This window comes from Lissotriton helveticus, chromosome 7 (assembly GCF_964261635.1).
Source record: "Lissotriton helveticus chromosome 7, aLisHel1.1, whole genome shotgun sequence".
Classification (NCBI taxonomy): Eukaryota; Metazoa; Chordata; class Amphibia; order Caudata; family Salamandridae; genus Lissotriton; species Lissotriton helveticus.
Window position 1 is genome coordinate 37,428,694 of NC_136068.1, and position 288,358 is coordinate 37,717,051.

The window sequence follows — 288,358 nt, forward strand, 5'->3', positions numbered from 1 at the left end:
TTCATCCAGTCGGCGACTGCCTTCATTCCTTCATGCAGGTTGGCTTTGGCGGTAATGGGGTCCTTGGTGAGGGAGAGGATCAGCTGAGTGTCGTCGGCGTAGGAGATTATGTTGAGTTTGTGCTGTCGGACTACGTGTGCGAGTGGGGCCATGTAAATGTTGAACAGCGACGGGCTGAGGGAGGATCCCTGGGGTACGCTGCACTGCACTTACAATGTCTAAGAATGGACTTAGACACCGTAGGGGTACAGGGCTCATGCACCTGTACCCTCACCACTGGTATAGTGCACCCAGCTAGATGGGTGATTGACCTATGCCAGGGCAGTAGGTTAAAGGCATGGCACACAGAAATGTGTGCCATGTAGATTCTTCACTTTGTTCTGCACCAAAACACGGAGTCTTCAAAAGCAGTGTGTGTGTGTAAAGGTACAGGTCCTCTAAGGGTGGCATAATAAGTGCTGCAGCCCTTACAGGTCTTCCCTGTTCACAGTGCCCTGGGTACCTGTGGTACCATTTACCAGGGGCTGACCTGTGGCCAGAGATGCCAATTGGGTTTAGGCTTCAATGCAGTTTTAGGGAAAGAACATAGGCCCTGGGTACCTGGTTAGCAGGAGCCCAGGGCGCACTCAGTCAAAGCACATCAGCAATTCAGCCAAAAGTGGGGGCAACCATGCAGAAATAGGGCACTTTCTCACATGTAGTATAGGGACAAGGCCATGCTTCACATACATATCAAAATTTGGAGTGCTTTCTGGAGGCGCTGGCTGTGCTTCTTCTAATCGAGCATCTGTAGAACAACAGCGACAACACGAGAAAATCTTACTGATGTCAGGCATTTTCAAAAAGAAAACAAGTTCACTATTTATGCCTGACAAAGCAATTGCAAATGCTTTTCACCCAAAAACGGTCTTCCAGACCGTACCAAATTCAAACCACAATTGTACCATATCCACAAAGAACCAAAGCAAACTCACCTGATATGAGTAGATCAAACAAACCAATTCTCCACTGCCGACTCTCCAGACCAAACGGTCAGATCCAAGGGTTTCGACATTCAGGACTCCAGTAGGGATGACCACTGGGCGAGGCACTGCCTGGCGGGACAAAAGGGGCAGCTGCGAGTATCTGGAAGTCTTCGTGCAGGGATCCCTGGTCCGTCAGTCCAACACAACGATAGCCTTGACCTCCCCTCCCCTGTCCGTGGGAAGGGGATGGGTCACTCACCCGAAGGAGTACCTGTTCAGGCGCCAACTGAAGGAAGTGACACGATTAAGGTCACCCAGGTCACTCACGACCACCTCTCATCCTTCAATACAAAATGAAGAGTTGTTCAAACAGTAGAGAATACAAACCAACATTTGTTTATTTAAATACACTCGGAGTGGAGCGCAGTCTGCTCAGTTGCTAGGAGTGCTGCAGAGGGACTGACATCAGCAGGCGTAAAGGTACATTATGTACATTTTAGAACCAATGAAAACACGCCCACAATGGAATTTTCCAGGCAGATGCAGCTAAACAATGAAGTACAGAGTATAAGTTTTGATTCTGAGGCCGGGCACAGACTATCTACTTCTCAAGGTCACTCTGCCTGTGAACGCCACTAGACAAGTGGGAGAAGACCTCTATCTAAAGGGAAAGGTATGCGCTAATAAGAACACGGAATTCATTAGTGAAGCAAAACCCAACCTCGGGGAAAACAAACTTAACAGAGGCTTTTTCTCAAAAATAAGAAAGAATTAGTTTTGATTACGACTCTAAATGGCGCACACAGAGAAAATGGTGCTGCAAACCCTAACTTACATAAAACAATACACAAGCATGAATTTTTTTATTTTAACAGGCCAGTTGGCCATCAACCGTGTGGTAATTGTGTAGCATGCCAATTTACCAACATCACGAAAGATGTTGACATCAAGACAGGAAGACCGTGGATTTTGAAGGATTTGACCAGCTGTACCAGTGAGAACGTTATATACCTCATCACCCGACCTTGCACTCTTCTCTACATGGGAATGGTCACTAGGAAAGTCAAAACAGGAATCAACGAACATAGAAGCATGATCAGGTACAAGAAGACGAATACTAAACTTACGTGCCACTACCTGGAAAAAGGCCATCGAGACGTGGGCATGGAATGGGTAGTTTTGGAGAAAATTACAACGAAATGTCAAAATGTCCAGAAAATACCTATTTCTCACAAACAACGATGGGTGTACCGTCTAAGAACGTGGGAAGCTGGACTGAACGACGATATCGCATTGTTACAGATTGGACAATGAGCAATACATCTGGAGCCCCTGATAGAGCGCGCAGGTCACCCCACCAACCATTTTACCATATACGTATCGGGCCCATAAATTTCAATTTACCATATTCATTAGTCAGGTGACCTTACGCTCTAACTACCAGTATCCCAGTTCCTTCCTATATTTTTCTTGTACCCGACTTATCAATCCACAGCAGTGGTACCTAATGACCACGATGAATCAGGGAGCTAGCTGTGAAGAAAAGGGCAAACATCACAAATACCAACTTTATATACCTCTATATGTCATAAAAAACCACAAACTCTGGAGAAGTTTTAAAGATTTTATCTAGATTTCAGATTCAGTTAACATGAGATTTATTACTAGTAAGCAATCAATAACCATGATAATAAAGAGTTCATATCCATAAAGGAAATAGATCAAGCTGATCATTTATGAGTCTACGGTTGAGTGAAAATGAGGAAACAGCTAGACAAATAATTTCAGACTAAAGAACGGGGAAGAATAAAGATCATACTAGAAACTTTACAGTGAAATGTTTCCCCATAAAGAGGAACTACAGGTAAGGTACAAATAGACTGTATTAATAAACTGGTGCAATTACTTGAATCAACTAAAAGATGGCTAAGGATAAGAACATCTGTATATCATGACCTGCAAAGGAAATGTACTCAAGGGATGGGTAGAAAATGTAACATGCTAGAATAACGACAATAACGTATGAGCTTTCATTCAGTGGTTATGCGGAAAAAGCATGGAAATCAATATATGCAAAGATATGTCTTTATTGAAGCAAAAGACAGGAAAATAGAAAGGTGCAGTATAGAGTTTCAGCACTATATTTACCTAGAATGGTGTGAAGACCAACCCTGGCCACAGGTCAGTTAAGAACAGGAGGGACCCCAAAGGAAACCCGTCATCAGTAGGACAGCAGGTGCAGAATGGACACCCCAGGACAGGACAGGAAACCCAGATTAGGATCAGGACAGGACCACCAAGGCACGACCAGCACCCACAGTTTGGAAGCAACGCCTGCGCTCCACCCTCTTTGCAGCTATCAGCCAGAACCCCGATTGGGTTATCGACTTCCCCAGCAAAGTGCTTCGCCAGCACTTAGGGTTTCTCTACAAACCCTCGAGTCTATGGAAAATTTCGGACAGAGTGCTCCGCAGCCCTCTGTATCAAAGTCACCTATTGAGTGCGTTTGGTCAGTGACAGGTCAGCTATTCGGACAAGTCGAACAATTTCTCTAGCTGAACCTAGGCTAGTTATACTGTTTTTGGGTCAGTGTACCACCCCCCAAATGTTGCAAGTGTAAGAATCCCCAATTTCGATTGGTCCCCAAGTAGGATAGGTTAACACACCAATCACATTTCAATTCTACAAGCCTATATTAACATATTCTGGGACCGCCTATTGGTTTTGGGGTTCCCATGACATGTTCTACGGAATACAATGAAATAGAATACAAATGTAGCATTTGCAATACAGTTTAACTTCTTCTGCTATGTGAGGGTGCATCTTCCCAGGCACATCTTGGCTGTGACTTCGGGTTGGCACTGCTTCAATGTCACCGGCAGAAGACTGTCATGCGCAGTAAGCGGGCTCAATATGGATCCACGAGTGTCTCGCAGACCCTCAAGAACGCGGTACATGAAAAGTAAGCGAAAACAAATTAGAAATACAAAAAAAAATGAATACACTGTATACCATGAATTGCTACTCTATACCCCTTACTTCATATAAACTACTGGCATTAAGGTTAATGCAAATAAACCACAACACGAAACCATCAGCGCAAGCTTCACCTTGTGAGGATACCAAGCAGCCATATTAGTTGCTATTGCGCAAGCGCAAAGGTTCCCACCAGAACTGCAAGTACGTCACCTCACGTGAGTATGACTAACGCATGCGCAGAAGAAAACCCGCCAAGCAGCGGCCATTTTAGGTACAAGAGTTATTGAGTTAGTAAACACATAGGCAAGCGTCTCTAGGGCGTACCCAATGTAAAATAAAAGGGAAATTAGTAAGACAAACAGGTTGGATTACTTTGTTACATATTATTCGAGGTTCATGAATTCGAGCAAGTCGCGTAATATGCGAATCCTTGCTCCATCAATCCCCTCTTTGATGATATTTACTATCATTACAAAACCAATGGAATCAGATGCCAACTTTTCTCACACTTTATGCATTTCAATTTCTTCTAACATTTGATTTAATTTCTCCTTTGTCTCTTTGTCAGGGTGTGAATTCTTCACCCTTTTATAAATCTTATTATTCAGTTCCTCTAATTCAAGTTCATCCACACTCTGTTTCATACCTCTCTTGTTCACAGTATACTTCTTTTGGTGTTTGCGACATTTGCAACAGACAAATATAAAGAATATGATAAAACCTACTACTGCAATTGGCATCAGTACTTTTAACAAAAAACTTTTACCTAGATTAGAAATCCAATGACTCACAGAGGAGAGACCATCAACAAGTCTCTTCCAGGCACTATCAACCTCCAGTGGTTTGAGTTCCTTTTCCAAATTCGTAATGTTCCTTACATACCCTTTGAGTTGCACACTTTTATCGGGTATGTAAGTGCAACAATGTTACGCTTTCAACATTCGGCAGACTCTGCCCTCTTTTGATAATAAGGTATTGCTAGAGATCGCGGGTCACCCGACCAATAATTTCGCCACTTCTGGCTTCGGGCCCATATACTTTACTTTATCATATACATTGATCAGGTGCCCACACCATCTACTACCAATAATTGTGAGTTCCTTTTCGATTTATTTTCAGTGTACCCAACTTACCATCCACCGTTATAGGTACCTATGACCACGATGGGTCAGGGAGCTAGCTGTAAAAGGAAAGGCAGCAAAATACACCATTCAAAATATGACTTTACTTTTTATAAAATGACCACGGACAACTGGAAGTTTTGAAAAGTTTATCTTAAATTCAAATAAAGGGCAGTCATACAGCTTTATCAATAGAATACTAGTGTGACAGGGAACCCGCTAAGTGAGAGGAAAACTAAGATAAGGGGCAAGATGAACACGCTATAAATCTGAGTTACTTAGTCAGTTTTCGAGAGAAAAAACCAAGACCATATCAGGAAGTTGCAAACTGCAATACAGAAAATGATTTCTAAAAGGTAGGGTAACATAGGAACACGCTATGAAATCAAATGCAAATGACTTTATGAAATGCAATGGTTGCAGGAGAAAGCATGGAAAATTATCACGTGCAAAGGTATGTCTTTATTGAAGCAAAGACAGAAAAAATAGAAAGGTGCAGTTTAAGAACTCAGAGCGATATTTACCTAGACTGGTGTGAAAACCAACCCTGGTCACGGGTCAGTTAAGGACAGGAAAACCCTCAAGGAAGGATAACCCTCAGTAGGACAGCAGGTGCAGAATGGACACCCCAGGACAGGACAGGAAACCCAGATTCGGATCAGGACAGGACCACCAGGATACGACCAGCACCCGCAGTTTGGAAGCAACGCCTGCGCTCCACCCTCTCTGCAGCTATCGATCAGGACCCCGATTGGGTCAGCGAATTCCCAGAAAAAGTGCTCCGCCAGCACTTAAGGTTCAGTAAAACCTTCAGAGTCTATGGTCAGATTTCGGACAGAGAGCTCTGCAGCACCTCTGTATCAAGTCACCTATTGAGTGCGTTGGGTCAGTGACAGGTCAGCTATTCAGACAAGTCGGACGATTTCTCTAGTTAAACCTAGGCTAGTTATACTGTTTTAGGACAGGGTACCACCCCCCAAATGTTGCAAAGTGTCAGAATCCCCAATTTGGATTGGTCCTAAGGTAGGCTTTGGTTAACACACCAATCAGAACAGACTATTCTAAGGCCTAATTTGCATCCTAAGGTGCCGCCTAGCAAGATTTGGGGTTCCCACGAGAAGTCGCACGGAATACAATGCAAAAGAATACAATGTGTTACAATATAATACAATCTAGATGCTTCTGGCTGGGTGAAGGTGCATGTTCTCATGCAGGCTCTGCCAACAACCTTCTTTGGCTTGGTTTCAATGCCATCTTCACCATCGATTGATTCTGCGCAGAAGTACCCTCCAAGATGGACTCCCAAGCCCCCATCACCCCTCAGTGCCGAGGATACATGAAAAGTAAGCGAAAACAAATTAGTACATAAAAATAAATGAATGTATTACAGGTCATGATTTCACATTTTAGGTTCATCATTATAAAAATATACTATGCATTATTGGTAAGTGCAACAAACAATTTCACAAGAGCAGCAACACAAAGCTTCACCACGTTATAGCCATCTTATTGCTTATTACGCATGCGCACCCTTTCCCTCCAAAACTATCTCTACGCGAAGTCACGTGAGTGTGACTGACGCATGCGCAGAAGAGGAAAGTCAAGCAGCGGCCATTTTAGAAACACGGATTAATCATATTAGTAAAACACATAAGCAAGCTTCTCTATCATACATATATATCGAAAATAAAGATATTCGTAAATCGTACAATTCGTTACGAGGTTACAACGGTTTCGAGGTTCATGAATCGAGCAAGTCGCGATGCGAAATCTTGCTCTATCAATCCCCTCTTTGATTATATTTACTATCATCACAAAAAATGGAACCAGATGCCAACTTTCTTTCACACCTTGTACATTTCTATCTCTTCCAACAAGCGATTCAGCTTCTCTTTCTCAGTTTTGGTAGGGTGAGAATTTTTCACCTTTTTATAAATCTGATTATTAATTTCTTCCAATTCAAGCTCATCCGCACTTCGTTTCACTCCTCTCGCATTCACTTGGTATTTCTTTCGGTGTTTGCGACATTTGCAACAGACGAATATGAGAAATAGGATAAGACCTATCACTTCAATTGGCATCAGTACCTTTAACAATAAGCTTTTACCTAAACTAGCAAACCAATGACCTACATTGGAGAGACCATCAACCAGTCTCTTCCAGGCACTATCAACCTCGAGTGGTTTGAGTTCCTTTTCCAAATTAGAAATGTTTTTCACATATCTTTTGGGCTGTACGCTCTTGTCCGGAATGTAAGTGCAACAATGTTGCGCTTTCAACATCCGGCAGACTCCGCCCTCTTTTGCTAATAAGGTGTCAAGAGCAAGTCTGTTCTGCAAAACCATTGATCTGATCGCAACCATTTCAGTATTGACCAGCAGAAATCCATGAGCTGTGTCAGTAGACAACACATCCACTATTGTGGACAATTTGCAAATTCTGTGAGTGTTCAGAACCACTCCCACTCCAGGTATCAGTGCACTAAAAATACTACCCATTATTTCACCTACGCTTTCTCTTTTACTACGCACTAAGCCATTAGTATTTTCACTGCTTCCAGCAATTTCATTCACATGGTATATTCTCGGGAAAACAATGCCAAAATAGCAGCTTCCATACCAGTGATCCGGCAATTTGAAATAAGCCTTGTCTCCACATATATAATAAATTCCAGGAAACACAGGCTCTGACCCATTTTTGAATCCCCAACCTCCAATTACCTTGTAATTGTGCTCCCATTGACTGGAACCAATGAAAATGTTATTATAATAACTAGTCTTCTCGCGGTGAAGACAGAGTTTCCCTTTCTTCTCGAAATCCAGCAACAAAGCAGGCCCTGCCCCGCCATTTGAGGTGCTTTCCATGTTTTCAGCCCATTTAGGAGTTTTCTGCCTTTTGTCATTTGCCTTCCTTTGGAAACTCTCCCTTCTCTTCTCTGCCATGTTCAAAAATATCTTTTCTTGTTCATGTAATGTACAGGTCAAGTTATCTCTGTGTGCTTCAGCTATGTCTATATTGCCTATAGTCAGAAAATAGTCTCCCATATATCGTATTACGTCACTTTTGGTATGTACAGGATTCAGATTTCCACGAATGGGAAGTTCAGAAAAGATCACGTCATTATTAGAATAATAGTACTGCAACGGTCCTCTTTTGTAAAATAAGCTTGCTAAAATACTACAGGAAATTCCATAGGTCAGAAGTAGGTGATGATATGTCACGCCTTCAGCCACAGAAGTAGGTAGCTTCATGCAGACATAGCAATCTTCTATTTCCATAGTTTCTACATAATGCACTAACAAATTTGCGAAAACATTTAAGTGTGTCTTGTTTCTAACTCCGTGGTAATGTAGTCCTTCCTCATCTGATGCTTCTAAGTCTCGTTTTGTCTGTCTGAGTGCTTTCTCACGTCTTTCTACACTTCGTGTTGTCAGTTCTTCAGTGTCGGTAATCTGAGTAGGGTCAATATTAGTATTTTTGCTAACCATAAAGGGAATGAAAACTGTTAATCCTATCCAAATTAATATTACTATAACTATACTACATATACACACTTTGCAGCATGTTTTGCAACAACTACGGCTAGGTCTACCACTCACGTTTGTATCAGACATTTTGGCTCAGAAGGAAATTTTAACCCCTCTTTGCAGCTCTTCCCAGGTAATTTTATTGCTGAGCAATTTCACGGAGGTTCTTCCTCTTCCTCTGCAGAGTAATCAGTAATCCGTTCTCCGTCGCTTTCGTCAGTAATATCAAGATCCTCAAAGTTTTCCAAGATTAAGTAGGTCCACTCCGGATCCTTGTATTTTTTGTTTTGTTGTTTTATTCTTTCACTCCTTCTCTTGGAGTTATCTTCAGGTATTTCTGCAATTCGGGGACTTTTTCTTATGTCTGCAAGTTTCTCTTGGACTGTTTTTATTCTTAATCTTAGTCTCTTAATATACCTTGGCTCAATGTGCTTCTTTTTCTTGAGTCTTTTAGCTGGCACTGTTATTTGGCTTTCTTCTAATGTCCTTTTATTTTCACTTGTTTGTGGCACTTCAATTTCTGTCTTCTCCCTTTCTGTCTGACTAGTCCCAGGTCTTGTATCTATTTCTTCAGCCTGGTTACTAAGCTGGCCTTGTTCAGGTGTATTTTGTGTTTCGCTTTCAACTGTCTCTGTTTCTATGTCCTGAACATGTTCTCCTAGTTCTGTCTGATCCTGCTCGAGCGCTTCGATCCCTTGATTTTCTTCTGCTTGAACTATTACACTATGTCTAGTCTGTCCCTTTTCGACATCAGGAGTCTGTGGAGGAGTATCGATCACTTGTTCTGTCCCTGTCTGACCTTCTTCTTCGTCCTCAGTTTTGATGTGAATCTCAATGATCTGAGGGTCTTCGCCTGTGCCTTGCTCGACCTCTCTATTCCACTCTCTATCTTCTCTTATTCGTTCTCTTGTTCTCAGTGGATCTCCAGTAAGATCGATTATGGGTATCCAATCCTCTGGCCAAATCCTCTGCAGCTCGTCATCAGCTACTTTCGGACCAACGTCTGTGGGCTCCTCGGCAGTACTGGTGCTTGGCCATACGTCATCGGCTGCCTCTGGACCAACGCCTAAAGGACCCTCAACGGGACTGGTGCTCGGCCGTCTGATATCAGCTACTTCAGGACCAACGTCTGTAGACCCCTCAGCGGGACGACCTTCAGCTCCAGGCTCCTCGTCTGGTATTACCTTCTGGGTATGGCTGGCATGGATCCACTTGGGAACGCCTGCACACTTCACTGCTGTCGTCGTTACCAGGATTACTTGGCGCTTTTTCCCCCACCTTGGCGCAAGGCAACTTGAACGAGTATGCTTCTTTATCTTAACCCAGTCACCAGGAACCAATTTGTGAACTGGAGTTGTCGGGTTGGCGACGGCGTCTGCCCCAATCTGGCGAGAGATAGAACGCACTTGGTCACCCAGTTGCTTGCAGTATTCAAGTACCAAATCATCAGAAATGCTTAACAGTTTGTATCCTGGTACCCATGCTTGTCTCATCACTCTTCCCATCAATATTTCATGGGGGCTCAGGCCTGTTCTTCGATCTGGAATGCTTCTGAGTCCCATCAGAACAAGAGGCAAGGCTTTTATCCAGTTCAAGCCAGTAGAATCACATATTTTTGCCAATCTATTTTTTATAGTGCCATTTATTTGTTCTACCACTCCAGAAGCCTCTGGATGATATGCACAGTGCAGCTTTTGTGTGATGCCAAATGCTGTACAAAGCTGGGCCAAAATTTCATTCTGAAAATGAGTACCTCTATCTGAGTCAATAAAGACTGGAACCCCGAATCTAGGTATCAACTCTTTTAGTAGGAGCTTAGCTACTGTTATGGCGTCATTCTGTGTGGCAGGGTAAGCTTCCACCCATTTTGAAAATAAGCAGACAATGACAAGGACATATCTTTTTCCCTCACATCGTGGCATGGTAATGAAATCAATTTGTATTCTCACAAAGGGACCCCCTGATCTCCCAATTTTCATCAGTTCAACTTCTGTTTTCTTGCCAGCGTTGAACTGCTGACATGTCAAGCACCTCTGGCAAAGGGACTCTGCTACCTTCCTGAACTTCTTGTTGTACCAAGTCTGTTGAAATACCAGAACCATGGCGTCCCTCCCAATGTGTGATCCCTCATGTATCAATCGAGCCATTGGGGCAAGCAGGTGTCTTAGTAACACAGGCATACCATTTGGGCCCACCATGACACCATCCTCACGTCTCGGTTTACAACCTTGTTCTTTCCATTTCTCTTTCTCTTCCCAGGGCGTCACATGCTGCCATTCTCTCACTTCATCCCAAGTAGGCACTTCTTCAAACATTCTAAGTTGACAGCTGTTTCCAACCCCACCCCGATTGGGATTTATTCTCAGTCGATCCATAGCACATTGTTTTGCCACCCGATCAGTGAAATCATTTCCCAATGATACAGGGTCAAGGCCCTTCTTATGAGCAACACATTTGACCACTGCCAATTCTTTTGGTAATTGGATTGCCTCTAAAAGGTCTTGGACAACTTTTCCATTCCGAATGGGGGTACCTGAGGAAGTCAGGAATTCTCTTTGTAGCCATAATTGGCCAAAGTCATGCACAACCCCGTAACAGTACTGACTATCAGTATACACTGTTACTTTTTTGTCTTTTCCCAATTTGCAAGCTCTTATCAGGGCGATCAATTCGGCTACTTGTGCAGACTTTACTCCAAATAGATAAGATGCTTCTTCAATTTTGCTTAACGTGACCACAGCGTAGGCAGCACTTAGGCCTCCTAGTTCATGTCTTAGGCAGGAACCATCCACGAACCATTCCACATCATGCACAGGCAAAGGAGTTTCTTTAATGTCTGGGCGAGGTTTGGTACTGAACTCTGTCAGGTTAATGCAGTCATGCTCATTATCTCCCTTCTCTTCCATTACCATTGAGTCAGGGAGTAGAGTGGCAGGGTTTAAAATGTTACATCGGGTAATAACTATATTTGCAGCCCCCATGAGAATCCTCTCATATTTAGTCAGCCGACTAGGGGTGAGATACTGAGTTTTTGTACGAGTCAATAGTATCACAACTGCATGTGGAACATATACAGTTACAGGATGTCCCATAATGATAGACTCACTTTGTTCTAAACTGGTGCAAGTTGCAGCTACAGCTTTTAGACATCCAGGTAATCCAGCAGCCACTGGATCCAAAGTGGCAGAAAAATATGCCACAGGCCTTCTGGTCAACCCATGCTCCTGAGTCAGGACTGACAATGCACAATTGTCACGAGTGTCACAGAATAAGCCAAACTCCTTGGAGTAGTCAGGCATTCCTAAAGCAGGGGCTGTACACAGGCAATTTCGCAACTGTGTGAAAGCTGTTAAGCTCTCGTCATTCCATTCTACTGGGTCCTTTGCTCCTTTCTTTGTCATTTGTATCAAAGGCTTTGCAAGGACTGCGAATCCCACAATCCATTGCCTGCAGTAACCTACAACTCCTAGGAACATTCTGATTTCTTTCTGATTACGGGGTAACTGCATATTTTGAATTATTCTGACTCTCTCTGATGTGACTTTTCTGATACCTTTTTCTATCTGGTGTCCCAGATATTTCACTGATTTTGAACAGAACTGTAATTTCTCAGGGGCCACTTTATGTCCCTTTTCACTCAGGTGATTCAGTAAGGCAATGGTGTCAACCACGCAATCCTTATGGCTTTTAGACGCCACCAATAGGTCGTCAATGTACTGTACCAAAACAGATTTTCCAGGTAAGACTAAAATTTCAAGGCATTTTTTCAAGATCTGATTAAAGATAGAGGGGCTTTCTGTGTACCCCTGGGGGACCCTGTTCCAGACATACACGATACTGTTGAAAGCAAATGAGAAAAGAAATTTGCTATCTGGATGCAATGGGATCGAAAAGAAAGCATGACATAGGTCTATCACAGTGAACCATTCAGCATCCCAGGGAATCTGATACAGGATGACTGCTGGGTTTGGGACAATGGGACAGCAAGGAACCACAATTTTGTTTACCTTTCTCAGGTCCTGCACTACTCGGTACTTGCCACTAGGCTTCTTAATGCCCATAATGGGTGAATTACACGGGCTACTCATTACTTCCTGTATGATGTTTGCTTCTAGCAATTTCTGTACTTCAATGGCAACACCTGCTCTCACTTCGGCACTCATTTTGTAAGGCTTAGTGTTAGGGTAAACTGCATTTTCTTTCATTGTTATTTGTATGGGATCCACGTTTTTCATCAACCCTACATCCTTTCCAGTAAAGTCCCACACTTCTGACTTCACTGTCTGCTGGAGTTCTTCAGGTAAGTCCTGTATAGTCATTCATTTTATTTCTGAGTCAGGTCTAATTAACATTAGCTTGTAGATACCGTCTTCATCTGGTGTTTGAATTTCGACGCCCTTTGGTGTGCAAAAGATGGTACAATTCATTTTGCACAGCAAATCACGTCCCAGTAAATTTACCGGACTGGTATCACAGACAACAAATCTGTGCATTTGTTTAAAGTTTCCAATTGAGATCTCCATGGGTTCGGTAACAGGTGTACTAATCAATTGATTAGATACTCCTACTACTTGGATTGCTTCTCCCGAGAGGGGTAGGTTTGGAACGTCCACTGTTCTCACAGTAGAACGGGTAGCACCAGTGTCCAATAGAAAGGTGACATCATTTCCATCAACCTTTCCTTCAATGTATGGCCCTGACTGGTCTACCGGCAAAGAGGCGCCAAGTACGCACTCCTCGTCCTCCCCTCTCAGGCCCCGTCAGTATTGGTCATCACAGAAAAAGGTGTCGTTCAACAAATACTGCGAAGTTGCTGTATTTCTATCCTCATTGCCTCCCCAGACTTCTACATCATCACCCTGTGGTGACTTCCCTTTAAATATAGGCTTTGGCGCTCGAGGCACTTGAATCGTTTTTACCTGTTGCTGGGTCTTTCTTTGCTTTTCATTCTGCGTCTGTGGAATTAAATCAGGTGTTTGGGCATTATCAACTTGTAAATACGGACACTCGTCTCGCCAATGTCCAATTTCTCCGCACTGATGGCAAGGAAATTTCTTTTTGGCTTCCTCTCTACTCATTTTAGGTCGGGGCTTTCCTCCATTCCCTCCCCCAGGACCTTGGTTCTGAGCAACTTTATTTAATTTACTCAGCTGCATTTCCTGTTGTTCTGCGAGCTTTACTTGAACCCACATCACTTTCTCCTTCAGGGCCTTTTTCTTTTCTGCCATTTCGTCCTCACAGTATTTTGCGTACCGTAGGACCTCATCTATCTTTTTGGTATGCCAACAGATTTTATTATCCTTTATCCACTGACGAATTTCGGTTCTTAAACCGTTTACAAACCTGTAAATGAAGTGGGTCATGTCCTTCATCTCGATGTTATCTATACCACTGTATGTTTTGAACACCTGCAACAGCCTTTCATAAAAAGAGTGCACTGTCTCGTCCCTTTCCTGCGTGGTTCTATCTATTTTGGTCCAATCAGTTTCCTTTGCAGGTACTTTTATTTTCAAATGTTGAATTACCTGTTCATACTTCCTCATCACTTCCTTTGATGGTTCCCCTGTTTTGTCATCTCTCTGGTATTCCTCACTAGGCCAGGCAATGGCTATTTTACACTCAGTCCACAGATCTACAGGGACCACTATGTCGAAGAACCCATCCAGGTCTTTCCATAGGCATTTCTGCACATTCACGAATCTCTCTACCTGCCGGTACCAGTCGACTGGTTTTTCTCGTAATTTTGGGAAGTCATTTGTGAAGGACACAATATCCTGACGGGACCATGGGACATGTACATATTTTCCCCCTGGTACTTCACGCATAGGGCATAACTGTTCTGGCTTCTCAGCTTCTCTTAGAGCGAATTCGGGAGTTACCTGCCTAGACCTGGCCTCATCCTTCTTCCTAGCCCATCTGGCTTTCCATTTTTCCACGTCTCCCCATTTCTGCAATACTGTCAATAGTTCCTTGACCTGTGCCTTTTTCCCTGACACATTCAGGTTTTCCAAATCTTTGTCTGAAAATTCTGCTCGGTAGGGTTTCTGCAAGGGTTTCGATTTTGAAATGTCTATTCCCATACTAGCAGCAGTATCGGTCAATTTTTCATGAAGTACTCGGACATTGCGGGTAAGACTTTTGCACATAAACAACAGTTCTTCTTCAGAGTAGGTAATTAATCTGTCTAATCCTACGTTTCCTGCCATTAATTCTTCTATTTCTACTCTCAGTTTGTAGAGGTCTAAAGGTTTCGTTTGCGAAGTTTGTTTCTCTAATTCTTGACTCCATCTTTCAATTTCTTCAGGTGTGACCAAAGTGACACTTCTAGTACCCGAAGTCGATTCCATTTGAATCTCCCTCGCATTGAAAGGATTATGTCTTTTCTGCATTCTTTTCCCTGTATTTCTAATGGGCAGATCCATCAGTGAGACTTCAGATTCACATTCGCTCGTCTGTTCATCTACAATTAAGGGTTCTGGTCTGGACTGTGCTATTACGGGAGTAATGACTGGAGGTTTTGGACTTTCATGCCGATCCCCGTACAATGAAACTACGGGTCCAATTGTTACTGGGATTGTCAATGCTTCAGGACTGGTATTTGACTGGGTCATTTTCTGAATGATCTCAGCTCTCTGTTTTGCTAGAACCTCCCGCTCCTTTTCTTCCAGTAATCTCTCTATGGATTGGTCATGTAACACCTGCGGGGTTAGTGTGGGAGCATAACTCGGGGCAGTGGGATGAGTCTCACTAGGTCCTTCACCATAATTTGGTCTTGGGAATAAACTTCCTGTACCTAGGGATCTTCGTTCTTCCTCATACTGTGACTGTAATAACGGCATTCCTGAACTTGACGGTCTCACCTCGCCTCCGTAGGGAGGTCGAGAACAAAAATCTCCTTCCCGGGAATATCCTGTCTCCCCACTAGCTGACATTCTGGGATAAATGTTTCTTGTATCCACTGGTCCTAGACTCTCGGTATAGGGAGGAATGTGGTAACCCCCTCCTACACTTATGGACCTAACTTCTTCCTGAGGAGGAAGTCTTCGGGAAATATCTCCTGTACTGGAAGGTCGATGTCCCTCATTATAAGGAGGCGGACTTCTTGTACATAGGTCATCTAATAACTCATCATCCGACTCTCCGATGGGTACCCAATGTTTAGATTTTTCCAACCGTTTCTGTTCCCCAGAAGGGTCATCGGCTGGCATCATGGGAAACAATCCCTCCACTATCATGTTCTGCCTCCACTGTTTCATCTTTTTAGCTCGTGCTTCCTGTTTCAATTTTGGATAAAATTTAGTTAACCCTTTATCCATCCTTGGCTTATCCCTTTCGAAAGCCTCGATTTCCCATTCCTCTAGCGCTTCATACTGCGTTAATCTAGGTCTGGGATGTAAATCATTCATCCGGGTTCTCAAATTAAATAGAATTCTGCTGTTAAATGTTCCATCTAACGGAAAAGCCAACACTCCGTCATCTTTCGTGTATTTCACCCAATTCTCCAACCATACACATGTGTTGTACCCTTTATCGAACATCATGAAAGATGCGGGAGTGTTAGGTTGCGGTATGACAACACCTTCTCTAGTTTTAATCGGTTTGTCCTTTTTGAAATAATTCTTCACCTTATTTACAAGAGACACTTTTCTCTTAGTTCCGTACATAATGTCGTTTTTAACTCCTTTCCACTGATCGTTCTCAAATCCCATATGCCGTGGATCAGGTCTGGTATGCGGTCTATACGAATGCCACATACGATTTTACGAGTGATTTTGTTTACAAAATAACTTCCAATCCAAGTGCGTCTATTATTTTCGTGCGACCAATGAAATGCACGAGTTCAAATAATCTCGACCAATGGGTGCGCGGCCCTTTCGTGAGACAGTTCCCACGCTCCGGTGCTCGCCCCTCCTTTACAATTCCAGCTCCGCTACCAGCCCGCTGCGTCTACCAATCCCAGCGCGGCACGGAGTGACTTCAGAGCAGCTTCGCGACTGACTCCCTCCTTCACAAGGTAACGGAAACTTTCTTTCTTTCTAAAGTGCTTAGTGCTTGGTTATTTTACAACGAATACACATTCGCCACCGTGCTCAAGTGTCTAGACAGGAAAGAATTTGTTTCGCTGCAAGTAAACTACTTCCATTTACTTTTCACTCACTACGGGTAGATCTCTTCTGCCTACCCTTCACACTAGCATTGGGGCACCTGCTACTTCCCTAGACTCATCCAATTCTCCGGGATATATCTGAGACTAAGGTTTCCCCAGCGAACCCCTTTGCTTTCACGCAAGCTCCGATGAACCCGTTACTCTTCCGATGTGACCCTGACTAGGTTACGCCACAATGGGAATTTTGCCAATGAACCTCGTTACTAACATTTATTCAATCATATATTCAGAAAAAAACCCTAGTTAGTGCTTCCAGTTCTGCCTAACCTGCACCAACCTTCCTTAGAGCAGGCGACCTCAATGCGAATGGATTCTATTCACCACTCGCTATTCAATTCCCCGGGGATTCCTAACAACATAAAAGACGTTTTACGTACGAATGGATTAATACATATAACAGTATGATAAGAAGAATAACAATTTTAAAACATTTCATAATTTTTCAAAGTAAACAATTTTCAAGCGAGTGATCAATTCTCTTGAAGCGCCTACTCTTATAGCAGCATCCGACTTAGCTAGACTAACTAGTCCTACCTAACCTTTAACTATTCCCTAACCATCCTCTTCGCTACCAGAAAATTACTGCTAGAGATCGCGGGTCACCCGACCAATAATTTCGCCACTTCTGGCTTCGGGCCCATATACTTTACTTTATCATATACATTGATCAGGTGCCCACACCATCTACTACCAATAATTGTGAGTTCCTTTTCGATTTATTTTCAGTGTACCCAACTTACCATCCACCGTTATGGGTACCTATGACCACGATGGGTCAGGGAGCTAGCTGTAAAAGGAAAGGCAGCAAAATACACCATTCAAAATATGACTTTACTTTTTATAAAATGACCACGGACAACTGGAAGTTTTGAAAAGTTTATCTTAAATTCAAATAAAGGGCAGTCATACAGCTTTATCAATAGAATACTAGTGCGACAGGGAACCCGCTAAGTGAGAGGAAAACTAAGATAAGGGGCAAGATGAACACGCTATAAATCTGAGTTACTTAGTCAGTTTTCGAGAGAAAAAACCAAGACCATATCAGGAAGTTGCAAACTGCAATACAGAAAATGATTTCTAAAAGGTAGGGTAACATAGGAACACGCTATGAAATCAAATGCAAATGACTTTATGAAATGCAATGGTTGCAGGAGAAAGCATGGAAAATTATCACGTGCAAAGGTATGTCTTTATTGAAGCAAAGACAAAAAAAATAGAAAGGTGCAGTTTAAGAACTCAGAGCGATATTTACCTAGACTGGTGTGAAAACCAACCCTGGCCACGGGTCAGTTAAGGCCAGGAAAACCCTCAAGGAAGGATAACCCTCAGTAGGACAGCAGGTGCAGAATGGACACCCCAGGACAGGACAGGAAACCCAGATTCGGATCAGGACAGGACCACCAGGATACGACCAGCACCCGCAGTTTGGAAGCAACGCCTGCGCTCCACCCTCTCTGCAGCTATCGATCAGGACCCCGATTGGGTCAGCGAATTCCCAGAAAAAGTGCTCCGCCAGCACTTAAGGTTCAGTAAAACCTTCAGAGTCTATGGTCAGATTTTGGACAGAGAGCTCCGCAGCACCTCTGTATCAAGTCACCTATTGAGTGCGTTGGGTCAGTGACAGGTCAGCTATTCAGACAAGTCGGACGATTTCTCTAGTTAAACCTAGGCTAGTTATACTGTTTTAGGACAGGGTACCACCCCCCAAATGTTGCAAAGTGTCAGAATCCCCAATTTGGATTGGTCCTAAGGTAGGCTTTGGTTAACACTCCAATCAGAACAGACTATTCTAAGGCCTAATTTGCATCCTAAGGTGCCGCCTAGCAAGATTTGGGGTTCCCACGAGAAGTCGCACGGAATACAATGCAAAAGAATACAATGTGTTACAATATAATACAATCTAGATGCTTCTGGCTGGGTGAAGGTGCATGTTCTCATGCAGGCTCTGCCAACAACCTTCTTTGGCTTGGTTTCAATGCCATCTTCACCATCGATTGATTCTGCGCAGAAGTACCCTCCAAGATGGACTCCCAAGCCCCCATCACCCCTCAGTGCCGAGGATACATGAAAAGTAAGCGAAAACAAATTAGTACATAAAAATAAATGAATGTATTACAGGTCATGATTTCACATTTTAGGTTCATCATTATAAAAATATACTATGCATTATTGGTAAGTGCAACAAACAATTTCACAAGAGCAGCAGCACAAAGCTTCACCACGTTATAGCCATCTTATTGCTTATTACGCATGCGTACCCTTATCCTCCAAAACTATCTCTACGCGAAGTCACGTGAGTGTGACTGACGCATGCGCAGAAGAGGAAAGTCAAGCAGCAGCCATTTTAGAAACACGGATTAATCATATTAGTAAAACACATAAGCAAGCTTCTCTATCATACATATATATCGAAAATAAAGATATTAGTAAATCGTACAATTCGTTACGAGGTTACAACGGTTTCGAGGTTCATGAATCGAGCAAGTCGCGATGCGAAATCTTGCTCTATCAGTATCAAGAGCAAGTCTGTTCTGCAAAACCGTAGATCTGATCGCAACCATTTCGGTATTGACCATCAGAAATCCACTAGCAGTGTCAGTAGCTAACCGATCCACTACTGTAGACAATTTGCAAATTCTGTGTGTGTTCAGAACCACTCCCACTGCAGGTATCAATGCACGAAATATACTACCCATTATTTCACCTACACTTTCTCGTCTACTACGCACTAAGCCATTAGTGTTTTCATTGCTTCCAGCAATTTCATTCACATGGTATATTTTCGGGAAGACAATGCCAAAATAGCAGCTTCCATACCAGTGATCCGGCAATTTGAAATAAGGCTTGTTTCCACATATATAATAAATTCTGGGAAACACAGGTTCTGACCCATTTTTGAATCCCCAACCTCCAATTACCTTGTAATTGTGTTCACATTGACTGGAACCAATGAAAATGTTATTATAATAACTAGTCTTTTCGCGGTGAAGACAAAGTTTCCCTTTTCTCTCGAAATCCAGCAACAAAGCAGGATTAGCCCCACCATTTGAGGTGCTTCCCATGTTTTCAGCCCACTTAGGAGTTTTCTGCTTTTTATCATTTGCTTTTCTTTGGAAACTTTCTCTTCTTTTCTCGGTCATGTTTAGAAACATTTTCTCTTGTTCATGTAATGAACAGGTCAAGCTATCTCTATGTGCCTCACCTAAATCTATGGTACCTATAGTCAAAAAGTATTCTCCCATATAACGTGTCACTTCACTTTTGGTATGTACAGGATTCAGATTTCCACGTATAGGAAGTTCAGAAAATATCACGTCTGAGTTAGAGTAGTAATACTGTAACGGTCCTCGTTTGTAGAATAGGCTAGCTAAAATACTACAGGAAATTCCGTATGTTAATGGCAAGTGATGGTAAGTCACTCCCTCAGCTACAGAAGTGGGTAGCTTCATGCAAACATAACAGTCCTCTATTTCCATGGTTTCTACATAGTGTACTAAAAGGTTTGCGAATACATTTAAATGCGTCCTGTTCTTGATTCCGTGGTAATGTAGTCCTTCCTCATCTGATGCTTCTAAGTCCATTTGAGTCTGTCTAACTTTAAGTGCTCTTTCATATCTTTCTACACTTCGTGTTGTCAACTCTTCAGTGTCTTTTGTCACAGTCGTTGTAGAGTCAATATTAGTCTCTTTGCTCATCATATAAGGAATAGTAATTGTTAGTCCTATCCATAATATTAATACTAAAGCTACACTACATAAACATACTTTACAGCATGTTTTACAACAATTTCGTCTAGGTCTTCCGTTCACATTTGAATCAAACATTTCTGCTTAGAAGAATGCTTTTCTCAACCCCTCTTTGTAACTTTGCACAGGTAGCTTACACTGAGCAACTTCAGGTTGGTTCTTCTTCTTCAGCAGACTGGTCAGCTGTCTGTTCTTCATCACTTTCGTCAGTTATATCAAGATCCTCAAACTCCTCCAGTACCAGGAAAGTCCATTCAGGATCTTGGTACTTTTCGTTCTGTCTTTTTACTCGGGCACTTCTTCGTTTAGTGTTTTTTCCAGTTGGCTCTGTTTTACTTAAAGCTTGTTTCCTTTGCTCAAGTTTTTCTTCTACTGTTTTCAGTCTCAGTCTCAGTCTCTTAATGTACCTTGGTTCTGTATTTTTCTTCTTGAGTCTTTTAATTGGCACTGTGTTTGGGCTTTCGTCCAATGCTCTTTTATTTTCGTTCAGTTGTGGCACTTCTGCTTCTGCTTCTGCCCTTGCTGTCTGACTAGTCCCAGGTCTTATATCTGTTTCTTCTGCCTGGTCACTAAGCTGGCCTTGTTCAGGTATAGACTGAGGTTGACTTTTGAGCATTTCAATTTCTGTATCCTGAACACATTCGTCTATTTCTATCTGATCCTGTTGAAGCACTTCGAACCTTTGATTTTCTTCCGCTTGAACTTTCGCCCTAATATCTGTCTGTCCTTTTTCAATATCAGGAGTTCTTGGGGGTGTGTCGATAACTTATTCTGTCCCTATCTGATTCTCTTCGTCTTCAGATTTTACATGGATTTCGATAATCGGATCGTCTTCTCCTATTCCTGTCTCTTCCTCACTATTCCACTCTCTGTCTGCATATGTCTGGCTTCTGGTTCTGATTGGATCATCCGTCAGGTCAATTATGGGTATCCACTCATCTTGACTGGTGCTCGGTTGTTCTTCATCAGCTACTTCGGAACCCACGTCTGGAGACTCCTCAGCTGGGCAACCTTCAGCGTCAGTCTTCTTTTCGTCCTCTGTTACTCTCTTGGTGTGGCTGGCATGGATCCACTTTGGTACTCCTGCACACTTCACCGCTGTCATGGTTACCAGGATCACCTGTCTCGGCTTTCCCCACTTCGGTGCAAGGCAATTCGAACGGGTGTGCTTCTTGAGTACCACCCAATCACCTGGAATCAATTTATGGACTGGAGTGGCTGGACTGGCGACGGCGTCTTCCCCAATCTGGCGAGAGATAGAACACACTTGGTCACCGAGTTGCTTACAGTACTCAAGTACCAAATCATCAGAAATGTTTATCAGTTTGTGTCCTGGTACCCATGCTTGTCTCATCACTCTTCCCATTAGGATTTCATGGGGACTCAGGCCTGTATTTCGGTCTGGAATACTTCGGAGTCCCATCAGGACAAGAGGTAAAGCCTCTATCCAGTTCATGCCAGTAGAGTCACACATTTTCCCTAATCTCGACTTGATAGTGCCATTTACTTGTTCCACTACTCCAGAAGCCTCTGGACGATATGCACAGTGCAGTTTTTGCGTAATCTTGAAGGCTTTACAGAGCTGGTCAATTACTTCATTCTGGAAATGCCCACCTCTATCTGATTCAATTGTGACCGGAACCCCGTACCTAGGTATTAGTTCCCGTAGTAACAATTTGGCTACAGTGATGGCATCGTTCTTTTTGGCTGGGTAAGCTTCTACCCATTTTGAAAATAGGCAGATGTTGGACAGGCCCCACGAAGGGCTCGCTCCCTCCCCGCATGACAGGGCCCAGACACCGGCTCTCCGGGGGCTACCCGCAGAAGCAACCCGCAACCCGTCCCCTCCGGGACGCCTGCTCCTGGATATCTCTGTGTCAGGGGCCCGGGCCCCCGTCAGCCCCATTGCCCGGCCCAGCCGCCATCTTGGACACTGCACCACGCGGCCGCGTGGCCTCAGCTCGACCCCAACCCTCGGCCCGGCCAGGCCCCGCCATCCCGGCACCACCATCCATCCAGGAGGTGAACGGACCACTTGGCAGGCTAATGGGAGAAAGAAGTGTCGATGGCTCTCCCCCGCCAGGTGCCGATCGCCCCCAGCCTCCCCGGGTGCTGGCTCCACCCCCCTGCTGGGTGTCTGGACTCCCTCATCCCGGACCTCCCGACCTCCCAGTGCGAGGGTCCGGACATCAAAGGGCGCCAGACCTATAACCGAGGCAGCCCCAGAGCAGGAAGGCAGTTGTATCCTGGAGTCGAGAGACACCGAGAAGAACTCATCCTTGACGGACTGCTGGCGCTGCCGCAGCCCTGCCTTGTGAACTATCGTCCTGCCTGCTGGCGCTGCCGCGGCCTTCTGCAACCTTCATCCTCGTGGGACCTGCTGGCGCTGCCGCGGCCCGTTGTAACTTCCATCCTCGTGGGACCTGCTGGCTCTGCCGCGGCCCGTTGCCACCTACGATCTCTTCGGGACCTGCTGGCGCTGCCGCGGTCCGACCCGTCGGACCGCCGAGCTCGAGGATTGTGAGCTACCGCCGTTTCACCTCAGTACCCGTAGGTACCAAGACTGTCCCGCTACCCCCTTTCCCTACTAGAGACTAGAATTGAGAGGATCATCGTGTCCTGATCTCCTTGTATCGTACTACCTTACTTCAAGAACTGCCTATAAAAGGTGTTAATCTGATCTTGGTGTGGTGTCCATCTGTGGGGGGGGTAGTTACTTGTCTGTACGATCGCTGGAGACGGCCCTCACCGGAGGCCTCTCCCCTTGGGCGCGGCCGACCCTCCAGGTCCCCGTCTAACATTGGTGGCAGCGGTGGGATCCGAACCAACGCGTAACCGTACAGAGAGTAACTCACCCTACGACTAATCCACAATGACGACCAGAGAGAGCGGATCTGCAGAGAAATTCCAGATGGAAAAACTGGAAGAGTACAACCACCGAGAGCTAAAACAATTTTGCATAGAACTAGGCATTGCCACCACCGGTCTGAGCACGAAAGAGGACTTCAAACACGCCCTAGAATCCTGGGCAGAGACAAATATCGCCAGACCCCGGGACCGCGAAGCCCCGGAGACAAACACCACTCTGACGGAAGAAAGGAGAACGGATCTCTCCCGGGAAGAGATCCGAGAACGAGAGAAAAATAGACTACACGAGTTAGAGTTGGCACGGCTCAAATTAGACGGAGAATTGAAACTGGCAGAACAAAAGATGAACTTAGAACACTTACGGCTCCAAGAAGAGCGAGAGGAAAAGCAGAGACAGAGAGAACTCGAAGAAAAAAGACTGGCATACGAACACGAGTGCAAGCTAGCGGAGATAGAAATGCGCAAACAGAACAAAGACCTAGGGGTGCCCGAGCAACCGCGCCCCCCAGGTACTACCGAACAGAAGGTCCACATCCCCAAGGATGTGGTCCGTGAATACTATCGGAACGACGACATACAGCAGTGGTTCAAGGCCTACGAGATCGCCATGACTGCCCACCGGATCGCTCGAAGTGACTGGGGAGCCGGTCTATGGGGGAGATTCGTCAATGAAGGCCGGGATGCCCTGCTGCAGCTTCCGGACCATCAAATGACGTCCTATGACCACATGAAGGCCGCCCTCCTCAGTCGATATGGGCTGACGCCCGAGATGTACCGCCAGAGGTTCCGCAACTGCACCCGGATCCCGGGTACAACCTGGATAGAATATGTGAACTATTTCAGCCGAGCCTTCGAGGGATGGATCAAGGGTAGCAACGTAACAACCTACGAACAGCTCTTCAACCTCATTGTGTGGGAGCACCTCTCCAACAACTGCTTCATCGAGCTCAGGCAGCACCTCCTCGACAGTAAATTGACTGACCCACGGCAGCTCGCCGCCGAGGCTGACCGATGGGAGAGCACCCGAGTGACCCGGAGTGGGCCAAACGAGCAGAACAGAACCAACCAAGGTCATCATCGTCCCCGAGGAGGAGGAGGAGGACAGGGCCGGGGCAGAGACGCCGTCCCGGCCGCTCCTGCCAACAACACCCCGCCCCCGGCCGGCCGGGGCAACCCCCCGATGCGCCCGGGGTTCCGAGCCAACGTTACGTGTCATCGATGCCAGCGAGTCGGCCACTATGCCAGTGACCCGACCTGCCCAAAGAACCAGACCCCCGGACCCCGCCAGGTGGCTGCCGCCGCCCTAGGAGAAGAGCAAGTCTCCGAAGAGCCTGAAGAGTATGAGCAGGAGCAGCCCGAGTGGGAACCTGCCGCCATGACCCTGGCCTGCCTAGGGGGAAGAGACCTGATCCCGCGGGCTCCCCTACCAGCCAACACCCGGAAATACAGCCAGTGGGTGAACATAAATGGGCGTAAGGCCGAAGCCCTGCGTGACACCGGGGCCAAAGTGACGGCCGTCCGTTGTCACCTGGTGACCCCAGAACAAATTCTGCCAAACGTTCTTTGCCCCGTCCGATCGGCCGACAATTCGGAAAGCCTGTGTCGGATGGCCTGCGTCCCCTTCGAATGGGGAGGAGTCTCCGGGATGTTAAAAGTGACTGTCCGCGACGATGCCCCCGTGGACTGCCTCCTGGGGAACGATCTCGAGAGCTCCCCGTGGGCAGCCGTTGAAAGAAGAGAGCACCTGGGGATGTTAGGCCTCCCGGGCTGGGCGTGCGTAACCACCCGGTCCATGGCCGCCGACACCATCCCTAGATCTGAAGAACCCGAATGGCCAGCACCTCCTCCCCCGATCGCTCCAGAGGGAGACTCCATCCCTACCGACACCCCGGAACAAACCCACGAAGAGCCCGCTCAGCCCCAAGACCTTCCGGACCTGGCTCAGTGGCGTCAGGAAGGGGGGCCCACCCAAGAACAATTCCGGCAAGAGCAAAAGACATGTCCCTCCCTCGAGGGACTGCGACAGCAAGCGCTCGCCCAGGGCGCAGGAGACACCGCAGGGGCCCACTGGATCTATTGGGACAATGACCTACTGTACAGCGAACAAAGAATAGCGGAGCTGGGGGCCAGTCGAGTGCTGGTGGTGCCCCTCCGTTTCAGAGACTTCCTTCTGAACTTGGCCCATGATGTCCCCCTGGCTGGACACTTGGGGCAAGACAAAACATACAACCGCCTGGTGACTCACTTTTACTGGCCGAAAATGAGAAATGACGTCTCCGCCCACTGCCGGTCCTGCCCGACCTGCCAGGCCAGCGGGAAGAGCGGCCGCAAACTCAAGGCACCTCTGCAACCATTCCCCGTTGTGACCACCCCGTTCGAAAGGGTGGGAATAGACATTGTGGGGCCCCTGGACCCCCGAACAGCACAAGGGCATCGATTCATCCTGGTCCTGGTGGACCACGCCACCCGCTATCCTGAGGCGGTTCCCCTTCGAACTGTAACAACACCAGTGGTAGGTCGAGCCTTAATGGGGATCTTCTCTCGAGTGGGCTTCCCCAGGGAAGTCGTCAGCGACAGGGGCACGAACTTTATTTCAAAATATATGAAATCCCTATGGCAACAGTGCGGAGTCACCTACCAATTCACAACCCCCTATCACCCGCAAGGAAACGGACTGGTCGAGCGATTCAACCGCACTCTCAAGGGGATGATCGTGGGGCTGGAAGAACCCCTACGCCGCCAGTGGGACGTGCTACTACCGTGCCTCCTCTTCGCCTACCGAGAAGTCCCCCAGAAGTCCCTCGGCTTCAGCCCTTTCGAACTCCTGTACGGACACCCTGTTCGCGGGCCTCTCAGCCTAGTTAAAGAAGAGTGGGAAATGGCCCCCCTGAAGACCCCTCCAGACGTCTACAAGTACCTCCTGACCCTCCGTAATCAGACCCGGCGATTCAGAGAGCTCGCCAAAGCCAATCTTGAAGCCAGTCAGGAGGACATGAAGAAGTGGTACGATCAACATGCCTCCTCCATCGAATTCGAGCCTGGCCAGCAGGTATGGGTGATGTCCCCCATCGAACCTTGTGCCTTACAGGACAAATGGACGGGGCCCTTCAAGGTGATCGAGCGTAAGAGCCCCGTCACCTACCTCATCGACATGGAATCCCCCCGGAACCCCCTCCGGGTCCTCCACGCCAACAGACTCAAACCCCACTTCGTGCGCTCGGAGCTCAGCCTGCTGATGGCTACAGACAGTGGGGCGGAAGAGGACTCCGAGCCCCTCCCTGACCTACTGGGGGCCGGGGAAAAAGATGGTTCGGTGGACGGGGTCCAACTCTCCGAGGCTCTGACCCCGGAGCAGCGCCAAGACTGTCGGGCCCTCCTGCTGCAATTTGCAAACCTATTCTCCCTCACACCCGGGGTCACCCCCTGGTGTCTGCACGACGTGGACACTGGCGACAGTCCTCCTATCCGACACCGGCCGTACCGAGTACCAGATCGGGTACGCACCTGCATCCAAGAAGAAGTCTCCAAGATGCTCGCACTCGGAGTCATCGAACCCTCGGACAGCCCCTGGGCCAGCCCGGTTGTACTGGTCCCCAAAGCTGCGGCCCCGGGCACCACCCCCGAGCTCCGGTTCTGCGTCGACTATCGGGGTCTGAACGCTGTCACCCGAACCGACGCTCACCCCATCCCCCGAGCCGACGAACTAGTTGACCGCATGGGGGCGGCCCGCTACCTAAGCATCTTCGACCTGACGGCGGGCTACTGGCAGATCGGCCTCACCCCCAGGGCACAAGAACGATCCGCTTTCTCCACCCCGGATGGACACTACCATTTCAGAGTGATGCCATTCGGCATGAAAAACGCTCCAGCCACGTTTCAACGACTTGTGAACCAGGTATTGGCGGGCCTCGAAGAGTTCAGCGCCGCATATCTGGACGACATCGCGGTGTATAGCCGCCACTGGTCAGACCACCTCCGCCACCTCCGAGGGGTCCTGCAGGCCCTCCAACGGGCCGGCCTCACAATCAAGGCCAGCAAGTGCCAAATCGGCCAGGGGTCCGTGACCTACCTCGGACACCAAGTGGGGAGCGGTCTGGTGGCCCCCCTCCAGCTCAAGATCGCTGCCATCCAGTCCTGGCGCCCCCCCGTAACCCAAACCGAGGTCCGAGCCTTCTTGGGGCTCACCGGATACTATCGGCGGTTCGTAAAGGACTATGGCAGCATTGTGGGGCCCCTCATGGAACTCACATCCAAGACCAACCCAAAAACAGTCAACTGGACTCCCGACTGTCAAGCGGCCTTCGAGAGGCTGAAGGCCGCCATGTGCACTGCTCCTGTGCTCCAGGCCCCCGACTACAGCCGGGAGTTCATCGTCCAGACTGATGCCTCAGACCATGGCATCGGGCCGTCCTCTCCCAACTGAACCCCGAGGGAGTCGACCAACCAGTGGCCTTCATCAGCAGACGCCTCCTGCCCCGAGAACAGCGCTGGAGCACCATTGAGCGAGAGGCCTTCGCAGTAGTATGGGCCCTCAAGAAGCTCCGGCCTTACCTCTTCGGAACCCACTTCCGGGTACAAACAGATCATCGGCCCCTGCAATGGCTAATGCAAATGCGGGGGGAGAACCCCAAACTATTGCGATGGTCCATCTCCCTGCAGGGGATGGACTTCACTGTGGAGCATCGCCCTGGCCAAGACCACGCCAACGCGGATGGCCTGTCCCGCTTTTTCCGCCTCGACGAGGAGAGTCCCCAAGAGGATGGGTGACTCTCCCCGCCTTCAGCTGGGGGGGACGCATGTTGGACAGGCCCCACGAAGGGCTCGCTCCCTCCCCGCATGACAGGGCCCAGACACCGGCTCTCCGGGGGCTACCCGCAGAAGCAACCCGCAACCCGTCCCCTCCGGGACGCCTGCTCCCGGATATCTCTGTGTCAGGGGCCCGGGCCCCCGTCAGCCCCATTGCCCGGCCCAGCCGCCATCTTGGACACTGCACCACGCGGCCGCGTGGCCTCAGCTCGACCCCAACCCTGGGCCCGGCCAGGCCCCGCCATCCCGGCACCACCATCCATCCAGGAGGTGAACGGACCACTTGGCAGGCTAATGGGAGAAAGAAGTGTCGATGGCTCTCCCCCACCAGGTGCCGATCGCCCCCAGCCTCCCCGGGTGCTGGCTCCACCCCCCTGCTGGGTGTCTGGACTCCCTCATCCCGGACCTCCCGACCTCCCAGTGCGAGGGTCCGGACATCAAAGGCCGCCAGACCTATAACCGAGGCAGCCCCAGAGCAGGAAGGCAGTTGTATCCTGGAGTCGAGAGACACCGAGAAGAACTCATCCTTGACGGACTGCTGGCGCTGCCGCAGCCCTGCCTTGTGAACTATCGTCCTGCCTGCTGGCGCTGCCGCGGCCTTCTGCAACCTTCATCCTCGTGGGACCTGCTGGCGCTGCCGCGGCCCGTTGTAACTTCCATCCTCGTGGGACCTGCTGGCGCTGCCGCGGCCCGTTGCCACCTACGATCTCTTCGGGACCTGCTGGCGCTGCCGCGGTCCGACCCGTCCGACCGCCGAGCTCGAGGATTGTGAGCTACCGCCGTTTCACCTCAGTACCCGTAGGTACCAAGACTGTCCCGCTACCCCCTTTCCCTACTAGAGACTAGAATTGAGAGGATCATCGTGTCCTGATCTCCTTGTATCGTACTACCTTACTTCAAGAACTGCCTATAGAAGGTGTTAATCTGATCTTGGTGTGGTGTCCATCTGTGGGGGGGGGGAGTTACTTGTCTGTACGATCGCTGGAGACGGCCCTCACCGGAGGCCTCTCCCCTTGGGCTCGGCCGACCCTCCAGGTCCCCGTCTAACAGCAGACAATAACGAGAACGTATCTCAGTCCTTTGCACATGGGTAACTGGATGAAGTCAATTTGTAATCTTACAAAAGGACCTCCTGACTTTCCAATTTTCCCTATTTCAACTTCTGTTCTCTTCCCAGCATTGAACTGTTGACATGTTAAGCACCTCTGACAGAGCGACTCTGCTACTTTCCTGAACTTCGAGCTGTACCATGTCTGTTGGAAAACACGAACCATGGCATCCCTACCAATGTGTGCCACAGAAGCAAGCAGGCGGTCAGGCAATACAGGCATACCATCAGGGCCAACAAAGACACCATCCTCGCCTCTCTGGCGACAACCAAATTTTCTCCATCGCTCCCTTTCCTTTGGTGTCACTGCATTCTGTAAATCTTTCAATTCTTCCCATGTAGGCACCTCCTCAAACACCATAAGTTGGCAGCTGTTTCCATATCCCCCCAATCTGATATTGACAGACATTCGATGTCTGGCACAGTGTTGGGCTACTTGGTTAGCATAATTATTGCCTACTGTCACATGGTCATTGCCAGATTTGTGAGCAGCACACTTGACCACTGCCAATTCTTTTGGTAGCTGGATTGCGTCCAGCAATTCTTGTACAACTTTCCCATTTCTGATAGGAGTACCTGAAGAAGTCAGAAACTCCCTTTGCAGCCACAACTGGCCGAAGTCATGCACAACTCCATAACCGTACTGACTGTCAGTATATACGGTTACTCTTTTATTTTTCCCAATTTTACAGGCTCTTGCCAATGCAACCAATTCGGCTACTTGTGCAGACTTTACTCCAAATAGACAAGATGCTTCTATAGTGCGTGATACCGTAACTACAGCATAAGCAGCACTTAGGCCTGCAAATTCATGTCTCAGACATGAGCCATCAACAAACAGCTCGTAATCTTCTACAGGTAGGGGCATTTCCTTGATATCTGGACGTGGTTTGGTACTAAATTCAGTTAGGTCAATGCAGTCATGCTCGACCTCTCCCTTTGCTTCTGCAATCAGTGAGTCTGGTAATAGGGTGGCTGGATTCAATATATTGCACCTAGTAATGACCACATTCGCAGCACCTACAAGAATTCTCTCATATTTAGTCAGCCGACTAGGGGTGAGATACTGGGTCTTTGTTCTGGTCAGCAGGATTACAATTGCATGTGGAACATACACAGTTACATGATGTCCCATAACGATGGATTCACTCTGCTCAAGACTCATGCAAGTCGCAGCTACTGCTTTCAGACATCCAGGTAATCCAGCAGCCACTGGATCCAACGTAGCAGAAAAATATGCTACTGGACGTCTAGTCAAACCATGTTCTTGAGTTAACACTGACAATGCACAATTGTCTCGAGTGTCACAAAACAGTGCAAACTCCTTTGAATAGTCAGGCATTCCTAACGCGGGGGCTGTACACAGACATTCTCGTAATTTTGTAAAGGCAGTTAAGCTTTCCTCATCCCATTCTACTGGGTCCTTTGCTCCTTTCTTTGTCATTTTTATCAATGGTTTTGCTAAGACTGCAAATCCCACAATCCATTGTCTGCAGTATCCTACGACTCCAAGGAACATTCTAACTTCCTTCTGAGTATTGGGTAATTGCATGTTTCGAATTATTCTGATTCTTTCTGAGGTAACTTTCCTGACTCCCTTTTCTATCTGGTGCCCCAGATATTTTACTGAGTTGGTACAGAACTGTAGTTTGTCAGGGGATACCTTATGTCCACCTTCACCTAAATGGTTCAGTAAGGCAATGGTGTCAACAACACAGTCTCTCTGACTCTTAGACGCCACCAAGAGGTCGTCTATATATTGCACCAAAACTGAGTTTCCAGGTAAGACTAAAGATTCAAGGCACTTTTTTAGAATCTGATTAAATATCGAGGGGCTTTCTGTGTACCCCTGGGGGACGCGATTCCAAACCAACACGTGACTGTCGAATGCAAATGAGAAAAGAAATTTGCTATCTGGATGTAATGGGATCGAAAAGAATGCGTGACATAGGTCAATCACGGTGAACCACTCAGCATCCCAGGGAATCTGGTACAGGATTACTGCAGGGTTCGGGACAATAGGACAACAAGAAACAACAATTTTGTTTACCTTTCTCAGGTCCTGTACTACCCTGTATTTGCCACTAGGTTTCTTGATTCCAATTATGGGTGAGTTACATGGGCTACTCATTACTTCTTGTATGATGTTGGCTTCTAGCAATCTTTTTATTTCAATGGCCACTCCTGCTCTCATTTTGTATGGCTTAGTATTGGGGTAAACTGCATCTTCTTTTATGGCTATTTTAATTGGGTCTACATTTGCCATTAATCCTACATCCTTTCCAGTAAAATCCCATACTTCTGGTTTCACGGTCTGTTGAAGTTCTTCAGGTAAGTCTTGTATTGTCAGTCGTTTAATTTCTGAGTCAGGTTTGATTAACATTAATTTATATATTCCATCTTCGTCTGGGGTTTGGATTTCGCCGCCTTTTGGTGTGCAAAAGATAGTGCAGTTCATTTTACACAACAAATCACGTCCTAATAAGTTTACAGGACTGGTATCACAGACTACAAATCTGTGCATTTCTTTGAAGTTCCCTATTGTGATCTCCATGGGCTCAGTAACTGGGGTACTAATTAGTTGATTAGATACACCCACTACTTGGATTGCTTCTCCCGAGAGGGGTAGGTTTGGAACGTCTGCTGTTCTTACAGTAGATCGGGTAGCTCCAGTGTCCGACAGAAAGGTGACATCATTACCTTCAACCTTTCCTTCAATGTATGGCCCTGACTGGTCTACCGGCAAGGAGGCGCCAAGTACGCACTCCTTGTCCTCCCCCCTCAGGCCCCGTCAGTAAGGCTCATCACAGAGGAAAGTGTCATTCAACAGAAATTGCGAAGTTGCTGCCTATCTATCCTCCTTTCCTCCCCAAATTTCTATGTCTTCACCCTGCGGTGTCTTTCCTTTATAATTCGGTCTAGGCGCACGAGGCAACTGACTCGCTTTTACCTGTTGCTGGTTCTTTCTTGGTTTTTCATTCTGCGTCTGTGGATTTAAATCAGGGGTTTGGGGGTTATTATCGTGTGCGTATGGACACTCGTCTCTCCAGTGCCCTATCTGTCCGCACCCGTGACATGGAAACTTCTTTTTCACTTCTTCTCGACTCATCTTCACTTTGGGCTTCCCCCCACCCCCAGAACCTTGGTTTTGGGTATTAGTATTCATTTTATTTAATTGTTTTTCTTGTTGTTCAGCTAGTTAGACTTGTGCCCACATAACCTTTTCTTTCAAAGCCTTTTTCTTATCAGCTATCTCGTCTTCGCAATACTTTGCATATCGCAAGACTTCATCTATCATTTTAGAATGCCAACAGCTTTTATTGTCTTTGATCCACTGGCAAATTTCAGGTCTTAAACCATTTACAAACCTGTAAATGAAGTGGGTCATATCCTTCATCTCGATGTTATCTATACCGCTGTATGTTTTAAATACCTGTAACAGCCTTTCATAAAAGGAATGCACAGTCTCATCTCTTTCCTGTGTAGTTCTATCTATTCTGGTCCAATCAGTTTCCTTTGCAGGCACCTTTCCTTTCAGGTGCAACATTACTTGCTGGTATTTGTTCATTACCTCATCAGAAGGAGCTCCTGTAACAGGATCCCTCGTGTATTCCTCACTAGGCCAACCAATGGCTATTTTACATTCTGTCCACAAGTCTACGGGAACTACTATATCGAAGAACCCATCCAGATCTTTCCACAGGCATTTTTGTACTTTCACAAACCTTTCTACCTGTCTGTACCATTCCACGGGTCTCTCCCGTAATTTTGGAAAGTCATTAGTAAAGGATACAATATCCTGTCTGGACCATGGAACGTGCACATACTTCCCACCTGGCACTTCTCGCATGGGGTATAACTGTTCTGGCCTGTCTGCTTCCTTTAAAACAAACTCAGAAGTCGTCTGTTTGGATCTAACTTCTTCCTTTTTCTTTGCCGATCTGGCTTTCCACTTTTCTAAATCTCCCCATTTTTGCAACACGGTCAACAATTCTTTGATCTGCACCTTTTTTCCTGACACATTCATATTTTCCAGATCTTTGTCTGTGAAGTCAGTTCTATAGGGTTTTTGTAATGGCTTTGATTTTGAAATATCTATTCCCATACTAGCTGCAGTGTCTGTTAATGTCTCATGGAGCACTCTGGTATTACGGGTAAGACTCTTACAGATAAACAGCAGCTCTTCCTCGGAATAGGTATTTAATCTGTCTAGCCCCACATTTCCAGCCGTCAGTTCTTCCATTTCTTTTTTTTTTTTTTTTTTTTTTTTTGGTTAAAATTTTTTTTATTGAGCAATCATATAAAATACAAGGATGGGCCCACAACCACACGGGCTGGCCGCTAAGTCACATGGCATGACACATGAAATAAACAATCATTTCCGAGGCCAGGCCAAATCATAGAATGAAATTGCTCCAGACATAGGACAGGATACAACAATTTTCTATAAAAAACATGAAAATAACAAACACAAAAAACAAGGCGAGTGCAGTAATCGAGTCAGCCCAAATAGCAGCGGGGAGGGTCACTAAACAGGAGAACAGACTTAAATCAATGAGATTCGGTAAGGCCGTGAGGGGGGGGGGAGCAGGGAGGACAGGAAAATCCTAAAACAGAATGAAAAATTTCGGGAACGTCGGCCTAAGGAGACAGGGTAGCATCGGAGGTGGCAACCAAGGGAGGGGTACAAATTTCTCCACGGTATGTATTCCATTGACCCCAGATTTTCGTCCACGCCCCTGGTCTGCCCCTAGCCACGTAGACTGTCTTTTCTCGGAACATGGACCAGTCCATGTTGTCCTCCCACACCGAAACGTCAGGAGGTCGGGATGCGCCCCAGAGTTGCGCAATGTCGCGCTTCGCAACCATGTAACCCAGGGTCGCCCATCTAGTCTGGGCCACAGAGTAATCGGAGGGTTCCCACACATTCAGCAGGCATCGCCGGGCCTCAGGCCGCAAGGCAACACCCGTCACTACAGTCATTATCGCAAGCACATCCACCCAATAGGCCGCCACCACCGGACACTCCCAAAGTATGTGCAGAAAGGTAGCGCTCAGCCCACAGCCACGCTTACACAAACCATCTGGGGAAAAACCCATCACGACCAGACGCGGACCAGTCACATACACCCGGTGGAGGATCTTAAGTTGCACCAAACGAAGACGGGCGGGAATGGCGACCTCCTTTGGGGAGGAGAGTGCCGACTGCCAGTCCTCGTCATCCAGTTCCAATCCATCACCGACCCACAACTCCCGGAGTCGGACCAACAAATCCGCACGATTATGAATCAATTTCTTGTAGATGAGCGAGATAGTGCTGTCGGGCAAGTGCCCATCCAGTATACGATCTTCAAGAGGGGAAGACTCGGGTAGGGTCACATCAGGAGTCAGAACCGAGGCCAAGGCATGTCGGACTTGCAGATACCGGAAAAACTCTCTATCACTCAAGTCGTATTCCGCCTTAAGGGCCTGGAATGACTTCACGCGACCATTCACACAAACGTCACCCACCTTACTAATCCCAATCATATCCCAGCGTTCAAAACCCTTAGTAGACCAGAGACATCCCAAACGTTCAGAAGCATAAAGCGGAGTCGCCAGCGTCAGTCGATTCTCCCACCCCAAACTCACATTCGCAGCACGCCACACTTTGACCGCAGCCCTGGACGGGCCCGCAAGATGGCTCCCGGCCGATCTAGAATATAGCACTCTATTAAAGTCCCCTCCCGGCAACTGGAGCCTATCCATCTCAAAAGCCGGATCGCGACCCGGCGAGTACATCGCGTGGTTAATGGCCGATAGCTGGGCCACCCAGTAGTATCTCTTGATGTCGGGGAGCGCCATGCCCCCGTCGTACCAAGGGATAGTAAGTTTCGCAAGAGCTATACGTGGGCGCCCGTCCCAAATCAATTGTCTTTGCAGACTCTCGATTTCTCTGAAATAAGTAGCGGGAATGTCGTCGAAGGAGTTCTGAAGGGCGTAGAGGAACCGCGGCAAGGACATCATTTTAAATAGAGCCGCCCTACCCAGAGGAGACAGGGGTAGCTTACGCCAACGGGCCACATCCAGTCGTAATCTAAGAAGCGGGGGGAGGAGATTGCGCTCAAACCGGAGGGAGGGGTCCAGGGTTATAAAAATCCCTAAATACTTGAAGCCAGACTGGACCACCTGGATAGGGAACCTGGCCGGCAAAGAGGGCAAAACACCCGAGAGAACATATACGCAGGACTTAGCCCAATTAATAACAAGGCCCGAGTTAGCACCGAACGAAGTAAGAACATCAAATAAGACGTTCAAGGATTTACGCGGGGATGTAAGATATAGAAGAATGTCGTCCGCGTAAAGAGAGACACGGTCTTCGAAGTCCGGTGACCAACGGATCCCTTTGAGTGAAGGTTCCCATCGAAGCCACGCAGCTAACGGTTCCAGGGCCAGCGCGAAAAGCAATGGAGATAAGGGGCAACCCTGCCGGGTCCCCCTACCAAGGCTGAAGGGGACAGAAACTCTACCGTTCACCACCACTTGCGCTAAGGGTTCCACATACAACAACTTCACCCATCCAATAAATTCAGGTCCAAAACCAAATTTCTCGAGAGCTGCCCAAAGATAGGGCCACTCGACCGTGTCAAAAGCCATCGAGGCATCCAACGAGGCCAAAATGGCCGGCTCCGTCAGACGCCCCGCCCTCGCAACAGCACCGTGGAGACGACGCAGGTTAAGAGCCGTGTTGCGATGTGGGATAAATCCGGACTGATCCGGATGAACCAAGTCGCTAATGACAGTCAGTAGGCGGGTCGCCAGGAGCTTAGCCAGGACCTTAGGCTCAACATTTAACAGGGAAATGGGCCTATAAGACGAACAAAGGTCCCGCGGTTTCCCGCCCTTGGGAATTACGACTATCGTAGCAAGACGCTGGTCATACGGGAGAATACCCCGTTCCCGGGACTCCAAAAACATGGCACGAAGATGGGGCGCTACCCTGTCAGGGCGTAGCTTGTACAGCTCAATTGGCAACCCGTTCGGGCCCAAGGCCTTGCCCGAACGGAGCGAACGAATGGCAGTCGCTATTTCATCCGTAGTAAAAGGGGACTCCAACGAGACACGGTCTAGATCGGAAACACTGGGCAAAGCTATATCGCGCAACAAAAGGCGAGAGTCAGCCACATCCCGTCCAGACACAGGGGTATAAACCACACGAAAATATTCTGCAAAACATTCCACTATTCCAACCGGGTCTGTCACTTCGACACCATTCGACGACTGAATCACAGGCACCACACGATTCGCTCTCTCTTTCTTATCCAACCACGCCAGCAATTTACCCGCTTTGTCCCCCACATCATACAGACGACCCTGCTGTTCCCGAAACATCAGTCTAGCCGCATCCGTGACCAAGGATTTATAGGCAAATTGTTTCAGACCCAGGGCGTGGAGTTTATCAGAGGTGACCTCAGACTCTAAGTCGGCCTCCCTCTCCGCAATCTCTGTCTCAAGGTCCACCACCTCCCGATTCCTAGCCTTCTTGGATGTAGCAATAAGGGAAAGGGCCTGCCCACGTATCACTGTTTTAAAAGCCTCCCACAGGGATACAGCCGAGGAAACCGACCCCTCGTTGTCCAAAAAATAGGCATCTAAAGACTTAATCAAAAGGTTTCGGGTCTCAGGGGAGGCAATATACCAGGGGTTAATAGGAGCCACTCGGCCCGCCGCCTCCAACCCAAACTCAAAACAAAGCCAGAGCGGAGAATGATCGGAGATGCCCCGTGGGAGGTGTTTGATCTCACGCACCGCCGGCGTCTGCGCCGCGGGCATCAGGAAATAATCCAGTCTAGAGAGACTCCCATGGGCCCCCGAATGGAAGGTGTATTGGAGCTGGGTAGGATGCATGAGCCTCCAGCAATCCACCAAACCAAACGTGTCCAAAAACCCACCTAGCCATTGTTGGGCTGAAGGAGTATCCCTAGGGGGGTAGCGATCTTGTAGACCGGAGATCACAGAATTAAAATCGCCTGCAAGAAAAAGAGTACTGTCAGGAAGATTCAGCAACACACGGCCCAAATCGGAAAAGGTGGAAGTCTGTAGGCCGGGGGGCACATAAACAGTAAACAAGGAGAGGGTACGACCCTCATAGCGACCCACGAGGACAGCATAACACCCCCGATCATCAAGGATCACATCATCAATGGCTAGGGGGAGGGAAGCCCGAACAAGGATACCTACCCCCCTGGAACCAGTGGTAAACCCCGAATGTGCAGCAAGGCGATATCCCCACCTATTCATCGCACGACAAGAATTGCTCACCAAATGAGTTTCCTGCAAAAAAACAATATCTGGAGATAAACGGCGTAGACATTTTAACACCACGCTCCGCTTAATGCGATCTCCCAGACCATTAACATTCCACGAAACCAGCCTCAACCCGCTACCCCCCATCCCACACAGCAACGCCGAAACCCCCCCGCAATGAGCATGACATAAAAATTATCAGAAGCAAGATTGATTCGCCTGGAAAACATAACACATAAACATCGAACATCCCAATCACCCACCCCCAAACAATCAAGAAAACACCCCCCACCCTGCACCCCTGCAAAATGCTAAATAGCCACCCCAACATGCAGTGTGCCTGTCGCCCAAGAACCCCTATTCTACAAAAAGAACCCCGGAGGAGGAAAGGCTCTGGCCCACCCGCCACCCCGAGTAGGACAGATAATGAGGAGAACACACAAACAGTAGAGGCACTGAGGCATTAAATCCCTGAAGATATTACTCTATTCAAAGGCCCAGGCGTAGGCGGATTGTTCAGCTCTCCACGCCACCCTCAGCACCACCCGGGTGGGCGGCGGACTCAGTCCCAGGAGGTCGGTCAGGCAGAGAGTCCATCCAGTCATTTACAGCATCAGGCCGATCAAAGAAGAAGGTTCGGTCGTTGTACTCGACGCGCAGCCTGGTCGGAAAAAGCATGGCGTAGCGAAGCCCCATGTCTCGGAGACGTTTCTTGACATCACGGAAGCCCATACGCTGTCTCTGGACCTGTTGAGAAAAGTCCGGATAAAAGTTCACCGTGGCGTTCTCAAAGGCCACCGGGCCCTTCACACGCGATGCTTGCAGGATAGCGTCCCGATCCCTATAATGGAAGAGTTTCGCAACAATAGGCCTCGGCGGGGCACCCGGCTTACCCTTGCCCCCCGGAACACGATGGGCACGTTCCACTGTGAAAAACTTAGTCAAACCAGACGGGGAGAGGTGGTTCTGGATCAAGTCCTCAACAAGGAGATCAACAGAGTGAGGTTCTGGGTTTTCCGGAACTCCGACCACGCGCACATTACAGCGACGGGCCCTGTTTTCAAAGTCCTCCAAGCGCCGGGTCATGAAGTCGTTCACCTTACGAAGGTTGCCGATCTCCGCCTGTATCTCCGAAACGTCGTCCATGAGACTGGATGACTTGAGATCCAATGACTTCACCTTCTCATTGGTTTTCGACAGGTCAGCACGAATCAAGTTCACATCAATGGCCACGGTGTCAATTTTGTGGGCCAGAGCTTCATATTGTTGGCCTATCGTCTCCTTCATGGCAGAAATGGCGCCCATGACGTCCTGCAAGGATAGCTCCGTTGACGCATCCACAGTGTGATCAGCGTTACTCGATCCGGGCAGGGCGGCTCCGGGGGACCCCTTGGAATGGGTGTAGCGGTCCATAACGTTGGACTGGACCGGGCCCCCACGCAGGGGCGTCTTGGTCTTCTGAGTCTCTCGGTCCCCTCTGCCAGCCATGATAGAACTGCGTCACCAGGAGATTAACCAGGCTCGATGGAATGGCCACAGGAAGCAGGGCCTCGGGACCAAAGAACCGCAGCTAGGGTACCACTATTAGGAGGGCCAACAGGCAGGAGAATAAACCAGCCAAAGGCCCGACAGCCGTTCCGTGCCCCGACTTCAGCCCAGGCCAGGCTCCTCTGCCAGATGTCTCAGTCTGAGGCAGAAACGAAACCGAAACTTAAGAGGGGGACCCACAAGTCGAATCTCCCTGCCGTTGTTGTTCAACTGCAAGACGGCCACTGAGCCTCACCCAGTCCCGGGCATACCTCGAGGGCGGAGCCCGAAAGTTCGAATCGATGTAACTCCGGCACCCCGGGTCCAAATCAAATTTCAAAAAGTCCAGGGCAATCAGCCCAGTGTCCTCTACACAAATCCTCGTAAAAAGTCAGGATTAGTTCAGGATATCATGCCGGGAGTGGCGGGGGTCCGGGGAGCGCTGTGCTCACGCGGCCATCTCGGATGCCCGCCAAGCTCCTCCTCTCAGTTCTTCCATTTCAATTCTCAATTTGTAAATGTCTAATGGTTTTGTCTGAGGAGTTTGTCTCTCTAGTTCTCGACTCCATCTCTCAATTTCCTCAGGAGTCACCAAAGTGACACTCTTGGTACCTGAAGTCGATTCCATTTGAATTTCTCTTGTATTGAAAGGATTATGTCTTTTCTGCAAACTCCTTCCTGGGTTCCTAACTGGCAAATCCATTACAGAAACTTCAGATTCACATTCGCTTGTCTGATCATCTAAAATTAAGGGCTCTTTTCTTGGCTGCACTACAGTTGGGGTAATAATCGGAGTCTTTGGACTCCCTTGTCTATCCCCATACAAAGGAACAACTGGTCCAATAGTTACTGGTATTGTCAAGGCTTCGGGGTTTGTATTTAACTGGGAGATTTTCTGAATTATTTCGGTTCTTTGTCTGGCTAGAGCCTCTCGCTCTTTTTCCAGCAGCATTTTTTACAGGCTTGTTTCGGGTATTATTTACGGAGTCAATGTTGGGGCGGTTGGATGCGTCATACTTGGTCCTTCACCATAATTAGGTTTCGGGTACAGGCTTCCTGTGTTTAAAGATCTTGGTTCTTCCTCATAAGGAGGTCTTGGACAAAAATCCCTTTCACCTGAATATCTTGACTCTCCACTGAATGGTGGTCTTAGACAGGTGTCTCTGACACCTATGGGTCCTACGCCCTCATTATAGGAAGGTATTTGACAACTGTCTCTTGCGTTTACAGATCTATTCCCTTCCTGACATGGGGGTCGTTGGGAAGCATCCCCTACACTAGAAGATCTGGGTCCTTCATTATAAGGAGGTGGATTTTTCATAAACATGTCATCCAATAAATCGTCATCTGAATCCCCACTGGACACCCAATGTTTGTTTTTTCTGTCTTTTTCTCTCCCGCAGGACCACCCATTGCCATCATTGGATACAGTCCTTCTACAATCATATTCTGTCTCCATTGTTTCATCTTTTTATCTCTGGTCTCTTGATTTAATTTCGGATACCATTTGGTTAACCCTTTATCCAGTCGGGGCTTATCTCTTTCAAAAGCCTCGATCTCCCATTCCTCTAATGCTTCGTACTGTGTCAATCTAGGTCTGGGGTGTAAATCATCCATTCGCGTTCTCAAATTAAATAAAATCCTACCATTAAATGTTCCTTCTAACGGAAAAGCCAAAATTCCGTCGTCTTTTGTGTATTCCACCCAATTTTCCAACCATACACACGAGTGGTACCCTTTATCAAACATCATGAAAGATGCAGGAGTATTAGGTGGCGGTATGACAACACCTTCTCGGGTTTTGATAGGTTTATCCTTTTTGAAATAATTCTTCACTTTATTTACAAGGGACAATTTTCTCTTATTTCCGTACATAATGCTAGTATTATGACCCTTCCACTGATCGTTTTCAAACCCTAAATGTCTTGGATCAGGTCTAGTCACTGGCCTATACGTATGCCACATATAACTTCCTACAAGCGACTTTGTTTACAAAATCACTCCCAATCCCAATGCGGCTTTTATTTTCGTGCAACCAATCAAATGCACGATTTCAAATAATTTCGACCAATGGGTGCGCGGCCTTTCGTGAGACAGGTTCTCACGCTTCGGCACTCACCCCTCCTTTACAATACTAGCTCCGCTACACACCCGCTGTTTCTACCAATCCCAGCGCGGCACAGAGTGACGTCAGAGCAGCTTCGCAACTGACTCCCTCCTTCACAAGGTAACGGAAACTTTTATTTCTTTCTTAAAGTGCAAGTGCGTTATTTAATTTACAACATAGAAACATTCGCCACTGTACTCGAGTGTCTAGAAAGAAAATATACTTTTACTGCAAGTAAACTACTTCTATTTACTTTTTAATTACTACGAGTAGAACCCTTCCGCCTACCCTTCATTCAGAAAAAACAAGGGTGGCTGGGCCCAATGGGAAGGAGGGTAGGCAGGGCCACACTAATATGAAATAGAAATATTTGCCTATGCCTCCGAGCTAATTAGAGTACACACTGATTCATGTACGAGTAAACCACAATTTATTAGTTTACCCAAACAACAGTTTATGTTTTCAATTTTTACTCAATTTACAAAAAAGATATTCAGAAAAAACAGAACTAAGACCACTATCAACTTCATGTCTTAGCCATATACAATTTCAAAAAACAATTTATACATATATACAGTGAAACAAACATATACTTGACATTTTGACAAAAAGTGACTTTTTACCATAAATACATATCACCATGAATACATTTATCGAACATGGACAAAATGACCATACACATTTGTGAATAATGAAGAACTTTTACCAACAATCACAAATAACGGGAGAAAAGAGGAGAAAAGAGTGTTTTCAAAAACAAATTCAACTCCCACGACCTGAACAAGATACAATCAATTAAATTTCAGGAACATTGCCCATTTTTGCATCAATAGCATTGGCCAACTGGCCAGTGAACAAGAAAAAAGGGGGTGCCGACGCGTTTCGAATCCTGATTAGTGACTTGCAGGATTCTCGTCAGGGCAGTATGAATCTAGTCCATGGGAACTGTTTGAAATAAAGAACAAAACAGAGTGTTTACTAAAAAGTGGGTCCTCTAGCCACTACTCTCAGAACTACGCGAGTGACAGAATAAAGCGTACCTTGTATTAATCCTGCCCACAGTCACTCCTGTTTACATGGGAATGTCGTCTATGTTGTGTGGTTTACGCTGCAACAGAGTAAGGAGTATGTCAAGTCCAGCGGGGGTGGAGACCCTATTTACACATGGATGTTAAACTGTTGTTTGTTACCTGCGTTATTCTTGGAACCTTTGCCAAACTGTGCGATGTCTTTCAACACTTATGGTTGTGCTCATTTAATTTCTGAAACAAGTAGACAAAGCGCGTGTTTTAATAAACTGCTTACTCGGTGACACACTGGTGATCCGCCAATGGTCAAGACCATTACTGGTTGACTTACTTGGACACCGGTCCGCGGTGGCGGCAATGGGGGTTCTGATTCTGAAACCGTGTTTTGCCCAACAGTGAGTCGCTTCGTGAATCTACGGGGGTAAGGAAAGGACCGTATTAGCGCCTTCATGCGCTATTCTGCTTGCTTACAACCTGCAATCATGGCAGTTCTGATTACCGGCGAGTTCCAAGCTTACCGCAAATGTCCGTCAACCTCCGCTCAGTGTACTTGCTCCAGACCGGCAGACAAAGGGATGTGAATGTCCCTGGCATTGCCGGTTTGGAAATTCCGGACCATGTGATTCGTATGGGCCAATCAGAATTGCGAACAGGGGGGGCGGAGCCGGGCCGGCGACCAAGATGGCCGCACGGGGTCCCGGCTCCGCCGACCTTCTTCCCTCCCCGCTCGATTCGCTCACCTGCTCCGTGCGAATACGGAGCCTCCGCACGTCGGAAGGAACGCAGAGACGAGGCGTTTGATTCTGGTGAAAATCCGCGCTCCACGGCCCGGTGCGGCGCTCCTTTGCGGGATGCGGCCCGCCCACTGGCCTACAGCCGGGACCTCGCGCTGTACTGCACCCGGCCGCCCGTTGTCTGACCTGTGGGACGCCGGTCCCCGTCATGGAGACCAATTTACACCTCAAATCGGCTGGTGCCCGCAACTGACCTGACTCGCTCTCCCCTTCTGCGGTTTGCTTCTTCCCCCCCCCTCCATTTCGGTATACTTCATCGGCAGCCGGACACTGGGACTTGTTCTTTGTTTCCCTGGAGGTACGCTGTTTGCCTGGCTAAATCGCATCGCCATTGCGACTCTGGCTCGCTGTGGCCGGTGGAGGCACACTGTTTCTATGGTACTCCGCGGGCTGGGGGGGCCCGTCTGCGCAGCCTAGTGTGTGGGGAGAGCGGCATCCTGTGTTTCTTTCATGATGGGGCACCGATGCATCCTGAACCCTGTCTGGCGGGGGCCGGTGGTCCCGGAGCTCGTCTGCACTATGCGAGGGGGTGCTCCCTAGAAAATGGCGACTCGATGGGTTCTGCCTAGTCGTGGTGGCGGCCGGGTGTGCTGAATACCGGGTGATGGCGACTGTATGCCCCCGGGGGAGTGGAGGACTAAGTTCTGGAACTGGCGTGAAGGGGTTTTGATTGCCTTTGGACCGCCGATTACATGTGAACCGACATCAGCTTCCCCCGTCGCTTATTGTGGATTGACTATTGCGGCTCCCTGCGGAGGGGCCGCGGCCGACCGTGGATGCGACTTCTGACCTTGTGTGCTCCAGTTTGTACTTTCTAGCCCGGCCCGACACATCGTGCCCTGTGTTCTCTGTACTGTTGAAGGGCCCATGGGATTCGAGTGCACTTGGGGCGCCATTGTTGCTACCTGGGGAGATCTATACTCTCCTGTGGGACCTGAACTGCCGCGATTGACTTTATCCTGTTTTCATTGGGTGCTTCCGCTGTTGTGTCTCTACTCTCCGAACAATTGATTGTTACTTGACATTATCCTGTTTCACTGGGGGCTCCTGATATTAGGGGCCCGTGCGTCCAGTCTTTTCCCCTTTTTTGAAATTATCTCGCGGGTGGGTGATCCTGTTAGGGTGGGCCAGGGTTGGAGGTGGTTAGATTGCGCAGAGGCTGTTAATTGATTTCTTATTGTTTGTCGTACTTGAGGTGGCGCCGGGTAGGGGGGGGTCGGGGGTTGGCCTGGGTCCCCCTCTGTCTTCTTTGACACTATTTTCTTCTCTTCCTTGTGGACCTTTTATTTCGGGGTTTTAGTTCCTACGGGCGACAGGCCACGCTGTTAGGGGGGTAGGCCGTAGCCATCTACAGTGGTGCAGGGTGGGGGATGGGTTCTTCTTCTATTTGTCCTTTTATTGTTTCTATGGCCTTTTCTTTTCTTCTTATTCCCTTTTTCTCTTTCGGGATCTGGGTAGTATGTTCTAAAATTTGCTGATCGAATTAGTTTGGGGAAATGCTCCTCCGGGGCTCATAGCCATGAGCTAGGGCTGTTTTTCCGGTGCTGTACGTTGTTGTCTTTATTGATTATCCTGTTTTACATGCACCGGAGCCGACTTCTCAATTACGGTGATCCTGTAAGTGACTATCCTACTTTATTTTACTTCCCTATTTTGTTGTTGGTGAAATATACGTTGCCAGATCCTGTATTTCTTTAACCTTTTAAAAGACAAACCTTCGCTGCTCCTGCCGGGTCTGTGTCTCCTCAGGGTGATTGTTCCTTTGCTTTGTTACGGGGACTGCGGGTGGCGGACAGTTGCTTTATTGTTATGCTTTACTTGCCTGGACCTCACTGTACTAGCGGCCGGCCACGCAGGTTGTAGGCCCATACCTGTACCTGAGCAATGTGACAATAAAGGTTTTCAAAAAAAAAAAAAAAAAAGAATTGCGAACAGGTTCTGATGCTTTTTGGGACCTGTAGTTTCAGAAAAACAGTCGATTGTTTTTAGAAAAGATTCTGATGCACTCTGGGACGTATAGTTTCAATAAAACCGGGCAGTTGTTTATGCCCTGTTTATTTCGCTGAGACTATTCAGACCCTTATTAACACTATCAAACTTGAGGATTAAATACGCCTCCTTGCGCAACAACATTGCGTCCACGTCTTGAAAATGTTTAGGGTCAATCCATGCCAGTGTGGTCCATTTAAAGTCATTCTCAGAATGATCATTACTGATAAAATGTTCCACCATGGGAGCGGTCAAGACTTTTTTCTTTAGACGGGATCGGTGCTGGGTAATCCGAGCATTAATGGGCTGGTTTGTTTTGCCTATATATACTCTGTTGCAAGGGCAAACCACCGCATAGACGACATTGCGAGTCTTGCAATTAGTGAAGCATTCATGCTTCCACCTGATGCCATTATTCGTGAATGTATCACCCTCTAGCGTACTGGAACACGACACGCAGTTGCCACATTTGTGGTGCCCGCATATTGGTTTCAGCTTCCACTGTGCGACAAGGTCACTTTTGGGTAATGGGATATGACTGTCCGCTTTAATCAATTGTTGCCCTATGCTTCTATTCTTGCGCATAGCGAAGATGGGTTTAGAGAGGGGGTGCTCCAAAGTCTCAAGCAAGTGCCAATTTCCGAATTATATTCTTGAATTGGTTTGTGTGTTGGCCAAATGTTGTAACGCAAACCAATTGTTCCAAATCTTTCTTTTCTTTCTTTTTGAATAATGTTTCTCTTGGAGTGAATTTGGCCCTGTTTTTCGAATGTTTTAACAGTTTTTTTGGGCCTTCAGGTGAAGAACATTCCGGTCATTTTCATAGAGGACACCGAGTACAAGAAAGGGTTCAGTCAAATCAATACTAAATGTAGTAGAGATTTAATGGTGCATACTATTGAAACTGCCCAACGCATTTGCAGCCAGGAAGAAAAGGAGATAGAAGATTTGATTAAAATCATTAATGATAACCAGACCACGACTGAAGCTAAGGCACTCCTGGATAAAATTGACAAGGAAATTGCCACATTTAAGGATTATACTCTGAACACAAAATCAGCACAGTTTGATAAAGATTCCAAATCGTTCCAGCTAGATCGGGTTTATCCTTTTTTAAAAGAGGATTTCTATACTTCTGGTGAGTCACGAGGGGCCCTAAACACATTCCAGGGTAGATCTAAAAATAGGTTTCTGACCTTTTCAGACACCACTTCTTCTGATTCTTCCACAGACTCTAGGCAGTCTAACTTCAATAAACGAGGGGCTACTGGAGGGCCGGCTCCTTTTTTGTCCAGGGGCGGCCAAACGCGACCTCGGTTCAAGCAACCATGGCAAATGCGAACTCGCAACAAAAATTACAACAACAATTGAATTTGTCCACTATAGTGAACCTCTCTAATAAGGAATTATCTAGGGATGAAGAAATGCTTCTTAACCTGGGCCTCAAATGTGTCCCCACCAAAAGAACTGACTTTACAAAACTAAAATTGGAAGCACTTGACTTCTGCCGCAAGGTAAGGTTAAAAACTTATTTCGCAGGAGCCGAAATGACGTCAACACAGGAAACCACTGGACTCAGAGTGAAGTCACGGTTTACTCCAACTTCAAATATACCAAAACAGATCATTGCTTTTGAGCAAGCTGTACTGTCTTCCCTTACTAAACTTGAGAAGAAAAATAGTTTTGTCAAAAACAACATCAGCAAAGGTATACAAAAAGCTATTGGTGATCTGAAATCTGACACATCAATAGTCATAAAACAAGCCGATAAGGGCGGGGCAGTGGTTCTTTATTTATTTATTTATTTATTTGCAGGTTTGTACCGCGCTGGCTTCACTCCCGAGGGAGTATCTCCGCGCCTTTGGCTTCTACAAAAGAGTTTGAGAGAGGGAGTCTTTAAAGCTGTTCTAGTCTAGGTTTACTGTTCAAACAAAAAGGTCTTCAACCTTTTCCTAAAGGGGAGATGGTCTACACATAGCCTAAGAGATATAGGGAGGCTATTCCAGAGAGAGGGGCCAGCTATTGATAGAGTTTTGGTTCCATGTCTGGCCTTCTTAGCTCTGGGTACACACAGAAGACCTTGTTCACTTGATCTTAGTGTCCGAGTAGGAATGTAGGGCGTGAATTTTGTGGTCAAGTATGCGGGGCCCATACCATGTAGGCTTTTGTGTATGATGCAGCATACCTTAAATTTTGCCCTCTGTCTGACAGATAGCCAATGCAGTTTAGTCAGCAGGGGTTTGGAAGGCGTGCGGGGAGGAGCATTCAAAACCCAGGCGGGCGGCCGTGTTTTGGGCTACCTGAAGTCTGTTCATGACTCCCTCATTTGCTGACAGGAGCAAGCCGTTGCAGTAGTCCAGGCGACTCAGAACGAGTGCCTGGACCAGTGTCTTCCTAACTGCATCAGGTAGGAAGGGGAAGATTTTCCGTAGCATGCCAATAACATGAAAGCATGCTCCCACCACCTGGTTGCCATGTTGTTTGAGGGTAAGCTCCTGATCTAAACGGACCCCCAGATTCTTGACAGTTTGTTTAGGTTTGGGCACTGGGCCAAGATCTTGTGGCCACCAATCTGGGGTCCAGAGCATTTTTGCCTCACCAAACATCATGACTTCCGTCTTCCCCACGTTGCACTGCAGGTAGTTGGAGGACATCCATCGTGCCACCGCTTTCATGCCCCTGGAGAAAGAGTTTCTGACCTCAGGTGAAAAGATCTTAAAAGGGAAGAGGAGTTGAGTGTCATCTGCGTAAGATATTGGGATAAAACCATATCTTCTCATGATGTTCGCCAGGGGTGCCACATAGATGTTGAATAAGGTGGGGCTCAAACAGGAGCCCTGTGGCACCCCCTTGGTGATCTCAACTTCCTCTGACCTGTATGCACCCATAGCTACTTGCTGGGTGCGGTCCTTCAAGAAACTCTTTAACCATGCCAAGGCTTCCTTTGGCCACGCCGATGTATCTTGCTGAAGGCCAAGTACATGTGAACAATAGGGAGTGGTACAGACCTTCAAAAGAAGATCCCGTCCATGCAATTCAGGATAAAATATCCAGAATTACAAAGGAAGGTTTGGACGAAGGTTTTTTAGGGTCCAAAGAGTACGAATTTTTGAACAAAAAAATGCCAAGAACTCCTATTCTCTACTTCTTGCCGAAGATTCATAAGAACGAAAAGGCACCCCCCGGTAGACCCATTGTCTCGGGATGCGATTCGGTGCTTGAACCAATATCGAAATATATCGATTTCTTTTTAAAACCGTGTATAGCACAAGTCCGATCGCATCTCAGTGACACAACAGCCTTAATCAAACATATCGAGGGGCACACATTCAATGATCAGACTGAGTTGATGGTGACATTGGATGTTGCCTCGCTCTATACCCAAATACCGCAGGATGAAGCTTTAGAGGTCATTGAACTCTACTTAGAACAAAGGGCGAGACCCCACCGGGTGCCGACCAACTTCATTGTAATTACAAAAAGGGGGTGGTGATGGACAGAGTATCTGAGTTAATCAGAACACTCCTACCCAGTCAACAGATGTGGGCTTGATCCATCACCGTTTTTTAGCTCACTGCACCATCCCAGTTCAGAACCTGGCTATATGCAAATTGGTCTGTCCCTGGCCCAGTGCATCATGGGAACAGGGCAGACCAAACTACCAAGCCAATTCTTCACTGGAAAGGAAACAAGCTTCCGGGGACCGGTTTCTGGCATTACAGCCGTCTTCGGCCCGGCTTGCTTGAATCCTGATGGTGCAATCAGCAAGGGACTCATGTCTGAGCATACCCTTCACACTCATGGTGGCCAAAATAATTACAAAAAGGGGGTGGTGATGGACAGAGTATCTGAGTTAATCAGAACACTCCTACCCAGTCAACAGATGTGGGCTTGATCCATCACCGTTTTTTAGCTCACTGCACCATCCCAGTTCAGAACCTGGCTATATGCAAATTGGTCTGTCCCTGGCCCAGTGCATCATGGGAACAGGGCAGACCAAACTACCAAGCCAATTCTTCACTGGAAAGGAAACAAGCTTCCGGGGACCGGTTTCTGGCATTACAGCCGTCTTCGGCCCGGCTTGCTTGAATCCTGATGGTGCAATCAGCAAGGGACTCATGTCTGAGCATACCCTTCCACACTCATGGTGGCCAAAATAATTACAAAAAGGGGGTGGTGATGGACAGAGTATCTGAGTTAATCAGAACACTCCTACCCAGTCAACAGATGTGGGCTTGATCCATCACCGTTTTTTAGCTCACTGCACCATCCCAGTTCAGAACCTGGCTATATGCAAATTGGTCTGTCCCTGGCCCAGTGCATCATGGGAACAGGGCAGACCAAACTACCAAGCCAATTCTTCACTGGAAAGGAAACAAGCTTCCGGGGACCGGTTTCTGGCATTGCAGCCGTCTTCGGCCCGGCTTGCTTGAATCCTGATGGTGCAATCAGCAAGGGACTCATGTCTGAGCAACTTCATTGTGGCATTGGCTGAGATTACTCTTCGTAGCAATTATTTTAAGTTTGAGAATAACTTTTTTGTTCAAATCAAAGGGACAGCCATGGGTTGTCCCTATGCACCGGAGCTGGCAGTGCTGTATATGGCACAATACGAGGAGAGATTTGTCCTGAATGACAACCCTTTCTCAGGCCATATTACTCAGTGGCTGAGATATATCGATGACGTCTGGCTCCTGTGGCAGGGGAGCCAGGCGGTACTCGAGCAGTTCCATTTGTGGTTGAACTCTAGGCACCCAGATATTCAATTCACGCTGAATCACAGTCCAAAAGAAATGACTTTCCTTGACGTCACTGTAGGCACCAGCGAAGCTAAGTTGACTACCTCCTTGCATAAGAAGGAAACTGACCGGAATACAATTCTACACTATACTAGTTAGCATCCTCAATCACTGAAAAACAACTTGCCCTACGGGCAATTATTGAGGATCAGGCGAAATTGTACCAATTTATGTGATTTTGACTGCCACGCAACAAGATTTTGCAGAGAGATGGCAGAAAGAGGGTACCCAAAAAAACTGTTAAAACATTCGAAAAACAGGGCCAAATTCACTCCAAGAGAAACATTATTCAAAAAGAAAGAAAAGAAAGATTTGGAACAATTGGTTTGCGTTACAACATTTGGCCAACACACAAACCAATTCAAGAATATAATTCGGAAGAATTGGCACTTGCTTGAGACTTTGGAGCACCCCCTCTCTAAACCCATCTTCGCTATGCGCAAGAATAGAAGCATAGGGCAACAATTGATTAAAGCGGACAGTCATATCCCATTACCCAAAAGTGACCTTGTCGCACAGTGGAAGCTGAAACCAATATGCGGGCACCACAAATGTGGCAACTGCGTGTCGTGTTCCAGTACGCTAGAGGGTGATACATTCACGAATAATGGCATCAGGTGGAAGCAAAACATTTTCAAGACGTGGACGCAATGTTGTTGCGCAAGGAGGCGTATTTAATCCTCAAGTTTGATAGTGTTAATAAGGGTCTGAATAGTCTCAGCGAAATAAACAGGGCATAAACAACTGCCCGGTTTTATTGAAACTATACGTCCCAGAGTGCATCAGAATCTTTTCTAAAAAACAATCGACTGTTTTTCTGAAACTACAGGTCCCAGAAAGCATCAGAACCTGTTCGCAATTCTGATTGGCCCCATACGAATCACATGGTCCGGAATTTCCAAACCGGCAATGCCAGGGACATTCACATCCCTTTGTCTGCCGGTCTGGAGCAAGTACACTGAGCGGAGGTTGACGGACATTTGCGGTAAGCTTGGAACTCGCCGGTAATCAGAACTGCCATGATTGCAGTTTGTAAGCAAGCAGAATAGCGCATGAAGGCGCTAATACGGTCCTTTCCTTACCCCCGTAGATTCACGAAGCGACTCACTGTTGGGCAAAACACGGTTTCAGAATCAGAACCCCCATTGCCGCCACCGCGGACCGGTGTCCAAGTAAGTCAACCAGTAATGGTCTTGACCATTGGCGGATCACCAGTGTGTCACCGAGTAAGCAGTTTATTAAAACACGCGCTTTGTCTACTTGTTTCAGAAATTAAATGAGCACAACCATAAGTGTTGAAAGACATCGCACAGTTTGGCAAAGGTTCCAAGAATAACGCAGGTAACAAACAACAGTTTAACATCCATGTGTAAATAGGGTCTCCACCCCCGCTGGACTTGACATACTCCTTACTCTGTTGCAGCGTAAACCACACAACATAGACGACATTCCCATGTAAACAGGAGTGACTGTGGGCAGGATTAATACAAGGTACGCTTTATTCTGTCACTCGCGTAGTTCTGAGAGTAGTGGCTAGAGGACCCACTTTTTAGTAAACACTCTGTTTTGTTCTTTATTTCAAACAGTTCCCATGGACTAGATTCATACTGCCCTGACGAGAATCCTGCAAGTCACTAATCAGGATTCGAAACGCGTCGGCAACCCCTTTTTTCTTGTTCACTGGCCAGTTGGCCAATGCTATTGATGCAAAAATGGGCAATGTTCCTGAAATTTAATTGATTGTATCTTGTTCAGGTCGTGGGAGTTGAATTTGTTTTTGAAAACACTCTTTTCTCCTCTTTTCTCCCGTTATTTGTGATTGTTGGTAAAAGTTCTTCATTATTCACAAATGTGTATGGTCATTTTGTCCATGTTCGATAAATGTATTCATGGTGATATGTATTTATGGTAAAAAGTCACTTTTTGTCAAAATGTCAAGTATATGTTTGTTTCACTGTATATATGTATAAATTGTTTTTTGAAATTGTATATGGCTAAGACATGAAGTTGATAGTGGTCTTAGTTCTGTTTTTTCTGAATATCTTTTTTGTAAATTGAGTAAAAATTGAAAACAAACTGTTGTTTGGGTAAACTAATAAATTGTGGTTTACTCGTACATGAATCAGTGTGTACTCTAATTAGCTCGGAGGCATAGGCAAATATTTCTATTTCATACCCTTCATTCAAGCGCTAAGGAACCTGTTACTTCTTTGACTCATCCACTTCTTTTCGGGATATTTACCGAGTCTAAAGTTTCACTAGCGAACCCTTTTGCTTATCACTCAAGCTTAGATGAACCTGCTACTCCTCCCGTGTGACCCTTACTAGGTTTATATCACAATAGAAGTTTTGCCAGCGAACTCTTTGCTATCATTTATTCAAGCATACATTCAAAAGAAACCCTAATTAGTGCTTCCAGTTCTACCTAACCTGCACCAATTTTCCTCTAGTCAGTGACCTCAAAGCCAAGTGGATTCTCCTCACCACTTGCTATTCAATTCCCCGGGGATTCCAGACAACATATAACAATTTTACTTAACGAGTGGGTTAGTACATTTATTAATATAGCAGCAAGAAAACCAATTTAAAACATTTCATAATTTTCAAAGCAAAACATTTCACGTGATTTCAATTTCAACAGTAATAAAGATGTTCACAGTTTAGCAGCAAATCTTTATAGCAGCATCCGACCTACCTACCTATCTTGACTAATCCTTACCCAACTTTAACTAGTCCTTAACAAATTTCTTTAACTAGTCCCTAACCATCCTCTCTGCTACCAGAAAATACTGATAGAGCGCGCAGGTCACCCCACCAACAATTTTACCATATACGTATCGGGCCCATAAATTTCAATTTACCATATTCATTAGTCAGGTGACCTTACGCTCTAACTACCAGTATCCCAGTTCCTTCCTATATTTTTCTTGTACCCGACTTATCAATCCACAGTTTACGGGTACCTAATGACCACGATGAATCAGGGAGCTAGCTGTGAAGAAAAGGGCAAACATCACACATACCAACTTTATATACCTCTATATGTCATAAAAAACCACAAACTCTGGAGAAGTTTTAAAGATTTTATCTAGATTTCAGATTCAGTTAACATGAGATTTATTACTAGTAAGCAATCAATAACCATGATAATAAAGAGTACATATCCATAAAGGAAATAGATCAAGTTGATCATTTATGAGTCTACGGTTGAGTGAAAATGAGGAAACAGCTAGACAAATAATTTCAGACTAAAGAACGGGGAAGAATAAAGATCATACTAGAAACTTTACAGTGAAATGTTTCCCCATAAAGAGGAACTACAGGTAAGGTACAAATAGACTGTATTAATAAACTGGTGCAATTACTTGAATCAACTAAAAGATGGCTAAGGATAAGAACATCTGTATATCATGACCTGCAAAGGAAATGTACTCAAGGGATGGGTAGAAAATGTAACATGCTAGAATAACGACAATAACGTATGAGCTTTCATTCAGTGGTTATGCGGAAAAAGCATGGAAATCAATATATGCAAAGATATGTCTTTATTGAAGCAAAAGAAAGGAAAATAGAAAGGTGCAGTATAGAGTTTCAGCACTATATTTACCTAGAATGGTGTGAAGACCAACCCTGGCCACAGGTCAGTTAAGAACAGGAGGGACCCCAAAGGGAACCCGTCATCAGTAGGACAGCAGGTGCAGAATGGACACCCCAGGACAGGACAGGAAACCCAGATTAGGATCAGGACAGGACCACCAAGGCACGACCAGCACCCGCAGTTTGGAAGCAACGCCTGCGCTCCACCCTCTCTGCAGCTATCAGTCAGAACCCCGATTGGGTTATCGACTTCCCCAGCAAAGTGCTTCGCCAGGACTTAGGGCTTCTCTACAAACCCTCGAGTCTATGGAAAATTTCGGACAGAGTGCTCCGCAGCCCTCTGTATCAAAGTCACCTATTGAGTGCGTTTGGTCAGTGACAGGTCAGCTATTCGGACAAGTCGGACAATTTCTCTAGCTGAACCTAGGCTAGTTATACTGTTTTTGGGTCAGTGTACCACCCCCCAAATGTTGCAAGTGTAAGAATCCCCAATTTCGATTGGTCCCCAAGTAGGATAGGTTAACACACCAATCACATTTCAATTCTACAAGCCTATATTAACATATTCTGGGACCGCCTATTGGTTTTGGAGTTCCCATGACATGTTCTACGGAATACAATGAAACAGAATACAAATGTAGCATTTGCAATACAGTTTAACTTCTTCTGCTAGGTGAGGGTGCATCTTCCCAGGCACATCTTGGCTGTGACTTCGGGTTGGCACTGCTTCAATGTCACCGGCAGAAGACTGTCATGCGCAGTAAGCGGGCTCAATATGGATCCACGAGTGTCTCGCACACCCTCAAGAACGCGGTACATGAAAAGTAAGCGAAAACAAATTAGAAATACAAAAAAAAATGAATACACTGTATACCATGAATTGCTACTCTATACCCCTTACTTCATATAAACTACTGGCATTAAGGTTAATGCAAATAAACCACAACACGAAACCATCAGCGCAAGCTTCACCATGTGAGGATACCAAGCAGCCATATTAGTTGCTATTGCGCAAGCACAAAGGTTCCCACCAGAACTGCAAGTATGTCACGTCACGTGAGTATGACTAACGCATGCGCAGAAGAAAATCCGCCAAGCAGCGGCCATTTTAGGTACAAGAGTTATTGAGTTAGTAAACACATAGGCAAGCGTCTCTAGGCCGTACCCAATGTAAAATAAAAGGGAAATTAGTAAAACAAACAGGTTGGATTACTTTGTTACATATTATTCGAGGTTCATGAATTCGAGCAAGTCGCGTAATATGCGAATGCTTGCTCCATCACCCCCATTCCCCATCCCCTGGATTCGCTAAAACTAACATAAACACAGAGAACCTGACAGAACGGAGTCCTAGCACAAATGAACAAGACGAGATGAGGACAATGCAACCACTATGTGCACAGTGCGATATACTAATTATAATCTTACTAACCTACTGATTGCCACTCATACTTAATGATATTGAGGCTTGCACAAGAATTGTTATGACTCCCCTTCACACCCTGCCTCAACTTGAGCCCCTGTAAATTAAACGGAATGTACAACTCCACATATACAGTATGGTCCAGCATGTAAAAAAAATGATATCCCTGTGAGGGATATTACCATAATGAACATTTATGCAAATGAATTGATACATGTTCAGTTCACTAATATATTATGGGTCAGGACGTTAGTGTACCCTCCTATTCATATTTTTGATGAGACATGACATCCATTTGTTGGGATATGATACTTTGTAAATAACTTTGGGACCAGCAGGCCTATTTTACAGCCCATAAGTGGACAGGGTAAAACCTTTCATTTGTACTCTTGATTTGCTCTGTTAGTTCACAAATGGTGTTTTCACCTAAAAAAAAAAAAATGTACAGAGGCTGCCGTCTGGCCACGCCCCTGGGTATGTCGCGTCATCACGTGGCCTCCAGACACGGCGGCTCAGACACTGGATCAAGCGTGGAAATGACTGCGCTAGCTGCTAGTTACCGCAGGTGATTCTTTCATTTATGGCGCTGTCACATAACAGCTTAACCACCCGCTGTACTACAACATTACGCGATCTCCAGGCAGGAGACAGCACGGACATCGGATCTGGCAATCAAATTGACCGCGCCGCTCTACAATTGCGCACAGGTGCCGCAGATCAGCTAATTTCATAATTGGGGTACACCTATATAAACGCAAAGATTTCCCTCATTCTGACATGGTCGGGGAGGAGGAGCGGAGATTTCTAGGTGTACGCGAGGGACTCACCTTGAGGCAGTAAGATTATGAGTGTGAGTATGCACGAGGAAACAGCGCCTGTGTCATTGAATGCACAGTCTATTATTCATCTACTAAAAACGTGTCTATCATGTCTAGCATTAAAAACGCTCCCTTTACCTTCCTTAGAGTGTGACTACAAGGGCTCCTATACCCTCTTCCCATGCTGCATTAAGGACCCCACATAGGGGTAGAATTTTGGGCTGGTCTCACAACTCATTTAAAAATTAACAAGCATTTTCAATGCATTAGGTCTCGCAATTGCGAGATTTTAGGGTATTGGCATTGTAAATGATAATGACTTTTAAGTATGTGTTTTTCAAAGCAACACATTGTAATGTCTAATGCTAATAGCTCAAACTCTCGCAAAATGCAAGACCACTTTAATGATGGCCGCGCTCCTCTGGGCGCTGCTAGCCGTATTCAAGTTACAGTGAGCAACGTCTAAAGGGGTGCTGCCAACATTAAAGTGAAAGACCGTATGGGGCGCTTTTATACAAAGGGTCTAAATAAATAAGGGACACCGCTAAATTGAAAGCAGTTACGCTGCAGGTTAAATAAATAAATAAGCCTGGCAGCTAAAGTGAAAGTGGCAAGCAGTCTAAATTAAATAATAAATAAGCGCGCTGCTAAAGTGAAAGCAGACCATGCCGAAAATTAATTAAATAAGCGCGGCCTCTATAGTTAAAGCAGACCGCGTTGGAAGTTTAAAATTACATGACTAATAACAATATAAAATGTGGTGGCATGCTGCGATGTCATTGGGTGGAATAGAGAAGATTATTAAAGTAAATACTGCTCAGGGACTAGATAAAGCAGACTGTGTAACAACACAAGCAAAAAGTCCAGTCGTTATGGAAGGTTACAAATGCAGACAAGGCGGTACCAGGGAGGGACTACTAAACCTATTCACGGATGAAAAGCAACGATTTTGAAAGGACTGTAACAGGTGCCAATTGAAAAGATGGGCGGGAGATGGATGGTGATCCTATGCCATACCTCAATACAGCATGCCTGGCAGAGCAGCGCATGCACGGCCCAGGCTCGACCTAAAAACGTCCCCGCCAGTCCAAAACTGGCCCCTACCCTTCCGGACCACCGGGAACGCCTGGTGCCTGCAATGGACAGTCTGGCCCTGCTTCTGACCTGCCTCTGCCTCTTTCAACTACTGGACATGGACTTTGAGGGAGCTGAACATACGCTTCTGAACATCTACCAGGAGGGGAGGGCAGGGGAAGGCACGGGGTTATCCAGCGCAGATGCCAGAGAGTGAGATCCATGCCAGATTTCTAGCAAAACTACTTACTTTGTAAATTAGTTCGATTTAGATTTATTGCTTGTAAATGTATCTTTTGTTGATATTCTGATAAATCTGGCACGCTAGCAGCCTCTCTTGAACTGGCCAACAATGCCCGCTCTTTCATGCTTGCCCTGCCAGTTGCTTACATACAAGGTTGGCATCAAATAGCTTTGCAGAGGTAACATATCACAAGTGTGTACTTGCAGACAGTCACGTGGTACGCAATCCAGAGCAGTGTTGTGTGAGCAGCCATCACATTTGGTCAGTGTAATAATACAACCCAAATTAAGAAAGTAGTGTTTGTTAAACATCATAAAAAGCACTTATGCAAATAGTTACATCCTGAGGAGCCATTGGATAGTCTTGTTTGTATACATGCAGCAACTGTGTAGCAACTGCCTCCTATTTGCCTTTATATCAGGCTAAGATTACTCACTAATCGCCCCTGCATGTACTTTTGTTTTACTTTGCCCTTACAAATGTTGGGAGAGAGTACACACCCCTAGCACCCACAGACCCGACAAAACTAGGCTCTGTCCTAAACTGTGGGAAAGAAGCATCACTCAACCCAGCGTCATCTCTTTCGTTAGCACTAAGGGGGTCATTAAGATGACGGGCGGACTTAGTCCGCTCGCCATCCTATCGGGACTAGGGACCGCCCGCCATAAGGGCGGGGGTCCCGTGGGTGGTAATAGGATGCGGCCGCATCCTGCATTTATCACATTGTGGCGAGCGGTGCTCTCTGCACCGCCCGCCACAATGCCATAAATGCATGTATGCATTTGCATACACAATGCGGCAGGCACCTCGTGGTGCCTACCGCATTGTATATGCAAATGCAGGGGGGTACCACAGGTACCCGTGTGCACCCCCCACCCCTCCTTCACTTTGGGGGCCCGCAGGGGGCCCCCAAAGTGAAGATCGCATGCCTTTCCGTGGCGGCACTGCCGCCACGGAAAGGCATTGAAAAATGCCCATCATAATATGGCTGGCGGTGTCTGATAGACACCGCCACCATATTATTCCTTTTCCGCCCCGGCCACAAGGCTACCGGGCGGAAAAGAAGCGGACGATCTTTCCGTCCACCGAGGTCCCCCCGCCATACTAATATGGCGGGGGGAAACGAGTGTGGATGTCGGGCGGATTGCCCCCGCCAGGCTGGCGGTGGCTACCGCCAGCCTGGCGGGGGCAATCCGCCCGACATCATAATGGGCCCCTAAGTGTCTTGATGTCTTGTAGTATAATTGGAACTTTTTTCATGGAGATGTTTGTGCCCCTCTCACTGGTGCTGCTGTTAGAGAACGGCTCACAGCAAAACAATACACAAAGCGCTGAAGCAAAGGATCATGGCAGCAACTAAGCCTTATTCACAAACCAGCGGGGTGCAGGTACGCACAGAGAGGCTGTTTCCTGTTTGCTAAATCCTGACTTAGGGCCCGATGTAGGTAATTTCGATTTACCTACTCTTTTTTTTTTTTTTTAAAACCTTTATTGTACAAAGGGTGCTCACAAATACGGGCCTACAACCCAACGGGCTGGCCACCACATAGCAAAAGCCTAATTAGCAATACAAACGTGTCCACAGGATATGACAAAAAGAACACAGGAGACATATCAAAAGCCATAGAGCAATCAGCAGGGACAGGATACATGAAGGTTGATTTTCTTTTATGGGAACGGGGAGAACAGGATCATGACGGGCAGTGAGTCAAGCAACAAGGGAGGGGCCGTGGTGAGCCGCGATTCGGCGATCATAGAAATTACAGGATAAATCCAACACGAACCAAACATATCGATAAATACAATCCCAACTGAGGTACCACAAGGAGAGGATATGGCGTTCGCCGGCCAGCGCCCACCCACCACAGCAACAACCCGACTTAACAAACAGGAGTAAAAATGATCCCATCGTAGAAAGCAATACGGTACACACCCCAATAAAAGGAAGGAAATCCCCCACGAAAGAGGGAGGGGAAGGAAGAAAAAGGAAACAGGAAGGGACTCCTCCCCAACCACGCGCCCCCCGGCGACAAAGCAGGAAAACATAAACCGGCACACGGCATCCATTAAAGATCGATGACGGAATACGTAGTGAGCCATAATCACTATACAACCGGAAGGTCAATGCATCAGAAACACCCCAGGGGGACACATGACGAGACGGAGTCCCGAAAAAGAGAATACTCAAGAGCCATAGAACAAAAAAGGGAGAAAAAAAGGGGGGAAAAAGACCCCCCAAAGTGACAGAAACACAGACACGTGGAGTAAAACCCGGAAGATCCAGGAAAGTCATAGAACATCGCACACAATGCAGGCACAATTTCAGGGACAGTTCGAGAAAGGCCGACCCAGCTGGGTTGGCACAGGAGCCATGGTCGGTCAGTCGAGGCGAAAAAAGGCAGGAAGAGTCATCGAGTCCAGTGCAGACGGGATCCGGCTCCCGGACCAGCGGCAGAGGAGACAGCACAGGACGATGAAGGGCAACGGAACTCCGCACCCCAACAGACGCGGCAGTCGCCGGGCCCATGTTTCCTAGGATAGGGCCAGCCGCACCCTGCAACAGTGAAGCCGCACCCAGTTTCGGGGGCCCGAACGGCCCGAAGAGAGGATCCACCTCCAGGGTGACGACGGGTGCGGCCAAAGAAGCTCGCCAGGAGTGTAGGGCATCCAGGATATCCTTAAGTGTAGGAAAACCTTTACAGTATCCGGCACCCGGGTCATGCGGAGGGCCTCCAGCGCTCGTCCAGGCCCGGCTGAGACATTCAGGGTCGGCCGCCATCGTGGAAGCCCGGCGGGGCCGCGGCGGCCGTCAACCTCCGTCCGGGCAGCAGCGAGGCAAATGAAGACCAGCCGACTGGCAGCAGGGCACTCCAGGGCAGGAAGGGGGGCCACCAGAAGATGGGGAATCGCCGGCTCCCCAGTGCCGCCGGTCCCGTTCCCCGGGTCCGGGCGGAGGAAATCAAAATGGCCGGACCGGAGAACAAAGGGGGAGCAAGCCGAATGTACGGTTAGCCCCGGCAACGGGAGGCAGCGCCTCCACCCAAGGCCTCCGGCCCACCGGAGCCGGCCAGCAAGCCACAGCCGGCCTATACGCACAACGGCCTCTACGACCACGTCCACTGCGCCATCAAGGGCCGATCATCATGCTCCGCCCCGTCCGGGCGCCGCCAAGAAGGTCCAGGCCAGCCCGCTCCGGAGGCCCCGAAGCGAGCGGGAGCGCCGTACAGGATCCACGGCACCCGAGGACCACCGGAGCAAAAGGTGAGTGCCTGCAAGGCGTCTTAGCACTACAGCACAACAAAGAGGGCTTCCCGGGGCAGGATAACAGCAGGATAGACGATAAAAACAGGCAGGCGAACGGAGCCGAGCTAAAACGCGGCCATCTCGGACGCGAGCTTGGCTCCTCCCCGATTTACCTACTCTTAAATACCGAATCATACCGATTCGGTATTTAAGAGTAGGTAAATTTGAAGTAGGCAGATGTAGGTAATTTTTCTTTTTAAATTACGGAATCTGTATGATTCGGTATTTACCGATTCGGTAAATACCAAATCAGTATTTGGCATTGATTCCTATGGGCCTTGAAGCCCATAGGAATCAATGGCAAATACTGATTCGGTAATTACCGAATCGGTAAATACCGAATCCTGCCAGGGGGAACGGGGTGTCACTTTGACACCCTGTAGCACCCCAATGTCAGGCTTGTGTGCCATGTGGCACACAGACATGCCCTAAGGGCATGTCTGTGTGTCACATGGCACAGGTGTACATGCACAGATGTGCATGTACACCTGAATTCGTTATTTACCATGCAATAGTATTACATGGTAAATAACGAATTCGGAGGGGCCTGTGGCACTGTCTAAAGCGCCACCTACATCTGCATTTACAGATTCGGTATTTTTACAGAGTCTGTATTTACCAATTCGGTAAAAATACAGAATCTGTAAATACATGCCCCCTACATTGGAAAAGGCATTTACCGGTCGGTAACGGCCGAATTCGGCCGTTACCGACCGGTAAATGCCTACCTACATCGGGCCCTGAGTCTTTGCTCTTCAATTCTTCTTGAGGGGCCTTGCTGCTCTCATGGCCAGAGTAGTTTTCCTAAATTCCTTGTGGGTTAGTATAATAATCTGAATTTGCATAATCATTTTGCAAATGTCTTATGCCGCTAATCTTTTGTCTTTATGCCTATCCACTCACTCATTGCATTGATATTGAGAAGTACTTCTGTCAATTTTCATTTATTGTTTCTCGTATGGTGAGCAGTGATTCGAGCTGAATTGTATTTGATGAGCAATCACATTATTTTAGTTAAAGTATTATAAATATACAAGTGAGTTTGTCTTTATTGGAGAAATTGAATTTTAGTTTATAATAATAATCCACATTTGTAAAGCACACAATCAGCCGTAAGGGTCTCTAGGCGCTGGGGGCCGTCAGGAAGATTAAGCAAGCTATTGCCCAGAGTCACATGGTGCTGGGCTAATCTGCTGCCGGGGATTGAACTGTGATCCCCAGATTCCAGAGTCGGTTGCCCTAGCCACGGCGCCACACCTCTTCCTAATGAATATTACTAGTTGCAAATATTAGTTTGCCAAACCCTAATTACATAAAGATCGTATTGCCTCAAAGTATATCGGAGGATGATATACTAATTAGAAATTGGTAAGTTTGATGCTTCACTCACCCACAGTGAAGGGGCTTATTGGGTATTAGTTCTTAAAGTGTTCTCTTTCAAAGACACTTTAAGAATCAATACTTTCATGCTCAGGCCCCTCTTGGAAGTTCAATCCTCATTGTAAATTTGTATTTTTTTTCCTGTACATTCCTCACTCTTGCGTGCCTTGTTGGATTTTGTGTCTTGTAAACTTCGTTTTTAGTTTCCTGTTTTTCTTTGTAATGTTTTAGTGTGTTCCACTGCACCTTTGGGTAATGTCCGTGCTTTATAAAAATGCACTAAATAAATAACAAAAAATTAAAAAGTAATAAATTGGGCCCAGGTGATGGAACTTTGTTAGTCCCGGATCACTGGATCAGTAGTAATTAGAGATAAAATTGCCCCCATATTTCTCTGGTAACTCTCCACGGCCTCCCTTTACAGAGCTCAGGAGAGCAGCATCTCCCTGGAGCTGCAGCATCTCCCTGGAGCTGCTCTGCCCCGGGCTGAGTCATCACTTCTATTATTACCCTGCCTGCAGCCTCCATTTTGTCAGCCTTTCTCTCGGCTGCAGGACAGGGCGAGCAGGCAGCGCGCGCCCACAGAGGCAGCCACGCGCTTCCGGGAGCGCGCGGTCGGCCGGGGGCGCGAGCTCGCTCTGACGGCGGAAGCGCGCGCCGTGACCCTGGAGCTCCGTCAGACGTTCACGCGCACCCCGACGGCCAGCAGGTGTCCTCGCGCAGGTATGACAGGAGACGCGTCATCATAACACGAAGGCCCGCTAGCCACGTCGATACTTATAAGCAGTTATCGACAATAATATTTCAGCTTTGCTACGGTACCATGCAAAATTAAGCCACTAAAAAATACATTATATATTACAGCTCATCTTCGAGGTATTTTAGTTTTTCGTTTATTTTATATTTATTTCACAGGAGAGCACAGATACTTGATCAAAAAAGCGTACCGACAATTATAAATAACATTTTTCTACAAATTAAAAAGTAAAAGATTTTTTTCTCGCGGCCTGCGTCACCACAGGCGCTCGCTCCCTCTCCCGCAAGGGATTGTGACGTGGCGATGAGGGGGCGGGCCTTCAGGGGCGCGCGCACAGCTTGAGTGGCATTTGCCCCTCGCAGCGACACGGCGGAGTAGAGCGCGCACTGCACGGCACGAAGGAGTTGTTGCCAGGCGCCATTCGTGACTTCAGTGTCGCGCGCTCCGCGAGAGGGCGTGGCTATAGGCCGCGCGCATGCGTGCTGTGGTGATGACGGTTGTTTGTCTCGCACTGCCCTTGTGACGCGCGCGCTCTCGTCACTGTTGATTCGGAGCTGAGAAGGAGAAGAAGAAGATACCAGAAGGCTGCGGTGAGGCGGCTGAGGAGAGACGGGTGAGTGGGGGCACGGGGCGACGACAGGGGGGACCCCGAGACAACCGGGGGGGGGGGGGGGCTGAGGAGGGGAGGGGGTAACAGTGGGGGGGTGGTACCCGGCGCGAGGAAGGCCGACGAGCAAAAACGCATAAATAACGACTGAAAAAATGAGTGCGTGTCCGCGGGTGGGGAACGAGATGAGAAAAGACATCACCCGAAAAGAGAAGACTGGGGGGGCTGAAGGGGTGGGGGGGTGGGAGTGAAGGGGGGATCCGGGGGGCTGAAGGGGTGGGTGGGAGTGAAGGGGGGGGCTGAAGGGGTGGGGGGGGCTGAAGGTGGGGTGGGAGTGAAAGGGGGGGCTGGAAGGCCTGGTAAGACCCCCAGGGAGTTGTGGTCAAACAAGTTGAGGATTAAAGGTAAAGACTGGGGAGGGGAACCCCCCCCCCCCCCCCGGAGACGGTGTAGGGAGGTTGGGGAGCCCTGCCAGCTGGGGCGACTTCAGCTGCGCCACATTGGAGCCCGCCATGGCGGTGTTTGGGTACATAAAGGCCGCGGCGGTGTTGTTTTTTAACCGAGTGTATACAAGGAAGAGAGTCCTGTAAACAGGCCCGAGGCTCTGACAGGTCCCTCCCCCCCCCCCTACTTCCTTGTTTGGGTGCTCGCTCGCCAGTGTGGGGTTCTGATCATGACTGTCAGCCACTGCTACGGACGAGCGTCTGCCGACGGACGGGGTGTCCTCGAGGTACCCGGCCCTAGTAACACCGGCACAGGAGGGGTGTCCCCAAGTTACCCATCCCTGGTAAATCCGGCACAGGAGGGGTGTCCCCAAGGTACCCGGCCCTAGTCACCCTGACATGAGAGGTTGTGTGTCCGAAGGTGGTAATCAAGGTGCCCAGCCACATTGGTACCGGCACAGGTGTCCCCAAAGCAAAATCAACAAAAAGGTGTCACGCATGTTACCCGGCCCTAGTCCGAACAGTATAGGAGGTGGTGTCCCCAAAGTCCCCTCTGACCCCAGTATTGGAGGAGCTGTCTCCAAAGATGGCACGCCTGGTGCTCGGCTGAGGGCACCAGCCTTGGATGTCCACGTATGCCAGGTTCGCCACGTTATCGGTGGACCCTGGACCCAGCGTTAAGGCACTAGTGTTCCACCCTTTCCCCTTACTCGCTTGCACAATGCTCCTTGGAGATGGCCTATGGTATAAGAGGTCGCCCTGCCTCGAGGACAATAATTAAACTGCTTATTTATGTTAGTTTGATCAGTCTCAACCAACCGGTGCTAAACACACACGCACACTATCCCTTGAACCCAGAAAGCAGGGATCATGTGGGGAATAATTATAGACAACATGCATAGGTCTCACTTCATCCTTGGGAAGGGTCCACCCAACAGTATCCAAACCCTCTTTAAAAGAATACGTGAGGAGAAACTTGGTGGTGTATCATATATGCAAGTACATTTAAGGTTTACAGTGCATATTTTTGTATGTAGATCACATGCTGGGGTCTCTGAGGTTTCAGATTGTTTCGTTTTCACTGTTTATATCACTATCAAAGGAGAGAGAGAGAGAGGACTAGGTAGCTAGTCCGTATCCCCAGGGTTTTATATGTGAAATCAATAAGGACTAGCCTATTTGTGAATTTACATAGACTCAAGACTGTAAGACAGGGTACAAACCCTTTTGTTTGTTCATGAAGCCCTCCCCCACCAACCTTGTTGGTGGCATGCTTCATCATCGGGCCCACCCAGTGGCACCAAGCGTGTCCCGGGTGTGCTTCAACGCCTGAATACAGCGGAGCAGGTATATTTCTGAGTGTGCAGTGTAGTGACGTGAAGGTGAAAGTTTAAAAGCTATACGGGGATTCCAGTACCCGAGGGTAAATTATATTTTAATAACTGTTAGCATTAAAAAAGGTGTTTGGATGTTATAGGAATGTTAATTAGGGTCTCCTACATCCAGGTGTGGTCTACATGTTTCAGCCAGGCCTTTATGATTAAAACTGGCTTTCCTCAGGACCAAAGTGTGTAGGTGCAAGTGATTGTGTAATTTTGAAAATGTGTAGCACTTGCTAAGGTACTTTACATGTGTGAGGGGGATTCCCTCTTAGAGCATTAGTTGGCTTGTTGCCAAATTAGCCCCATGGGGTAGTCCGGCAGAGGAGTGGACCGAAACTTTCGGTCAGTGTCTGCGTTGAACCTCTTGTTGTCTCTGCGGCCACTGTTGCCCACAAAGCTGCCTTAATTTTTGAAGTGTATAGAAAAATAAATGTTATGCTTTCTCGAATGGAAACTGAAGCATATGGATTTTACTTTGTGTACGCTGCATATGTATTAAGTTTACTGTATGACATGAGTAACAAGCATTGGCATAGCCAATGGGTCTTGCTTTTGGGACTTAAAAAAAATAAATAAAGTTTTATATAGCGCAAACTTGACCAAGGACGGTATCTGATCGCTTTACATTTAGGATTGCTGCGTTAAGTTACATCGGATACAAGAGCATAGTATTGTACAGTACACATAAACAATGTTTTAAGAATTCGTAGGAGGGAGGGGAGGAAGGAGTAATAGCGGGGAAGACTAGGAGGAACTGTGCCCAATGTCCAGCTGGGTAGGGGACGGTCAAGGGGGAAACCAGGGCCAATCTCCTCATTAGCTGTCTAGCAGCGCCACCGGGCATCAGCCATGTCACTCAGGTCTCAGTGTTCGGGGGAAAAAGTTTTTAGTTTATTTGATTTGAGAAGGTTATATAGCGCTGGGTACACCTGGAGGTATCAGAGCGCGTAACCAGAGGATCGTTGCATTACAAGGTATATCTAAAAGGGTTTATATAGCGCTAGCTAGACCCGGAGGTATCGGAGCGCTATACCAGAGGAACATTGCGTTACAAATTACATCAGTTACAATTGCGTAGTAAGGTACAGTAAACAAACAATGAGGTTGAGAGAATTTGTAGGAAAGGAGGGGAGGAAGAAGCCATATCAGGGAGACTAGGAAGAAATGTGTCCAATGACCGACTGGGTATGTGATGGTTGGGGGGAAACCAGGGCCAATCTCCTCATTAGCTGTCTAACAACTCCACCGGGCATCAGCCATGTTGCTCAGGTCTCAACGTTCAGGAAAAACAGTTTTGACTAGAAACATAGGCTACGAGGATAGAGGTAACAGAAGGAGGCGGGGGAGGGAGTAAAAGTAAACCAGAGAAGGAACTGGGGCTACCATATAGGCCGATGGCGGATGTGATCAAGGTCTGGTCTGAGTCCGGTGGTAGAGAAAACTGTGGCAGCCATCTTGGGGTCAAGCCTGTTGCATGGTTTAACATTTATAAGGTTCTTAAGGCGAGACCTATTGGCTATGCAATGTTTGTTTAATGTGATATGGATTTATATCAATTATTTAAATATTATTGAAACTATATTTAATTATACTGTTTTACATATTTTGCAATGTCTTTAATTAGTTGATAAAAATAAAGTTTAACCCTGAAACAGTACCAGCCCATTTTAAACACTGGCTCTACCCATCTGTAATTGCTCCTCACTACATTCTTACAGTTCACCCTACTCTTCTCATCTAATTGAATGTATTTTTTTAACCATTATTTCATTGAGTGCAATGTAGCGATAGGCTAAAGATAATCTCTGCTTACCCCCTTGTTAGTTTTGGACGAGCAGTTAGTTACCCTGGAGTTAATGTGTAAAGTGTTTGCGCCAAATTTACATAGCACCAACCTAGTAGGCACCCCACCAAAGGAACTCCATACAAGATTATATGAAGAATAGCCTTTGTATTTTTTTAAACGTATTAGAACAGTTTTTTACACAATATACACTATGCCAAGTGACACTGGGTAATATTTACAGGGTGCGAGAGTTAGTTAATTATGTTTTATTAGATTTTTTGCGAGTTATTGAAGTAGTAGGTGAGTGAGTGAGATAGAGGTAGTTTTTTAGAGACTTGTACAACAAAGATAGTGTCAACATCGCTTAAGGAGGGCACAGTTCCTAGATATGATTCATATCGGTGGGAAAATGAGGTGTTTGAAACGTGATGGGTAAGGTCATTAACCTAGAATGGACTCATTAAAATTCAAGGGGAGGGGTGTGCACAAGATTTAGGCAAATGTAAAATAGAAGCATACAAAGAAAGTCCCACAGATGAAGGACTTGCACGTTGACAGGAGATCACTAAAAATTCCCATTGTGTGAAGAAGACCCGAGTATGGTGAAGATGATAGATTGAAAGGAATTCTATAATGCAAATACAAAACATACCTGAATTGGGGGCATCTAAACATACCTGTAGCAGTAAAGGATCGGTGGGCAAAAAGGCTCCACATCCAAAATCTGGAGGAATAAGGAATATAAAGTGAGAACATAGGACAAAAGTCTCAGGGGTATGTAGACCAATTCCAAAATCAGATACAATGAGCTTACCAGGAGCCTTCTAGCAATACAGCTGAAGGGTGGACATACATAACGGTCATCCGACTCAACTTGCGTAGTGGTTCAAATGCAGGGCGGGTCATTTTTAAAATAGGTCCAGTCTCCAAGAAGAAAGCGCTCAATTACACAATGCAGAGATAACTCTGGAGGAAAGAGAGTAGGAACACAGAGCATCTTTGTAGGAGGGAGAAATGGCTTTGTATTAGCTGAGATATTAAACACGTGAAGTCTGAGTGTCTCAAGTAAGCAGACATCCAGGGGTAGAGCTGCGCTGAATTCATATGGGCCACAGAATAAAGCAAAGATCTCTTTTGGTTTATACATCACGCGCCGAGAGACGTACATAATTATATAGCGCTTGAAAGCACAACCTAAATACATGATTAATGCTAAGGAGACCCTGCGTAATTTATGTGTCTCCAAATCTGATGCAGATTGGATAGATTACTGAAAGATACGTGTCGGATTAAAATTAAGGAAAGGTGAAATGTAAACTCGCAACCCCACAGAAAAATAAGATACGACAAGGCATGAGTTAAACGGGCCTTTGAATGCGAGCGTAGGGTAAGCCAGATGGATCTTGTCGACAATAGCACTAGCTCTACAGTGAAGACTCTTTCATGGGGAGACAATGTACAACGGGACTTAACCACGGTGAGATATTCAACACAGCGGCCATAGTACTCCTGCGGCGTTCGGGGACCAAAACTCCCGCTCTAGGTCAGATCAGCTGAGCAATACGGAAGACTCCCAGCGAGAATACAAGAGAGTTGCAAGACATGGTAGCCATTCACCGTAGAGTGGTTCACCCCCTTCCTAAGCGTCAGAAACAGTCTAATAGAGAGGGGACTGTATCAAGACATGGACTGGAGGCTCCTCTGCGCTGGCCATTTTTGGAAGGGAGGAAAGACTTATTTTATACACAGTAGGGGACGAGGACTAAAGATAGATTAATTTACAGAAAAACCAATGAGGTCTCGGAGGGAAGGAAAAAATTTAAATATTCATACAATACAAGTCTGTGTGAGATAATATAACAATGGGCAGTGTGACAAGAGGAGGGGGTGTGAAAATGTTTTTCTCGTGGGTCACAGGGCAAAACCAACAGGGGAAACAAGCCCGGGAGTTGTGAGCTCCCGCGCGCGGAAAAAGGAGATAAAAATGCACCGAGTGGTGTGCGCGCGGCGGCAGCAAAAGTGAGCGTGATCGCGCGCACCATGACGAGAGGGGAAAGCCAGATGGCGCCCCTGTTCATCATTGTGCGCGTACCCGCACACACTATGCCAGCCAAAAAGCTGTGGTAGGACTTTTAAAAGTACACTTACTAAATGACTGGCAGAGCATCGCATGCGCTGGCTCAGGCCAGGCCTACAAATGTTATAAAACCAGAACCGTCTTGCTTTCTGCATTTATTTATTTTAAGTGAAAGTTTTGTAAGTACTTTAACTTGAATGTTTTGATGCTTGGGTGCAAATGGTCTGATGCACGAGATGCTTTTGAATAGCAGCCTTGTGTGTCTCACCTCAGTAGCCCTCACTTCTCTGGTCTATTCAGCGTTTCCTGCCCAGCACCAGAGTCTGGTATCTTGTTCTACCACGAATCCCAAGACTTCGGCTCAGTCCTGGGGTCACTTCCAGTTGCTTTTTTTTGGTGCTAATTTCGGTCTGGTATTTTTTTGTTTTAGTATTGTATTTAGTATTGTTGTTAGGTTTGGTTTATTTTGGAACTTGGGTCCTTTGGCCACTTACTGTTGGCTCCTCTGGTCCCTTCTGCTGGTAACTTCCCTCAGTGTGCTCGTTCCGCCGTTGCTCCTGCCTCCCTGCCAGAATTGCCCCTACCAGGACTACTTATACAGGCTGCTGTGAGGCCTCTGTGAGTAGCCCTGGTCTTTACACCGCTCCCTGCAGCCTCCTCCTAATGCTAGTGTCTGGTGCCCCTTTCTAGCACAGGTCCTGAGACTTGTGGACACTCTGGGTGCTTGCTCCATTTTTCGCTAATTTTGCTCTTGTTATTTTTTCATTTAGTTTTGGTTATTTTGAAACTTAGTTCCTTTGGCGCCACTTATTATTGGCTCCTCTGGTCCCTTCGGACAGTAACTCACCTCAGTGTGCTTGTCCCTGACCTCCTACCGTTGCTCCCTGCCTCTCACAGGTGAACTCACGCAGGTGGCTGCACCAAAGGGGTCCGTGTCCAGCACCAGGAACCCAGACTCCCCAATGTTGCTACACCACTGCCGAGCTTCTGGACCCTGAAGGCTGCATCCACAAACTGCATCTCCACCCCCAGGCACAAGGATCGCCATAAGGTTCACCTAACACTGCTGCCAGTTCACCTGCGACACTGACAACCTCTGTGCACCTACACGGCCAACCTCAAACCCTTTGGAACAGTTAGCGTATGTTGCCCAACATCTGATACCTCAGCCAGCGTGACACAGAAATCTGGGACACCGCCACATAACACCCAGACGAGATGTTCATCACAGAGACTTTCCCACATGTCCTCACCCAGACAACACGATCACAACTCCCCATGGCTCCAAGATGATACACAGAGACCGCGCCAACAAACACTGAAGAAACATCGGCATCATCAACAACGAAACATTCTAATGTCACGTCACCGAAGATGACCTCAATCACGGAACGTATCTGCTTCGAAATCTGGAACAAACGCAAGCACAACTTTCAGAGGAACATTTGCCTACGGGCGCCTGTCTGGCTTTTGTGATGCCATCTCTGAAGTCATCAGCCCACTGGCAATCAACTCTAGGACCTAAATCTTCCTCAGCGACCTCAACTTCCACCTTGACGACCACGATGAGTACAAATCTGTCAACCTCCTAGAAAGCACAAGCAACACAGACTCCAACAACTGGTCACCAGTACCACTCATTGTGCTTGACACCTCTGAACCTCCATCTTTACAGCCAGCACCAGAATGAAATTCAGCAACAGGAAGCCAGAAAGGACACCCTAACCACCAGCATTGAGGTAAGCACCAATCACAGAAAAGAATGTGTCAGAATTTTATGCACATCTGCCACCGAGACTTTGATCCACCCTTCCCAAACCCTCTGCGACTCGCTGGGGGGCTACACCCACAACAAAATAGCAGACATTTAAACCAACTGACCTCAACCACCTCACAACCGACACAGACCACTCCCACAGCCACCTCACTGAATGGACCCCACCCACGCCAATCAGCGCAACGATCATGACCTCCATTCACTCTGGAGCACCGACAGACCACTGCCCCCACCACATCTTCAGCGTTGGTCAGATGGAAATCAGCAGCACACTCGTCACCATCCTCCACTCTTAATCACCACTGCCACTTTCATGATGCCTGGAAACGAGGTGAAACACCTCCTGAAGAATACCCCCAACCAAGCGAGCTCTTCTCTTCCTGGCCAATGTCCTGGAGAAGGTCATCAACCGCCAGTTCACTGATTACCTGGAAGGAAACCATCTGCTCAATGCCTCTGTCAGGTTTCTGCTTCAACCAAAGCACAAGTCAGCAGTCCCAATCCTCCTCGAAGCCCTCTCAACATTGTATCCCATCATACCCTCATCGGCAGACTCCACCACATTGACATCAGAGGAAAGCCCTGAAGTACATCTCCTCTTTCCTCACAGGATGCACACAGAAAATCCACCTACCACCGTTCACCTCCGAACCCAAGGGCATCATCTACTGAGTTCTCCAGGAATATTCTCTCAGCCCCACCCTCTTCAACGCCTTCACACCCCATTGGCTGATCTCATACGCAGACGGCACCCAACTCATCTCCCTCAGAATACACCGGCATCACCAGATGCTACTTCCAGAAAGCCATGACCAGCATTGCCGACTGGATGAGATTCAACTACTTGAAACTGAACACGGACGAGACCAAGTTCACATCTTTGGAAAGAATACCTCCCCACGGGACGACACATGTTGGCCCACAGAACTTGGATTTGCTTACTCTCTCCAATCACGCCCACAACCTCTGCATAGTCCTGTACAGTGATCTCTTCATGAAGGACTATATCAGTGTAGAAACACCAATAGCTCAAACTTTCAGTAATTCAAGACCATTGCATTGTATAAAACTTTTTTTGCGGAGGCTGGGGAACATGACTTACAAAATTTGGAAACATGCTGTTTTTGGATCTAGTAACTGATCTAGTCTCTATGAATTCTGGTGTGCTGTCTGTACTCTAACAAAACAGTGGCTCAAATAGTTACTCTGACTCGCCTGTATGTGCTCTATAGGCATTTTGAGGTATGTTCAGAACGTCCTCATTGGCACACCTGTTGTGGTGTGTGGCACTTTGGCAAGAAGGCTAACTCTTCCCTGGGTCCTTTTATAAACTCTTGTGCCACACCGCTCTCACCTAGCTATGGCGCTTCAGCCAAACAGTTCCACTGGTCGTACCTCAGTTTCTGTGCTTTTTAGGTCTCGCCTAGACGAAAGCAAAAGCGAAGCTTTTGCTGTCTAGGGAGACAACTTATGTCGCCACTTTCCAGGGATTCCGGGGAATGTAGACAGCAGACTGTGACGAGCTTGTCCTCCTGGCGATTGTATCTCGCGCGCACGTCGCGTCGCCGTCCCTGCTATTCCCATGCACAGAAAGGCTCCCGCACGCATGCGCACATACACACACACTGCATACACACACACGCACCCCCCCTTTAACAGACACACGCGCAGACAGACACACGCACGCACAGACACACTACAACAGACACACGCGCACACCCCACCCCCACTCACCCCTCCTCCTCCGCAACACTCTCACCTGTTCTGGCGGTGCTCGGCGTGCCTCTCGGGCGGCGGTTGCGCTTTGCGGGGCACTCTCACCACATGAGAGCCCCGCCTTCTTCATGCGCCCGGCCGCTCTTCACCCGGTCCCCCATCTCGGGACCGGGACTCGATCAGGAGCCCTCGGGGCTCCTCGGACAGTGGCTTCTCTCTCGCGCCGCGATGGGGGCGGGACTTCCGGTTGGGGCTGCGATTGGCCGGCTGCCCAACCGCTTCCGGGTCGTCGCAGGCAGCGCGGCGGCCCGGCGGGAAGCGGGAACTTGTTCAACATTTCCTCTTTTCTTTCGGAATGCCCGTGAGCCCGCCGTCCCGCGGGAGCAGCTGGTAGGTGCCACCAAAGTCTCGCACTTCTTTACTCCGATTAATAAAATACAATAGTTAGGTTGCACGCTTACTTGCGGTGTCCAGCTTAGGACTTTTGCGGTGGTCAGATTTTGAGAACCCATTAAGGAGCTGTTGTCTGAAGAAAGCAGAGTAGGGTTCTTGCGGTTTTCTGAGTCTTTTACCTTTTACCAGTACAGGTGTGGGGAGTGTTTTCTGAGGCAATTGACTTTTCTGGGGATAAGCGGTCTGTCGTTCTACAAAGAGTTAAGAAAGTGCCCCTAATAAGCCACACGTGAAGCCATCTCCCTTTGTTTTCCTCTTTGAACAGAGTGTAATTGAAAGATGCACCCATTGGTTTGGGGAGGGGGGGGCGTAGTGTGGTGTGGCGTGTGAGGCGCAGGGATCAATCACAGCAGATCGTTTGAGACTGACCCTGCCTGGTTCACTCAACAAACCATCATTTGTGTACAGCGCATGCGCACAGCTGCTCTAGCTGTTGTGCGCCCCTCATTTACTCCTGGTCAGGGGAGCACTTTATAAAACTATTAACTATTCGCAAGAAGGGATCACCGGTTCATCACAGCGCTGACCCTATGAACCAGTTCGCCTGTGACAATGGGTCAGGGTTCAACTAGAAAACCAAAAACTGCGACATAAAAAAATTCATAGTTAATATGGATTAAAACGGCTGAAGCCTCGGAATCTAAAAGCACAGCTGTCCGCTCGGATGTGACAGCCGAAGAACAGCAGGCCGGGGGTGAGGGATCACTGCAGCCAAAACGCGGTTCAGCTCGCACTCCCTTCGCAGCTGGCTCCTTCGCATGTACAGTGGACTTAACTACAGCTACACATGAGACAAATAACAGCCACACTTTTAGAAAAGTTTAAACATTCCTCCCCACTAAGCAGCTGGTGAGAGTTGAGGATCATCAGCGTTTGCGCCTGGTCAGTAGGTAGGGTAAGGGCGGTGGCCTGTGCTGGTGGCTTTTAGCTTCTGACTCTCATTGGTGCTACTAGCCTTGTTGCTACAAACTGTGTGTACCCGCATACTACTGGCGCCCTACGTGTGTACCTACTGGTGTCTTAACAGAGCCTCGGTCCTGTCCGGTGCAAAATAACTTCCTGCTACGTTACTTCGCAGGATTTACTATTTCATAGATTGACATGATGACATTATTCCCCCATCATTCAGGTGGGGGATTCTCCGTAGTTCATGTTTGCTGGGTGCAAAACCTAAGAGCCCACTCAGCCCTGGATGATCAGCGGCTCAGATTTTACACCATACGACTAGAGAATGGAAGGGCGTCCTCATAAGAATGCTTTCTTTGACGTTTTTGGATTTTTGTGGCAGATTATTTTTTAAAATGCTTCTCACTGTGATTAATCTTTAACTTCTCACCGCTCACATTTGCAGAGGTTGACTGTTTTTGTTGTTGTTTATGTTTTGCTCCTTTTGTGATTGGATGGCTAATCCCTGGGATGGGAATCACTATCCTCCTCATGACTGACACCATCAAAGAGAAAGTCCTTTTTACATATCTTGTTCCCTTTCAGCCCTTCTACCTTCATCTATTATTATTTTCCTACCCTCCCCCTTGCTACCAAACCCTTTCTACTTCCTGCTTCTCCCATTTCTCTATCTTTCACCACAGACCCTCTTCCCTGCTTGTTTGCCATCTCTCTCTCTCTACACTTCTCTCCACCCCCTCCCTCCATCTTCTCACATTCCATTGTTTCTTCTCCTGGATAATCTCTACGACAATCCTTCTCCCTCAGCCTCTCTATCCGTCCTCCTTTCTTTTTGCCTCTTCTATCATCCCTCATTCTCACAATCTGTTTCTCCCCCTCCGTCTCTCTACTCCCCCCTTTCTCCCCTCTTCTGCACCATCCCATTCCTCCCAACATTCTCTCTGTCCTAGGCTGTTGCCTTCCCACCCTACTACCTTCCTATTTTATGTCCTCCCTCCCTGGTCCCACATTCCATTTCTACTCCATTCACCCCTCCTTTCTCTCTCGTTCCAGTCTGCCCTCCCTCTTGTACTTTCATTTTCCTTTTCGCTCTCCTGACCTCCTATCGCTCGTTCCGCCCTCACTCTGTCTATCTTTCTACCGCCGTCACTCTATTTATCTATCTATCGCCCTCACTCTATTTATCTATCGCTCTCACTCTATCTTTGGCCCTCCCTCTAGCTATCTATCGCCCTCACTGTATCGCACGACCACAGCATCACTCGGGGGCACCACAACATCACTCGGCGCCACCACAGCATCAATCTGTGCAACCATTCAACAGCAACTGATTCAAATATGTTCTCTCAATGTTTCAAGCTTTATTACAAATGCCACAAAAAAATTTAATATTTCACTTCTGTTCTTGGATTTTGTCACAATAAAATACACTGAACATAATCTTCGCAAAAGTTATTTACAAAAGTTTAAGCTATTGCCATTATAAATTACAATAACTTTTATTTAAGTATTAATTATTTGAAAAAATTAAAAGCCATTGTTATTTGTAATATCAATACATCTAAGTCACGTAAATACAACACATATTGCATTACAAATGCTATAGGTGTCACATTTGCAAAAGTTATAACTATTGGCATTGTAAATGGCAAAGCTATTTTGCTATTTTCAAAAACAAAACATAAATAAAAAATGTGTCATTTACAATACCAATAGCTCAAACTTTCCTAATGCGAGACCTATTGCATTGCAAATGCTTGTTTATAAAGTAACCCTCGGACCGAGGGAGCGTTGCAGGTCGATAAACTGGCTCCCCTACAACTATTTTGCTTATTTTAAGGTTTAGGTAGATTTGCGGTATGCCATCAGCAGCAACCACTCCAATCCCTTAACTCCCTTTTCTATATTGTTGTAGGGAGAGGGTCTTCACTTTTGTTACCAATTAAGAAACTTATGACTGATTGCTTACGGGACCCTCTCTGTCCTCAACGATGTGATCTCATCACACACCTCGATCTTGGATATAAAGAAAAGATTCTTACCCTGCTAAGCGAAGGGGCCATAGAATACATGCTCTTGGAGGAAAGGGACACATCATGTTACTATTGGCCCCCAAGAAGGGTGAGGGCCTAGTGCCATTGACATCACTTCATTCTGCAGGACAAGTTGAAACTGCCAGTGAACTAACTTCTGTTGGCCTTGAGTGCAGGCGATCCATCCAGGAGTTGTTCCATGGGTCTTCAGGATGCCTACTTTTTTTCTGTCACTCTGACTGCTCTGCAGGTATTCACCAAGATGCTGCCTGTGGCGGCCCCAAAGTGGTGGCTTACGTGCAGCATTAAGAGGGGTGTGGGTGGGAATACAAGTAAGTATTTGTGTACTTGGACAACTGGTGGAAGGCAGACTCTCTTCCATTGGTGGTGGCTTACGTGCAGCATTAAGGGGTGTGTGGGTGGGAATACAAGTAAGTATTTGTGTACTTGGACAACTGGTGGAAGGCAGAGTCTCTTCCATTGGTGGCGGCTTACGTGCAGCATTAAGAGGGGTGTGGGTGGGGATTCAAGTATTTGTGTACTTGGACAACTGGTTGAAGGCAGACTCTCTTCCATTGGTGGTGGCTTACGTGCAGCATTAAGGGGTGTGTGAGTGGGAATACAAGTAAGTATTTGTGTACTTGGACAACTGGTGGAAGGCAGAGTCTCTTCCATTGGTGGCGGCTTACGTGCAACATTAAGGGGGGTGTGGGTGGGGATTCAAGTATTTGTGTACTTGGACCACTGGTTGAAGGCAGAGTCTCTTCCATTGGCCAAAGACTCCTTGAGTTCACCATAATGCTCCGCCACAACTTGGGCTTTACCATCAGTTTCAAGAAGTCCTGCTTGGGGCATTACATCAAACACAAGGTGTTGTGTGTTTGATGTAGTGCCGATACAGGTCAACGGGATGCCCAGAGTGGGTCATGGCCACAGGAACCAAGCCACACCCAACCGAACAGACCCAGCCAGGGCAGAACGGCCCTTCGGTTGCTTGTGTTCTGGGACAGGGAGGACCTGGCCCGTCAGTTCGGGCAGGACTGTTTTATTGGATCAGGGTCACGACTGATTTGCATATGCCATGTTCCAAACTAAGGTAGCATGGTGTTCAAAATAACGATGGATTGGGCTGTTCCCTGAGCGACTTCCAGTGAGTGGTTCGACTCAATTAGAAGCATTCCTCCCATCCGTTTTGGACATTTGACACTTGCTTTAATACCCGATCCACAAGCCTCACCAGTGACTACAATAAGGTGATGGTTCTTTCCGATAGTACATTTGTGATGGTTATTTGGCTATTGGAGAAACTTCAGGTAAACCTTAAAAGCATTTAGTCCTACAGTGGTGACCCAGGAGCTGAGTTAGGACCAGGGGGGCTCCTCCTCTTTCTCTTGCACAAATCCTGTGTGGGAGAAGAGCTCTTGCGAAGCATGGAGGGTGTAAGAAATTCAGACGTACACCGGTCTGAATCCTAGAGTGAGCTTCGTCCGCTTTGAGAGCCCACGGCCCAACGGGTGTAATTTGGCCATCAATTTGGTGTCTACCTTTGCTTAGCTAGTTCCCCCTACCTGGGTCAATAACGAAGTCAATCTGATTAAATTCAGACAGTTTTTGAAAGCAAGGCTCTTCCACTCAAACATTCAGGGCCTTGGTTTATGTATAGCGTCTCCCTTTTTGAATCGTACCGCCCACGACTACTTTTTAGGTATATGTATGTGTTTAACTTGTTCTCCTTGGATAGTTGGCATAAGTGGTAAATGACTGCACGCTCACAGGATTCTGCGTCATATCCTACCGCTCCAGCACATCTAACCAACACTGAAACGTGCCTGGTCACTTGCACAGATCTGGAATTCAAATGTTGTAGATTGTCACATGGTTCCTCATTAAACGTTGTGCTGTCCAGGTGACTTCTGTTTAGCTGCTCAGTTGTGTGAGTAGAAGGCAGACGTGCGCAGATCCATTGTACACCGGAATTGGATGTTCATAGCTATCCTAGAAACCTGCAGGATTATGCCGCTTGCATGTGCTTTGGGTCAATATTCTGTACATGGCGTTTGATGGGGTCACTTTCCTCGTTGTAATTCTTTAAAAGTGGGCAGAAGGTGGCAGTTGTGTAGTCTGTACAGCAGGGTAGACAGATAGCCTTATTGGATTTGTATTAATGTCCACAAAGAAACGATACTTTGTCGACGTTTGCTTCTGCCCGTGATGTACATTTATAGGCTGCACAAAGAAGAGCTATGCATTTTTCATTTTCAAATGTTTGTCCGGCTATGAGAAATTAATGTCGTCTGTCGCAGAAGTAATGAAGTCAGCCGTGATTAATGAAACTCCTACCACTGGGGGGGGGGGGGGGGGAGAGTATCCTCCTCTGGACCCTTCTGTATTCTCCTCACACTGCCTTCCCATTAAATGCCTGCAGGCTTCTGCATCCTTTGTAGGCTGGGAGCGAGGAATGTTTCTCGTCAGCAGAACTTGCAGGCTTTGCAGGGCGTTTAACGAAAGTGAATTAGAGCCTGGCATTAAAAATAAGTTGGTACACAATTGGGTTCAGGGTAAGTTACGCACAAGTATTTATCAGGACTGATTCAGGCTACAAGTCTTCATGATTTAACGTGCTTATTTTTTTTCTTTTTTTTTCTTCCAGATCCTGCTGCGATAAATCTTCGCATTCTTCTTCTACTTCTGTCCCTCGACTGCCACGATCTGGTTGTGCAAATTTAGGATTTTGTTTCGGGTTTTCCCCAACTCGTTCTATAACCCTCATTACTGCCCCAGTTTCCTTTGACCTAAAGCTAGTATGGCTGGCATCAGGGGGCCTGCTTATGGCCACTTCTGGGAAGAGGACGAGTGCTTGGAGTATTATGGCATGTTCTCCCTTCATCAGATGTTTGACGTGATAGGCGCACACATGACCGAAAGTGACATGGACGTCCTCTCCTTCCTTCTGGAGGAGACCCATCCTTTCACCCACCCCATGAACCCCGAGCTGTGGGCTGTGGAGGACGAAGGAGCCCAGCACGATGCCTTGGTGGCTGCTTGGCAGCGACGGAACCGCTGCCGGAGCGGGCAGTGCCAGGGCGGGGCAGCAAGTGAGCGCCTGGGAGCCAGCATGGGCAGAACGAGGAATGGCATCGAGCTGCTTCTGGAGCTGGAAAGGAGAGGCTATTGCGACGAGGGCAACTTCAGGCACATCCTGCAGCTACTGCGTGTGCTCACCAGGCACGATCTACTTCACTACGTGACCCTCAAGAGGCCCAGAACAGGTAACTAGAAACACGGGCTGACTGGATGACGTCCCTGGCAGGCCTTGTAGATTGTGGGGATGTTTGGGCCCTGGGGGAATGCTGAACCTGCATTAAGGACATCACCATGAACTCTCCTCCCTTGGTGGTCTGCCCCAACATGTCCACGATACGTCTGAATGCTGATCTCAGTTGTGGGATCTTCATTGATATGAATGACTATATTCTATTCACCCCCACCACCAAAAGCCTAGTTTACTTTTTTTAACAAGTACCTAAACTAGCTAACCGTGCTAGAGATTTACGTAATTTGTGCAGCATTTTATTTAATGCCATATCAACCTTCCACGCTATGTTATAATGGTACTTTTTGAGTTGTCAACGTTCATATGAATCCAGCAATTAATTCCCATGATTAATAACTAGGACTGTGAGTGGATAGCTTTTCCTTCTATTCGGTTAATCTAAAAACTTTCTTTTGTCCTATTTTAGTTTCTCCAGAGCGATTCACATATGGTCCTTCAGTCAACTATGAACAGACCGTGGATAGCTGTCTTAATTCGTCAAACGCACAGGGCGATCACGCTGAAGGTATTTTCTAATTGTATGCTGTTAATGAGCTTTCTCTTCAGTTGGTGTCAACTGTTTCAATTTTTTAAAAACGTATTTTCTTTAACCCCTTCCATGCTGATGATGGCCCCCAGCCGTCATGGCACACAGTGCTCGTGTGCTGATGACGGCGGGAGGCCGTCATGACCACGCCCACCATCGGAATGTGCAGCACAGGAGCGGAATTCCGTCCGCGGGCAAGGGGTTAATCAAGGGGTACTACCTGGAACTTATTTGTGCCCTGTATGCCCCCCAACCCCCTGCAAACACTTAAATGGTACATGTTCTTTGTAGCAGGCACATTAAACCTCTGCACTGTGTGGGGGGCAGAAGTGCCCATGTGGGTGCCCATGTGGGTGCCCGGTGAGCCATGCGACAGTTTGAGAGTAGGGTAAGAGGAGTGACTGCAGGGTGCTTGAGGTGACCGACCATATGAATTTAGGTACGGATGTAAGTGCAGAGTGGGACGAATTAATGTATAGTTAGTGATGCTCTTATTTAAGGGAGATTGCAGATTGAGCAAAAAGGGGGACAGGTGAGTGAAGTGTCACATAAGTGCAGGGTGAGTAGTGTGCTCTTGTGACCTCAGGGTGATGTACAGGGTGAACAGTGCAAGTGCAGAGTGATCACAGTGAGTACAGGGTAAGCGGTGAATGGTGTGAATGTATCCGTAACAGTGTGAGGGCATTGTGATCGCTGTGAGTGCAGGATGAGCGTGAAACTGAACGGCGAGAATGGGAGCGAGTTGTCTGAATGCAAGGTGCATTCCCAGACAGTTGAAGTAACTCAGCAGGAGGGTATTGAGGGCAGTGTAGGGTTTCAGATATAAGTTAAACTATTGCTGTTGTGGCATTAACCAGGGATCGGGGTGGAGGAACGAAATGTGCCTCTCAAACTTTTTAGGGCACCCCCTGACCTCAACAAGGGGTTCCCCCTGAGCTGTGCACCTATCTATTCCTCTGCGCCATTTATGAACAGTAGGAGGCTTAGCTTGGGATCAAGCAGCGGAGATATCTCGCTTGGCAACCGCCTCTGCCGTACCCAAGAAACGGTTGTCGGCTCGAGCCGTCAAAGACACAGAGGCGGCGGCGCAGGGGTTCGTGGGGTCCCTGCCAACCCAGTGTTTGTGTAAGTTCAGAGCACTGTAGGATCTTTATTGAAGTCATGAACTATGCATTATTCCGGGCTGCTTGTGCGGACCCCGGAACACCACCTTCAATATAAAGAATCCAGGAAAATATCTGAATAGAGTTCACCACCGGACGTTTTTTTTTTGCAGAGTTTTATATAGCGCGAACTTGACCCGAATCAGGTATCGGAGCGCTTTACATATTTTCCAGTTGCGTTACATGAGGACACACTTTAATTTTTTTAGGCACGGGGAGATTAAGTGATTTGCCCAGAATCACAGGAGGTTTTTGGCGTCGTTACTGAGACTCGAACCCAGATCCCCAGGTCCGAGGTCGAGCACCCTAGCCGTTAGGCCATATTTTCCATTTAGTCAGTGTAGACTGTAAGATATGTTTTCTAGAAGAAAGTTTCATGTCCTGCGAGAGAACCACTTTTGATACTCGCAACACATTGTCGTACAAAAAAAAGTCAGCCCTTGACAGAGAAAGCATGAAAGGAAAAGACAGCCTAATAGGCTAACACTGGGAAGCTTAAAATATGATCTGCACCTTTTAAGGAATCCAGAGACCCCTTCCCAGAATGCACGACAGTGGCAGTTTTGCGGAGTCCGTTCCTTTTTCTGGCTCCTTCGGGCGGGATCTCAGAACACCTCAGGTGTTTTTTTCCACCTACAAAATCTGCGAGAAAAGAATTCAGTGCTTCAAAAGCTTTAAACCCCTGTTGTCAAGTAATACAATTTTTTTGAATTTTCAGTTTTCTTTGTCATAATGTCAGCGCTTTTCATAAAATGTCCATCTGTGACCGGTGGAAAGCTTTGTCTGATGTACACATGGTATGTGTGGTGTGTATCTCCACAACACCTCTCGAAGGGCTGTGACATTTGTAATAAAATTTCAAAAAGAACCCTAATAGACAAAGAATGCGTCCAACTGTGTGGCTGGTTGTAGTTTAGGAAATTAAGGCAGACCAGGAGAGGAAGAAGAGCAGAGAGGTCTTCCTCACACCTCCACAGAAAGGAAGAAAATCGGTTCAGACCCTCACAAAAGGTCTGATTCCAAGAGGTCTCTTTCTCGACACCGTCCTTCCCATTGGCACCATGCATTGACATTTTAAGACCTCAACGTTGCCTTTTGAAAGGTTTGGCTCGGTCCTGCTCACCTTAGAAAGGAGGCTCGATGTCAATGGGACTCCAACATAGTCACCATTCCACTTTAAGATCGACAGCAGGACCTATCAACGTAGAACGCCACAGCACTGCCGTCACAATCAATGTTGAGAACAACATTCGACGTCGAGGTACAGATCTACGACGAAGACACTGAAGTCGAACGGTAAGACCTCGACATCATCACCTGCACAGGAAGTAAATCTTCCTCCGATCTGTCCTATAAAACTATCTTATGACCCTCTACAAGATGATTTACAACCAATGACTCCTGTGCATCAAGGCGTCCTCTTTGTTGCCAATTGCAAGTGGAAGACTTCTTCACCAATCAGAACCCCAAGACCAGCATCTCCGAAGACCATGACTCCATCCACCATCCGAAAAAGACGTCTGGATTCAAATTCCACATCATATACGCCGACCTCTCAGGCTCAATCCTCATCTAGGGTCTTGCTGGTGGATGACATAACAACATTTCAGGATGCCCTAGTAAGGGGAGCCTCTAAAAGTAACATACAAGTTGACACTCCTAAGCCACCCGTATCTGTAATTTCAGAGACTCTCCAGCCTAAAGCTGCCCCAAAGCTGCCTCTTCCACTACTTCCAGATCGTACCGGGAAAAATTCCTGAATATAGCCACTGTTAAGGCCGCAACAGTAGAGGCTGCTTAAATATATACCGCAACAAGACCAAGAGTTTCTCACGTTTGATCCAAAACCAGATTCCATCATTGTGACTGGAGTAAGACGGAACACCTAGACTCTGGAAACCAGAGCTCCGCCGGACTGAGAAAGTAAGGATGGATGCAATTGGAAAGAAAATGTGTTGAACTGCTTCAATTAATCTGCGCAATGCCAATTCAGTGGCTTTGTTAGGAAGGTACCGTCGTGAGATTTGGGAGGGTATGACGTATTTTATAGACTATCTGGAGATGATTAAAGTAGGCTCTTGTGTCTGATCAGCGGTGCAGGGGATTCTGGAGAACTGTAGGGTACTTCTTTCTCACATGGTATCTCACTCCGACGCACATCTTGGCTAAGACTCCTCTTCGAAACCAGATTCACAATTCAAAATTGTTAACTTGCCTTTCTAAGGATCCTTCCTTTTCTGGCAACACACAGAAGAGGAAATGCTTTGTATGAAAAATAAAACTAAGACACTTTATGGCAGTCTGCTTAAAAGAACACAAAATGGTCTTTAAGCAGTTTACGCCCAGGGACAAACTAGGCCACTATCAGAAGGTTCAAACTCCTTGAAGGCCATGTCAATACAAACAGCAAAGACCTCCTCAAATGCCATTCCAGAGCCGATACCCAAGAAAAAGATCCTATGCGCATAAGCCCACGCATACCCCCTCCACTGTTTCCCACTCCTCTGCGGGGAGCGGTAACATTTTTCCCGGGAAAAGTGGAAAAAGATCACCAGCAGATAATGGGCATTATACATCATTTGAATGGCTATGCTCTTAATGGCCATTAAACATCGTTTAAAGTGGCTATGCTCTTGCTTTACCAATACTCCGCTGCCTGTCCCTCCACAGCAATTCACGACAGCCCGTTTGGCTGACCTCAAACAGGAGACATCCTTGTTATTGCAAACAAAAGCAATAGAAAAAGTCCCAAAACAGAGAAACAAGGGATGTACTCAAAGTACTTGATTTTTCAAAAGAAAAATCTATCTAATCAGTTTTGACCAATTCTGGACCTCAGGCTTCTCAACAAATGTAAGAACAAAGAGAAGTTCAGGCTGCTATCATTGTCCCAAATATTCCCTCACATGTAAACATTTTTGGATTAGTGCAGTAGATCTCCAGTATGCATACTTCTACTTTCCAATAATCCCACTTCACAGACGATACTTGTGGTTTGTGGTGGGAACGCACCATTATCAGTACGCAGTACCTTTTGGCCTAAATTCAGCTCCTCAAACCTTTTCCAAATGCAGGACTGTGGTATATGTATGTGGGCTTGTAAGGGCAGATTCTTCACACAAAGCAGAAAAGACTATGCCACGACAACATCTGTCCTGGCAACACGGGGTATGAAGGGCAATACAGGCCAGTCAGTCTTCCACACCAGTACAGTCTCTCCTTCCTGGGAGCTACATTAAAAACTCAACAAGAAAGTGTATCCTTTTGAGGAGGGAGTTATCAGTTCAAATAAAGTGTGCACATTTCGTAAAGCAGACCAAGCCAAAGGTTCGGGTAGCGTCTCTTCTAGGATCAATGACATCCTGCATTGCCATGGTCCCAAACACATTCTGTTCATGAAACCTCTTCAAATGTGCCTGGAAGATCAAAGGTCACGAAAGACAGGACTCTGGGAAGAATGGAAACTCTCTCCTGGTGGGTCAACTCTCACAATCTTCTGGCGGGAGTTCTCTATCAGAAATCTTCTCCAACTATTAGACATCTCATTGACAGATTGGGGTACCCATATGAAACATCTTGCTATTAAAGGTCTTTGGTCTCAAAAAAGACAATTCTATCATATAAATCTGTAAGAGCTGGAAGCTGTTCACCTAGCTCTCAAAGCCTTCCTACCATCTCTTGAATCAAAGACCTTGTGATTCATACAGACTGTAGTGGTACACAGATCTCTTACAGCTATCCATAGCAAGTGTCTATCACTCAGACCAGATCTCCTCTCCAAATTTCAGGGCAAAATTCTCCATCCAACTATACAATCCTTGAATTTGGCAGCATGGCTCCTGAGGTCACTCAATACTGACATTTAACTCTCTCGGCAGGTTGCATAAATATTTTGAAAGAAACCGAATCTCCATCCACAGGAATATGCTATGTTCCGATTGAAAAGGACTCTACTGGATCGTCTGGCTCGACGAAGAGAAATGCAGGGATGGAGCATTCAGCTTACTCCGGATATATTCAGAGAAGAATCAGATCATGAAGAGGTCTAAGCAGCAGTAGAGGACAAATCCTTCTCTATCCCCGAATCTGATTCCGAGCTGGGTATCGACTTGGAGTCCGAAGACGTTCCACCGGGACAGGGTACCATTAGTACTAAAGCACCTGTTCGAGGCATGTGGGCTGCTAAATTCATATCTTAGCATTAGATCGCCGCCTAGTGTTGGGTCCGGATGATCGCACATTGTTGTCCTGGAAGAGTCTTCGAAGTATCCTGAGATAGGTGGCTCCTCCCCTGGACTACAGTGCGCATGGGCATCGGCTCCATTCTCAGATTGTTTTTTACCGCCATTGGGTTCGGATGCGGTCTCGACTTCTCTCTGTCGGAACCGAGTAAAACGTACTTTTTAAGACCAAAAGGTCTTATTTTTTATAGCGTCGGTATTGTTTGCGCACGGTCTCGAGTTCTTCCAACTCTTGGAGTCGGATTCAGCGGAGTTTTTCACTCTTCGGACGTCGAGGCCTTCTCATCGCGACACGACCGCTACTTTCAAGCATGGAGCGGAGTCCGTTTAAGTACTGTCCGCTCTGTGGGTCTAAGTACCCACATATAGACCTGCACCCGGTCTGTAACAAATGCCTTACACCGGACCATGATGACGGCAAGTGCAAGGCTTGCGCTCAGTTCCGGTCAAAGAAAACTCTTAAGCTCCGGCACGCGGTGCGCCTGGAGGCCAGACAAGCGGCCCCGGATCCAGAAAACATCTTCGGCGACCAAGAAGAAGATGAACAGGGTCATCATCTCCAGATATCCCCACCCGAAACGGAGGTCGAGGCGGATCCGGCGGACGACAACGGAGTCGCGGGTCAAGGCCTTGAATACGTCGACGAGGTAGGGGACGTCGAAGAAATTTATGGGGCCGCGGAAGATAGCTCAGGGGACGAGCTATGCCCCGAAGGTTTCGAAGATCACGATCGGGTCACGGGATCGCCAGTCGGCCTTACCCAAGACCCCGTGCCGCAAGCCACGGCCCCGCCATCAGGCCCGGCCACGGACATACTTGCTGAGCAGGCCACATCGAAACCGAAACAGAAACCTACAGTGTCGACTACACCTAAAATGGCCGACCCGAAAACGAAACCAAAACTTATGGACTCGAGCGTCCCTAAAATGGCGGCCGGTACACAGAAAACTACTGCACCCGCCGCCGCATCGGCTCCGTCGACCTCCGGTCCGCAGAAGCCGGTCGATTCCAAAGGGTCAAAATCGGCGCAAGAGGAGGGATCCTCTACAAAAGGTGGTCGGCACGGATCGACCGGGGCGACACCGTCTAAGCACGCCAAGGCCAGCGGCACGGCTCCGGTTATGCCTGGGACTCCGTTGGTCGGTCGCGTAGTGGACGCGGAACCGACTAAGGCGCACGGATCGACAGCTGGCACATCTGCGCATCGATCCAAGGACTCTGGGTCGGCGACAACTGCATCGGCGTCCAAACCTAAAAAAGGCCACCATGACGTCGGATCCGAGGGGAAGGTCAAGACACCCTCGTCAGCGCCAAAAGACACTGTGAGTGAAGCGTCCCCCATCGTCGCTTCGCTACAGAGAATCAGGGACAAGGCCGCTGCTATGTCGGCTCCGTTGCCGTCGCCTCAGACGCCGACGGACGCTCCGGCGAAGCCTAAGAGTAAGCTTCTCTTCCTTCTGCCGCCGAAAGAGGCTCCGAAGGCTTTTTCCACGAAATCGACGCCAAAGAAGTCGGATTCTTCTACGGCGGGTGCACCTTCAGGTCGAGAACTCTAATCAGAGGACGATTCGGAGCACTTCATCGACGCCAACACAGGCAAATTAACACTATGCAAGAGGAGGATCACTTCGGAGCCTCTGGACTCCTATGTCATCCCACTAAAGAAGAAAAGGGTGCCTCTGGACGCTTCTAACCTGATAGAGCCTATCCAGCCTCCTCCTAGAAGAAGCCCTACTCCCTCACCAGACCAATCTGAGGGTGAGGGATATGATGAACAGGACCAATACACCTTCCCCATCAATGAACCAGATGCACATCCAGATGCATATGATGACATTGGTGACCAAGGCACCCAGAGTGTGGGGCAAGATCCACAACCATTCAGTGCACGTACATCCCCAACAGAGGATTCTGCAGGTTTTCATGCACTAATTGAGAGGGCAGCTGCTAATCATGATGTGGACATGCATGCTGACCCGGTTGAAGAAGACTTTCTCTTTGACACGTTTTCAGTCTCTGAGAGGACTGTAAAGACACTGCCTATGCTCAAGGGAGTCCTCAAACATGCTGCGGACATTTTTAAGGAACCCACTAGGGCGAGAGTGGTCAATCCACGTATTGAAAAAAAGTACAGACCAGACCCTGCATACATTCGGGGACAGTTGCCGCTAGACTCCCTGGTGGTCGCCAATGCCCGCAAACGGGCCAACTCCCAAACAACGGGTGAAGCTCCTCCCCCGGATAAGGAGTCCAAAGTGCTAGAGGCAGGGGGCAAAAGAGTAGCTGCACAGGCTGCCAACTTTTGGCGTATTTCTAATACACAAGCACTCTTAGCACGCTACGATAGGGCGCATTATGACACCCTAGAACAGATTGTACAACACCTGCCTCCAAAGTTTCAAGAGGGCACAAAACTGCTCATAGAGGAAGGAAAATTAATCTCCAACGCAGCCATCAAGTGTGCACTTGACGCCGCAGACACAGCAGCTAGGGCGATCAACACTAGCGTCATGCTAAGACGACAGGCTTGGCTCCGCATATCTGGGTTTAAACCTGATATTCAGACAACCATCCTTTATCAGCCAGTCAATCCTGATCGACTGTTTGGTCCAGATGTTGACACCACCCTCGAAAAGATAAAGGACACAGAAACTGCTAAGTCCATGGGGGCCCTACAGTCACAACAGTTTCGTGGCAACAATTTTCGTCGCTCAGGTGCACGTGGAGTCACCAGAGGACAAATGGGTCAACAATCTCAATTCTCAAAAGGTGGAGCACAATCCTCGTTCACAAAACAGAACAAGGGAGGTTACAGAAATAACAGCAACAGAGGTCGCGGCAGAGGAAACAGCTCCCGCTCCTCTACCCCAAGCAAACAGTGACTCTCTGTCACTGCCCCCCGACCACTTAACACCTGTCGGGGGGAGACTGCAGCACTTCCTGCCCGTCTGGAGAAACATCACCACAGACAGGTGGGTGCGTGTAGGAGAGTAGGGTCTGCAATCCTATGATCACCCAGATTTTTGCTTTTTGCTGCACTGGTTTACGACTTTCCCTGGCTGTGGGCCTGCTAATCAGACCCACAGCCTAGCTGTTCTCTCTATCCAAATTGTACTCAGGTACTGAATTGGCACTGGGCCCTCTCCAAGTCCCTGTACTCAGGGCTGAGGTGTACCCAGAAGTCTCCCAGGGGCTGAAGCATGTATTATGCCACCCCTGGGCTGACTAACTAAACTGACACAACTGGCTGCACGACAGCTGGGGCAAGGTGGTGTACTCACCCTTTGCTTTAGATATAGTATACCTATATCTAACCCTAAAAATGGACACACAGATCTCCTATCAGTCACTCCTATGGCAGGCCTTAACAATCCTGAAGGCAGAGTGCTTGGAATCGTGTGAGATGGTGCTCTGGCATGAGCTGAGCCTGTCTGCGGCTTTCGGGATCCATCCCTTAGCCGTTTCCATGATATCGCATACCATATACTCTTAAGTGCATTATAATCCTCGCGGTTATATGCCAACTCTGGTATCGCTTTATCAAAACATGTCGAGTAAGGTGTCATACGAATTGGAATACTAACCCCTCGCCAATTCTGGCGACGGGGTTAGCATTCCACCCTTCTAGAGGGACACGACATGTATGTAACCCCTAACCCCGGTTAAAGTCAAACAGAGCCTCAGCTCCACAAAATGGATGCTGCCACCGAGACACAAGTCTGCCCTCCTGCTGCTGGGAGTCCTCCCAGAGCAGGAGATAAGGACAAAGGGTTTCCTGCCAGGGGCGGTGCCAGCACCGTCCCAGACAGGGTTTTGTGTATTGTAGGTAGGCAGGGCTTTAGAGGAAGGTGACTGCACGTGGCACCCCGGTGCTCACTGTGCATAGGCTGGCTGGAACCAGTTCCAGGGTCACTCCAGACCCTGTGCTGGGGAAAAGCCCGCCAAGGAAGTGGGTGTAACCACCCCCCTCCTAGTCCCACCCCTAGGGCAGGACTTAGTCGCGTGCCAGCCCCTTTTTACAGGATAAAGGTAGGAACTGGCCCCCTTCCAAATCAGATCATCTTTGAATCCTGAAACTACTTTCCACGAAAGGAACTCAAGACTTCTTCCTAAGATTTCTCCCTTGTGACTAAGGAGTAGTCACCCTGCATCCGCAGGCACCATCTTAAGAACACTGCGGTCTGCTGCAAGTCTCTCCTCCGGATCAAGACTGCCCAGCTCGACGAGAACCGGCTTCCCTGGCACCTCTGACCTCTACCTGCATCATCAGTCACGCTGAGATTCGTGGGTGTGACGAGACCTCGAGGGACCGGCCATCTTCAAGACTGCACGACTTCTTTCCAGCAAGCCCGCCGATTAATTTCCTGGTGAGTGCTTTGGGGTCCGAGAAAGCCCCGACCCTGAGCAGCTCCAGCACCGAAGTGCAGCCTCCCAGCATCTCCACGATCTGCGTGGGGCCCTTCTGCTTTTTGCTGCTCACCGCGTTGTTTGGCTACTAGCCCGCTGGCTTGTGGCCTTCTGAACGACGCCCGACGACATTTCTGCTGCTGGTCTGGTTGCTCCAGGCTGGCCCTTGCTCCCTTCCAAAAGAGGAGCACCCCGGACCCTCCTGGTCCACTCAAGACGCCATTTTGAGTCCACCGCGTGGGCTTGAATTAGCCAAGGCTTGTTGCCCAATCCGGGGTAACTTCGACGCCGACAGCTTCATCCATCGTGGGACAGCTCGCCTCTCCATCCTGGTCGCCGACAACGCCTCCTGGTCCGTGAGATCTGCAGAGCCAGCGTCGCCCACTCACCTGACTGCGGTGACTTCGCCCGGTGCCATCCTGGTGCCCACTTAATCACTGGCTAGTGATTCAAGAACTTGGTCCCCTCTGCTTTCAGGTTTCTTCTTCCTTGATCCAGGCTTGGATCCATCGAACTTTTCTTCACTGGTCGCCTGCCAGCAACTTCCTTCTTCCAGGCTCCTGGTCCGGCAACGAGATCCCCGACGTCTTTTCAGACCTATGCAGCTGCAGCCCCTGGGCTAGGTAACTTCGGCACTTCGGTGTCCCAGCATAGCCTCACTATCCTAGGGTCAGGATCCACTGTCGTTTTCTTCCTACCAGGTCGGGTTCGCCCGTGAACACTAACTTTGCCTTTACTAGCCTCCATAGACTTTGTCCCGCATCCCGCGTGAGAGTGCACACTCTGCACCCGAGTCCCCTAGGTCTCCTAGAAGTAATCTAACGATTCCCTAGTCAAGTCCTAGCGATTCCAAAGCCTATTAGTACTGTACTTACCTGCTAGTAATTTCGCATTCCACTTTTAGAATATATGGTTTTTCGTGCCCCTCGGGCATTTGTGTATACCGTGCTAACTTAAGTATTTTCGTAAGAGTTTTGTTGTGTGCCTAGCACCCTGTCCTCATAAAGAGTACAGGGTTGTTGTGATTCTAATAAATACACTGTTTATTTTCATAACACTTGTGTGGTGTCCTTTCACTGGGTGTTCAAGGGGTAATGTGATGGTAAAACAGCTGGCTTAACACGCCCTCTAGAGTCTTAGCCTTAGACTGCTCGTATCCACGCTACTAGGATAGCTGGTCTATAAGGTTGACTTACAACCAATCATCAATAAGGGTTGTTTGGACTGATATATAGTGATCACTAGAATAGTGAACACTGCACATCAGGCCAACTTCTCACATTGGTGAGCAGCGGTTGGGATTTGAGCTTGCTGTTGTTTTACCACACATGCCCTAAGAATATCTTGTGAAAGATCACATAAGTACTAAAGGTACATATAACTTAGCTTAGAATACTCTGAGTTCTACTGAACCAGCTGTTGTAGCTCCTAGGGCCTAGCACACCCTAAACTACAACTCTAGCAAGGGATCAGTAGGCAAACATATAGTGTAGGTAAGTGCACCACTTACACCTCACTAGAAAAGCATGTCTACCCAGGGAGATTCTACTGAGACTCCCCTGGTCAGTGTTGACCCTCCACAGGTCACTTCAAGATATGCAGCTCTCAGTTTCCAGGAGATGAGACAAATCTGTGTCTCCAGAAAACTGAAGCAGGGGTCTAACCCCACCATTCCCTTTCTGATAGGTCTCTTAGAGACATATGATGCCAGAAAGCTTTCTCAGTTACATGAGAACATGCCAGCCTTAGAGGGAACCTCTGCGGATCCAGATCTCCCCAACATTGCTACTGCAGTTGAGGAGGAGGATCAAGAGGAACTCTCTGGGGATGAGGTAGACAAAGGTCTTGAGGTAGTCAGAAGGCTAACCAGGGCCAACTTAGACTTACTTGGGCTAGGATCTGGGGGACCCCCAGTACTAACCCGAAGTGGGCCTAACCTTGGAGTTAGGAGAGATAGATCTCTTTCTAGGGACTCCAATAGATCTCTGCACTCTAATGCCTCTTCTCAGGGGAGAAGGAATCCTCCACAGAGGAGATTTACTTCCCCTCAGAGAAGGGAGCATGAAGCTAGGATGAGACAAGCTGAACTGAGGATTGAAAGGGAAGAAATTGCCCTGGCCAAAGAGAAGCTTGCCCTGGCAAGAGAGCAGCAGATGAGTGGGTTAGCTCCCACTGGTGGCAGCAATCTCCCAAGAGATAGAGAGAAGGGTTTAGATACTAAACACCTGACTAAAATAGTGCCCCCCTTTAAGCAAGGGGATGATATCCAGAAATGGATGGCTGCTCTGGAGAGGGCCTGCACTGTGCAGGGCATTCCCCAGAGTCAGTGGGCAGCTATACTGTGGCTCTCCTTTGATGGTAAAGGTAGAGATAAGCTCCTCACTACAAGAGTGGAGGATGCTAACAATTACCAGGTCCTGAAGAATACACTGGTTGATGGGTTTGGTTTAACCACTGAGCAGTACAGGTTGCTGTTCAGAGACACCCAGAAAACTCAGTCTCAGGACTGGTCTGATTTTGTGGATTGTGCCACTAAGGCTTTGGAGGGCTGGTTGCTGGGTAGCAAGGTTACAGATTACACAGGATTGTATAATCTAATGATGAGAGAACAAATTTTAAACAATTGTCAGAACCAGTTGCTGCACCAGCACCTTGTTGATTCAGATCTGACCTCTCCCCAAGAATTGGGAAAGAAGGCAGACAAATGGGTCAGGACAAGGATCAAGCAGAACCAGAACCAGGGTGGTCAGAAGAAAGCAGACCAGAAGGGTAATGTTAAGAATGAGCAAAATGACCAGAAGTCTTCACCAGGTCCCCAACAAACCAAAGAGGGTGGGGGTCAGGCTTCCCAGAAGAAGAAGACTCAAGAAGGCCAGTCGAAAAGGTGGTGCCAGTACTGTAAAAGTAAATCTCACTGGTTTAGTGAGTGCACCAAAAGAGGAGGACAAACTCCTGCCACTACAGCCCCTAAGGCAACTGCACCCCCTAGTACAGTCAGTAGTGGTAGTGTACCTCCCAAGGCATTAGTTGGGTTAACCTTGGGTACTGAGGGGTCTGACAACTTAGTTGGCACACTCACTCAGGCTGTCCTTGTCTGTACAGGGGATATGGATATGTCCCCTGAGATAAGTCCCAATACTTTGGGCAAATACAGGCAGACACCTTTGATAAATGGCAAAATGGCTCAGGCCTATAGGGACACTTGTGCCAGTGTCACCATGGTGACACCTAACTTTGTGGACCCTGGACAGATCATGCCAGGTACTGATTTCCTGGTGACCAATGCCAGCAATGTCACTACTAGTCATAGTGTGGCAATTGTGGCTTTCTCCTGGGGTGGAGTGAAGGGACAAAAGAAAGTTGTAGTCAGTTCAGACCTCCCAGTTGATTGTTTGTTGGGCAATGATTTGGAGTCATCACAATGGTCAGAAGTGGAGCAGAGGACTCACATGGAGATGTTAGGCTTGCCAGCACATGTGCTTGCTGTGACTAGGTCACAGGCCAGAAAATGCCCCACTGAACAGGTGCTGGATCCTGAAATGATGGACCAGACACCTTCCAAGAAGAAGAGCAGTAAGGGTAAGGCTTTGCCTTCCCCCTTACCCCAGGTTGAGGATCAAGTCTCTGAGGAGGCTGATCTGAGAGAACTGAGGGAAACTGAGCCTAAAGAGCTTGAACTTGATCAAGTTGAGTTTCTGGGCTCAGGGGGACCCTCCAGAGCAGACCTGGGGAAGGAACAGTTGAGCTGCCCTTCCCTTGAACCCCTCAGACAGCAGGCTGCTGCTGAGGCTGCAGGGAATGCCACAGGTGCCCACAGGGTATACTGGGAAGATGGACTCCTGTACTCTGAGTCAAGAGACCCCAAGCCTGGTGCAACCAGGAGGCTGGTCATCCCCTTGTCTCTGAGAGGTTTCCTTCTCACCTTGGCCCATGAAATTCCCCTTGCAGGTCACTTAGGTCAGACAAAGACTTGGGACAGGCTTGTCTCACACTTTCACTGGCCCCATATGAATGAGAATACCAAGGAGTTTTGTCGCTCCTGTGTCACTTGCCAAGCCAGTGGTAAGTCAGGTGGCACAACAAAGGCCCCCCTCATACCACTACCTGTGGTGGGGGTTCCCTTTGAAAGAGTGGGGATTGACATTGTTGGTCCAATGGAACCCCAGACAGCATCAGGGCACAAGTTTATACTGGTGGTGGTGGATCATGCCACCAGGTATCCTGAAGCTATTCCACTTAGGACCACTACAGCACCTGTAGTGGCAAGAGCCCTAGTTGGAGTGTTCTCCAGAGTGGGTTTCCCTAAGGAGGTCGTTTCTGACAGAGGTACAAACTTCATGTCAGGATATCTGACTGCAATGTGGAAGGAGTGTGGTGTGAACTACAAGTTCACCACACCCTACCACCCACAATGCAATGGGCTTGTTGAGAGATTCAACAGGACCCTGAAAGGGATGATTCATGGACTACCTGAAACTCTTAGGAGAAGATGGGATGTCCTGATCCCCTGCCTCTTGTTTGCTTACAGAGAGGTCCCACAGAAGGGGGTTGGCTACAGCCCTTTTGAGCTTCTGTATGGGCATCCTGTAAGAGGACCCCTGTGTTTGGTGAAGGAAGGATGGGAGAGACCTCTCAAAAAGCCTGCAACCAACATAGTGGACTATGTACTTGGTCTCCGCTCCAGGATGGCTGAGTACATGGAAAAGGCATCTAAAAACCTTGAGGCCAGCCAGGAACTTCAAAAAGCTTGGCATGACCAAAAGGCTGTTCTGACTGTGTACCAGCCAGGGCAGAAGGTGTGGGTGCTGGAGCCAGTGGCCCCAGCAGCTCTGAAAGACAAATGGTCTGGGCCCCACACCATCATTGAGCAAAAGGGAGAGGTTACCTACTTGGTGGACCTTGGAACTCCCAGGAGCCCTCTCAGAGTGCTCCATGTTAACAGGCTCAAGGCATATGTTGACAGGAAGGACATGAGCTTGCTCATGGCCACAGATGAGGGACAGGAGGAAGAGAGTGACCCTCTCCCAGACCTGCTCACTCAGAATCCTGATGATGGATCAGTTGATGGTGTTGTCTTTTGTGGCAGCCTCACTGAACATCAGCAACAGGATTGCAGGCAAGTTCTGCAATCCTACAGACATATGTTCTCTCTGACACCCAGCCAAACTGATTGGTGTACCCATGATGTTGACACTGGAGACAGTCTGCCTGTCAAGAGTAAAATCTACAGACATGTGGTAAATAAATAAATACCCTATTTTTGACTAGACATATATCATAACAGATAGCTCAATAAATAAGAGTCAAGATTCGAGGTAGTGGGAGTTTTTGCAGGTTTAATACAGCATAAGGACAGGAACAGGACAACCTGCATAGGAATAGGATGACAGGGCCCAGCAGCTGCTGGGACTGGGTCTGGGATGAGCGCGCTGACTTTTAATAACAATACATGAGCATATATACATAACGCAAACACATAGCATTACATTGCAGTAGGCGTAGCAGTGGGTGGAGCAGAAGGCGTGACGCGTAGCAGTCGCGAAAGATAAGAGTAAAAAGAAGGTGTAACTCAGACATGTGATGCAAACGTAACAGAATATGTCATGAATGGGCGGAAACATAGGAGGGGGCTACCTAAGGAGCCGGGGCCTCTAACCTGGTGGTGCGCGCAAACTGGCAATGACGTGTTACGAGGAGAAGCTGGGGGCTATGAACTCTGTGCTAGGAGCAGAGACTAAAGTCTGGAGGGTCGGAGCGACATGTACCTAAACCCTATCTAGTATCTGATGTTTAGGGAACATGTTGATATAAACTAGAAGTCATGAGGGGAAAAGCTAACTGACTCTAAGACTGGAGCATGCATTTATTCTACATATAGTGCGTGATGAAGAATATTAAATGACCATTAAATACAGTATTTCTCTTAACATGGAGCCGCATAGGCTAGACAATGACGGAAACTATTGATGTAGTTCAGTAGCTTAGGAATGCAGAGAAGGAGGACTAAACTGATAACTGGAATCATAACATAGTCTTGGCAGACTCAGAGGCAGAGCCAAGCTGCACCGGGCACTGCGAGGCAGGAAGTAAGTGGAAGGTCGAGGATACAGGTGGGGGCTGGATCGCTCCTCAGCAAGGCTTCAGGAGACAGGAGCTGAATCTGGTGTCCAGGCCCTTTTGAGGCCTAGAAACGGGGACTTTATAATGAAATAACGTGCACACTGAGAAACGTGGCAACGTAGCTTTACATAGGCCTGATATTCGTAGTATTCACGAGGACTGGAAACTGGCATACTAGAGGAGGACACAACTGTAATTGCGTCTTTAATCGGACATGGGGAATAACATATGCATATTGGTCATGCACACATAACATATGATGGATGACACGTAGGGACACAGAACATGGCAAAATTTACTTTTCCACATTCCCTCCTTGTCACTACGTTTCCATCAGGAAACATCAATATTCATGATACCGTCTATCATTTCATACAGTATCATTTGCTCGTCTCGAATTATCTTGGAACGGGATTTAGAACGGGGCTTGGGACTAGGAATACAAGAGGTAGCACACATGCCGCAAATCGCAGGGCCACATTGTATACAGAGGCAGCAGCTGAATATGATCGCTACTGCGATACCTAGAAAGGACAGGACTTTCCATCCCCAGACGGAAATTATATTCCAGAACCAACCGGACCATGTCCAGGTGCCTGGATCCTGGTGTAATAGATGGGCAATTTTATGAAGTCTGGTTATAGCTGAATAAACAGACGGCGCGTTATTTGGAATGAAAATGCAACAACTGGATCTGATGACTCTACAGGCCCCGCCCCTATCGGCCAGTATGACGTCAAGGACGAGACGATTCTGGAGCACAACAATTCTCATAAAGGATTGCTCTTCGGTTAAGTTACCTAGAGCGGAGGCAGTCTCATCTACTACAGCTTCAAGGGTTCTTGTTAACCTACGGATTAGCTTACTGTTTACAACTGTACCTAAATAAGGGAACACACCTTTATCAATATCAATGAATTGCTCTGCAGCAGTTTCAGTATAATCGACAATCGGGAGGTTTCTCTTGTGTCTAGTATGTACTAGGAAGGAATTCCTATGGTAGTCAGGTGGGGCTAGGAAAACAGGTGGCAGTAGGAAGGCAATGTAACAGGTTCCCTCCCAATCGAGGGGCAGACGAACATATGCAGTTTGACCACAAACAAAATAAGAATGACGTGAAGCTTTAAAAATAGATTTCCCACTGTCACTATACTGGATAATAGTAGTACAATCACTATGTCCTACGTGTACAGAACCATAATTACGGACACATAATTCGCCTTTGACTGGTAATACTGAAATAGCAGGTGAGTCTGGAGTAGTATCAGACTGAACATTCAGGACCATGAAATTCGAAGAATAGTTACCTAAATTATACACTTCATTTTCTGGATCTAAACCTGTTCTGTGGGGGAGACCTTGCTTGTCTAGGAAACATGTGCTGTTAAGAAAAGACATATCTGTTGAGGATGACGTTAACGTGGACCATGCTCCACACGAACCATTATGTGAAAAAGGATAAGGAAAAAGTGGCAGAACTCCCTTTGACGTCTGGAAAGGGGGCAGTCGACCACACACCCAACAATTAGTGGCATTGCTGGTTTGATGTGAATAATGCAACATGCGGATAAATGTATTGTTACGCATAGCGAGGCGGTATGAATATTCGTGAGGAGGCAGATCACTAAACGTGTGCTCTACTGTAACATTAGAAGGCTTATTTACATGAGGAACTGGAAAACACAGGAAAAATGCGTAACTAGTGCAGGAAATCAAAAGGCTGAGAAATAATATGAAACTTAGAAAAACGATACATCGGATTGAGTTTTGACTGACTCTCTCACTATGGGGGTCTATTTTATACATGTCAGAAACAGTCTAACCGTTTCACCTAGGGGAGGACTTAGACAATCAAACTGGCTGACTTATTTTACTAGACCTTAATTTCTGTTTATACTCCTGTTGCGGAGTTTTCTCTAACAGGGGAGGGGTTGTAGCAATGTCATTTGCGGGACAGTCCTTAGAAACAATGTTTTGACAAGTCTTGATATCCTGGGAAATGTTCTTAGAGACCGGCTTTAATCCGTAGAATTTCTTGACGTGCGAAAGGTGCACCCAGCCGCGGCGTCCTTCCAATTTCACAGCTGTACGGGTGGTGAGGAGGACCTGACGGGGCTCCTTCCAACGTGGCTCCAGCGGACTTGATCTGTCGAAGTTACGTACGAGCACCATCGAACCTGGAACGATTTCATGCGGTGCCACCTCGGTATTGTCTGGAAATGTGGCGGCAACCTGTGAACGACATGAGTTGAGGGCAGACATCAAGGAAGCTAGGTAATCTGTCAGCATATTACATGAAACATCAGTAATACTTCGGGGTCTAGGAGTACCCCACATGTTAGGGGGGCGGCCGAATACGACCTCATACGGGGACAGACCTGATCTGGAATGTGCGACCATGCGCATATAAAACAAAGCGACTGGCAGAGCTACTAGCCAGTCCACACCCTTATCTTTACATATTTTGGCAATTCGAATTTTCAGAGTCTGATTATGTCTCTCGACTAGACCGGCTGCTTCAGGATGGCGTACACAATGAAACTTCCACTGGTACCCTAACAACAGGGAAACGTGCTTCATCAACTCAGATGAGAATGGCTGACCGTTATCAGAATATACGACTCTAGGGAGTCCATATCGAGGGAAAAACTCACGAACCAACTGCTTGGCAGTGGTCGCGGCTGTGTAATCTGGGACTGGATATGCTTCTGTCCATCTGGACAAAGCGCATACAACTACAAGGACATACTTGAAACCTCGACATCGCTCCATCTGAATATAATCCATCTGGAGGACCTCAAAAGGGTGGTCAGGAGGCTGGAAACCACCTTGTTCCACCGGGACACTTTTACCTGGATTAAACTGACAACATATCATACAGGTACGGACTTTCTGCTTGGCTGCAGCTCGTAAATGCTTGTTGAACCAAATGTTCTGGATACTGTCTAACATAGCTTTTTCTCCTAAATGTGCTGGACTATGTGCGGTATTAATGATGACTTGAACCATAGAGTCGGGGAGAAACCATGTGGTCCTACCCTTCGTCACCCATCCTTGATCTGTCTGGACCCCTCCTTGTTCAGACCACTTCTTGGTTTCATCGGGAGTAGCATGTAACTGGATATCTATGACATCTTGAGTAGGGTCCTTAACTGTCATACATGTAGTCAGATCTGGAGTGTGTGTCATGTTAACTGGACTGTCTAGAGTCTGTGCTGTAAACTTGGCTGTGCGATCTGCTAGATCATTACCTTGAGAAATAATGTCAGTGACTTTCGTATGTGCTTTGCATTTCATGATAGCGATAGATGACGGTAAATGTATTGCATCTAACAGAGCTTGGATAAGGAGACCATGCTGAATCTTGGTTCCATGAGAGGTCATGAAACCTCTCTCCTGCCAGAGCACTCCAAAGTCGTGTACGACTCCAAATGCGTAACGTGAATCTGTGTAAACATTAACTTTCAGGTTCTTGGCGTGTATACAGGCTTGTGTCAGAGCAACTAGCTCTGCTGCTTGAGCGGACAGGGTATCAATACGGTGTGTTTCAATAACTTCGGTGTCAGTAGTCACTGCATACGCGGCGACTAGTTCTCCTGTACTAGTTCTCATACATGAACCATCCACATAAAGTGTCAGGTCAGGATCTGGTAACGGAATGTCTGTCAGATCTTGTCTTGGCTTTGTCGTAATGTTGACTACTTCCACACAGTCGTGTGCGGCAGGATTTGAACTAACTGATGGTAACAGTGTAGCAGGATTCAGGATGTTGCAGCGTCTAATATCTATGTGTGGCTGGAACAGTGTCAATTCATAACCTGTTAAACGTGCAATTGTCAAGTGCTGTGTTTGTGTTCGGTTTAAAAGAACTTCCACGGAGTGTGGGACTTGTACTGTCAAGGAGTGTCCTAAGACTATGGAATCACTTTGTCTGATAGCTAGTGCTGTGGCTGCAACTGACTTGAGGCACGCAGGCAGAGCCTGGGCGACTGGATCTAGTGTGCTCGAAAAATAAGCACAGGGCTTGTATTGTCCTGCTTGATCTTGTGTAAGAACAGATAATGCTGTACCTTCACGTTCAGTAACAAAGTGTAAAAGGCTTACTGTAGTTCGGTGTAGCTAGAACTGGAGCTTGGCATAGGGCTTTCTTTAACTCGTTGAAACTAAGTGTATGTTCAGATGTCCAAGGGAGAACAGTCGATACGGCTGCCTCCTGTGTCGTTAACTGTATCAGTTGCTTGGCTAGAAATGCATACTGGGGAATCCATTGTCTACAATAAGAAGTAAGGCCGATAAAGGCACGTACCTCCTTCTGGGTCCTGGGCTGAGGAAGACTCACTATTAACTGGATACGGTCTGGTGTCAACTACCTACCCCTCTTGGACAGTAAGTGTCCTAAGTAGACCACTTGCTGGACACAGAATTGAAGCTTCGAAGGGGACACCTTGTGCCCCATCTCGGCTAGGAAATACAGAACCGTCAGTGACGCTCGCTCGCAGTCACGTTCAGAACGGGCTGTGATCAGTAGATCATCGACATACTGGAGCAGGGCAGTGTCAGTTGGCATGTGAATATTATCTAGTTGTCTCTTAAGTGCTTGACTGTAAATACTAGGGCTTTCTGTGAAACCTTGAGGAGCTCGTGTAAACATATAGCTCCTTCCATTTAAACAAAATCCGAAAAGAAACTGGCTGTCTGGATGGATGGGAACACTAAAAAATGCGTTCTTGAGGTCTATGACAGTGAAGAACGTGGCTTCGGAATCAATAGCAGTTAACAGGGAAGAGATATCTGGGACAACTGGGTACTGCGGAATAATACATTTATTAAGTTCCCGTAAATCAATCACTAATCGATATACTGGGGGTGCATTTGGATCAGTACGTTTCATGACTGGAATGATCGGAGAGTTACATACATTGGAGTCAGTTTCTACAACTACTCCTTGAGCCATGAGCTCGTCTATAATTTTGGATAAGGCTGCTACAGCCTCAGGTGGCAATCTATACTGCCTGATTCGTGGTAACACTACACCTGGTTTGAGAGTCACACGATGGGGTGTGATTTGCATGTAACCTACATCAGTTGGACCTTGCGCCCATAAATGCTGCGGAACTTTAGACAGCCTAGAATCAAAATCTCGTAATACATAGTGACCCTTAAAGTCACGTAGGAACAATCGTATTCCCTCTGGGGAACAACATATAACTGCACCTAACTCTTTCAGTGTTTTAATGCCTAATAGATTTTCTGGACATGACTTAGTAAGTAACAGATCAGTAGTGCGGGACAATGGACCTACTTCTAGAGTGACTGGCTTTGAAATCTCATTAACGATAGGCTTTCCTGAAAATCCAAGGGAAACATTTCTTGAGCCTGAGAGCGGAGCCCCTGGAACTTCGGCATGACTAATTGTGGTCCTACTTGCCCCTGTATCAATCAAAAACTTTCTGTCTTTCCCTAATACTTGACTGTGAACATAGGGACCTTCTTGATCTACAGGTATCTCGATGAGAGGCAAGCCTACCTCCCTCTCTAGGCTGTTTCATGAATATGGCTGGTACTCTGGATACTCAGACTGTGCATACTGGTACATCTGCGATGTAACATGCTGTGTTGCAGCAATAGGCTGCGGTACTGTAACTGTCTGTTGTGCATTCTGTGGCTGAGGAATCTGTGAAACTTGTTCCTGTCTAGGCGGACGTGGTCTTTCTTTAGTCTTACCAGTAGCTATGTTGTGTTTCAGAACTGCACACTCATTTATAAAATGACCTGGCTGTTTACAATAATTGCAGTTCCCTTTAACGGGAGCTGCAGGATGACTGACTTGATTCGGACCCCTCTTCTGACTGTCTTGAGGAACAGATTGTGCAACTAGTACTTTCATTTTCGTGTCTTTCATACGTTTTCTCTCGTGTTCTTGCTCTTCCCTGATTCTATTCTGGTGGTACTGGAGCATCTGGAGCATCTGGGACGGAGTATTTGCTTGCCAGGTACTTTCGACTTTCAGAACTCGGTTTTTAATTGGTGGACTTGAATTCTCGACTAATTTGGTAACGAAAAGGTGAGGGTATGACTCACTACTTGTCTTGAGACCACTGTTGATACTAAAGCACTTTTCAAACCTAGAATAAAAATCACTAATATCTTCATCTTGTTTCTGTTTACAGGCTGAGATTGCATCCCAGTCTTCTTTTCTCGTTGTTAATAATCTGGGTAAAACTTGAATTAATAATTCTGGTAATTCTTTACATTTCTCTCCAAGACCAGTACCTGGTACACGTATCTTATCTTCTGCTTCTAGGACTGCCCAATCTATCTTTTTCTCTCCCACCTCCCATTCTTTTTCCTTTAGCTTTTCATACACCCCTGCGGGCAGCAGAACCTTTAACATTTTAATGATATCTGGGTAAGTGTATTCTCCCATACGGAGCATGTCTTTTAATTCTCTATGGAACCCTGCTGGATCTTTGTCATGACAGGGAATTAATTTCTTCATTTCGAGGAGTTCCATCTTTGTGATTGGAGTGTATACAAACACTCGCTGCATTTCGCCACCCGCTCCTCTGACTGGGTGGACTTCTCGTAACGGATTCTGTCTGTCTATGTAGAATGATTTACTTTCTGGGGGTGAGACATGAACAAAATGCGGGTTTAAGAATGTTCTATATTTGTGGCGCTGTTCTAGAATGACACTAATTAAATCGGTACCTAGGCCTCTCCATTTGTACTGGAGTAACTCGTTCAAGATATCATGTAACGGGCCTGGATCAGAATGTTGACCCTCATACAGAGTAATGAGGTGCTGAATCATATACATACCCACCAGTCGCTGCTCGGCTGGGGGCATTTTCAGAAACATTTGTGCCACTATTTCGTCTGGAAAAGTGGTAGAATCAGTAATCCATCTGACTGCTGATCGGACTAGTTCCTGTTCATGCATAGTACTTAACTCACTATAACCGATTCGTGATTTCAGAATGTGATCGGTAGCTTGAAATACTTGTTCTAGGGGACCTTGTTCTGGTGCTGACTGATGGAAAGTAGACTTGTGTTCTAGACGTAAATGGCGATCTGGAAATCTAGATTTTCCTACATACGCTATTCTGGCGGTATTCTCGTCGTCTTCCTCTTCAGGATCAGAGGTACTTTCTTTCTCGCTTACTTGTGCTGCTTTACGCTGTTCGTGTATCTTTATTATCTCTCTACGGATTTTCTTGTACATACTTTCCATGGCACCAATGGTATTGTGCTTTCCTTCGGCTATATTATCACTCCACTTTGTCAGAGTTTTCATTTCTTCCGGGTCTTTAGACGGGTAATCCTGTTCTCTTATTAGACAGTTAATTAAGAACTTTAATATCATGCGCTGAATCTCGGCTTTCCTTTGAGACATGGCATCACTAATACTTTGTGGGTCATCCCCTGTACGGATGAAACGATATATCCTGTCTAGATCTTCTTTCATATTCGGCAGGGTGACTAGATACTCGGTCACTCTCCTTACGCGTACGGAATATAAAACCATATTAAACTCGCCTGGAACTGGGTCATAGACACATTCGCCAAGGGTTTGCCTGATCTCTGCAACAGACTTATTACTTTTAGGAGTACGCTGTGATGCTTGAGCATGTAATTCGAGTGCTGATAAACGCTTGTATGGCGGCGGGGTTTGAGGAAGACCTCCTCCTGCGGCCCCTAAACTAGAATCATCAACTGATGCTTTTCGTCCTGGCAGGGTCGGTAATTGTAACGTGGGCTGGACTTGTATGGCGGGCTGACCCGGGGGGGCTGTTAAGGGCACCCCGGTGTCTGGAGGAGCAGGAATTACCTGATTTACAGGGACTGGCGGAGCGCGAACAGGATTTGCATATTCGGGGACTGTGTCGTCCAGATAGGACGAAATAAAAATATCAGCTGCGGTCGGTTTGTGACGTAGCTTGGTCGGAACTAATGGTGGCGGGAAATTACTGGATGCCTCTGGGGTCGCTTTTGGCAAGCCCTCAGCAAGAAGAGGATACATACCCTTAATGAGGGCATTCCTCTGTCTGTCTGATTGCTCAGTTCTAACTCGTTCACCTATCTTGATTAATTCTCTTTCTTGGGCTCGTTCTTGGGATTCTCTACTTAGTTCTGTCTTTCTGATTTCTTTTTCGGTTCTTTTATGAGCTTCTTTGCGCCATAACTCGATGGCATCTTTCTGTGACTGTCTGGCTTTCTTTTTCCATAATGCTTCTTCTACTCGCATGATGCATTCGGCATCCCATGTACCCGATACGGGCCATCTATACTTTTCTTCTAACTGTTTGGTATACTCTACCCATAAATCTAGATACAATATGGCGCTTATGCCATGCTTCTGATACATAAAGTGACCTGGACTGTCCCTGGGCGGGACGGGAACTGCTGCTTCCAGCAGACCCTTTCTAGTTTTTAACTGACGTAATTTTGAGAAGAGCGGCATGACTGGACTATAATCTGGACATAATACAATACACAATGAAAACACGAAATCACGTCGCACTCATACCACAACATTAAAATACATGAAGAACATTATGAATAACAGTTCGAACAGAATACCACCTGAAAATACTTGAAATTTCTCGAGAACAGAACTGACTAGAACAGAAACTAGATGCACTGCTGAAACAGTACGAAACTTACCGGTCTCTTAAAGAGACACGTCAGGACCCGCATCCACCGAAGTGGACACTTCGTTTGTGGGACTGTGTACCACCAACCCACAGACCAGAGTCAATTAAATTGACCCTGTCTAGATACCACCCCAGTAACGGTACTCACCGGGCAGCAAGAACGGAAGGCCTCGGACTGGACTGGACTGCTACGACGACGAACTTCGGACTTCGGACTTCAGTTACGGGTGGACCTCCGGATACCTCGGACCTTGGACTCTTGGCTTGGGCTCTGGTCGGGACTCGCCGCGTTCCTCCACCGTCTCGTCTGGATGCTGGACCGCCTCCTCCGTCTCCTCCGTGGGCTTGAGGGATACTTGAGCAGAAATATCTGCCACTGCGCAGAAGAGTTCCGTCACGACTGCAGAGGGTCAGGGGGTCGGCGTGGCTTCACCGACGCGTGGGGAAAGGGCAAGTCCCTATTCGGGCGCCATTATGTGGTAAATAAATAAATAATACCCTATTTTTGACTAGACATATATCATAACAGATAGCTCAATAAATAAGAGTCAAGATTCGAGGTAGTGGGAGTTTTTGCAGGTTTAATACAGCATAAGGACAGGAACAGGACAACCTGCATAGGAATAGGATGACAGGGCCCAGCAGCTGCTGGGACTGGGTCTGGGATGAGCGCGCTGACTTTTAATAACAATACATGAGCATATATACATAACGCAAACACATAGCATTACATTGCAGTAGGCGTAGCAGTGGGTGGAGCAGAAGGCGTGACGCGTAGCAGTCGCGAAAGATAAGAGTAAAAAGAAGGTGTAACTCAGACATGTGATGCAAACGTAACAGAATATGTCATGAATGGGCGGAAACATAGGAGGGGGCTACCTAAGGAGCCGGGGCCTCTAACCTGGTGGTGCGCGCAAACTGGCAATGACGTGTTACGAGGAGAAGCTGGGGGCTATGAACTCTGTGCTAGGAGCAGAGACTAAAGTCTGGAGGGTCGGAGCGACATGTACCTAAACCCTATCTAGTATCTGATGTTTAGGGAACATGTTGATATAAACTAGAAGTCATGAGGGGAAAAGCTAACTGACTCTAAGACTGGAGCATGCATTTATTCTACATATAGTGCGTGATGAAGAATATTAAATGACCATTAAATACAGTATTTCTCTTAACATGGAGCCGCATAGGCTAGACAATGACGGAAACTATTGATGTAGTTCAGTAGCTTAGGAATGCAGAGAAGGAGGACTAAACTGATAACTGGAATCATAACATAGTCTTGGCAGACTCAGAGGCAGAGCCAAGCTGCACCGGGCACTGCGAGGCAGGAAGTAAGTGGAAGGTCGAGGATACAGGTGGGGGCTGGATCGCTCCTCAGCAAGGCTTCAGGAGACAGGAGCTGAATCTGGTGTCCAGGCCCTTTTGAGGCCTAGAAACGGGGACTTTATAATGAAATAACGTGCACACTGAGAAACGTGGCAACGTAGCTTTACATAGGCCTGATATTCGTAGTATTCACGAGGACTGGAAACTGGCATACTAGAGGAGGACACAACTGTAATTGCGTCTTTAATCGGACATGGGGAATAACATATGCATATTGGTCATGCACACATAACATATGATGGATGACACGTAGGGACACAGAACATGGCAAAATTTACTTTTCCACAGACAGCCTGATCATGTTAGAGACTGCATCAAAACTGAAGTGCAGAAAATGTTGGAGCTGGGAGTCATTGAGCCCTCAGATAGCCCTTGGGCTAGCCCAGTAGTTCTAGTGCCAAAGCCTCACACCCAGGGTGGTAAGAGAGAGATGAGGTTTTGCGTAGACTACAGAGGCCTCAATGCAGTCACTAAGACTGATGCCCCCCCAATACCAAGAGCAGATGAACTTATAGATAAATTGGCTTCTGCCAACTTCTTAAGTACATTTGATTTGACAGCTGGGTATTGGCAAATCAGGTTAGCTGAGGAGGCCAAACCCAAGACAGCATTTTCTACCCCTGGAGGGCATTATCAATTTGTGGTAATGCCCTTTGGACTGAAAAATGCCCCTGCCACCTTCCAAAGGTTGGTGAATCAAGTCCTCACTGGGCTGGATGACTTCTGTGCAGCTTATCTTGACGATATTGCTGTCTTTAGCTCCACCTGGGAGGATCACCTGGTCCACCTGAGGAAAGTGTTAGAGGCCCTGCAAAAGGCAGGCCTCACTATCAAGGCCACAAAGTGCCAGATAGGGCAGACACAGGTTGTATACCTGGGCCACCTTGTAGGTGGAGGCCAGGTTCAGCCACTGGAGAGTAAGATACAGGCCATCAAGGACTGGACTCCTCCAATCACCCAGACTCAGGTTCGAGCTTTCTTGGGCCTGACTGGGTACTATAGGAAGTTTGTCAGAAATTATGGGTCCATAGTGACCCCTCTTAATGACCTGACAAGCAAAAAGATGCCAAAGAAAGTTCAGTGGACAGCAAGCTGTCAGAAAGCATTCAATGACCTAAAGCAGGCCATGTGCACAGCACCTATCCTAAAGAGTCCAGATTACTCCAAGCCATTCATTGTCCAAACAGATGCTTCTGAGTTGGGTGTGGGGGCTGTTCTGTCTCAACTGAATTTTGATGGTAATGATCAGCCTATTGCTTTCATTAGTAGAAGGTTGACACCCAGAGAGAAAAATTGGTCAGCTATTGAGAGGGAGGCCTTTGCTGTGGTCTGGGCCCTGAAGAAGCTGAGGGCCTACTTGTTTGGCACTCACTTCACCATTCAGACAGACCATAAGCCCCTCTTGTGGCTAAATCAGATGAAGGATGAAAACCCCAAACTGCTTAGGTGGTCCATTTCCCTACAGGGGATGGATTTTACAGTGGAGCATAGACCTGGGACTGATCACAGCAATGCTGATGGGCTCTCCAGGTATTTCCACTTAGAGCAAGAAGACTCACCTGGTCAAGGTTAGTTTATTGTCCCAAAGTTTGGGGGGGGGTCATGTAGGAGAGTAGGGTCTGCAATCCTATGATCACCCAGATTTTTGCTTTTTGCTGCACTGGTTTACGACTTTCCCTGGCTGTGGGCCTGCTAATCAGACCCACAGCCTAGCTGTTCTCTCTATCCAAATTGTACTCAGGTACTGAATTGGCACTGGGCCCTCTCCAAGTCCCTGTACTCAGGGCTGAGGTGTACCCAGAAGTCTCCCAGGGGCTGAAGCATGTATTATGCCACCCCTGGGCTGACTAACTAAACTGACACAACTGGCTGCACGACAGCTGGGGCAAGGTGGTGTACTCACCCTTTGCTTTAGATATAGTATACCTATATCTAACCCTAAAAATGGACACACAGATCTCCTATCAGTCACTCCTATGGCAGGCCTTAACAATCCTGAAGGCAGAGTGCTTGGAATCGTGTGAGATGGTGCTCTGGCATGAGCTGAGCCTGTCTGCGGCTTTCGGGATCCATCCCTTAGCCGTTTCCATGATATCGCATACCATATACTCTTAAGTGCATTATAATCCTCGCGGTTATATGCCAACTCTGGTATCGCTTTATCAAAACATGTCGAGTAAGGTGTCATACGAATTGGAATACTAACCCCTCGCCAATTCTGGCGACGGGGTTAGCATTCCACCCTTCTAGAGGGACACGACATGTATGTAACCCCTAACCCCGGTTAAAGTCAAACAGAGCCTCAGCTCCACAAAATGGATGCTGCCACCGAGACACAAGTCTGCCCTCCTGCTGCTGGGAGTCCTCCCAGAGCAGGAGATAAGGACAAAGGGTTTCCTGCCAGGGGCGGTGCCAGCACCGTCCCAGACAGGGTTTTGTGTATTGTAGGTAGGCAGGGCTTTAGAGGAAGGTGACTGCACGTGGCACCCCGGTGCTCACTGTGCATAGGCTGGCTGGAACCAGTTCCAGGGTCACTCCAGACCCTGTGCTGGGGAAAAGCCCGCCAAGGAAGTGGGTGTAACCACCCCCCTCCTAGTCCCACCCCTAGGGCAGGACTTAGTCGCGTGCCAGCCCCTTTTTACAGGATAAAGGTAGGAACTGGCCCCCTTCCAAATCAGATCATCTTTGAATCCTGAAACTACTTTCCACGAAAGGAACTCAAGACTTCTTCCTAAGATTTCTCCCTTGTGACTAAGGAGTAGTCACCCTGCATCCGCAGGCACCATCTTAAGAACACTGCGGTCTGCTGCAAGTCTCTCCTCCGGATCAAGACTGCCCAGCTCGACGAGAACCGGCTTCCCTGGCACCTCTGACCTCTACCTGCATCATCAGTCACGCTGAGATTCGTGGGTGTGACGAGACCTCGAGGGACCGGCCATCTTCAAGACTGCACGACTTCTTTCCAGCAAGCCCGCCGATTAATTTCCTGGTGAGTGCTTTGGGGTCCGAGAAAGCCCCGACCCTGAGCAGCTCCAGCACCGAAGTGCAGCCTCCCAGCATCTCCACGATCTGCGTGGGGCCCTTCTGCTTTTTGCTGCTCACCGCGTTGTTTGGCTACTAGCCCGCTGGCTTGTGGCCTTCTGAACGACGCCCGACGACATTTCTGCTGCTGGTCTGGTTGCTCCAGGCTGGCCCTTGCTCCCTTCCAAAAGAGGAGCACCCCGGACCCTCCTGGTCCACTCAAGACGCCATTTTGAGTCCACCGCGTGGGCTTGAATTAGCCAAGGCTTGTTGCCCAATCCGGGGTAACTTCGACGCCGACAGCTTCATCCATCGTGGGACAGCTCGCCTCTCCATCCTGGTCGCCGACAACGCCTCCTGGTCCGTGAGATCTGCAGAGCCAGCGTCGCCCACTCACCTGACTGCGGTGACTTCGCCCGGTGCCATCCTGGTGCCCACTTAATCACTGGCTAGTGATTCAAGAACTTGGTCCCCTCTGCTTTCAGGTTTCTTCTTCCTTGATCCAGGCTTGGATCCATCGAACTTTTCTTCACTGGTCGCCTGCCAGCAACTTCCTTCTTCCAGGCTCCTGGTCCGGCAACGAGATCCCCGACGTCTTTTCAGACCTATGCAGCTGCAGCCCCTGGGCTAGGTAACTTCGGCACTTCGGTGTCCCAGCATAGCCTCACTATCCTAGGGTCAGGATCCACTGTCGTTTTCTTCCTACCAGGTCGGGTTCGCCCGTGAACACTAACTTTGCCTTTACTAGCCTCCATAGACTTTGTCCCGCATCCCGCGTGAGAGTGCACACTCTGCACCCGAGTCCCCTAGGTCTCCTAGAAGTAATCTAACGATTCCCTAGTCAAGTCCTAGCGATTCCAAAGCCTATTAGTACTGTACTTACCTGCTAGTAATTTCGCATTCCACTTTTAGAATATATGGTTTTTCGTGCCCCTCGGGCATTTGTGTATACCGTGCTAACTTAAGTATTTTCGTAAGAGTTTTGTTGTGTGCCTAGCACCCTGTCCTCATAAAGAGTACAGGGTTGTTGTGATTCTAATAAATACATTGTTTATTTTCATAACACTTGTGTGGTGTCCTTTCACTGGGTGTTCAAGGGGTAATGTGATGGTAAAACAGCTGGCTTAACACGCCCTCTAGAGTCTTAGCCTTAGACTGCTCGTATCCATGCTACTAGGATAGCTGGTCTATAAGGTTGACTTACAACCAATCATCAATAAGGGTTGTTTGGACTGATATATAGTGATCACTAGAATAGTGAGCACTGCACATCAGGCCAACTTCTCACAGTGCGTCAACTAGTCCAGTATGGTTATTGCCTAGAGTTGAAATCCACTCCACCCAACATCCCGCCAAGGCAAAGGCCTATGTCCGCAGAGCACTTGCACTTATTGCAGCAGGAGGTAGTGGTGATGCTGCAAAAAGGCGCAATCGAGCTCGTGCCAGTGGAGGAGGAAGGCACAGGGGTGTATTCCCTGTACTTCCTTATCCCAAAGAAGGACGGATCTCTCAGACCCATTCTGGATCTACGTCCCCTAAACCTGTATATACTGTCAGAACATTTCCATATGCTCACACTGCAACAGATTCTTCCCTTATTAAACCAGGGGGACTTCTTAGCAACCTTAGACCTCAAGGATGCTTATTTCCACATACCACTACACCCGTCCCACAGAAAATACCTCAGGTTCACTATCCAAGGCAAACATTATCAGTTCAAAGTCCTACCCTTCGGAGTCACCACAGCCCTAAGGGTGTTTACAAAGTGTCTGGCGACAGTAGCGGCGCACCTCAGGAGGCAGGGCATCCATGTCTACCCCTACCTGGACGACTGGCTCGTTCAAGCCAAGTCAGAACAACAGTGTGCCGCGGACATGTCGACTACCATTCACCTCCTTCACGATCTAGGTTTCTCGTTGAACTACCCAAAGTTGCACCTTCAACCGGCGCATGTCCGGCAGTTTCTAGGCGCGACGATCAATACCCTGACAGCCGTGGCTCAACCAAACCAAGTCAGGATAGACAGCATGCAGTCTCTGATCCAGAAGTTCAGATCACAACACTCACTTCCAGCGAGAGTGTTCATGCAGTTGATAGGCATGATGGCCTCCTGCATCTTCATAGTCCCTCACGCACGGCTACATATGCGCCCGCTCCAGGAGTGCTTAGCAAATCAATGGACACAGGCTCAGGGACAATTAACAGACCTAGTGTTGGTTACCAGTCGGGCATACGACTCTCTGCATTGGTGGACTCCACACAACCTTTGCAAGGGCCGACTGTTCCAGGAGCCAGTGCCACAGATTACCCTGACAACGGACGCATCTCTCCAGGGATGGGGAGCTCATCTGCTCAATTACACTGTGCAGGGACTATGGACGACGCAGCAACAGAAGATGCACATCAACTATCTGGAACTGATGGCAATCTTCATGGCACTCAAGTCCTTCATTGTACATCTGTGCAACAAGGTAGTGTTGGTCCGGACGGACAACATGACCGCGATGTACTACATTCAAAAGCAGGGGGGCACCCACTCGCCACAGCTGTCTCATCTGGCTCAGGGCATGTGGAAGTGGGCCATTCAGAGGAACATCTTCCTCATGGCAGAACACCTCCCGGGCAAGGACAATCTAATGGCGGATCTGCTCAGCAGACACAGCCATCAAATACACGATTGGGAGTTACACCCATCTGTACTCCACCCGTACTTCCAGCAGTGGGGTCATCCGGAGATAGACCTGTTTGCAACAAAAGAAAACGCAAAATGCCAACACTTTGCCGCCAGGTTCCCTCACCCACAGTCGCAGGGGAATGCGATATGGATGAACTGGTCAGCAAATTTGCGTACGCTTTTCCGCCAGCCCCTCTGATACCGCTGGTGGCAAGAAAGCTAAGGCAGCACGCGATGACTCTCATCCTAGTTGCTCCAACGTGGGCGCGCCAAGCATGGTACACCACGTTCCTCGAACTCTCAGTGGTGCCGCATCAAAGACTGCGCCTCACGCCCAGACTTTTGACGCAGAACCATGGAGAAATTCAGCATCCAGATCCGCAACAGCTCAACCTGGCGATCTGGCTCCTGAAGTCCTAGAGTTCGGATACCTTAACTTACCTCCAGAATGCATGAACATCATCAAGGAGGCAAGGAAGCCAACTACCAGAGCATGCTATGCTGCAAAATGGAAGCGTTTTGTCATTTACTGTACGGCTAATGACATCACCCCGCTAGATGCATCTATCCCTAACATCATTTGTTATCTGCTACATCTGTACAAGTGCAATCTAGCGTACACTTCCATTCGGATACATCTATCCGCCATCGCAGCATATCTTCAGAATAGGCAGCACCTCTCTGTCTTCAGAGTGCCGGCCATCAAAGCTTTCCTTGAAGGTCTGAAACGAGTCATTCCCCCAAGAACACCGCCAGCTCCGGTGTGGAACCTCAATGTGGTCCTCACCAGACTGATGGGACCACCATTTGAACCACTGCACTCGTGTGAACTCCAGTTCCTAACGTGGAAAGTGGCTTTCCTAATTGCTATTACGTCGCTGAGGCGTGTTAGTGAGCTGCAAGCGCTCACAATCCAAGAGCCATTCATTCAGATTCATCCAAATAGGGTAGTACTACGTACTAACCCCAAATTCCTTCCGAAGGTGGTGTCACAGTTTCATCTCAACCAAACTATTGACTTACCGGCATTCTTCCAAAACCCACAAACGGTGGCGGAAAGAATGCTCCATACGTTAGACGTACGGAGGGCGTTGATGTACTACATTGACAGAACACAACACTTTAGGAAAACAAAACAACTTTTTGTTGCCTTCTCACCACAACACAAAGGCAACCCTATTTCCAAAGCAGGAATAGCCAGGTGGATTGTTAAGTGCATCCAAATGTTATCAAAAGGCCAAGTGCACTTTAACAATACCCCCAAGGGCGCACTCCACACGCAAATTGGGGGCATCCATGGCTTTCCTAGGAAACATTCCTTTAGAGGATATTTGCAGAGCAGCCACGTGGATTACACCACATACCTTTACAAAACACTACTGTGTTGATGTACATTCCAAGCAGCAAGCTGCTGTAGGACAGGCTGTTCTCAAGACACTTTTTCAAGTTTCTGCAGCTGGCACGGGCAACCGCTGCTGATGGAGGGACTGCTATGTATTCTATGCTAAGATATGAATTTAGCAGCCCACATGCCTCGAACTGAATATGCTACTTACCAGTATGCATCTGTTCTTGGCATGTAGGGCTGCTAACATTCATATCGCCCACCCTCCTCCCCGGTGCCTGTCGCAGCTGCAGATAGACTATTGTATTCAATCATTAGCATGGACATCCTTTACACTTTTCACTCCATCTTCTGCCACAATGGCGAAAAACAATCTGAGGATGGAGCCGATGCCCATGCGCACTGTAGTCCAGGGGAGGAGCCACCTATCTCAGGATACTTCGAAGACTCTTCCAGGACAACAATGTGCGATCATCCGGACCCAACACTAGGCGGCGATCTAATGCTAAGATATGAATGTTAGCAGCCCTACATGCCAAGAACAGATGCATACTGGTAAGTAGCATATTCATTACCTCCCAAACTCTCTTTGACCAAGCAAAACGCTTCAGGACCACCTCTCCCTTCGGGACGTAGTGTGCCCGAGGTAAAATCTCGATGCCCGGTCATCGGGACCGTCACCGAAACAACCAGTCAAACCATCTGATCATGTATTTATTAAGCAGCTACCCTTAGACTCGCTAGTAGTATCTAATGCTTGTAAGAGCACACTCAAACGTCTGCAGATACACTGCCTCCAGACAGGTTAAACTGATGATGCATCTGGTAAAAGGGTTGCTGCTCAAGCCGCTAACCACTGGCGCATTGCTAACATGCAGGACTTACTAGCTAGGTATGACCGGGCTCACTGGGACGAGATGGAAGGCCTACTTCAACACCTTCCAGTAAAGCACAAACAATGCACAAGAGTTGGTTCAAGAAGGCAAACTCCTGTCTAATTCCTCCATTAGATATGCTTTAGATGCAGCTGCTGACGATGCTGTGAGGGGAGTTACAACCTTCATTCTCCTATGTCGACATGCTTGGCTTAGAATTTCAGGTTTTAAACCTGAGATCCAGCAGTTTATTTTAAAAACCTCTTTTGACAAGCAACAGCTTTTCGGACAGCAAGTAGAAGAGGCCTTAGGAAAGATTTAGAGACCCAGATGTGGCAAAATCCATAGGGGGGCGCTTCAATCCCTATCAGGTAGAGGCTCCTTTCACGCACATTTTATAGATGAGGGTCGAAAAGTACATCCTCAGAACCCTAACACCTACTCGTGTAAGTCAGACACACAACCTTCTTCCTCTAGAGGCTTCTATAGAGGAAACCACTTCCAAGGTAGAGGTAAAAGCACGCCAACACGTAACTCCCCTGGCATGTGGGCTGCTGAATTTATATCTATGCATAGATCGCCGCCTAGTGTTGGGTCCGGATGATTGCACATTGTTGTCCTGGAAGAGTCTTCGAAGTATCACAAGATAGGTGGCTCCTCCCCTGGACTACAGTGCGCATGGGCATCCTCTCCATGCTCAGATTGTTTTGTTCCGCCATTGGGTTCGGATGTACTTTCTTAACTCCAGTTCGGAATATATATAAATACTCTTTCTCAAGGCCAAAAGGCCTTCGGGGCGTCGGTATTGTCTTTCGTTCGGTGCCTTATATTTGTTTTCAGTTCTTTGAACACGACGTCGAAGACAGATTGCCTTTCGACACCAAAGGCCCCATCGACGATGGAACGGAGTCCGTTCAAGCGCTGCCCCTTTTGCAACTCGAAATACCCTCACATCGATGTGCTCCCGGTGTGCAATAAATGTCTCTCACCGGACCACGACGAGGCCAGCTGCATGGCCTGTTCAAAATTCAGATCGAAGAAAACTTAGTCTTCAGCGCGCTGTACGACAGTCGGCGCGGGAGTCGGCACCCGATCCAGAAAACATCTTCGGGGGTGACGACGAGGAGGGCGTACGAGAGGAGGATCCTGCTCAGCACTCTGATCCCGCATCGGAGCAAGACTCCCACTACAATGAGGACGAGTAAGAACTCTACGTCCATGATGAAGACATCGTCGAGGTAGGAGACGACACACAACCTCTCGGAGCCGTCGACGATGACTCAAGCGAGGAGCTAGGCCCAACCGCAGTAGCGGGGCCCCATACAGACTCTTCCACGGCTCAGGTCGAGGCATCGCCGGAAGGCCTTAGTCAAGACCTTCATCCACGTTCTCTAGTCCCGCTTCAAGGCCCGACTAAGAACATTTCTAATGAGCCATCGGTCGAACGGCAACGATCAGTGGAACAACCAAAATCGAAACACAGACACTAAATCGAAACCGAAAGTGGTGAAAACTACCATCGGCTCGATGACTTCGGAACCTACCAAGTCGAAACGTGTGCTCGATCCCTTGGGGTCGACAGGGGGCGTCGACCCGAAGATCGGAGCGACCAAGCCCGTGTCTACAGTTAAACACGTCAAGCTCACGTCGACGTCCGGCTCCAAAGATGGCGACTCTTCCAAAGGACTCAAGGCACAACAAGCCATCGATCCGAAGATTCAGAAGCCGCAGTTGGTCAAGGCCTTCGAGACGAAATCCAAACTCGGCCCAAAGGAACAGAGCTCGTCTAAGCACGCAAGCGTACCTGCTGCACAGCAACGGATCGAGTCGACTAAGAGCCACAAGCAGACGTACCTGTCGGAGTCGGTCGGATCGAAGACAAAGTCTTCAAAGCAAGTAGGTCCTTCACCGAAGCTTACGGCGCCGATAAAATATGGCCTGCCCCCGACGGCACGGCCTAAAACTGTCCAACTCCCAAAGGCTACCGACTCGACCAAATCCCAATCTGTAGCTGCACCCGCTCAGCCTCGGACGGAAGACGTTCTGTTCCAGCCACCATCCTACGACGAACAGTCGAAATTATACATCAACTCCGAATTAGGTCGACTCACCGTTTTATAAACGAAAAATCATGCCTGAAACTCCGATGGAGTCTTACAAGATACCACTAAAGAAAAAGAGGGACTCTACTACCTCTCCTACCCTTTTTGAACCCATACAGCCATATGGGCAAGACTATCACTACTCTCCCACACCTGTCACTGAGGATGTGGAGGAAGGGGGACAATGAGGACCAGTTTAACTATCCCATTGACACAGATCAGGATGAGTCCCAGCCATGGGCTGACTCTGTTGACCCTGATGAACCACACACCACCCCTGACACTCAGTCATATGTGGTGAAAACTTCTCCTACTGAAGATACTGCTGCGTTTAACGCACTAATTGAAAGGGCAGCCCTTAACCATGATGTCGACATGCACGCTGACCCTGTGGAGGAAGACTTTCTCTTTGATACGTTCTCAACATCAGAAAGATCTGTAAAAACTCTGCCTATGCTCAAGGGCGTGCTCAAACATGCTAGCGACATTTTTAAAGAGCCCACTAAAGCGAGGGTGGTAAACCCCAGAATTGAAAGGAAGTACCGGCCTGCGCCAGTAGACCCTACGTATATCAAGGGCCAACTCCCCTTGGACTCCTTAGTGGTGGCTAATGCTCGTAAAAGAGCAAACTCTCAAACAACTGGTGCTGCTCCTCCTCCGGACAAAAAATCCAAGATCTTAGAAGCTTCTGGGAAGCGTGTAGCGGCTCAAGCAGCTAATATTTGGAGGATCTCCAATACACAAGCCCTGTTAGCAAGATATGACAGGGCCCACTATGACACGTTAGAGCAGCTACTGCAACACCTGCCAGATGCTTATAAGGAGGGAGCAGAAATGCTTATACAAGAAGGGAAGTTGATCTCCAACGCGTCCATTAAGTGTGCGTTAGATGTAGCTGAAACAGCAGCTGGGGCCATAAACACTAGCGTAATGCTCAGACGGCATGCCTGGCTCTGCATCTCTGGTTTCAAGTCGGAAATCCAACCTACTCTACTTAATCAGCCAGTCAACCCTGACTTCCTGTTTGGTCCTGAGGTAGACGCCACTCTAGAAAAGATAAAAAAAAGACACAAACTGCGAAATCCATGGGAGCTCTACAGTCTCAACAGTTCAGGGGCAGTTCCTTTCGTCGCTCCGGTAACAGGGGAGCTTCTAGAGGTCAAGCGTTGCAACAAGCCCAATACACCAAGGGAGGCCACCTATAACAAGAACACGAGGGGTGGATGCCGTGGGAACCGTACCAAAGGCAGAGGACGTGGAAATAATAATGCCAGATCCTCCTGCCAATAACAAACAGTGACGTCTTGTCACTGCCCCCCGACCATACAACACCAGTCGGGGGAAGACTTCAGCAGTTCCTACCAGTCTGGGAAAGCATTACCACGGACAGGTGGGTGAGACAACTTATACATCACGGCTATTGTCTGGAATTAACCGCCACTCCACCCAACATACCCCCAAGGCACCGTCCTATGTCCGCAGAGCACATGCACTTATTGCAGCAAGAAGTCACCTGCATGCTGCAAAAAGGGGCCATAGAACTCGTGCCTTTGGAACAGGGTACAGGGGTGTATTCACTGTACTTCTTAATCCCAAAATAGGACTGGTCTCTCCGGCCATTCTGGACCTCAGACCCCTAAACCAATACATCCTATCAGAACACTTTCACATGCTCGCTTTACAGCAAGTTCTGCCACTGCTCAGTCAGGGAGATTTCCTAGCAACCCTAGATCTGAAGGATGCTTATTTCCACATTCCCATTCACCCCAGTCACAGGAAATATCTCAGGTTCACCATCAACGACCAGCATTACCAGTTCAAGGTCCTGCCTTTCGGGTCACTACTGCCCCCAGGGTGTTTACAAAATGCTTGGCGACAGTGGCCGCGCATCTTCGGAGACAACACATCCATGTCTATCCGTATCTGGACGACTGGCTTGTCCAGGCAAAATCGGCCCAGCAGTGTGCCAGCCATATGTCCCGCACAATTCACCTCCTACACAATCTAGGAATTTCACTGAATTACCCAAAGTCTCATCTTCAACCCGCCCTTGTACAACAGTACCTAGGCGCAGAAATAAACACTCTCACTGCCACAGCGCAACCGAACTCAGCGAGAGTCAACAGCATGCAGGTGCTGATTCGAAAATTCATGCCACAACACTCACTCCCAGCGCAAGTGTTCATGCAACTAATAGGCATGATGGCCTCCTGCATCTTTATAGTCCCTCACGCACGGCTACACATGCGGCCGCTCCGCTGCTTGCCCTGGCCGCTGCTGCCTGCCTGGCATCACACTTGCTCTTGCCGCTCTGCGCTGCGTGTTACTGAGGTCACAATCGATTTCTGCAGGTAAAGTGCAGCTGATCGATCCTGCGAGGCCACCGGCCATTTTGTTGTTGTTGTTGTTGGTCGCCCTGCCCTAGTCTCCACCCCGCTCCCGCCTTTCCAGCTGACCCGCCCTCCCACTAAGCTCTACCTCCGCACTCTGACCCTAACGCGCTGTGACCGTTCTGCTTCCTGCGGACTCGGACGCTCCCTACGCTGCTCCCTGACTCACCTTGCTTCCCTGCTGGGTATCGTTACGCAGCTCCGCTGCTCGCTTTGGCCGCCACTACATTGCTGCCTGATTTATTTGCATCGCGCTAATCCACATACCATTGCCTATTTACAATTACCGATTTTCATTCTTTTCATTAATCTGCGCCGCTCCGCTGCTTGCCCTGGCCGCTGCTGCCTGCCTGGCATCACACTTGCTCTTGCCGCTCTGCGCTGCGTGTTACTGAGGTCACAATCGATTTCTGCAGGTAAAGTGCAGCTGATCGATCCTGCGAGGCCACCGGCCATTTTGTTGTTGTTGTTGTTGGTCGCCCTGCCCTAGTCTCCACCCCGCTCCCGCCTTCCCAGCTGACCCGCCCTCGCCCCTCCCCCCTCACCACCATATATGACAGTAGTTCCCGCGCGCAGCGTTCACGCGCAGCGACCGCGCCCAATCCGCGCCGAAGGTGCGCCAAAGGTAAGCCCGTCTACGCCCGTCCGCGCCTGGACCGCGCCCAGCGCCAGAGCCCCTGCCCCTCGCGCTGCCCAGTCCTCCCGCATTACCTACGATGCCGCCTCCCTCCTAGCCCTTAACCCCGGCCGCGCCCCCACCTGCGTCCAAGCCGCTCCTGGACGCACCCATGGACCTTTCTCCTGCTACTCCTGCAAATTCAGCAGCACCGTCACCAACTCCGCTACGACCACAACACAGATTCCCGACCCCAACCACCTAGAATGCATCCTTCTCAACACCCGCTCGGTCCACAGGCACGCCATTGACCTTTGGAACCTACTAGACACCATCTCTCCTGACGTCGCCTTCCTAACGGAAACATGGATGAACGCTTCCTCCGCCCCTGACATCGCCATCGCCATCCCTGATGACTATAAGATCACACGCAAGGACCGCACCGACCATACAGGAGGTGGAATCGCTATCGTCCATAAGAAAACAATCCGCATCTCAACCAGCTCTGATGCCAACCTCGCCAACTCCGAACACCTTCACTTCCAGATCCACATCGACCCCAAGACCACACTCAGAGGCACCCTCCTCTACAGACCACCAGGACCACGCGCAAAATTCAGTGAAGACATCACGGACTTCATCACCCCACACGCGCTCCCCTCCAAAGACTACATCCTTCTGGGAGACCTCAACTTTCACCTTGAAAAGATCAACGACCGCAACACCGCCACCCTCTTAGACTACCTCGACAACCTCGGACTTAAACAACTGGTCACTTCCCCCACCCACATCGCAGGTCACACTCTCGACCCCATCTTCACCTCCAGCAACCATGTCTCCTTCAGCCACACTACGGATCTCCTCTGGACTGACCACAGCTGCGTTCACTTCACCTACAACAAGCCGAAACCCATCATCCACCTCCAACCAACTCTACAAAGAAACTGGAACAAAATCACCACAGAACAGATCTCCACATCGCTCCTTCAAACCTCCCCAGCCCTCTCTTCTAACGCCAACGAAGCCGCCTCCAACCTCACCCTTTGGTTATCCAACACCGCCGACACCTTAGCACCACTGAAAAAACGTCAACACAAACTTGGCATCAAGAAGGCCGCATGGTTCAACGACGACCTCAAGAAGTCCAAGAAACTATGCCGCTCCCTTGAAAAGGCCTGGAAAAAAGACCCATCCACCAGCAACAAGGACGCCTTCAAAAGCGCCATCCGTACTCACCACCAACTGATCCGAAAAGCCAAGAAAACAGCATTCAAAGATCGACTTGACAACAACGCCCACAATAGCAAGGAACTTTTCAACATCGTCAAGGAATTTTCCAACCCCTCGGCCAACTCCAACGACATCACCCCCTCTCAAACCCTCTGCGATTCCCTAGCCTCTTTTTTCCACAACAAGATTGCTGACATCCACAACAGCTTTGACAACCAACCCGGAAGCCAACCCACCCTACCATCAGCTGACCATCTTCCCCCCGTTAACACCCTTAACGCCTGGAAGCCAATCTCCACTGAAGACACCATCCGCCTGATGAACTCCATCCACTCTGGATCCCCCACAGACCCATGCCCTCACCACATCTTCAACAAAGCAGACTCCGTCATAGCTCCGCACCTCCGAGACGTCATCAACTGCTCCTTCAACTCCGCTACCTTCCCAGAAGACTGGAAACACGCTGAACTCACTGCCCTTCTGAAAAAACCAACAGCAGACCCCACCGAACATTAAAAACTACCGCCCCATCTCGCTTCTTCCATTCCCGGCCAAAGTCATCGAGAAAGCCGTCAACAACCAACTCGCCGCCTTCCTCGAAGCCAACAAATCCCTCGACCCCTCACAATCTGGCTTCCGAGCCAAACACAGCACTGAGACCGCCCTCATCGCAGCAACAGACGACATTCGAACTCTGCTGGACAATGGAGACACAGTCGCCCTCATCCTCCTCGACCTCTCTGCAGCCTTCGACGCAGTCTGCCACAGCACCCTTTTACAACGCCTCAGAAACATCGGAATCCAAGGAAAGGCACTGGAATGGATCACTTCGTTCCTCACCGGAAGAACCCAGAGAGTCCGCCTCCCACCTTTCAAGTCCGAGGCCACCGAAGTCATCTGCGGCGTACCACAAGGATCCTCACTCAGTCCCACCCTCTTCAACGTATACATGAGCCCCCTCGCGGCCATCGCCCGCCAACGCAACCTCAACATCATCTCTTACGCGGATGACACTCAACTGATCCTATCTCTCACCAAGGACCCCAGCACCGCCAAAACTAACCTACACGAAGGAATGAAAGAAGTCGCCGAATGGATGAAACAAAGCCGTCTGAAACTGAACTCAGACAAAACAGAAGTCCTCATCTTAGGTAAATCCCCCTCTGCATGGGACGACTCCTGGTGGCCGGAAGCCCTCGGAAATGCACCCATCCCGACAGACCACGCACGGAACCTTGGCGTCATCCTGGATTCTTCACTCTCAATGAACAAACAAGTCAGCGCCGTATCCTCTTCCTGCTTTAACATTCTTCGCATGCTCAGAAAAACATTTCGCTGGATCCCCTCCGAAACAAGGAAAACAGTCACCCACGCTCTAGTCACGAGCCGACTGGACTACGGAAACACCCTCTACGCAGGTACCACCGCTAAACTCCAGAAGAAACTACAACGAATCCAAAACGCCTCAGCCAGGCTCATATTAGACCTCCCACGCAACGAACACATCTCTGGTCACCTTAAAGACCTCCACTGGCTACCCGTCAATAAGAGGATTACTTTCCGACTGCTTACCCACGCACACAAATCACTCTACGAAATCGGACCAGATTGCCTCAACTCTCGACTGTCCTTTTACACCCCCTCCCGACAACTTCGCTCTTCCAGCCTAGCCTTCGCCACTGTACCTCGCATCAACAAGACCACCATGGGAGGCAGATCCTTCTCATACCTGGCTGCCAAAACATGGAACTCACTCCCCGCTTACCTTCGCCTCACCCAGAATCACCTAGCGTTCAGAAAGCAGCTTAAAACGTGGATATTTGACAAATAATCCTCCTCCCCTTCCTAAGCGCCTTGAAACCCTCTGGGTATGTAGTGCGCTATATAAATGTTATGACTTGACTTGACTTGACTCCGCTTCAGGAAATGCTTAGCACGCCAGTGGAACCAGGCTCGGGGACAACTGAAAGACCTAGTGTGGGTAACCGGTCGTGCATACAACTCTCTGCATTGGTGGAACACACACAACCTTTGCAGGGGACGACCGTTCCAGGAGCCTGTACCACAGGTGCTGCTGACAGCGGACGCATCTCTCAAAGGCTGGGGAGCTCATGTCCTACATTATACTGTGCAGGGACTGTGGACCACACAGCAGCAGTGGTTGCACATCAACCTCCTGGAATCGATGGCAATCTTCATGGCTATGAAAGAATTCAAGTTGCATCTCTGCAACAAAGTCGTGCTTATCCGAACGGACAACATGACTGCAATGTATTTCATTCAAAAGCAGGGAGGGGGACACTCTCCACAATTGTCACACCTAGCACAGTTCATGTGGAAGTGGGCCAATCAGAGGAACATGTTCCTCATTGCGGAACACCTCCCAGGCAAGGACAACCAGATGGCGGACCTGCTCAGCAGACAGACACAGCCATCAGATGCACCAGTGGGAGATACATCCCTCGGGGCTCCATCCATATTTCCAGCAGTGGGGTCATCCAGAGATCGACCTATTCGCCACACAAGAAAACGCAAAATGCCACACCTTCGCCGCCAGGTTCCCACACCCGCAGTCTCAGGGCAATGCTATATGGATGAACTGGTCGTTCAGATTTGCGTACGCTTTCCCTCCGGCACCACTCATACCGCTTGTGGCGCGCAAACTGAGGCAGCACTCCATGACACTCATCCTGGTTGCTCCAACGTGGGCAAGGCAATCCTGGTACACCACGTTCCTAGAGCTTTCAGTGGTGCCCCACCAACGACTAAAACTCATACCCAGTCTCCTCACTCAGAGCCATGGAGACATTCAGCACCCAGTTCCGCAACAGTTGAGCCTTGCAATTTGGCTCCTGAGGTCATAGAGTTTGGCTACCTAAACCTGCCCCCTGACTGTATGGACATCATCAAGGAGGCTAGACGACCTACCACCAGGGCATGCTATGTGGCAAAATGGAAGCGTTTTGTCATCTATTGTTCCAATAATGACATTAATCCACTAGATGCTTCCACGCAAAACATCATATGTTACTTGCTGCACCTATACAGATGCAATCTAGCGTATAGTTCCATCAGGATACATTTAGCTGCAATTGCCGTTTATCTTCAAAATAGACAGCACCTCCCTTTTCAGAGTGCCGGCCATTAAAGCTTTTTTGGAGGGACTCAAAAGGGTCATTCCTCCTAGACACACACCTTCGCCTGTCTGGAACGTCAACATAGTCCTCACCAGGCTCATGGGTCCACCATTTGAACCTCTTCAATCTTGTGAAATCGTGGAAAGTGGCTTTTCTGGTGGCGATCACGTCGCTCAGACGGGTTAGTGAGCTGCAAGCCCTCACTATTCAAGAGCCTTTCATTCAAATTCATGCTAATAGGGTAGTGTTGCGTACCAACCCTAAATCTATGCCAAAGGTAGTGTCACAGTTCCACATTAACCAAACTATTGAACTACCAGTATTCTTCCCAAATCCTGGTTCAGTAGCAGACAGAGCACTACACACACTAGATGTTAAAAAAGCTCTCCTGTATTACATAGACAGGACTAAAGATTTCAGGAAAACTAAACAGCTGTTTGTTGCCTTCTCTCCACAGCACAAGGGCAACCCAATTTCAAAATCGGGTATAGCCAGATGGATTGTTAAGTGCATACAGATCTGTTATCAAAAGGCTAAACGCACGTTAACAGTTCTGTAGTAGGGGATCTCTGTGTATAGTCATAATCTAGTGAATAGTCCCGCCCATGTGCGTGGACCCCGGAGCAATCAAAAATAATCTCTTACAGTCTCAAAAAATGCAGAAATGCATAGACACTTAAGAGAAAATTTTTTAAAGACAGATAATGCAGCCTAAAAGGGCTACACTGTCCAGTACTTCAACTAGAAATTCCAACATAAAATCCACAAAACAGCAAAAGCCTGTACAGATTTCCATTGCTTTAATAGCAAAACTCCCTCAGGAATGATAGAGAGAAGAACCTGGACAGACAAGCCCCATAGGCTGCCATTATGTGGCTCAAAACAGGATACTGTGCCTTTAAGAGAATCTTCCAGAACCTTCTCCCAGTATCCCAGAATGCATAGCAGGTCCAATTTACTTTCAGTTCTTTTTTCCGGCTCCTGCAAGCAGGACCCTGGAGCATTGAGCTCTCCCTTTTCAAGGGTTTTGTTGGTGTTTTTTCACTAAATTCGATTTTGTGTACTTTTAAAGTACTTTGGTGACTTTCTTCTTGGTTTTCTGCACTCTTTATTGTCCATAATGCCTGCATTATTTGACAAATGACCAGAGTACTCCAGGAAGAAGGCCAAGTCGGACCCCCATGAGGTGTGTATCCTCTGCCTTCCCACGTCCCAGAGGAGTGTGTGATCTGTAGAGGCTTCTCTGGCAGGACCCTGAAGGACAGGAGGAAGATCAGACTTCAGGGACTTGAAGAAAGAAGACTGAAGGCTCAAGGTGGGTCTGGAGGGGCTTCTGCTGCCCATGCTGAGGCCTCTGGGGGGCTCCCCAGGGGCAGGAAGTCCAGCAAACGTCCAAGGTCTCCGTCTGGGTCAGTTGCTATGACCACAACGTCGAGAGGAAGGTCCACGGCCAGTTCCCGGTCTCCCCAGGGCTCTGGGTTGAGAAAACGTCGCCCGTCGACATCAAGGGACGTATACAGGCCGCCGTCGAACCCGGTGTCTATTTCCTCGGCGTTGAGTGGACGGCATCGGAGGGCCCGGCGTCTGCGCTCGCCGTCGAGGCGACTTCGCCGTCACAGGCGAGGACATCGTCGTCGTCGAGGGGATTGTCGTCTAGGTCGCCCTCGACGGCGGCCGGGTGGGAGCTCCTGTAAAGAGCTCCCGGCGCTAGGGATCCCAACTCGGGCTTTATCCCTGCTAAGCACCCACCAGCCTCAAGGAACTGCAATACCAAAAGTAACTGGATGATGAATGTAACTGGATTAAAAAAGTAACTGGTTTTTCACGCTTACCTGCATGGCGGAGATCGGGATCCTGTGAAGACCTGGGACCTGCTCCTGGACGCTCGCCTGCAGACTGCCCCCAATCGTCCGCCGAGACTGGGCAGCTGGAGCTCGGGGACCGAGGATTGACTGGCGAGTCGGTGCGGAGGGTCGGAGGCAGTTGGAGCCTGCGGAGCTCCGAGAGATCCACACACGACCGAGCGGTCGCAGCTGAATCTGCCCCGCCACGCCTGGCTGCTGCGCCCCTACACAGGTTTTGCGACGGTGGTCCGGAGCCCACCAGTCTTCGGGGGATGCACACGGACTAAGGAGAAGGGGGTCAGAGGCGTAGATGAGGAGCTGCAGCTGGCGCAGGCACCGTGAACCGCCGTGTGCGCCTTCAGGCACCTCCACCGCGCTGCTGCGGGACTATGAGGCTCAAGACCCGGGAGCAGGCACCGTGAGCCGCCGTGTGTGCGCCCTCAGGCACCCCAAGCCAGCGAGCGGATCACGCCACAACAGAAGAACACCCTGCGGCGTCCGGGGGCTGAGAGAGTGTCCCATCCGCTTCATGGCAGAGGACGCAGGCTGCGTCGCCGGGAGCCTGACCGCTCCGCCGCACCGGAGCACTCGCGAGATAGTGCTGGGCTGAGCGGTAGGGGCAGTCCAGGAGCCGGCCTGCGGTGTTGCCGAGACGAGGCCACGACGTCGACGGCCCCCCCCCCCCGCTAGCTCCACAGCACCGGAGGGCTGAGAGAGGCCCCTCCCGCCCGCTTCAAGGCGCTGGCCGCCGGGTGTTCTGCCTAGCCGGGGTGAGGCGACGACGACCCTCCCCCCCCCCCCCCCCCCCCCCCTCACGCCCGCTCCGCTCCACAGCACAGGAGGGCTGAGAGAGGCTACGTCTACAGGGTAATGCAGGCCTGGAGCTCGGATTTGGGATCACGCGCATAAAATTCAAGTCATTTTATTCAACCTGCAATTCACATATTTCAAGGAATTTGAAGGTATTGAGCCATTCTTGTTTTAAATCGGTGCCGAAAATCGCTGCTGGCAGACTCAACAGGCACACAGAGACTTAAGGTATTTATCTCCCCCACCCGCCTGATCACTTTTTAAAAAATAACTACCTCCTTTGTTCAAAATGGCTGGGGCCATAAAACGGTAGCAATCAATCCCCTCCGATATACCTTTGATGCCCACGAGACTCCTCAGCCTAACTCCCCCACACCGAGATAAGAATTCCTCCCAGCTAACTTTGAGCATTGCTCTGCTATCTAAGCAACAGCAACAAACAGAGGACTACTGGCTCTATTACACCTATTTGGCGGCCATGTTAGATTAGACTAATCTCTCTCAGGGCGGCCATCCTGGACTAGTCATTTTCATCATTACCTGATCTCACACTAAGAACTTATGATCTTTGACTAAGCTCAGCTACCGGGTAATGCGCTCAGTTATGTATCTAGACCCTCTTGTGAAAGAATGTTGGCCTAGTATTGCAGTATTATATTTCTACTTAAATTGTGAACATTTGCAACGCACAGATTGCTACCTCACATATGTAAGAATGTCTGCTTATTATCGCAGTATTATGTTTATACCTGTATTTTGAACTTTCGTACCTATACCTATTATTGCAGTATTATTCTGCTACCTGTATTTTGAATGATATTAGCAGTAATTTGTTTGCACATATATTGGATTCTTTAATTCAGTAGTAGTTTAGCCCGATTTTTATACTGTATATGTGGTAAGATGCACCTATCTCACCTTTATCCCTATCCCTCACTGTTCGCTACCTATCTCACCTTTATCCCTATCCCTCACTGTTCGCTACCTCATTTATTTGGTTCATCGATGTAAGCTACTTCACGTTGTTGCACTGATTACTACCTCATTCACTTCGTTTAGTCTTGTAAGCTGCACCCTGCCACTTTCTACACCTAGACTACACAGCTGCTACCTCTTACATTCAGATTTGTAATTTGTTTCCACCTAACCGGTTCTACCTCTCATATTTTGTACATGGTGTAAGCTAACTGCTACCACGCATATAGGATACATGATGTAAGCTGCACCTACGCACTGTTTGTTCCTGGATTGCACTGACTTCTACCTCTTATTCTTTTGGTCACACACTAGTGTCACCCCTTTGCCCTGTAACTAACGGCTGACAGTCTTTACTGTCGTCCTATCTCCTACACCCAACATCACAGCCTTTCTAAAATGGAGCTCAACGGCAAGCACACTTTTAGAATCAACTACCCTTCCACCCTCACCAAAAAAGCCACTAAACGTTTTAAACATAACTTCTTGAGGTCGCACCCTGAAACACCCTTTGCCGACACCTACTTCTCACCGGGCTATGGTGCCCTGAATACTGATATCATCTTCCACACCTCACGCAGAGCCCAATGGAGAAAAGCATTCCTAACCCTACTCACCGTCTCCACCACCAGGAAAGCAACTCATGGCCTAACTCTCTCTATCACACCTTCCCACCTCCTCCCTGGCAGGGCTACCATTACTATCTACAACAACGGGATGATCCTAATTCAATCCACGGACAAGAACCTGGAACTACTAGACAACCTGTTCCCCAAGTTTAAAGAGCACCTTTCCAAGCTGCGGACCCACACCCAGAACTCCACCAGCACTATCACCCCTGACGTCGCAGCCCCCGCCTACAACACCTCTACCCCCAGCACCCCAGTAAATGGCCCACCGGCTGTTAACGCCCCACACTCCCCAAGCACAGTCACAAATCTCTCCACCTCAAATACTAGCCGCCCCTCTAACATGACCCCCATTACACCCACTCATACCCCCCCCCATCCCTCTCCCCCCTGACATAACAACACCCACCCACAACTCGCCACCACCTGAACACACCACCGCCCGGAGTTTATCCACCCCCCCCTCACATCCCCCCCACGGCAGACCCCTCTCACTCCCCAGCTCCCTCCCCACTCTTCTCACCCACGACACTCTCACACCTGACACAACAACTCTCACCCACAACACGCCACCATCTGAACACACCACCATTCGGAGTTTATCCACCCCCCCTCCCAGCCCCCCCACGTCGGACACCTCTCCCTCCCCACTCCCACCCACGACACTCTCACCCTCCCAACAAAACATACAGAACATACCGCCTCCCCTACCTTAGCATCCCCCTCTCTCCCACCTCCTATTCTCAGCCCTCACTACCCTCCTGTCTCCCCCACTGTATTCAGCCTTCACTCACTCTTCTACTCTCCGGCACCGTCTCCCACTGACGGCACTACCTATGCCTCCCACCCACCGCCTTCACCTACCTCACCCACACCCTTCGCCCACAATAACTCCCACACTTTGAATGCCATCCCATTTACTAGCACCACAGAACCTTCCAACAATGCTAGTCTATCCCCCCCTCGATACCCTGCCCGCTTTCCAGCTCACTACTCAACCATCCACCAATGGCTCTCACCACCAACCCCATCCCCAATACACCTCCTGACCTGACTATATCCACCCTCCAACAATTCAAAGAGGATATTCTACAAATCAAAAAAGATGTCCACGCAATCAAAGACCTTCTCTACTCACAGCCCAGTCTACCTCCCGCCATCCCTCTACCCTACAGACGACGCACCCTCCCTACATACCCTCGCCTCCAACGACACCCGCGCTGGCCGACTATCCCCGTTCGCAATAACTCCCACCGCCCCCGTTGTGTCCTCAACCCACTGTCGGACCGCGACCTATGCTCACTCCTACGCTCTTATGGCCCAGGTCCGGTAAAACACTTATCCAACACACACACCCCCATACCCACAATTCTTACTAACCCTCTGAGGCTCCCAACCCTCAACAACAGAGGTTCCGTCCCTAACCACCTCAGAAAAATTTCCCTCACACTAGAAAGCTCGACCACCCTTCTCTCTCCCAAACTCAAATGCATCCTACTCAATTGCAGATCGGCCCAGAGACACTCCACCGAAATCGCTGATCTAGTCTCAGCTAGGGATCTCGACCTAGCCATTCTAACGGAAACGTGGCTTACTGAAGCCTCTACCCCGATTATGGACATACTAGTCCCCCCCCCCCCCCCCCCCCCCCAATTATCACATCAGGCTGGACAGGTCTCCAGGCAAGACGGGCGGGGGAATTGCATGCATTTTTAGGAGCAACCTCTCCATTACCAAAGTCAACTCCCCCTCCCTTTCCTCCTGTGAACTCCTCTGCCTCGACATCACCAGCGAGGGCAAACAAGTTTGTGCTTTACATCTCATCTACCACCCGCCTGGTGAGAACATCATATTCACCCAACAACTCATGGACATGATCACCTCCAATGCCGGTCGGCAGACCACCCAAGTCTACCTGGGTGACTTCAATCTCCACTGGAACGACCAGAAAGACACAGTGGTGAATAGTCTCAAAACTTTCCTTAATGCTCTTGACCTCACCCAAATATGCGATAGACCAACACACGACAAAGGCTCGATACTCGATCTCATCATTGCCAAAGAGAACTCTACACAACTGGAGGCGATACAACCCTGCGACTGGTCAGATCACCACATTATCACCTTCTTTATCAATGAAAAAGTTAAACCTAACCCGGTTCAACCAATCAAATCCAAAACATGGAAAAGGGACATGAAGAATCTTAACCCCTCTACCCTGCCTCCCCACATCGGCAATCGCCTCCTTCCCCCTTCAGGTACCTCGGATGTTCACTCACTGATAGACCACTACCTTGACTCTATGAATACAATAGTCAATGAAGTCGCCCCACTGCAACTGAAGAGTCTCCACCAAAATTCCTAACCCCTGGTATGATGACAGACTCAATGACGACAGGCGTACTATGCGAATGGCAGAGCGCACATGGAGATCGGACCCTTCAGCATTGCACCTCAAAAGGCTTAAGAACAAGAGAAATGCCTACTTCAGGAAAATAAAGCGCACAAAATCGGACTTCTTTAGCCGCCAGTTGGACCAAGCAAAAAACAGGCCAAGAAAGCTGTTCGAACTAATCAAGACCCAAACGAAGACACAACCCTTACAATCAAACAGTGCAACAAGCGACACCCCACACTGTGAAGCCTTCTCTGCTTTCTTTAAGCTAAAGACTGACAACATAAGAAATGACCTCATCATGGATGTAAGCCGATTCCCCAGTCACACCAGAATGTCTAACACTCAACCTAAAAACAAGGCATCATGGCTGTACTTCGATACCTACTCGGAAGAAGCAATACACAAACTGCTCTGCACCTTGAAGCCCTCTAATCACCTCACAGACCCTCTACCTGCTAATGCTGTAAAAGACTTCATCCCCTTGCTCCTCCCTCTCTGGACCAAAATCATCACCAGCTCCCTACAACAAGGCCTCATCCCAGACTCCCTTAAGGTGGGGCAAGTCACGCCTATACTCAAGAAACCTACAGCTGATCCGTCTGACCTAAACAATTACCGGCCCATCACCAATATCCCCACCCTGGCCAAACTGCTGGAGAAATGTGTCCAACTAACAAAACACATTGATCAATTTGACCTCCTCAACCCTCATCAATCAGGCTTCCGAGCGAAACATAGCACAGAAACAGCTATGACGCACATAATTGATGACGCCCTCCAAATTCTTGATCGCAATGAGTCCTGCCTCCTCATCCTTCTTGACCTCTCTTCAGCATTTGACACGGTCAAACATGAGAACTTGCTGGAGCTGCTAAGCACTAGAATGGGTCTATCGGGAACTGTTCTCAAATGGTTTTCGTCCTTCCTTCACAACCGATCTCAGAAGTTCAAGATCAACAATGTGCTATCTACACCCGTGCCTGCAGATCTAGGTGTTCCACAAGGATCCTCCCTCTCCCCCACACTGTTCAACCTCGTCATGGAACCGCTCGCCACCCTGCTCCAAGCCTCCAATGTCCAATTCCATATGTACGCCGACGACACACAACTTTACCTAAAGCTACAATCCCCGGAAGATATCAAACATCTGAATTCCACGCTTATCAACACTCAATCTTGGCTGGCCGATAATCACCTCAAACTAAATGCTCTGAAAACTGAGTTCCTACTCATCTCACCCCCGGCGAAAATTTCCACCACCCAAACGTGGCTCAATAACCTAACAGCACTCAATGTCCAACCTACCATCGTGGACTCGGCGAAATCACTAGGCATCACACTCGACGCCAAGCTCAACATGCAGCAGCACGTTAGCAAAGCCACAAAAGGAGCTAATTTCCAAATCAACACACTGAGGAAAATCAAACCCTTCCTCCCTGCCGAAGACTTCCGAACTGCTGTGCAAGCTTTAGTCATCCCTCGAATAGACTACGGAATTGTGGCCCTCAGCGGACTCCCGCTATCCACAACAGCACCCTTAAGAGCCTCCCTGAACGCTGCCGGGAGACCCATTACTGGCTCAAGAAAACATTCGCATATATCCCCAGACTTAAAGTCCCTAAAATGGCTGCCTTTTGAAGCCAGAATACAGCTAAAAATTGCAGTTATGACACGCGGCCGTGCACCACAATGCACCCAACTACCTCGCTCAAAAGTTGTCTATATCAGGAGGTTCGAGATCCAATAGAAGTGCTAAAAATCTACTCCTGAAACCCCGTAGATTCCGGAAAGAGAAAACATACAAGCGCTCCTTCTCGGGAATGGCACCCAGGATCTGGAATGCGCTCCCTCCTGAAACCAGGCTTATCTCCTCCACTGCACTCTTCAAGAAAGAGGTGAAAACCATCATTCTGGCCAAGATCTCCTGAACCTTATAGGTGCTGGATCAGAGACTCTGCATTGCTCTGTACCACTGTTCACTTTGTCCTTTGGCACTATATTTCTACTTGGTGGGGATACCACTACGTTACGCTCTCACTACCGACCAATATATGTTACACTTTGGTTTACTGATTCACTCTCCCGATGCCCCCACTCAGTGTTCTCTCTATACTAGGGCATTGGTATAAGCCATCCACGCACCCAAGGTGTACCTGAACACCTAGGTAGTGGGATCAATGACTTGTGCCGTCCTATATTATTTTGTTTACCTGATTGTATTTTGATATGTTTTATGTATGTTATTATTATCCTACCATGTGTGTGACTATTATACTGCTCCCACTATCTCTGTTAACCCCTACTGTCCCTGCCCTCTCTCTGTGTGAAGCGCTCTGATATCTGTAAGGATCTTGTTCGCGCTATATAAAACTTTGAATAAATAAATAAATAAGAGGTCTCCGGCGCTGAAGAAGTTGACGTCGAGGCGTTCGAAGAGGTTGACGTCGAGGCGTTCGAAGAGGTTGACGTCGAGGCGTTCGAAGAGGTTGACGTCGAGGCGTTCGAAGAGGTTGACGTCGAGGCGTTCGAAGAGGTTGTCGTCGAGGTCGCCCGCCGAGGCGTCATCGCCCGTCGTCGAGGTTTAGAGGTTCGTCCATCTGGTCGGGGTCGACGTCGAGGCATAGAAGCCGGTCGACGCCGAGGAATGTGAAACGGTCGACCCCGAAGGGCCGCTCGCCGTCGAAGGAACCACGGTCGACGTCTGAGCACCGGTCTTCGACGTCAGGAGGTCGTAAGGACAGGCCCAGGACTGTGGGGGGCTCCCCTCAGTCAGGACAGGATGGTGGCTCGCCGGGAACGGCGTACTCTGAGGTGTATACCCCGAAGAAGCAGGCTGCACCGCCTTCTCTTCCTCCTTTGCCTAGGGGTCCTCCTCCGAGGGCTTCGACCCCTCCTCCATTGCCTCCTCTACCTGCTCCGCAGGCCCCGGTGCCGGGTGCTCCTCCTCCCCCGGTTCCACCGAGATCGGTGTCGATGCCCAAGCTTCCGACACCTCCGAAGAAGACTCCTAAGTCGAAGGTTCCTCCTAAGCCCAAGACTTCCGACCCGGGGAGGCCGGCGGAGCGTCCCAGACCCAAGAGATCGAGGTCACGCTCAGGGAGAGGGGACAGATCTAGGAGTGGACACGGATCCTCCTCGAGATCCAGACATCGCCATAGGAGGCATAGGTCCAGGTCCCGTTCTGCCTCTGGGACCCGTTCCTACTCACCTACATTGTCGGATTCACCGGAGACAAGGGTGTCCCCGATAGATGACATTGGCACGTTCCAGGAGGTTCTCCTGCGAGGGGCGGCGAAGTTGGGGATCAAGGTTACGGCCCCTACGCCCTCAACTTCTGTGATCTTTGAGACGCTGCATACGAAACACCTGTCTCGCCCCCTACTGCCTTTGGTGCCAGGACTGGTTGAGCCGGCTGAACAGCTCTTCCTTACGCCGGCGGTGGTGAAAGCTGCCCCTTCCAGGCTCGTCAAGAAATACAGGGCACCAGAGTCGGACCCGGCTTTCTTGCGGAAGGACCCGGTACCGGATTCGGTGATTGTGACGGCGGCTCGGAAGCTACATGCCACCTCTCCGGCCTCCACTATGCCTCCGGATAAGGAGAGCCGCTGGACGGAAGGCGTGTGGGACTTCCTCCACGACGATGAAGGCTTCCAGTGACTTGGCGTTGTTGGGACGATACGACCGTGCACTGTGGGACTCCATGGAGCAGTTTGCGGACCTCGTTCCGCGTGACAGGAAGGAGGACTTCATGGAGATTGTCCAGGAAGGGATGCTGGTTTCAAACCAGGCCATCAGCGCCGCGGCGGATATCTCCCTGCTGGCCGCGCATGGATACTGCCACGGTATCAATCAGAGACGCCATGCTTGGCTCCGGCTGACGTCGCTCAAGCCTGAAGCGCAACAACGAGTGGCAAATCTGCCGTTTTCCGGCGACACCCTCTTCGGGAAACACGCAGATGATGAAATGGCCAGGGTGAAGGCCGAGGCTGAAAACCTGACGGCCGTGGGCTTGGAGAAGCCCAAAGAAAAGAAACGAAACCCCACCGTAACTTCCAACGGCGGTTCGGGTCGCAGGGTCGAGGAAGGGGACAGTCTTCTGGGCAACATCAGCAGCAGCAACAACAGCAGCAGTACAGAAGGCCCTTCCAGAAACGTCAGAGGGGTAGAGGTGGACAGCAGTCCTCTACCGCGAACAAGTGCCCGGCCGGGTCTCGACCCTGAGCGGTTACTTCCCCTTTGTCCGTTACCCGCTCCGGTGGGGGGGGGGAAGCGTTCAATTTTTTCTGGCAGAGTGGAGAAAAATTACTCCGGACAAGTGGGTGCTGAATATTGTTTACAATGGATACAGTCTTCGGTTCACCAGCTCTCCTCCATCGATTCCTCTGGTCAGCTCGCAGTATCAACTGCGCGAGCTCCAGGCGGAGGCCGACATCCTTTTAAGGAAAAGGGCGATAGAAGATGTACCTCTGTCTCAAAGAGGAAGAGGTCTGTACTCTCGGTTCTTTCTGGTCCGCAAGAAGGACAAGAACGAGTTCAGGCCCATTCTGGACTTGCGACAGGCAAACAAATGGATTTGCAGAGAAAAGTTTCGCATGCTGTCGTTGCATCAGATTTATCCTCAGCTGCAACGGGGAGACTGGCTTTGCGCCATAGACCTACAGGATGCGTACTTCCATGTGCCCATTGCACACAAACACAGGAAGTTCCTGCGGTTTCAAGTCTGCACCAATCACTACCAGTACACGGTACTTCCGTTCGGGCTGAAGTCTGCGCCCAGGACATTCTCGAAGTGCATGGCAGTGGTAGCGGCGCACCTGAGGAAGAACAAGGTGTTTGTCTACCCATACCTGGACGATTGGTTGATCAAGGCCTCCTCCTTCTCGGAAGCTCAAGCACACTTCGAGAAGACGTGCGTTCTCTTGAACAAGCTGGGGTTGCACATCAACATGTCCAAGTCTGTCCCGACTCCGGTCCAGTGCATCCAGTACTCGGGCAAGCGTGTCTCCTTCGGAAGAGCGACGTTTATCACTCCTTCGGAAGGCTCAGGCTCTCATGTCCACTCCATCCACGACAGTGAGGGCGGTGTCTTCTCTGCTGGGATCGATGGCTTCTTGTATCTTCCTGACACCACATGCGCGGCTGCACATGAGACCGCTGCAGGAGTGCTTGGAAGATCAGTGGGACCAGAGGAGAGGCTCTTGGGACGACAAGATACGACTGTTTCTACATGCTCTTCAGTCTCTGAAGTGGTGGTGTTCAGCGGAGAATCTCCTCAGAGGGGTTTCCTTCCACAAGGACATTCCCACTCAGACTATCGTGACGGATGCTTCTCTCCTGGGATGGGGAGCGCACTCCGGAGACCTGCAGATTCAAGGGACGTGGTCCCCGAACCACATCAATTTCCTAGGACTCAGGGCTGTTCACTTGGCGCTGAAGGCCTTTCAACCGTCCTTCCGGACCAACTCTTTGCTTGTACAGACGGACAATACGACCACGATGTATTACCTCAACAAGCAGGGGGGCTCGAGATCACGCACTCTGTCTCAGGAGGCGCAGGCGATCTGGCATTGGCTTCTTGCTCGAGGACTCTCGATAACGGCCACTCATCTGCCAGGTGTGCAGAATGTTCAGGCAGACGAGCTGAGCAGACTGATTCAGGAAAACCACGAATGGGTCATAAACGACGGAGTACTAGGAGAAGTCTTCGCAAGGTGGGGAACTCCAGACGTAGATCTGTTCGCCACCGCCGAAAATAGCAAATGCCGAGACTTCGCCTCCAGGTACTACCAGCCGGGGACGCTGGGGAACGCGTTATGGATCAACTGGTCGAACAGCTTTCTGTCCGCTTTTCCACCCATTCCCCTGATTCCAGCGGTTCTCATAAAGCTCTCCCAATCCAGGGGCGAAGATGATTCTGATTGCCCCGGAATGGCCCAGACAGTGGTGGTTCACGGACTTGCTTCACCGGTCTCTCCTTCCTCACATGAAGCTGCTGTGCAGGCCGAACCTTCTCACGAAGTTCGGGGGGCGGATGGTGCACCCCAACCTCTCTCGTCTTTGAGTATGGCGGCATGACTCCTGAAATAGTGCAATATGGCCATTTGAATCTCCCAGAGGATTGTATGGACATACTGAAGGAGGCTAAGCGACCTTCCACTAGGACTTCTTATGCTTACAAGTGGAAGAGGTTTTGCATCTGGTGCAAGTCTAAGAACTATGACCCTACGACATGCAAGGAAGATGTCATCCTTCCATATCTGCTGCATCTGGCGCAGTCTGGCCTTAATGTCCATTCCATTAAGGTTCATCTGGCTGCTTTGACTGCCTACAGGAAATGCCCTTCACAGACTTCCTTCTTCCAGATCCCTGTGATCAAGGATTTTCTAGAAGGCTTGAAGAAAGTATTCCCTCCTGTCGGGCTTCCTTCGCCTTCATGGGACTTGAATGTGGTGCTGTCCAGGTTGATGAAGGAGCCTTTTGAACCTATTCATAAGGCTTCGTTGCAGCACCTGTCCTGGAAGGCGGCGTTCCTCGTGGCCATTACATCGGCCCGCAGGGTGAGTGAAATTCAGGCGTTGTGTTGCCAAGAACCTTATACTGTATTTCATGCTGCTAAGGTTGTTATGCGTACTCACCCTAAGTTTCTTCCCAAGGTTGTTTCTGATTTTCATATCAACCAGACTATAACTTTACCTACGTTCTTTCAGAATCCTTCATCTCCAGCGGAAAGGTCTTTGCATTCCCTGGATGTTAGGAGGGTGCTGAAATTTTATCTGGATAAAACCAGTGATATTCGTAGGTCAGACCAATTGTTCATTGTAGGAAGGTAGATCCCTGACTATGGTTGCCCCCAACTTTTTGCCTGGTGTTTTGCTGGTTTTCTGACTTAGTTGACCTGAGGCCCTGCTATTCAGGACCTCAGGCCTACTGCTCTCTCTGTAAAATGGATTCCATGTACCCTAGGTACATATCTAATTGGATACTGAGTCACCTTATCAGTCCCTGTACAGTGTACCTTAGGTATCCAGGGCATAGGTGTACCCAGGGCCTACCAGGGGCTGCAGCATGTATTATGCCACCCCTGGCTGGCCATCCAAATCTGACACAACTGGCTGCACGACAGTTGGGGCAAGGTGGTGTAATCACCCTTTGCTTTAGATATAGTATACCTATATCTAACCCTAAAATGGACACACAGATCTCCTATGGCAGGCCTTGACAATCCTGAAGGCAGAGTGCTTGGAATCGTGTGAGATAGTGCTCTGGCATGAGCTGAGCCTGTCTGCGGCTTTCGGGATCCATCCCTTAGCCGTTTCCATGATATCGCATACCATATACTCTTAAGTGCATTATAATCCTCGCGGTTATATGCCAACTCTGGTATCGCTTTATCAAAACATGTCTAGTAAGGTGTCGTACGAATTGGAATACTAACCCCTCGCCAATTCTGGCGACGGGGTTAGCATTCCACCCTTCTAGAGGGACACGACATGTATGTAACCTGTAACCCCGGTTAAAGTCAAACAGAGCCTCAGCTCCACAAAATGGATGCTGCCACCGAGACACAAGTCTGCCCTCCTGCTGCTGGGAGTCCTCCCAGAGCAGGAGATAAGGACAAAGGGTTTCCTGCCAGGGGCGGTGCCAGCACCGTCCCAGACAGGATTTTGTGTATTGTAGGTAGGCAGGGCTTCAGAGGAAGGTGACTGCACGTGGCACCCCGGTGCTCACTGTGCATAGGCTGGCTTGAACCAGTTCCAGGGACACTCCAGACCCTGTGCTGGGGAAAAGCCCGCCAAGGAAGTGGGTGTAACCACCCCCCTCCTGGTCCCACCCATAGGGCAGGACTTAGTCGCGTGCCAGCCCCCTTTTCCCAGATAAAGGTAGGGACTGGCCCCCTTCCAAATTAGATCATCTTTGAATCCTGAAACTACTTTCTACGAAAGGAACTCAAGACTTCTTCCTAAGATTTCTCCCTTGTGACTAAGGAGTAGTCACCCTGCACCCGCAGGCACCATCTAAAGAACACTGCGGTCTGCTGCACGTCCTTCCTCCGGAATCCGACTGCCCAGCTCGACGAGAACCGGCTTCCCTGGCACCTCTGACCTCTACCCACCTCTACAGCCAAGCTGAGAACCGTGGGTGCGACTAGACCTCGAGGGACCGGCCATCTTCAAGACTGCACGACTTCTGCACAGCAAGCCCGCCGAGTAATTTCCTGGTGAGTGCTTTAGGGTCCGAGAAGCCCCGACCCTGAGCAGCTCCAGCACCGAAGAGCAGCCCCCCAGCATCTCCACGATCGGCGTGGGGCCCTTCTGCTTTCTGCTGCTCACCGCGTTGTTTGGCTACTAGCCCGCTGGCTTGTGGCCTTCTGAACGACGCCCGACGACATCACTGCTGCTGGTCTGGTTGCTCCAGACTGGCCCTTGCTCCCTTCCCGAAGAGGAGCACCCCGGACCCTCCTGGTCCACTCAAGACGCCATTTTGAGTCCACCGCGTGGGCTTGAATTAGCCAAGGCTTGTTGCCCAATCCTGGGTAACTTCGACGCCGACAGCTTCATCCATCGTGGGACAGCTCGCCTCTCCATCCTGGTCGCCGACAACGCCTCCGGGTCCGTGAGATCTGCAGAGCCAGCGTCGCCCACTCACCTAGTCGAGGTGGCTGCCATCAGGTGCCCTCCTGGTGCCCACTGACTACTGGCTAGTAGTCACGAACTTGGTCCCCTCTGCTTTCAGGTGTCATCCATCTTCCAGATCCAGGCTTGGATCAACTCGAACTATCTTCACTGGTCGCCTGCCAGCATCTTTCTTCCAGGCTCCTGGTCCGGCAACGAGGATTCCCGACGTCTTTTGAGACCTATGCAGCTGCAGCCCCTGGGCTAGGTAACTTCGGCATTTCGGTGCCCCAGCATAGCCTCACTATCCAAGGGTCAGGATCCACTGTCGTTTTCTTCCTACCAGGTCGGGCTCGCCCGTAAACACTAACTTTAACTGTACTAGCTTCCATAGACTCTGTCCCGCATCCCGCGTGAGAGTGCACACTCTGCACCCGAGTCCCCTAGGTCTCCTAGAAGTAATCTAACGATTCCCTAGTCAAGTCCTAGCGATTCCAAAGCCTACTAGTACTGTACTTACCTGCTAGTAATTTCGCATTCCACTTTTAAAGTATATGGTTTTTCGTGCCCCTCGGGCATTTGTGTATACCGTGCTAACTTAAGTATTTTCGTAAGAGTTTTGTTGTGTGCCTAGCACCCTGTCCTCATAAAGAGTACAGGGTTGTTGTGATTCTAATAAATACATTGTTTATTTTCATAACACTTGTGTGGTGTCCTTTCACTGGGTGTTCAAGGGGTAATGTGATGGTAAAACAGCTGGCTTAACACGCCCTCTAGAGTCTTAGCCTTAGACTGCTCGTATCCATGCTACTAGGATAGCTGGTCTATAAGGTTGACTTACAACCAATCATCAATAAGGGTTGTTTGGACTGATATATAGTGATCACTAGAATAGTGAACACTGCACATCAGGCCAACTTCTCACATTGGTGAGCAGCGGTTGGGATTTGAGCTTGCTGTTGTTTTACCACACATATCCTAAGAATATCTTGTGAAAGATCACATAAGTACTAAAGGTACATATAACTTAGCTTAGAATACTCTGAGTTCTACTGAACCAGCTGTTGTAGCCCCTAGGGCCTAGCACACCCTAAACTACAACTCTAGCAAGGGATCAGTAGGCAAACATATAGTGTAGGTAAGTGCACCACTTACACCTCACTAGAAAAGCATGTCTACCCAGGGAGAATCTACTGAGACTCCCCTGGTCAGTGTTGACCCTCCACAGGTCACTTCAAGATATGCAGCTCTCAGTTTTCAGGAGATGAGACAAGTCTGTACCTCCAGGAAACTGAAGCAGGGGTCTAACCCCACCATTCCCTTTCTGATAGGTCTCTTAGAGACATATGATGCCAGAAAGATTTCTCAGTTACATGAGAATATGCCAGCCTTAGAGGGAACCTCTGGGGATCCAGACCTCCCCAACACTGCTACTGCAGTTGAGGAGGAGGATCAAGAGGAACTCTCTGGGGATGAGGTAGACAAAGGTCTTGAGGTAGTCAGAAGGCTAACTAGGGCCAACTTAGACCTACTTGGGGAAGGATCTGGGGGACCCCCAGTACTGACCCTAATAAGGCCTAACCTTGGAGTTAGGAGAGATAGATCTCCTTCTAGGGACTCCATTAGATCTCTGCACTCTAATGCCTCTTCTCAGAGGAGAAGGAACTCTCCCCAGAGGAGATTGACTTCCCCTCAGAGAAGAGAGCATGAAGCAAGGATGAGACAAGCTAGACTGAGGATTGAAAGGGAAGAACTTGCCCTGGCCAAAGAAAAGCTTGCATTTGCTAGAGAGCAGCAGATGAGTGGGTTAGCTCCCACTGGTGGCAGCAATCTCCCAAGAGAAAAAGAGAAGGGTTTAGATACTAAACACCTGACTAAGATAGTGCCCCCCTTTAAACAAGGGGATGACATCCAGAAATGGATGGCTGCTTTGGAGAGGGCCTGCACTGTGCAGTGCATTCCCCAGAGTCAGTGGGCAGCTATACTGTGGCTCTCCTTTGATGGTAAAGGTAGAGATAAGCTCCTCACTACAAGAGTGGAGGATGCTAATGATTACAAGGTCCTGAAAATGCACTGGTTGATGGGTTTGGCTTAACCACTGAGCAGTACAGGTTGCTGTTCAGAGACACCCAGAAAACTCAGTCTCAGGACTGGTCTGACTTTGTTGATTGTGCCACTAAGGCTTTGGAAGGCTGGCTACTGGGTAGCAAGGTTACTGACTTCACAGGATTGTATAATCTTATTATGAGAGAGCAAGTCTTAAATAATTGTCAGAACCAGTTATTACACCAGCACCTGGTAGACTCTGATCTGACCTCTCCACAAGAATTGGGTAAGAGGGCAGACAAATGGGTCAGAACCAGGATTAGGCCCAAGAACCAAGGTGGTGACCAGAAAAAGGAATCAACCAAGCCTCAAGAGAAGGGTGGGAATAAATCTACAGATCAAACTACATCAGGGCCCCAAAAATCCTCTGAGGGGGGTGGGTCCCAGAACCCTTCCAATAACCAAAAGAAACCTTATTGTTATCCCTGTAAACAGGTGGGTCATTTAAAAACTGACAGCAGTTGCCCAAAGAATAACAATAAGGAAAACATACCCCCAAGTAACATTCCCAAACCTCCTGTTACTACTAGTAGTAATCCCCCAGGTGGTGGGAGTGCCCCCAAGAATTTGGGTGCATTTACTTTGGGAGTTCCTGGGGACTCTGGCCTAACCAGGTCCCCTGACTTAGATACTCTTGTCTGTGAGACTGGCATGGGGTTTGCCAACTTCACAACTTGTCCCAACACTTTGGGCAAGTACAGACAGGAGCCCCTCATCAATGGTATAAAAGTTGAGGCCTATAGAGATACAGGGGCTAGCATCACTATGGTGACTGAGAGTCTAGTCCCCTCAAGGCAACTTTTACCTGGTGCCACATACCAGGTGACCAATATTGATGGAGTACAGAGAGATCATCCCATGGCAGTGGTCAATCTCAGCTGGGGAGGTGTCACTGGCCACAAGAGAGTGGCAGTGTCACCAAACTTGCCTGTAGATTGCCTTCTGTGGAATGATTTAGAGCTCTCAGCCTGGGCTGAAGTTGAGCAAGAAACCCATTCTAAAATGGTAAACACCCATGGTAAGGTTAGTGGGGCAGTGATAGCCACAGCCCCAGTCCAAGATGTCCTCCCTGAACAGGTCAGGAGGGTTGTGCCAGTCACAACCCAATCTCAGACAACTTCCTTCCCAGAACAGGTTGTCAAGGCTGTCATGGTAACAGCCCACACCCAAACTGAGCCCCCTCCTGAAAAGGTTGGGAGAGTTGTGATGGCCACAGCTCAAACTCAGACAGATGATAGTGTTGTGAAGCCTGAAACTATGGATCACTCCACTCAGACAGAGAGCATTGAGGAGGAAGAGAAATCTCCCTCCCACCAGACTTTAGGAAAAGATCAGCCTCCTCAGGGAACTGATCTGACCCCTTGTGAAGAAACTGCCACAGAGGTAGTCAGGCCTAGCCTGGCAGAACCCCTGATGTCAGTGGATCCTTCCAAGATGGGACCCAGTCTGGAGCAGGTAACCTGCCCCTCTCTCCCCTGCCTCAGTCAGCCCAGGGCTGTAGAGGTCAGGGAGGCCAGTGTTGGACCCCAAAGGGCCCCCTGTCCAAAAGAATCTCCCAATCAACAGATTAAGGGCACTGAAGCTAGTAGTCCTAGCCAAGTGAAAATAAAACACACTCCTGAGGGATCCCCCTTAAAATTAGTTAGGGACCTCCCCCAGATGGACACTGCTGGGCACAGCCAAACTTGGGACCCGAGGGCCCCAGACCTGACCTGTCCCTCCAGTAAGCCAAACAGAGGGACCCAACCTCCAGCTGTAGGTAGCCAGAGGTTGACCCTGAGAGCCCAAAACAACTCAGTCTTGGAAAGAAAGGCCTCTATGGTGGATAATGATTGGAGGAAGCTGAGCCCAAAATTAGTGGAGCCTCACTTCAGTACTCCATCTCAGCACCAGCCTTTTTCTTTGACAAAACACACCACAGGTAGAGATTCCCTATGGTGGAGACCCTCAGACACCCTTAGGGTGAGGGATTGCTTAGTGGACCATGAGATAGGGGGGTAACCATGCCAGTGCTGGTACTTCCTTATATGGCCACTCAGGCAATATAGGCTTACCTGGCAAGGCTAGCCTTATCTCCTTTCGTTTGGGGGGGGGGGGGGTTATGTAGGAAGGTAGATCCCTGACTATGGTTGCCCCCAACTTTTTGCCTGGTGTTTTGCTGGTTTTCTGACTTAGTTGACCTGAGGCCCTGCTATTCAGGACCTCAGGCCTACTGCTCTCTCTGTAAAATGGATTCCATGTACCCTAGGTACATATCTAATTGGATACTGAGTCACCTTATCAGTCCCTGTACAGTGTACCTTAGGTATCCAGGGCATAGGTGTACCCAGGGCCTACCAGGGGCTGCAGCATGTATTATGCCACCCCTGGCTGGCCATCCAAATCTGACACGACAGCTGGGGCAAGGTGGTGTAATCACCCTTTGCTTTAGATATAGTATACCTATATCTAACCCTAAAATGGACACACAGATCTCCTATCAGTCACTCCTATGGCAGGCCTTGACAATCCTGAAGGCAGAGTGCTTGGAATCGTGTGAGATAGTGCTCTGGCATGAGCTGAGCCTGTCTGCGGCTTTCGGGATCCATCCCTTAGCCGTTTCCATGATATCGCATACCATATACTCTTAAGTGCATTATAATCCTCGCGGTTATATGCCAACTCTGGTATCGCTTTATCAAAACATGTCGAGTAAGGTGTCATACGAATTGGAATACTAACCCCTCGCCAATTCTGGCGACGGGGTTAGCATTCCACCCTTCTAGAGGGACACAACATGTATGTAACCTGTAACCCCGGTTAAAGTCAAACAGAGCCTCAGCTCCACAAAATGGATGCTGCCACCGAGACACAAGTCTGCCCTCCTGCTGCTGGGAGTCCTCCCAGAGCAGGAGATAAAGACAAAGGGTTTCCTGCCAGGGGCGGTGCCAGCACCGTCCCAGACAGGATTTTGTGTATTGTAGGTAGGCAGGGCTTCAGAGGAAGGTGACTGCACGTGGCACCCCGGTGCTCACTGTGCATAGGCTGGCTTGAACCAGTTCCAGGGACACTCCAGACCCTGTGCTGGGGAAAAGCCCGCCAAGGAAGTGGGTGTAACCACCCCCCTCCTGGTCCCACCCATAGGGCAGGACTTAGTCGCGTGCCAGCCCCCTTTTCCCAGATAAAGGTAGGGACTGGCCCCCTTCCAAATTAGATCATCTTTGAATCCTGAAACTACTTTCTACGAAAGGAACTCAAGACTTCTTCCTAAGATTTCTCCCTTGTGACTAAGGAGTAGTCACCCTGCACCCGCAGGCACCATCTAAAGAACACTGCGGTCTGCTGCACGTCCTTCCTCCGGAATCCGACTGCCCAGCTCGACGAGAACCGGCTTCCCTGGCCCCTCTGACCTCTACCCACCTCTACAGCCAAGCTGAGAACCGTGGGTGCGACGAGACCTCGGGGGACCGGCCATCTTCAAGACTGCACGACTTCTGCACAGCAAGCCCGCCGAGTAATTTCCTGGTGAGTGCTTTGGGGTCCGAGAAGCCCCGACCCTGAGCAGCTCCAGCACCGAAGAGCAGCCCCCCAGCATCTCCACGATCGGCGTGGGGCCCTTCTGCTTTCTGCTGCTCACCGCGTTGTTTGGCTACTAGCCCGCTGGCTTGTGGCCTTCTGAACGACGCCCGATGACATCACTGCTGCTGGTCTGGTTGCTCCAGACTGGCCCTTGCTCCCTTCCTGAAGAGGAGCACCCCGGACCCTCCTGGTCCACTCAAGACGCCATTTTGAGTCCACCGCGTGGGCTTGAATTAGCCAAGGCTTGTTGCCCAATCCTGGGTAACTTCGACGCCGACAGCTTCATCCATCGTGGGACAGCTCGCCTCTTCATCCTGGTCGCCGACAACGCCTCCGGGTCCGTGAGATCTGCAGAGCCAGCGTCGCCCACTCACCTAGTCGAGGTGACTGCCATCCGGTGCCCTCCTGGTGCCCACTGACTACTGGCTAGTAGTCACGAACTTGGTCCCCTCTGCTTTCAGGTGTCATCCATCTTCCAGATCCAGGCTTGGATCAACTCGAACTATCTTCACTGGTCGCCTGCCAGCATCTTTCTTCCAGGCTCCTGGTCCGGCAACAAGGATTCCCGACGTCTTTTCAGACCTATGCAGCTGCAGCCCCTGGGCTAGGTAACTTCGGCATTTCGGTGCCCCAGCATAGCCTCACTATCTAAGGGTCAGGATCCACTGTCGTTTTCTTCCTACCAGGTCGGGCTCGCCCGTAAACACTAACTTTAACTGTACTAGCTTCCATAGACTTTGTCCCGCATCCCGCGTGAGAGTGCACACTCTGCACCCGAGTCCCCTAGGTCTCCTAGAAGTAATCTAACGATTCCCTAGTCAAGTCCTAGCGATTCCAAAGCCTATTAGTACTGTACTTACCTGCTAGTAATTTCGCATTCCACTTTTAAAGTATATGGTTTTTCGTGCCCCTCGGGCATTTGTGTATACCGTGCTAACTTAAGTATTTTCGTAAGAGTTTTGTTGTGTGCCTAGCACCCTGTCCTCATAAAGAGTACAGGGTTGTTGTGATTCTAATAAATACATTGTTTATTTTCATAACACTTGTGTGGTGTCCTTTCACTGGGTGTTCAAGGGGTAATGTGATGGTAAAACAGCTGGCTTAACACGCCCTCTAGAGTCTTAGCCTTAGACTGCTCGTATCCATGCTACTAGGATAGCTGGTCTATAAGGTTGACTTACAACCAATCATCAATAAGGGTTGTTTGGACTGATATATAGTGATCACTAGAATAGTGAACACTGCACATCAGGCCAACTTCTCACATTCATCAATTATGGATAAGCAGTCTATCTCTAGATGGATTGTGTCCTGCATACAACTGTGTTACCAAAAAGCTAATAAGTCCTTAGGAGGTAAGCCTAAGGCTCATTCCACCAGGGGCAAGGCTGCCACGACGGCATTGCTCCATAATGTTCCGATTGCAGAAATCTGCAAGGCGGCCACTTGGAAGTCGGTTCATACCTTTGCTAAGCATTACTGCCTGGATTCTGATGCTAGGGCAGATGCTCAGGTTGGACAGGCTTCGCTGCGAAATCTGTTCGCACAATAGTGGTGTTGATTCTCTTTTCTCCACCGCCGCTTTTGTGTGGGGATGGGCTTGCCATTCTATTCACTAGATTATGACTATACACAGAGATCCCCTACTACAGAAGGAGTAGTTTCTGTCCTGTAACTCCAGTTCTGTAGTAGGGTTATCTCTGTTATAGTCATAAGCGCCCTCCCTCCTCCCCGGTGGAGAGAGACATATTCCTTTAAGGAATGCTACAGGTCTGGCGCGTTACGCCTTCAAAAAGAACTGAAAGTAAATTGGACCTGCTATGCATTCTGGGATACTGGGAGAAGGTTCTGGAAGATACTCTTAAAGGCACAGTATCCTGTTTTGAGCCACATAATGGCAGCCTATGGGGCTTGTCTGTCCAGGTTCTTCTCTCTATCATTCCTGAGGGAGTTTTGCTATTAAAGCAATGGAAATCTGTACAGGCTTTTGCTGTTTTGTGGATTTTATGGTGGAATTTCTAGTTGAAGTACTGGACAGTGTAGCCTTTTTAGGCTGCATTATCTGTCTTTAAAATTTTCTCTTAAGTGTCTATGCATTTCTGCATTTTTTGACACTGTAAGAGATTATTTTTGATTGCTCCGGGGTCCACGCACATGGGCGGGACTATTCACTAGATTATGACTATAACAGAGATACCCCTACTACAGAACTGGAGTTACAGGACAGAAACTACTCCCCCCCCCCCCCCCCCCCCCAGAGCGCATTCCACACCCAAGTTAGGGGCATCCATGGCTTTCCTAGGTAACATTCCTCTAGAGGATATATGTAGAGCAGCCACATGGACCACCATACACACATTCCCCAAACACTACTGCGTGGATGTACACGCAAAACAGCTACCATACACCTTCACTAAACACTATTGTGTAGATGTGCAATCAAAGCAGCAAGCTGCTGTAGGCCAAGCTGTCCTCAAAACTCTTTCAAACTGCTGCAGCTAGCACGGACAACCGCCGCTAAGGAGGATACTGCTATTTATTCTATGCACAGATATAAATTCAGCAGCCCACATGCCTCGAACGGAATATGCTACTTACCAGTATGCATCTGTTCTTGGCATGTAGGGCTGCTGACATTTATATCTAACAAAAACTAGGTACAAAAACGGGGGTGGGAGGGACACTCTCTGCAACTATCACGGCTCTCTGACCATTTGGCATTGGGCAATCCATCACAGAATTCTTCTTCTGGCAGAGCACCTCCCAGGTGTGAACAATAAAATTTCAGACCTCAGCAGTATTCAGCAACAAATGCACAAGTAACTTCACCCCCAACTTCTCCTTCAATACTTTAAACAATGGGGATTCACACAAATAGACCTGCTCGTCACAGTGGACAACTCAAAATGCCCAACTTTGCCTCCAGATTCCCAAACCCTCAATCCAAAGGCAACGTCGAAGGATGAACTAGTCCGGGATATTTTCCTACACTTTTTCGCCTCCCCCTCCTTCCGTTTCTAGTTCTGAAGCTCGGGCAAACCTCGCTTAAACTGATTTTGGTGGCTTCCACATGGGCCCGTCGACTGTGTTTCACCACACTCCTGGAACTATCAGTGGTTCCACATTTAAAGCTGCATCTCAATTCCAGCCTTCTCACTCAGAACCAGGGAAACATCAAAAAGCCAAACCCCATGTAGCTCAATCTATTGATTTGGCTCCTGAATTCATAGTTTGGATTCTTACATTTGCTGCTGCCAGATTGTAGGACTATTCTTTACTATTCTTTTTTGTATATTGTACCAACAACCATATTAATCCGCTAGATGCCTCTATTAAAATATTTGTTATCTTATGCATCTACAGCGATCTGGTCTAGCCTACACATCCATTTGATTGCACCTTGCAGCAGTAGTTGCATTTTTGCAAAACACTAGATGGCAGAAGTAGGCAAAGCATGTGATTCTACAGCGCTACATGCCAAAAACAGATGCTTACAGGAAAGTAACACAATCCTTGCGCTTAACCAGCGTTTGTTGTGTGACCTAGCCCAGTCTATTTGAAGAACTGTAAAATAACCACTCTCCAAAGAAGGACGTTGCACCATTTTAATGCCGAGCGTAGATCCCAACTATTTATGGTTTTGGATGCCTTAAAATAATGTCCACTTTGAGTAACCGATTTCCTTCTCCAACTAAATGAGAACTAGTTGCTCAAAATTGTTTTTAGATGCAAGAGCCTCAAAAAACTGTACTGCAGTTGACCTGCATTCTCTTCTGTTGCTTTTACTGGACTCCATGCAGCACGGCTAAGTGGCATGTCCTCTGCTTCTTCGCAGGGGTAAAAGTACGTTTGAATGAGGAGAATCTTTTTCCTCCTCAAGCTAGAACCTCGTGGAGTAACCAATACATTTATTCGTTTGTACTTTTTGCTCGGTGAACAAACTTAGTTGACACAATTTTCAGCCGTGCTCTCTTGAGGCACGTTGTGGCTGCAGTAGTAATTGACAGGGGAGCGTAGCTTTTGTATTTACCTTTATTAATCTTTCTTTAACTATCGGAATTTTAACACGTAATTTAGTGAAATGTCAGTTCACCCATTGTACATGAACCGAATATTTTTACAAATTATAGTTTGTAGAGCGTTCATGAGAGAACACAGGCAGGTTGTAAATGAAAGCTATCGCTAATTACGTTTTGTAAGGCCCCACCTTTTTTAATAATGTCCAGCTTACATTAATGAGCAATTAATTTATATACATTTTGTCTTCCTAGGTTCAGTGTCAAATAAGAGGGTGAAGGCCAAACGGGGCAGATGTGGTCAAGCTGCCAGTAGGAAGCGTGGGCGCAAGGCCAGGGTGGCTGCGAAGGAAGAACCAACAAAGCCAAAAGTTACCTGTGGTAGGTATCCAAGATTGCACGCGCTGGTCTCTCCACCCCATGTGGCGCTTTCTCTTCGAACAGTGGTAGGCGATGCCCAGCAGGCATAGGTCGCTCTCACTTACAAGGGCTAGTGACGTGCTAGTGGCCTCACTTGTAAGCTGCGCAGTATAGTTTGCATGGTCTTGAAGGAATTCAAGCTCCTATCAAGGTAAATGTGGCACACAGACGTTACCCAATGAACAAAGGAAAGCTCCTACACAATTACTGAATGCTGAAACAAATTTAAAGTGTTTTTGCCTTTCGAGCGCAGTGTTGATAACCGGTGCATATGGCACCACATTCGGTGTCTATTCTCTTCCTAAATTCCACCATTGTGCTTTCGATCCCTTAAAAGTGTGCCGGCCTGTTAAGTCATGTGCCCCTCTGAAGGGGGTGATCGCATTCGATTTAAACTACTTTTGCATCTCGGAGTTACGATCTTGATCTAAATCTGGCCCCAATACTCATCGATGGTCGTTTCTAAGCACTCCATAGCCTCTTCACAGTAGCACTTCCTTGGCCCCACCAGGCTGAAGTGCCGAATATCTCTGGGACTGCAAGACTTTGAGTCTCTAGGGACTGGTTTTCAAGAAACATTTATTCAAAAGTTTGATGGGTTTGAGCACTTTGTAAGCAAAAGGCCATGTAGTTATTATGTCTGACGGCAGGTATCTGTAATGATTATAACTGTTAAACAAATGGTCCCAGTTCATGGCGGTGAAGACCTGCTGCTTGCAGGCCAATATAAACGAGGAACTGGGCAAGGGTTTCTGTAAAGAACTTTAAGATGGATCGAGCTTCTGAAAGTTCACTCCTGGCCTGTAAAATCCATTGTAAGACACAGATGGAGGAATTCAGTTAATTCGGGTTGGAACACGTCTACATCTATTGCACTACCAAAAACTCACTGACCATTGTTTATGCAGTTAACACCCAGGGGCTTAAAATGGGAAGGTTTAGTGTAGTGATGGATCCGCAGTGTTTGCTCAATACAGTCTGCACCCTTCAAAGACACTAGGCCATTGTGCGAGGCACCGGAGACGCAGCTGGGTTCAACCCTTGTAGAAACACAACTCCCTTCTGAAGTGCCTTCCTCCTTAAGCCAAAGCGATGCCGCATCTGTAGACTCAGCTCTTTTCTTGTGTTCACGGGATGGAAAAGGCGATGTTGTGTTGTGCTTTGAAAGTCTGAGACCTGGATGCTTGCAAAGCACTACAGAAAAGCCGAGAAAGAGCTTCAAATGGAGCAAAGCAGCGCGTCCACTCCTGTTCTTAGTTTGCGGTCCTGCACCCTTGGGCATCCACCTTTTTTCTAGTGCTAGTTGCCACATGATCTGCTCAAAGTCTGCGCTGACCTTTCCAGACACTGGTAGGATGGGAGCTCTGTCCATGCTCTGTGATCCCCTGCACTCTGGCAGCCACCAAAAGATGTGTTATATCTAACCTGCAGCCTTGTAACCTCGCTATGCATCTGTCCATCTTCATCCATTGTTGTTGTTCAGTGTCTCGAAAAGCTGTACTGTCATTTTTCTCCCCGTTCAGAATTACTAAACACTTTCTGTTAAGCATAGAAACTTCGCACTGGCCTCCAAGAGATGGAAATGAAAGTTAGAGGATCTCACGCTGCTCTGAGGCAACAATTCCACCTGGTTATCAGTAGCATCAACGAAATACAAGGTCTGTTGTAACCCGATTTCCTTACATCCTGTGCAAACCGTTTCACACGTTGCTTCAGCGTGGTCAGTCTATTTGCAACAACTATCCTGTTGGCGAGAGTGCGAGAGTGAGTGCGTTCTGTTAAAGCATGGTTCTTCTCAAGGGGCAGTCTTCTCCCTAACAGAGCGGGATTGAACATGTGAGCGATGCCCGCATACTTCAAGGATGTAGTGTGGCACTCGAGGTCCTGGCATTCAGACATTTGGGGGGCTAGTCACCACGGGGCTTTAAACCAGTCGGGGAAGGGGCTCAGAGTGGCCACATTTGATTTGACTCATATAAAGAAAACAAGCTGCCAGGAGTTTGAGAAACGAAGATCCACTCGAGCAAAGGCAGTGGCACCCTGCCAGATTTATTCTTTCTATATCAAAGGTTACCCTCTGTTCTCTACGAACAAATATTAACATTTGAAACAAAGGTTTTGGAAGACTTGTTGCTGTTGAGAGAAACCTGCTTTTCACAAGAATGCAATTGTTTTTTTAACAAAATGAAAATAGCCGCTTTGTGTTTTCATTTTGAAGAAAAGAATTCTAGAGCGCCAACCTTTGCCTCCGAACGGAAGCATGCAGCTGCACTTGGCCTCATTGAAGCTTGCAGTGATGCAACGCCACAGCCGCGCAGCGGTTTGCTTCCGTTTTGAGGGAAAGACCGTAGATCACGTGTGAAATGTATCGAACCTACTAATCTCAACCATGGTAAGAAATGAAGGAATGTGCTGGTGTAGCCAGGTTATGGGTGGTGATTGCTGACCTTTTCTGACATGTTCTTGTGGCTGTGTTACCGTTTGGATGTGAGACTGACTGGTTCTCATCGCATACCGCATACATGCAACCCTTCAGTGTATCTCATTGGAAGTGGGCCCCTCGTACTCGTGAGAGTAGAAATCCTAGTAGCACAGACGACAGTGAAAACAGAACTCTACAACGCCATTGCTGCAAACACTGACCTGAAATGGCTCAAGTGCGTGACCAGTAGTAGTGAGTTAAAGAGCTCACACACGAGTCCGAAAGATGGTCCAGAGTATTGTCCACTCGCGTCACCCTTTTGGGAAAGGGCAGTGTCATTTCGTACCTGAGGAATTTAGAAGGGTTTGTAAAATGTGAGCCAACACTTCTGGTCTTTCATCATATGAAATTAAAACTTCATTGCTGTAGGCCTTGCCCTGGATAAAGTTATTTGGTCCCTACTATCAAATGAATGTGACTTCAACCCCACCAGCCAGTGCTGGAGCAGCTTCCACCCCTTAGAACAGAGAGTCGAGCCTGGGGTATGGTACACGCTGCACATGCTCCACTTATGCACACCACTAACATCTGTTTGCACCTATCCAGGCCAGAAAAGGGCCGAGCCCAGCAGGGTATGGTGAGGTTTATTGCTCAGTCTTACACATCGAAAGGGCTTCAACAAAAAGGCCAACGGTAAAGATCGGACTGTCTACAGTGGAAGAGACATTCTTATGTCGCTTAAGCAGCTTAAAAAGCCAACGCCATACTCCGCTCCTTGACATCTGCCTATCAAACCACGGTTTTAAACTAATTGACATAGCCATCGTCCGATCTCCCTTTAGGGATCGGATACTAAAAGCGTCATTGTGCGCCTGTGCAAGATCCTCCGCCCACCCTCTCCGCCCTTATTTCAACATCCTTTCATAAAATAAATCCTGCATTCAGTTTCAACTTTGCATTTTGTCATCGAATGTAATGTAGCCCCCTTCAACTGATCGTGTACTAGACTAAAATAATTGTACTTTGCAGCACTTGGCTCCCCAAAGTATAAAACTTCCAACCTGTGTTTTGTAGTAAAAAATGACAGCAGAACAAGGACCTTCATTGCCAAATATTCCTTAGTTATGAAAGGGGGGGGCTCTTACCACATGCTCGGAAAATGCGACAGGCCACAAACTCGTTATAAATCACTTGACATTACATTTGGAAATATAAAGATGCTTCCATTTTACAAATTACAGCAGGTAATGGCCATAAAAGTCTTTCCGACAGTACAAGTCGATCACTAATTGCAAATGCTTGCAGCACACAAACGATGACAAACTTTTCATAATTTGATATGTCCTCGGAAACGGCGTTGGTTGAAGGAAATAAAGCCAATCCTTCCTCTTGCAGAAGCTTGAGCACTTCTCCCTCCGGTGACATCACCAGTTGTGGCAGTGAGTGAGCCCAGAGACTTGTGACTGGTCTTTGGCGGGCCAGGCATTTCTTTGTTGTATTCTTCAGTGCCATTCCTTTGTGGACCAAGGAAGCAGCACCTTTTTCAGTAGGGCATAAGTCGCCAATTCCTTGTTCATATAGTGACACATCCGACTATGTGGCAGTCTGTTTCAGTTCCACTACAGAAGAATGCAGATGCAAGGGAATGTTTCATTATGGAAAGGCTATGCACGGGACATGGAAACCCACAATATTTGAATGGACACATGTTGTAATAGTATGCAGTTGGTGTGTGATGGAGGCTTCCTGACTTTTTCTTCTGCGAATAAAGATTGATTGAGAGATGCTAATTTCTCCAGCATTGATAGACTTGAATACAGCCACACACTTGGTTTACTGAAGTTTCATATGCACGAAAGAAACAGTGTTTTGCAGTCTCTTGACGTCTAAGATAAAGAAATCCAAATACCGAACCAGTCTTTCTTCCTCCTGCATTTGTCTAAGCATTGTGGAAGATAATCACCAGGCACACGACAAAAGGGCTCTGATGGGTTTTATGGTCCAGATTCTGTAACTTCAGTTGAATGTATACTGCCTCTTTACCCCTACACAGTATGTTCGAGGCATATGGGCTGCTGAATTCATATCTTTGCATAGATCGCCGCATAGTGTTGGGTCCGGATGATTGCACCTTGTTGTCTTGGAAGAGTCTTCGAAGTATCACGAGATAGGTGACTCCTCCCTTGGACTACAGTGCGCATGGGCATCCACTCCATCCGCCATTGGGTTCGGATGTTATTTCCAATACTCCATATTCGGAATCGAAACTAACTACTTTCTAAGGCCAAACGGCCTTCGAACTCGTCGGTATTGTTTTCGATCGGTACCCCTCGACTCCATCCAACTTTTCATCTTGATCCGGTCGTCGACGCGGGCCATTGGGCCTTATCAACGCCATGTGCGACTGCCGTCGATGGAAGGAGTCCATTCAAAAGGTGCCTACAATGCCACTCTAAGTTCCCGCATACTGACAAGCATACAGTATGCAATAAGTGTTTGTCACCTGAACACAAAGAAGATTGCCCGGCGTGTGCCCAATTCCGACTCAAACAAAAATTTGGATTCGACGGGCTGCCAGGCGAGAGATGCAGAAGTCTGAACCGGAGAATATCTTCGAGGACGAGCAAGATCTCGCCGAAGCTGCCGACTCCGATCTCGAGATAGTCCCTGTCGAGGACCAGTCTGACTCCGATGACCAAAACACACCGGGGCAAACTGTGAGTACACTCCACACAGCCCAACAAACAAGGCTCCGGTCGAATTAACGCCGAAAGGCCTTAGCCAAGATCGAGACATTCCTTCGGAGACCCCACCTCTCGGCTCGGCTCCGAAGCCTAAACACACGCCCTCTGGTAGCCCAGACCCGAAGAAGGTCATCGAGCCAAAACGAGTTTCCCAGCCCAAAGGTCGTCGAACCGAAAAAACTGGTAGACCCGAAGGGCGCAGAACCAAAAAAGGTGGTCCAACAAAAAAACATAGACCCTAAAACAAAGGCTGTCGATCCAAAGGCGGACACCCAAACAAGGCTGTCGGCGCCTAACAACCCTCGACACCGAAACACTCTACGCCAAAGCGCATCGAGCCGCAAAAACCATCGGCACCAAAAAGCTTGGCCCGAAGCACGTCGTCAAGCCCAAAAAAGCCATCGGAACCGAAGACATCGGAACCGAAGGAAAACGATCAGCCCAAAAAGGTCGTCGATCCAACCGAAACAGACGAACCAGAAAAGGCTGCCGAACACATAAAGAAGGCAATCGACCCGAAAAAACACCTGGATTCGGAAAAAAAGTACCGAACCAAGAGTCCCAGTCGATACAAAACCAGTCGCCGACCCAAAGAAGGACTTGAAAGACAAAGGCGTCGAACCTAAAAAGGTTACCGAACCAAAAAAGCTGTCGCGCCCAAGGGAGCTCCAACACCAAAAAGCCTCGAGCCGCAAACTACAAAGAAAGGCCATAGACCAAAGCCCTCGACGCCAAAGCCACGAACTGTTGAGGAAGAACTATTCCACCCAGATCCGGTGACTGAAGAGCAACCTAAATGCTATATTGATCCAGAAACGGGACACGTGGTAGTTAACCACCGAAAGAAGAAGCCTTTACCACAAGACACTCCTTCTCCTGTTCCTCCAAAGAAAAAAGACTTTGGCACATCTCCCTCAAGGCCTTTCACTCCTCCTCCTTTTCTTCCTGATGTGCCTTTCGTTCCTTACACTCCCACCCACTGATCACAATGAGGGAGAGGACATGGGGGAAGATCCTCAATACACCTATGAGGAAACTGGGGATCCTGATCCACAAGATAATACATGGGATGATCCAAATGATCCTGATGAACAACAGCCCATCCCAGATACCTCCCCATACCCTACAAAACCGTCGCCTACAGACGACAAAATCATGTTTAATCAGCTTAGACAGGGCAGCTAAATATCACAAAGTAGATATGCACACTGACCCTATAGAGGAGGACTTTTTGTTTGACACTTTCCCCACTTCTGAGTAAAACGTCAGAACTCTTCCAATGCCTAAAGGGGTCCTCAAGCACACGCGGGATATATTTAAAGATCCTGCTAGGGCGCGCTTGATAAATCCAAGTATAGAAAGAAAAAATATACGGCAGCACCAGAAGACCCTACATATATAAAACAGCAGTTGCCTTTAGATTCTTTAGTTGTTGCAAATGCTCGTAAAAGAGCCAATTTACAGACAACAGGAGCTTCTCCCCCTCATGATAAAGAATCTAAAATCCTAGAATCCTCGGGAAAAAGAATAGCTTCACAGGCCGCTAATTCAAGGAGGATCGCTAATACACAAGCCCTATTAGCGAGATATGATAGAGCACACTACGACCAGCTCGAGACTCTAATGCAACACCTACCAGAACCCTTTAAGGCACAGGCCAACGACTTCTTTCAGGAAGGCAAGTTCATAACCAATGCCTCCATTAAATGTGCGCTAGACGCAGCCGAACATCGGCTAGATCTATCAATACCAGCGTTCTATTGCGCAGACACGCATGGTTACGCATATCTGGATTTAAAACTGAGGTGCAATCCACCATCCTCAATCAGCCAGTAAACCAAGACTTTCTGTTTGGCCCTGCAGTTGACACCATTTTAGATAAAATGAAAAAGGACACAAACTGCCAAGTCAATGGGGGCGCTTCAGTACCAACAACACCGGGGGTCCTTTCGTCGCTCCTCATATAAAGGTACAGGAAGGGGCAACACATCGCAAAGCTCCTCTACCTTCAAGTCAAATACCCAGAGCACTTTTAACTAAGGCTCCAATAGAGGAGATTACAGGGGAAACAATAATAAGGGCAGAGGACGTGGAGGCAATAACACCAGAGCCTCCACTGCCACCAAACAGTGACTTCACCACACTCCCTCCAGACCATATAACCCCAGTCGGAGGCAGAATCAACCAATTCCTACCTGTCTGGAACGCAATTACCACATACAGGTGGGTGAGACAAATTATCCAGTATGGTTATTGCCTGGAACTCACTTCTACTCCAGCCAACATACCACCCAAACACTGTCCTATGTCCAAGGAACATATAACACTGTTACAGCAAGAGGTACAATCCATGCAACAAAAGGGCGCCATAGAAGCCAGTCCCTTTTCAACACCAAGGAACAGGAGTATATTCTCTATACTTCCTAATTCCCAAAAAAGAACGGGTCGCTCAGACCTCTGAACCAATACATACTTTCAGAGTGCTTCCATATGATAACCTTACAACAGGTACTCCCATTGCTTCAGCAAGGCGACTTCCTTGCCACACTAGACCTCAAGGACGCATACTTCCACATTCTTATTCACCCAGCTCACAGGAAATATCTCAGGTTCACCATAGGAGGACAACACTACCAGTTCAAAGTTCTCCCTTTTGGAGAAACTACAGCTCCAAGGGTGTCCACCAAGTGCCTAGCTGTAGTGTCAGCACACCTCAGGAGGCAACACATTCACGTATTTCCCTTTCTCGACGATTGGCTCATAAAAGCCAAGTCACACGCCCAATGTGCAAGTCACACGTCTCAAACACTCCAGCTGCTGCACAATCTGGGTTTTTCCATAAATTACCCAAAATCTCATCTGCAACCCTCCCACATACAGCAATATCTGGGAGCTACAATTAATACATCAGTGGCAAAGGCATATCCAAATTCAGTCCGGATAGCCAATATGCAGACTCTGATTAAAAAGTTTCAGCCACAACACTCCTTACCAGCGCGAGTGTTCATGCAACTCATAGGCATGATGGCCTCCTGCATATTCATTGTCCCCCACGCCAGACTTCAAATGCCTCCATTACAAGAATGCCTAGCAAGGCAGTGGAACCAAGCTCAAGGACAACTAAAAAACCTAGTGTTGGTTGACAGTCGCACTTACAGCTCTCTGCAGTGGTGGAATCCACAAAACCTTTCCAAGGGGCGACTGTTCAAAGAGCAAGTTCCACAAGTAGTATTGACAGCGGAAGCATCACTGACAGGCTGGGGAGCCCACCTACACCAATACACAGTTCAAGGCCTCTGGACAGCCAAGCAAAAGACACTGCATATCAACCACTTAGATTTGCTAGCAATATTTCTGGCACTGAAAGCAGTCCAAAAACATATATACAACAAAGCTGTGTTGATCCGGACGGACAACATGACAGCCATGTATTACCTCCAGAAACAAGGAAGGAACTCACTCTTTACAGTTCTCACCTAGCGCAGAGCATATGGAGATGGGTAATACCAAAGAACATCTTTCTCCTAGCACAACACCTGCCAGGGAAAGAATCAACTTGCGGATCTGTTCAGCAGACACCGCCAACAGATACACGAATGTGAGATTCACCCTCAATCTCTCCAGCCATTCTTCCAAAAATGGGAGCATCCAGACATAGACCTGTTTGCCACAAACAAACTCAAAATGCCAGTACTTTGCCGCCAGGTTCCCACATCCGTTGTCACAGGGCAATGCGATATGGATGAACTGGTCAGGCAGATTTGTGTATGCTTTTCCACCAGCCCCACTCATTCCACTTGTGCTTGTGGCACGCAATCTGCGTCAGCAGTCACTGACAATGAGCCTGTTTGCTCCAACATGGGCGAGACAACCATGGTACACAACATTCCTAGAACTCTCCGTTCCACACCAAAGACTGCGTTTGTCGCCACATCTCCTAACTCAGAACCATGGAGAAATCAGGCACCCAGATCCCAATCAACTGAACCTAGCGATCTGGCTCCTGAAGTCTTAGAATTTGGATATCTCAATTTGCCTCCTGATTGTATGAACATTATCAAAGAGGCGAGACGTCCAACTACTAGAGCATGCTATGCAGCCAAATGGAAAAGATTTGTAATCTATTGCAACAATAACCAAATCAATCCATTAGACGCTTCAATACAAATCATTATCTGTTACATGTTGCATCTTCAAATATGCAATCTAGCATACTCTTCAATAAGACTTCATCTTGCAGCTATAGCAGCATACCTACAAAACAGACAACACCTGTCTCTGTTCAGAGTTCCAGCAATCAAGGCTTTCATGGAAGGGCTTAAAAGGATAATCCCTCCCAAACATCCACCTTCACCAGTCTGGAACTTAAATATAGTCCTTACCAGATTTATGGGACCTCCTTTTGAACCATTCCACTCATGTGAACTGCAATTTCTAACATGGAAGTTGGCATTTTTAAATGCCATTACTTCACTCAGACGAGTAAGTGAGTTACAGGCTTTAACAATTCAGGAACCTTACATGCAAGTAAAGTGGTACTACGTACTAACCCCAACTTCATGCCAAAGGTTATATCCACTTTTCTTTTCAATCAGTCCATTGAACTGCCCGTTTTCTTCCAAAACCCGCAGTCAGTAGCTGAGAGAGCCTTACACACACTAGATGTGAGAAGAGCTCTGTTATACTATGTTGACAGAACCAAAACATTCAGGAAAACAAAATTGTTGTTTGTCGCTTTTTCACCACAACATAAGGGTAACCCCATCTCAAAATCAGGAATAGCCAGATGGATAGTTAAATGCATTCAAATATGCCACCACAAAGCTAAACGCGCTCCAACAGTTCCCCCAAGAGCTCACTCTACACGCAAAATCGGGGCATCCATGGCTTTCCTGGGAAAGATTCCACTAGAAGACCTCTGTAGAGCAGCTACATGGTCTACCATACACCTTCACTAAACACTATTGTGTAGATGTGCAATCAAAGCAGCAAGCTGCTGTAGGCCAAGCTGTCCTCAAAACTCTTTCAAACTGCTGCAGCTGGCACAGGTAACCACCGCTAGAGGAGATACTGCTATACAGTCTATGCAAAGATATGAATTCAGCAGCCCACATGCCTTGAGCGGAAAATGCTACTTACCAGTATGCATCTGTTCTTGGCATGTAGGGCTGCTGACACTCATATCGCCCACCCTCCTCCCCGGTGCCTGTCGCAGCTGCAGGATTTTCTTTGCATGGCCATCTCTTACTTTCCTATCTCAATCTCTGCCACAATGGCGAAAAACAATCTGAGGATGGAGTGGATGCCTATGCGCACTGTAGTCCAAGGGAGGAGTCTCCTATCTCGTGATACTTCGAAGACTCTTCCAAGACAACAAAGTGAAATCATCCGGACCCAACACTAGGCGGCGATCTATGCAAAGATATGAATGTCAGCAGCCCTAGATGTCAAGAACAGATGCATACTGGTAAGTAGCATTTTCCTCCTGACTTCAGAAGGGGACACATTTAGGTAGTTGGGACACTCACCATGGCACACTTTAAATTTCTGCCTTACTTTGGTTCTGATGGTGGGGAAAGTGAGGGACGATAAAGAAAAGCCATCCTCGTGTTCCTTAAGTGACTCAACCTTGGCTATTTTTGTTTTGCGGCCTGAGGTCCAGGTACTTAGTTCGATTTACACTGCTTTCTTTTCTGTGGAGGAAACTGTGGCAAGTAGAGACAACCTCTAGTAAGAGACTATATCATGAGCCTATATGGATTACCCACCGGCACCCTGTTGTGGCAGTGATGGCTGCCAGGGTGACTTGAACAACTGGTTCCTGGCAGGGACTCAAAAAGAAGTTGAGTAGGGTTAAGGGACGATTGCTGGTAATTTCGACCACATCTGTTAACTCCCTTTTGCCAAAATGTGTAGATTTACTGATTGATAATCTGTCAGATGATGTAGTTTTTATGACGCTGTTCAGTCCCTAAAATAGATCCCCTCCATTTTCTGGCTACGGAAGTGGAGTAAAGACCTATTCTGTGCAGTGGAATTTGTGCAGCACCAAAAATTCACAGGTTTTGACTTTGCTACTGAACAAAGCAAGTCTCTCCGTGCAATCAAAGCACGTTTCATTGATTGGTAGAAAACCACCTTGGTATAGTCTGAAGTTAAAGAGAATCTGAACACTGTTTCTTAAAATAATTTTTTAAGACTTCTGGAATCCTTGAATTGAGCCGTGGAGACTGTACTAAGTGCATGGCTTTATTCATGTCACCCGCTGATGGCAATTACAGGCCTGTAGAGTCCTTTCTGTTACACGTTCTCACAAAAAAGAACCACCATTTCACCTTTTATACAAATGTTCTTGCCTGACCTGTAGAATGACCTCGTTTTTCTTTTTCATTAGCATGTTCTATATATTTTTTGTCACCCCATCCTTGCAGGAAAGTTTTTTTTTTTTTTTTTTCTTGGCTGGAATCTCCTTGCAACAACTAGTGCCTAAGGATGCTGTCCTATCACACAAACGTATGTTGTTGGATTTGTGCTCCTCCTTTGCTGCTTATTCACTGAGAGGCATGGAAGCAAGCTGCACTAAGAAGTCTATTGACAGTATAACTAGTAGTGTACCTCGTGAAACCAGGAGTGCCCGTTTAATAGTTTCGGGCATTGATCAGAGCTTATCCTTGTTGGCAAGATTTGCAAGTAGATTCTGACCAAGAAAATATTATGAAATTCTACAATAGAAAGAATTTTGCCTTAAGTTGGCCAATTTTGCTCCGCTAGAGAACATATTTCCTGTTCAGTTATCCTATCGACAGAAGTTTAAAGAAATTGTATGGTAATTCACGTTGTATTCAGATGGCCTTTTAAAACGTCCTATCGCTGTCTTTCAGCTATAAAGCAGAACCTGAGATTCTAGGACTTTCACATTAACCGCCTTTCTTGAATGTAAAAGCAAGTTATTTTACCTGTGGAAAAAAAACGGATGAAGACCTTTCTTAGTGGCTTAAACAAAAAAGTAGTGACTTTGTAAGTGGTTGTCACTGAAATAAGGATCTTTTCTAGTTCATACCTCCGTTAACATTGAAAACGCTATAAAAGTTGATTTACCCCATCTGAGAATTCTAGAGCTGGATGTCCATGTTGTTCGTTATGTTGCTTTTGACGTGCCACCTGTTTCTCAAACCAACGTTTAAATTCCAGGTATTCTGAGCAAAGGTTGATGCTAATGGTAGAGAATGTCTGACTCATGCGCTCCACTCATACAGAACGTTCTCATGCGAGACTAACACTCAAAAGGTAAATGTATAACATTGTGGGGAAGAAACCTCTGACACCCTTTTACATTAAAGCCCAGCATGAGGATTGTTCTGAAATGTCCGTAAAATGACTGCTATCATGTTTCGTGCCCCCAACGATCGTAGAGAATCGCAGTATAGATGTCTGAAGAATGAAGTTGCTGATAAATGTCTTCTGGCTGATTGTGACAGACTGTAGACACCTGCAAGTCTGTGCTGATGCGGAGTGTCATGCATTGCAAACCATATCCGGTCTTGCACCCATTGCAGTCTTATGTTAACATTCTTACATCTCCTAATCCGGAGGACATAACTGCTCTAGGCGGCCTTCACATGGATGTTTGACTGCCGAAATAGAGATTTGTATTGTAAATGTCTCTAGGGCGGGAGTGTGTGTATTCAAATTACTCCCTGTGTGGAGGACCACTGATTTTCAAGTAGTCTAGTGATTATGTAGCGACTGCTTTCTGTAATACATTACGCTTGAGAATGCAGTACTGCAGATATTAGAAATTATAATGCTCCCCCACCAATTTCTTTGATTTGAGCATCCCAGTCAGGAATGTTCTGATTTTATATTGCTGCCTTGGTCTACACCTCTACACCATCCATCCAACCAACCAACCAACCAACCAACCAATGGATAACCAGGACTGGGATCAAGCAGGCCTATTTCACACAAGATTCTGTCCAGAGTATTTGAAATTGAGAACTAACTTAATAGATAAAAAGAAGCAATATGTGGATTGCCACAATTGACTAGGCATGTTGAACTGTTGGCAAATGTGAATAAGCACTGAGCAAGAGCCAGATTTTGAGGAACTCGTTTTTCAAGAACAAAGGCAGAGTGACTTTCCATAGTTGTCCAAAACCCCTCCCACTGCCAAGAATGTTAAACTTGTGAGAAGGAGATGATGAATTAGGCTTTCGGATTGAAGGCCAAAAACTTGAAAAGCGGTATGGATCTTCCAGGTAAACATTTGAAGGTTATACTCTGTCCATTGGACAGAAATGTCCTTACATGGCAGTGCTGGTCTCACTTTCTTTGCTCCTCATACTCCAAAGCCATGTCGGTTGTCTTCTAAAATTTTATGTATTCATATAATTTTAATGATGAAAGTAACGGGTGCCAGAAGAGACTGCAGTATAAAATGGCTGCTTCTCATTCTTCATGTTAACGAAAGAAGTAATCTATACCCGACTCGCCTTTATTCCCTCCACACAAGAAGTGACCTATAAGGAGATAGATTGGTCTTTGTCATTTTTTTTTTATCTGCCTAGCATCTGGTTTTGCCTTACAAAGTATGTCTACATTGTGTTGCCTCAATGCAATCTCCTAACATGCAAGATGTCTTCGGCGAAGGATCCAGGATTCTTCATCTGAAATAAGGACATCAGCTGTCTGATAACTTGACCATACCGGCATTGCTCCCTGATCTGCAGAGGCTGCTTCCGCACTGTATCAACAAACCAATCTCATGGTCCTGGAGAGAAATAGTACTATTGTAAAGACATTGTGTGTTTAAGGTCCAGCTGCAGGTTGTTCACTTTGAGTCTTACTCTATTAGGTCTTAGTTTGAAATTAATAAATAAAAAGAGTACCTAGGAGGACAGCCAGAACAGTCTTTGCCAGATCCTCCTTTGGGATTACCAAGGTGATCTGTATGTGAATCTGTTGGAGAATCCCCTATATAAATTAACGTCTTGGAGAAGTATTAGCAGGTAAGCAATATTGCCTTCCATACTGACCTCTGTAGGGCTTGAACTGCAGTTTTTTTTTCTTGTGTAAACTCCTGGTGATGTGACATGTTATAAAACTTCCGGTTCAGACTAGGACAAGACTCAATTTTTAGTCCGATCGAACGTATAGATGGAGTTCTTAAAGCCCCTTACCTATATTGAAAACCGTATAAATAAATGTAAATCTTGCCACACTCAAGCTCATTATGAGCTGTGACTAAGATATGCAAAATTGGAAAGCAACCCTCACTTCAAATTTTCTCATTAAAAGGATCAGGGTTGCCTTAGCACTAACGCAGGTGGCCAGAAGCTTGGTTTTTACCCTTCACCGACTTTGTTCCTAATTATAAGATCTGAAACAGTCACATTCTCCCATTTCGTTATTCAAAGCTTTTCACTCCAGGCCCCAGGTCCTGTTGTGTTCCCCGCAAGCAAATCTTTCTCTAAATGTCTCCATCTCGCAGTCATTTTCTACCATGAGTGTATTGGGCACTTGGTGACAACAGTCCTTCAATCCTCCTCTGTGTGTGGACCATTAGGCATTGTGTTCCCCCCCCCCCCCCCCCCCCCCTCCCTCTTTGGGACTTTCGGCCTCCTTTCTTGGGGTAGCATGCTCTCTTGGGCTTTTGTTTATTCCATGGCCGAGTGAAAGGGGATTCTCCACCCTGTATTCTTTCGGGCCCCATTGGTTGCTACCACTCCTCTTGGTGCTGTTTAAGGCATGTGCCATCTAGAATTGAGTCTAGATGTTTGCAAGTTTTATTTTATTTTCAAAGTTTTATATAGCGCGAACAAGATCTTAGCAGATATCAGAGCGCTTTACAGAAACTGTAAAACCAAACTTTTGGGTACAAAATAGTAGTAGGTAGTAGGTGAGTTGCAAAGTAGGATAGCAATCAGATAAAACAAAAAGTACAGTTAGACAATCGGATAAACAAAAAATACAAGGTCGGTGCAATGTACTCAATATATCCAAAAAAAGAGTTCAAGTGAATTTAGCCATAAGGATGGCTTTCACTTCTTTCTTAAAAAATGCAGAGGAGATAAGTCTTGTTTCGGGAGGGAGTGCATTCCAGATCCTGGGTGCCATTCCAGAGAAGGATCGTTTATACGTTTTTTCCTTCCGGAATCTTCGGTTTCAGGAGGAGATTTTTTGTGCTTCTGGTGGATCTCGAGCCCCCTGATATAGTCTGCTTTTGTGTGAGGTAGTTGGGTGACTTGTGGTGTACAGCCATATGAGTCATACAGGCGATTTTTAGCTGTATCCTGGCTTCAAAAGGCAGCCAGTTCAGGGATTTTAAATCAGGGGAAATATGCGAATGTTTTTTTTGATCCAGTGAAGTCTCGCTGCAGCATTCAAGGAGGCTCTTAGGGGTGCAGTGGTTGATAGGGGGAGTCCGCTGAGAGCGACGATTCCGTAGTCTATGCGTGGGATGACTAGGGCTTGTACTGCAGTTTGGATGTCCTTAGCTGGGAGGAAGGGTTTAAGTTTCCTCAAAGTGTTGATTTGGAAATTAGCTCCCTTAGTAGCTTGGCTAATATGCTGCTGCAGGTTGAGATTGGGGTCAAGTGTGATGCCTAAGGATTTCGCGGAGTCCACGATAGTGGGTTGGACATTGAGTGCTGTTAGGTGCTTGAGCCAGGTTTGGGTGGTGGAGATTTTCGCAGGAGGTGAGATCAAAAGGAACTCTGTTTTCAGAGCATTTAGTTTGAGGTGATTATCGGCCAACCATGATTGGGTGTTTCTGAGCGTAGAGTTCAGAAGTTTGATATCTTCCGGGGATTGTTTGAGATAGTTGAGTGTCATCGGCATACATGTGAAAGTGAACATTCGATGCTTGTAACAAGGTAGTGAGTGGCTCCATGACTAGATTGAACAAGGTTGGGGATAGGGAAGATCCTTGTGGGACTCCTAATGTTACAGGCACAGATGGGGATAACACGTTGTTGATCTTGAACTTTTGAGACCGGTTATGTAGAAAGGAAGTAAACCATTTGAGAACAGTCCCAGATAGACCCATTCTGGTGTTTAACAGCTCAAGTAGATTCTCATGTTTGACGGTGTCGAATGCTGAGGAGAGATCAAGTCGGATGAGGAGGCAGGTGTCGTTATGATCTAGGTTGTTTTTCTTCGAAGAAGTGTTTTCCAGTCATTAGGTAAGGGGACTCCTCCTTACAGTGATAGTGTGCATGGACATTGACTCCATTGTTGGATTGTTTTCTTTCCACCATGGTGTTTGGACGTGTATTGCAGTGCTCCGATTCGAAACCGTCAATCAGGATCCCTGCTGTGTGCAATTCATTGTACCCTGTTCTGCATTGTGCTGCATCTTCTACGTTTTTCGTGTTGAAATTTATGAAAGTGTGCAGCCTTCCGCCGATGGAGTGGATGCAGTTTCAATTCTGTCCTCTGCCATTCCAAATATTTGCGCACCAACCAGCATATGGTCTGTAACCTCTGGCTCTCCCCGGAACATAAAGAGGAAGACTGCAAAACGTTTCAGTTGTTCCAATCTAAAAAGACTGCAGACCATCCGGCTCGATGGAGAGACATACAGCAGCAGTTTAGCAGACATCCCTGATTACTTCGGAGAAGATATCGAGCAAGACAAGATTGAATCGTCTGCAGTGGAAGAAGAGGCCTTCTCCCTCCAGGAACTCCGATTCAGAGTTGGAGATCGAACAAGAGTCCCACAATGTTCCAGCTGGACAGGGTGCCGCAGGTACCAAAACACCTTTACCCTTCAGACCAGTGTCCCCCAACCCAAAGGCTGTCTGGTCACCCCTGCCATCAGACCATGGTAGGAACAGAGACTGATTCAAACGCTCCGCTTTCCATCCCGGCACTAAAACAGCAAGTCAAGCCTTCTGGTTCTGGTCTCGGGCCAGACCCGAAATGATACCCCTTTGTTTCCGAAACATTGGAGAGGTGTGGCTCACTGGTTAGAGGCGGCAGACCTGTAAGCAGAGAACAGCCCGGGACCAGGGTTCAATTCCTGATGCGGCAGGGTCTTGGACCAGGGTCAACGGACTCTATAATTCTCGCCTCAGTGCCTACTCTAACCAGGGAACACACTCGGTAACTCTGGGCATTAAGCTTGCCTCATCTCTACAACGGCCCCCCACAGACGCCGGGGATGCCTGGTTTCACCCTGGAGATACCCAGAAAGGGACCATCTCACAGGGAAAACCAGGACTGGTTCCCCAGCGGTCTACAGCGCCAGGACACTCGGGTAGAGTAACAGTGCGCTTTACAAGTATTTTACATTTACATTGCGGATCGAAAGAGACCAATCCTGCTCGGCACCGAAATGTTGGCGCGTAACCAATGACACTCACTTTCAGCTGCCGGAGCCGATTTTGAATTTTTTTTTTATAAAAGCTGGATCACATACACAAGAATTTTCATATAAATCCTGGTATTGAAGACAACAGCGATACCAGTTATATCTTCAAAAAGGAAAGGCGACACCGAATACAGAATCCTGCTTAAGATAAAGGACATAGCTACCAGCCCATTAACATTCCTGAAACCCCTTCACCAACGCACATTCTACCAGATACAGATCCTCTACACATTACACCATCCGGTTCTCTTAACACAAATCCTGATATAGGAGAGGATGACTACAATTGTAACCAGCCACCACCTGATCCATGGGATGACTATAATATAGATCTACCTCAAGATACAGACCCTGAACTATATCCAGCAAAACCTTCCCCTCCTGAAAATACCGCATATTCGGATTTAATTGCTGGTGCAGCCAATTACCACGGAGCACCTTTACCAACAGAAGCACTAGAAGATTACTTTTTCGAAATCTTGAGAAACACCCAAAAAACGCAAATGTTGCCTATGCTAAAAGGTATGGTGTTACGGTATGATGAGGCATACTAATGATATTTTTTTTAGACCCAGGTAGAGTACGTATATTAACACCTAGGGTGGACAAAAAATATAAACCCATGACCATCTGACCCAGTTTTTTTAGGGGCCAGTTGCCCTTGGATTTCTTAGCGGTTTCATGCCAGTAAAAGGGCAGATTCACAACCATCAGGAGAGGCGCCACCTCCAGAGAAAGGATCCAAGCTGATATATGCATCAGGGAAGAGAGTAGCTGCTCAATCAACCAACCATTGGCGTGCCGCTAAAATGCAAGGTCTGTTGTCCAGATACTATAGAGTTCACTGGGATGAGATGTAAGAAATATTGCAATATCTCCTAGAAGAACATCAAAAAGTGGGCTGGAAATAGTGCTGGAAGCAAAACTTATTACTAATTCCTCTATCAGGTGTGCATTAGATGCTGCCGATACTGAAGCTAGAGGAATTAACACTAACATTCTGCTTAAAAGACATGTATGGCTCAATTTCTAGTTTCAAATCACAAGTGCAACAACCCACTCTTAATAAACCCTTTGATAAGGAACACCTCTTTAGGCCTCAAATAGACCAATCCTTTGAAAAGATCTAAAGGGATACTGAAGTAGCAAAATCAATGGGAGCACTTAAATCTCCGACCAGAGCTTCCTTTGTCGCTCCTATTAGAGAAGATGCCAAAATTAACACCACAGATGCGGCAGCATCTTCATAGAAGTCACAAACACCATCACCCCCCTCTAGAAGATTCTACAAGGGTGGATATAGAGGGAACAATTTTAAAGGGAGAGGTAACGGTATACCAACAAGTACCTCCCAGCCCACTAACGAGCAGTGACCTGCTAGCACTCCCCCCCCCCCCCCCCCATACCATTCATCACCTGTCTGGGGAAGATTACAACAGTTTCTTCCCTTTTGGCAACCAATAACATCAGACAAATGTTTTTTTGGGGAGATTATACAACATGGTTATTGCATGGCGCTAACCAGCAATCCTCCCAATATTCCACCTCTCATTCACAAACTCGCTACAACACCAACAGCTTCTGAAACAAGTAGAGTACAAAAGAAGTACAAGCTCTTCCAACGAAAGGAGCTATAGAACCAATTCCATTACAGAACCAAGGCGTAGGAGTTAACTCACTTTAATTTCTAATCCCCAAAAAGGATGGGTCTCGAAGACCAATCTTAAATCTTAGACCTTTAAACCATGACCTACTTTCAGAACACTTTCATATGGTTACCCTTCAACAAGTGCTTCCACACCTCCAACAGGACTATTTTATGTCCACACTAGACTTAAGACGCATACTTCCATATTCCTGTACACCCAGCACATCCCAAATATTACAGGTTTGTGATAGCAAGAAATCATTATCAATTCAAAGTATTCCCAATCTGAGGGACTACGGCACCCAATGTATTTGCAAAGTGTCTAGCAGTAGTTGCTGCTCAGTTAAGAAGACAACCAATTCATGTCTTCCTATATTTAGACGATTGGCTCATCAAAGCAACACAAAGCAAAGGTTTTTACAACACTCCAGCTACCATAAACCTACATCAATTGGGATTCAGTCAATGCACAAAAATCCCACCATCGGCCCTTACAATTGCAACCATATCCTGGAGCAACGCTAAACACTCACACAGCTCTAGCTTCTCCCAATGCAGCCAGAGTTCAAAATGTTCAAACTTTATTGCAACAGTTTCAAAACAACCAATACCCAACAGTCAAAACTTTCCTGCATCTGTTAGGGATAATTGCACCATGCATTGCAAGAGTGCCTCACCTGAGATTACAAATGCGTCCTCTACAGGAATGCCTAGCACATCCGTGGAATCAGTCACAGGGTCAATAACAGATATGGTGTTGGTAGACAGCTGCACTCATCTATCTCTGCAGTGGTGGAACACAAAACCTATGAAAAGGGCGGCCCTTCATCGATCTGATATTCCACAATTCGTACTAACTGCAGATGCAACTCACAGGTTCGGGTGCCCATCTCCAACATTTAACAATTCAGGGTTTGTTGGACTCCCAAGCACTAGACTCGCCACATCAGTTACTTGGAACTTCTAGCTGTTTATCTAGCACTAAAAGCTTTTCAGCCTCGCTTTTTAGGGAAAGTTGTCTTAATCTGGACAAACAATATGACGTTTACGTACAAAAACCGGGGGAGACACTCTACAGCTGTCACACCTCTTGGCACTATTTGGTGTTGGGCAATACATCACAAGACTCATCTACTGCCAGAACACCTTCCAGGTATGCTCAGCAGGATGCGGCAACAAATACATGAATGGGAGATTCATCCCAGGGTTCTCCTTCCATACTTCAAAAAAACGAGGGTTCCTGCAAATAGACCTATTTGCCACAGCAGAAAACTCAAAAGGCCCAAACTTCACCTCCAGATTCCTATACCATCTATCCAAAGGCAATGCCCAACGGATAAACTGGTCATGGATATTTTTTGCTTACTTTTCCGCCTCTCCTTATCTATAATTTCTGGTGCGGAAACTCAGGCAGACATCTCTCACACTGATCTAGTGGCTCCCACATGGGCTCGTCAGCCATGGTTCACTACACTACTAGAACAGTCAGTGGTTCCACACCAAAAGCTGCACCTTACTGCCAACCTTCTCACACAGAACCATGGAGAAATCAAACACCCAAACCTCAAGGAGCTCAACCTAGCGATCTAGCTCCTGAAGTCAGAGTTCAGATACCTAAACCTACTGCCTGATTGTATGACCATTCTGATTGTATGACCATTCTTAAAGAAGCAAGAAAGCCTACCACTAGGGAATGTTAAGGAGCAAAGAGGAAATGCTTGTTATATATTGTAATAATACAATTGATCCGCTAGATGCAGCTATACAAAGTATTATTTCTCTCTTGCATTTACAGCAAGTTGGCTTAGCCTACCCATCTATTCGACTACACCTTGCAGCAGTTGCTTTATATCTGCAAAACAAACATTTATCCTTATTCAAAGTTTCAGTAATTAAAGCTTTTATGGAAGCCCTTAAAAGAATACCACACAGGGTACTAGCTGCCCCAGTCTGGAACCTTAACATTGTTCTCATAAGGCTTATGGGTCTACCTACAGCGCGGGGACATACTGTCTTGTGTAGCCAGGCGCTTTATAAATGGTTTTATTATTATTATTATTATTATTATTATTATTATTATTGAGCCATTACACAAATGTGAATTACCATATCTTTCATGGAAGGTGATCTTTCTAATTGCTATCACTTCACTAAAATATGCTGGTGAGCTAAAGGCATTAACCATAGAAGAACCTTTCTTTCAACTTCATAAAGAGTGGTTCTTCATACAAACCCAACATTCCTTCTAAAACGGGGCTCTGCTATCCATATTAACCAATCCGTTAAGTTGCCAGTGTTCTTCCCACAGTCTGATTCAGTAGCCGAAAGGGCTCTACACACTTGATGTTAAAAGAGCACTGTTCTACTATATCATATATATATATTTTTTTTGCAAAACAACTTTTTGTTGCATTTGCTCCACCTCATAAAGGAAATCAATGTCTGAACCTGGTATTTCTAGGTGGAGTGTCAGATGTATTCAAACTTGCCATGTGAAAGCTAAAGTAACTTTATACCTCCTAGAGCACATTCCGCTTGCAAAATAGGAGCATCTTTGGCCTTTTTAGGTAACAGTCCCATAGCTGACATGTAAGGCAGGTACATGGTCTACACCACGGACATTTACCTAACATCATTGTATGGATGTATTAGCACATCAACAAGCTAATTTAGGACCAGCAGTGCTAAAAACACTTTTTCAAACCACTGCAACACCCACTGGTTTGCCACCGCTTTGGGAGAATACTGCTATACAATCTATGCAAAGCATATGTATCTCCAGCACACATGCCTCGAACGGATTGTTACTTATCCTGTAAGCAACTATTCTTGGCATGTAGATTCACATGCACCCTCCCTCCTCCCCAGACACCTCTGGTTGTTGCAGTTCTCATTATTCACATTACCTACGCATGGTCATCGCTGCACTGCACTTACTTACTCCATTCTTACACTCTTGCGGGAAAACAATCCAACAATGGAGTCAATGCCAATGTGCATTATCACCGAAAGGAGGAGTTATTCGAAGAAAAACAACTCTCAAACATCCGGACCCAACATTAGATGGCAGGAGTATGCAAAGCATGTGAATCTGCAGCTCTATATGCCAAGAACATATGCGTACAGGGTAAGTAACCTAATAGTTTTGGCATGAGAAGGCATGGAAGAGATCAGAGATCCTTTTTATTCTCACACTGCAGAATAAATAAATGTATTGCATTTATTGCTTTAGCCAGACCTGTACTGCCTTGTATTTCCACAAGGTCTCTTTTCAAAGTCTTGAATAGCAATTTTGTGCCCACACAAAGCTCGCCGATAAATGGAAATGTTGCTGCTGGCTGCCAAATGTGCGGGGCATGTTGGCATGGGTTTTATTCTGGAACTTTGGTTCTTTCAAGACCAGTAATTTCTGTGATGAGTCTGAAATGTCCTGATTGGTTTCCACGTTGGCCAACAAAAATAGTTTTTTCACCTGAGAGCTCTGCTCATAGTGAAAGTAGAAAGTTCACTAAAAGCCAGCTTTAAAGAAAAGCAGGTCTTGCAGGAAAGGAGATCACCGATCTTTTCTGTTAGACCGATTTTTGTATACTTCTCCCTTCTTTTGCATCTCCCACTAAGCCATTGAGACATGGCTTCCATCAGTGTTCAGCCTTTAGCCCAACCCTGTGTTTGTATGTATAAATATATATATGTATGTACGCAAGCACACTAAAAAATAGTTACATCCTGGGGTCTCAAAATGTTGTTTTAGGGGAAGATACCCAGTTGATGCTTTTTCTTCCTAGCTAGTGAATAAAGGAGTCCTAGAAAGTTTGCAGGGCTGCCTCAGAGCAGTAGCCAAGTGTTTGAAAAACAGCTGTTGAAAACAGAATTCAGACTAATTCGAAATACTGTTCTAAAGAAACATCCTGTTGCTTTGTGCGTGCAGTTGGTTTTCAGTGGAATTGGATGATCTGCCAATCTCTCTTCCAGAGTAAGAGATCTGGGGAAAAAATCTGAACTTTCCTTTTGATTCTAAATTCAAGGCAACAGAGGCACTTGCTTCTCTTTATTAAGATCATTAAATAATATTCTAAAACTGGTCCATGATCATACTGAGAATAGTGCATTTGTTCACCTTCAGCTTGGGTTATGGAAATGTTCTATTTTTAGCACTGCCTGCTGTTCTAACCGATGCATTACAGATAAACCAGAAAGCAGCCGCTATTCTAATTCTTACAATCCCTCGTTGGTAGTCCAGCTCCACCCGTTTGAAACTACATGTTCGAGGCATATGAGGTGTAGATCATATGCTTTAGCATAGATTGCCATCTAGTGTTGGGTCTGGATGTTTACACTTTGTTTTTCTCGAAGAAGTCTTTGTAGTCACGAGGTAGGTGACGTCTCACTTCGGTGATAGTGCGCATGGGCATCAGCTCCATCCTTGGACCCATCGGGTTCTGATGTGTATTGCGACGCTCCGGTTTGGTATTGTTTTTGAACTTCTTCGTGCAATCTGCTACCCTCAACAGTATTTTCTTCGTTCGGCGCTCCCCATTTGGTGCTCATTGTTCCACTTGAGAGAACCTTCAATCTGGAAACTCGAGACTGCCAGTTGGGCCTACCCGTGCCGACTGCGCTAGCAGCTGGAACTCACGCCATTTAATCTATGTCCCGGGTGCCGTGCTAAGTTTCCATGCACCGATTTGCACGAGGTCTGCAACCTCTACAAAGTTTCCGCTGCCCTGCCCTCCAGCCTGGCTAAGACACATAAAGAAAAGCCTTCTGGCTCTGGCTGGTGCCACCCCCATTCCCGTGCTGAACCAACACCCTCTGCACCAAAACATAAGTCTAAGTCTCTCCCGGTCACCACGCCTCCAGGACTGAAGACTATACCTTCAACACCGAAGACTTTGGAACATAAAGCCTCCAAACCTAAAAGTTTGGATCCAAAACCTACAGGCTCGGAGCCGAAATCCTCCACATCGAAAGGCTCTGAGCTAAAATCCTCTGCATTAAGACTTGGGGCCGAAATCCTCTGCATCAAAAGACTCTGAGCCGAAACCCACCAAACGCAAAGACTCGCAGCCTAAAACTCCCAACACCAAAGGCGCTGGAGCCGAAACTCTCGGCACCGAAAACAGTAAACAAAGAAAGCCACTTCACCCAAAGAGCCTCGGTCCGATGAGCCATCTTTGGACCCAAAACAAAAAAGACTTAACCCTAAAACGGGGCATATTCAGGCCACTTCCTAAGAAACGGAAGCTGGACCTCACAGAGGACCCTTCTTTAGCTCTTAAGAAAAAGTACCATGGTACCAACCCTTCTCCACCTTACATTCCACCTCCCTCTCCTCCTATTAATCCAAATTTGATTCTTTCACCATCAAATTCACCACCACTTCCACTTTCACCTAGCGTTTAGGATGAGGATTATGGGGGTGGGGATGAGGATACTGATGAGGAGCAGGACATACCACCAGATCAGGACAGACCTCCAGATACTGGTCCTTGGGGAAAATTACAATAAGGAACCAGATACAGATAATGCCCCTGGCCTGTATCCTTGTAGACCGTCCTGACCTGATATCATTGGTTACGCTCAACTCATTATCAGAGTTGCACAATATCACGGAGTGGAGCTCCATAAAGAGCCTTTGGAAGAGGATTTCCTCTTTGAGACACTCGCACATTCTCAAAGATCTAGTCCCACTTTACCAATACTAAAGGACATGTTCAAGCACACGGATGAGGTCTTTAAAAGCCCAGTTAGAACTCCAATACTCACACCCAGAGTAGACGAATACAAACCCGCTCCAACAGACCCTGCTTATATTAAAGGTCAGTTGCTTTTGGACTCTCTTGTAGTCTCTAATGCTCACAAGAGAGCTATCTCTCAAACCACAGGTCAGGTTCTCCCTCCTGACAAGGAAACCAAACTCATTGATGCCTCAGGCATGAGTGGTTACCCGGGCTGCAAATTATTGGCGTATTGCAAATGCTCAGGCTCTGCTAGCACGCTATGATAGTGCTCATTATGAGAAGTTAGAACAGCTCATGCAACACTTACCCGATCAGTATAAAGCAAAAACTAATGACCTTATCCAGGAAGGCAAACTTATCAGTAACACTTCCATTAAATGTGCACTCGATGCAGCAGACACAGTAGCTCATGCAGTAAATACTATTGTTTTACTGCGCAGACACTCTTGGGTTTAGGATTTCCGGTTTTAAGCAGGGGGTACAATCCTCCATACTAAACCAGCCTTTTGATAAGTAACCTCTTTACGGGCCAGCTGTAGATACCTCCCTTGAAAAAATAAAAAGACACTGAGGTCGCAAAGTGTATGGGTGTTTTACAATTTCCAACTAAGAGGGTCCTTTCGCAGCTCCTTTTACAGGAGTGGCTCGAAGACAGTGTCCACAGATAATCCCTCCGTCTCTTACAAGGGTAATGATCAATGCACCTCTCCCAGAGGCTATTTTCGAGGAGGTTCTAGAGTGATCAATAATGGGGAAGAGGCAAAGGCAACTCCACATGCACCTCCGCTGCAAACAAACATTGCCTTCCCTCCGCGACCCCTGATCATTCCACACCTGTCGGAGGACGTCTCACAATTCCTGCCTGTCTAGAATTCAATCACCTCAGGCAAGTGGGTCCTACAACTTATCCAGTATGGTTACTGCTTGGAGTTACCAACACTCCCCCCAACTATTCTTCCAAAACCCCATACAATGTCACCGGAACATCTCACTCTCCTAAAACAATAGGTCTTCTCTCTATTGGAGAAACACACAATAGAACCAGTTCCATTTCATCATCAAGGAACAGGAGTATACTCCGTGTACTTCCTAATCTCCAAAAAGGGCGGCTCTCTCAGGCCTAGATTAGACCTCAGACAGCTATAACTCTACATTCAATCAGACCACTTCCACATGGTCACACTCCAACTGGTGCTTCCACTGCTTCAGCAGGGAGACTTTCTATCCACTCTGGATTTAAAGGCTGTCTGCTTTCATATTCCCATTTACCCAGCTCACAGAAAATCTCGGGTTCGTGGTGGACTGAACATGCTATCGATTCAAAGTTCTTCATTTCGGTGTAACTACATCACCCAGAGTCTTTACCAAGTGTCTTGGCAGTAGTCGCAGAACACTTAAGAAGGCAACACATTCACTTCTTCCCTTATTTAGACGATTGGCTAATAAAAGCCAAATCGCAATACAGGTGCCTACGCCACGTTCAAAGACCTTTTCAACCACTTCACAACATGGGGTTCACGGTCAACCTCGCCAAATCTCATCTCCAGCCATCCAACACACAAGTGTATCTAGGAGCTACAATAGATACTTGCAGAGCTCTAGCATACACAACCCAGTCAGGATACGCAACATGCAAAATCTAACATCACAGTTTCAACCTCAACACTGTACCAGCCCGAGTGTTCATGCAATTGATAGGAATGATTGCCTCCTGCATGCTAATAGTTCCTTATGCAAGACTCCAAATGCACCCATTACAGGAATGCTTGGGACGTCAGTGGAACCAGACTCAAGGAGAGTTAACCGATCTAGTGTTGGTAGACTGCCGCACCCATCGCTCTCTGCAGTGGTGGAACTTAAAAAACCTTTCCAAGGGACAGCTGTTCTCAACCCGGTTCCACAGATAGTACTAACAGCAGACGCATCTCTCACGGGTTGGGGAGCGCATCTTCAAAAACACACCATTCTGATGGATAAATCTGCCAGTGGATTCCTCACCTTGTGAATATCTCCATGCGTCAGCAACATTCGGAAATTCTTTTTGTAGCTTCGCGCCGACGTCGTCACAGAAGCACGACATCGCTCCGCTGACGTCATCGACACCATAATAGGCTCATGTCGGCGTGATGACATCAGTTCCCTTTTTTCCGCCGGTTTTCGAGGGATCCTCTGTAGCTTGATAGTAACTTTGTTTATGTGGACTGTTCAACAAAAACAACTCCACATAAACCATCTAGAACTGCTAGCAATATGTCTTGCTCTCAAAGCTTTTCAACTGCATCTAGTAGGCAAAGCTGTCTTGGTGTTTACAGACATGTCAGCAATTTACTACATACAAAAACAAGAGGGGACACGCTCCTTACAGCTTTCACAACTACCTCAAAGCATCTGTAGATGGGCCATACCTCAAAAAAAATATCTGCTTGCAGAACACCTCACAGGAGTAAACAACCAGATTGCAGATCTGCTCAGCCGTCAACAACAGATCCACGAATGGGAACTTCATCCTCAAGTTCTCCTCCCATTCTTCCAAATGTGGGGCTACCCAGAAATAGATCTGCTTGCCACACACAACGCAACAATCACATCAATCCACTAGATGCTTCAATACAAAACATTTGTTTCCTATTACTCCTACAGCGTTCTAATTTGATGTATACATCCATACGCTTACATCTTGCTGCAATAGTTTCTTACTTCCAAAACCGACAGCATTTGTCTGTTTCGAGAACCAGCTATCAAAGCTCTTATGGAAGGACTCAAAAGAATCATTCCTCTTAGACTTCCACCTTCTCCTGTGTGGAATCTGAATATAGCTCTCACTAGACTCATGGGTCCACCATTTGAACCTGTACACAAACGTGAACCACAGTTTCTCACATGGAAGACAGCCTTCCTTGTAGCCATCACATCGGCTAGAGTGGGTGAGCTTCAGGCACTAACTATACAAGAACCATGTTTACAAATACACCAAAATAGAGAGGTTCTTGGGACTAATCCCAAAGTCGTTTCTACCTTTCATATCAATCAGTCTGTTGAGTTGCCTGTTTTTCCCCTCTACTAGATTCAGTAGCAGAACATGCTCTTAACTAACACATTAGATGTCAGAAGAGCCATGGTATATTACATAGAACAAAACCTTTTAGGAAAACAAAACCACTTTATGTTGCATTTTCGCCACCTCACAAAGGCAATCCCATATCAAAAGCAGGTATTGCACAGTGAATAGTTAAGTGCATTCAAATATGCTACATTTAAGCTAAACGCTCATTAACAATTTACCCCTAGAGCACACTACCTGCCCACCAGGGGCTTCTATGGCATTCTTAGGGAATATACCCACAGATGACATCTGCAGAGCTGCAACATGGTCTACACCACACACATTTAGAAAACACTATTGTGTAAATGTTAGCAAGACCGCAAGCTAGTGTGGGCCAGGCAGTTTAAAGAACACTGTTTCAAACTACTGCAACAGCTGCAGGTTCGCCACCTCTTGGGAGGTAACTGCTGTATAGTCTATGCTGAAGCATATGATCTACAGCTCATATGCCTCGAACGAAAAATGCTACTTATCCATTATGCTGTTCTTGGCATATAGAGCTGTAGAATCCTTTGCGCCCACCTGCCTCCCCGAGTACCTCTAACTGTTGCAGTATTATCTTACTTGTATACATTACACATGGACATCTATCTTTACTACTTTACTAACTCCATCATCGCCCTTTATGGCAAAATAATCTAAGGATGGAGCCGATGCCCATGCGTACTATCACTGAAGGGAGAAGTCACCTACCTCGTGACTACGAAGACTTCTTCGAGAAAAACAAAGTGCAAACATCCGGACCCAACACTAGATGGTGAGCTGTGCAAGAGCATATAATTCTACAGCTCTATATGCCAAGAACAGATGCATAGTAGGTAAGTAGCATTTTCCTTCCTCCCGGCAAAAAAACCCAAAAACGATTCAGTTTAAGGCTGTTTATTACGCCCAGAGCAGCTCACAAAAAGGGCCCCTGTTATCATATGGGCAGGTTTTCCACCTGCTTGACCACTAGATCTCTGCATTCCGCTAGTCAAGGACTTTTCCCCATCTCCTGGATCTAAAGCACCAGAAGTGGTGTCTGCTTCTTTTAATGTCTGGTAGTCAAACTCTGGAATGGCGCATTGAGCTGAGGACGTCTGCTTCTAAATCTAACTTTTAAAAGGCGCTGAAAACATTCCTTTTATGGTGGGTACTAGGTGCTCAAGGGTACTTATTGTAGTGCCGGCGTGCTTCCGGTGAAGCAGCTGGGTAGTATACCAGATTCAGTCATTTGTCGCCTGGGCAATCGAGCAATAAACATGGGAGTTGTGAGCAAGGGCTTGCTCCGTGGATTGCACCCTATTTTTACGGAGTGCTCAGTCCTGCGCATGTTTCAATAGGGCAGGTAGAGATAGCGGGACTTTATCATCGGAGTTACCCATATGGGAATAAGTTTGGGGGTGCCTGTTTAATTTTAAGCCCTACAGTCTATTCACTCCACCCCCCCACCTTGTACCATCATGTAATGATTAGCGAAACCTTTAGGGTTCATCTTTTGAGTCGTAGTGACATGAAATTTCTGACCTGCAAGCTTGTGCTGTTGCGGCAAGGTGGGCTAATGAAAAAGGGCCCCTGTGCAGAAGGTAGTGTTGGAAAGCCTGTCATCCAGCAATTTCCAGTGCATCCTAAATGCTATCTTAAAGAAGGCAGGACCGCTGTGGCTGCTCTTTTGCAACGTCACACGTCTTTATTTTTGCAGTCTAGGTCTACTGAGATCAGGCTCTACATTTATACCCATGTTTGCTTTGATTCAGTGGGTGTTAACTTCTCTGGGCAGACTCTGCTACAATCTATAGTAAGGGGCCGCCTTGCTCAAGTGACTTATTTGTACAGCTCGGAATCTTCCCCAAATCTAAATCCAGCCTACCGGTTGCTTTTGAAATGTTGTGTATATCCCGCTTGACCAAATAACAGCCCGAGCGAGGACTGATCTCTCTCTTCCCCAGAAATAAGCTCTACTGACTTCATAAGAGTTTTAAATTACTTGTGCCCGTTTTAAGTGTTGCTCTTCAATGAGAACAATGTTTCCAAGGCCCAATCTGGCATCTTGAATATTTCGATGGTTTAAATCTGGAACGGATTGCTCGCTCGAGAACTGTTACAGGTAAGTATTTTTATTCTTTCATCAGTATTGCATATTTTTACTTGAAAGTAAGAAGTGTAGTGAGACTTCCGCCTCATTGGCTTTGAAGCCAGTGAGATGGATCAGCTACAAGCACTATTGGAGTATAGCATTCCCCGACTAAAGTCCAGTCATCAGAAGCAAGGTAATCTCTGCAGACACCAGTGCTGGAGAACTAGAGTTACAGGTAAGCACCTTGTTCCTGTGAAGCTTCTGCTGCGGCGTTGCCCTTAAAGCCTGAGGGTAATTCTTGTCCTCTTGGCGTGATCAGCTTTAAGAAGCCCTGAACACCAGCATTCCTCCTATGTATGTTTGGAGTATCAGTAGAAAGGCTTGCAGTACTGACCTTCCAGCCCAACTTCAGCTGCTTTCACAAAACATGTTTTAATTTTGTTTCATAATCTAAGTTTATTTATCATGATTATGAGTTTGAGAAGTGCTGTGGACAGTTTCGTGTGAAGGTAGGCTTGCTATAAGTTCAAACATCTCAAATGTGCGACTAAGGCGGGGAAACGTCAGTATTTCAAGTAAGTAAGTCCAATTTTGTCTAAAATAAGAAGTAAATAGTTTTGGTTGCTTTCTCTTGCTGAAGAAAAAGTTTCCTTTGAGTCTTTAGTTCCAGATTTGTGTTGTAGCACTACCAAGTGGTTCCTTGCAACTGCGGCCCAAGGCCAGCTGCGAACTGTAGGCGGGCTCAGAAAACCTGCCCCAAATGTGGTGACTCTGATCTCCCTTCATTACAGCACGAATGAACTTGCTATAATACTTTACTGCCATGTCTTACTCTCTAGTAACATGGGACTCGAGCGTCTTCAAGTGATTACTATTCTAGAGTTGTAGATCAGTGGTTCTTCAGTGACGTCCACTCATAAAATAAAAACGTTCAAAGCCAATGCTTGCTTTTCGATCACACTGATTTCTGATATCTGCAGTAGCTCAGAGTTCAAAATGGCTGAATCCAGTGTTGGAGAGAATGACTGCTTTATTTTTTGGTAATATTCCTGTGCAGTATCAAACTAATTTCTTGCTCCGAAATGTATAATCTGCTAAATGCTAAAAGATCAACCTGTTTCTCTCGGTTCACAGTTAAAATCGACATTGGAAAAGCATAAGTAAGCCGCTCAGAAAAGCTGGTGCAGTAACAGACACTGGTAAACTTGGGATTAAAAAACACAAGGTTGTTTTTCATTCTGCTTCTATAATGCTTTTGACAAGTTACTCTTCAAAAAAAAAAGCCAAAGATTCATCATGCTTTATCTGTGGAGCACAACAAACGAGAATGGGAAATGTGGAAAACGTAAACCGTTGGGGTAGGTTGTGGGGAGGATAACATGATATGGCTTTGGTAGGGTTTTTATTTAGAATCGGGGCTTTGTGCCAGTGCTTGAGACTGCGAATTTCAGATGAATTTGCAAAGTTCATACTAAACAACTGAATACGCAACTTGGATTTTCTGCCTTACTTGCCAACTGTATTTCCTTATAATTTGAGTTTTTATATGAAGACGTAGGAATGTAAAACTCACTTTTTTCAGTGTTAATTTAAAATGTTTTTGATGTGAGGAAGCTCGCAATTCATGCTGGAACCTTTGTTGGCTGATTTGTCGAACAGGGGTGCACAACGTAAAGCCTGCTCTCATTTGGGTGCAAACTTGAGCTTCATCTGCCTCTTGGCAAAATCAAACTTGAACTTGCTAACCTCGCTGCTCCCAGGCAGCAGCCTCTGCTCTCCTGCGAGGATTACATTCTGCTGTGCTCCAAAATGTCTCCACATTAGCAGTGTGCCTTTTGGTTAGAACAATCCTGTGCCTCAAAGAAGACTTCATCATTTTCCTATGGTGCCCCACTACTGCCTTAATGTTGACCATAAATATGACCTTGTTGTGCACCCCTGGTCTGACGACAGTGTGATTAAGATTAATATCTGGGGGAGTAGAGGTGGCTTTTGAGAATAGGTACTGAATGGGTAAAAAAATAAATTTTCTCTGCTTTGCCTCAATATTCCACAATCTACCTACAAAGATTGTAACCATTTTTGATAAGCTTTAAAAAACCTACTGAATCTTCTTTCTGTGATAGAATTTAAGTTTTTAAATTCAAAAACCCTTGGGCCTGTATATAAAGTTCGCAGTGAAGGTGGCTCACAATAGTTTTAAACTACTCAAATGATGAGAACAAATTCAATTTTACCCAGTAAAGAGGCACCTCAGTCAACATAATTATTGGGTGGTAAATGAGCGGTGCAGGAATACATATGCTTGGTTCTTCATTTGGACTTGTTGCCTATATAATCGGGGACTCTTTGCTGCCAGTGTGGGAGGCAATATTCAAACTATTAGAGGTTTGACTGCTAACTGTGGTTCCCATCCAAACACTTTACAACCCTTCGGTGTGCATGTCAGGCTCCATGTTCTTGAAATCCTCCAGTCGAACTGTAAAACGTACATGTGTGTATAATCTGTATTGATATTTATTTGTACAATCCTACTGCCTGTGAACCCAGCTGTTAAATGTTTTCTATTGTTAAGATTAGGGAAATGGGAGAATGCCATGTGTATTGTGTGCCCATCATGGCTTACAAGCATGGACGAGAGTCCGCTCTGAAAGCAATATATCCGTTTTTCTTACCAGAGCCACAATTCAAGATATACTGTGTATTGAAGATAGAACATCAGATGTCTGCTTCAATCCCTGTCCATTTAATTCATTCTTTTATACGTCTACAAAAAGTCCCATGTCTGCTTCATGTAGTGTGCATTCAACATCGCTGTAGGCGCCTGAAAAAATTAAGATATTTAACAGTACTACAATACACTGTCCTGCTATGTTTTACTAGGCCAAAGTAGAAACTGCAAAAACATGCAATATTTCCTCTTCTCGGTTTGTTTTCTGAATTGAATGCAATCTCATTTCGTTATCAACACGAAGTTGGATAGTAAGGGTAGTTTAAGATTCAGTGTGGTGATTTTGATTTCACCTTTCTGTCTGCACTGCTGTTTCGTTTTACAGCTTTTAAACATTTTCAAGGGGTATTTTCTCTTTCTCAAAGTTGATGGGGCCTGACCGAAATATGACGTATGCATTTTGAATGTCGTGTACTGCTTCTGGACATGGTTTTTCTTACCAGATTGTCGTGCACGCAGTGTTCAGTCTCATCACCGATTGACAACCCAAGCATAGCCCCCAGACAGGCCTCCAAAGAAAGCATATACTACCATGCCATGCTCTGGCACTGCCCCCATTATCCCGATCCTTTGCTTGGAATATAGTTTTGCACCAATGTTGGCTGCGGAACGTAAAAAGCTTGACTGTCCATGAAATTAACGGGTGAGACTTTGTGCATTTGCCACGCTAATTTGTGGACCAATGCAAGTGAGAAGGGCTCTGCATAGCATTCCTGAAGAACACCTTCACTTAATAGCATTTGACCTCTTGCAGGTGGTACTGTTCTATGGTGATGCTGCCTTCCACTCGTCAATTGCCAGATACAGATTGTCGCCTCAGCTGGGCACACTGTCCAGTTCTGCCACCTAAACTCTACCTAATGAACAACGTTCCTGCAGAGCGATCACTGACCAGCCGTGCCTTCTACCGTATGAAGGACTTTCCATGCTACTGAGGACGGCTGTCAATAAAGCACATTTGGATCAACTTTGGCTCTCAGGATTTCCACATATCGGTTTGACCATCCTTAGCTTATATCGAATCCCTTCTTTCTGCAGTTCATGAACTTTCTATGACTGCGTGATACTCTCATCGATGCCTGGCATGATGCACGTGGTTTCCTACTGCGGATGGGAATGCTATCTGGTGAAGTTCGTGTATGCCAGTAGCTAATATGGGGTGCATTTTCTTTGATTCTCTTCTCCATAAAATCTGAAATGCAGATTCCTAGCCATCGGTAGTCTCTTGAACATCCCTTTTGAGTTAAAATCTTGCATCTGTCAAACCAGAGACTTTAGTTAACTGCCTTCATACCTAGAGAAGTGTGGACCGACCACAGTGATAACAAGTTTAGCAGCTTCAGCAATACAACTAACTAAAATCTGTGAAAAATCAAATTTTCAAAAACGGATCCGTGAATGGACACCTGCTCCAAATGTGAGCCACACGCGAGCAATGCTGCAGTTAGAAGGCTATAGCTAACTGACCGCAAAGGAGCTGTGTAGGGAGTCCCTCATGGTGACTCCGAAATAGGATCCTAACCAGAAACCATCTCCTCTGTACCATGCTGTGGTAGAATCTGCTGGTTTTTTCTTCTATATTGTCTCTCTCCTTTCATATAAAGGTCCAGTCCAGGCTGGCAATATGGAACTGCATTCTGTTTCAGAAAAATACTGATGGGAATAATGCATGTTTAAAAAAATATATATATTGTAGTCTCTTCCTATTAAGCCAAATTATGAGCCATGTTGAGCAGCAGTCTCATGTAATAATGCGGAGGTTCTCGTTTTCTTTTCCTATGAACTAAGCTAGATTTCCTGGCTGTCATGAGGTTTATTCCTTTAAAGTACCGTGTAAAATATAATGAATATCCCTCGTCCTTAAAGAAATTGTTCAGAAACCAGTTAATGTTAATGGGTACAGGAGAGTAACAGAAGCTGCTACTCGTATATTCACAAAAAGGGGTTTCTTGTGCTTCCTAATTTCAGAGTTTGATTTGTAGGTTGCAACCTGCCTACTAAGTTTCTTTTTGTCTTCTCAAATGGTTGCACTCCACCTCTGGCCCCTTGTCAATTTACAAGAATTACATTTCTGACCATTACCTTTCACTCAGAAGTATTGCCAGTTTGTGCATTGTGGCATCGGACATTTTAAGTTTCTCTATACTGTTCTTGGTATGGAATAAAGGAAACGTAACCACACAAGACTAACCCATTGACTGATAGGGCTTCTGAAATGTAACCAAGTGCTGGGGTGGGTGTTAAGGGTTTGGGAGGAGGGATGAGGTATGTTCTGCGGGGTGACCATGATGATATTGCACTTTGAGTTAATACTTCCGCAGGTTGATGACCCACATGAAAATGAAAAGAAAAATTAAGGCGAAAGTTCTTGGCCCCTTGCTCAGCGTATGTAAAAAAATCTCCTGTATTATCAATGTGTTGCTCTGTACATTCTGTAGCTCTCCTGGGGATATTTGTTTTATAATCTTAATTTGTAGAATAAAGTTAATTACAGTGGGAGTTGATGTAAATTATAATAAGACTGTGCTATTTGCACCTCTTAATTGATGATGCATTTAGGGCTGGGGTTTCCGATTCACACCACAAGGGGATAGTTTGGTTCTACAACATGTATGTACACTTGGGTTTCCTATACAACTAATATTAACAGCACACTGAACTAAGCTAGTGAAAATCTGGATGGAGTGAAATCCTATCCCGGACAGTGGATTTAATGTGATCCGGAAGTCTGAATTTCCTACAGCTCTTACACCAGTATTTAAAATGGCACTTAATGTAGCAAGGTTTGAAGCCTGATTGCCTTGGTTGTAAGTTGCATCCTCCAATTGTGGTTATGCCCTTCGGCTTTAAATTGGTCAATCACAGAACTACTTTGGTCCAGCCATTTAACTCCTACATCTTTTTTAGTCTTCAAATGTATCCTAGATTCCTTTGTTTAGTTTTATATTTTGACTTTCAACTGCTGGCTAGAAATGACCTGGTCACACACCCTTTCAAATTAATTGCATGATTAAAATTGCTTTGTTTCCCACTGCATTTGTTCTGTTTTTGTTGCTAATTCTTTGTTTCTTTTCTTTCCCTTTCCCTCCTTTTCTCCATATAATAGGCATTCGTTTGCGGGTCAGAGCAGAGTACTGCAATCACCATTCTATTCTTAGTCAGAATGTGCTCTCCAACAAGCAGAATCGCCTGGAGAAACAATTTGATGTATTCAGCCAGTCCAACACAGTCCTGAAATCCCGGGATTTGGGATCCATTATCTGTGAAATCAAGTTCTCGGAGCTCTCTTACTTGGATGCCTTCTGGAACGACTACTTGAATGGCTCATTGCTCGAGGCCCTAAAAGGTGTATTTATCACAGACTCCCTGAAGCAGGCCGTGGGTCAAGAGGCTATACAGCTCCTGGTCAGCGTTGATGAGGAGGATTATGAGGAAGGGAGGAAAGTGCTCCTGGAAAACATTCCTTTGTGAATATGGCATGGGGCGCTGTGCCTGGACTCAAGAAGTATGTAACGCATGCTTTTGTTATTTTATTTTTGATGTGGTGGATTATGGTTTGGGGAGAGTAAGCACACACCTTCATGCTGGCGTGTCAGAAGGTGCAGTTTCCCCTTATTAAACCTTCCAGTTTTTAAAAATTCTGACATTGATATTGCTTGTTTTTCTGGTCTTGGCCTGATTTATTAGCAAACATTTGCTCTTTATTTCAGCTGTTCTCTGCCCTCTTATGAGTCATCCATATCCTTTGCTTCTGTTAAAGGAGCTTCGTTAATTATTAAAGTACCGATTATATCCACCTGTGTGTGACAATCTGCAACTCTGAGTGTTTCTTAACGTTTTCAAATGAAGATAGCTATTTGAAAATGGGTAAACAAATTAAACGGACAGCCTCGGAAACCCGTACATCTTACAATGGTAGTCTGAAAAGTGAAATGACAGGCATGCATTACATCCTTTCTTTTCTAGCAAATAACTTAGATTAGTTGTCAATGTATTTGTTTTTACTTTTGAGTGCTCAGTCCGTATATAATCCTTTTTCTGCTTTCGTACCAGGAAGTATCCTCTGAATCTATTACCTTGCCCCCCCCCCCCCCCCCCACCCCCTTTCTTGTTCACGCCGTCTGTGCTAAATTCCTGATGGCAAAACCAGTGACAACACTTGGAAACACGACTAATCCGGCCACCCAAAATATAGAGCAGGCAGACCAATAGTTTGCCAGTTCGATTGTTTTGTGGCGTATCCTATTGGTCAAGTTCTAAATCGGGCCCTTTCAGTGAATAGCTGGTCATCTGGTTAGCAATAGCGGTCATCCATTGTTTGAAGTGAGATTAAATATCTAGCGTGTACAACCTTAGTTTAATCGGTGGAGTGTTGCATGCATTTGTACTAGATTAAGCCAAAAGAGTGCAAGAGAATCACAATTGGAATTATGTACAAATAAGATGGTGGGAATCTGATGCGATCCTTGAGGCACCCTGTTTCTCCAGTAATAGGGTCTTTCATAGATTCACATGCTTGAATATTCCCCGTCGTCGAAGTGGGAGTCCCACGGTACATAAAATAGCAATAAAAATAATCTTAATAAAGTATGTATATAAATACATATCACATAAATTGCAACACCAGAAATGCTTATAAGTACCGGGTTAGCAAAACCACATAGGAATACATGGAGAAAAGAAAAAAACCTGTATAACGTATCCATGTCATTATGTTAGTCCAAACTACAGCCAATCTGGCGCAAGCACCCCTCCAGAACCTTCTCCTCAGAGGCTCAGGCCCTCAGATTTTCGACCGCACGTTGTGTGAAGGGAGTCTCCCTGAGCTCTGCTCAGTTTTCTACTTTCTTCTGGTTTTCCAGGGTTTCTACTATGTCTTTAAGAAGTTTTTGTTTAGACCTTGTTGTTCTTGTTGGAAGTTGCGGCTCTACTCTGAGGACCCCCACAAGAAATGTATATACTGCCTCTATCTTGGCCATGAGGTAGGCAAATGTAAAATTTGCAGGACTATTTCCACTAAAACCCTTAAGGATTGGGAGGGTTGTCTCCTTTTTTGGTTACAAAGATTGAAAGACAAGGATTCAGCTCTTTCGGACGCAGAAAGCCTGGCGTCAGGTACTTCTAAAGCCGCTTCTAAGTGTAGCAGTGTGCAGGATCTGCCATCTCCCTTGAAGAAGAAGAAACTTTCACTCATGAAGGCTCCTGCGGTGTCTTTACCTTCTGCTATGCCTACACCCCCGAGATCTGACTCAGGCGTCTTCGGCTTCTTCTAAGCATCTCCCTTCTTGAAAAAGTAGAAACTTTCACTCATGAAGGCTCCTGCGGTGTCTTTACCTTCTGCTATGCCTACGCCCCCGAGATCTGACTCTCAGGCGTCTTCGGCTTCTTCTAAGCATGTTTCTGTCAAAAACCGTGCAAAATCGCCCACGGGAGCGTCGATGATTGTCCCGACGATGAGATCTGCCGTCTCCGGCTCGTCGACGATGACTGTGACAACGACTTCTACTTCTGGCTCATCAACGGTGGCTGCGTCGACGTCGTCTGTGTAAGGTATGCCTCAGTTTTAAAACTCTTGTCGACTATTCCTATCGCCTAGACGTCGAAGAAGAGTTTATCGTTATCATTAGGATCTTCGTCGACGAAGGTTGTGAAGAGTGCCTCGTCGTCGGTGGCTCCGTCGACGGCTGCTTCATAGACTGCCTCGTCGACGGCAGCTCCGTCGACGTCTGTACTGTCGTCTTCGATGGCTCCGTCGACGGTGGTATCATCCTTCGCATCCTTGCCTCTAGTGCCACTTTCTTCATCTGGGTCTGGTTCTTCCATTGTTGACCATCTGCATCAACGTCACCAGGTGCCTTTGGACCAGCTTAATATTCCAAGTGACACACCGCCTCCATCACCCCTGTTTGCCACAAGTTCTGAACAGGACTCTAGTTCTGAGGAGGACAAGGATGAACAATTCCGGGCAGCACGAAGCCCTTCTGAACTAGTCATAAAATGTCAAGAATATGGGGACGATCAGGATGGTTCGTATTTACAAGAGGAGGAACCTTCTACTCGGGTTCCTACAGCGACACTACCACTTTCCCTCCTTTCCAATTTCCAATATATGTTGGAAGATTACAACAGGCGTTTTCCGTCCTATCACCATGGCTCTCCTTTGCCTACAGCGCCCGCGCCTGCAGCAGCTTCTGCAGCTGCTCCGCAGCCACAACCAGCAGCTCCATCTGTTCCGGTTACGAACTCTATTCAGGTCCACACTACAGTGTATGAAGACGATGATGCTCGCCCAGAGCGAGAAGACGGCGAGGTTCAGGATGACGATGATGATGGCAATGGCAATATGGCAGATTGGGACGATTACCAGATCCAAACACCGTTCCCGCCTCCTGCGACTCCAGGAGATTCCCCTCCTGTTGACATCGCAAGTTTTCACCAGCTGATGGATAGAGCGGCTCTCCGCTTTAAACTTCCTATGGTCCAAAAGGACGAAGACCGTTTTCTTTACGACTTTAAAAGTCAACCTTTCAAACTGGTCCAGACAGTCCCTGTGAGAAGTTGGCCTGATGTGCAGTGCTCACTATTCTAGTGATCACTATATATCAGTCCAAACAACCCTTATTGATGATTGGTTGTAAGTCAACCTTATAGACCAGCTATCCTAGTAGCATGGATACGAGCAGTCTAAGGCTAAGACTCTAGAGGGCGTGTTAAGCCAGCTGTTTTACCATCACATTACCCCTTGAACACCCAGTGAAAGGACACCACACAAGTTGTTATGAAAATAAACAGTGTATTTATTTATAACAAGACTACCCTGGCTCTTTATGAGACAGGGAGCTAAGCACACAACAAAACTCTTACGAAAATACTTTTAAGTTAGCACGTTACACAAATGCCCGAGGGGCACGAAAAACCATATACGCTAAAAGTGGAATGCGAATTACTAGCAGGTAAGTAACAGTTCTAATAGGCTTTGGAATCGCTAGGACTGGACTAGGGAATCGTTAGATTACTACTAGGAGGCCTAGGGGACTCGGGTGCAGAGTGTGCACTCTCACGCGGGATGCGGGACAAAGTCTATGGAAGCTAGAATTCACAAAGTTAGTGTTCACGGGCGAACCCGACCTGGTAGGGAGAAAACGACAGTGGATCCTGACCCTTGGCTAGTGAGGCTATGCTGGGACACCGGAGTGCCGAAGTTACCTAGCCCAGGGGCTGCAGCTGCATAGGTCTGAAAAGACGTCGGGGATCTCGTTGCCGGACCAGGAGCCTGGAAGGAAGAAGTTGCTGGCAGGCGACCAGTGAAGGAAAGTTCGATGGATCCAAGCCTGGATCAAGGAAGAAGAAACCTGAAAGCAGAGGGGACCAAGTTCTTGAATCACTAGCCAGTGATTAAGTGGGCACCAGGATGGCACCGGGCGAAGTCACCGCAGTCAGGTGAGTGGGCACTGCTGGGCTCTGCAGTCTCTCGGACCAGGAGGCGTTGTCGGCGACCAGGATGGAGGTGCGAGCTGTCCCACGAAGGATGAAGTCGTTGGCGTCGAAGTTACCCAGGATTGGGCAACAAGCCTTGGCTAATTCAAGCCCACGCGGTGGACTCAAAATGGCGTCTTGAGTGGACCAGGAGGGTCCAGGGTGCTCCTCTTCTGGAAGGGAGCAAGGGCCAGTCTGGAGCAACCAGACCAGCAGCAGAAATGTCGTCGGGCGTCGTCAGGAAGGCCACAAGCCAACGGGCTAGTAGCCAAACAACGCGGTGAGCAGCGGAAAGCAGAAGGGCCCCACGCAGATCGTGGAGATGCTGGGGGGCTGCACTTCGGAGCTGGAGCTGCTCAGAGTCGGGGCTTCTCGGACCCCAAAGCACTCACCAGTAGATTACTCGGCGGGCTTGCTGGAAAGAAGTCGTGCAGTCTTGCAGATGGCCGGTCCCTTGAGGTCTCGTCGCACCCACGGTTCTCAGCTGGGCTGTAGAGGTGGGTAGAGGTCAGAGGTGCCAGGGAAGCCGGTTCTCGTCGAGCTGGGCAGTCGGATTCCGGAGGAAGGACTTACAGCAGACCGCAGTGTTCTTAGATGGTGCCTGCGGATGCAGGGTGACTACTCCTTAGTCACAAGGGAGAAATCTTAGGAAGAAGTCTTGAGTTCCTTTCGCAGAAAGTAGTTTCAGGATTCAAAGATGATCTGATTTGGAAGGGGGCCAGTCTCTACCTTTATCCTGTAAAAAGGGGCTGGCACGCGACTAAGTCCTGCCCTATGGGTGGGACTAGGAGGGGGGTGGTTACACCCACTTCCTTGGCGGGCTTTTCCCCAGCACAGGGTCTGGAGTGACCCTGGAACTGGTTTCAGCCAGCCTATGCACAGTGAGCACCGGGGTGCCACGTGCAGTCACCTTCCTCTAAAGCCCTGCCTACCTACAATACACAAAACCCTGTCTGGGACGGTGCTGGCACCGCCCCTGGCAGGAAACCCTTTGTCCTTATCTCCTGCTCTGGGAGGACTCCCAGCAGCAGGAGGGCAGACTTGTGTCTCGGTGGCAGCATCCATTTTGTGGATGCTAAGGCTCTGTCTGACTTTTAACCGGGTTATAGGTTACAGGCATGTCGTGTCCCTCTAGAAGGGTGGAATGCTAACCCCGTCGCCAGAATTGGCGAGGGGTTAGTATTCCAATTCGTATGACACCTTACTCGACATGTTTTGATAAAGCGATACCAGAGTTGGCACATAACCGCGAGGATTATAATGCACTTAAGAGTATATGGTATGCGATATCATGGAAACGGCTAAGGGATAGATCCCGAAAGCCGCAGACAGGCTCAGCTCATGCCAGAGCACCATCTCACACGATTCCAAGCACTCTGCCTTCAGGATTGTTAAGGCCTGCCATAGGAGTGACTGATAGGAGATCTGTGTGTCCATTTTAGGGTTAGATATAGGTATACTATATCTAAAGCAAAGGGTGAGTACACCACCTTGCCCCAGCTGTCGTGCAGCCAGTTGTGTCAGTTTTAGTTAGTCAATCCAGGGGTGGCATAATACATGCTTCAGCCCCTGGGAGACTTCTGGGTGCACCTCAGCCCTGGGTACAGGGACTTGGAGAGGGCCCAGTGCCAATTCAGTACCTGAGTACAATTTGGATAGAGAGAACAGCTAGGCTGTGGGTCTGATTAGCAGGCCCACAGCCAGGGAAAGTCGTAAACCAGTGCAGCAAAAAGCAAAAATCTGGGTGATCATAGGATTGCAGACCCTACTCTCCTACATGACCCCCCCCCAAACTTTGGGACAATAAACTAACCTTGACCAGGTGAGTCTTCTTGCTCTAAGTGGAAATACCTGGAGAGCCCATCAGCATTGCTGTGATCAGTCCCAGGTCTATGCTCCACTGTAAAATCCATCCCCTGTAGGGAAATGGACCACCTAAGCAGTTTGGGGTTTTCACCCTTCATCTGATTTAGCCACAAGAGGGGCTTATGGTCTGTCTGAATGGTGAAGTGAGTGCCAAACAAGTAGGCCCTCAGCTTCTTCAGGGCCCAGACCACAGCAAAGGCCTCCCTCTCAATAGCTGACCAATTTTTCTCTCTGGGTGTCAACCTTCTACTAATGAAAGCAATAGGCTGATCATTACCATCAAAATTCAGTTGAGACAGAACAGCTCCCACACCCAACTCAGAAGCATCTGTTTGGACAATGAATGGCTTGGAGTAATCTGGACTCTTGAGGATAGGTGCTGTGCACATGGCCTGCTTTAGGTCATTGAATGCTTTCTGACAGCTTGCTGTCCACTGAACTTTCTTTGGCATCTTTTTGCTTGTCAGGTCATTAAGGGGGGTCACTATGGACCCATAATTTCTGACAAACTTCCTATAGTACCCAGTCAGGCCCAAGAAAGCTCGAACCTGAGTCTGGGTGATTGGAGGAGTCCAGTCCTTGATGGCCTGTATCTTACTCTCCAGTGGCTGAACCTGGCCTCCACCTACAAGGTGGCCCAGGTATACAACCTGTGACTGCCCTATCTGGCACTTGGTGGCCTTGATAGTGAGGCCTGCCTTTTGCAGGGCCTCTAACACTTTCCTCAGGTGGACCAGGTGATCCTCCCAGGTGGAGCTAAAGACAGCAATATCGTCAAGATAAGCTGCACAGAAGTCATCCAGCCCAGTGAGGACTTGATTCACCAACCTTTGGAAGGTGGCAGGTGCATTTTTCAGTCCAAAGGGCATTACCACAAATTGATAATGCCCTCCAGGGGTAGAAAATGCTGTCTTAGGTTTGGCTTCCTCAGCTAACCTGATTTGCCAATACCCAGCTGTCAAATCAAATGTGCTTAAGAAGTTGGCAGAAGCCAATCTATCTATAAGCTCATCTGCTCTTGGTATTGGGTGGGCATCAGTCTTAGTGACTGCATTGAGGCCTCTGTAGTCTACGCAAAACCTCATCTCTCTCTTACCACCCTGGGTGTGAGGCTTTGGCACTAGAACTACTGGGCTAGCCCAAGGGCTATCTGAGGGCTCAATGACTCCCAGTTCCAACATTTTCTGCACTTCAGTTTTGATGCAGTCTCTAACATGATCAGGCTGCCTGTAGATTTTACTCTTGACAGGCAGACTGTCTCCAGTGTCAACATCATGGGTACACCAATCAGTTTGGCTGGGTGTCAGAGAGAACATATGTCGAAAGGATTGCAGAACTTGCCTGCAATCCTGTTGCTGATGTTCAGTGAGGCTGCCACAAAAGACAACACCATCAACTGACCCATCATCAGGATTCTGAGTGAGCAGGTCTGGGAGAGGGTCACTCTCTTCCTCCTGTCCCTCATCTGTGGCCATGAGCAAGCTCATGTCCTTCCTGTCAACATATGCCTTGAGCCTGTTAACATGGAGCACTCTGAGAGGGCTCCTGGGAGTTCCAAGGTCCACCAAGTAGGTAACCTCTCCCTTTTGCTCAATGATGGTGTGGGGCCCAGACCATTTGTCTTTCAGAGCTGCTGGGGCCACTGGCTCCAGCACCCACACCTTCTGTCCTGGCTGGTACACAGTCAGTACAGCCTTTTGGTCATGCCAAGCTTTTTGAAGTTCCTGGCTGGCCTCAAGGTTTTTAGATGCCTTTTCCATATACTCAGCCATCCTGGAGCGGAGACCAAGTACATAGTCCACTATGTTGGTTGCAGGCTTTTTGAGAGGTCTCTCCCATCCTTCCTTCACCAAACACAGGGGTCCCCTTACAGGATGCCCATACAGAAGCTCAAAAGGGCTGTAGCCAACCCCCTTCTGTGGGACCTCTCTGTAAGCAAACAAGAGGCAGGGGATCAGGACATCCCATCTTCTCCTAAGAGGTTCAGGTAGTCCATGAATCATCCCTTTCAGGGTCCTGTTGAATCTCTCAACAAGCCCATTGCATTGTGGATGATAGGGTGTGGTGAACTTGTAGTTCACACCACACTCTTTCCACATGGCAGTCAGATATCCTGACATGAAGTTTGTACCTCTGTCAGAAACGACCTCCTTAGGGAAACCCACTCTGGAGAACACTCCAACTAGGGCTCTTGCCACTACAGGGGCTGTAGTGGTCCTAAGGGGAATAGCCTCAGGATACCTGGTGGCATGGTCCACCACCACCAGTATAAACTTGTGTCCTGATGCTGTCTGGGGTTCCATTGGACCAACAATGTCAATCCCCACTCTTTCAAAGGGAACCCCCACCACAGGTAGTGGTATGAGGGGGGCCTTTGTTGTGCCACCTGACTTACCACTGGCTTGGCAAGTGACACATGAGCGACAAAACTCCTTGGTATTCTCATTCATATGGGGCCAGTGAAAGTGTGAGACAAGCCTGTCCCAAGTCTTTGTCTGACCTAAATGACCTGCAAGGGGAATCTCATGGGCCAAGGTGAGAAGGAAACCTCTCAGAGACAAGGGGATGACCAGCCTCCTGGTTGCACCAGGCTTGGGGTCTCTTGACTCAGAGTACAGGAGTCCATCTTCCCAGTATACCCTGTGGGCACCTGTGGCATTCCCTGCAGCCTCAGCAGCAGCCTGCTGTCTGAGGGGTTCAAGGGAAGGGCAGCTCAACTGTTCCTTCCCCAGGTCTGCTCTGGAGGGTCCCCCTGAGCCCAGAAACTCAACTTGATCAAGTTCAAGCTCTTTAGGCTCAGTTTCCCTCAGCTCTTCTAGATCAGCCTCCTCAGAGACTTGATCCTCAACCTGGGGCAAGGGGGAAGGCAAAGCCTTACCCTTACTGCTCTTCTTCTTGGGAGGTGTCTGGTCCATAGTTTCAGGATCCAGCACCTGTTCAGTGGGGCATCTTCTGGCCTGTGACCTAGTCACAGCAAGCACATGTGCTGGCAAGCCTAACATCTCCATGTGAGTCCTCTGCTCCACTTCTGACCATTGTGATGACTCCAAATCATTGCCCAACAAACAATCAACTGGGAGGTCTGAACTGACTACAACTTTCTTTTGTCCCTTCACTCCACCCCAGGAGAAAGCCACAATTGCCACACTATGACTAGTAGTGACATTGCTGGCATTGGTCACCAGGAAATCAGTACCTGGCATGATCTGTCCAGGGTCCACAAAGTTAGGTGTCACCATGGTGACACTGGCACAAGTGTCCCTATAGGCCTGAGCCATTTTGCCATTAATCAAAGGTGTCTGCCTGTATTTGCCCAAAGTATTGGGACTTATTTCAGGGGACATATCCATATCCCCTGTACAGACAAGGACAGCCTGAGTGAGTGTGCCAACTAAGTTGTCAGACCCCTCAGTACCCAAGGTTAACCCAACTAATGCCTTGGGAGTGACACTACCACTACTGACTGTACTAGGGGGTGCAGTTGCTTTAGGAGCTGTAGTGGCAGGAGTTTGTCCTCCTCTTTTGGTGCACTCACTAAACCAGTGAGATTTACTTTTGCAGTACTGGCACCACCTTTTTGACTGGCCTTCTTGAGTCTTCTTCTTCTGGGAAGCCTGACCCCCACCCTCTTTGGTTTGTTGAGGACCTGGTGAAGACTTCTGGTCATTTTGCTCATTCTTAACATTACCCTTCTGGTCTGCTTTCTTCTGACCACCCTGGTTCTGGTTCTGGTTCTGCTTGATCCTTGTCCTGACCCATTTGTCTGCCTTCTTTCCCAATTCTTGGGGAGAGGTCAGATCTGAATCAACAAGGTGCTGGTGCAGCAACTGGTTCTGACAATTGTTTAAAATTTGTTCTCTCATCATTAGATTATACAATCCTGTGTAATCTGTAACCTTGCTACCCAGCAACCAGCCCTCCAAAGCCTTAGTGGCACAATCCACAAAATCAGACCAGTCCTGAGACTGAGTTTTCTGGGTGTCTCTGAACAGCAACCTGTACTGCTCAGTGGTTAAACCAAACCCATCAACCAGTGTATTCTTCAGGACCTGGTAATTGTTAGCATCCTCCACCCTTGTAGTGAGGAGCTTATCTCTACCTTTACCATCAAAGGAGAGCCACAGTATAGCTGCCCACTGACTCTGGGGAATGTTCTGCACAGTGCAGGCCCTCTCCAGAGCAGCCATCCATTTCTGGATGTCATCCCCTTGCTTAAAGGGGGGCACTATTTTAGTCAGGTGTTTAGTATCTAAACCCTTCTCTCTATCTCTTGGGAGATTGCTGCCACCAGTGGGAGCTAGCCCACTCATCTGCTGCTCTCTTGCCAGGGCAAGCTTCTCTTTGGCCAGGGCAATTTCTTCCCTTTCAATCCTCAGTTCAGCTTGTCTCATCCTAGCCTCATGCTCCCTTCTCTGAGGGGAAGTAAATCTCCTCTGTGGAGGATTCCTTCTCCCCTGAGAAGAGGCATTAGAGTGCAGAGATCTATTGGAGTCCCTAGAAAGAGATCTATCTCTCCTAACTCCAAGGTTAGGCCCACTTCGGGTTAGTACTGGGGGGCCCCCAGATCCTAGCCCAAGTAAGTCTAAGTCTAAGTTGGTCCTAGTTAGCCTTCTGACTACCTCAAGACCCTTGTCTACCTCATCCCCAGAGAGTACCTCCTCATCCTCCTCCTCAACTGCTGAATCAGTGTTGGGGAGGTCTGGATCCCCAGAGGTTCCCTCTAAGGCTGGCATGCTCTCATGTAACTGAGAGAGCTTTCTGGCATCATATGTCTCTAAGAGACCTATCAGAAAGGGAAGGGTGGGGTTAGACCCCTGCTTCAGTTTCCTGGAGACACAGAGTTGCCTCATCTCCTGAAAATTGAGAGCTGCATATCTTGAAGTGACCTGTGGAGGGTCAACACTGACCAGGGGAGTCTCAGTAGAGTCCCCCTGAGTCGACATGCTTTTCTAGTGAGGTGTAAGTGGTGCACTTACCTACACTATATGTTTGCCTACTGATCCCTTGCTAGAGTTGTAGTTTAGGGTGTGCTAGGCCCTAGGAGCTACAACAGCTGGTTCAGTAGAACTCAGAGTATTCTAAGCTAAGTTATATGTACCTTTAGTACTTATGTGATCTTTCACAAGATATTCTTAGGGCATGTGTGGTAAAACAACAGCAAGCTCAAATCCCAACCGCTGCTCACCAATGTGAGAAGTTGGCCTGATGTGCAGTGCTCACTATTCTAGTGATCACTATATATCAGTCCAAACAACCCTTATTGATGATTGGTTGTAAGTCAACCTTATAGACCAGCTATCCTAGTAGCATGGATACGAGCAGTCTAAGGCTAAGACTCTAGAGGGCGTGTTAAGCCAGCTGTTTTACCATCACATTACCCCTTGAACACCCAGTGAAAGGACACCACACAAGTTGTTATGAAAATAAACAGTGTATTTATTTATAACAAGACTACCCTGGCTCTTTATGAGACAGGGAGCTAAGCACACAACAAAACTCTTACGAAAATACTTTTAAGTTAGCACGTTACACAAATGCCCGAGGGGCACGAAAAACCATATACGCTAAAAGTGGAATGCGAATTACTAGCAGGTAAGTAACAGTTCTAATAGGCTTTGGAATCGCTAGGACTGGACTAGGGAATCGTTAGATTACTACTAGGAGGCCTAGGGGACTCGGGTGCAGAGTGTGCACTCTCACGCGGGATGCGGGACAAAGTCTATGGAAGCTAGAATTCACAAAGTTAGTGTTCACGGGCGAACCCGACCTGGTAGGGAGAAAACGACAGTGGATCCTGACCCTTGGCTAGTGAGGCTATGCTGGGACACCGGAGTGCCGAAGTTACCTAGCCCAGGGGCTGCAGCTGCATAGGTCTGAAAAGACGTCGGGGATCTCGTTGCCGGACCAGGAGCCTGGAAGGAAGAAGTTGCTGGCAGGCGACCAGTGAAGGAAAGTTCGATGGATCCAAGCCTGGATCAAGGAAGAAGAAACCTGAAAGCAGAGGGGACCAAGTTCTTGAATCACTAGCCAGTGATTAAGTGGGCACCAGGATGGCACCGGGCGAAGTCACCGCAGTCAGGTGAGTGGGCACTGCTGGGCTCTGCAGTCTCTCGGACCAGGAGGCGTTGTCGGCGACCAGGATGGAGGTGCGAGCTGTCCCACGAAGGATGAAGTCGTTGGCGTCGAAGTTACCCAGGATTGGGCAACAAGCCTTGGCTAATTCAAGCCCACGCGGTGGACTCAAAATGGCGTCTTGAGTGGACCAGGAGGGTCCAGGGTGCTCCTCTTCTGGAAGGGAGCAAGGGCCAGTCTGGAGCAACCAGACCAGCAGCAGAAATGTCGTCGGGCGTCGTCAGGAAGGCCACAAGCCAACGGGCTAGTAGCCAAACAACGCGGTGAGCAGCGGAAAGCAGAAGGGCCCCACGCAGATCGTGGAGATGCTGGGGGGCTGCACTTCGGAGCTGGAGCTGCTCAGAGTCGGGGCTTCTCGGACCCCAAAGCACTCACCAGTAGATTACTCGGCGGGCTTGCTGGAAAGAAGTCGTGCAGTCTTGCAGATGGCCGGTCCCTTGAGGTCTCGTCGCACCCACGGTTCTCAGCTGGGCTGTAGAGGTGGGTAGAGGTCAGAGGTGCCAGGGAAGCCGGTTCTCGTCGAGCTGGGCAGTCGGATTCCGGAGGAAGGACTTACAGCAGACCGCAGTGTTCTTAGATGGTGCCTGCGGATGCAGGGTGACTACTCCTTAGTCACAAGGGAGAAATCTTAGGAAGAAGTCTTGAGTTCCTTTCGCAGAAAGTAGTTTCAGGATTCAAAGATGATCTGATTTGGAAGGGGGCCAGTCTCTACCTTTATCTTGTAAAAAGGGGCTGGCACGCGACTAAGTCCTGCCCTATGGGTGGGACTAGGAGGGGGGTGGTTACACCCACTTCCTTGGCGGGCTTTTCCCCAGCACAGGGTCTGGAGTGACCCTGGAACTGGTTTCAGCCAGCCTATGCACAGTGAGCACCGGGGTGCCACGTGCAGTCACCTTCCTCTAAAGCCCTGCCTACCTACAATACACAAAACCCTGTCTGGGACGGTGCTGGCACCGCCCCTGGCAGGAAACCCTTTGTCCTTATCTCCTGCTCTGGGAGGACTCCCAGCAGCAGGAGGGCAGACTTGTGTCTCGGTGGCAGCATCCATTTTGTGGATGCTAAGGCTCTGTCTGACTTTTAACCGGGTTATAGGTTACAGGCATGTCGTGTCCCTCTAGAAGGGTGGAATGCTAACCCCGTCGCCAGAATTGGCGAGGGGTTAGTATTCCAATTCGTATGACACCTTACTCGACATGTTTTGATAAAGCGATACCAGAGTTGGCATATAACCGCGAGGATTATAATGCACTTAAGAGTATATGGTATGCGATATCATGGAAACGGCTAAGGGATAGATCCCGAAAGCCGCAGACAGGCTCAGCTCATGCCAGAGCACCATCTCACACGATTCCAAGCACTCTGCCTTCAGGATTGTTAAGGCCTGCCATAGGAGTGACTGATAGGAGATCTGTGTGTCCATTTTAGGGTTAGATATAGGTATACTATATCTAAAGCAAAGGGTGAGTACACCACCTTGCCCCAGCTGTCGTGCAGCCAGTTGTGTCAGTTTTAGTTAGTCAATCCAGGGGTGGCATAATACATGCTTCAGCCCCTGGGAGACTTCTGGGTGCACCTCAGCCCTGGGTACAGGGACTTGGAGAGGGCCCAGTGCCAATTCAGTACCTGAGTACAATTTGGATAGAGAGAACAGCTAGGCTGTGGGTCTGATTAGCAGGCCCACAGCCAGGGAAAGTCGTAAACCAGTGCAGCAAAAAGCAAAAATCTGGGTGATCATAGGATTGCAGACCCTACTCTCCTACAGTCCCCATCATCGACTTTATCTGGAACGCGGGTGTCAAGTTGATGCAAACGCCGAATTCCATCCCGGTCATAGTTAACTCGTTTGGAGAAGTATAAGGCACCCCATGGTTCTCCAGCTTGCCTGGTTGCACAGCCTAAACCAGATTCCGTGGTCACACAGGCCGCCCAGCGCCGTTCCAGAAACCCCTCTTCTCCAATTACTTCTCCTCCTGGTCGCGAAGGTCGTCGCCTTGATGCCATTGGGCGAACATCTTCTACTATGGCTTCCAATACTGTGAGGGCTGCAAATTCTCTGGCCATATTAGGACGCTATGACCGCCAGATGTGGTCTGACATGTCTACCTCTGTTGCTCTCCTTCCGGAGTCCTCCAGAGCAGAGGCTCTAAAAATTCTTCAGGTGGGGGGTGGGGTGGGGGGGGGTGGGGGGAGTGTCAGAAGAGATCATAGACTGCTCGGTGGATATCGCCTGCACTAGCTTCTGTCAGCTCGCAGAGGTAGCTGTTCTGCGGCGTCAGGGCTGGCTTCGTTCTACCTCTTTTCACCAGGAGGTTCAGGCAAAAATCCTGGACATGCCGTATGACGGCGAATCGCTCTTTGGTCAGCACGTCGAAGCATTGCAGGCGATAAAGAAGGATACAGAAACAGCTCGTTCCTTAGGCACTTTGCAGTTCCGCAAACCGCCTTTTCGTGGTGCGCGCAGACGCGGCACCACCTTTCGCGGCAGGTCCAATCAGTACCGCTCCTACGGTCAAGGAAATCAGCGATATTACTCCGTCGCAACCGTCCTCTCGCCAGCAGTCTTCCAGATCGTACCGAGGAAAGTCTTCCTATAGAGGCTCCGCTTCCAAAAGACAATGACTTGCCTTCCCCGCTCAAAGTTGGAGGTCGAATCTCCCTGTTCTTTTCTCATGGTCCTCAATCACCTCGGACTGGTGGTTGCTGGACATTGTATCAAAGGGCCATGCCCTGGAGTTTGTCAAGATTCCTCCTCCCACTCCTCCGACTGGTCCGCCTCCAGCGCACCTCAAAGAACTTTTCCAACAGATTTGCATCATGTTTCAAAAAGGTGCCATCGAAGTGGTTCCCAAGTCTCGGGGATGGGATTCTATTCCCGATTTTTCCTCATCCTCAAAAAGACAGGCGACTGGCGTCCAATCCTCGATTTATGGGCACTGAACAAATATCTAAATTGCCAATCCTTCCGCATGCTCACGCTAGTGGAGATCCTACGTCTTCTCTCCAAGGACGACTTCATGACTACCATCGACCTCCAGGACGCTTATTAGGGCGGAGAGACTTTCAGTTCAAAGTGCTGCCTTTCGGCCTGCGCTCCGCCCCTCGCGTCTTCACAAAGGTCTTGGCTCCAGTGGTGGCTTACCTGCGTCTACAAGGAGTTCTCATTTTTCCATACCTAGATGATTGTCTAATCAAGTCGCAATCTCTCAATCAGCTGTCCCAGGTCACTCGACTGTCAGACCTTATTTCGCTCCTTCGGTCTTTCCATCAACACCGAGAAGTCTCAGGTCGACCCAGCTCCTTGCAGAGCGTTTCTAGGCGCCACTCTGGATAGGTCACTAGCCAAGGCATTCGTGTCTCACGAGCGTCCGATACGGATTCTATGCTTGGTGGCTCTTATCTGTTCAAAAGAGTCCGTTTCAGTTAGTCTATTGAAGTCATTTCTGGGCATGGCGTCCTCCTGCATCTCTCTGATCCTGAATTACAGGCTCAAGAGTCTCCCCATTCAGGAAGAATTGGACAGACAGAGCGTCAGGTCACCGGCTCTTTCAACGATCTGGTCCTAGTGACCGCCCGGATGAGGTCGGCTCTCCAGTGGTGGGCGCAACCCCCCAACGTTGCTGCCAGGACTTCTTTCCTCACCACCGCTCCGGAACTCATTCTGACGAGACGCCTCCTTGGAAGGATGGGGCGCACACCTTCAAGGGCTGTCCATAAAGGGCAAGTGGACTCTGTCTCAGCGCTCCTGGCACATCAACAGGCTAAAGTTAATGCCCATCTTCCTGGCGGTCAAATCATTCCATCTTCTGATTCAGGGAGAATCGGTGCTCATCCAGACTGACAATACCACCAGTATGCGCTATGTGAACAAGCAGGGCCTCACCAAATCTCCTCTCCTGTCTCGGCTGGCACAGAGTATTTGGGATTGGGCACTTCGGCACCACATTACCCTGACAGCAGTTCACCTACCAGGCATCTCGAACATCCTGGCGGATTCCCTCCGCAGGTCCGCATCCTCGACTCATGAGTGGGAGCTGCATCAGCCGACTCTGGACTTCATCTTTCGGCGTTGGGGTCATCCGCACATGGATCTCTTTGCGAGCCCTGTGAACCGGAAATGAAAGTCCTTTGCAAGCTGGCTTCCCCATCCAGAATCGTCCGGGAATGCCCTTTTGATGGACTGGTGTGAGCTATTTGCCTACGCTTTTCCGCCAATTCCACGAGTTCCTCGAGTGTTATGGTAGATGCGGAGACAGCCGTTCCACATTCTCCTGATCGCTCCCAGACGGCCTTGCCAAGCCTGGTTCTCAGAACTGCTGCTTCTCACAGTGCGAACCCATTCTCCTTCATCCTCGAGCGGATCGCCTCATGATGGACAAGGGTCAGATCTGTCATCCGGACCCCTCTCAAATTAGCGGCCTGGAACCTGAGCACCTTGAATTTGCCCATTTGAACATTTCGCCAGCATGCAGGGACATTCTTGCCAATGCCAGGGCTCGGTCCACAATAAAAACCTACAAGCAAAAGTGGCCAAGATTCTGTCACTGGTGCGCAGCTGCCAACATCCATCCCGTTCATTCCACTCCGGCTCAGTTACTGCCGTTCCTTCTACAACTGGCACAATCAGGACTTTCCCACTCCACTTTGAAGGTTTTCTTGGCGGCAATCTCTCGCTTCCGGCAGGATGGCTCCTCCTCTCTCTGTTCTTCCAGAATCATTCGTCAATTTTTCAAAGGACTGTTCAGGAAGTTCCTGCCCATTCGGCCTCCTCCTACCTGGCATCTCAATATTGTTATGGCGCAATTGATGAAGGCGCCATTTGAGCCTATCCACAAAGCGGATTTAAAGTTCGACTTGGAAGGTGGCTCTTCTCCAACATCTTCACGTTGATTCAGGGATATTCATGCCTTTACCATTAAATCTCCTTTCATCCAATTCAAATCAGACTGTGTTGTGCTTCGCCTAAGGTGCCCACTGATTTTCACCTCCAATGACCCTGTTTTCGTAAAGACTTTTTCCCAATCCTCAATCTCCAGCGGAGCACGTTTGCATTCACTGGACGTTAAACGATGCCTGAAATTTTACATCAACAGGATGGCACCCTTTTGCAAATCTGATCAGCTATTCGTTGCTTACGGACGCATGCGCAAGGGGCGTTCGGTTACCAAGCCAACTATTGCTTGTTGGATTTCTTCAGCAATTTCCTTCTGTCATCAGAAAGCTGGCAAACCTCTTCAATCATCAGTGAGAGCTCATTCCACCAGGGCGATGTCATCCTCTACTGCCCTGTTTGCTGGTGTGCCGATTCACCAAATATGCCTAGCATCTACGTGATCCAGCAGGCACACTTTCACGAGACATTACTGCCTTGAAACGATCAACGAAGCCGATACGGCAGTGGGACAAGCGGTGCTTCGCAATCTTTTTAACTAAGGTGGGCCTCTGCTGTCTTCCCTCCACCTATATGGTTTGTGATGATATTATTATTTTTATCATCGCTATCTGGCTAGGTTATGCTATCTTTGCATTTTCATACCTATGCATTGCTGATTTTACTCTTACAGCCAGATGTTATTGCTCACTATTCTATTCAAGCATGTGAATCTATGAAAGACACCCTAATACTGGAGAAGAACAATTGTTACTTGCCTGTAAACAGGTGGTTCTCCAGTATTGGTGCCTTTCATAGATTCACATGCGACCCACCCGCCTCCCCTCAGAGGCTCGCTTCTCCTCCTAGACTCTTTTGTCACTCCTGTGCTACGAAAATCTGAGGGACTGAGCCTCTGAGGAGAAGGTTCTGGAGGGGTGCTTGCGCCTGATCGGCTGTAGTTTGGACTAATATGACATGGATATGTTATACAGGTTTTTTCTTTTCTCCATGTATTCCTATGTGGTTATGCTAACCAGGTACTTAAAAGTATTTCTGGTGTTGCAATTTGTGATTTTTTTTTATATACATACTTTATTGGGATTCTTTTTATTGCTATTTTATTTACAGTGGGACTCCCACTTCGACGGGGAATATTCAAGCATGTGAATCTATGAAAGTCACCAATACTAGAGAACCACCTGTTTACAGGTAAGTAACAATTGTTCTTCAGCGTCAATTTGAAGGGGAAAAGTAAGGCTGCCTGAGACCTGTCCACTAGGAAAGATAAAAGCCAGTCAAGGGCCTGGTTGGTGCCTCTGAGTGTTACAATTAACCCTGGGCGTTATGTGCGTAGTGAGGCTAGGCGAAGCGGGCGAGAAACTACGCCCACCTGCGCACTTCGCGTAGCCCCACTACGCGCCGAATGCCCCCCTCCCCGCCGAATGCCCCCCTCCCCTACATACCTAATTTTAGTAAATGGGCACATAAAAATAAATAAAAGGCACTTACCTTGCCCGCGGTGTCCCGGGGCTCCCTCTGCTCGTTCACGCCGCCGTCTTGATAACCAATGCGCATGCGCGGGCGGCCGCACATGCGGATTTCTCACGAGCAGAGGGAGCCCCGGGACTCCGCGGGCAAGGTAAGTGCCTTTTATTTATTTTTATGTGCCCATTTACTAAAATTAGGTATGTTCGGGAGGGAAGCGGGTGGCGGGCGGCGGGCAACTTCGCTACGCCCAAGATGCCTGTTGACCAGCTGTCCATCCCGAGTGATCCACAGCCTCCCTTTCCCTTGTTTGCCACGGGTTCCGAGCAGGACTCTGGTTCTGACGACGATGTGGATGATTCCTTCAGGGTGGCATGTAGTCCTTCTGATTTAGTTATCAAATGCCAGGACCATGGTGAGGACGATGAAGAACAGTATTTTCTGACAGAGGAACGTTCTGCGCAGGTTCCAACTGCGACATTGCCTCTGTCGCTCATCTCCAATCTCCAGCATATGTTGGGGGATTACAACCGGTGTTTCCCGCCATCTCCTCAGGGTTCACCAGTGCCTACAGGTCCTGCGGCTCCTGCTGCTGCTCCACTACCACAGCCACCAGCACATTTTCCTCGGGTTCAGACGTCAGTTCAAATACACACTACAGTGTATGCTGATAACTTTCCTCCAGAACGTGAGGATGGTGAAGTTCATGATGATGACGCCAGTCACATGGCCGAGTGGGACGACTACTAAATTCAGACGCCATCCCCCTTCCGGTGACGCCAGGGGATTCTCCGGTAGACATTGCGAGTTTCCATCAACTGATGGATAGAGCGGCTCAACGCTTAAAGCTGCCAAGAGTCCAGCGAGAGTAGGGCTGTTTTCTCTAAGATTTCAAAAATCAACCATTTAAACAAATCCATACGGTTCCCATCATAGATTTCATCTGGAGTGAAGGGGTGAAATTAATGCAAACGCCAAATTCCATACCGGCACAAATGCCCCACCTTGAGAAGAAATATAAGGCGCCCTGTGGATCTCCAGCATGCCTGTTTGCGCAGCCAAAGCCAGATTCGGTGGTCACCCAGGCAGCTCCTCATGATGGGGAAGGTCATCGCCTTGACCCTATTGGATGCACATTTTCAACCATGGCCTCTACTACGGTGAGAGCGGCGAATGCTTTAGCCATTTTAGGGAGCTACGACTGCTAGATGTGGTCAGACATGTCTGCCCTTGTTGCCCTCGTCCCGGAACCCTCCAAGGCGGAAACTTCGAAAATTCTTCAAGAAGGAGAGAGAACGTCAGAGGAGATTGACTGCGCAGTTGATATTGCTTGTACTGGCTTCCGTCAGCTTGCCGGGGCAGCTGTTTTGCAAAGACAAGGTTGGTTACGTTCCACCTCTTTTCGCCAGGAGGTACAGGCGAAGATCCTGGATATGCAGTATGACGGCGAGTCGCTTTTTGGTGCACATGTCGATGAGGCACTGCAAACAATCAAGAAAGACACTGACACTGCTCATACTTTAGGGACTTTACAGTTCCGTAAGCAGCCTTTTCGTGGTGCACGCGGACGCAGCACTTCTACTTTTCGCGGAGGAAACACTCAATATCGCTCCAACCACCAGGGTAATCAACGATATTCTTCCCACCAACAGCAGTCCTCCCGTCAGCAGTCTTTGAAATCCTAAAGGGGGAAGTCTTCTTATAGAGGATCCACTCCCAAACGACAATGACTTGCCTTTCCCCCCCAAAAGTTGGAGGTCGAATCTCCCTGTTCTCTTCTCAATGGTCCTCAATCACCTCGGACCGTTGGGGTCTGGACATTGTAGCAAAGGGCCATGCTCTAGAGTTCGTCAAGATTCCTCCTCCCACTCCACCATCTGGCCTGCCTCCGGCCCACCGCAAGGAGCTTTTCCATCAAGTTCGTCTTATTATCCAAAAAGGTGCCATCTAAGTGGTTCCCAAGTCTCAAAGGGGGAAGGGATTCTATTCCCGTTTTTTCCTTATACTCAAGAAGACAGGAGACTGGCGGCCCATCCTGGATTTGCGAGCACTCAACAAGTATCTCAAATGCCAATCCTTCCGCATGCTTACACTCGTAGAGATCTTGCGTCTTCTCTCCATGGACGACTTCATGACCACCATCGACCTACAGGACGCTTACTTCCATGTCAAAATTCTTCCACTGCATCGAAAGTACTTGCGCTTCCGGGTGGGACTGAGACTTCCAGTTCAGGGTGCTGCCTTTCGGCCTCCGCTCCGCCCCTCGTGTCTTCACAAAAGTATTAGCTCCAGTGGTGGCTTATCTGCGTCTCCAGGGCGTCCAAATTTTTCCATACCTGGGCGACTACCTCCTCAAACTTGTCTCGCAACCAGCTACTTCGGGACACTCTACTTTGTCAGGACGCATTTCGCTCCCTCGGCCTTTCAATCCATGCCAAAGTCCCAGGTAGACCCAGCTCCCTGCAGAAATTTTCTAGGAGCCACTTAGGACACAACACTTGCCAAGGCATTCGTGTCTCGAGAGCGTCAACTAAAGATTCTCCGCTTAGTGTCTCTTATTCGTGCAAAACAGTCCGTTTCAGTCCGGATCTTAGTCATTTCTGGGGATGGCATCATGCATTTCGCTGATCCCGAACTGCAGGCTACGGACTCACCCCATTCAAGAGGAATTGGACGGACAGTGGCGTCAGGTCACCGGTTCCTTCAACGACCTAGTCAGTGAAACCGCTCGCATGAGGGCGGCTCTCAAGTGGTGGGCGCAGCCATCCAACCTTGCAGCAGGGACGACTTTCCTTTCCACCACTCCAGAACTCACTCTGACAACGGACGCCTCCTTAGAAGGATGGGGTGCACACCTTCAAGGGCTGTCTATAAAAGTCAAGTGGACTCTGCTTCAACGTTCTTGGCACATCAACAGGCTGGAGTTGATGGCCATTTTTTCTGGCACTCAAGTCGTTCCTTCCTCTGATCCAGAGGGAATCCGTGCTTATTCCGACGGACAATACAACCAGTATGCACTGTCAACAAGCAGGCCGGAACCAAATCTCCACTCTTGTCTTGGCTGGCTCAGTCGATCTGGGATTGGGCACTCCGTCACCAGGTTACCCTGACCGCAGTTCATCTACCAGGCATCTCCAACATAGTGGCGGATTCCCTAAGCAGATCCACGTCGTCGACCCACGAGTGGGAGTTGCATCAACCAACTCTCGACTTAGTCTTTCGATGGTGGGGTCATCCGTCTTTGGATCGCTGTGCCACCCCGGAGAACCGGAAATGCCCATCTTACGCGAGTTGTACAAAAGGGGGTGGTGATGGACGGAGCATCTGAATCAATCGAACACTCATACCCAGTCAAAAGATCTGGGTTTAATCCATCACCGTTCTTTAGCCCACTCTGCCACCCCAGTTCAGACATGGCTATATGCAAATCAGTCTGACCCTGTGCCTCATGGGAACAGTCCAACCCGAACTGCAAAGCCATGTCTTCCCTGGACCGGAAACAAGCTTCCGAGGACCGGTTTCTGGCATTCCAGCCGTCTTCAGCCCGGCTTGCTTGAATCCAGTGGCAAAGTGAGCAAGGGACTCACGTCTGAGCATACCCTGCCACACTTATGGCGGCCAAAAGCGGTACAAAGGGGGTGGTGATGGACGGAGCATCTGAATCAATCAAACACTCGCACCCAGTCAAAAGATCTGGGTTTAATCCATCACCGTTCTTTAGCCCACTCTGCCACCCCAGTTGGCAGTTCGGGCCAGGGAAGACATGGCTTGGCAGTTCGGGCTGGACTGTTCCCATGAGGCACCGGATCAGACTGATTTGCATAGCCATGTCTGAACTGGGGTGGCTGAGTGAACTAAAGAATGGTGATGGATTAAACCCAGATCAGTTGACTGGGGGTGAGTGTTTGATTTGTTCAAACGTTCCGTCCATCATCCCCTTTTGTATCGCTTTGTTCGCCCTAAGTGTGGCAGGGTATGCTCAGACGTGAGTCCCTTGTTCACTTGGCCACTGGATTCAAGATAGCCTGGCTGATGAGGATTATGAATCCGAAACCGGTCCCAGGATGCTTTTTTCCGGTCCAGGGAAGACATGGCTTGGCAGTTCGGGCTGGACTGTTCCCACGAGGCACAGGGTCAGACTGATTTGCATATAGCCATGTCTGAACTGGGGTGGCTGAGTGAACTAAAGAATGGTGATGGATTAAACCCAGATCAGTTGACTGGGGGTGAGTGTTTGATTTGTTCAAACGTTCCGTCCATCATCCCCTTTTGTATCGCCATCTTACGCAAGTTGGCATCCCCACTACGGGTCGTGCGGGAATTCCCTTTTGATGAACTGGTGCGATCTATTCGCCTACGCTTTTCCTCCGATTCCGGTGGTGCCTCGCGTGTTGTGGAAGATGCGGAGACAAGACAGCCTTGCCACATTCTCCTCATCACCTCCAGATGGCCCCGACAGGCGTGGTTCTCGGAGCTGCTTCTTCTATCCCAGTGCGAGCCCATCCACCTTCATCCTCGAGCGCATCTCCTCACGATGGACAAGGGTCAGATTTGCCATCCGAACCCCTCCTCTTTGAAATTATCGGCCTGGAACCTGAGCACCTTGAATTTGCCCATTTGAATATTTCGCCAGACTGCAGAGACATTCTCGCTCAGGCCAGGGCTCCATCTACAGTTAAGACCTACAAGCTTAAGTGGAAGAGGTTCTGTCATTGGTGCGCAGCTGCTAATATCCATCCTATTCATTCCACTCCGGCTCAGCTGCTCCCGTTCTTTTTGCAACTGGCTCAATCGGGGCTTTCCCATTCTACTTTGAGAGTTTTCTTGTCCTTCACTGGGAACCAAACAACCAATTGTAGTGCCTGACTCTCAGAGGGTAGTGTTGCAGAGCAGTCTGAGGCTTACTCAAGGGAGGTGGTGTGGGCTAGTAATCGCCATTTGCAAGTGCGCAGAAGTAACACTCAATAATTGATTGCCCAGTCTGTACTGTGCTTTATAAAAATAAGAGTACATTTATTAAACACACACTAATCAATGCTAATCCCCAATTTACAAATATACATAAGCTGTTGGAATTACTTTGGGACATTGCATAAAATCTCCACCCCTCCCGCAGGTGGGTGGGGGGTCTAGTACCACCACTCCCATGTATGCACATCCTCTTGCCCCTAATGCAATTAGTTGAACATAACCTGGAGTGAGGGCCCTGCGGACTGGCACCATCCCAGCGGCGTTTAACCCCTCCTCCCCCTCCATTACCTCAACAAGCATTAAACCGGGGTACACCTGCCTTGGTGACACATGACCCTGACTGAGCATCTCCTACTGACCATAAAGTATGCAACTCTACATATTAAGGGCTAATAGTCTGGGTTCTTCACCTAAGTGCAGCAGCAAGAATACATGTTGACGCACACTTTAGAATGACAGTAATCATACCATTGGGATATCATTAAAAATGCAATGCAATTACAGCCCCTAAAGGCATCACAGGTGAAATCACAGGATTACTGTCTACACAGCCAGACACCCTAGCAAGAATGTCTGACCACATAACCCCACTATGATAATGACAACACCCTACACCAGTGCTTCTCTTTACACATGTGATCTTCAGTCCCTTTAAATGAATAACCATTAGTAAATGCCTTTCTGTGCAATTACACCTCTTCACCTCCAGGGGATGTCCTTCTCAGACTTCCTCAACTCAACCTTCACTTCATGAAGCACTTTTCAATCACCCTCAGTTGAAGAACAAAAGTTCCAGCCCAGAAGATGTGAAATGTATGCTGAGCCCTTGAGGGGTTATTCTCTCCAATCCCCAAGACACTTAGGGTGGGACTTTCCTCTTCGTGCAGGGGGGAGACTGCGCTTCTCTAGCAGCTCCCCCAGCACCTGTGGTGGTGACCCCGTTCTCCTGGGGCCACCACAAGCCAAGAAAACGCCGGGTTGCCCTTGCAGGCCGGCCAGTCCTGGCCTGCAAGACATTATGGGCTGTGCCGCATAATTGATGAGCGGCTCTCCTGCTGCTCCAGGGAGAGCCGCGATGTGGGCCTTCGGCCACTTCGACGGTTAGGGGCCCGGTCCCACCCGGACCCCCAGGTGCGTTATACTGCTTGAGGAGCCCACCCCTGGCTGCTCATGCCATTTGTTGGGGGCCTGGTCTCACCCGGGCCCCTGGCTCCTCCTTCCCTTGGTTTTGGGGTCCCAGTCCCACCCGGGACCCCCGCAGGCCTTCCCCGATGGGGGGCAGCACAGGGAGCCCACCCCTGGCTGCCCCTGCCGGCTCTCCGCACGGTCAGTACCCTCGCGTGCTGCCGCGGGATCTGGCTCCTTTCTTCTGGTCTGCCCGCTCCGGCAGGCAGACCCGGAACACAGCATTGGTCTTCTGGACCTCAGGGGAGTGCGACGGCACTCCCCCATCTTTCCCTTCCACCTGGGACACACCGGGGCCCGCAGTTGAGATCCTGGGCCCCACCCCACATCATTCTTCCCAGGGAGCGTACACGGCGCTCCCAACTGCGGCGACAGGCGACAGTCTTCGGGGCCTGGAGTGGACAGTCTTCAGGGGGTGAACGTGACGGCAACCCCCCCCCCCGGACTTCAGCCATCTTGTCCTGGCACCCCGTTTGCCCCACTTCACGGGGAGCGCGACCGCTTTCCCCATCTTCAATTCGGCCACGAGGGGGGATGCGCGGCGGCGCGTCCCCCCCTCCTCCTCCGCAACACTGGGGCCATCCTTACGGGGAGCGCGACGGCACTCCCCGGCTATGAGCTCTCTTCGAGGGGGACGCGACGGCGCTCCCCCTCCACCGATGTCTTTGGGGGCCAGGGTGGGCTCCTGGCACCCCTCAGGGGCTGTCACGCTCCCCGACTGTACTTTTTTCTGGGGGCAGGCCCTAGGACCTGACCTACCCCGGGGGCTCATCTGGGATCAGCGGCGGAGCCCCACGTGCTTCATCGTTGGTCCGGGCAGGGGTCAAAGGTCACCTACCTTCTGGGGGGGCATATGTTGGCCCCTGGGGTCCTATATTCCCCATTTTCACGTCCTCTTGCTCCTGGTGGCGCCCCCCCAGCCACTGGGAGCACTCTCCTTCGCCCTCCAGGTCTCCAAGAGGATGCATTCTGCAGGAAGCGGTCTTCACTGGCTCCCTGCACACCTGTCCTGGGCGCCTCTTCTGGTGCTGTTAAGGGCCTGGGTGACAGTCAGGGGGTCTCTCCTTCCAACTGCCCATTGCCAGGCTCCAGCACTTTTCGCCTCGGCAGACCACACCCCAGAGAGAGCTTCTCTTCCTTTGCAAGTACTTTTTAAAAGTTGAGTAGGGGGCTGGCAGGAAGTCTCTGTGTGTCCTATCAACAGCGACACATCACTTCCCTGCCCCTTTTCCCTCCTTGTCCAGCCTCTGGGTTGTTCAAAATGGAGTCGTCCAGTGTCTCTGGCCACATGGCCTCTTAAAACAAACTCCTCCCCCCCCTCACTGCCTTCGCTCCTCGGTGCAGCCTGGTGCTTGGCACCCAGTCACAGCTGCTAATGGATGAGCCTGTAGCCCCACCCATCTTCTTTGTGGAAAGGAGACCTTAGCTTGTGGAAGAAAGGTTATCAATCCATCCAGCTGAGGTCAACCCTCAGCCTGAATCTGGTCATGGCTGGCTCAGAGGAATAGAACAGTTCTGTATGACCCATAAGCAGTACAAATAGGACTTAGGACTCTGCAGAATACATCTTTTCACATCCGCTATACTGGACCTTATTGTGTGTCTGGAATCTGTAGGCCTTGCGGAAGTTACTCTAGCCATGGGTTCCACATCTCCATAAGGGAATAATGAAGTGAAAACGCAGTAAAACACATTGACTATAACTGGCATGTTTCCTTCCAGTGCATAAAGCCTATTCCATGTCACCACCCAATTCTGCATAAGTCCTGCCACACCATTCACTCTGTAGCTGCTCCTGGACTGCGCATGCTAGGATTCTCCTCTGCGCAGCCCCTACACGTGTGCACATGCATGTACACATGTCTGCATGTAACCAGCGAGGTGCCCCATACTCCAGCTGCTGCGCAGCAGCCTAGTCAAGCCAGGGGACACCAGTAAAATCTCCATGCAGTCATGAGTTCACTGTGGGTGAGTCCCAGATTATGAGGCTCCCCACAGTAAAAGCTCAACAATTAAGGGCTCAAAAAGCAAAAAATCCGGGCGGCCCCTAGTGTCAGAACCACCTTCTAACACAAACATAAAGGATGCCCCCAAAAATTGGATCGTAGTGGTCGGCATGGAATGCACACGGGAGAAATATGCTTGTCTCCTACTGTAGAACTACGTCATATTGAAGTCTAGAGGACACAACCTACAAAATGCTCAGGTAGAGATACGGGAATGATTCAAAAGTGGTATCAAATTATGTAAAATGACTTCTATACATTTTGCATCTGATTGTATGCTTCTGATTACTATGCTGTTAGTTTTGTTGATCAATAAACAGTAAAAAAAGAGGTTGGTTTTAAGAAATGATAAAGAATCAACCTATCTTCTGTAGCAGCACATCAGAGCTTAGGCCTGCCCCATGATGATTGCTTTTGGGAAAAGAATGGAAGAATTTCGAATTACTTGATAACGTTTCTCAAACTGATCCTGCATTCTTTCTTATAAAATCAAAGTCACAAAAATTCTATTTGCATATTGGTGCATTTGTAATGATGGCTTTTTCACTCTATAATACTAAATATGTTCAGCTCACATGAAAATCTCAGCTCTGAGCAGTACTAGAACCTAGATAAAAATATGTGCTATTTGAAATAAGGACTGGTACAAAAGAGTATAATTCTTGAGGCTGCATTAAGTATGCGCTGACTAGTAGCATCACACAGTAAATATGCATGGACACCAGTGTTTTTATTTTTCTGTGGCTTTTGTGAATCCCAGATAGTGACAATATTTTTCTAATGCACTATTAAACCTCAAATAGCTGTGGACCGAGGCTTATCTTTTGAACTTTCAGGTGCAACTTAAAACCTCTTTCTCTCATGCCAAGTTGTCTGGGAGAGCAGGTCATTTGCCTTAGATGCACTTTTTTGCCTCTTGTAAATGAAATCTCCATGCTTGAGGCCCAAGTAGTAACTCCTAAAATTAAATGTTTTAGTTAGTGATTGAAACAAAGAGAAATTTCTATTTTGGTCATTGTGGAAACTAATCCAAAGTTTGTGTCCAACCATCAAACATTTTTGAAAATCAAATGAAGGTTTTATAGGAAATGATGGATGTGGCGTAACGCATGGCTTTACTTATGGGTATGCAGGTGGGTACACAAGTTACTAGTATTTTTAATTGGAGCATGCATAATACTATGGCTGACTGGTCACAGTTGTCTGAACACCCTATCCTTAGGTCTATTTGTGTGCATGTATCCTGATTTCTGGGATAATCTTTCTGAAGTACCAGCAGTTGAATACATGTGAAAGCAGCTGATAACTGCCTCAAATTTTATATTTCATCTTTTCTTTTTTCCTCAGGTCTTGTTTCTTTTTACTATTTTAGTAAAGACTTTAAAGTCATCCATTTGGATGTGAATCGTACGGAATATGGTGTTTTTCACCTAACAACGAAAAATGGTTAGGTCTTGCGCCTGCTTATTTGAATGGACTGCAGTGAGGATTTATTGGTGGATCCGAAAAACTGCAAACATCCGATGCGGATAGTTCTCAAAGTAATGTTACTCTGAAGGGGTGGCAGTTGGCACTGCCAAAGAAAGGCACTGCAGAGCACTGAAGACCTTCATGGATTCCAGTAAAGGGGATCGTTGTCATGGACGGGCTTGAGACCAGGTGTGTTCAGCTATAGGTCTTGGCTAAATTTAAGAGGTCATCAAGAACTAAAGTGGAAAAAAACTTTAAACCCAGTGGATCGGCAAATATGGATGCCTGTTCAGATGGATCGAAAGAAGCTATAAACATAAAGGACCTGCCACTTTCAACTGCACCCTTTTAGATTGGTCTGAAAACACTGGTACTCCTTTTTTTCTGCAGGGTATGATAAAACTCATGCCCATCTGATACCAAGGAACTTCATGAATTTTCTGCAGGGGAACTGCAAAGCAACATCTTTTTGTTGATTTTCATAAGATTTGCTTGTACATAATATACATATACATATCTATAAATGTTAAAGAAGTTTTCATTATTTATGTAGACAGTGCTTAATATAAAAAGATGTATTTTGTAAAAAAAAAAAAAGAATTGGGGGTTCGGTTTTTGTCATTTAATTTGAAAATAAAACTGAATGTTACATCTTTTGAAAAGCAGTTACTCTATTGAGTACCAGTCTTCCTTTCAGAGAGGTATTGATGGCTGCCAACCAACCAAGTCAGTACTAGAGTCTTCTACACGGATTGAGTAACCGTTTAGTAGACTGCACCCAAATGCTTTACAAAACATAATCAAATACTCTGTTTCTGAACTGCTAAGTGTCAGGCCAGTTCTATTGGGCTTGTGTGACTACAGGGCAGTTAAGCAGTCCATGTGAGAATTATTACTTCAGCTCAAGCGTGAGTGGATAGTGCAGGCTCACTGATTTGCTAAGTACCCTCTCTTTGTACTTTGACGTTGAGGGATTGTGTAGTTGAAGAGGCAAGCCTTACTATTCGAGTGCTATGTAGGACATCTAGCAAAGCCAACCTATTAGTTGTCAAATGTTCTCTCATCATTATTCTTAGGAGAAATGTAAGGCTGTGTTTACGTTTAAGAGTTATGCTCATTGATATCACATTTTTGGAGCAGCTTTCGTTCAGCAGGAACACCTTCCAGATTCACATGGTTTGCATTCTGCCATCTAGTGGCTGGGCCTGGAATACTTGTTTTTTTTCCTGTCTTTGGTATTGCCTTTTACACTGAGCATTACCCAACAGTGCCCATATGCGCTGCTTCCATTTTCAGATTTTTTCTGCAGCTTGATTTGGAAGCTAGAAAAGGTCAGAATTTGATATAGAAACGAGTCGGATGAAAAAATCAAATTTGAGAAATAAATAAGATTGGAAACAATTTAAAGGGAACCATTTTTTCAGGGTACATTTCTACCGAGGGAAAGGTTAAAAATATAACTTGCAGAGGTTCCGTTTCACTCGTCCTGGTACCTTTTCAGTAAGGGACATGGAGCATTTTCTTTTTAAATTATGTCAAAAGTGCCATTGAAAGTTTGCACATGGGTATGGAAGCAGTACATGCAACTTCTCTTTCAAATGACCACTAGTCCAACATCTGCAAGACCACTTGAAGATAATATCCAAGAGAACCCAGAGTGTGCACATTGCATCATGGCTCTTGCAAAAGGGCAGAGTTTGGTATAATACGGTTTTTCGGAAGAGCAAGAATCAGGCCCCCAAGAGGGTTTTGAGGAGGTATAGGCTAACATGTTCAGAATCCGGATGTCTAGAACATGATTTCAATAGGTATTGAAATAACCAATTCACTATTACAGAAGACACTGAGATTACCTAAGCAAACATTTCCTCTAGAATGAAAACTTCGAAATACTCTAAAGCAAAGGCTAAGCCTTTGTTGTTAAACACAGATCAGTAGGCCATTAAATTTGACCTACCGATCAAAAGCTAAAGATAGCATTGTGGTGAAAGCCTAAACCATGTGGCTTTGCTTTGATTGGAGGAGATTATAGACACCATCAGAAACTGCATAACTTAAGACAGCTAACAAGGGTTGACGTCGGAGGCTGCATTTGATGTTGAAAGACTGGACCACCTTCAAAAAAAGGACTTTTGGCCTCCTACAAAATCCCAAATAGAATGGGAGAAAAAAAGCCAGAGGCACATATGTAGATTAAGAAGAATTAGACTCCACTTAATGTCAGGTCCCCAAGGTAATGAATGTAATCCTTAACTACACCTCCAGGAGGACACACAAGGCCTGCACCAAAAAGAGGGACAGTGATCAAACAATGCAATATTAGTAGAAACAGAATTACTGCAAGAAGTAGAGAAATCAAACTGACCAGTACTTCTCGAACTTCTTAGAACTGCCCAGTTTTTTGACTGACCAAACCTTAGCAACCTACCTGGCTTTAGTGGACATGAGGTGGGCTAGTTTTTTTAAATGAAACTAAAGCATTGTGTTGTAGTGCACTCTTTTACAGACAGCACCTTTTCCATTGAAATGACAGCTACATTTCCACAGGCATATTCTTACTACTAAAACTATATTGCACACAATCGATGTATGTAAATTCATTATAGTTTGTGCATCACCAAGTTAATTGTCTTTATGTGATCATATTAAAATCTTTGTTTCCATCACACTTAGGAAAGCAAAAATGAAGCGCATATTCTTGCAATTCTGAACTGTTGAATGTGTACAGTTCATTTACAGGTATTTACGTTTTGTTACAAAAAATTGCATCTTATAACCTTTCCTTTCACGCTGACTGTGCCCCAACATGAATTTGTCACGTTTTTTTATACTTTTCTTTCTCTGACTGCAAAGCGAGGGAGTTTGTAAACACCAAACCCCAGGTAAAAAAAGATCAGCAGCAATTAGTCGGAAGACCTATCATCCCATTTGACCACATTGAAGCACAACAAATGTGACAAAGCAAAGACTTAAAAAGGCATCTTTATTGCTTTTCACAACCCACCAAAAATCTGCTTGCAACCCAGAATTTGGGTGACACTACCCCATACCTTCCGGTCCCTGGGTACGATGCAACGCCAGAGGAGATCGAGCGGTACTTCATGGCCATGAGGTCTCTCCCTCCTCCGCCGGGCTCCATGGCACATTCGGGCCCAGCGGTCCTGGCTGGAGGGCCTAGGGGTTGGGTGCTTGGGCTCAGACGCCGTCGGGTGCTCCGGCGCCGCAGGCTCTCACTGGATCCGGTTTCGGATCCGGGTCGTCGCCGCTTGACCTCACGACCTCACCAACGCCGGCCCCTTGGGGTGTTGCCCCCGGCGCCGCCTATGGGCGACGCCGACCCCGATCTTGCCCTTGATTCGGTTCCGGCGCCACTGGGCGCTGTTCTCGACGTCGTATGGTGACTCTTACTTCCACTAACGGGCCCCATCGGTTGAACCTGAATTTCAGGTGATGGGTGACGAGTGAGATTGGGAGGGGTCTGTGGACCCTCTGGCACAGGAGTGCCAGTCTCAACAGGACTGGGCATATGAGCTTGGGGATGCCAGTGGACTGGACACTTCGCCAGACACTGGTTTTGTCTCCCCTCCCACCGTTTCTACGGAGGAGGGGACTGCCTACACTGTAGTGTTGACGCGGGCTGCCAGGGCATTGGGCCTAGAGCTCCCCGTCGCGGCTGTGAGGACTAACCTCCTCACTGAGGTCCTTAAACCGCAGTGTGAGGACTAACCTCCTCACTGAGGTCCTTAAACCGCAGGCAAGCTCGTCTGAGCCTCTGCTGCCGTTTAATGAGGCCTTGTGTGACGTTCTTTTGGGCACTTGGTCCAAGCCAGCTACAGGTCAGCCTGTAGATAGGAACGTGGCCAGACGCTACCGCCTGGCTCCGGGCGACCCTTGCTTCTTGTCCACCCACCCCTCCCCCGAGAGCCTGGTCATCCAGGCCTCTACTTCCCAGACCGCATTCCCAACGGCTCCGCCCGATCGGGAATCCAAGAGGTATGAACAGTTCGGTAAGAAGGTGTTCTCGTCCTCGAGTTTGGGACTGCGGTCAGTCAATACCGCATGCCTCTTGGGCCGCTACACCCACACTGTGGGACACGGTCGCAGACGTGCTGCCACAATGTCCAGAGGAGGCCCGGACTAAACTCGCCCAAGCCCTTGCGGAGGGTTGAGATACAGCGCGCTATTCCATCCGGTGTGGGCTGGATACCACGGACTCACTGGGCAGAGCGATGGCAACGACGGTGGTGGTTCGACACCACGCCTGGTTGAGGACCGCCAACTTTACGGCTGATGTCCAGGCCACCCTTCTGGACATGCCGTTTGATGGCCGTCGCCTCTTTGGCGACAAGGCAGACCATGCGCTTGAGCGTTTTAAGGACTCCAGGGCTACCGCCAAGTCCTTGGGCCTCTCAGCCCCACGCCAGCAAACAGGTGCCTTTCGCGGCCAAGGAAGGGGCGCTCCCACACGTGGTGCCAGCCACGCACCGCAGGCTAATACACAGCGTGATGGCGGCTGCGGAAACCACCGTGGCGGCGGTCGGGGACAACCCTCCTAGTCCGTGCTTTCAGGCCCATGTGACGCCAGTGGGGGGGCAGGGCTCGTCATCACCACTTCCACTGGCGCACTGTCACGTCGGACATGTGGGTACTGCAAATCGTCTGAAGGGGCTACTCCCTCCCCTTCGAGGAGACCCCTCCAGTCATGCCACTGCGATACCACCGCGTGTCGGGGGATCACTTGCAACTTCTGCAAGAGGAAGTTACGGCCCTCTTGGCCAAGGGGGCCATCAAGCGCGTTCCTGGGCTGGAAGTAGGGTGTGGTTGTTACTCCCACTACTTTCTGGTACCCAAGAAGGGCAAAGGGGGCCTACGCCCTATCTTGGACCTACGGAACGTCAACGGCTTACTCCGGAAGGAGAAGTACAGGATGCTGACTTTGACTCGGGTCTTAGCTGCCCTAGACCCAGGAGACTGGATGGTAGCGTTGGACCTGCAGGACACCTATTTCCACATCCCCGTCATGCCGTCCCAACGGCGTTACCTGCGGTTCACGGTAGGCCACGATCACTTTCAGTTACCGTGCTCCCCTTCGGCCTTACCAGCGCCCCACGGGTGTTCACGAAAGTGATGGCGGTGGTCGCAGCTCATCTGCGCAGGTTAGGGGTTTCAGTCTTCCCCTACCTCGACGAATGGTTGTTGAAGGCGGGCTCGCCCCCAGACAGTCGTCAGCCACCTCCAGACTACGGCCGACCTCCTGCACCTGCTGGGGTTCTCCATCACCTGTGTCCCTCTCAGAAGCTCCTCTTCATCGGAGCGGTCTAGCAGTTTCGGGTTTATCCTCCCGAACAGCGGGTTCGGGATATTCAGGCTCTGATTCTGATCTTTCAGCCTTTATCCCGATTCTCGGTCAGGTTGACGCTGCGGCTTCTGGGGCTGATGGTCTCCTGCATCCTTCTGGTGCATCACGCCCGGTGGCGGATGTGGGCTCTGCAGTGGGACCTCAAGTTTCAGTGGGCCCAATATCAGGGCAACTTGTCCGACCATATCTTGATCTCGGAGGGCACTGCAAGATAGATGCAGTGGTGGCTCACGGACCGCAACTGGGTCAGCGGCAGATCCCTCTCCCTACCCCAGCCGGAGCACGTAGTTGTGACGGACGCGCCCCTCCAGGGCTGGGGGGGGGGGGGCACATGGGAGAGGCGGAGATCAGAGGCCTCTGGTCTCCGGCGGAGTCCCAGCTCCACATCAACCTTCTGGAGCTGCGGGCGATCCGATTTGCACTGAAGGCATTCCTCTCCTCTGTCCGGGGGAGTGTAGTGCAGGTGTTCACTGACAACACCACTGCCATCTGGTACTGCAACAAACAGGGTGGGGTGGTGTCGTGGACCCTTTGCCAGGAGGCTCTGCGCTTCTGGCAGTGGCTGGAACATCAGGGCGTGACCCTGGTGGTTCAACACCTGACAGGTTCTCTGAACGCTGACGTGGCGCAAGGCCTCTTTCAGCAGTGGGGAGAGCCTTGGTTAAATCTATTCACCACAGAAGAGAACGCACAATGTCATCCGTTCTGCTCATTGGAATTTCCAAGGCGGCACTCGCTTGGAGACTCTTTTCGTCACGAGTGGAGTTGCGGTCTATTGTACGCCTTTCCGCCTATACCACTTCTGCCCAGAGTGCTGAAGATCAGGCGCGACCGGGCCCAGGTTATCCTTGTGGCTCCGGACTGGGCACGAAGATATTGGTATCCAGAGCTACTCGGCATGTCTGTCGATCCCCCGATTCGTCTGCCTCTTCAGGAGCGGTTCTCCACCTGAACCTGTCCAGTCTCCACCTCCAAGCTTGGAGATAGAGTGGCGACAATTGAGGCCATTTGATTTGCCTCCTGAAGTCTGTGATGTCATTCTGGCAGCCAGGCGTCCCTCCACAAAGTCTGTATATGCCTGCAGGTGGAACAGATTTTTGGAATGGTGCACAGCAAAGGCTGTGGATCCACTCTGTCCCCCTTTCTGAGCTTCCTCTCTTCCTTCTTTCTCTGGCCCAGCAGGGCTCTGCTCTGGACACTATCTAGGGCTACCTTTCTGCCCTTTCTGCCTTCTTAAGGCTACCCGATCAGCCATCTTTGTTCAAGTCCCCTGTTGTTCAACGTCTGTTTTTATTTCACCCCCAAAAAAGGGAGTACGCAGAAAAGAAGGTTACAGTTACACAGCGATAAGCCTACAACCCCCAAGGGGCCGGCCGCGTCATAGAAAAGATCTTGCAATAACATATCGTATGTACATGGGTAGTAAGCATTTCAGCTCCATACACAGCATTCCGCCAAGAGCCCAAGGGGATCAGCCGCCTTAAAGAATAGAGTGTGCCTCCCATCATGCCTAAAAGTCACCACGCACATGGCCAGGGCCTGTAAGACCGGGCAACAACCAGGGAACAAACCAAAACAATTATCGGACCATAGCGATCCAACACACCAAGTCCCCTGTTGTAAATAGGTTTTTGAAGGGCATCCTACACGTTCCCTCCTGTTCCTTTCGTGATGCCTCCGTGGGACTTGAACCTTGTACTCACATTTCTGATGTGCGCTCCCTTTGAGCCACTTCATAACTGTCCTCTTCGCCGTCTTACTCTGAAAACTGCTTTCCTGGTTGCCATCACCTCTGCCAGGAGAGTGAGTGAGCGCCAGGCTCTTTATTCCAAACCTCCTTTCCTTTCTGTCTATTCGGACAAGGTTGTGTTGCGAACAAGGTCCTCTTTCCTGCCCAAGGTAGTCACAGCCTTTCACATCGGGCAGTTCATCACTTTGCCCACCTTCTTTCAGCCTCCGCATCCCTCGAAAGAGGAAGAGAGGCTCCACCGTCTGGACCCAAAACGTGCGCTCTCTTACTACCTGGATCGCACACGCCAGTTCCGGGTGGATTACCAACTCTTTGTTGGTTACGTGGGCGCTAAGAAAGGACGGGCGGTGCACAAGCGGACCATCTCTCGGTGGATCGTATTGTGCATCCAGGCGTGTTACTCTTTGGCTAAAAAGGAACCTCCTGTTGGGCTGAGGGCCCACTCTACTCGGGCCACGGCGACTACTACTGCCCTGGGCCGAGTAGTCCCCTTGCAGGACGTTTGTCAGGCAGCCACGTGTGCCTCGCTGCACACGTTCGTGAGACACTACTGCCTGGACAGTCCAGTCCGGAGGGATGGTTTCTTTGGCCGTTCCGTCCCCCAGGACTTTCTGGTGTGATTATTGGTTCACAGACCCTCCACCAGGGTTGGTATTTCTGGGGTATCTATTCTAAGGTATGGAATCTATCACTAACGTGTCACTTTCAGATGCACAAGTTACTACTTGAGTAACGATATATCTGTAAGAGACATTAGTTAGTGATAGATTCCTTACCGACCCACCCATCCTCCCCGTTGCGAACCGATATCTAGGGTTAAGGTCCTCCCCTTTCAGGGCCCTAGTTTCATGGCACCAGTGTTGGTTCTATCATGGCTCTGTGTATCTGGCGCGTAAAAGCTGTGTATCAGAACGGACGTCAGCGTGCGAGGGCAGCGTCTAAGGTAAGGAATCTATCACTAACTAATGTCTCTTACAGATATATCGTTACACAAGTAGTAACTTCTGCGTCGACACCAGACCTCATCATAGATGAGGCTCCGATTGAAGTAGACGCCGAAGAACAGCCACACGAAGACATCGCTTCCGAAGTAGAGGATTCAGCTTCTGGTGCCGAGGATCAATCCGAAGATGACTATCTTCGAGCTGGTTAACAGGTCGTGAGTACTGACATCGATCCTGTTCACCCCGCCATAACGGGACTGGCTTCGGTTCCACCTCCACCTTCGGGTCCTGGTGCACACCGACCAAAACCTTCTGACGCCCTGCCTTCTGGCCAGGAAGCGAAGATTATAAAAAAAGGCCTCCAGTCGACTCTGGCTCGAGTCAACCTGTCTGTCCCGATAATCAAAAGGTCCTAAAGCCAAAATTGACAGTGGTACCAAAACACCCATCGGTACCGAAAGCAGTTGAGCCGAAGGCAAGCCCGGCACCGAAAGATTTTCCCAAGGCTACCGAACCGAAGACCACCCCGGTCGTTCCGAAAAAAGTGGACCCGAAGCATGGGCCAGTGCTGAAACATACTTCGGCTCCGACAGTACAGGAGTCCAAACGTACTCCAGTAACAAAGACTTTAGATCCAAAGAGCAAGGATTTTAAGAAAAAACTAGATAAGCCTTCGGAACCAAAACCTGCTCAGAAGACAATAGACATTGAAAAATCTAAACATTTCGGCTCCAAACAAGATAAATCTACACCGAAAAAAGATTTTCCAGCAGAAGAGCTTTTCAAACCTGACCCAAGACAAAAGACTCTTCATATTAATCCAAGGACTGGACATATTACTTCAGTGCCTGAAAAGAGGAAAATGTACTGTCCTAGACCACCGCCAGTTTCTCTAAAAAAGCATGTTCAAACTTCCCCATAAGGATTCCTTCACCAGAAGTAGAAATACCAATACACATTTCTCCTGTACATTCACCATCTGGTACACAGTCTTATACCACAAGATGAGGATTATGGGAATAGTTACTCACAGGAGGTAGAAAGTGAACATCACATGGATGACATTACTGACCCAGATGATATTCTTTGTCCATCAGGTGACCCATGGGAACATTATAATGCGATAGATTCACCAGATCGGCCACAAGACGACGCATATCCGTCTCGACCATCTCCCCCCAGATGACACTATTGGGTTCACGCAGCTCATTCATAGAGCTACCACTTTCCATGGAGTGGACTTGCACACAGATCCAGTGGAAGAAGACTTCCTCACTGATACACTACTGTCCTCACATAAGACCACAACCACACTACCAATACTTAGGGGAGTGGTAAGACATGCACCTGAAATATTTAAAGACCCAGTCAGAGCCAGGGTAATTAATCCCAGACTAGAAAAAAATATATAAAGCGGCTCCAACTGATCCAGCAAATATCAAAGGACAGTTACCATTGGACTCATTATTGTCAAATGCGAGGAAAAGAGCTAACTCTCAGACAACGGGGGATGCTCCACCTCCTGACTAAGAGTCTAAGCTTTTATATGCTTCAGGGAAATGCACCGTCTCACAAGCAGCAAATGTCTGGAGGATTGCTAACACTCTGGCTTTGTTTGCGAGATATGATAGAGCTCATTGTTGTTCAACGTCTGTTTTTATTTCACCCCCAAAAAAGGGAGTACGCAGAAAAGAAGGTGACAGTTGCACAGCGATAAGCCTACAACCCCCAAGGGGCCGGCCGCGATAGAGCTCATTGTGATGAGTTAGTCACTCTTGCAATACTTACCAGAACAATATAAAACCAGGGCTTCTGACCTCCTACAAGAAGGCAAAATTATTAGATACCGCCATAAGATGTGCACTAGACACTGCAGACACAACCTCTAGAGCAATTAATACATGGGTACACATTCGTCGACATGCATGGCTACGCATCTCTGGGTTCAAACCAGAAGCACAAGCCAGTGTCTTAAACCAACCATTTGACCAGCAACCCCTTTTTGGGCCATCAGTCGATAGTGCACTAGAAAAGATGAAAAAAGATACTGATACGGCAAAATCCATGGGAGCTTTACAAACTCAATCCCATAGACCTTCCTTTCATCGCTCCTCATATAGGGGCGACTCTAAAGGTTTCCAAACCGATAATACCTCCTCTTCTTACAAAGTGCCCAACCAAACCTCGCCCAGTAAGGGATATTCTAGATGAGGGTATAGAGGAAACCACAATAAGGACAGAGGTAGAGGCAACAACAATCGCAACGCCTCTACCCCCCAAACAGTGACTTCCCTTCCATCCCCCAGACCATTCCACTCCTGTTGGGGGGGAGGTTGCAACAGTTCCTACCTGTCTGGAATTCCATCACCACAGACAGGTGGGTGAGACAAATAATTCAGTCAGGATATTGCCTGGAGCTCACTTCCACTCCTCCAACAATACCACCCAGACAGCGTCCCATGTCTGAAGAACACCTCCTATTACTAAGACAAGAGGTGGCATCTCTACTGCAAAAGAATGCAATACAATCAGTCCCAAAACAACATCAAAACACAGGAGTTTATTCTCTATATTTTCTCATACCAAAAAAGGACGGGTCCCTCAGACCAATTCTAGATCGAAGACCCCTATACCTGTACATACAATTGGACCACTTTCATATGGTCACACTACAACAAGTTCTACCGTTGCTAAAGAAAAGCTACTTCCTTGCCACTTTAGATCTCAAGGACGCCTACTTCCACATTCCAATACATCAATCACACAAAGTACCTACGGTTCATACTAGAAGGTCAACACTACCAATTCAAAGTACTCCCTTTCGGAGTAACTACAGCACGAGTGTTCACAAAGTGTCTGGCAGTAGTAGCAGCACACTTAAGAAGGGACAACATCCATGTCTTCCCATATCTGGACGACTGGTTAATAAAATTCAAGTCATACAACCAATGTGTGCAGCACACACATCAGACAATCTGCCTGCTACACGAATTAGGATTCACGATAAATCAAAAAAAAGTCACATCTTCAACCGTCCCGGTCTCAACAGTATCTAGGTGCCACAATAGATACCTCCAAAGCAAAAGCGTTCCTCAATCCAACAAGAATACAGATTATGCAGGATCTCATCAAAAGATTCTAGCCACAACACTCACTACCAGCTCGAGTGTTCACGCAATCAATAGGAATGATGGCATCTTGCATTTTCATAGTGTCGTACGCAAGACTACAAATGCGCCCCATACAAGAGTGCTTAGCAAGTCAGTGGAATCGGGCTCAGCAGCAAATAACAGATCTGGTGGTTTTAGACGACCGGACACATCGCTCTCTGCAATGGTGGTGGAACACCAAAAACCTTTCCAAGGGTCATTCGTTTATAAAACCTGTTCCACAAATAATACTGACAACAGACGCATCTCTCACAGGATGGGGAGCTCATTTGCGAAGACACACAGTACAGGGTATATGGACTCAGCAACAAAAACTACTCCACATAAATCATCTGGAGTTACTGGCAATTTTTCTAGCTCTGAAATTTTTTCAGCATTACCTATCAAACAAAGCTGTACTAGTCCGGACGGACAATATGACAGCAATGTACTACATTTAAAAACAAGGAGGAACACACTCCCTACAGCTCTCCCGGCTGGCACAGAGCATATGGAGGTGGGCCATTCCTCAGGACATTTTCCTGTTAGCAGAACATCTACCAGGAGTTCACAACCAAGTTGCAGATCTGTTAAGTTGTCCGAGACAACAGATACACGAATGGGAACTTCATAATCCAGTTCTTCATCCATTTTTTTTAAAAGTGGGGTCAACCAGAAATATATCTGTTTGCTACACACCACAACTCCAGATGCCCAAGCTTCGCCGCCAGATACCCACACCCACTGTCCAAAGGCAATGAGGTATGGATTAACTGGTCCAACAAATTTGTGTACGCTTTTCCACCTTTCTCACTAATTCCATTAGTGGTACGCAAGCTACAGCAACATTCTCTCACATTGATTATCATAGCACCAACGTGGGCAAGACAACCCTGGTACACCACGCTGCTAAAGCTATTGGTAGTACCACATCACAAGTTAAAACTCTCCCCACATCTTCTGACAGAACCATGGAGAGATTATGCATCCAGACCCAATGCAGCTCAATCTAGCGATTTGGCTCCTGAGGTCTTAGAATTTGGATATTTAATTTTACCACCTGATTGCATGAATATCATAAAAGAAGCAAGACTCCCTACTACTAGAGCATGTTATGCAGCAAAGTGGAAAAGATTTGCTGTGTATTGCACAAATAACGTCAATCCCTTGGATGTTTCCATACAAAACAACATATGCTACCTGTTACATCTACAAAGATCTAACCTGGCGTACTCCTCAATCAGGTTACATCTTGCTGCTATAGCAGCATATCTTCAAAACAGACAACATTTGTCATTGTTTAGAGTACCTGCAATCAAAGCGTTTATGGAAGGAATCAAAAGAATCATTCCTCCCAGAATACCACCCTCTCCAGTATGGAATGTAAATATTGTTCTCACCAGACTTATGGGTCCTCCTTTTGAACCACTACATAAGTGAGTTACAGTTCCTTACAAGGAAAGTTGCCTTTTTAGTAGCAGTCACCTCACTTAGAAGAGTGAGTGAGATCCAGGCATTCACAATTCAAGACCCATTTATACAACTTCATCACAATAAAGTGGTTCTTAAAACAAATCCAAAGTTTCTGCCAAAGGTCATTTCACCGTTCCACCTCAACCAATCTATTGAGTTGCCAGTATTTTTTCCACAACCATAAACAGTTGCGGAAAGAGCTCTACATACATTAGATGTAAAAAGAGCACTTCTATACTATATTGATAGGTCAAAACCATTTAGTAAAACTAAACAACAGTTTGTGTCCTTTTCTCCCCCACATAAGGGCAATCCTATTTCAAAATTAGGGATTGCAAGATGTATTGTTAAGTGCATTCAAATCTGTTACCAGAAAGCAAAACGCACTTTATCCATTCCCCTAGGGCTCATTCTACCCGTAAATTAGGGGGAATCTATGGCATTCCTGGGAAATATACCATTAGATATCATCTGTAAGGCAGCTACATGGGCTACACCGCACACATTTACGAAACACTACTGTGTAGGTGTGCAGGCAAAACAACAAGCAAGTGTGAGCCAGGCTGTACTAAAAACATTATTTCCAACTACTGCAACAGATGCGGGTGGTCGCCGCTAAGGGAGAAACTGCTGTGCAATCTGCAATAGTGTGTGGTCTGCAGCCCATATGCCTGGAACGGAAAATGCTACTTACCAGTATGCATCTGTTCTTGGCATGTAGGGCTGCAGAACCACACACGCCCACCCGCCTCCCCGGCTACCTGCATCTGTTCCAGTATTATCTTATTTAGATACACACACATGGTCATCTTTATCTGTACTCCTACAAATCCATTTGCCCAATGGCGAAAACAATCTGAAGATGGAGTCGATGCCCATGCGCACTATGATCCAAAGGAGGAGTCCTCCAAAGACAAAGATTCTTACAGGACAACAACATGTAATCATCCGGGCCCACCACCAGATGGTGATCTAATGCAATAGTGTGTGGTTCTGTAGCCCTGCATGCCAAGAACAGATGCATACTGGTAAGTAGCATTTTCCTTTTGGTCCTCAGGTTGACTCCACATTAGAAAAAATTAAGTACACTGAGCCGGCAGAAGCTATGGGAGCCCTCCAGACACTTGCTACTTGTGGTTTGTTTTATCGTCCAGGTTACAGTGGAGCCTCTAAAGCCACCTTTTCTGAGGCCTCCACCTACCAACATAAACAGTAAGGTCAGAACTCTTACTCGCAGTGCTGTTGTGGCTACTATAGAGTTAACTAAGCTAAAGGTAAGGGTGCCTTCCTCTGTGGAGCAAAACTCTACTAAGCAGTAACTGCCCCTTTCTTCCCCTGATCACAATACCTGTCGGGCGCAGATTTAATAATTTCCTACCCACATGGCAATCCATCACTATCGGACAAGTGGGTATTAGCTATTATCCAACATGGCTATTGCCCATTATTTCACCATCCAACATTCCACTTTGCGCTCGCAGGCTATCACATGAGCATCAAACAAGAAAATCTGAAAGAGAAAATTAGTTAGATTCTCTACCTTAGTCTACAAAGGAGGGAGCTTCTTATGCAGTGGTGTTGCGTAGGGCGGCACAAGGCTCTCGACCTCGTGCTACCTATGGTGGCGATCAGGACTAACCTCCTGATGGAGGTGCTTCAACCGGCTGTGAGCTCTTCGGAGCCCCTGCTGCTGTTCAATGAAGCCCTCGCTGACATCCTTTTGGGTACCTGGTGCAGGCCCAACACTAGGGCTCCTGTGGACCGGATGATCGCCCTACGCCACTGCCCGGCTCCGGTCTACCCTTCTTTCCTCTCCCAACACCCCTCCCCTGAGAGCTTGATGGTCCAAGCCTCCACGTCCAAAGGCGTAATGGGGAATCCAAAAAACTAGACCACCCTGGGAAGATGTTTTCTTTCTCCAGCTTGGGACTGCACTCTGTTAACACTACATGTCTGTTGGGCCGTTACACTCACTCCATGTGGGATACGGTGGCGCAGGTGCTGGCCCAGTTCCCGGAGGAGGCCCGGCCGCACTATCCTGTGCAGTTGCCGAGGGTAGAGACGCAACAAAGTTTACTCCAGTATTGGAACTTTCATAGATTCCCATTGCTTGTATTATTCCCTGTTGTCGGGATGGGAGTCCCCGTTAAATAAAAAATACCATAGAAATAGGTACAAACAAAAAAATACGGCCTAGGCCGCATCTCATTTTGTAGCATATACACCTCTTTTTGGAAAAGAGACCAAATAAAATCAGCCAATCAGAACAGCCTTACCCCATAGAACCTTCCTGAGAGCCTCCGATTTTCTACCGCACGTTGTGCAAGGGAGTCTCCACTGAGATCTGCTCCGTTTTTCTTCATCTTCAACTACTTTTTAACTTCAACTCTTCAAAATGTTTTCAACGTGTCCGACAAGAAGGCGCTTTCAAAGCTTGTACCACCTGATCCAAAAAGTGTCTATGTGGAGGACAAACATAAAGAATGTATTTATTGTCTGTATCCTGATCATAAAGCTACTGATTGGAAAATCTGAAAGAAACAGGTTAGTGTTAGATTCCTTACCTTGGAATACCCCCAGGCGTCAGACTGGATCCGGAAACTTTTGCGTAGCAGTACCCTTGTGCGCGGTAGGCGTCTGCTGCTCTGCGTCCGTCGTTGGTGCCGGGATGACGTCGTTGGAGTACTTAGACGCCGTCCTTGCGCGCTGACGGCGGTTCCTATTTTTTTCAGCGCCAGCAAGCGCCGATCTGGGAACAGTGGTACCCTTTAGTCAATTTTTGACTAAACTTTTTTGATCTTTTGATCTTCTTTTTCGAAGTCGAACGACTCCGACGGTGCCGGTAGTGATGCCCGGGTTTAAATCCTGCGTCGACTGCAACAGACTGATGTCGGTTACCGACCCCCATCGCTGGTGTCTTCATTGCCTAGGACCCGACCACGATGACAAGTCGTGCCCCCGGGCCTTGTCGTCGAAGGCTAGGCGGGAGCGGTCCCGCAAGCGCCTCGAGCTCCGGCAGTCGGCCCCGCGCCGTTCGAGGTCCGGGAGGAGGTCGGAGTCATCACGGCTCGGAGGACCCACACCACTCCTCGAGCTCCAAGTCCTCAGGTAAGAGGCACAAGAAGTCGAAGAGGTGACATCGCTCTTCTGACTCGCCCGACGCGGCCTGGGGTTCGGGTAACACCGCCCACGCGGCTCCATTTGAGCCGCAGGCGTCGCGGCCTGCTCCATACCCGCCGGTCCCTGGGCAGAACGCGACGCCGGAGGAGATTGATGCCTTCCTCTCAGCCATGAGGTCGCTCACTCTGTCGGGTTCCGCTGAGCGGGAGCCCAAGCGGGCCGGGTGCTTCGACCCCGGCCCCGTTGGGTGTTTCGGTCCCGGCGCCGTCGGCGACTTCGGGTCCCGACGCCGCAGGACTCCACTGGATCCGGATCCGGGTTGTGGCTGGTCGACCTTACAACCTCGCCGGCTGCTAGGGTGTAGCCCCCGGCACCGACCACGGTTGACGCCATCCCCAGTCCCTCCCTCGGTCCGGTTCTGGCGCCGCAACGGCGTAGATCGACGCCGATGGGAGATTTTGACTTCTATGATCTGGCCCCATCTTTTGACCCTGAATACCAGGAGATGGGTGGCGAGGCGGATTGGGAGGGGTCTCAGGACCCTCTGGCACGTGAGTGTCAGTCTTATCAGGACTGGACAGGCGAGCTAGGGGGGACGCCTGTGGTCTGGACACTTCGCCAGACAATGGTTTGGTCTCCCCTCCTACCGTGACTACGGAGGAGGGGGCAGTTTATAGTGTGGTGTTGACGCGGGTGGCCAAGGCCTTGGCCCTTGAGCTCCCCATCCTGGCCGTGAGGACTAACCTCCTCACTGAGGTCCTTGAACTGCAGGCAAGCTCTTCGGAGCCTCTGTTGCCGTTTAATGAGGCCTTGTCTGACGTTCTTCTGGGCACCTGGTCCAGGCCCGCTACAGGTCTCCCTGTAGATAGGAACGTGGCCAGACGCCACTGCCCGGTTCCGGGCGACCCTTGCTTCCTGTCCACCCACCTCACCCCGAGAGCCTGGTTATCCAGGCCTCTAACTCGCAGACCGCATTTCCGATGGCTCCCCCTGAGCGGGAATCCAAGAGGTACGGGGAATATGGCAAAAAGATGTTCTCCCTGAGTTTGGGATTGGGGTCAGTTAACACCGCGTGCCTCTTGGGCCGTTATACCCACTCTCTGTGGGACACGGTCGCGTATGTGCTGCCACAATGTCAGGAGGAGGCCCGGACTAAACTCACCCAAGCCCTTGCGGAGGCTCGAGATGCGGCACGGTACTCCATCAGATGTGGACTGGATACCACGGACTCGCTAGGTAGAGTGATGGCAACGACAGTGGCGATTTGTCGCCACGCCTGGCTGAGGTCCGCCAACTTTTCAGCTGATCTCCAAAACACCCTTATAGACATGCCGTTTGATGGCCGTCGCCTCTTTGGCGACAAGGCAGACAGTGCGCTTGAGCGCTTTAAGGACTCCAGGGCTACGACCAAGTCCTTGGGCCTGTCGGCCCCGCGCCAGCAATCTGCTGCCTTTCGTCCCTTTCGTGACCAAGGAAGGGGCGCCCCTACATGTCCTGCCAGCCAAGGGTGGCAGACTAACATCCAGAGCGGTGGCGGACATGGTAACCGTCATGGCGGTGCCCGGGGACAACGTCGCGGCCAGTCCACATCCACCCCCGCAGCATCCGCCTCAAAGCCCTCCTAGTCCGAACTCTCAGGCCCACGAGATGCCAGTGGGGGGCAGGGTTCACCATCACCTCCTCCACTGGTGCGACATCACATCGGACAGGTGGGTGCTGGAAATCGTCCGAAGGGGCTACTCCCTCCCCTTCGAGGAGACCCCTCCAGCCATGCCACCGCGTGTCGGGGGATCACTTGAATCTTTTGCGAGAGGAAGTTGCGGTCCTCTTGGCCAAGGGGGCCATCGAGCGCGTTCCTGGGCCAGAAGTAGAGTGTGGTTGTTACTCCCACTACTTTCTTGTTCCCAAGAAGGGCAAAGGGGGCCTACGCCCTATCTTGGACCTGCGGAACGTCAGCGGCTTCCTCCGGAAGGAGAGGATCAAGATGCTGCCACTGGCTCAGGTCTTAGCTGCCATGGACCCAGGAGACTGCATGGTAGCGTTGGACTTGTAGGACGCTTATTTCCACATCCCCGTCCTGCCGGCCAACCGGTGCTACCTGGGGTTCACGGTAGGCCACGAGCACTTTCAGTTTACCGTGCTCCCCTTCGGCCTTACCAGCGCCCCACGGGTGTTCACGAAAGTGATGGCGGTGGTCGCAGCTCATCTGCGCAGGTTAGGGGTTTCAGTCTTCCCCTACCTTGACAATTGGTTGTTGAAGGCGGGCTCGCCCCAGACAGTCGTCGCCACCTCCAGGCTACGGCCGACCTCCTGCACCTGCTGAGGTTCTCCATCAATGTGCCGAAGTCATACCTGTGCCCCTCTCAGAAGCTCCTCTTCATCGGAGCGGTTCTAGACCCGGCGCAGTTTCGGGTTTATCCTCCCGAACAGCGGGTTCGGAATATTCAGGCTCTGATTTCGATCTTTCAGCCTTTATCCTGAGTCTCGGTCAGGTTGACGCTGCGGCTTCTGGGGCTGATGGCCTCCTGCATCCTTCTGGTGAATCACGCAAGGTGGCGGATGCGGGCTCTGCAGTGGGACCTGAAGTTTCAGTGGGCCCAGCATCAGGGCAACTTGTCCGACCATGTCTTGATCTCGGAGGGCACTGAAAGACAGTTGCAGTGGTGGCTCACGGACCGCGATTGGGTCAGCGGCAGATCCCTCTCCCTACCCCAACGGGAGCACGTAGTTGTGACGGACGCGTCCCTCCAGGGTTGGGGAGGCCACATGGGAGAGGAGGAGATCAGAGGCCTCTGTTTTCTGATGGAGTCCCAGCTCCATATCAACCTTCTGGAGCTGCGGGCGATCCGACTTGCACTGAAGGAATTCCTCCCTCTGTCTGGGGGAGTGTAGTGCAGGTGTTCATGGACAACACCACCGCCATGTGGTACTGCAACAAATAGGGCGGGGTGGGGTCGTGGACCCTGTGCCAGGAGGCTCTGCGCCTCTGACAGTGGCTAGATCATCAGGGCGTGCCCCTCGGTTGTGGCGCAAGGCCTCTTTCAGCAGTGGGGAGAGCCTTGGTTAGATCTATTCGCCACAGAAGAGAATGCGCAATGTCATCAGTTCTGCACGTTGGAATTTCCAAGGTGGCACTCGCTCGGAGACGCTTTTTGTCGCGAGTGGAGTTGCGGGCTATTGTACGCCTTTCCGCCTATACCACTTCTACCCAGAGTGCTGAAGAAGATCAGGCGCGACCGGGCCCAAGTCATCCTTGTGGCTCCGGACTGGACACGGAGGTTCCGTTATCCTGAGCTACTCAGCCTGTCTGTCGATCCCCCTGATTAGTCTGCCTCTTCAGGAGGACCCTCTGTCGCAGCAGCAGGGGACGGTCCTCCACCCGAACCCGTCGGTCTCCACTTACATGCGTGGAGATTGAGTGGCGACAGTTGAGGCCATTTGACTTGCCTCCTGAAGTCTGTAATGTCATTCTGGCAGCCAGGCGTCCCTCCACAAAATCTGTATACGCCTGCAGGTGGAACAAGTTTGTGGCATGGTGCACAGCAAAGGCTGTGGATCCTCTTTCTGCCCCTCTTTCAGAGGCTCTCCTCTTCCTTCTTTCTCTTGCCCAGCAGGGCTCTCCTCTGGGCACTCTGAAGGGCTACCTCTCGGCCATTTCCGCCTTCTTAAGGCTACCTGATCAGCCCTCTTTGTTCAAGTCCCCCATTGTAAATAGGTTCTTAAAGGACATCACCCATATGTTTCCTCCAGTCCCTTTCGTGATGCCTCAGTGAGACTTGAACCTTGTTCTTACTTTTCTGATGTGCGCTCCCTTTGAGCCACTTCATAACTGTCCTCTTCGCCTCCTTACTCTGAAGACTGCTTTCCTGGTTGCCATCACCTCTGCCAGGAGAGTGAGTGAGCTCCAGGCCCTTTCCTCTAAGCCTCCTTTCCTTTCAGTCCATCTGGACAAAGTTGTGTTGCGGACGTGACCCTCTTTCCTGCCCAAGGTAGTCACAGCCTTCCACATCGGGCAGTCCATCACTTTGCCCACCTTCTTTCCGCCTCCGCATCCCTCGAAAGAGGAAGAGCGGCTCCACTGTCTGGACCCAAAACGTGCGCGCTCATTCTATCTGGATCGCACACGCCAGTTCCGGGTGGATGACCAACTCCTTGTTGGTTACGTGGACGCTAAGAAGGGACGGGTGGTGCACAAACAAACCATTTCTCGATGGGTGCATCAAGGCTTGTTACTCTTTGGCTCGAAAGGAGCCTCCTGTGGGGTTTCCTGCCCATTCCACGTGGGCCACGGCGGCTACTACTGCTCTGGGCTGGGGAGTCTCCTTGCAGGACATCTGTCAGGCAGCTACATGGGCCTTGCTTCACACGTTTGCAAGACACTACTGCCTGGACAGCCAAGTCCGGAGAGATTGCTTTTTCGTCCGTTCCGTTCTCCAGTACTGGTGTGATTATTGGTTCGCAGACCCACCTCTGGGGTTGGTATTGCTGGGGTATCTATTCTAAGGTAAGGAATCTAATACTAACCCGTTACTTTCAGATGCACAAGTTACTTACCTTCGGTAACGATATATCTGTAAGAAACAGTAGTTAGTATTAGATTCCTAACCGCCCCTCCCCCTCCCTGTTCTGCGAACCAATATCTAGGGTTAAGGCCCTAGTTTTTATGTCACCAGTGCTGGTTTTTATCATGGCTGCATTTTCTGGTGCGGAAAAGCTGTGCAGAAGAACTGATGTCAGCGCGCGAGGGTGGCGTCTAAGTACTCCAACGCCATCCTGACGCCGGAGGCGGAGCCGCAGACTATGCCTACCGACGTGCTAGGGTACTGCTACGCAAAAGTTCCTGGATCCAGTCTGACGCCTGGGGGTATTCTAAGGTAAGGAATCTAATACTAACTACTGTTTCTTACATATATATCGTTACCGAAGGTAAGTAACTTGTGCATCTGTCTGACCTTCTCCACAAAGACCTTGAGGGACGTCTACTCACTTGGCTTCAAAAACTAAAGTCACAGAAAGATCCTGTTTCTAGTGACAGTGATGATGCTTCATCAGCTGCTTCGTCGAGGCGATCACAAAAAAGGGGTTGGTCTTCACCTTCTACTTCTTCAGACCCCCCTTCAAAGCAGGCATAGTCCTGTCAAATCTCCTCACAGAGGTGTAAAGGAGAGGGAAGGACTTGCTGCAGATGTGGCACCTGTGAAGAAGACAAGCAATGGGCCTTCTGCTGCTTCTCCTCCTTCTGAAAAGGCTAAAGCTTTAAAAAAAAAAAGTTTCTGTCCCTCCTGAGGGGAAAGCTGAGAGAAAAAATTGCTCGCCGACGACAACATCAGTACCGTCGACGACGAATTCATAAACTTTACTGGCATCTACTCCGGCTCCGTCGACGAGAGTTTCCTAGTCTCCATCGGCTTTGTTGATGACTGCTTCAATGCCACACACTGAAGTACCTTTCGTTCTGTCGTCGATGTCTACTTTGATAACTTCCACATCGACGAGGATGACGACGTCGCTGGCAACCACGTCGATAGCTTCCAGCCTGATAATGACAACGGCCTTGACTACTGTCCTGTCGACTGTGGCTCTCTCTTCGTCACCGGTTCAAGCATCGTCGCCGCCGGCTCAGTAGACTAACTCGTCGATACAAAATGTGGCAATTTTTATATGGAGAAATCACATTTCTCCAGAAATGACTTCTCCAAGGAAAGTAACACTCCTGCCTCCTGCTCTCTTTATGGACGAGGAGTTTTCCGAGGACGATGGCAGTCCTTATGGTGATGCAGATAACCCATCTCAGCTGCATGTTAAATATTAGAACTCTAACTCTGAGGAGTATTACATGGAGCAGCCAACAGTATGTGCCACAATCCAGATCTCAGGAACAGTATCAACAGGAGATGGCCTGTATGCCATCGTCCCTTATTACAGACCTGCAGTTCATGCTTTCCGATTACCGGAAGAGGTTTCCAACACAGTCCTCTGGCCAAGACACAGTGCAAGTGCCTCCAACTCCACCTGCTCGTCCGGTTACACCTCAGCCTTCTCAAATGTCAGTACTGGAGTTACCGGAACCACAACAGAATGTGGTTACAGTACAGGATGACGCATCCGATGATGACTAAGGGACAATTACGATCCCGGACCCTGAAATGGGATGAGTACATCATTCCGGAACCTGCTTCTCCCGTTCCAGAACCAGCAGATTCTCCTCCAGCTGATATTGGGGGTTTTCACAATCTAATGGAGAGTGCTTCTCAGGGTTTCGATCTGCCCATTCCATCTGTGCAGTTGGAATGTTTTTTGTTTGACATCAAAGAACCAGGCAGGAAGTCAGTTTGCTCTATCCCTATCGTGGGCCATGTCTGGGGTGAGGGACTAAAAGTTATGAAGTCGCCGGCTACAGTCATACCTGTTCTTCCGCGTCTGGAAGTGCAAAACTCCGGATGATAGCACTGCTTGTCTGGTCAGCCAGCCAAAACCGGATTCTATGATTTTACAAGCGGCCCAGAGGAAATCTAAAAATCCGGCAGCACCTCTTACCACACCACCTGATAAAGGGGGAAGGCGGTTGGATAATGCTGGGAAGAGGTTCTCTTCCATGTCCAGCCTCCTAGTCAGAGTGGCCAATGCCTTGGCTATTCTTGGAAAGTATGATCGCCAGATGTGATGTGATCTGTCTCTGTATCTAGACCAGCTGCCGGAAGAAGCTGAAGTCAAAAGGGTCCTCCAGGAGGGAGAAAGAACATCTTCCCAAATAATTGACTGTGCAATGGATATTGCTACTACAGCTTTCAGCTCTCTGCCAGGGGCAGCAATTCTTCAACGTCAAGGCTGGCTTCGTGCCATGTGGTTTTTTTTTTTTTTTTTTTTTTTTAGTTTGTCCTCATATATGCCACCAGTTAATGACTGCTCTATAATAGGCGCTCTTCAAGCCACTGTCACAAACTGTCCTTTCCAGCGCTCGTGTTTGTGGATAGCTGTAGAAGATTGCCCAGAGGAATGGTCGTTACCCGTCCAACTTCCTTTCGGGTTGGTACTTGCTGCTAAGGAAGGACAGGACCACTTACCTCTGGCATAATCATTGGACTATTGTTACTTTTCGATCCAGGCATTCATTGCTGACCACAACCTGACAGCTTTCTCACCCCCACATAAAATATCAAATTTACTCACCGCGACGATGTATTTGAGACACTCTGCAAATTTCGGGGGGGATACAGACTTCCATGCTTTGCATATCTCTCTTCTGGCAATGGTCATTACATAGAAAATAAACTGTGACAAGTTACTATTAAACACATAATCAGGTAATAGGCCGAAGAAAACCAATCTGGGTGTACATTGAATTGGGACCGACAGTACCTCTTCTAAGAATTTGCGCAATTGTTCCCAAAAATTAGCTATGTTAGGACATTCAAGAAACATATGAATGTCATTTGCGCTCATTAGGTTACACCTAGGGCAGAAATAACGCGCCCCTGCAATCTTAGAGAGTTTCGCTGGGGTCCAATATACCCTGTACAGTGTGTATAAGTGATTTCTTCTTAGATTAGAAGGTTTGATTATCTTTTGGGATAATGAAAAAGAATCAATCCATAATTTCTCTACATCCTCAGCTATCTGAACTGTGGAAGGGTCCCATATTCTCGCAATTTCTATCTTCAAATTGTCTTTGTTATTCAATAATGTATTATACCATTGTGCCGTTTCCCTTTTCATTACTCTAGGCTGACTAAATAGTTCTAGAAACGGTTCCTCATCATTTATATCCCAATTTTGACTACCCCACCAGGCCGATAGTTGATAGAACTTAAACCTTGTTAAAGTCCCTCCAGTTATGCCCTCTAGAAATTCCCACTTTAAAGCTTTTGTTTCGTCGCATAAGTCCCCCCATTTCAGAAGGCCTGCTCTTTTTAAGGGGAGAGCCAATTGGTCCATTAAACATTCCGGGGTGCCTGGTGAGTCCCAAATTGGGGAGTATTGATGGTAGTATTGAATACTCAGCAACCTACACGTCTGCGACCAATAGTGTAGAGCCGCCTTTAGAACTTTCAGCCTAACTTTTTTGAAAAATTTTTTGTCACCAAATTTAAACAGAAAATAATCAGTACCAAACGGGAGATCTTGCAGCATTGCCTGGAATAGTAAACTATTTGATGTGAAATCCAATTTATTAGCTAGTATCCTAAAGTTTTTAAGCTGGAAAGCATAACAATAAAATAATAAATCTGGGAGAGCTAAACCACCTAATTTTAATCCTCTCCTTAACTTCTTCCATGCTATCCGTGGAGATTTTGTTGCCCATATAAACGAGCCTATTCTACCTTGCAGATTAAGAATATCTTTTCTGCTAAAGACTAAGGGGATAGAGTTAAACAAAAACGTAACCTTGGGGAGAATGATCATTTTGACAAGATTCACTCTGCCATAGATGTTTAAAGGCAGAGTGTTCCACCTGGATAGGAGTTTTTTAATCTCCTTTATCACTGTTTCCCAGCTAACCTTCGGGGTATCATCTATATTCTGGGTTAAATAAATACCTAAATATCTCATCTTACATTTAGCTTCGGGAATGGGAAGTAAGTTATTCCAACACATTACCTCGGTTTTCTCCTTGTTAATAGAATAACCTGAAATTGAACCAAAACTCTCCGCCAGCTGAAATAGCCTGGGAATTGCTACAAGGGGGTTTGAGGTGTACAACAGAAGATCGTCTGCATATAGTGCTGTCCTAATTAATAATTCCCCAATTTTAAATGAGGAAATAATAGAATCATGCCTTAAAGAACAAACAAAAGGTTCAATATAGATATCAAACAGCAGTGGAGACAAGGGGCATCCTTGCCTTGTTCCTCTGCCAACACTGAACCATTCAGACAAACCTCCGTTGACCAGAATCTTGGCCCTAGGACCTCTATATAAAGACACCACACTATTGATAAAAATTTCAGGAAAGCCACATTTCTTCATCGTTGACCATAAATATTTCCAGTTTACTTGGTCAAAGGCTTTCGCAGCGTCTATTGCGACTATGGCCAATGGTTTTTTATTTTGAACTGCATAGTCAATAGCTCCAATTGCCTGAAATGTGAGTTCATTCAATTGTCTGCCCGGGATAAATCCGCGTTGGTCCGGATGTATAATGGATTTAATCACCTTAGCGAGCCTGTTTGCCAGGATACCTGAATAAACTTTTAAGTCTGAGTTCAGTAAGGATATGGGGCGGTATGATTCTATCCTTTGCGGGTCTTTGTTTGGCTTCGCAATTAATGAAATGGTTGCTTCCAGCCAAGAAGACGGAATTTGCTGGCCTTGAATGAAGATTTCGTTGAAAAGTTTGCGCATTGGAGCAATAAGTTCATCCAAATTATCCTTATAGATTTCTGTTGGAAGCCCATCTGGACCTGCAGCTTTCTTTCTTGCCATTTTCTCAACTTGAGATCTGATTTCCCCCTCGGTAATTTCTTTTCCTAAAAGAGATATTTCTTCATTACTCAAACAAGTTAAATTTTTCAGAATGTCCAGGTTTTCTATTTCCTCCGATGAAATATTCAATTTTTCACGATAAAGATCTTCATAGAAAGATCTGGCCTCCTCTTTAATATCTTCGTCCTCAGATAGAACAGCGCCAGTTCCTCGTTGTATTAAAGTTTTAATGTTGTTTCTGGTCCTGTCAGATCTGGCTTTCCAGGCAAGTAATGATCCACATTTCTCCCCATATTCAAAATTGCGCAACTTGCTTACCTCCCACTTATCTCTTAATATTTTTTCAGAGTGTAATCTATGTTGAGTTCGTAAGTCATCTAATTCTTTTTCCACCCTCGATATTTCAGTTCGATCATTAGAGATGGCATAGAGAAGTTGCTGCTCTTTTATTTTAATTAAATTGAGGTTGTCTACTTCTTTACCTTTAATTAGCTTTCTATTCAAGGCCATTTGAGAACCGTATATACCTCTTAAAAAAGATTTAAGAGCGTCCCATATGATCCGGTTCGGAGCTGAGTCATTGTTAAATAGGAAGAACTCTCCTATACTTTTCTTAGTGCTAGTATTGAAATCTGTTTTTAGTAAAACGGTCCTGTCCAGAGTCCACCTGAATTCTGATAAGTTCCTTTTTTGCATGCTAATACACAACTTAACCACCGAGTGGTCTGATAATCCATTCGGAATATATGCAATAGAATGTATATCTGATAACATTGCTCTATCAAGCAAGAAATAATCTATCCTGGAGAATTGGTGGCTTTTTTTGCTATAGAACGAGTACTCTCTCTGGGAGCCATGTTTGATTCTCCAGACGTCACACAGCGCATACTCCTTAATGATATTATGTAGCATACATATCGATTTTTTTGGGCTATTATATCTGGCCTTTGAAGTGCGGTCTAGCTCTGCATCCAGTAGCAAGTTAAAATCTCCCCCTAACACTATAGGGATAGAAAATTGTAATAAGTAACTTGCTAGTTTATGGAGAAAACATGGGTTATCTTCATTCGGGCCGTAATAGACCCCACATAAGAGTTTAACAGTGCCCACTGATACCACTACCGCCAACCACCGCCCTGTCTGATCTGTAGCCCAATCATGGACAACTATTCCTTTATTGGCCCGAATAATGATTGCCACCCCTCTCGTTGTACCCGATTGTTTTGAGCAAAAAATTTCCTGAACCCACTTGTGTTTTTAATTGACTGTGCAATGGATATTGCTACTACAGCTTTCAGCTCTCTGCCAGGGGCAGCAATTCTTCAACGTCAAGGCTGGCTTCGTGCCATGTGGTTCTGTCCAGAATAAGATCCTGGATCTTCACTTTGATGGTGAGGCGCTCTTTGGGAAGCACATAGATGATGCTCTGCAAGACATAAAGAAAGACACGGAAACTGCAAAGTCCCTTGGGATTCTACAATACCGCAAGGTTCCTTTCCGTGGAGCGAGAGGTAAAGGTTTTTCCTCATACAGAGGTGGATATGAGAAGCATCACTATTCCTCTTACTCGCAGCCTTCTCAGTCATACCGGGCGCAATATTCTCAACAACCAGGCCAGTCGACTTCTTTCTCTCGATCTTCATCTAAGGACGGCAAGAGCGCCAGGGCAGGGATACCTCTAAGCGCCAGTAGCAGCTTCCTGGCTCTTCCTACTGTTCATTTGTCACCTGTAACACCAGTGGGGGGCAGGATATCTCATTACACCCGCAACTGGCAACTTATAACATCAGATCGGTGGGTTCTCAATATTGTTTTGTCAGGCCATACTCTGGAATTTCATCATCAACCACCATTCATAGCCCCTCTCGCCACCGAATTGCGATTCTCATATTAACATGACTAGAGAATCTGGATTTCATTAAAGACACGGAGGCTGACATTATGCATTATTCCTTTAATGCAGTCCAAGCAGCCGCTTACATCACAGTATTAATAGGTTCCAGAATAGAAAAATAGCAACACGTGACTGGCATTAGCCATCAACAATCTGCCTCTTTTAAATGTGGAAGAAAATAAGTTCATGAAACTTGAAACATCAAAACGATCTTCTGATGAGCAGGATGAAGGAGAAGTAAGAACGAAGGTAAAACCAAAGGCCAGATGACACACAGTTAAGGAGCGTTAAATGAAAAGAGAAAGAAGTATCTCTTGAATGTAAAAAAATAGTGTCAAGCTAAAAGGACAAGAGATGAAACAAGTACTGGTAATGAAAAGTACAGTAGTAAACTGTAACAAACAGCATTAAATCATTGTAAGACCACCAAGGGGGTGGGATGGGAGGGATAATGTCAGCCTCTGTGTCTTTAATGAAATCCAGATTCTCTAGTGATGTGAACATGAGAATCGCAATTTCATTACAAGAACAGAGACTACATTATGCATGTTGGTAGCTTTGTAAAGCAACATCAGACATATGTACAGTAGGCTTGCATTAATGACGTGCAAAGGTGCTAGCATTTGACCAGTCAGCAGCTTTGAGAATGTCGTCCAACTTACCTCCAGACCAGAGAGATTTACTGGCCATAGCACCCCTCTAAGGGAGTGAGCGTGAAATTTCTTTTAGTCAATACCTGCTAAACTCATGACGGTCTTAACCCATCTAGGTTATACCTTTGTGGGGTTTAGCAAAGGATATAAGTAATTGGTTAACATCCTGAGGGCGAAGAGCAAACATTCTGCGATCATACTCTCTCATGCAGTCCACAATGCAAAGTTTTGGACATAAATCAAAACGTGGGTAAGAGATTGAATCAGACATAGTCTTTGTTCTACTATAAATCTCAAATTTGACTTCGATCATGTTAAAAGATCTATTCGTAATCTCCAGGGCTTTGACATCAGAGACCCTTCTGCATGGGATTAGGCATAGTATAATAGCCAGTTTAATAGAAATGTTTTATTTTTATTGAGCAGAGTATTAACAGGCCAGTTCTTGAAAATATGAAGGATTAGTTTGACATCCCAAAGACTCTCATATTTAGGTTAGGAGGTCTTCTTAAGCTAATGCTTTTCATCACTCTAAAAGTAATGATATTTTTACCTACCGCTTTACCATCGACAAGGACATGACCAGCAGAACTAGCTTATCTATAGCAATTGATAGTTTTATAACTGAGGCCTTTACCAATTGTTTAACTAGGAAGTTGACTATGTAAAAAATAGGAGCTTCCAAGGAATCCAGGTTCCTTTCCAGGCACCAACGTACCCAGATTCTCCATATGTAGTTATATCTGTAGTGAGTACCTGGGGCCCAAGACTCTCTGAGTTTTTGTTGCTGTGGAGAGAGGCATGTCTCTTGGGAAAGAAGTCTGTAAAGGTATGTGAGTCAAATCTATCATAAACCCATTGACAGTGTTTAAGAACCAAGGATCTTGAGTGATCAATCTCCAATTGTGAAGGAAGTATTTGAGTCTGCCACCCACTTTTTGGGGGAAAGAAGGAGAAAGGGAGAGGGGAGAGAGTTCTCACTTGCAGGGTTGTTTGTGATGAAGGTTCCACAGGATCTAAATCCTCTTATGAGTTGGCCTCTAATTCTCTGGGGGTAGAATTGAGGCACGTTGTGCTGCTGATACCCTCTTCCAAAACCACAGGATCTTGGAAATGGCCTTTGATTGAAGCGGCCGAAAGAGAGGACAGTCTTCTGGCCTGCCATAAAATGTTAGGACTGAAAACTCTGCGCTTATTTTGCTGTGCCTGGTCCAGGGCGGTGAAAATGGAGACTTATTTCCTCAAGGATTTAATGAGGTCTTCTCCAAAGAGTAAACCTTTTGGGTTTTGCGAGGGTTCTTTAGCCGCCATGTCAGTTAGTTTTGGATTTATTTTAGTCAAAACAACTTTGTCTTTCTGCATTAATGCTAGCGTTGGCATTATCCAGTAGAATTAATGCTCTCTGGCTCCATCCCCTGATGAGATTGGTGTTGAGAAGGGTGCCATTGATGTGGCTGTCTTCTGCGGAATCTAGGATTCTGGCTAATGGTCCAAGTATGTCGAGAAGACTGTGTTGGCACCCTTTCAGGGATTTTTCCATCCCTTTTCTTGGGTCATGTCCAAGTTTGAATAGGAATTTAATGAGTTCAGGGTCCAACTTGGGTGTATAGCCGCTTATATCCTCAGTAGAAGGTCTAGAGCATTAAGCTCTAAGGATGTTACGAGTGCCCCTTTCTAAGAGGTTTCTTATCTATTTTTTAATTAATTTTGCGACATGGTCCTGAGGGAACCACTCAGACCTTCTTGGGTGTTTCAGATTTAATGGGGAAAACATTTCTTCCCCAAAGAATTCAAGGATAATGTCCTTAGAGGATGATGGGAGTTCCTCTTATGGATTGTAAAATACTTGATCATCTTCATCAAGATCAAGGACATACTCATCAGGTATGTCTGAGGATTCAATATCATTAGATTCTTTATCTCCCATATTGTGAAGAGTATTCTGATGTTTTGTGCCGCTGGGGACACCCGGATGTTTTGTGCCGCTGGGGACACCCGCATGTTTTGTGTCGCTGGGGACACCCGGATGTTTTGTGTCGCTATGGACACCCGGATGTTTTGTGTCGCTATGGACACCCGGATGTTTTGTGTCGCTATGGACACCCGGATGTTTTGTGTCGCTATGGACACCCGGATGTTTTGTGTCGCTATGGACACACGGATGTTTTGTGTCGCTACGGACACCTGGATGTTTTGTGTCGCTATGGACACACGGATGTTTTGTGTCGCTACGGACACCCGGATGTTTTGTGCCGCTACGGACACCCGGATGTTTTGTGCCGCTACGGACACCCGGATGTTTTGTGCCGCTACGGACACCCGGATGTTTTGTGCCGCTATGGACACCCGGATGTTTAGTGTCGCTATGGACACCCGGATGTTTAGTGTCGCTATGGACACCCGGATGTTTTGTGTCGCTATGGACACCCGGATGTTTTGTGTCGCTACGGACACCCGGATGTTTTGTGTCGCTACGGACACCCGGATGTTTTGTGTCGCTACGGACACCCGGATGTTTTGTGTCGCTACGGACACCCGGATGTTTTGTGTCGCTACGGACACCCGGATGTTTTGTGTCGCTACGGACACCCGGATGTTTTGTGTCGCTACGGACACCCGGATGTTTTGTGCCGCTACGGACACCCGGATGATTTGTGCCGCTGCGGACACCCGGATGTTTTGTGCCGCTGCGGACACCCAGATGTTTTGTGCCGCTGCGGACACCCAGATGTTTTGTGCCGCTGCGGACACCCAGATGTTTTGTGCCGCTGCGGGCACCCAGATGTTTTGTGCCGCTGCGGGCACCGATATGTTTTGTGCCGCTACGGACACCCAGATGTTTTGTGCCGCTACGGACACCCAGATGTTTTGTGCCGCTACGGACACCCAGATGTTTTGTGCCGCTACGGACACCCAGATGTTTTGTGCCGCTACGGACACCCAGATGTTTTGTGCCGCTACGGACACCCAGATGTTTTGTGCCGCTACGGACACCTCGGGAGTTTGAGGTGCGAGGACCTCCATTAGAAGTTGAGGTGCTAAGACCTCCATTAGAAGTTGAGGTGCTAAGACCTCCATTAGAAGTTGAGGTGCTAAGACCTCCATTAGAAGTTGAGGTGCTAAGACCTCCCTGAATTGATGAGGTCCTTGGACCTCCTATATTGCTCTTATCAGTGTTTTTACTTTTCTTAAGTCTTTTACCCCTTAATTCAGTGATCTTGTCAGAGTAGAGGTTTGGAATTTTTGAGATTTTGTCTTCATCAGGGAGTGACCTTTATAGGACATGATTTAAGGTCCTAAAAAATAGAGGACCTCAATTCCTGAAGGATTTTTTGCAGGGCTTCCTTGTCTGTTAGGAGTTGGGGCAGAAGCCTTGTCCGAGTCCGACATGGTATACAGGAAATGTTAACTTGTAAAAAGTGGTAAAGCCCTTTAATGAAAGATAATTAGGGAGGATTTCCCTTAATAATAGTGACAAGGTGTTCGAGGCATGTGGGCTGCTAAATTCATATCTTAGCATTAGATCGCCGCCTAGTGTTGGGTCCGGAGGATCGCACATTGTTGTCCTGGAAGAGTCTTCGAAGTATCCTGAGATAGGTGGCTCCTCCCCTGGACTACAGTGCGCATGGGCATCGGCTCCATCCCCAGATTGTTTTTTTCCGCCATTGGGTTCGGATGCGGTCTCGACGTCTCTCTGTCGGAACCGAGAAAAACTAACTTTTTACGGCCAAAAGGCCTTGTATTCTTTGCGTCGGTATTGTTTGCGCACGGTCTTTAGTTCTTCCGTCTCTTGGAGTCGGAATCAACGGAGTGCTTGCACTCTTCGGACATCGAGGCCTTCTCATCGCGACACGACGCAACTTTCCAGCATGGAGCGGAGTCCGTTCAAGTACTGTCCGCTCTGTGGGTTTAAATACCCACATATCGACGTGCACCCGGTCTGTAACAAATGCCTTTCACCAGACCATAACGAAGACAACTGCAGGGCCTGCGCAAAATTCAGGTCGAAGAAGACACTCAAGCTTCGGCGCGCGGTGTGCCTTGAGGCCAGACAAGCGGCCCCGGCTCCAGAAAACATCTTCGGCGACCGAGAAGAGGAGGAACAGAGCCATCATCTTCAAATCTCCCCGCCCGAGACGGAGGTCGAGGCAGATCCGGAAGACGACGACGGAGTCGTGGATCAAGGCCTTGAATACGTCGACGAGGTAGGGGACGTCGAAGAGATTTATGGGGCCGCGGAAGATAGCTCAGGGGACGAGCTATGCCCCGAAGGTTACGAAGATCAAGATCGGGTCACGGGATCGCCTGTTGGCCTTACCCAAGACCCCGTACCGCAAGCCTCGGCCCCGCCTTCAGGCCCGGCCACGGACATACTTGCTGCGCAGCCCGTATCGAAACCGAAACTGAAACCTTCGGTATCGACTACACCTAAAATGGCCGACCCGAAAACGAAACCGAAAGTTATCGATTCGAACGACCCTAAGATGGCGGCCGTACCACCAAAAAAGACGACACCCGCTGCTGCATCGACTCCGTCGACCTCCGGTCCACAAAAGTCGAAGAAATCTGTCGATTCCACAGGGTCGAAGTCGGCGCCTGAGGAGGGATCCTCTAAGAAGGGTGGTCGGCACGGGTCCACCGATGCGACGCCGTCAAAGCCCGCTAAAGCCGGCGACACGGCTCCGGTTCCGACTGGGATTCCGACAAAATCACACGGATCGAAGGCTGGCACATCTGCGCATCGGTCCAAGGACTCTGGGTCGGCGGCTGCGGCATCGTCGTCCAAGACTCAGAAGGGCCAACAGGACGTCGGATCCGAGGGCAAGGTAAAGACCTCCTCGTCTGCGCCAAGGGCCGCTGTAAGTGACGCGTCCCTCGTCGCCGCTTCACTACAGAGAATCAGGGAGAAGGCCTCTGCTACGCCGGCTCCGATGCCATCGCCGCAGAAGCCGATGGACATCCCGGTGAAGCCTGCGGGTAAACTTCTCTTCCTTCTGCCGCCAAAAGAGACGCCGAAGGCCTTTTCAACGAAATCGACGCCAAGGAAGTCGGATTCTTCGACGGCGGGGGCACTTTCAAGTCGGGTACTCGACTCTGAAGAGGATGCGGAGCGTTTTATCGACGCAGACACGGGCAAATTGACCCTTTATAAGAGGAGGATCACTTCACAGCCGGTGGACTCCTATGTCATCCCCCTAAAGAAAAAAAGGCTTTCTGAAGACGCTTCAGGCCTCATAGAGCCTATCCAGCCTCCTCCAAGAAGGAGCCCAACTCCTTCCCCAGAACACACTGAGGGTGAAGGATATGTTGAAGATGACCAATACACTTTCCCCATCAATGAACCTGATGCACAGCCGGATTCATATGATGACATTGGTGACCAAGGCACCCAAGATGTGGGCCAAGACCCACAGCCTTTCACTGCACGTGCATCCCCAACAGAAGATTCTGCAGGTTTTCATGCACTCATTGAACGGGCAGCTGCTAATCATGATGTGGACATGCATGCTGACCCTGTAGAAGAAGACTTTCTATTTGACACTTTTTCAGTCTCTGAACGGACAGTAAAGACACTGCCTATGCTCAAAGGGGTCCTCAAACGTGCTGCGGACATCTTTAAGGAACCTACCAGGGCGAGAGTGGTCAATCCACGTATCGAAAAGAAGTACAGACCAGCACCTGCAGACCCTGCATACATTAGGGGACAGTTGCCGCTTGACTCCCTGGTGGTCGCAAATGCCCGCAAAAGGGCCAACTCCCAAACAACGGGTGAAGCTCCTCCCCCGGATAAGGAGTCCAAAGTGCTAGAGGCAGGGGGCAAAAGAGTAGCCGCACAGGCTGCCAATTTTTGGCGTATTGCGAATACACAAGCACTCTTGGCACGTTATGATAGGGCGCATTACGACACCCTAGAGCGGGTTATAGAACACCTGCCTTCGCAGTTTCAAGAGGGCACCAAACTGCTTATAGCAGAGGGAAAACTGATTTCCAACGCAGCCATAAAGTGTGCACTTGATGCCGCAGACACAGCAGCTAGGGCCATTAACACTAGCGTCATGCTCAGACGACAGGCGTGGCTCCGCATATCGGGGTTTAAACCTGACAACCATTCTTAATCAGCCAGTCAATCCTGATAGACTGTTTGGTCCAGATGTGGACACCACACTAGAAAAAATTAAGAAAGACACCGAAACTGCTAAGTCTATGGGGGCCCTACAATCACAACAGTTTCGTGGCAACAATTTTCGTCGCTCAGGTGCACGTGGAGTCACCAGAGGACAGATGGGTCAACAGTCACAATTCTCCAGAGGCGGAGCACAATCCTCGTACCCCAAGCAAAACAGAGGGGGTTACCGAGGAAACAGTACCAGAGGACGTGGAAAAGGAAATAACAACTCCCGCTCCTCTGCCCCGAACAAACAGTGACTCTCTGTCACTGCCCCCCGACCACCTAACACCTGTCGGGGGGAGACTACAGCAGTTCCTGCCCGTCTGGAGAAACATCACCACAGACAGGTGGGTGCGACAACTTGTCCAGTACGGTTATTGTCTGGAGTTAAAGTCCACTCCACCCAACATTCCACCAAGGCACCGGCCTATGTCCGCAGAGCATTTGCACTTATTGCAGCAGGAAGTAGTGGTGATGCTGCAAAAAGGCGCAATCGAGCTCGTGCCGGTGGAGGAGGAGGGCACAGGGGTATATTCCCTGTACTTCCTTATTCCAAAGAAGGACGGATCTCTCAGACCCATTCTAGATCTGCGTCCCCTCAACCTGTATATACTATCAGAACATTTCCACATGCTTACACTGCAACAGATTCTTCCCTTGCTAAAACAAGGGGACTTCTTAGCAACCTTAGACCTCAAGGATGCTTATTTCCACATTCCACTACACCCGTCCCACAGAAAATACCTCAGATTCACTATCCAAGGCAAACATTATCAGTTCAAGGTCCTACCCTTCGGAGTGACCACAGCCCCAAGAGTGTTTACCAAGTGTCTGGCGACAGTGGCGGCGCACCTCAGGAGGCAGAACATCCATGTCTACCCCTACCTAGACGACTGGCTCGTTCAAGCCAAGTCGGAACAACAGTGCGCCGCGGACATGTCGACTACCATTCACCTCCTTCACGATCTGGGCTTCTCGTTGAACTACCCAAAGTCGCATCTTCAGCCGGCGCATGTCCGGCAGTTTCTAGGTGCGACGATCAATACCCTGACGGCCATGGCCCAGCCAAACCAAGTCAGGATAGACAGCATGCAGTCGCTAATCCAAAGGTTCAGACCACAACACTCGCTTCCAGCAAGATTGTTCATGCAGCTGATTGGCATGATGGCCTCCTGCATCTTCATAGTCCCTCACGCACGTCTACATATGCGTCCGCTCAAGGAGTGCTTAGCAAATCAGTGGACACAGGCTCAGGGACAATTGACAGACCTAGTGTTGGTTACCAGTCGGGCATACGACTCTCTGCATTGGTGGACTCCACACAACCTTTGCAAGGGCCGACTGTTCCAGGAGCCAGTGCCACAGATTATCCTGACAACGGACGCATCTCTCCAGGGATGGGGAGCTCATCTGCTCACTTACACGGTGCAGGGACTATGGACGACGCAGCAACAGAAGATGCACATCAACTATCTGGAACTGATGGCAATCTTCATGGCACTCAAGTCCTTCATTGTACATCTGTGCAACAAGGTAGTGTTAGTCCGGACGGACAACATGACCGCGATGTACTACATTCAAAAGCAGGGGGGCACCCACTCGCCACAGCTGTCTCATCTGGCTCAGGGCATGTGGAAGTGGGCCATTCAGAGGAACATTTTCCTCATGGCAGAACACCTCCCGGGCAAGGACAATCAGATGGCGGATCTGCTCAGCAGATACAGCCATCAAATGCACGAGTGGGAGTTACACCCATCTGTACTCCGCCCGTACTTCCAGCAGTGGGGTCATCCGGAGATAGACCTGTTTGCCACGAACGAAAACGCAAAATGCCAACACTTTGCCGCCAGGTTCCCACACCCACAGTCGCAAGGGAATGCGATATGGATGAACTGGTCAGGCAAATTTGCGTACGCTTTTCCGCCAGCCCCTCTGATACCGCTGGTGGCAAAAAAGCTACGGCAGCACGCGATGACTCTCATCCTGGTTGCTCCAACGTGGGCGCGCCAAGCATGGTACACCACGTTCCTCGAACTCTCGGTGGTGCCGCATCAAAGGCTGCGCCTCACGCCCAGACTTTTGACGCAGAACCGTGGAGACATTCAGCATCCAGATCCGCAGCAGCTCAACCTGGTGATCTGGCTCCTGAAGTCCTAGAGTTTGGCTACCTTCACCTACCTCCAGAATGCATGGACATCATCAAGGAGGCAAGGAAGCCAACTACCAGAGCATGCTATGCTGCAAAATGGAAGCGTTTTGTCATTTACTGTACAGCCAATAACATCAACCCGCTAGATGCATCTATCCCTAACATTATTTGCTATCTGTTACATCTTTACAAGTGCAATCTAGCGTACACTTCCATTCGGATACATCTATCCGCCATCGCAGCTTATCTTCAGAATAGGCAGCATCTCTCTGTCTTCAGGGTGCCTGCCATTAAGGCTTTCCTTGAAGGTCTGAAACGAGTCATTCCCCCAAGAACACCGCCAGCTCCGGTGTGGAACCTCAATGTGGTCCTCACCAGACTGATGGGACCACCCTTTGAGCCACTGCACTCATGTGAACTTCAGTTCCTTACGTGGAAAGTAGCTTTCCTCATTGCTATTACGTCACTGAGGCGCGTTAGTGAGCTGCAAGCGCTCACAATCCAAGAGCCATTCATTCAGATTCATCCAAATAGGGTAGTGCTACGTACTAACCCCAAATTCCTTCCGAAGGTGGTGTCACAGTTTCATCTCAACCAAACTATTGACTTACCAGCATTCTTCCAAAACCCGCAAACGGTAGCGGAAAGAATGCTCCATACGTTAGACGTACGGAGGGCGTTGATGTACTACATAGACAGAACACAACACTTTAGGAAAACAAAACAACTTTTTGTTGCCTTCTCACCACAGCACAAAGGCAACCCTATTTCCAAAGCAGGAATAGCCAGGTGGATTGTTAAGTGCATCCAAATCTGTTATCAAAAGGCCAAGCGCACTTTAACAATACCCCCAAGGGCGCACTCCACACGCAAATTGGGGGCATCCATGGCTTTCCTGGGGAACATTCCTTTAGAAGACATTTGCAGAGCAGCCACGTGGGTTACCCCACATACCTTTACAAAACACTACTGTGTTGATGTGCATTCCAAGCAGCAAGCTGCTGTAGGACAGGCTGTTCTCAAGACACTTTTTCAGGTTTCTGCAGCTGGCACAGGCAACCGCCGCTAATGGAGGGACTGCTATGTATTCTATGCTAAGATATGAATTTAGCAGCCCACATGCCTCGAACTGAATATGCTACTTACCAGTATGCATCTGTTCTTGGCATGTAGGGCTGCTAACATTCATATCGCCCACCCTCCTCCCCGGTGCCTGTCGCAGCTGCAGATATACTATTGTATTCAATCATTAGCATGGACATCCTTTACACTTTTCACTCCATCTTCTGCCACAATGGCGAAAAACAATCTGGGGATGGAGCCGATGCCCATGCGCACTGTAGTCCAGGGGAGGAGCCACCTATCTCAGGATACTTCGAAGACTCTTCCAGGACAACAATGTGCAATCATCCGGACCCAACACTAGGCGGCGATCTAATGCTAAGATATGAATGTTAGCAGCCCTACATGCCAAGAACAGATGCATACTGGTAAGTAGCATATTCATTATAGATGAAGGGATGTCAAGAGAATAATTCCTCTTATTATATTTAATTTTGTTATAGAATGTTGAAAAGGCCAGTTAAATGAGGATTTCCTGCTAAAAAACCCTTTTTATTCATTTTTTGAATAAGCTTGTAAAACAATAACAACTTGCGGATGAAATCCGAAATAATAAAACGTAGCGATGCAGAGCCGCGTTGGGAGTGCGTAGCCTGCATCGGTGGAAAGAGGTGTAAAACTGGAGTTAAAAGTAGACATTACTTAAGCTCATTATGGCATGAGGTTGTAGAACAAGGATGAAATTAAAGAACAATTGTTTACACCAAAAACAAAATATTAGGGTTCGATTAAACATCTAAAAATCTTTAAATATATTCATACATTAGAAATAGTACATAAGATGAAAGAAAAGGCAGGTTAATCTGGTCAGTCACGCAAGGATGAGACTAGGGAAGGGGGTGAAGGGAGATCTCCGTAAATTGCAGATCGGTATAGAGGTAGTAGGAAGGGGGGTGGGGTTAAGCCACACACAAGTGAATTTCAAAATAGAGTTACAAATGAATAATGGTAATGAAGGACAATGAACGTATCTGCTTGGAGCCGCGTTTAAAAGAGGCAGATTGTTGATGGCTCATGCCTGTCATGTGTTACTATTTTTCTATTATGGAACCTTTTAATATTGTGATGTCAGCGGCTGCTTGGACTGCATTAAAGGAATAATGCATAATGTAGCCTCCGTTCTTGTAATGAAATCCAAACATCTACACCTTCTAGGTCTAGAAGCCCACCACCTACTTCTCAAGGGTACGATAGAACCAGTCCCTCTATCCCAACGGGGAAAATGATTCTATTCCTGCTTCTTTCTTGTTCAAAAGACTAGAAAAATAGCGCCCAATTTTATACTTGAGGAAGCTAAACACCTATCTCATAAAACTCTTTTCGATTTTTCTCCTAATAGGCAGTGCTTTAAATGGGCTGGTACTCAACGGTACTGAGTACCGGCACCTTTTAATTTTCTCCCTTTGAGCACCGGAACGTTTCCTTTGCCAAGGACAATACAGGTACTCAGGCAGGGCAGGCATGATGGCACGGGAGACCGTTGAGCTGCACAGAAAGTGCTCTGCTCAAATGCTGTCGAAAAAGAGAAGGCAGAATGGGGGGAGGGGCCAGTGTCACCTCTGAATGGAGGTGCTGCTGAGCAATCCCGCAGCGGCTCATTTCCATCACTTAAGGGCTGTTTGGGGTTTTTGATTCCCTGCGGCCATCTGTTAATGACCCGTCTGTCATGCTGTGTAGGTGTGTGAGACGCTGGGTCTACCCCCTACCATGTTTTAGGGAAAATAAAATCTAATTAATTTACAGCGTGGCACCCGTGATTAGACTGCACCTCGCAACTGCAGCCTGCTGGCAGCCGGAGGGGTTGGAAAGGGTGGGGTCAGTGTATCACCCACCGGCTATCATACATTGGCTGATTATCATTCAGCTGGGCAGTCGACTGTAGGGCAGGTAGTCCATCAGCCTGCACACTACTGGCTGTACCCATCCCAGCCTACCTGTGTCCATTTGGCAAGTTTTACGAAGTCATCCGAATTGAAGTATCAATCTAGTTAAGTGACACGCCCGCTCCACTTATTCCATTGACTTTTCAAGGGGTGGAGTGCACTAAAGCAAGCAATCCACTGCACATTTCTCGAACAGAACTTTGTGATGGAGTAATTTAGACAGACTTTAGTTTCAGAGGAAAAACTGATTTTACAGTTGTGAGGTTAATCTGAAACATCACCTCATGTTTGTGTACCTTTCACTGTGTGCATGAATAGTACCTTTTCTGACATTTGAGGGACAAGGGTTGTCCACCATAGGTCCAGAAGGGCAGTTTGAGTCCCTGTTTTCTGGCTATTAACATGAGGTAATATGTGCAAGCTAATGATCTTTATCAAATTGTGTGTGAGCGGTTGTGAATGTGTTTTTTTTTTTTGTGATAGGTGAGTATTTGTGCAGAAATGTGTTTAGTCTGGGTAGACGAGCTCACAACCTCCTCATGGAGTCCAGCCGTGTGGGTGTGAACCAGAGGCAGCGTGAGTCCATAATACTTGGTTTGCCAAAAAGATGCTGAGGCAGAAGCCCCGCAGGACACAAGATAAAGACCCCCATGCATAGGAGCGCAGGCGGGTTGAAAATGTTCCCTTTCCTTTGGGTTGGTTCTTTGACTTCCGTTTTGATGTTTACTGTGTGAAAAGTGGAGGAGGCAACAGACGGGAAAAGTATGTAAAGATGCACAGTGCAAGGTGTACCCTAAAGAATGCAGGCCAAAAGGAATAGGCCTATTGTTATTAAGTTTTCTTGGTCAAATTGCCTACAATAGCTGTTGTTTTGCGCAATGAGAAAATTAATGACTTTTATGTTTCATATGCCAATAGGTTCACAGACAATCTGCACTGGTATCAAATTACCAAAATAATAAATGTCGGTTTGCATATGGGAGAACAAAAACAAATCCTCTACAGATAGCAAAAATATGTCTATTATCAAGCACAATTGTCACCAACAAAATGTGGCGCTCATTAAATGACTGCCTACAAGCTCCGCCTCTAGTCCCGCCCCCATTTGCTGCCTAAATTGATTAGTACCGGCACTTATTTTTTCCCATTTAAAGCACTGCTTACAGGACATTTTACGGCTCCTCAATCCAGGAGATTATATGGCCACCCTGGATCTAGAGGATGCATACTTCCATGTCCCCATCCACCCAGCCCACAGTAAGCTTTTTACGTTTTACAGTAGCCAAGAGCCACTTTCAATTCAAGTTCCTGCCTTTCGGACTCCGATCCGCTCCACGGATTTTCACAAAGGGCCGAGCCCCGGTCGCAGCATTTCAAAGGACACAGAAGTTCCAGGTCTTTCCTTACCTGGACGACTGGCTGGTAAAAGCTCCACCTCATCATGCAGTGGAAGAGGCTGTCTGAACATGCACTCAGCTCTTCGGTTACCTGGGACTTCAACTCAACATGGAAAAGTCAGTCCTGTGCCCGTCCAAGTCGGTCAAGTTCCTGGTAGCCATTCTCGACACATCTTGCTGCAAAGGGTTCCTGTCATAAGTAAGGCAGATAAAACATGACCTCTGCTCGTCTGTTACAAAGAAGGTTAGTTTGCCTCTACAAGTCCCTTCCGGGTAAATCTCGTCCTGCATTCCCTTGATTCCACATTGCAGGTTACGGATGTGCCCCCTCCAGGAGCAACTGGATTTGCAGTGGCACCAGGCAGAAGGCTCTTTCGGAGACAAGATCACAATAAATCTGCCTATAAAAGAGGTGGCCAGGTGGTGGATGGTCGGAGACAATATCTCTCAGGGTCACACCAGCTCCTCTGATAATAAGGGACGCCTCTCTAGAAGGCTGGGGAGCAGTCTTACAAGACCTTCAAGTAAGCGGCCGCTCTCTGCCCCAGCATTGCCTCCTCCACATCAATATGTTGGAACTCGGGGCAATTCGTCTAGCCTTACAGGCCTTCCTTCTGCGATTCGACGATCCACTGTTCTGGTCCATACGGACAACACAACGGCCATGCATTAAGTAAACAAGCAGTGATGAACGAGGTCTCCTCCACTATCCAAAGAGGCTCAAGCAATTTGGGAATGGGCAATCCAAAAGGAAATATCACTCTCGGCGGAACATCTTCTAGCTGCCCTCAACAAGACAACAGACCCGCTCAGTCGCCTCAAGTCGGTGAGCCACAAGGGGGAATTTGACCAACACACTCTGTGGGGCACACCTCCCACAGATCTCTTCGCCACTCCAAAGTACAAGAAATGCAGACTCTTTGCAAACAGGGAGCAAACAGGGATCATTGGGAAATGTGCTTTCGATGGCCTGGTCAGGCGCCTTTGTTTACGCTTTTCCTCCGATCCCTCTAATTCCCAGACTTCTCTGGAAGCTCAAGGCGGAACCCTGCAGGATGATTCTGGTGACCCCGGCGTGGCCTTGTCAGTTTTGGTTTACGGAGCTTCTCCTCTCTGGACCATCCAGTTCATCTGCGCCCTATTCCTTCTCTGCTGATGATGTCCCAGGGCCAAGTGGTACATCCGGATCCGAGCTCTTGTCAGTTATCAGCGTGTCTCCTGAGCACCGAGAATTTAAAACTCTAAATATCTCTGAAGAGTTTAGAAAGGTACTGACTCAAGCCCGACCACCAAGTACAAATAAGACATACCGTTTCAAATGGAACCGTTTCTGCCTGTGGTGCCGACAAGAGAACATTCATCCTTACTCTTCTGCTCTTCATCAGATTTTGCCATATATTCTGGCATTGGCTAAATCAGGTCTCGCTCATTCCTCTATCAAGGTGCAACTTGTAGCCATTTCTAGATACAGACGGACTTCTTCTGGACCTTCCTTCTGGTCAACAAGATTTGTAAAGCAATTTCTTAAACATCTATTAAAAGTTTTTCCACCAGTTAGGTCTCCACCGCCTCTGTGCCAGCTTAACTTAGCCCTTACACAACTCATGAGGCCGCCTTTTGAGCCAATTCATAGGGCAGACTTTAAATTCCTCTCATGGAAAGTGGCCCTCCTTGCCTTAACATCGGCTAGGAGGGTAGGTAAACTACTCCCTCTCACTATTAAAGAACCGTTTTTACAGTTTAAAAAAGGAGACTGATTCTGAGGATGAATCCCAATTGGTACCTAAGGTGCCTTCAGACTTTCCTTTGAATAAACCAGTGATTCTCAAATCCTTTTTTCCTCGACCCACTACTCCAGTGGAAAGGGCTCTACACTCGTTGGATGTTCAAAGGTGTCTGAAATTTTTTCTTCAACGTACCAAAGACTTCAGAAGGTCAACACATCTCTTTGTTGCTTTCATTGCTCCTCGCAAAGGTTTCCCTCTTTCGAAGCAGGGCATTGCTCGATGGATTGCCAGCGCGATACAATACTGTCACCAAGCGGCTGGTAAGCCCCTGTAGGAGTGGGTTTGGGCACACTCTGAGAGCCATGTCTTCTTCAGTTGCTCTCTTCGCTGGAGTGCTGATCAGCGACATTTGCAGGGCATCGACATGGAGCAGTGCCCATACCATCACAAGGCATTTCTGCTTGGACTCCTCCACGAGTAGTGACGCTGCTGTGGGACAGGCAGCCCTGAGGAACCTCTTTCAATAAGTGGTGAGCTTTCCCTTCTAACCCTCCTTCCTTTTATTGGTTATTCACACATTTTGTAACTCTTGATGTTCACTGACTATTTTTTTTAGATAATTTGTATCTCTAATGGCTATGATGCATCCTGCAAGATTTTATCACAATGTATTATTACACAAAATGTGCGTTCTGACTGCTAGATATTCTGATACAAGCAATGGGATTCTATGAAAGTTCCAATACGGGAGTAAGGACAAGTTACTTACCTGTAACTTTGGTTCTCCAGTATTGGTAACTTTCATAGATTCCCATGCCCCCACCCACCTCCCCTGGGAAAGCTCAGCCTTCAGCATCTTCTGTAATACTTTTACACAACGGCTACAAAAATCTGAGGCTCTCTCAGGAAGGTTCTATGGGGTGAGGCTGTTCTGATTGGCTCATCATTTTATTTGGTCTCTTTTAAAAAAAGAGGATATGCTACAAAATGAGATGAGGCCTAGGCCTTATTTTTTTGTTTGTACCTATTTCTATGGTATGTGTATTTACCGGGGACTCCCATCTCGACGACGGGGAATGATACAAGCAATGGCAATTTATGAAAGTTACCAATACTGGAGAACCAAAGTTACAGGTAATTAACTTGTTTTCTTACCATTCGCTGTGGATTGGATGCGGCTTACTCGCTAGGCAGGACTATTTCAACATCGGTAGCCCTTCGAGGCTACGCCTGGCTGAGGTCAACTGGTATTTCTTGGATGTCCAAGCTACCCTTATGAACATGCCCTTTGATGGATGTCGCCTGTTCAGCGACAAGGCAGACAATGCGCTAGAGCGCTTTAAGGACTCTTGGGCAACAGCCAAGTCCTTGGGTCTCTCCACCACCCGCCCTGTGCTGTCTGCTTTTTGCCCCTTTCGTGGTTACGTATGGGGTGCCCTGCCACGTTTTGCCCAGAGCCACAGGCCTGCGTAAGCTGTTCAGCCCCATGGGGCCGGGGACGTGGGACCCACCGCTGGGGGCCAGCGGGCATGCCAGTCCACCATAACCCCTTCTGCAGCAGCCTCCAAACCCTCCTAGTCCGACCTTTGAGGGCCACCAATTGCCAGTGGGTAGCAGGATTCGCCATCACCTCCCCCCTCCACCCCCCCCCACTAGCGCACCATCACGTTGGACAGACAAATGGGTTTTGCAGATAGTGCAAAGGGGCTACTCCCTCCCCTTCGAGGCTACCCCTCCATCCATGCCACCTCCGCACCATTGCATGTGGGAGAATCACCTGGCCCTTCTCCAACAGGAAAATTCGACACTCTTGGCCAAGATAGCCATCAAGCGCATTTCTGTCCCAGAAGTAGGTTGTTTTTGCTATTCTCACTACTCTCTGGTGCCCAAGAAGGACAAAGGCCTGCATCCTATCTTGGATCTGGGTACGGTAACCCTTTCTACCCTCTACCATGGAGACTGAAAGGTGGCGTTGGACTTGCAGGATGCTTACTTTCACATTCCTGTCCTGCTGGCCCACCAGCGTTACCTGCGTTTCACGGCAGGCCACGAACACTTTCCGTTCACCGTACTCTCCTTTGGCCTTACCAGCGCCCCTCGGGTGTTCACGAAAGTGATGGCGGTGGTCGCAGCTCATCTGCACAGATCAGGGCTTCCAGTTTTCCCCTGTCTCGACGACTGTCTGTTGAAGGCGTGCTCGTCTCAGGCTGTTGTCTCCCACCTCCAGACTACGGCGGACCTCCTGCACTCGCTGGGGTTCACTTTGAACGTGCTGAAGTCACACCTGACTCCCTATCAGAAGCTCCTTTTCATCGGAGCGGGTCTGGGCACAACGCTTTATCGGGTTTATCCACCCGAGCAGCAAGTCCGGGATATTCGGGCTATGAGTTTGATATTTTAGCCTTTATCCCAGGTTTCGGTCAGAATGAACCTGAGGCTGCTGGGCCTCACGGCCTCCTGCATCAAACTAGTAGATCATGCCAGGTGGCATATGCAGGCTCTGCAGTGGGACCTGAAGTTCCAGTGGGCGCAGCATCAGGGGCATCTGTCCAATTGCGTTCAGGTCTCAGAGGGCACTGCACATCCATAACAGTGGTGGCTAACGAACCAGGATTGGGTCAATGGCAGTTCCCTCTCCCTTCCCCAACTGAAGTACATGGTGGTGATGGATGCAGCACTTCTAGGGTGGGGCGGCCACATGGGAGAGGCGGAGAACAGAGGCCTCTGGTCTCCGGTGGAGTCCGGGCTCCACATCAACCTTCTGGAGCTCCCGGCGATCCGTCTGGCTTTGAAAGCATTCCTTCCCTTTGTCCAGGGAAGGGTAGTGCAGGTGCTCACGGACAACCCCACTGCCATGTGGTACTGCAACAAACAGGGCAGGGTGGGGTCGTGGACTCTATGCCAAGAGGCCCTCCGCCTCTGAACATGGCTGGAACATCAGGGCATATCCCTGGTAGTTCAACACCTGACGGGTTCACTGAACGCCTTGGCGGATGAACTCAGCTGCAGGTGCATGATGGATCACGAATGTGGACTTCATTCAGAGGTGGCGCAAGGTCTCTTTCAGCAGTGGGCAGAGCCTTGGTTAGATCTATTCGCCTCCGAAGAGAACACCCAATGTCAGCAATTCTGTGCGTTGGAATTTCCATGGCGGCACTCGCTAGGCAAAGCTTCTCGTTGCGAGTGGAGTTGTGGTCTTTTATATGCCTTTCCCACTTCTGCCCAGAGCGCTGAAGATCAGGCGCGACTGGGCCCAAGTCATCCTTGTGTCTCCAGATTGGGCACGAAGAGTCTGGTATCGCGAGCTGTTACTCATGGCCATCGATCCTCTGATCCGACTGCCTCTTCGGGAGGATCTTCTGTTGCGGCTGCAGGGGACGGTCCTCCACCTGAACCTCCCCAGCCTCCACCTCCTTGTGTGGAGATTGAGCGGCGACAGTTGACAGCCTTTGATCTTCCTCCCGAAATCTGTGATGTTATCTTGGCACCCAGGTGTACCTCCACTAACACGGTATACGCCTGCAGATTGAACAAATTTGTGGCATGGTGCCCAGCAAAGGCTGTGGATCACCTTTCTGCTCCTCTTTCTGAGGTTCTCTTGTTCGTCCTCTCTATGGCCCAGCAGGGCTCTGCTCTGGGCACTCTTAAGGGCTACCTCTCAGCCATATCAGCTTTTCTTGGGCTTCCTGATCAGCCTTCTCTTTTCAAGTCCCCTGTTATAAATTGCTTCCTAAAGGGCATTACTCATCTTTTTCTTCTTGTTCCCTCCATAATGCCTCAGTGGGACGTTAACTTGGTTCTTACTTACCTTGTGTGCGCTCCCTCTGAGCCGCTTCATAACTGTCCTCTCAGACTTCTTACTCTAAAGACTGATTTTCTGGTTGCCATCACCTCTGCTCGCAGGGTGAGTGACCTACAAGATCTTTCTTCAAATCTGCCTTTTCTGGCTTTTCATCGGGACAAGGTCTTCCTTGGAACCAGACCTTTCTTTCTTCCTAAGGTGGTTAGTTATTTCCATATTGGTCACACCATCACTTTGCCCACCTTCTTCCCACATCCTTCTAAGGAGCAAGAGAGGATCCACTGTCTGGATCTAAAACGTGCGCTTTCCTTTTATTTAGATCGCACCAAGCAATTCCGGGTGGATGACCAGCTCTTTGTTGGCTACGTGGGTGCCAAAAAAGGTCTGGTCATGCACAAATGGACCATCTCTAGGTGGGTCGTTTTGTGCATCAACGCTTGCTACTCTGTGGCAAAGAATGAGCCTCCAGTGGGACTGTGCGCCCATTCCACCAGGGCGACGGCAGCTACTATTGCTTTGGGACAGGGAGTCCCCCCTCTGTGACATCTGTCGGGCATTTACGTGGGCATCTCTGCACACGTTCACAAAACACTACTGCCTGGACAGCCAAGTCCGGAGAGACGGCTTCTTTGGCTGTTCTGTTCTTCAGGACATCCTGGTGTGGTATTGCTGGGGTATCTATTATAAGGTAAGGAATCTATAACTAATTGTCTCTTTCAGATGAACAAGTTAATTTCCTTCGGTAACAATATATCTGCAAGAGACATAGATTAGTTATAGATTCCTTACCAACCCACTTATTCTCCCCGTTCTGCGAACTGACTTCTAGGGTCAGGGAATCCCTTTTAGGGCCCACATTTGGTGCACCAGTGGTCAGTGTCTTGCATGGCTATGCACTTGAGGCGTGGAATGTCGTGTAAAAGAACCCACGGCAGCGCTCAAGGGTGGCATCTAAGTAGCTAACTCGTCATCATGGCGACCACGATACCAGCGGCGAGCGTGGAGCCGACCAAAGCCACCTTTCGATACGTAGGGGTCCTGCTGACAAAAAATTCTCTGGATCCAGTCTGACGCCTGGGGTAATTCTAAGAGAAGGAGCCTATAACTAATCTATGTCTCGTACAGACACATAGTTACCGAAGGCAAGTAACTTGTTCTTCAAGCTCTTCTCTTCAAAGGCGCTACAGAGCCTGTTCCCCCCCCTCAACATCTGGGTTCTGGGGCATACTCTCTGTTCTTCTTAATCGCAAGAAAGGATGGGTTTTATGGCTAATCTTAGACCTCTGGCCGTTAAATTAATTTTGTCAGAACACTTCCACATGGTCACCTTACAAGATTTCATTCCACTTCCAACAGGGTAACTTTATGGCAACACTAGACTTAAAGGACCCACATACCAATACACCCAGCTCATTGCAGTTAAGAATATTCATATGAGGCAACCATCACCAATTCAAGGTTCTCCCCTCTGGGGTGACCACCGCACTAGAGTGTTAAATGCCTAGCGGTGGTAGCAGCTCATCTACGCAGACAAAATGTCCAAGTTCAACCATACCTGGATGATTGGCTTACCAAAGGCAACACTCCTCACCTTTGCCAACAACACACTTAGCTGACAATAGAACTGCTCCTTAGCTTAGATTTCACTGTCAACATCCATTAGAGGCCCAGCCATACTTGCAAGCAATCCTAAAGGCACAAATAGGATTAGCCTACCCCAATCCAGCAAGAATCCAGAACTTTCATGCAGTATTGCCCCCGGTTCAAGAAAACCAACCACTCACAGTGCATCTTCTAGGGATGGCTTCCTGCGTTGCCATAGCACCCCATTCATGCCCACACGTGTCTGTTACAGAAATGTTTCGCTCAACATTAGTCCAAGTCACTTGGTCAGTTAATGGACCTTGTCTTGATAGATGGCCCCACTCACTGCTCTCTGCAATGGTGGAATATCACCATTCTGTTGAAAGGACTGCCTTTTCTCGACCCTGTTCCCCACATCACTATTGCAATGGATGCATCAGACTGGTTGGGGTGCACACCTACAAGACCTCGCAGTACAGGGTCTCTTGGATGCCAAGCACTGGAGTCTTCACATCAACTGCCTAGAGCTATTCACAGAGCATTGAAAGCATTACTACCTCACTCACAAGGTTGCCCTAGTCCGCACGAACAGAATGGCATCTACGTATTACCTACAGAAACAAGAGGGAGTGACTGTCTCCTCAACTGTGTCAGATCGTCAGAAAGTTGACTCTACAACACAGCATTCACCTGTTAGCAGAATATCTTCTAGCAACAGACGACTTTGCAGTCCTGCTCAGCAGGATGCAGTAGGAAGTCCTTGAATGGGAACTCCACCCACATGCCCTCCTCCCATACTTCCAGAGGTGCCGGTTACCTCAAATAGATCTTTTCGCAACTGCAGAAAATGCAAAATGCCCGGACTTTGCCTCCTGGTTCCCACTCCCACCATCCAAGGGTGACGCACTATGAATGAGGTGGTTATGAATATTTGCCTATGTTTTTCTGTTTCAGAAGCTAAGGCAGACGTCTCGCAATAGTCCTGGTAGCTTCCACATGGGCTCGTTGACTCTCGTTCACAACACTACTAAACCTCTCTGCAGTTCCCCACAAGATGCTCCCCAACAGGCTGGACCTTCTCACTCAAAACCATGGATTAATCAGGCACCCAGATCCCAAAACACTCAACCTAACAATTTGGCTACTGAGGTGATAGTTTAATTTGCCACCGGACTGTATGAACAGTCTAAAGGGGGGGGGGGCGGCGCGTGGCCAAACAAGATGACCGAACTGTCATAACTTATGGAGCTCACGCTGGCTGGAACATAATCTGTCGTCATCCTGGTGCAATAAATAGACATCAACCCTGCAATCGGTGTCCCGGAACACGGAGGACTAAGTGGGAGCCTTTAAAAGTACGGATGCGTGAAGAGAATGGTGAACTCCGGCCAGCTCCGTGTGCGGTGCCATCTTGGGGGTGAGGAGCCACAACCTGGAGATCTGCGAGCCCGCTGCCCTGGGGAGGTTTGCTGGGCATGGAGACCCGTTGCAGGAGGGAAGTGTGGGCCAAATAAAGTGAGATGCGGCCAGCGGTACCGAGAGGGTGCCGGATAGCAGCAACAGTGTGGGGCGCCGGCTGGAAACTCTGAAAGCCGCACCCATAGGAGAAACATGTGTGGATACAGGAGTTTTTGTGTAAATGGAGGACGGAGCCCCCAAGCACCGATGGAATGCACAAGTACCGTGTGAATTGTGAGGGGCAGCGGCATGGGAACCCTCTGAATGCCCTGGAGTGTGCCTGGCCTGTTGGGGAAGCTGGGACCCGGAGTAATTACTCAGTACCTTTGGGCTAATGGCACGGAAGGCCCGCAGCAGTGATTTCAGGTCCCGATAAGTGCTGAACAATGATGCCTGCAACAAGGAGTTTCATAGGGCCCGTGGGGGTTAATGGTGATAACGTGGGCACAGAGATAAAAGGTGTAAAGACTTAGATAATAACACCAGCGGTAATCCATGGGCCTATGCCGCAGCTAAGATGGTTCTGGTGAGCTCACCATAAAGATCAGAAGATTCCTGGACTGTTTAGGGAATAAATTGGAGCCTCACTTAACAAGATCTTTTGTTGAAGATATTTAATTACATTTGCACACAGATGGTGGCACCAATAGGGGCAGACAGAGCGAGACCCAGGTGAGCATCCCTTGTGAAGACAACTAAGGAATCCATATTGAACCAAGACCCGGAATTCTTGACCTACTAAGGGCACCCTATACCAGTGCAAGTACTCCGCGCACTATGTAAGTCAAAAAGAAGAACTGAGCTGTAAATCTGACACCTGAGCAATCTCAGCGGGCCATAGGGGCTTCCTGAACTGCAGGACGGCAAGGGGAGCCTGGATTTGGAGAAGGAAGGGGGCTCATTTCCCTCCTCTGGAGTGGGGACCTGTAAGATAGCCGAAGCTCCATCATGGTGAAGGGGTTAAGCAACAGAGTACAAACCAACAAATTTCTAATTATGCGCAACCATGCCCACTGGAGCAAATGCAACACCGAAATGATGCGGAGCTGCAGAGAGAGGAGGCCGAGCACTCTGAGGTTCCAAACCCATCTCTGGCGGACATCATTGCTGCCATACAGTCTACCAGGAATGGCATGGTTAACAAAATCAACGCAGTGGCCATTGATGTCAATTTATTGAGATGTGACCTACGGAAAGTGTGGCAGGGTCACTGCAAATGACCAAAATATTAAGGCCCTTCAGACAGAAGTTAAGAAACTGAAAGAGATGGTTTCAGATTTCTCCAAAAGGGTGACCACTCTAGAAGATAGGGCGGAAGAACAGGAAGGAAGATCAAGGAGGAATAACCTGACATTCGTGGGGTTTCCGGAGCGTGCAGAGGGACCCTCTGCGGAACGGTTTCGGGAGGATTAGATAGTTAAACCCTGGCTCCTAAAAGACTGTCGAAGTTTTTTAATATAGAGAGTGCACAGGGCGGGACGTGATATTATAGGCCACCCGACAAAGAGATGCACCGTCCTATAAGGGGCACTGCATTGCCATTTTTCCGTACTACACGCCATGTGTGTAAAACCAACGATGAACATTCCTAGCGGTTAAAAGGAGATTGCGAGTTGAAGATTCAAATACAGCCTTTTGTTCCCCGCTGAGTTGAGAATTGAACACAGCGGAAGAGCATGGTCTTTTTTTATCGGCAGCAGACTGGTTGGATGGTCCTGGGGGGGACAGGGACTTCGGAAAGGCAGAGTCTTTCAGGGATCAGCCCAAGCAAAGCCCGCTGAATGAAAGGACTCTCAGGGCAGCATGGTCACCAAGACACAGCGGACCTCGGCGGTCACCTCGGGCTGGTTTCGGGTGGGCTCAGACGGAACTCTATGTATGGCTGATCCCTCTTCAGAATCTGATACATCTACACAAGATCAGCTGGTGCCTCCTAATTAATGTATCCTGAAGGGTCATCGGAAAGAAAAGCACTTCTCATAGTCTGTTGAGAGGGGGTTTAGTTACAAATGGAATTTTTTTTGTGCCATATGTTGCTGCCGGCAGCATGGTGGACATGCCCCTATCCGGGGTTGAGGCATGTACGAGTAGCTGAAGTTATTACCCGCACCTAGACAACTGCCTGACCACTGGCAACTCACTTTAAATTCAACATTTCAAAGTTTTGTTGCACGGTGCCAGCTGGTGTTGAGTGTTATTGTAACAGGCTGGCTATTGGATTGGAAGAAATTGGGAGGGATGGTATGGGGCGGGGAGGATGCACCTGACACCTTGTCACGGGTGATTGGGGATCACACCAGTGCTCAAGGGGTGGAGGGTAAGAATCTCTGGTTTGAAAGGGGAAGGTTTTAAAGGGAGGGGAAAGGGATTTAAGTTTATTAATGGTTTAGTTGTATCAGTGTCACATTTCAGGAGGAGGTGAATGTGGGCACAATGGACAAAAGAAAAGAATTTCCTGTTATGGCAACTGTGGTTCCCTCCTTGATTAAGCTAATTGCTTGGAATGTGGGGGGATTGGCAATGTTAAACACGCGAAGACTGGTGTTTTCATATTTAAAACGTTATAAGATTGCCTTTGCATGTTTGCAGGAAACTCCTATATAGGGGGATATGATATGTATAAAATGAAGGTGGAGGGGGCAGCTCTATGCTGCATCCTATTGTAAGTTCACCCGAGGGGCTCTTATATGGTTTCCGTGGGGTGCCATTCCAGCACCTGCAAAATGTTGTAGACCCGGAGGGTCGATTTGGTGTTCTGCATGGAAGGATGGATGGGTGGGAGATTTGTATTATTAATGTGTATGTCCCTAACTCTGACTGTCCAGTTTCCTTTCCTGCCGTGGTAGCCGCAACGACCACATACCTAGGTGACAGAGTGATTCTGATTGGTGATGTTAATTGTGTGCTGGATGGGGAATTAGATCGGGAACTTCCCAGACAGAACACTAAACTAAGACTCGCAGGCACACTGAGAGAGCCACTGTTGGGATTGGGGCTGAGAGATGTTTGGAGAAGAAGAAATCCCTTGGGGAGGGCTTTCTCCTGTTATTTGCCCGCATCCCCCACTGATAGTCTAATAGATCAGTGTTCTTTAACTGATGAGATGACCCCGGAAGTTCAATATATATATCCTATTTACCCAGATATATTTTGTAACATTCCCCAGGGCTACTTTCGCTGGATTTAAGATGACCACGATCGGCGATACCGAAATAGAGCCTCCAGGTGGAGGGATTATCGGATCCACCATTTTCTAAAACAATAGAGGAGGTACTTAATAATTATTTTAGGGAAAACGGGGACAGTGACCAGAAGGGCTATGGAATGTGAAGCGATGAAGGTAGTGGTGAGGGGTCTGTGTATTAAAACTTCCTATGGAGTGAGACCGCAATTGGGAAGAGATGCGAAACTACAGGAAAGAGAATTACAGGGGCTAGAGTCCCTGCTTCATGCACATACCCAGAGTATAGTGGAGTGAGGCGCTTAGGATCTTGATGGAATCCCTTCAGCGCCTAGGTAAACACAACCGAGTGGCATATAGACAGCAGCTCCACCCGGAGGGGGACAGATCAGGAGTGTTGCTTGCTAAACTGGTGAAACACGGGAAACCAACAACCCCGTTGTTCAAATGATGGATTTACAAGGGACCACGGTTTACGATCAAGCAGCAATATTAGAAGTGCTAACTGCACATATGGAAAAGGTATACGCCTCTGGGGTCTCTCCTCCATTGGAGATAATAAATGAGTTCCTCGCGACGGTGGACCTGCCATGCCTGGATGATGAGGCAGGAGATGGACTAGAAGACCCAATCACTAGAGAGGAAATCCTGAGTGCGGTTCAAAGATTGAAACCCACAAAAAGTCCGGGCTATGACGGTTTACTGCCAGAATTTTATAGAATATATGCTTCCCTTCTGGTTGACCACCTCTTGGAGGTATATCATGAAGCTCTGCAACAATGGATCCTGCCAGATAGTTTGAGAGAGGCTATGGTCATTACGATCCCCGAACCCGACAGCGACCCCCCAGTCAACAACGTCATATAGACCGATCTCGCTTCTTAACCCCTTCCGTGCTCCCGTCAGCCGTCGCGAGCACTACCTCGCTGGTGCTGCGAACGGCCAATGGCCAATGTGGCGCCGTCCACTCCGTGGAACGCCCGCACTGCGGCGAAATAATCGCTGCTGTAAACGGGTTAATACAGATATGAATATTTTAAGTGGAGTGATGGCACAACGACTTCTACCTCATATGCCTTACTAGATCCACCACGATCAATCGGGATTTATCCCCACACGTAGTACTGCAAATAATCTCAGGAGATAGGCCTTGGTGTGGCACTGCCCTAGAATTAAACAGGAAGAGCATGCGGTGGCGTTGCTCGATATCGAACAAGTGTTTGATTCTGTGGACTGGGAGTATGTCTGGGCAACATTGAGGGCAATGGGACTGGGACCAAAGATCTTAAGTTGGCTCCAACTAATTTATACGGCCCCGCGAGCTAGGTTACGCCAAGGGGATTGATATACTGGGTCTTTCAACTACAGAGGGGTACCAGGCAGGGGTGTCCCTTATCACTTTTATTATTTGCGTGAGCCGTGGAGCTGCTGGCGGAGGCCTTGCGACGGTGGCTGGAGGTATGGGGTATACCATTAGGAGACACAAATCACGTGGTGTCTATGTACGCAGATGACACTAGTATATCTGCGTCAACCAGCCCAGGCAATCCTGAAAATGCTGGCTATACTGTACCACTTTGGGGAGGTTTCAGGCCTGAAGACTAAGCCCAATAAGTACAGGTTGCTGCCTGTTGGATGGTTGGCACAACAACCGTGGATGGATTCTGACCCTAAATATCTGGGAATCAGACTGGTAAATAATCCCCACAGATACTTGAACCTCAATAAAGAGCAGGTCATCGATGGCACAAAAGGTTCAATTCGCTTCTGGCAAAAGCTACCACTGTCTCTCATGGGCAGAATTGCAATTATTAAAATGATAATACTTCCTCGATGTCTGTATGCTTTACAGCCCTCTCTATATGAAGAACCAGCGCACTTTTTTAAGACCCTGACTGCATTACTAATAGAACTACTATGGGGACCCAAAAGCAAAAGAGTGAGTCTTGTGGCGTAGCAGAGAAAATGGCAGACAGGTGGATTGGTAGTCCCACATTTAGAGCTATATTACATGGCTACCCCAGCTTCAGCATGCAATACATTGGTTGTATGCGAATGACGACTGGGAGAAAAGATTACTAGCAGGCACATATGGAGGGTACTCACTAGCAGCACTGTTGATGATGGGGGCGGGCACCCCATGGTCTGTCCCATACATAGTCCGTCATGTGGCACAGATATGGGAACGAATAGTTAAAAAAGTTGTGAGACATGCCCCTTATGCCTCGGATATGCCCCTACAGATGGTACAACCATTTGCCAAAATAGAGGCCTCCATGTTGGTCTGAAGATGGAAGGAGGGTGGGCGCCTGACAATGGGGGATCTCTTCCACAATGAACAGTTCATTACCAGGGAAGATGAACAGTCAATGTTTGAGTTGGGGACAGGGCAATTCCTCCAATAAGGGAAGATACAACAAGTTGCCAGAGAGATCTGGACTTCCGCCCCATAAGATCCTGCGGAGACCAGAGTGTTGTAGGTTATGCTATACATGGCACAGGGGAGGCGCTTCATTACGCACTTATATAGGGCGTTGGGACAGAATTTGACAGTTACACCCCTACCGATTCAACCTAGATGCGAGGAGAGACTTGGGGAGCCCTTGTCGGAAAAAGACTGGATTAAAGTACACAAAGGGGTCAAATCTATAAATTCAAATGTTAAGTTTAAATTAGTCCATTAGAACTTTGTACACCAGGCATACCTATCCCCAAGAACACTTAGTAGGATCTTTCCGACAAGATAAGACAGATGCCCCAGATGTGGAGCTGCTGACTCTGATTTTATACATATGGTATGGACATGCCTGATGCTGTCTCAGTATTGGACTTTGATATTGGAAAAAATAAAGGAAGCAATGGAGATGGTCCGTGCCCAAAGGTACACTGGAGGTGTTGCTGGGTCTCCTTTCTGCTCCAAAGAAAAAGAAATTGAGTTGGAAATTTGTAATGCTTGGGTTCGCATTACCCAAATAACAAATTGCTATATCGTGGATGGGTACTACTCCCCCAAAGATTTAGTCATGGCTGAAAGATATGGGCGAATGGGCAGAGGCTGTATGAATGAAGAGAGTAAGACGTGATGAGCAACGAGAGGTCGATTTGCGGGCATGGCCGGCCATGCTAACAAATATAAAGTACCAACATACTCCGGCGATAACATCCCCTTTATGCAATACCCCACAAGACGGACAGAGATGCCCTGTAACTAAATACACATTAAGGAGTCAAAATAGAGCATACCAAGGGTATTCCCTGTATACCTGAAGGCAGGTCTCCGTTTGCAGCCTTTATCAGACAGATTAGGGCTAACAAGTTTTGTTATGTTAATTGTAGCTTTTATAGTGCGTAATCACCGGCAGGTCTCTTAGCGCTTAAGTGATGTATTCACGTAAGGCTGGGGAGCTCACCTGCAAGAGCTGTTGAACAGACAACTCTAGTCAGACTCTGAAGAGATATTTTAAAATCAATGTAGTAGAGTTCCAAGCCATAAGACTGGGCCTTCAAGCGTCCTGACCTCATCAGGGCACTCAATAAAACTATAAATTATAGTTCAATAAGGGGGCTACTCAGACCCCGCCTGTCTCGGAAGAGGCTCAACTTCTGTGGGACTGGACCATATCTCAAAAAGTTGACATTGTTGTGGCACGCCAGAACAATTAGACGGACGCTCTTAAAAAGTATCAGAATACCATGAGTAGGAACTCCATTAGAACCAAGTCAACTAAAGTCTTCTGACAGTGAGGTTACCCCTCAATGTGACTTTGTGTATTTCTCTAACAGCTCACTGGGAAGGTATTCTGATGTTGAAGCAGAAGCTGTATGGCTCGACCCATGACCTGGGCTGGTGGAGGAAACAGGTCCTCGGTTTCTTGGGAATTCAAGAATTGGAGGTGCCTCTGACGTGCGGAGCGCAGGTAACTCGAGGCTTTAGGAGCAAGGTAGGACAAGGCATGACTGCCAGTTCTGGTCATGCGTATGCGGGGAAGGTGGGCAAGTAGTAAGTCAGGACATTGAAGGTGTCTAATAGGTTTGGGGGAGTTTATGTGGTTGAGGTATGTGGAACTAATGAGTAAGTCTGTATGTGTGAGAAGGAGCTTTAAGATTGCTTATTTATGGATTGGGAGCGAGTGGAGCTTTTAGCTGTGTAATGAGTGTGGGGTGGAAGGTTGGGTGAGCTTGGGTGCTAAGTTATGTATGGTCTGGAGTCTTCTGCTCAGTTGAGTGCTGACTCTGGTATAGTGTGTTGCTGTACTGTAGGTTGCTGGTGATGAGCGTTCTGCGAGTGCTGGTGGAGAGCCATTTGTAGTAAGTGAAAGCAAGAGACGGACTATTCAGTTGGCTGGCCATGGGTGAGTTTCTTGTGTTTTCCAACTTGAGCTTTGTGTGAGTTGCTGGATGGGGTGTGGAGTTCAGCAGGCCTTCACATGGAGTCCCAGAGCGATGTGTCATCCAAAAATGACTACTTCTGCCTTTAACTTGAGGTAGTTGGTGTTCATCCATTTGGTGACTTCGGTCATGCAGGTGGAAAAATCGATCTGGGTGTTTTGGATCTTGTCAGAGAAGGAGCGTATGATATGGGTGTCATCAGCACAAGATATGATGTTGATTCTATGGGCCCCAATTATGTTAGTGAGTGGAGTCTTATGCAAGCTTTGAACAGGGTAGGCTTGATTGAGGATCCTTGTGCAACACCGCAGATGAGGTTGACTGTGTCTGAGGTGAAGGAGGCTAGGTTGATTGACTGGGTGCAGCCTGGCTGACAAGAGCAAATCCAGCGAAATGCGGGTCCTTGGCTGCAGGCTTTGTGCATTCATATTAGGATGGCATGCAAGACTGTTGAAGGTTGCGGAATGATCCAGTAGGAGGAGGGCTATGATGTCACCTCTGTCCTTGATCATCCGAGTGTCGTCTGTGGTGTGATGAGGACCACCTTCGTATGTGGTTTGGCCTGAATTGAGGTGGCGGTGTGGGAAAGTACCCCTTTTTGCATGGTTGCCCCCACTTTTTGCCTGATGTTGATGCTCTTTGACTAAGTGTTCTTGCCAACCAGGTACCAGGGCCTATGTTCTTTATCTAAATCTGTACTGTTGCACACACAAATTGGCAATTCTGTGGCCACATGTAAGTCCCTTGTAAAAGATACCCAAGGTACAAAGGGCACTGTTACCAGGGAAAGCCTCTAAGGGCTGCAGCACTTATTGTGCCACCCTCAGAGGTCCTGTACCTTTACACACACACACACACCCTGCCATTGCAGGCTGTGTTTTTTAATGAGCCCAATATAGGCCTAGGTAGCTACACGACCTTTTACCAACATCTGCCCTACCATTGTTCTACATAACGGGTCTGGGGCTGACCTTTTACCTAGTTAGGTGCTACATGACTGTTGTGTGGTTTTCTCCGAAAACTAGCCTCATGTGTTATGCAGGAGGATTCTCTGCATAGTAACTCTCCATAAGGGTCACATCTATCGTCATACTTGCCCCTCATGTCTATATTACACTTCGAAATAGAACCCCTGATGGTACCTTTTGGGTATATCCGCACTAAATTTTCGCTGGGCAAACCACAGGAGAAAGACTTTAATGATGATGCAAGATGCTGAGGTCCCTGCACGCAGACACTCCAGCATGCATGGGGTTGGCTCTATCCTAAGGGGATTCTTGGCTATACACCTACATACATGCTAGGTACATTTAGGTACATCTAGTTAGGGTGTGAATCGTAGGAGTAGGCATTATTACTGGTATGTATCTATATGCCTGCATATATTCATTGTTTAAGCACTGTGGTAATATTCTACTTTTTCTTTACTCTACTGGTGCTCATAATTGTAAATATCTGTTGCTGTCTCGTGGTTGTTGCAGCACACGTATTTTATACTCGAATGACGCTGGTTCAATAAATGTTTAGTGACAACATCCCCACTGTTTACTCTGTGTATCTCTCTGAGACAAAGTAAGTACGAGTGACTGAGCGAAAAGTACTGTACTGTTTCCACGATCTCTGAGGGGTCAGGGTTGACATGTTCAATAGTTGCCAAAAGCTGTTCGCTCCTTGGTAAGAGGGGCTCATAGTGGCACTGTGAGCTACCGTGTCTACAGACTAACATATCCTTCGGGGGTGCCTGGAATCAGTCTGTACACAAATCCCGTAGTTTGTTATCTAAACGCGCTGATTCTATATACATTTGTAGGAACTACACGACATGGTGCCGCCAACGTTGGTTTGGCTCTTATTTAACTGTCAAATCTGAGTAGTTCAGTCGTGCTTTCAAAGTGACCTCAACTCTCATTTACTCAGAGACGACTGGTGTGGGAAGGGAAAAATCTGCCACAGCTGAGTAGGGATATATTCTCTATTGGCTGTAGGTTTATTCCTTGCTCACTATGCCACTGGAGTCAAGCTATCCTGGCTGATGAGGGGTGATGCCCCAAAACCGGTCCTAGGATGCTCGATTCCGGTCCAGAGAAGACATGGCTTGGCAGTTCGGGCTGGACTGTTCCCATGAGGCACAGGTTCAAGACTGATTTGCATATGGCCATGTCTGAACTGGGGTGGCTTGGTGAGCAAAATAACGATGGATTAAACCCAGATCTGTGACTGGGGGTGAATGTTTTGCCATTGTGCAACATTCCGTCCATCATCTTGTGTGTTTTGCTGTAGGTTTATTCAAGCTTGAAGGATTATAGTTCCCTTCATTGTGCAAAAAACCTTTTTGTTTCTATAAATTTTCACCCATTATGTCTCAGGCAGCAAACACTGCGGCTAAAGGCAGTGCTAGTACAAGTATGGAGGTAACCGAGCAGGAAGGTGCGATCAACATTTCAGAAAATGTAAGAAATACACTTGCGGCAAAATAAGAAACTTTTGGCCTCTCAGCATTAGGAGGCGTCGTAACATTCTTCATTGAAGCACACAAATCATTCAGGACAGAAGTGTTCTATTCTTGGGTAAATTTCGACCTGCAGACGCACGCACAATCACATTTCACTCTTATAATCCAGAAGAGTACTGCCCATACGAGGACATAGAAGTTCTGCTCATGTACCAAGAGCATATAAATTGGTTTAAGGTGCCCTCCCACACACCACAGAAAAAGTGGGACTGTCCGCTAAGCAAACACCAGATCCTTCCAAGAAGAAATAGGACAATAAGCAGAATGCATCACAATCACGGGGTGGGACTCCTCAACAGGAGCCTTCTGACAGTAGGTATAACATTAGAACTGTGATAACAATAAAAAACCTGAAAGTTATCAGGATACTGATACTCTTTCCTCTTGTTCCTTTCAGGGTTCACCAACAAACTCCAAGAGAGAAGGACGGTTAGAACACAGATCAGAAGAGCGAGCCAAGTCAAGATAAACCAAAATCAAAAACTAAATTTAAAAAGAAGATAGCAGGCCTTAAAATAAGAAATGTCCTGGTTGCTGAGAACTTGCTGTCTGAATGGGAAATGGGCTCTGATGATGCTAGACAGCTCAGCCGAAGTAACAATAGCTCGCCAGAACCTGATGGAATTTCTGTTGACAGCGGTGTTGAATGAATATATCACGGTGGAGACACTGGATACTAGGCTGAGTCCCACACCAGTTATTCAAAATAACGCTCCATATGGAGGGGGACATACCCAGGAGAGTTAAAGGTCTCTTTTGGGAGAACCTGTCCTTTGGATATTGACCGCCTGAGTTTGTTATGGGCTGCCCAAAGAGAGAAACAGTAATTCTACCAGCCTTCTCCGATCTCATTCCAGAATCACTGTAACATTCATACGTGCAGGAGTGGGCAGTTGCACTAGCTCCTGCCTTACACCGCAATCATGTAGGGTGGGATACTGAGTCACCTCACCATATTATCCCAGTAAAAACAACTGCAACTTCACAGAGACAGTACCTCATAAAACATGTTGCGAAAAAATTAAGTCTGAGAGATCTTTGATCAACTTGAATACCAAGGGTTGATAGAAAATTGCACCTTTCCCATGAATAATTCTTTGTTTCCCTTAATGAAACTGGATAATTCATATCATCTAGTTTAGGCATGTGAAGACATGCACCAAGACGTTTGCAGCAAAAAATGAACACAGTGCAGCATTAACGAATAACATTGTGCGGAAAAAATACAAAACAACACTAGACATGTGTGAGAAAGTGGCTCTATATATACTGAACAATAAGGCAGTACAGTGTGTATAGAGTCCACAAACCCCAGAGGTATAACAGAGGTTAAAGTCCGAACTGACCTTACTCTCCGAGTTGTAGCTTGGTCGAGCAGTAAGGCAGTACCAGAGGACAGTGTAAAGCATTTGTTGTACACACTCAGTCAGCAAAAGGTTTCACACACTCAAGGACTGAACTCCAGGCCAATTGTTATTATATCCTCAGCTATAGTTGTTTTATTTTTAGAACCAACAGTTATAAAAATACACTTTTCACGGTACGAGTACTCTCATGTAAATACTTTGCAGAGGAGCAATAAGGTTGTACACACAATAATTACAGGATAGTTAATAAGCAACACAGTTCTGAAACACTCTAGCATTGAGCTCAATGGCTTTTTCATAGGAAAGTACAGTTGATTACTTTATGGATTACTTTGGTAGTTCCAGGACTAGATCTTAGATTCAGTCCTGGGGTCTAAGCTGAAACCAGATTAGCAAAAACGTTTTAGTTACTGTGATGAATTTTCCTGAATATAAAGCTGTTTCAAAAGTTCACACTTAGAAACTTTTCAAGGTGATTCTGACAATGTTATCCAATGGGAGGAAATTCAGGTTACAGGTACAGTACGATTGCGTTACTTTTGTAACTCAGCACTAGCCTTCTAGGGCCAGCCCTGGGGGCTTAACTCAAAACAGGTAGGTAATTGCGTTTCAGTATTTCGTACAATCTTTAAAGAATATTTGCAGTTTTCAAAAGTAGACAGAAGAAATTCCATAGAAAAGCAGACAGTGGGTTCCTATTGAGAAAATACAGGTTACTAGTAAACCCGCTAGGGATTACTTTTGCGGTTCAGTACTGGGCTGAAAGGTACAGTACTGGCTTCTCTCCTGATCACAGGTGAATATTTTTGAATTCGGACTTTGGCTGATTTTATAGGAATATTTTCAGTTTGCAAAACTTCACACTTAGAAAATTTTCGAGTCAAAATGGGTCAATGTTATCCAATGGCAGGTAAGTCAATTACCGGTTTCCAGGTGAGTACTTGGTTGGTGAAGTTAGGGTTCTGGGCGTAGACTCAGGGGTCGACCCAGGGTCAGGTGAATACAGTTAGTTCAGTCCCAGCGGCACAGGGGCGGCCGGGTGCAGAGGTAGGTAGGCCCAATGTTATCCAATGAGGGAAAGGGGCCTTCGGTTGGTGGCTGCTGGCTAGCAGGCCACGCGGCTCTGGGAGCTGGGCTCCTGGACACTTGCTCTGGGCAAGGGAGGAAGTAGGATAGGGCAAAGAGGTCACAGCCAGCGGCACTCGGGCGGCTGGGTGCAGGGTGCTTTTGAGCCGTCGGGCGCTCATTGTTATCTAATGAGGATATTGAACAAGCATTTACAATGCAATGGTCTCGGCATCATTAAAGGTAGAGCTATTGGCATTACTCATGACATTTCTTTTTTTTTAAAATCATCAATGGCATTGTCATTTACATTGCCAATAGCTTAATCGTTAAATACATTGCATTGTCATTTACAATGCCAATAGCTACACCCTACACAGAGCCACCCTCACACAGACACACTCAACAGCACTCTGCACTTTGTACTGAACAGCACACAGCACTCTGCACTCAATAGCACACAGCACTCTGCACTCAACAGCACACAGCACTCTGCACTCAACAGCACACAGCACTCTGCACTCAACAGCACACAGCACTCAACAGCACACAGCACTCTATAGCACACTGCAGTCAACAGCACACAGCACTCTGCACTCAACAGCACACAGCACTCTGCACTCAACAGCACACAGCACTCTGCACTCAACAGCACACAGCACTCTACAGCACACAGCACTCAACAGCACACAGCACTCTATAGCACACTGCAGTCAACAGCACACAGCACTCTGCACTCAACAGCACACAGCACTCTGCACTCAACAGCACACAGCACTCTGCACTCAACAGCACACAGCACTCAACAGCACTCAACACTCTACAGCACACAGCACTCTACAGCACACAGCACTCTGCACTCTACAGCACACAGCACTCTGCACTCAACAGCACACAGCACTCTGCACTCAACAGCACACAACACTCAACAGCACAGAGCACTCTACAGCACACAGCACACTGCACTCTACAGCACACAGCACTCTGCACTGAACAGCACTCAGCACTCTGCACTCAACAGCACACAGCACTGAACAGCACACAGCACTCTACAGCATACAGCTCTCTACAGCACACAGCACTCTACAGCACACAGCACTCTGCACTCTACAGCACACAGCACTCTACAGCACACAGCACTCTACAGCACACAGCACTCTACACGGTTATAGAGGGCAGAGAGTACTAAAGTAAGTTCTTTTATATGGATATGTTTACATGTAGTCCGCCTATCTGTGTTCAGCTATCGGCAGAGAATGGGACAGAAGTCGAAAGTGGTAAGTGAAAAAGCGCAGAATCACTCAGGGCCAAAGTAGGGCAGCCGTGATTGGCGGGTAGCCTCGGCTAGTGTCTGTGTTCTGGTGCCAGCAAAGGTCCTTGGGGTCAGTAGCCCCCGCAACCGTGTCCGATTAATTTCACGGGAGGGGCTGCGGGCTCTGCCTCTCACTTCTACCCTCGCCGTACATCTCTTATAAAGTTATATTCACAGACACATATCCTGTAGGGTCGGCGGCAGCCCCTGCCTGGCCGGCCTGTCAGCCTCCACCGGCTGCAAAAACTTACAGACGTAAAGAGCATAACACAGCTGAATTATTTAAATGATCTCCACACAAACATGAAACATTGACAAGACGAGTTTGGGAGTGCTGCATTGTGTTAAACCCTACCCTGGCGTCCCTGAGGAGTTGGGTATTCGTCCCAGAGGAGAATCAAAATCCTGCAAGAAGTAACCACAACATGTCATCGACGTGCATGCGAGCATCACCACCACCTGCACAAACAGTCTTATTCATCTAGTTCCGGGACACTTACCCCCGCATCACTCTGCTCACGTTCACCACCCACATCACACGCGTGCACGCGCCACATTGTCACGCAGAGTGCACTTGTTTTTATCGCTTCCCTTCAAGGAATATACAGTCACTGGATAATTCGCTTACATTTCATCATAAGTAGAACTACACCGCATCATGCTTTATTGGATTAAAAACAAAACAAACAGAAAAACGAGCAGCTGTACCATGGGGATGAGTGGACACGTATATGTATAGCACTGTCTGATGAAAAGTATACTGTATCCTTATCGGCTGCTGCCCCGCCTCCCTTTCTCTCTATAGAGAATGGAATAACATTAGTCTTGACAGTAACAGCGCAGACAATCTCGATCTAAAACATGGAGTGGGGCATTAGTCCCATCACTCGGTGAAAGATTGAGCGGCCATGACCAGATTTATTTGGCTTATAAATATTGCTGAATAACATGCAATGCACGCCCTCTTTTCGCCCGTACTTGCAATAAGGGTATACGAAATCCCACCCGTACAGAACGGGACCTGCAATGCAGGCAAAACAACGCACACGGGATTATTATAAAATGAGATAATGGTGGTCTCGTTACCTGCTGCATCTAGGGGAAAGGGGGCGCGGTAGCACGCTTTACCTGGAGAAATGGCAACAGCGATGCGGCAGGCGGTGTTGTGGCGGGGGTCCTTCGCTGGGTCTGCTCTCCGCCCAGGCTCAGCACGGACATTTTAGGCATGGAAGTTGATTGTGAGCACAAGTAGGGACCGGCCTGTAATCCGGTCGTCTGTATCCATGAAGCGGGCAGCAAGTCAACCAGTGATGGGCAACGGGTGAAAGGCACTAAAAACAGCACAAACGGGGGCAGAGGCAGAGGCTCGAGGCTCACCTTCACTGCGGGGAAAAGAAAAATGGCGGCCGCAGGCTTGCAAATTTTTCGGAATCGGGGGCGTGGTTTTGCTGTTTTGAGTGACGCATGACGTCACTGTCTAAAGAACAGCAAAACTTACGCCCCCGAATCCGATAAAGACGGGGCTAAATTGGAGTGACGCATCTCTCCTCCAATGGCTGGCCTCCGTTTAGGAAGCCAGACAATGGAGGAGAGACGGGGCAGGGAGGCGGGTTAAACAGCACACTAAGAGACATTAAATCTCCGACCCCAGACTGCGCAAGCGCAGCCTTTAGGTCCTCGACCTAAAAAGGAACAAAGGCTGCAGGCTCGGGGATGGTGACTCTCCAGCAGGGGCGACCAGTACTTCGAGAGATAAGTTGGGATGATGGAGCACAGGTAGGTACCCCAAAGGGAGGCACAGGGGGCCGCGGGGCGCCAGGTGCAGGGATGTTTTTGGGGGTCGGAAAAGCTTACCCTGGGCTGGTCGCGGTCGGGATGGCCCCTGGATCTGAGTCTGCAGGCATCGGCTGGTTCGTCGAAGAGGGTCTTTGGGCACTGGACTTCGGGTCCCAGTCACCGGGGGGACGTCCTCGTGGTCTTGGTTTGGGTTGGCCCGGCCCGGGCTTGGCTGGTGCAGAGTGGGCTGGTCCTGAGCTTCCTGTTGAGCACCAGGTGGGGTGTTGCAGCAGAGCCTCTGCTGATGGGAGTCCCAATCTTCGAGAGGGTCAAGGCAAGCAGGTCCTTTGGGTGTCCCAAGGTTGCTGTCTGCGGAGGTCGCCGGGATTAGGCAGGAGCAGGTTCCAGGATCAACAGGCCGGTGGGGCTGGGGCCAAGTCAGTTGTTGTTGTCCTGTTGTTAGCAGCTGCGCGGCGGGTCTTCTTCTTCTTGATCTTCTTTTGATATCAGGATCTGCGGATGGAAGGTTCAGGGAGCCCCTAAATACTAAATTTAGGGGTGTTACAGGTAGGGCAAGGGCAGGAACCAATGGGTCCCTGTCCTGGGTGATGACACCCCCTAGCCTGCTCCTCTCCTGTGGGAGGGGGCAGGAGCCTAGCTGGGATTGGGCAGGGCTTCCCATCTACAAGATGGCCGGAGTCCGGGGTCGTGCTGCACCTCGCCTCCTCCACCTGAGGGGTGGGGTTGGCAAAGGTTGGCATACCCTCCTTCCTGACGTAGTTTTTCCCGCCAGTCTTCCCGCCAGAGTGGGGGTAGAACAGGTGGGGGGCCAGTTGCTGGGTACAGCAAATGGTCTGGAGAAGCTCTCAGAGGCGGTATGCCTTTGAAGCTTCCCCCTGTCCATCCTGGGGGAGGAGACATATCACCTCGCCCAGGATGTGCATTGTTGCAGGCCCAGGAGAGCGGGGGCTCTCCACCCAGGGGTCCAGCAACATGTCTGCTGTGTGGCAGCCTCTGCAGCCACTCAGCCCAGACGTGGATTGTAGGTTCGGGTTTTGGAGGGCATCTCTAAGATGCCATCTCGTCCATTTTACATTAAATCCCACACTGGCATCAGTGCGGGTTTAATGTGCTGAGAAGTTTGGTATCAAACTTGTCAGTCTTCAGTGTAGCCATTATGGTGCTGTGGAGTTCGTAATGACAACCTCCCAACACCATATACTCTTAAATGGCATCACTGCACTTACAGTGCCCAGGAATGGCCCTGGGCACTGTAGGGGCACAGGGCTCATGCACCTGTGCCCTAACCTCTGGCATAGGGCACCCAGCTAGAGGGGTGACTGAAGTATGTCAGGGCAGTGGGTTCTGTGGGCATGGCACACAGGGATGTGTGCCATGTCGACTCTTGTTTTAGTTCTGTACTTAGGCACTCAGCCTGCAAAGGCAGTGTGTGGGTGCCAGGGTACAGGGCCCCTGAGGGTGGCACAATAAGTGCTGCAGCCCTCAGGGGTCCTCTCTGGTCACCATGTCCTGGGTACCTAGGGTATCATTTGCTAGGGGCTGACAGGTGGCAAGAGGTGCCAATTGGGTATTTTGTTTCAGCATAGCTTTTCTTTTTAGGGAAGGAACACAGGCCCTGGGTATCTGATTGGCAGGGACCCAGGGCACACTCAGTCAAAGCACACCAGCAGTTCAGAAAAAGTGGGGGCATACCAATGCAAAGCAACGAGGTTTTTAAATAATTTCTTGTGTTTTTACCTTTGATTGCAGTAGCACTTTACTTCCCACTCCTGCCATATTACCCTTCCGCGCAGCCGATCTTAACGCTGCTGCGGGGCCGCTACTGACACCGGCGCCATTCCGGGGAAGCCCCCCCCGGCCAGGCCACGCCCACTCTGCGCCAGGCCACGCCCCCGAGTCTTCTTAGCGCGCCCAACACATTGTACAGCCAGACAGCACGAACTCCTGAGGCGAAAAGCCGGGAGCAACGAGGTTTTTAAATAATTTCTTGTGTTTTTACCTTTGATTGCAGTAGCACTTTACTTCCCACTCCTGCCACATTACCCTTCCGCGCAGCCGATCTTAACGCTGCTGCGGGGCCGCTACTGACACCGGCGCCATTCCGGGGAAGACCCCCCGGCCAGGCCACGCCCACTCTGCGCCAGGCCACGCCCACTGTGCGCCAGGCCACGCCCTATCAGTTTCCTACTTAGGACATGTGCCTTTTCCGGCTGCGCAGCGGACGGGCGCAGCGGGCGCAGTGGGCGCGCCGGCGGCACGCCAAAGGCAAGCCCGTCTGCGCCTGTCCGCGATCGGGCGCAGTCCAGGGCCAGACCCTATGTCCATCAGGTGGGACATATACGGTGGAGTAGACAAGAGCTGTTGAACCTCCACAATACCACTGCCAACACATGCTTACATACCATGCGAGTGGAGGATAATATAGCCTGTGAATACTGCCACTTCTCCTATGATTTAGGTAGAAAGTTGGCATCGGGAGACCTAACCCTTACCTGTGGTCTGCTCAACGTTCGCTCCCTGCGGAAGCACAGACTAGACCTTTACGACCTACTCACTGAGAGACAGTGGGATCTTTTGTTTCTCACTGAGACGTGGCTGGATGAAGGTTCAACTCCTGATGCTTTAGAAGCACTACCAGAGGGCTATACCATGCATAGGCAGGATAGACCCACTGGTAGAGGAGGGGGTATCACCATTATAGCTAAGCATAGCTTACGATGTCAACTGGATACCTCCCCCATCCTAGATAGTGAGACGGGGAGCTTCACCGTTAAAGTCAAAGAAGGCTGTACGTTGAAGGGTTTCCTAATCTATAGACCCCCAGGCCCTATGGCTCGGTTTGGAGAGAGTCTAGTAGAAGGCATTATTGAGGCTGCGCTGTGCAGAGACAAAATCTTGGTACTAGGGGATCTTAATCTTCATTTGGTTAACCCCACTGACAACGCCACCAAGGACCTCTGCCAGGCGCTAGTAAACCTCCAATTCAAGCAGATAGTAGGTGGTCCCACTCACCAGCTGGGACATTTGTTGGACCCCATATTTGTCAACTGGGGGGATGTAGAAACAATGACTCCCATCCCCATCCCATGGTCGGACCACTATCTGGTACCATTCTCCGTACGCATTCCCGGGGCAAGAGCATTGGTGCCAGCGCCACGATACTACTCTAGGAGGAGATGGGCAAACTTCTCCCAGGTAAAGTTCTGTGCGGCACTCACCAAAGGGGGGAGTCCGGGGGGGGATGATGCGGATACCGCTAACTACAACCTTTGCAAACGTATAACCGAGGCGCTTGATTGCACGGCTCCACTCTCGCGTGCCAAAGTAGGTGGTTGCACTCAGAAAACTGCACTGTGGTACAATGATGAGCTGCGGGCTGCAAAGGCAGCACTAAAGCGAGTGGAAAGGCAATGGCGAGTAGCTTTTTCAACGGAAACTAGGGAGATTTATCTAACGGAGAGGCGACTCTATCATGGACTAATTAGGAAGTCCAAAGCTGCACACTATGCCACCAGAATCCGTGAGGCTGGCAACTCCACGAGGGAGCTTTTTCTGCTTTATAAATCTCTCTCGGGTGGGACACCAGTTACTGCCCCAGATGAGTGCTCGGCGGAATCCTGTGATAAGATCGCGAATTTTTTCGCCGAGAAGGTAACTAAAATCTACTCGTCTTTTTCTAGTCACCTCACGGCAGGGACTGAGTTTGTGGAAATCCCGAGGGATTGGGGGAATAGACACAGATTGACCAACTTCGTCACCCCGCCCCTGGAGGACCTCCTAAAGATATGTAAATCTATCAAGTCCGGATCCCCTCGGGACCCCACTACGCCTAAAAGGCTAGTTGATAGCTTGCCAGTGCTGGAACCTTACATCAGGCACCTGTTAGACCTGTCATTTAAGACTGGGATAATGCCTAGAGATTGGGAGCAGACGGTGGTTCTACCCCTGAGGAAGAAATCCAACATCAGTTTTGAAAAATTAGAGAACCTCCCACCTATCTCCCTTCTACCCTACCTGGCCAAAATTGCGGCAAAAGCATTTAATGTACAACTGATGGATTTCGTTGAGGAGGCTGCCCTCCTGCATGACACCCAGTTTGGCTTTCGTCCTCGCCACTCCACGGAATCGGAGCTTCTGATGGCTGTGGAGACCCTTCTCCAGGGGGTGGATGAGGGACAGACCATGGCCCTCATCCTACTGGATCTAAGTGCGGCATTCGACACTGTAGCACATACCACCTTGCTACAGTGTCTGAATAATGGAGGAATATCGGGCACTGCACTTGGATGGTTCCAGTCCTTCCTGACGGGGAGAGGCTTCCAGGTCCGCCAGGGTGAATGCTATTCCGGGGAGATCTGCTTGGGACAGGGCGTGCCCCAGGGCTCGTCCCTGAGTCCGACCCTGTTTAATTTATATGTCTCCCCGGTGGCCTCTATTGTGGAGGGCCATGGTCTGAATATCGTATCCTACGCCGACGATACGCAGCTGGCAATCTCCCTTTCGCGCGCACCCGGTCTTGCGGCGGACCAATTTTGAACATGTATGCAGGAGTTGGCAACCTGGATGTCCGCCAATTGCCTCAAATTGAATGGCAATAAGACCGAGGTGCTCGTGGTGGGGGGTGGCCCATCTGTGTGGTCGTCGGCATGGTGGCCTCCTTGCCTAGGCGAGGTTCCAACCCCCTGCCGGGAAGCCAAGAATCTTGGAGTCTGGCTTGATGCTGATTTGTCCTTTGGACCTCAGATAGGCCGTGTGGTGGGTGTCTGTTTCAGCGTCCTAAGAGGTCTGCGGAAGGTATTAGATCTACTTCCCATGTCGGCCCGCAGGACGCTGGTGCATGCCCTCGTCACATCGCGCCTGGATTACGGCAACCTACTGTACCTCGGACCTACCAGTAAGGTGCTAAATCGTCTCCAGGTACTGCAGAATGCAGCAGCTCGCCTCATTCTGAAGCGTCCTAAAAGATCGGCCACCAAAGCAGCCCTTCAGACTCTTCACTGGCTTCCAGTGAAGAGCAGGGTGGAGTTTAAGGCCCTCTGTACCTGTCACCGTATCCTTAATGGGAGGGCACCAGCACCACTCCAGAGTTTGGTCTCCAGATACGAACCTACGCGAGCGCTGCGCTCCTCCCATGGTGGCCTATTAAAGGTACCCAGAAGGAGAAGGGATCGCATGGGAGGCAGATCCTTTCGCTATTTGGTGGCGAAGGGCTGGAATGCTTTACCCTTGGACCTTCGCCTAGAAGTATCTGAAGCCGACTTCAGGAAGAAGCTAAAAACACACCTCTTTGCACGATAAACCTAGCTGACTCTGCGGCTCGTTTGTATGAGTTTCTATCTGTCCTAGCGCAGGGACACGCTAGTTAGCGTAACCGCGCACTTTATAAAACTCCCTTATTATTATTACATCAGCAGTTCAGAAAAAAAGTGGGGGCATACAAATGCAAGAAAAGATGGCACTTTCTCACACAACCCCCCCCCCACCCCACCCCAAACGAAAGGTGATGAGACTATCCTTGCCCTGGGGAGTCTTCATTGTCTAAGTGGAAGAACCTGGAAAGTCATCTGCATTGGTATGGGCCGGCAGTTCCTGGTCGGTGTTCCTCTTCAAAGTCCATTCCCTGTAGGGAGATGGACCATCTCAGTAGTTTTGGATTTTCCCCTTTCATCTGCATTAGCAATCTGAGAGGTCTGTGGTCAGCTTGAACCAGGAAGTGAGTCCCAAACAGGTAGGGCCTCAACTTTTTCAGGGACCACACCACAGCAAAGGCCTCCCTCTCAATGGTACTCCAACGCTGCTCTCTGGGTAGTAGCCTGCTGCTTATGAAAGCAACAGGTTGGTCTTGGCCTTCCTCATTGGTCTGGGATAGGACCGCTCCTATCCCCAGCTCTGAGGCATCAGTCTCCACTATGAACTGCTTGGAGTAGGCTGGTGCTTTTAGAATGGGTGCGGAGCACATTGCTTCTTTCAGGGTGTCAAAAGCCTTTTGGCAGCTAACAGTCCAGTTCACTTTCTTGGGCATCTTCTTGGAGGTGAGTTCTGTGAGGGGAGTCGCAATGGACCCATATCCTTTCACAAACTTTCTGTAATATCCAGTCAAACCAAGGAATGCCCTGACTTGAGTCTGGGTGGTTGGAGCTGCCCAGTCCATGATACCCTGCATCTTGGGTTTTAAGGGTTGTACCTGGCCTCCACCAACAAGGTGACCCAAGTACACCACAGTGCCCTGCCCTATCTGGCATTCAGATGCCTTGATAGTCAGTCCTGCAGATTGCAGGGCTTGCAGAATCTTCCCAAGGTGGATCAGGTGATCCTGCCAGGTGGAGCTAAAGACAGCAATATCATCAAGATAAGCTGCACTGAAGGATTCCAACCGTGTCAGGACTTGATTCTCCAACCCCTGGAAGGTGGCAGGGGCATTCTTTAACCCAAAAGGCATCACAGTAAACTGATAGTGCCCATCAGGGGTTGAGAATGCTGTTTTCTCTTTGGCTCCTGGGGCCATGCCAATCTGCCAGTACCCTGCGGTCAAGTCAAAGATGCTTAGAAATTTGGCTGCCCCTAGTTTGTCTATCAACTCATCTGCTCTTGGAATGGGGTGAGCATCTGTCTTGGTGATAGAGTTGAGCCCTCTATAGTCCACACAGAACCTCATCGCTCTCTTTCCACCCTGTTGATGAGGTTTGGGGACTAGAACCACTGGGCTAGCCCAGGGGCTCTCAGAGGGTTCAATTACCCCTAGCTCCAGCATCTTGCTGACTTCAGCTTTGATGCTTTCTTTGACTTGGTCTGACTGTCGATAGATCTTGTTTATCACAGGGTTACTGTCACCAGTGTCCACATCATGGGTACACCAGCTGGTCAGATAAGGGGTCAAGGAAAAGATGCTAGCAAACTGCTGTAAGACTTGCTTGCATTCAGCCTGCTGTTGGGGAGTGAGTGTGTCTGAAAAGACTACTCCATCCACTGAACCATCTTTTGGGCTGGTAGAGAGGAGACCAGGGAGAGGTTCACTCTCTGCTTCCTGTTCCTCATCAGTCACCATCAGCATGGTGACGTCAGCACTGTCATTGTAGAGTTTGAGGCGGTTCACATGGATAACCCTTTTGGGTGTCCTGCTGGTGCCCAGGTCCACTAAGGAAGTGACATCACTCTTTTTCTCCAGGATAGGGTAAGGGCCACTCCATCTGTCTTGGAGAGCCCTTGGGGCCACTGGCTCCAAAACCCACACCTGTTGCCCAGGTTTAAATTCAACCATGGCAGCCTTTTGGTCATACCAGTGCTTCTGCAGCTCCTGTCTGGCCTCAAGATTTTTAGATGCCTTATCCATGTACTCAGCCATTCTGGACCTTAGGCCAAGCACATAGTCCACAATGTCCTGTTTGGGTTCTTGGAGAGGCCTCTCCCAACCCTCTTTTACAAGGCAAAGTTGTCCCATTACAGGATGACCAAACAGAAGTTCAAAGGATGAAAACCCCACTCCCTTCTGTGGCACTTCCCTATAAGCGAAAAGCAGGCATGGCAACAGGACATCCCATCTCCTTTTGAGTTTTTCAGGGAGCCCCATGATCATGCCTTTCAATGTCTTGTTGAACCTTTCTACAAGACCATTGGTTTGTGGGTGGTATGGGGTAGTGAACTTGTACTGCACCCCACACTCCTTCCACATGTATTTCAGGTAAGCAGACATGAAGTTGGTAACTCTGTCTGAAACCACCACCTTAGGTAAGCCTACCCTGGTGAAGACACCTAGGAGGGCCTTGGCTACTGCAGGAGCTGTAGTGACCCAAAGGGGAATTGCTTCAGGGTACCTAGTAGCATGATCCACTACTACTAGAATGAATTTGTTCCCCGAGGCTGTGGACCCACAATTTCTACATCTACCCTTTCAAAGGGCACCCCCACCACTGGCAGTGGTATCAGGGGGGCCTTTGGCTTGCCACCTGTCTTGCCACTGGCCTGACAGGTAACACAGGAGCTCACAAACTCTTTCACGTTTTGGTTCATCTGGGGCCAGTAAAAGTGGCTAACCAACCTTTCCCAAGTTTTGGTTTGCCCCAGGTGTCCAGCTAGGGGGATGTCATGAGCTAAAGGTAGGAGGAATTCCCTGCACTTTTGTGGCACTACCACTCTCCTGGTGGCTCCAGGATTGGGGTTTCTTGCCTCAGCATACAGTAATCCCTCTTCCCAATAAGCTCTGTGGGTACCGCTGACATCTCCCTTTGCTTCTGCAGTGGCTTGCTGCCTCAGGCTTTCAAGAGTGCGGCAGTCTCGCTGGCCCTGGCACAGCTCTTCCCTAGTGGGTCCCCCTGGGCCCAGGAGTCCAGCCTGATAAGGCTCAAGCTCCATAGGCTCAATTCCCTCTAGGGTTTCCAAGTCCTCTCCCTGAGAAGAGGGGTCCTGAGAGGCTGGCTGTGTAGTAGCTGGTTCCCAGTCTTCTTGCTTTTCCTCTTCGTTGGTTTGGCCATACTTTCAGGCTCCAAACCTACTTGTTCACCCTTCTTTTTGCTCTGTGCTCTGGTTTGCACAAACACCAGTCTAGGAACACCCAGCATGGCTGCATGGGTTACTTGCTCAACTTCAGCCCAGGCTGAGGTCTCCAGGTCATTTTCAAGCAGACAGTCAGCTGTCCAATTGTGATGAGACCACTACCAGTTTCAGGCCAGTGACCTCCCCCCATCCTAATGTTACCATAGCCATAGGGTGCTGGGTGATAATGCTGTCAGCATTGGTGACTGGGTAAGTTTTCCCAATCAGGTATTGCTCTGGTTAAACCAGCTTTTCCCTTACCATAGTGATGCTGGCACCTGTATCCCTCAGGGCTTCTACTCTAGTTCCATTGATGGAGAGGTATTGCATATATTTGTTACAGTTGGTTGGCCACCCAGCCACACTGGCAACCTCCATATTCCCCAAGCAGACTAGACTAGCCTGAGTGTATTCCCAGATTTGCTCTGGGCACTCCTCTGATCCCATCAGTAGATTTACTGTCCCTGAAGTAGCTGGAATGGGTGCCTTAGGGTCTTTGTTGTAGGGGCAGTTCTTGTCTACAGTTAAATGTCCCAACTTATTACAGTTGTTACAATAGGCCTGGTTAGGATCAAAGGTTCTTCTCCTATAGGGCTGAGGCACATAGGGAGTAGATTGGGACCCACCCACCTGAACAGGTTTTTGGGGCCCTTTGGAAGACTCAGATTTTTTTATCTTGGGGATTCTCACGACCTTTCCCCAGGGGTGTAGTAGTATTTTATTTGTTGATTAATTAAAACCATTACAAAAAGAAAGCAACAAATACAAACCAAACACAATAACTAATTGAACAAATGGGAATACAGTGCAAAGATCAAAATTGACCATCGTTGATTAACTATTTCCAGTTAGGGATTATAGTGCTACCAATTTTTTCACAGATTAGATAACGATCTACAACTTCAAGAATAAAGTGCAATGAGCTTACAGAGCAGAAGATAAAATACAGTGTGCTAGCCAAAAATAGTTGGTAACATTTTTACAAAATATCTATTAGTCATATTGCAATAATAGTGCTAAAGTAACTTATGTTATCATCATAAAGTGAACAGTGCATTAAGTGCAATTAGTTAGCAGCAAATGTTCAACTGTCAAAAATGTCAGTGCATTAAGTACGATAGGCTAGCAGCAAATATTCAATAATAATTAGCGATAAAGCAAAAGATCAGTATCACAAATATCTAAAACTAAAACCGACTAAAATACACTTGTAAGACAGAATCAATACTAAAATGGGGATAAAGTGCATATATGCCATTCAATAAAAGTAGTAAACATAATAAGCGGAACATTCTTTAAAAAAGTACTCTAAAAACAACTAATATCCCATGGATAAAAAGTGCCATAAAAATAATCCATCGACCCCTTAAAAACATCAACATCTCATTTCAAAATGAATTACAAAATGTAACATTTATTTTGGTTGTTAACCTTACATAATTTCTTTTCCACTCTAAAAATGAATTGAACAAATTGCTGAATAATATAAACATTGACACCACTCAAGCAGAATATTAGTGTCGATCTACAAGTTCTGAGTCCCATTTCTTTAAAAATAGTTTTTAAAATAGTTTTCCTTTCCTGCAACATTTTTGGGCATAATGTTACCATATGCAGCAAGGTTTCATCATACTGCCCACAAAGCCTACAAATATTTGATGCCCATTTGGACTCCCATTTAAGGGTTCCATCTTTTGTTGGATAAATTCCAAACCTTAATAACAGAAATTTCTTTTTAATTAGGGGTTTTTGATGAAAGAGTAAATAAGGTTGAGCCAACATTTTATCAAAAGAATTGGCGATTGACCAGAAGTGTTTTTTTTTCTCAACTCATCTTTATCCAACATTTGAGATAACGAAGCAACGGTTGAATTATTTAATTTTTAATAAACCATTTTATTCCTTATTTCATCTTCCAATTTAGGGGATACCAATTTTAAGAGACATTCAGCTAAATAATCCTGCCAGCTTCTAGAATATTCGCCATTCGAAATCTCGCGCCAGCACATGTGGGCCAACGTGCCCTCATCGGATCGAGATAATGCCAATAATGTTTTTTAAAAAGTTGCTTGACGCACCAAGAGCTGATTCCTTAAGCCAAATTCCAATCTTAAATTAGCACAAAGAATCTGTCTAGGAATCCTAAAAACTGATTTATATGTCCTTGCCCTCTACCCTCCAACACTTTCACATCTTTACCCTCAAAAATGATGCACCCATAGTCCAGGGAGGGAATACGTTTTGCTTTCATAACTTTAAGCAGATGGTCGTAATTGGGACATAATAACTTATCCCTCAGTTTTAGAAAAGCGAAGGCAAGTGAGGAGCCTTTAGCTTCTAAGTTATTGAAATGCCACCTAAATGACAGTCCGTCATCAAATGTAATTCCCAAATATTTATAAGCCTTTACACATTCTATCGACAAACCATTGATAGTCAAGTTCTTTACCCCTAATTTACCTTTTCCTATTAACATTATTTTAGTTTTTTTGTGTTAATTGTTAATCCATTTTAAGTTACATATATATTAAATGAATTTATTAATCTGTTTAATCCTATCATGGTTTGGCTAAGCAAAATGGTATCATCGGCATACTGTAGGTATTTAATTTCTTTACCCTTTACAGCAGCGGAATGCAAGTTTACATCAATAAAATGGTATGGGAGCTCAGACATAAATACATTA

At 48.0% G+C, this 288,358-nt stretch overlaps 1 protein-coding gene and 1 long non-coding RNA gene across 2 annotated transcripts; both read left to right on the forward strand.

Moving 5' to 3' along the window:
- Nucleotides 1-62,889: 62,889 nt before the first annotated feature.
- DEDD2 (death effector domain containing 2) lies at nt 62,890-213,129 on the forward strand. The gene is made up of 6 exons (XM_078651336.1): nt 62,890-63,026; nt 78,244-78,862; nt 79,334-79,432; nt 148,021-148,146; nt 184,110-184,508; nt 212,342-213,129. Exons 2-5 carry the CDS (start codon nt 78,397-78,399, stop codon nt 184,472-184,474), a joined length of 1,056 nt encoding a protein of 351 aa, XP_078507462.1. The 5' UTR covers nt 62,890-63,026; nt 78,244-78,396; the 3' UTR covers nt 184,475-184,508; nt 212,342-213,129.
- LOC144767976 (uncharacterized) lies at nt 149,708-179,543 on the forward strand. Its single transcript, XR_013598402.1, has 3 exons — nt 149,708-149,843; nt 160,543-160,638; nt 179,407-179,543. It is a non-coding gene; the product is annotated as an uncharacterized LOC144767976 (long non-coding RNA).
- Nucleotides 213,130-288,358: the final 75,229 nt, after the last annotated feature.

Bases quoted from the DNA above. Each gene is read 5' to 3' on its own strand.
- DEDD2 (XM_078651336.1), top strand. From the start codon at position 78,397: ATGGCTGGCATCAGGGGGCCTGCTTATGGCCACTTCTGGGAAGAGGAC. The intron at 78,863-79,333 runs GTAACTAGAAAC...GTCCTATTTTAG, and splicing joins CCTCAAGAGGCCCAGAACAG to TTTCTCCAGAGCGATTCACA. The intron at 148,147-184,109 runs GTAGGTATCCAA...TCCATATAATAG, and splicing joins AAAGCCAAAAGTTACCTGTG to GCATTCGTTTGCGGGTCAGA.